Below are 261,472 nucleotides of genomic sequence, written 5' to 3'. Positions count from 1 at the left end.
TGTTGCCCATTTCAAACACTAGCCACATGGAAATAGGCATATTCTTCTTCCTGCTGGAAATCAGCTCAAAACCATAGACCATGCTATCTGGAAATAGTGAAATTTGTAAAATAACATTTAGAATTGCTCCTAACATAATCATGGCTTACCTAGTATCCAATGGTGTTGCTACAGGAAGGAGTTGGCAAAACGAGGACATTTCCCTCCCAAATTAAATTTTCCTTCACTTTCCAACATTTTGAAATTGCAGTAACTTAAAACCTCATTGAACATTTAGAATACTGTTGTCCTTCCACATTTGTGATTATGGATTTCATTAAAATGTTCTTCCTGGAGTCTTCAGTGTGACGTTGTGGTCAATGTCCTCCCATCATGTTGGAGGACCTAGAGATTTCAAGAGAACACATCCATCAAAAGTTGAATGTAGAGTTGTTCTGAAAGACCTAGATATTATCTCAAGATGCTTCCAGACAACATGAAAACATGGGTATAAGAGGAAGGACAAGGAAACTCGGGACCTGAGAACATGTACCCACACAGACCTGTAGGCCCTGGGATTTCTTCCCCCGCCATCCTCACAGGCCTCTGTACTGGAACAAGATGGAAGGCGAACAGGGACATTTAGTGGAAGTTTTTTAATAATTACTCCGTAATGCACTGAACCATATATGCACACATGCAAATATCTTAATATAAATATAAGTGGATTCCCATGTGCTCATATGAGGTTCAACACATAATAGAATGATTTTAAAAAAACTTCCACCAGATTTCTCCTTTCCCCTAATTGTTCATTCAAGCTCTGTTTAATATTATACAGTTTAAAATAAAGAGTTTATGGGAGTTTTAATTGCTCTCTGTTCTTCATTTCAATCAGCTGTGTGTCTTTTTGACAGCTCAATCAGCTGATCTGCTGTTTCCGGCTTTTAAAAAGTGAACATGTGCTGGAGTCTCCACAGGGGAAAGAAATCACATGTTTTTGGTGAGTGCAGAGATATACAGTGATGCAAATAGGCACATTTTTGGGCTGGAACCAGGATAAAAGGGGAACCTTTTATCCCGTGTTTTTCGACCATTGCAGTGAATCAGCAAGTATTTAGCAATAACAACATGTAGCCACCCCCCTTTTTAACAGGAAATCTCATGGTTTAGGTACTGTATAGATGGGTTCTCAGATAAAAAGTAACATTTTCGTTCTTCATTGTTTTTCACTTTCATGAAGGTCTTATGCCTCCAATGCCAGCAAATGTGTAGAGCTGACTTCAGAGTTTACCCAAATAATACATACCTGAACTCATATGACAAATGGCAGTGCAGGAGAAGGTGTGCTTTTGTTTGCCTCCATGGTTAGAGGCCAGAAGCTATCTCACTGGACTGTAGTGCCATGTTGCTGTACATGGTAATGCCTGCCATCCCCCAAAGTTACTCTGGGAATGCAACGATAGTAAAGTATTCTAGGCATGAATGATTTTTCAGTGTCTCACTCTGCAGTGCTATAAATTTGGGGATTGAAGGAAGATTACATTAGGGAAGCAGACTTCATTTAGAGCGGCAATACCCTCATTTTGCTACCTGTTATTTGTCGTGTATTGGTGTATAGCTTCTAACATCTACAGGCAGCGATGAGCCTGTGGGCTGCTGGTAATGAAAGTCCAACACCTACCTTGAAAAAGACTGCTTGACATTGACTTCAGATTCCTGACATAGTGACCTTTCTTGTTGATGATGAATAAAATAATTGCCTTAAATTGGACTGCTCTCTCAAAAGACCAGAAAGTGGCTCAGCGGATGAGAGGGCCATGAACAAAGCAGTGGAATCTGCAGTCTGTAGCTTAGCTCAATTATATTAACTCTCTTTTTCATCCAAAGAAGCTATTTGGTATAATTTCAATTACTGGAAATGTTTCTTTGATGAGGTACAATTTGACGGAAGGTCTCATGTGTTCTTTTGCAAATATAAGAACCCCAGGAGAAATTGGCCACTAGCTATTTTGATATAAAAGTGGGAGGAATGCCAGATTCTCAGAATTGCAAGTGGTGAGATTTATTTTGGTTTTGCTGTTGTTGATTCTAGCATAAATTGGAGGAAATTGCTTAGCACATTAAAACTGGAAAGACAAAAGGCTAAAAAAAGATAAGTTTTTTAGGAGATTGCCAGACAAGGCAAACAATTTGATGCACACTTCGTCTTGAAGAAAGGCATGAACACAGAACACATTCATATAGGGATTGGCAAGGTATAATCCAAATGTAGCCCTTGGGCCCAAAGGTACGGCTTCCAAAGCCTCCCAAACCCCTTGGATCAATTTTATCTTTGTATAGTCGTTTCCGGCTCTCCGGCATAGTCATTTCCGGCTCTTCGTGACCTCATGGACCAGTCCACGCCAGAGCTCCCTGTTGGTTGTCACCGCCCCCAGTTCTTTAAGGTCAGGCCAGTCACTTTAAGGATCTCATCCATCCATCTTGCCCTTGGTCGGCCTCTTTTCCTTTTTTCTTCCCTTTTCCCCAGCATCATGATCTTTTCCAAGCTTTCCTGTCTCCTCATGATGTGGCCAAAATACTTCAACTTTGCCTTTAATATCCTTCCCTCCAGTGAGCAGCTGAGCACTATTTCCTGGAGGATGGACTGGTTGGATCTTCTTGCGGTCCAAGGCACTCTCAGGATTTTCCTCCAGCACCAGAGTTCAAAAGCATCTATCTTCCTTTACTCAGCCTTCCTTATGGTCCAGCTCTCGCAACCATAGGTTACTATGGGGAATACCGTTGCTTTGACTATGCGGACCATCATTGCCAGTGTGATGTCTCTGCTCTTCACTATTTTGTCAAGGTTGGCCATTGCTCTCCTCCCAAGAACTAGACGTCTTCTGATTTCCTGGCTGCAGGAAACTTCTCTAGCCCCATTTATTCTCTTTGTCCTCTATTTAGCATTAATATTTTTCAACAGCATCAGCACTGGGAGAATAATGAAAGAGGGTTGGAGACACACAGATTTCGAGTATCAGGTTAAGCAATGCAATAAGGGTTCATCTAGAAAGAATGAGATTCTTCTCCCGTCAATCCTACTGTAGCGGGATGTGTCTGCTTACAACAGACAAGGTAAGCAGCAACTGCCTCAAGAATCCTTTCCTGAGTAGCAGAACTGAGAAAAAAGGGGAAAGCAGAAAAGTCTGCCACATCAGCCTATCCTAGCATGTTAAAAAAGTGTAAATCTATAAATCCTCCCCACCAAAATGGAAATCATTAGAAAACTGAAGGCTGGTGAAAGAAAAAGTCATCCTGGGCTCATTTTGAAAGATGCCTTCAGGTAACCTCTAGAAGGGCCATATGGTTCTATGACATACTTCACTGATTGTTTCATTTCATATGTTCATATTGTTCTGGATACACATCATTGACAGGTAGGCCACCAGCCAACATTGGACTAGAAAGGGTTTTCAGACTGGAGGAACACACTGCAAGAGTGCTAAGTATGCAAGTTCATTTTTTTAAAGGCAATTCTGGTATGAACATGGGTGAAAATTGCCATACACATCACCAATTACAGTGCACTAAGATGGTCAATATAACACAGTAGGATGTATGGTTTGAAAATAACAGTGAGCCAAAAAGACCAATAAATGAGTCCTACAGCAACTCCTAGATGATTGAACTGAGCCTGTTTTACTTTGGGCATCTTGTGAGATGACATGACTCATTAGAGAAGACAACAATGCTTGGGAAAGTATAAATAATTTACAGGTGCATGACAGGTGGATAGACTCAGTGAAGGAAGGCATGTCGGGCCGGGCTGTGGCGCAGCTGGCTAGTAACCAGCTGCAATAAATCACTACTGACCGAGAGGTCATGAGTTCGAAGCCCGGGTCGGGTTAAGCCCCCGACCATTAAATAGCCCGGCTTGCTGTTGACCTATGCAGCCCCGAAAGACAGTTGCATCTGTCAAGTAGGGAAATTTAGGTACGCTTTATGCGGGAGGCTAATTTAACTAATTTACAACATCATAAAAACTGCCAGCAAAACATGAGGAAAGGAATGAGGAAGTACAGCCACTAGTGGACAGTGAAGCAACAGCTCCCCCTGTGGCCGGAATCGTGAAGCTGGAAAAAAAAAGTTAAATGCCTCTGTGTCTGTCTATATATGTTGTTTGTCTGTTGGCATTGAATGTTTGCCATATATGTGTTCATTGTAATCCGCTCTGAGTCCCCTTCGGGGTGAGAAGGGTGGAATATAAATACTGTAAATAAATAATAAAATAAATGTACCTGAATCTGCAAGCCCCAAACCAGAGCTAACAGGGTGTCTTAGCAAGCTCTCATTCATAGGATCACCATGGCTTGAAGCCAATGTGAGGGCAATCAACAATAATAAGGATGGCCAGATACAAAAAAGAGAACCAGGCTTTTGCATCTTTAACAGAGGAATAAACATTTTGAGGGAGGATGTGCTAAAGACAGGGTGCAACCACCTAAAATACCATTTCTCTATATACCATCCTCTTGTCCCTTGAAGCATGGGCACTAATAATAGCTTGTGATCAGAGTGGTGGAGATCAGTGGTATAACACATGCTTTGGATACATAGAATCTCAGGTGTGGGTCATTCACCAGTTTCCTCATTCTACGTACTGAAGATTACTGACTGGAAGCAATCTCTTAACACAAGACTGGTAAGGGGGAAAGTCACCCACTGCACCTCAAGGGAAGCAGACAGGTGAGGAAAAGGGAGGTTGTGTAACATACATTGTTCTGTCCTCCAACGCCTTGCTGCTGCTCTGTGCCCTCCCACTACAAAGATCATTTTCCTGAGGCAGATATATTACTGTGCATAATGGTATGTATCATGTCTTCCCTGGTTAGGTCTCCTCAAACAAGGACATAAAAAACCCAATGGGAAGTATGGGTGGTTGGAACAAGAGAATTTAGCAATACATTTGTTCTTATTGCTGATACCAATCACAGTGTAACATGATTTTTGTTCCTGGGTTATAAATGTCATTTCCTAATTGGTTCTATCATAAAAACATGGGAAAAAGTTATTAAACTTTGTTTTTGCAGGACATCCTGCAGCACAATTTGTTATAGTTTTTCAATGAATAGCTCATACAGCCTCAACCAATTTAACATAGTTTGTGTCAGCCACAAACATGACATTTCTGGAGTATAACAACTTTTTCAAAGTAATTATCACACATTTAAACAGAAAATAAAACTTTCAAACCAGGAACAGAAAATGTTTCAAATTTGGTTTCATAGTGTAATATAATGCATAAACAAATGAAGCTTGGCCTGCATTTATGGTAGAGTCTCACTTATCCAACATAAACAGGCCAGCAGAACATTGGATAAGTGAAAATGTTGGATAATAAGGCGAGATTAAGGAAAAGAGATTAAGGGGGCCCTGGTGGCACAGTGTGTTAAAGCGCTGAGCTGCTGAACTTGCGGGCCAAAAGGTGCCAGATTCAAATCCCAGGAGCGGAATGAGTGTCCGCTGTTAGCCCCAGCTCCTGCCAACCTAGCAGTTCGAAAACATGCCAATGTGAGTAGATCAATAGGTACCGCTCCGGCGGGAAGGTAACTGCGCTCCATGCAGTCATGTCGGCCACATGACCTGGAGATGTCTATGGACAATGCCGGCTCTTTGGCTTAGAAATGGAGATGAGCACCAACCCCCAGAATTGGTCACGACTGGACTTAATGTCAGGGGAAACCTTTACCTTTACCTTAAGGAAAAGCCTACTAAACATCAAATTACGTTATGCTTTTACAAATCAAGCACCAAAACATTGTGTTATACAACAAATCAACAGCAAAAGCAGTTCAATACATGATAACATTATGTAGTAATTACTGTATTTACAAATTTAGCACCAAAACATCACAATGTATTGAAAAAATTGACTACAAAAACACTGGCTACTAACAAATTGACTACAAATAAAAACAGAATTGCATAAAATGAACTTACAGTAACAACATTGTCAGAAATTAAATTAATAAAAAGTTCAATTCTTGCTGCCAAGAGAAACAGCTGTGGATCCAGGCAAGAGGCAAACTGTATTGGATAATCCAGAACATTGGATAAGCGAATGTGAGACTCTACTGTACTTGAAAAACCACAATTTTTATCAGTCAGAATTATTTAGGGCCAATCCAATGAGCTTTCCATTACTTTACCTTTACAAAATAAGGAGGGAAAATTTTATGGAGTGGGTAAAACACAATTTCCCCAAACTAAGCTACATTTTAGACAGAGCACTGTAGATTTTCTGGAGAGACACCAGTAGAGATCTTGATACCACCAGAAAAAAACTGTTCACCTTATGAAGGAGTGAAACAATGTTTTCTTGGCTTTTGACGAGCAAATGGAATATTGACTCAACTTGGTTTATTGATTTGTAGCGTAGGCCCACCACAAAGCATCAAGATTTGGCAATGTGTTTTATAAAAACCCTGAAGCCAACTAAATTAAAAGCAGAACAGATGATAATATCTCACACTCTCCTGTCCTCAGCTATCAAAACTAATCAAGTCTTCATCCTTCCCAGATGCTATTTATGGCAGATGTTCCGGACTTCATCCGTAAAAGTATTAATGATTACGACTGACTTTTTCTGAAAAGGTTAACACCTTTTAGGGAACACTGCTTTCTCAGATGAAAACCCAGAGAATGCTTATCTATCATACTGTCTAAATGCAGCTGAGCTCCAATCCACAGAACTGAACAAGACCAAATGGCCAAATGAATTGAGGTGTGAACAGAGCTGATTATTAAACTTGATGGCAACTCACTCCCGAAATAGAATGGAATTAATTTTGCAGGATAACACAGACCCAAAACAAGAGAAAGAAAAGAAAAATAAAGAGAGTTGGAAGCTCATTTGAAAGGAAAAGATAAGCCACAGGATGAGATCAGTGTGTGTTTTGGGAGAGGACAAAGGCACCTCAGGAAGGATATTGTTGGGAAACGTGCGGGCAAGAGTCAATAAAATGAATCAAAATTCTGAGGGAAAGGTGTACAATGTTTGGGGATTTTTAATGTAGGAAAAAAGGAGGCCTAGTAGAGGTGTGTACAATATGATTTCCATTTCTTTGAGGCATACATTCCAGGACTTAACACGAAAATGTAAAATTGTGACAATAGCAAACCCTATTGAAATGAGTGACTTGCGGCCAAAGCATGCCATGGAATCATGCTGGAGGACTTAGAAAATGCCTGGAGATAACTTTATTTTGATGTGGGTACGAGAAAATGTGGATACTGGCCCTGTGAATATGTGGAATAATGGAGTGGTAATAGAACCATGTAGAAATTTAACAGCTCCCAGCAAACCAAGTTGCTGTTTCCAAAGGAAGGGATGCTGGGAGTTGCAATCTCACAGTATGCAAAGGGCCATATAATTCCCAAGGGTACATCTACACTATAGAATTAATGCAGTTAGACACCACTTTTAATGCCATGACTCAATGCTATGAAATCATAGGAGTTAACAGTTTACAAGGTCCTGAACCTTCTCTGGGCTAAGAATCCTGGTGTTTCACCAAACCACAAATCTTTCAAGATTTCTCTTATGCCCAGTAATACAGCAATCACAACATTTCAATGGAATGAAAGACAGACTTTAATTATGCTGATGTTGAATGACCATTTAGCAGAAATACAGCAGATGCCTTGCATTGGTAGAGGGTTGGACTAAATGGCACTTGATATCCCTTCCAACTCTGTGATTCTGTGGGTTGTGAAACAGAGATGGGCAACTGCAGCAGGATAAGGGGACCAATTTGTGTTCGTGGAACTGCCTAAAATATAAGTATATAGATAATAAAGATGATGAAAGCAAAACAGAAATTTGTGCAATGTTCATATATGTTACTGCTCACACCTTGTTCATAGTACAAGAAAATGACATGAGAAGTAGTCCCTATCCAAAGACAGACATTTTCCAGTTTTGGTAAGAAGCAAGTCTCATGGTGAAGAGCCACTTGACAGGAAAGTTTTATGCCATGAAGCAGCTGTGCTATTTCTTCATCACAGATTTCATTTTTCAATCTGTCTGGAACTTCATTTCCCAAATCTCTTGGCACCGGCTCACATAAATCAACCCTAGGCTATTTTGGCCTTGTAAAACCCGCTAAACCAAAATCTTGGTAACTGATCAGTGTTTTTAAAAATTAACAGCACAAAAGTCCTATGCTGTCCTCTTCCAAACATGTATACTATAAAGGAAAATGTTTATATTGCCATATAAGATATAAAGTCACACAAAATAAATATGTAATTCTAGATTAACTAGTTCTGATTCTGCATTACCAATATCCTCCATCAGAGACTACAGTGTGTAACTATGATAACAGAGCTATATCATGGATATGGTAGACAATCATAGTACACAATGGTACACATGATGATACACAATGGGCCACCACACAAGATATCACAAAATTTGAATTTCCACCAGTTCTACCAGATTTCCCAGGATTCCCTTAAACCTAGAACAAGTTCAGATGGAATTTACCATCTTTATAAACACCGAAAGGATTATCTGGCTTGAGAGCTGAACTCCAAAAACCCAACACTTTGACAGACATTTCCATCATTAAGTAGCAACATGATAGACAACCTATTTCTTGCAGGCTCCTGTAGGTGCATCTACACTGTATAATTAATGCAGTTTGGTGTTACTTTGACTGACATGGCTCAATGTCATGGAATCCTGGGAGCAGTCTTTGACAGAGAAGACTAAAGACCTTGTAAAACTACACCTCCTAGGATTCCATAGCATTGAGCCATGGCAGTTAAAATGGTGTCAAAGGCATTAATGATACACTGATACTTGTGTGTCTATCGGGAGAAGAGCCAAAATACTGTTTTTATACATCTTGCAGAGATGTACACCATCTATGAATACTGTCTTTTTTTATTAGGAGTCTAAGCACTGTCATAAAAAAGTAGGAAACATTATGTTAGACCAAAGGTGTATCTAGTCCAGCATTCTTTTATCTCACCAGATGCCTCCTGTGTGAGGTAAGGATACAAAGGCAATAATGCTCTTTTGTGTGTATTTCTCACCACATAACGTATGGGGAAGAATAAACATTTTTAAAGATGGCTGGAAATTCCCTTTTATTTAATGGAGGAGAGCGCAAAAATGTTGCATTGCCTAGAATGGAACTGTGGTGGCGCTGTGGGTTAAACCCTTGTGCCGGCAGGACTGATGACTTGAAGGTTGGGTTGCTGACCTGAAGGTTGCTGGTTCGAATCCAACATGGGGAGAGCGCGGATGAGCTCCCTCTATCAGCTCCAGCTTCATGTGGGGACATGAGAGAAGCCTCCCACAAGGATGGTAAAAACATCAAAACATCTGGGTGTCCCCTGGACAACGTCCTTGCAGATGGTCAATTCTCTCACACCAGAAGTGACTTGCAGTTTCTCAAGTCGCTGATACAAAAAAAAAATCTTGGTTTCGCTTTTTAGCGCACATGCATGTTTTAGCTCTTGAACTTGGTGATTCCCATTTTATATGCCCATGTTATATTTTACTTTATAATGTTTGGTCTATTCCGTGCTTAATTTTATGGATGTGTCCATTTTTATTACATAATTGTTATGTTTTAATTGAAGTGTGCTGTGATTTCAGAAAAATTATATGAGGCATTTCACAGATTCATAAAATTGGAAGAGATCCCAAAGCCCATCCAATCCAGATCCCTGCAATAGTGAAAGCATGCCTGACAAATGGCCATACAACCTCTATTTAAAAACCAAAGAGAAGGCGATTCCACAGCACTGAGCCACACTCAAACAGCCTTTATTGTAAGGAAGCTTTTCCTAACATTTAGGTGGAATCTAATTTCCTGTAGTTTGAATCCATTGCTCCATGCCATGGTCTCTGAAGCAGCAAAAAACAAGCTTGTGCCCTCCTCAATATGACCTCTTAAAAATCACCAATGTAATAAATAAAGTTATTAACACTTTGCTCTTTGGTTGTAAAGGGCTATGCACTTCTGTCTACTCTATATTTGTAAGAACAGTAACACCTAGTGGTATGTTGAGTTAACTACATGCTAAAGTCAATATCTCATATGAGGGAAATTCCAAGTTCTAAAGTCAGGTCTAGCTTGTTAGAAAGGGTCTTATGATGCTCACATGCTCAGTTTTATACATACTCCCTGGGCTTTGGGATCTCTTCCAATTTTATGATTCTGTGTTTGCATTGCATTGTATCAAAGGCCCATCAGTTCCCAACTTGGTCCAGAGCACAGCTGCTGGGCTGTTGGATAAAGCATATAGTCAACAAAATGTGAACATTTATTATGAAAGAACTGCACTAGAATATCATGCCAAGTATAACATTTTGTTATAACATTCCAAGCAACCAGGTCCACATTATACCAAGCATTGCCTAATTCCTTTTGCCCTGGGCAAATCACAGCTGTCTTTGGGAAACTTGATTGCCACCATGTTTCGTTCTTCCAGATAACTGCAAAGAACAGAATAGTGGTAACTTTGTGTAGAATTTCCACATTCCACATTAGTGGTAACTTAGTGTAGAATTTCTTCTTAAGATGTTGACTTTTCACTCAGGTCCCCCCCCCCCCCAAAGATTAGATTCTGCTAAAGGTAAAGGTTTTCCCCTGACATTAAGTCCAGTCATGTCGGACTCTGGGGGTTGGTGCTCATCTCCATTTCTAAGCCGAAGAGCCGGCGTTGTCCGTAGACACCTCCAAGGTTATGTGGCTGGCATGGAGCACCGTTACCTTCCCACTGGGGCGGTACCTATTGATCTACTCACATTGGCATGTTTTCAAACTGCTAGGTTAGCATAAGCTGGAGCTAACAGCGGCCGCTCACGCCGCTCCCGGGGTTTGAACCTGAGACCTTTTGGTCTGCAAGTTCTTTAGCTGTTATGATTGAGCCTCATGGCTCTGTTACTGACAGACGTGGGCGTAAGACTCCTCGAGAGTCAGATACTCTCGAGGAGCGAGAAAAAAAAGACTGCGAGACATTTTTGCAGCACCATCTGACGAAGAGTCTTTTGAGGGGTTTACGGAGAGAATGGAGGAGGGGCTGGTTAGCTCGGAGGAGGATGAGATGGATTGGACTCGGGTAAGGGAGGAATTGGGTGCCACTGGTCATGATGGGATAGAAGATGAATGGGGACTTTCAGGATTAGACCCATGGCTTAGCTGGAGGGATGGGACGGGATCCACAGCTGGAGATGCTGTGGGGCGTAGTCAGAGGTGTTCCAGCTCTGATGAGGAAAGTGATGAGGAAACGCCCGGGTTAAGGAGGACAGCTGACAGTGATGAGGATTTGTAACTGGCATAAAATGGGGCTTGGGAGCAATTGCAAATTGCGTTGGGCAAGGTAATCTGGACAAACGCTTGGGATCTGTGTGGGACGCTTTCCTGAAGACTGGTGTGTTTTCCTGTGCTGAGACGTAAGTTGTTTTTGGAATTCAGGGTCAGACGGCGGGAGGAATTGTGTGGGCATTTGTTTGTGCAAACCTGTGCTTACTCTTATTAGCTTGACCTTCCGTCGTCTTCTTGACGGACGCCATCTCCTGCTTTGAAAACTCGGATTGAACTGACCACGGCTTGCCTTCCCCCTTCTGGACTTGGAAACTACAAACGTCTACTTCTGGCTTTGAACCACGGAAAGGAACTGGGTCTACTCTTCTGCTACAATCCTTGGCTGATCTGTTCGTGTTGGAAATCCTGTCTGCTGTGTGTGTGGGAGCGACGCAAGTTCCTCTAAGCACAGTGTTGGCAGCAGAGAGGAATCTGCTGCCAATTAGTTGCATTCTTTTGTATCTTGTGTTCCTCGGCTTTTGTTTTGTTTACCCTCAGGCTGAAGCAAGCAGTTTGTTTTTACCCGGATTAAACTTCGGTTTAATCCGGTTTATCTTTTGTACATTTTTTCCTTGTCCCTTTTTTTTGTTCCTAAAGGCTAAAATTGCCTGGCCCTTGTGTTTTACGGGCATTTTTGAGTTCTGTAATTAAATAAACTCTGTTATCTTGAACCTTGTGGCGTTCTGTCCTTGACAGATTGCCCAACGCCATTAAAAAGTTTATTGCAGCAATAAACCCGTCAGGAAGACGATGGATGAGTTAAGAGCCAAATTTGACCAATTACAAACGGCTTTTACCGTTAGCCAAGCTGCTCATGCTGTGAAAGGACATGTTTTGACTCCTGAACGCTTTGATGGGACTAGGTGCAAGTTGCTAACCTTTTTGGCACAAGTGGAGCTTTATTTTTCCCAGCTCAGTGCTCATGCTTTTCCTACAGACACTAGCAAGGTGGCATTTATTTTGAGTTTGTTGACCGGTCCCGCAGGACAATGGGCCACTAATTTAATTTTGGGAAATGACCCAGTCAAAGACAATTTGGATAATTTCAAAAAGTTATTAATTGACACTTTTGGGGATCCTCTCCGCACGGAGAATGCTGGGTGGGCTCTGTATCGGTTGAAACAGGGAAAGGGGACTGTTTTGGATTACTTAAATAAGTTTAACTTGTATCGCCACCAGCTGGATTGGGGGGAAAATGCATTCATGCTTTTAGTTACTGCCGGGTTAAGTGATATGCTCCAGGATGAATTAGCACGCTTGGAGCCGGCTGAAAATTGGGATGCCTTAGTAGCTAAGGTGCTGCGTTTAGACGCAAGGTTCGAGGCTCGTAGACACTCGAAAGCAATGTGTGCGCCACCCATGCATATTACCAGGGCACCTGTGGTGATGGGGGAAGAGCCTATGGAGCTTGGGGTCTTTAAAAAGCTGTCTACAGAGGAAAAGAGCCGTAGGAGGCAGCTGGGTTTGTGTTTGTACTGTGGGAATGCGGGGCATTTTGCCAAAACCTGTAATGTGAAACCTTCCCAGCTTTCGGGAAAAGGCCAGCCCTAGTGCGACGTGAGTCCAACGCACTAGGGCTCCTCAAGCAGTCAACTGAGGGGAGGAAGCATGTTTTCATACCCATTACATTATCTGTTGGGGGAAGGGAACTTGTTTCCACTTTGGCACTGCTGGACTCAGGGGCTACGGTCTCTTATGTAGATATTGAGTTTGCTAGGAAGCATGGCATTCCTAGAGTGCGCAAAGCATGCGACGTGTGGGTGGAAGGAGCAGATGGGAGACTGCTGGAGACTGGGGTGGTTAACCATGAAACCTCAGCAGTAATGTGGGAGGTGCAGGGAGTAACGGGAACGTTTGTGTGGGATATTACGAGCTTGCCTAGATATGACGTGATCCTGGGGATGGATTGGCTAGCTGTAGTAAATCCACAAGTAGATTGGGCGACACGTAAAGTAACCTTAAAGAGGCAGGACTGTTGCATTCTGAATGTTACTCAATCTGATATGGAGGGAGTGCCTGCTGAGTATGGGGAGTTCTCTGATGTGTTTTGTAAAAGAGAAGCGGACAAATTACCACCGCACAGGCCATATGATTGCGCCATCAAGTTAGCAGAAGGTGCGAAATTGCCAGCAGGAAGGCTGTATGCCTTGACTGTACCGGAAAGGCAAGCTTTGCGGGAGTTTCTAGATGAAAATTTAGCCAAGGGGTTTATTCGCCCATCTAGTTCACCAACTGCGGCACCAGTATTTTTTGTAGCCAAAAAGACTGGGGAACTTAGGCTGGTCTGCGACTATCGGATCCTAAACAAATACACCATTCGGGATAGGTACCCGCTACCTTTAATCTCGGAACTATTATCAAGGGTGCAAGGGGCTAAGGTCTTTACCAAGCTTGACCTGCGGGGGGCATATAACTTAATCCGTATACGGGAAGGGGATGAATGGAAGACGGCATTTAACACGTGTTTCGGATGCCACGAGTTCCGAGTCATGCCTTTCGGACTTTGCAATGCTCCCGCGGTCTTCCAGAGGTTCATGAACGATGTGTTCAGGGACCTAATTGACCAATTTTTAGTGATTTATTTGGATGATATCTTGATTTTTTCTAAGGACAAGAAAGAACATCGTCAACATGTCAAGCAGGTTCTGCACCGTCTGCGGGCTAATGGGCTTTTCGCCAAGGCTTCCAAGTGCGTCTTTCATGTGCCTGAAGTGGAGTTCCTAGGTCATGTAGTGTCAGGTAGGGAACTTAAAATGGACCCACATAAGGTTGACGCCGTCAACTCATGGCAGGAGCTTAAGACTAAGAAGGATGTACAAAGGTTCTTAGGTTTCGCTAACTACTACCGGGAGTTTATTCCGAACTTTGCAAAGCTCACGGTACCTTTGACGCAGCTCCTGCGTAAGAAACAGCCATTTGTGTGGGGGCGGGAAGCTCACGATGCGTTTCAACAACTTAAGTCTAGTTTTCAATCGGATAACATACTAACACATCCTGATGTTGACAAACCGTTCGTGGTAGAAGCGGACGCTTCTAGCTACGCGTTGGGGGCTGTATTGTCTCAGAAGGATTCCTCAGGGACCTTGCGTCCCTGTGGATTTTACTCGCGGCAACTAACACCCTTCGAGCAGAACTATACCATATGGGAGAAGGAGTTGTTGGCGATTAAGGTGGCGTTTGAGGTGTGGCGGCACTGGCTTGAAGGGGCACGGCACCAGATCATGGTCAGATCTGATCACAAGAACTTAGAGCACTTGCAAACAGCAAAGAAGTTAAACCAGCGTCAAATTCGATGGGCTTTGTTTTTCTCCAGGTTTAACTTCAAGGTGCAGTTCGTGGAGGGGAAGGCAAACTTGCGGGCCGATGCTTTATCCCGCAAGCCGGAGTTTAAGACCAATGAGCAGGTAGTATGTCAGACCATCTTGCCTACTGCCTCTCTATGTGTTGTAGACAATGAGCTCGGGTTACATGACCAGATCCTTGAGGCTCAGAGGGATGATGTGTGGACTCAGGAACAACTGATGTTGCTATCAGCAGGTAACCGTACAATACTGCCGCATCTACAGGATCAAGACGGAGTATTGGTACGCAGGGGGCAGGTTTACGTACCAGTGGGGGCCCTCAGGTTGGAGGTGATTAGAGCCCACCATGACGAACCCATGGCTGGGCACTTTGGCAGGTTCAAGACCGTACAGCTTATCACCAGGAGCTACTGGTGGCCAAAGATGCGGCAAGACATTTTGCGCTTTTGTGACAGCTGCGCTGTTTGCCAGCAGAGTAAGACGCCTGTTGGGCGCCCTAGAGGGTTGTTGTCGTCTCTACCTGTTCCAGAGAGGCCATGGCAAATCATTTCCATGGATTTTATTTCGGATTTACCTAAGTCTGGGGGTTATACTTGTATTTGGGTGGTGGTGGATTTATTTAGCAAACTGGCTCATTTTATTCCTTGTTCAACCATTCCGGCGGCCCCTACGTTGGCCTTACTATTTACTAAGCACATCTATCGTTTGCACGGAGCACCCGAGGTGATTATTTCAGATAGGGCTCCGCAATTTGTGTCACGCTTTTGGAAACACTTCCATGAGTGCTTAGGGACTAAGTTAAACGTTTCTTCAGCTTTTCATCCACAAACGGATGGACAGTCTGAACGGGTTAATGGGCTCTTAGAGCAGTACTTGCGTTGTTTTTGCTTGGATCAACCCACGGCTTGGGTGAAGTGGTTACCGGTGGCTGAGTTCGCTTACAACAATGCGGTGCACGCGTCTAGTCAGCATACGCCATTTGAGCTAACTTATGGTTTTCACCCACGGGGAGGTGTGGCGCCGTCGACCAATGTGGTCTCTTCGGACCCTGTGTACCGCTCTTCGGAAATGGCTGCATTGCATGATGTTGCCCGTCGCTTACTGTTGGAAGCTAAGGCAACGCAAAAGACTCAGGCTGACCGCCACAGGCAGGCAGGGGAGGAGTTGGAAGAAGGGGATTTGGTGTGGTTATCTTCCAAACATATTAAACAGGCTGGGGGAAAGTTTGCGCCTCGGTATTTGGGTCCCTTTCCTATCGTTAAAAAGATTTCTTCCGTTGCGTTTCGTTTGCGTTTACCGTCTAGTTTAAAGGTCCATCCAGTCTTCCATCGTTCGCTGTTGAAACTAGATACCTCTAGTCGTCGTGGTGCTATAGCGGAGGGTATTACTGCCACTTCTCCGCCATCGGGGGAGGAGGCCTTTGTGAGAGGGGATAGTGTTATGATTGAGCCTCATGGCTCTGTTACTGACAGACGTGGGCGTAAGACTCCTCGAGAGTCAGATACTCTCGAGGAGCGAGAAAGAAAAAGACTGCGAGACATTTTTGCAGCACCATCTGACGAAGAGTCTTTTGAGGGGTTTACGGAGAGAATGGAGGAGGGGCTGGTTAGCTCGGAGGAGGATGAGATGGATTGGACTCGGGTAAGGGAGGAATTGGGTGCCACTGGTCATGATGGGATAGAAGATGAATGGGGACTTTCAGGATTAGACCCATGGCTTAGCTGGAGGGATGGGACGGGATCCACAGCTGGAGATGCTGTGGGGCGTAGTCAGAGGTGTTCCAGCTCTGATGAGGAAAGTGATGAGGAAACGCCCGGGTTAAAGAGGACAGCTGACAGTGATGAGGATTTGTAACTGGCATAAAATGGGGCTTGGGAGCAATTGCAAATTGCGTTGGGCAAGGTAATCTGGACAAACGCTTGGGATCTGTGTGGGACGCTTTCCTGAAGACTGGTGTGTTTTCCTGTGCTGAGACGTAAGTTGTTTTTGGAATTCAGGGTCAGACGGCGGGAGGAATTGTGTGGGCATTTGTTTGTGCAAACCTGTGCTTACTCTTATTAGCTTGACCTTCCGTCGTCTTCTTGACGGACGCCATCTCCTGCTTTGAAAACTCGGATTGAACTGACCACGGCTTGCCTTCCCCCTTCTGGACTTGGAAACTACAAACGTCTACTTCTGGCTTTGAACCACGGAAAGGAACTGGGTCTACTCTTCTGCTACAATCCTTGGCTGATCTGTTCGTGTTGGAAATCCTGTCTGCTGTGTGTGTGGGAGCGACGCAAGTTCCTCTAAGCACAGTGTTGGCAGCAGAGAGGAATCTGCTGCCAATTAGTTGCATTCTTTTGTATCTTGTGTTCCTCGGCTTTTGTTTTGTTTACCCTCAGGCTGAAGCAAGCAGTTTGTTTTTACCCGGATTAAACTTCGGTTTAATCCGGTTTATCTTTTGTACATTTTTTCCTTGTCCCTTTTTTTTGTTCCTAAAGGCTAAAATTGCCTGGCCCTTGTGTTTTACGGGCATTTTTGAGTTCTGTAATTAAATAAACTCTGTTATCTTGAACCTTGTGGCGTTCTGTCCTTGACAGTAGCTCAGCGCTTTAACACACTTCGCCACTGGGGCTCCTTAGATTCTGCTACATACCGGTACATGCATTTTATTAATCATCTCATTGGGCTATTAGAAAAACCCACCTTATTTGTATTATATTGTGTACTAGCTGTGCCCGGCCACGCGTTGCTGTGGCTTAGTCTGGTGGTGTTGGTCAGTCTACATTAGGTTGTATTTATGCTGTGACCTTCTTTATACTCACATTAGTAGTAGTATTTCAAGTCTGTTACCTTCTTCAATTTTTGTGTTCATTGATAATTGCTTGAGATCCCTGTTGTCTTTGGTTTGTTGTTAGTTGTAATGTCTGATTCTGCTGAGTGCGGTTTATATTTTTATTGTGGTACAATAGTCCTTTTTTTTGTTTTGCCTGTGTAGGTGTTTATTATTATTGTTGTTGTTGTGGTCATGAAGGTTGGATAAGTTAGATGCTACTGTATTGTTTTTTGGAGGCTCAGTGTAGCACTGACTGGCCTCTCAGCCTCAGTGCCTGGCTGTTTCTTGCCTGTGATTAAGGCAGGAATGAAGGGGTAGGAGGAAATGGCCATATAAGGAGGTACGAGCAGGCCAGGAACACAGCCGATGGGTTATCACATGGTTTCCCTGAAATCATGTGTTTTGAGAGAAACGAAAGTAATGAAATGTAATACTGCACCACAAATATGCACCAATGGTTTGATATGTGGGCGGTCGTAAACTGAACCCACTGAATTGTATAAATAGACACTCGACCCTGTCTGCGGGGTTCTCCCTTTTTCAGCATCTAGTTGTGCGTGGGATGAACCTCTGCAGCTGCAGGAACTTTAGTAAAACTGCTTTCTTTGGAAAAAACCTCCAGTTGTCTGTCTCCTACTTCCACTGCGTCCGCTCAGACACACGACAAGCTGAGAAGAGGGGAAGTCTGGTTTCCGCTACATGATGGTGTTGATTCTTATTGTTGTTGTTGTTGTCATTGTTATTATTGTAATTGTTTTTTTGGAGGCCAAGTGTGAATGTAGGGATTGGGGAGGTGGATGAGTTGTGTTGTCAAATGTTGTATTTGTTATAGTCACAATGCGTTGTTGTGAGTTTTGTGGGTCTGGATTGTGGTTTTGTGGTGTGGTTGTGTTGTTACAACTGAGAGGCAAGGCTTTTGTGTTGTGTTGCGAAGTTTTGTATTTCTGGGTCGTTTAGTTGTGTGCCAAGTTTTGTATTTCTGGGGTGTTTAGTTGTGTTGTTATAGTCACGATGCATTGTTGTGAGTTTTGTGGGTCCGGATTGTGGTTTTGTGGTGTGGTTGTGTTGTTACAATCGGGAGGGAATGCTTTTGTGTTGTGTTGCCAAGTTTCGTATTTCTGGGGCGTTTAGTTGTGTTGTTATAGTCATGATGCGTTGTTGTGAGTTTTGTGGGTCCGGATTGTGGTTTTGTGTTGTGGTTGTGTTTTTACAACTGGGAGGCAAGGCTTTTGCGCTGTGTTGTCAAATTTTGTATTTCTGGGGTGTTTTGTTGTGTTATAGTCACAATGCGTTGTGAGTTTTGTGGGTCCGGATTGTGGTTTTGTGGTGTAGTTGTGTTGTTACAACCGGGAGAAAAGGCTTTTGTGTTGTGTTGTCAAGTTTTGTATTTCTGGGGTGTTTAGTTGTGTGCCAAATTTCGTATTTCTGGGGCGTTTAGTTGTGTTGTTATAGTCACAATGCATTGTTGTGAGTTTTGTGGGTCTGGATTGTGGTTTTGTGGTGTGGTTGTGTTGTTACAACCGGGAGGCAAGGTTTTTGCATTGTGTTGTCAAGTTTTATATTTCTGGGGCGTTTAGTTGTGTGCCAAGTTTTGTATTTCTGGGGCGTTTAGTTGTGTTGATATAGTCACGATGCGTTGTTGTGAGTTTTATGGGTCCGGATTGTGGTTTTGTGGTATGGTTGTGTTGTTACAACCTGGAGGGAAGGCTTTTGCCTTGTGTTGCCAAGTTTCGTATTTACGGGGCGTTTAGTTGTGTTGTTATAGTCACGATGCGTTGTTGTGAGTTTTGTGGGTCCTGTGTGGTTTTGTGGTGTGGTTGTGTCGTTACAACTGGGAGGCAAGGCTTTTGCATTGTGTTGCCAAGTTTTGTATTTCTGGGGCGTTTAGTTGTGTTGTTATCGCATGATGCGTTGTTGTGAGTTTTGTGGGTCTGGATTGTGGTTTTGTGGTGTGGTTGTGTTGTTGTAACCTGGAGGCAAGCCTTTTGTATTGTGTTGCCAAATTTCGTATTTCTGGGATGTTTAGTTTTGTTGTTATAGTCACTGCGCAAACAACTTTATCATTTTATATATATAGATTTGATGTTGGACACCACTATTTTCTGTTTAGCGGTACAAAAATTGTACATGTAAAATATTTTTTATTAATCAATGTACTTTGAAGGTATTGTAGAAAATGTAACTTTTCAAAGCTTTGCTCATGCTCTAATATCTTCAGAGATCTGCCTTCAGCTACTTCCATCTTGGATGGTTAGCTTAGAAAAGTGATGGGAATTTTTCCTGTGATAGAATGGCTATGAGTGCATCTACACTGGGCATGGGCAAGCTTTTTTGCCTTGGGGCCACATTGTGGGCCCGTCTCTGGGGCGAGAGCCTGTGAGAGGGTCAGGGCAGGGGTGGGGCAGGCTGTCCTCCGCAGGTTGTCCTCCTGGCATAAGGATGGGGCTGCTCGACATGCTGTGGCTGAGAGCGCTCCAGAGAGCCTTCCTCCCCTGTCCTCTCTGTATAAGGATGCGGTGGGCCACCATGTCCTTATGCTGAGAGGACAGGAAAAATGAGGAGGGCCTGAAGTAAACACCCAAAGAGCTACATCCGGTCCCCAGGCTGTAATTTGCCCATGCCTGACCTACACTGTGGAATTAATGCAGTTTGACACCACTTTAAGTAGCATAGTTTATATATGCTATGGGATTCTATAATTTGGTGAGGCACCAGTATTATTTGTATCTTGTAACAATTTAGAGACCGAGAAAGAGAAGCTCAGTTTACTTCCTCAGTTGCATATAAAATCCCTTGGGATCATAAACCAAATAAGTCTGCTGTTCACTGGCCTAAAGAAAAAAGGCAATCTGCATATCTGAATTTGCATATTGTATGGCACTAGGATTACATTTTCAACATTTCAAATATGAAAATTATCGATTAGACCTTAAGAGGCAGTTATTTCTTTTACTTATATTCTACATTTCCTTCAATGAGCAAAAGGTTGCATGCATGATTATCATTCTGCCCACTTATTTTCAAAATATCCATACCAAGTGGTAGATAAGTTTGGGAAATGATGGCTGTTCCAAGGTGAATCAGTGGGATTTGTGGCTCAGTGAACTCTGACCTCTTGATCTCCCAATTCCCAGTTTCATACATTTGACCATTGCATCACACTGATTCTATACATTTAACAGGACAAGGAAAGAAAACATACGGATATATTGGCTCTCTCTTTAACTCTTTCTTGCAGCTGAGCTCTTGTTTTTCTTGGAGCCGCTTTGTCCAAGGATATTATTCCTCTGTGACTATGGTGCCTGCAAGTCTGCAGATGGTTTACTCCCTCGTCTAATTCCCACAAAATTTAGTACTGTAGGGACCACACTGTCAGTTGCTAGATTGCCTCCAGAAAGTTCAGGCTTCAATCATGTTCAGACTGCAAATTAGTGTAATCACTGGTTGGACGACCATGTGGTTCATCCCGGTCTCTGAAAGCTTACTATAGAAGATAAATATTCCCAGCAGAATGAAGAAACATACTTTGGGTGATGGCTTCTTCTTAGTGGAAAATCAATAGGATAATTTCAGATCCATGTTTTGAAATTATACGAGCACAAAGATGTTATCGCGTTCTGATAATCTATTGTGAATTTTATTGAGGTTTTAATTTACTATAAAATACTTCCTTCCTTGTCTTTCAGATAAATTTACAGAATGTGTGTTGTAGCCAATTAAAATACATCCCCTACAAAAACACATGAAAAGATTCCTGCTGTTATGTGCTTTCTAAACATTTCTAACTTATGGTGATCCTAAGGTGAATCTATAATGGGATTTTTCTGGGGCTCTGAGTGTGACTCACCCAAAGTCTCTAGGTGAGTGGAGAATTGAACCCTGGTCTCCAGAGCTGTGGTCCAATACTCACATTATTATACCATGTTGGCTACATAGCCTAAAACGGGAGTCACCAAATTAAGGCCTGCGGGATGGATGCACCCCTCCAAAGTAACTTACCCAGCCCCCACCCTAAATTTTAGATTTAGGGTCACCCCAAGTCTGAAACAACTTGAAGGCACAGAACAACAATCTCAATTAACTTGACTATCTCATCAGCCAAAAGCAGGTCTACAATTCCCATTGAAATACTGGTATGTTTATGCTGGTTAAAATTTTGAAGACCCCCTGGTCTAAAGCGAAGAGCCTGGGAAAATGAAGATAAGCTTTTTTACACTGATGCTGAAATGAAAATTAAAGGTTTGCTCCAGGTGATGATTTATAGCAAGAGCATTTGTATCAACCAAGTTCCTTTCTTTGGCCCCCATCTACACTGCCATATAAAATCCACAGGTTGAGAACCACTGCTATAGAAGCATGGGCAACAAAAAAATAACCATTGCTTACAAGGGGAAGGGCATTCAGCATAAGTATAATAAAAAAAACAGTATATGTGTGTGGGGGATAACTGTACACAAGTCAGGAACCCACCTCTCCAGGTTATGGACAACCTCCACAGAAGGGAAACTGAGGAGTTGCAATGGATCTGGGACTTCTTGTGGAAAGGCAGAAGTGTTTTCTCATATTTGAGGAACTTCCAAGTTGTTTGGGTTATATGTTTTCCAAAGTTCACACTTAATATTAGTATTTGGAAGGGTTTTAAAGGTCAGAAAAGTACCATCCAGGAGCTTTGTGCAAGACATAAACATTTAAGAACTTGTCAGCAAGATGGATGGGCTCTTATTTCAAGCCTTTCTGAAATCTATATAGGTTTCAGAATGTCCAAAAGCAAGAAGTGGATTTCAAAAGAAATTGATCCTTTACATTAAGTGTGAACTTTACATGGATCTGTAACTCCCATTGTCCCCAACCAGTGTGGGCAAAGTGAAAGAACAGACTACAGAAGCAAACACAAACAAATTGATAAGACTCCATTCAAGAGATTGCTATATGTAATTACACCAAACCTCCTTTTGTATTGGTTGCTAGTATCGGTAAACTTTACAATAGGAGACCCTAAGCAAGTGTCTTCTGGATCATAGGTCTAGGTTTATATGAGTCATGCTTTACTTTCCTTCTCCAAAGCTCACTCTAAGAACTGTATCAATGAAGATCCTCACCAAGGGTTCTGTGTTCTCAACATTAGAACAGTATCAAGGAAGCCTGTCAAGAAAGCACATCAAATCCAGGGCCCTGGCACTAAGAATATGGATGTTAAAGACATCTGGCGGAGTATTAGATACTTGGGCAATGCCCAACTTAGCATCTCAGAGCTGAGTAACTACTTGCAACTACTACATACCAGACAATTTTTGGGAGACTCATGTTACAATGCTCACAAAAGATTCTGCTTTCAAAATAAACTGTGAGAAGAGATGCATGCATCTTTTGATTATTTTTCAAATGGAATCCTGTTAGCTAAAATCATTCAGAATTATAATTGGCAGAATCACACAGGTAAACGTTTAGGCAATTCCGAGAACTCTAGGTTTAGAAAATAACCGTTCTAAGTTCTGCATTACTGTTCCAAATGAGAGAAACCCCTTCCCCTCCAGTAATAAATCATTGCTGTTTTGTGTGCTACAAAAAACATAGTTATTACCACACTACCTCAAGGAGAAGACATGTATCTCTCAATTCCCCTAAAATGAGTGCATTTGTTGACAGCACAAAGTTGACAGCAGCAGATGTGCATGTGTGTGAAATGCTTTCATTATGGACACATTTCCTGCCGCTGTTACACAAAAGTAGATTACCATTGTTAAAATCTTGCCGCAAAGTAAGACATTCAAAAGCCATTTCCCAAATGTTTATTGAAGCAGTGAGGGGTTGCTCATACTGTGCTGAAAAAAGCCATTTTATTCAATTCAGAAACTTAAAAAACAGTATTGCAGCACAATACATTGTTATCTTAACTAGACTCCCTTTTTTCGTAAGCTCTTCTAAATCCTTCAAGAGAGAGTCGGTTTTGCAAGATCTAAGACCTAGTTCTCCTAGCATAACCACCTTGCGCTCTTGGAAAAACTGCAGAAAGGCACTTGAAAGCGGTTTCTCTTTTTAGTCTTGCTGGTAAGGGTTTGATTTCAAGATGGGCTGGTCTCTCTTCACTCCAGATCATCGTGGTGAGAGGTTTCATTGATAACCTGATAAAAGAGCACCAGACATTAGAATGGCAATAAACGTTTAACTGAGTTGAATCTATTTCACAAGCAAGTCCCATTTTAATGTTTTTATTGCATTTTTAACTACTGAACAGAACTAAAGCATAAAAACTATGCAGCCTGCATTGTAGCACAAAACAGGGGTGAATGTCCTGCAGTCCTGGAATCCTAAGTGACATTTGCTTGAATCTCAAACAGTTAATAGGATATCAATTCAGACAGAAAGCTAGGAGGAAGGGGTATAAAGGATGAAGGCAAGAGATATTTTTCCAATTTGCGGCTTAGCTACAGCCACCACCAAATTATGCACACCTGCACAGGTACCTACTTTGAGAATATAACATTCAATTTAAAAGGTCTAAAAAAACGTTGTCTTGGCAGTCGAAGGGAAGTACAGCCGATTCTGACACACTGTTTGTACTTACTAGCCCTACCCGGCTAAGTCAAAAACCACATCAAGCTCACTGTCAAACCCCTCCTGTTTTTTAACACCTGTCCGAGACATTTCATGCAACATGCCCCAGCTCTGTAATTAAAGAGACAGCTGTTCTCCTTTCATCACACAGTTCAATTTGCACCAGTGAAAGGTGGTGCAGATTGTTAATCTATACAAACACAATATCCAGTGTTGTGTTTCTTTGTGCTGGGGACCGGGAGCATTGAACTGAGCCAGTGGTCTCACAAAAGGCCCAGATAGCTGGCACAGTTAACATTCTTTCCCCCCAAAAAAGAATTGTTCCTGGATGCAAATCATGCAAAACAGATCCAGTGGAATAAACTAAATTAGTCTAATACAGCAAAATCCCAAGTCAACTACTTCCAAGGCTTTATCTAGAACTACATTACTGCCAACTGACTCAAGAATATTCATTTTCTCACTCATCCAATTACCTGGAAGTTCAGGAAGTGTTTGAATCTTGGATAATTAGTACCTGCTTTACTGGCTGCTATCCAATGCTATCAAGAAAAACATGCAGGACTTCTATTTAAAACACTGGCGGGCACCACTATAATAATGGACCACATTTAATTCTTATTTCTAAGACGTTGCAGAGACACATTCCCACTGCAACTATGTTAGCAACTATGTTGTATTTATCTACCTTTCTAAGACACACAAACAGCCCCTTTTCTTCATCCACAAATAAACATTTACTTGCACTTACTTGTCCATCTCTAGTTTCAACAGTCTTGATAAGCAGTGTTCTCTTTGAGTGAGTGTCCACGGGAATGGACTCAAGGTTTGTTTCTGTGAATAGAAGGACATACCACAGCTAAGTCTTCTATAGCATGCTCTTTCATGTTGCTCATATGCTTATCATAAGCAGTGGCCATTTTAGTGGTATCCATAGGTGAAATATTGCCCAAACTGCAAATAAAGTGGCAGTCTTTCAAAGCATTTGAATTTAGACAACCAATAACTCAAATACAGTACGATCCTCATATCCATGGGAGGCATGTTCCTGAACTTACCATGGAAGCAGAAAACTGTGGATAGTAATAGCAAACTCTATTCAACTGCATAACTTCCACCAGATGTAGACTTAAGACTTAGGACATAGAGAATTCCTGGAGAGGTATCCTCTCTAGGACACTCCTATGCTAACCTCTGGTGAAAGCACATCACAGAATTGGCTAAGGGTCCAGAAAATTCCTATTTTATCAGATGTGGGTAGGTGGAAACTGGATTCACACTGTATGGGGGAGGAGACAAAATGCAAACCAACTTGCTGGCCACAATCAATGACCATTGTCTCTGTAAAAATCCTGTCCACAGATCATGGATTTGAGAGAAGATAAGCATGGCAATAATTTAGAAAGTTTTTTGTATTAATGTGATGTCATTACTGTGAACTACACCATTTCATGAAATAAGAATAGAAGCAATTAAAATCTACTCACCTCTCAGGTTCAGAGAAGCAAAGGTTGGAACAGGTACAGAAATTCTGTTAAAAAAAATGAAGATTAAGGTCATACGTTTGCAATTGTTCTAGGTTTTGTCTATTGTAGGAGTGGGCAACTGTTGGAAGATTGGAGGCTACATCAGTGCCCAGGAGACCTTGCATCCCCCCCAATACCATTTTGGTCTCCAAAAGACCTGGAGGCAGAATGTAACATGTTTGCTGTATATTAAGGAGAGCGCTCAGCCACTTTAGTATCAGGAATTTTTTTATTTTGCTTATTTCCCTTCCTGTTATTTTTTTTTAAAGATCTCTCATGGACATAAAATAGAGGAGCTGAAAATGCCTTGCACCTCCCCAGAAGCCACTTAGAGGCACTTTGAAGCAAATAAACAACCATCTGGTCACTGTGCCCACCGTGATCTAACATTAGATGCACTTAGTACCTGCTTTCTTCTCCCTCCAGCAGTTTCCTGTAAGTGGCAATCTCAATATCAAGAGCCATCTTTACATTCAGCAGTTCTTGGTGCTCGCGAAGGTGGCGGGACATTTCTTCCTTCATGTTATGAATGTCGTCCTGGAGACGATTAATAGTGTCTTGGCAGTTAGCAGCTTCAAGAGCAAAGTTATCCTCCATCTCACGCATCTGGCGTTCCAGAGATTCATTCTGTAAAGATTATTTTAAAAATCACAGATAGAAGAATTAAAGAGCGACAGCCAACTATATTTTAGTTTTATGTAAAGGAAATAAAGGAAATTTTGTTATGTGTGATGTCCAAAGTTTCCAATTCACTTCATCTGAAAATATGGAAGACATAGAAAAAGATAAAAGGCAACTCCTTCTGAACAAATCTCGCCAAGAAAACTCCCATAGTAGGTTCATCTTAGTGTTGCCATAAATCGGAAACAACTTAAAGGTATACCAACCTGGATCTTACTTATGACTTTCTTTGAATCCTCAAACCTTGTTAATAAACTGCTTAATGGTTTATTTTCCCTATACTTTACAATGCTTTGGTGCTCTTGAATACTTAGCAAACTGTCCATTTAACAGTACATTGCATGAATCTTTTTTATTTTAAAAAATCAGCCAAAGTTTTCTGTTTTAAGTAGCATTTTTTACTTACGGTTCCTTTGAGAGCATCCACTTCGCAGGTGAGAGTTTGGATTTGCCTGCGGTACTCATTAGCTTCTTGTTTGGCCTGGCGCAGGGCATCGTTGTTCCTGGTGGCTGCTTCAGACAGATCTGCAAACTAAAAAGGCACCAGGTTAATAATAACATAAAATATTGTAACTGTAAAGTGACACTTATCCCTTTATGCAACATTGGCTTTAGTACGCACCAGGAGATCAACATGTAGCAAAGATTTAATACAGTAGGCCTACTTATTAAATGATAATAGCTTTGAATACCATAAATCACTCCGGAAGACGCAAAAATATCTAGAGAAGTGACGTCTGCTAAGTTGACCGTAATATGATAGAAGCCCAGAGAGAACATTTCTCTAGTCATTTCCCAGGTCCTCTAAAGCAATTCTGTAGTAAAATTTAATCAGAAACAACAACAAAAAAACCTTTGTTCACTTTAAGCTAACGGAAAATAGCATTCCTAATTATGCGATAATCATATTACACAAAGGGTCCTGGATCGGATCCCCTATGCAAGACACAGCCCCATTATATTGCCATTTGACTTACATTTAAAAAACTTACGTTTGTGATCTACACCTTACAGGAGAAGTTATTTTTGATTGAGAATGCTGTACTATCTACTATCTGATATGGAAAATAGAGTATATTCCTATTAGATATGTTTGGGATGTACTTCATAAGGAATACGGTGGTTGTTCATCGTATTAGGAAAGGGTAAGACTCATCCGCTATACCTGCTCATCTGTTAGTAATCAATTCATTGACATTTATTTATGAGAAGATATTACTAAAACTGGGCTGATAAATTTTAAATTAGGAAATTCACTTCCTATAGTAACAAGGCTGAAGAGAGCATTCTGGTTTCTCAGAGTGGGTTCTTTAATGGGTTATTTCAATTTTGTTTGATTAATTGCTTTATCGATACATCTGAGCCATATTCAGTAGAAAGCACAGGATAAGCAATTCCTGAACCACTATAAACATTTAGCATTGCAAATGGAAAACAAGGATATGCTATAGCTTTATGGAGAGTTGGGAGATATTAAAAACTAAACAGATATCTATGAAACTGGCTGCTCTCCAGCCTGCTGTGGCGCAGGCTGGAGAGCAGCCAGTTGCAACCAGTTGCAATGAATCACTCTGACCAGGAGGTCATGAGTTCAAGGCCCGCTCGGAGCCTATGTTTGTCTTGTCTTTGTTCTATGTTAAAGGCATTGAATGTTTGCCTATATGTGTAATGTGATCCGCCCTGAGTCCCCTTCGAGGTGAGAAGGGCGGAATATAAATGCTGTAAATAAATAAATAAATAAATAAACTAGTATTAATACAAAGTTGTCCTGTTGCCATATTCTTAATTGTAATGATATGAAATTCAAATAGAAAAATATATATAAACTATTATTTGTAAATTAAAAACATGGGAAATGAACAAATACAATTAGATATGATTTACACAAATATAACAAACATTAAGTTCATGCTTGAATATACATAAGCTAACTATTATTTATTTATTTATTTATTTGCGGTACTTTTATCCCGCCTTTCTCAACCCCGGAGGGGACTCAAGGCGGCTTTCACAACATAGGTAATGCCTTTAAAAACAGAGTACAATAATTTTTTAAAAAAGTCAAGAACGTGGAAAATGAACAAATAAATACTGTACAATTAAGCATGATTTATGCAGATATAACAAACATTAAGTTCATGTTTGAATACTTTCCAAAATAACTCGTTGGTTCTTCTATAATCTTTGTAGTAATAATTTTAAATTGATACAGTACAGTCCCATGTAAGTTCCAAATTGCAACAGGACAACTTTGCATTAATATTAGATATTACAAAAATACCTGATATTCTACAGGAATTTCCTTCTCATCTTTAGTCAATGAACCTTATCCAAATGTATCCAAGTGATAAGTTTGCTGAAACTTCAAACTGTCTCCTTCTATTAAAATATTACAAATTCCTATTATTTGAACTGTCTAGGGTAACCCGTTTACTTACTTTGGACTTGTACCAATCTTCAGCCTCTTGAAGGTTCTTGGAAGCCACATTTTCATACTGTTGGCGCACATCTCGCAAGGCAGTAGTGAGATCTGGCTTGACAACATCCATATCAATTTGAATATGTTGGTCCTGAATTTGGGCCTGCAGCTCACGGATTTCCTTGAAGAAGACAGAACAGATATTAAACACTCACCAATTGTATTCTCATTTCCAAGGTATCTGCACTCTGAAGTTGACCAAAGTAGCTTTACCTCATCATGAAGTTTCTTCACGAAAACCAACTCCTCTTGCAAGGATTCAACTCTGCGTTCAAGATCGAGACGGGCCAAAGAGGCACTGTCAACATCCTGAGAAAGGAAAAGAGGAAAACAGTCTCAGGAACAATCATAATTGGAATCACACAGAATTGTGAATTCAACATTACTGAAGAAAATGTAACTACTGCCCAAGGAAGTAGTGGACAAATAATATACTCAACCCTCCTCATTTGCAAGTTCAACATATGCAGATTTGATTGCTGTATTCATGCATTTTATGAGAATGTTATCTCTAGAAATATCTAGGTCCTCCAGTGCAACTACCACCAGAAGGTAGTCACATGGTCACCTGAAGGAATAAGGTATTCTCAGGGTTTTTTAAAGGGCTATTTATTTGTGGTTTTTCACTTTCATTGTGAACCTGTGCCCCTAACTCTAGTGAATGTGGAGGGTTAGCTGCATTTCTTGTTTAAAAAGTGTTCAATAGTTTCGTTTTGATGGGGAATGACTGACATTTGTTTCCATGGAAAACATTACAAAGTAAAACAACTGAAGGAAAATCCATTTCCTGCAGCCATGTTTTTCTGCAGACTATTTTCCCATTTTTAGACCTACATCCCTTCATAACACTGATTAGTAATGTCTAAAACCAAACAAAAAATTAAAGCTGCAATTAACTTTCTCTATGTAGCTATTCAGAGAAAGCTTTCATCTTCAGGAAAGCAAAAATTAACAACATTCAGTGCATTTCCCCCTTAGAATTTGAACAAGGTAAGCAATATTGATGATAATGTGTCTTCAGATAATAAAACATCCAGTATCAATAGTTGCAAAGTAAAATGTTGAATTAGTTTGAATGAAATAATTAAGGCTCTTTGAATGAACAGAAAAATACTGATCTTTTAAAAAGTGAGCTACTATGTTCCTTTCAGTTTTGTTTATTAATAGCAAGTCAAAGAAACCAGATTGAATGTTTCCTTGAAAAATAAACATCAGTGGCTATTTAAACAATTTTGGATTGAATATGTTGAACCAGTAAAATAGTAATAATAATTCCTCCATCTCCCCATAGAGACTTGGGGCGGCTAACACAGGGCCAAGCCCAAAAACAAATAAAAGCACAGTAAAACACAGATAAAAACAGCATCAATACTCAAATAAAACACATTAAAATGTTTCAATCGTCCAGCAAGAAAACATATGCAGTTTCATGTTTTTGGTATTTTAAATGCTTACAGAATCAAATATGGAGAGTATCTACCAAGGGTGATAAGCAACTATCTCCTGATGACGATTTTACTTGCTTGATAGTAAAGTCCTAGTAAGTGGGACAGTCATTCCTGATCATTCTTAAATCCAGGCAAGTCATAATGGAAGAATACAGTACAGTATCCCCAAAGGCTATTATAACAAAATGCCTATGAATGTTTACTTTATTCCATGGAGGAGAGAAACCATGTTCCACATCAGGGGATTATTAGCATCATGAAAGAACTGAGGCCCCAGGGAAGAGCACATCACCCAGACTGGAGAAAGACTGTAAATACAGGAGGTACAGCCATAATAAAAGTTCACAGACAGCACTGTGTTGTATATATCTGGCAGCATGTGATGAGATTAGAGCTGGTATCAGTGGACTACTTTTTGTTTGCTATGCACTGTGCAGGTCAGCCAGCCATTCCACAGAGGAGCTGAGCAGTACAGTTCTAAAAATCCGATTTCATGCTTAAAGCCCACAGCTTATGCTGGCCAAGCACAAGCCGACAGAAAGAATTCATCTCTTCCTTGAGGCAGTTCAGGTCTAACTCAAAAATGTGTGAATACATTTAAACTAGAGATGAAAATCTTTGCATCTTTTCTTCTCACAGGGAAGAACACAAACTTTTTTTTCATTTTTCTTCTTGCTGTAAAAGACTGCAGTTTTCAAAAACAATACTCAGCAGTATGTGTGAAAAAGGTCTTAGTGTCCTTGTGGACAACAAGTTAAACATGAGCCAACAACGTAATCCGGTGGTAAAAAAGCCAATGGAATTTTGGCCTGGATAAATAGGAGTATAGTGTCTAGATCCAGGGAAATCATGCTATCCTCTATTCAGAGACAGCCCTAGGTATTTATCAAGTGTAGGCGAACAGAATTTTGCCCCCCCCCCCCCAAAAAAAATCACTGAAAAATAAAAGCATTGGATAAGCAAAAATGTTGGATAATAAGGAGGGATTAAGGAAAAGTCTATTAAACATCAAATTACATTAAGATTTTACAAATTAAGCACCAAAACATCATGTTTTACAACAAATCAACAGAAAAAGCAGTCTTGACTGCGCCCCCGTATGTTTGGCGCCCGAAGAGACCGCTTAATTCGCCTCATTGTTGGACCAGCCTATTCTACCTTGGTCAGACCACACCTGGAATACTGTGTCCAATTCTGGGCACCATAATTTAAGGGAGATGTTGACAAGCTGGAATGTGTCCAGATGAGGGTGACTAAAATGATCAAAGGTTTGGAGAACAAACCCTATGAGGAGCGGCTTAAAAAACTGGGCATGTTTAGCCTGCAGAAAAGAAGGCTGAGAGGAGACATGATAGCCATGTATAAATATGTGAGAGGAAGTCATAGGGAGAAAGGGCCAAGCTTGTTTTCTGCTGCCCTGGAGACTAGGACATGGAACAATGGCTTTAAACTACAGGAAAGGAGATTCCACCTGAACATTAGGAATAATTTCCTCACTGTGAGGGCTGTTCGACAGTGGAGCTCTCTCCCCCGGACTGTGGAGGAGGCTCCTTCTTTGGAGGCTTTTAAGCAGAGGATGGATGGCCATCTCTCGGGGGTGCTTTGAATGTGATTTCCTGCTTCTTGACAGGGGGGTTGGACTAGATGACAACTCTATGATTCTATGATTCTAATACAAGTATATAGTATTTTCTGCACAAAGATCTTACTGGTCTAGGGCTTTATTTTTTGGGTTTTCCAACACTCAACAAAACGATTTCATTTTTTACATCCCTAATTTAGTTCAAACACTTTCTCTTTTTATACAGTTGCAGGGAAACAAGTACATGCTGTGATACTCTTTGGTTAGACCTACCAGACTCACCATATAACCATGGATCCAGTTACTCTCTCCTAGTCTAACTGACCTCACAATTGTGAGAATAAATGTGGAGCCAGAGACCCATAGATCAATTTAGGTTCAGTAGAGGAAATGTGGCATAAAAAATGGATAATAAAGACGTTGTTACAGAACATGTGACCAGTTACTGTATTAAGCAGTAAGTAATTTCTAAAGTATGGATTTGAAGAACTGAACAAAGAAGCTTCTTAGCCACAAGAACAAGCAACATAAATAAAAGCAGAATGTCATGGAGATGGATGGGAATGCAAGGGCAATCTAGTCCAATCTTCACCATGTGAGAATAAACAGCTGAAACAGTCCTGAAAAGTGGCCATTTAGCTTCAAAAGAACCTCCACCATCTTCTAAGACAGTCCATTCCATATTCAAAACATTTTCCTAAAGTCTGGGCAAGATCTCTTCTTGCAATCTGAAAACATTTGTTCATGTTTCAGTCTCTGAAGCACCAAGTTTGCTCCATCTTCTACATGATATCCCTTCAGATACTGAAATATATCTGTCATGCCAACACTCAATCATCTCTTCCCCACCTCCCCAATCCATTCCTCATAGTTTCCAGACCTTTTACTATCTTGGGTGCTCTCCTCTAAATACGTTCAAGCAATATTTTTCTTGAACTGGGCTGCTCAGAACTGGAGTCCATATTACAGGTGAGATTAGGCCAAAGGAGAACAGTATAGCATTAGTACCTCCTTCTACCCAGACACTATACTCCTGCTTGTGGGAAGTAATAGTATCACTCCATTCTACTTTTGAGAGACATCAATACTGTATGCCTGACATGGTTAAGTAATGAAAAGCTACCAAGTTATTAATAAATTGCACTTTATGCCTATAGGAAGCAGTCAATGGTTTTTAGAGTGCTGAGACAGAACTTCCGCTCCCAGAATCCTTGACCACTAGCCATAATGGCAGGGGCTTCATGAAGACAAAATCCAAAATATCTGGAGGGCAAACTGCTCTTTGAGAGGACCATTCAGATATATTTATGGAGTCTACAGCTCAAAAATAAATCTATGCTCTACCCCCTCAAAAAAAAAACTACTTCTTATAATGTAATACGATAGTGCACATTTATTTTCCCAAGTGTTTCAACTCACGTTGATGGAGTTTATCCTCCTTAAGCCAAACCTGCTTAACTTGCTTTCCAAACATTTCCAAATACAAACCACATAACTGCAAAAGGCTTTTTCCAATAAGATAAATATCAATTTCTGTCTTAACAGTATGGGCTTCAAAGGCTCTTAGAACCTCAGAGTGGGTATTTTAAGCCATTTCATTTCAAGGCATTTAAATAAGGAAAAGCCCGTTACCAACACCCACATCCCACACTTCAAATTCTGTTAATTACAGCCTTACAATCTGAACCAGGAGGTGACAATTGTGCTACAGTTGAATTATGGCCTATAGAAGCATTGGCTGCTTCACATCTGCACGAAGAGGTAATAATTAGGTTAATTAGGTACTTGCAAAGATTTCTACCATGCTCCCCACTTATAAATCCAATACTGACAGGAAAGAAAACCTCTCGGCATTTAAAACAGCAGGCTATACAGTTCTGCTAGATATAGAAACATACTAGGTTCAAAAACAAATAGCTTCTCAGCTCCTGTGTAATTTCATTATCCATTCTCCCTTAGAAAAAAGGTGCAACCCCTTCCTCTGCTTCTAAATCCCAGCCTTTGGTCTAAATATTTGGACTTCAACTGCCAAAAGCCCCAATGAGCTTAGTCAAATTTTCAAATTTCTTGAGGACACACATCTTGGATTTCAAGACTCAGATACTTAATTTTGAAGTGCCATATTTGTCCATTTAAGCACATGGAAAACCTGAACAATAAAGCATTTAGCTTGCAGAACTGAGGTAATGAGCAGGAAGCCTTTAAATGAAGTTGTATAATTTAGGCAGATACACTGTTGAGTCTACCTGTTGAGTTGAACCTGCCTCCTTTCATCTAGAATCATAGAGTTGGAAGAGACCTCATGGGCCATCCAGTCCAACCCCCTGCCAAGAAGAAGGAAATCTATTCAAAGCACCCCCGACAGATGGCCATCCAGCCTCTGCTTAAAAGCCTCCAAAGGAGCCTCCACCATAGTCTGGGTCTAAGAGTTCCACTGCTGAACAGCTCTCACAGTTAGGAAGATCTTCCTGATGTTCAGGTGGAACCTCCTTTCCTGTAGTTTAAAGCCATTGTGTCGCATCCTAGTCTCCATGACAGCAGAAAACAAGCTTGCTCCCTCCTCCCTATGACTTCCCCTCACATATTTATACATGAGGGAACATATTTATACATTTGAAGGAAAGAAAAGAAAACCCTATTTAGACTGTGGGCTAAATTTCAATTTGGAAAGGTCCCTGGGCACTGCATTCCAGCAATGGGTGGGGTTAAAGGCCCAAAGCAAATTGGACATTATCCCAGGGAACATGCAAAGCACATGACAGTTTTATGAATGTCAACTGAGGAATAGCCATCAATGAGAAAGCTTCCAGGACCACAAAGCAAAGCTGAGATCCGTTCACTTGTTTCCTCCTTTTATCGCCTATCACTGACAACTGTTAAAGATGCTTGGGGACTGGATGTCCACCTACTCTACTTCTGGGCTGGTTGTTCTCCATCGCTTATCTCAGTTTGACTTTAATTCATATCTTTGTGGCCCTAGCATAAATATACCAGACCTTTCAAATAGTACTCTTATGCCTATACAAAGCAAAGATCTAATATCTTATTAATTAGCAAAGGAGCCCCCAGTGGAGCAGTGTGTTAAAGCCCTGAGCTGCTGAACTTGCGGACCAAAAGGTTGCAGGTTCGAATTTGGGGAGCAGAGTGAGCGCCTGGTGTTAGCCCCAGATTCTGCCAACCTAGCAGTTCAAAAACATGCAAATATGAGTAGATCAATAGGTACCACTCCGGTGGGAAGGTAACAGTGCTCCATGCAGTCATGCCGGCCACATGACCTTGGAGGTGTCTACGGACAACACTGGCTCTTCAGCTTAGAAATGGAGATGAGCACCAACCCTCAGAGTCGGACACAACTGGACATTAAATTGGGGGAAAACCGTTACCATTTGTAGTCAAAATTACCATTGCATGTAAACACCATTAAAATTCTTAGATACTATATTTCTTCTAAATTGAAGTGTTTAAGTTCAATTCCAAATTTGTGACAGTGTTACACTGTTCTATTTGCACCAGGCCTGGATACCTATTGGGACATTTTAAATCCAGGTAATTAAAAGATTTGACAACTTGGATACTTATGACTTCATTTTCAGAAGATGGCATTCGGATGAAACCATCACACTGATAAAACAATGAGTCTTGCTGAGACTACTTTATTTTCCCTGAATCAATTCCTACCTCACACTCTCTTTTCAAAAGCAGGGAAGTTTGAAAATTCGCAAGTAAAATATTAAGTTTCCTAACCGAGAATATAACATAATATAAGATAAAATGTTAAGTATTAGGTGAAGCAAAATGGCAAACTACTTGAAAGTTCTACTACATCAAAGAAAAGCTATGTCTCTCCGGGGAACAAAAATATGACAAAAGTAACGTTTGCATATTAAAGTGCACAACTTTTTTTCTAACAAAGGAAGTCTTCTTCAAAAGACACAGCAGCTATTTGCAGCATTCAGTTTCCTTTTTCCCAGTCTAGTGAAAAGGCAAAGTGTCTGGACTATTCATGGTTTGGTTTGTGTATTAACATGCTTACTTAAAAGAGATTGCATTAGGTTATCCTTCATGTCAGAAGTATAGGCAGCTTGTTCAATACCCACTTAGAGACTGGACCAGCAAAAGTGCCCACTGCTTTAAATTGTGGGCTACTAAAATATGCTTGCATCATTACACATCCAGTAAGAATGCAGCCTGCCCTAAGCACCCCAGAGTACAAAGGCCTCTATTATTTCAATCTGCTACCACCACACTGGCAGTAATGCCGGCGACTGCATTCCATAGTGAATCCCATAGAAACCATTAATACCTTTCAGCCAAGCGAACAGATGGCTCCTTTTCAACCTCACCAATCAGAAAAAACTGATTCCACAGGGTTTCACTGGGTAACAGACTAGACTCTGGTAAAACAGGGAACAATACCTGGCTCTCTAGAAGTCTGAAATCCCAAATGGATGTAAATCTTTTGTGTGCTCAGAAGTGTCATTGTTAAGCCCAAGCGTAGCTCAGGACGCCAAATACACAAAGATGGGACGGGACACCAGCAATCCAGATTCTCTCCCCTTGTGAATTTTGTAAAATGCAGTAAGCATGAGCCAGCTCTCTCAGCCAGAACTACCTCACAGGGTTGTGACTGCCATTAAATGAGGAGGAAAACAGGCATGAAGAGTAAACTGAGCTTCTCAGAGGAATTATGCTAAGCATTCCTCACCTAAAATTCTGAAATACTAAAAAAAAAATCAAAATTGTCCTCATGAGTGACTGAGCTAATGACACCTTTATTTTTGGTGATTCAGTGTACATAAACTATTTCACGAACAAAACTAAAAATGTTTTTATAAAGTTAGCTTTAAGCTATGTGTGTACAGTGTATATGAGTCTGAGATCTCATATTTATAAAGTTAGCTTCAAGCTGTATGTGTAAAGTGTATATGAAATGTAAGTTCACACTTAGACCTATGACCTATCTCCAAGTTATCTCATTATGTAATGTGGAAGCATTCCAAAATCTGGGGGGGGGATCTGAAATTCAAAACACTTCTGTTCCCAAGCATTTCGGATAAAGGATACTCAACCTGTAAGTAGCACACATCATCATATCTTGCAACAAATGCCACTGTATCAACATCAAGTTCTGCAATATACTACTGAATTCACGTATTAATAATGAGGGATTGGCTTCTGTGCTAACTGTTGAGTCTGTGAGTCATTTGCCTTTTAAACTGGCTAAGAAAACAGCTTATGTAGTCCCTGAGGGATTTAAGGGGAAGAAAACTGGCTCCAGATTCAGTCTAGTTGCCCATCGCTAGCTTAGAAATTCACAACACAGCTTTTTTTGAATCAAAAGTAAAATCTAGTCAAAGAAATATCAGTAAGCATGCCTATCTTTATTCCACCACTAGGTGGCTTTAAATTCCATGTGAAAATTCTAAAGTTCTGGCTGGATACTTGAAAAACTTTCATCAAAAAGGAAAGGAAGTCACTACAAACCTGTCTGAAAGACTGCAAAGTATTTTCAGCTTCTTCTCTCTGAATCATCTCATCTTGAAGTCTGTAAAATAAAAGTGACAGTCAAAAATAAACCAAGAGATGGTTCAATTTGATAGACAGGCAGCCACACCCAGAAGTGAGAAAGAGAGGAGGTGGGGAGAGGGAGATTTCCAGACAAAAGCATCCCGTTCCTCCATTTGTGCAATTCCATTTTCACTGCCTCATGACCAAGCCTGAAAATAATCTATTGTTAAGAGCAGCATTAATTCTACTAATTAGTCACAAAAATATTACCCACATTGCTCAAACAACTGGGGCGGGGGATGCTGACCTACATCTTAAGAAGGTTTAATTAATCTTGAAAATTCACATTCTGGTGGAATTTGACCTTTCCATACAAGATAAATAACCAAACCAAGACCATGTGGCAAATTATCTGGAACTTTCAACCATATGAAGTTAAGAAACACAGAGTTGTAACAATGGGGGAAACTAACGGTGCAACCCTTGGGTGTGTCTACTCAGAAGCCAAGTTTACAAATTCAGTGAGGCTTAACCCTAAGTGTGTAGAGAACACCACCAATTAACCTACGAATCTGTACTTCTACTTATGTGCAAAGCCCTTTAGTAGCTTACATTACGGTAACCCTGCATCAGAGCGGGTTGTGATATCACAGTCCAAATTGGAGTCAGCCACACCCATTAATTCAAAACTACTTGCAAACATATGGACACAGAACTCACACATAATATCCTGTGAAGTATCAAAATCAAACTTAGAAGGCACTGTCTTTTATTCTTTGCAATGGAAAATGTGAAGAGAGTAAAAATACAGTACAACCCCTGTATCCATGGAACCACTATCCACTGTTTCAACTATTTATGTCTAGCGTGTTTCCCCGAAAATAAGACAGTGTCATATATTAATTTTTGCTCCCAAAGATGCATTGGATCTTATTTTCAGGAGATGTCTTATTTTTCCATGAAGAAGAATTCACATTTATTGTTGAACAAAAAATGAACATTTATTATATACTGTACAGTAGTTGTCATCACAAATCAGCATAACCAGACAAACTGTGAATCCTATCAAGAATTTCTTGTTACTGTCATTATTTCCATGTACAACTGGTACCAATCCTGCATGCTCTGGTGTTCTGTTTGGCAGGCGCTGGGCATGCTTCCAAACAAAAACTTTGCTAGGTCTTACTTTTGGGGGAGGCCTTATATTTAGCAATTCAGCAAATCTTCTACTAGGTCTTATTTTTCGGGGATGTCTTATTTTCGGGGAAACAGGGTAGCAATCCTGTCAAGGCATTTCCTATGTCATCCAGTGTTAGTATTCTTGGACCAGACATCCTTTTATTTCAATGGGGGTCACTATTATCTATGGTTTCATATATTCCCACAAAATCAGTGAACATATCCCCATCTTCAGATACAGGGGTCATACTGCACCCAGTGGTGCTTTCTAGGCCCTTCCAACAAGCAACTTTTTTTTAAAGAGGCACAACTCCAGAAAGATCTGAACTTTTCCATCAGGGCATGATTTACCAGACTCACAATGAGCACACCAAGTGATCATTCTGAATTAAACCATGTGACAAATTCTCACAAGCCTTCCAATTAACAGAATGAACAGACAGAATGTTTTATTTGTTTTAGACTCACAGATCCCATCCGCTTCACTCCTAAAGGAAAACAGAGCCATGGAGAGAGAATGGAAATTCCTACCCAAAAGATAACTCTCCCAAGTTATCCCACTCTGGATAATGACTACAACATGAATGAATTTTTTTTTAAATCAATCTATTGAGTCTCCCTTATTCAGAAATCTAGAAACCGCTGAACACTGAAACTTTTTGTCACCAGCTGCCTGCTTCTTCCTCAAGGCGGTTGCATCTTTCATATCCCCAGTCTCTCTCCAGCTTCAAGTTTCAAATGCAACCACAGCCTTGAAAGCAGAAGCAAATGGCTTGTGGCACAAAAAGAAAGATCAAGAACATCTGTATTAATAAAATAAAAGCTTATGTATGAAAAGGTATGTCTTATCCAAAACGCTTGGAACCTGAAGTATTCCATATCTCTTTGGATCTTGGGATACCTGATTTTGTGATTCCAGAATCCAAAGTAATATTGAGCACTTCAAATAAGGAAAACACCAACCTATCCTATATTAAAAAGGTACAGGGGTTTTTCTTCTAAAGATTCCAGAACTGTATAAAGGGGTCCACCTAGCTGACACACAAAAATTGGGGGGTAATAGCTTGGGGGAAGGGGATTGCAACTCCTAACAATCCTCAACCTCACAAACCAACATGCTGGTGGGACACTAAGACCCCTCTTCCACACAGCTGAATAAAATCCTACATTATCTGCTTTGAACTGGAATATATGGCAGTGTGGACACAGATATCCCAGTTCAAAGCCGATATTGTGGGATTTTTCTGCCATGGTATTCTGGGCCCTAAGAGTTGTTGACCTCAAAAGGTAATCTGCCACCAACAAAAGAGCTTGAATTGTTGCCAACTAGCTGCTCAAAATTTGAGCAGAGGAGACCTAGACCACAGGAAGAGAGTTTCCCCTGCTAACATTTATGTTACCCATATTCTTCAAGGAAATACATCTTAATTCTAGGAGGAGCAAATGGCCCCACCCTGGGTGGGGGTTACTTCTACACTAAAATTAATGTAGTTTGCCACCGCTCAATACTGTGAATTCTGGGAGTTGTAGTTTTACATTGCCTGTAGCTTTCCATGCCAGAATGCTGGTGCCATTGCAAACAACAATCTCCAGTATTTTATTTATTTACTGTACTAATACCCTGCCCTTCTCACCCCTGAAGGGGGACTCAAGGCGGCTTACAAACTATGACAAATTCAGCTAAGAACAATATCAGTAAAACACAATATTATAAAACTGTAAAAACATACATATCAATTAAAATAGGACCCCATCATACTAAAGCTTGGGTCCACTTTAAATCCACGTTAAACAGCTCAGCCAGACAGGTTGCGGGCCTCACCAAACTACAAACCACAGAATTCTGCAGGAGGAAGAAACTTGATTTGAAGTGAATTCATGCTCTAGCGTGATGAGGCACACTATATCAGTGGTTCTCAACCTGGGGGTCCCCAGATGTTTTTGGCCTTCAGCTCCCAGAAATCCTAACAGCTGGTAAATTGGCTGGGATTTCTGGGAGGTGTAGGCCAAAAACTGTATTTGATCTTGTTTTATTGTGGTTATTTGGGCTTGGCCCCATGTTAGTCATCCCAAATGCCTGCAGGGAGATGGAAGCAGGATACAAGAATAAAGTAATTACAGTAGAGTCTCACTTATCCAACGTAAACGGGCCAGCAGAACGTTGGATAAGCGAATATGTTGGATAATAAGGAGAGATTAAGGAAAAGCCTATTAAACATCAAATTAGGTTATGATTTTACAAATTAAGCACCAAAACATCATGTTATACAACAAATTTGATAGAAAAAGTAGTTCAATACGCAGTAAGGTTATGTAGTAATTACTGTATTTACGAATTTAGCACCAAAATATCATGATATATTGAAAACATTGACTACAAAAATGCGTTGGATAATCCAGAGCCTTGGATAAGCGAGTGTTGGATAAGTGAGACTCTACTGTATTATATTATTCTAGTTAAAGCCTTGTTAAGTTCAAGTTTATAAATGCTTAGGATCTGTGTGCTGGAAGAAGGAAGTTTTGCCTGCCTTCTTCAGGACTCCCAATGACTGAGGTGGTATACTTTGGAATTATCCTAAGACCAGCTCATTCACTCTACCAATAAGTTTAATGGTTCATTTACTTTATTTTTATCCCATTTTCCTACAAATATAGGGACTGAATATGGCTAAGGGTGCATCTAAAGTACAGAACTAAATGCAGACTGACTTAACTTTGACTTACAAAGGTTGGCATGGACAAAGTTGGGTTTGGACTTCAACTCCCGCCATTCCTCACAGCCTCAGGCCCCTTCCTTTTCCCCCACAGCCGCTTAAGCGGCTGTGGGGGAAAAGGAAAGGGCCTGAGGCTGTGAGGAATGGCGGGAGTTGAAGTCCAAACCCCTTGGAAGGCCCAACTTTGCCCACCAAGCCTGCTGCCGCGGGGCTTCGTGGCTTACTTCTCCCGGAGGCGCAGGATGTCGTCGCTGAGGTTGTCCCGCTCCACTTCCACGCGCGCCTTGTCGTTGGTGAGCTGGTCCACCTGGCGGCGGAGCTCTCGCATCTCCTCCTCGTAGAGGTCGCCCAGGCGGGAGGTGCCTTTGCCCTTGAGCAGCTCCAGCTCGGCCAGCAGGATCTTGTTCTGCTGCTCCAGGAAGCGCACCTTGTCGATGTAGTTGGCGAAGCGGTCGTTGAGCTCCTGCAGCTCGGCCTTCTCGTTGGTGCGGTTGGCCTTGAACTCCGTGTTGATGGCGTCGGCCAGGGAGAAGTCCACGCCGGCGTCGCCCAGGAGGCGCACCGGGGGCAGGCTGGACCGCAGGCGCACCGACTTGGAGGCGTAGATCCCGCCGCCGCCGGGAGAAGAGGAGACCAGGCGGACGCTGCTGGGCCGGATGGAGCTGCCCAAGGAGTAGCGGGACGAGGAGGTGACATAGCGGGTGCCGCCGCCTCCCCCGAAGCTGGACCGGCCGGATCCCCCGAACATGCGGCGGTAAGAGGAGCTCCGGTTGCTGCTCGTGGTGCTCATGGTTGTTGTAATCCCAACAGGAGACGGCGTGGAGGGCTTCTGCCGCAGGTGCGCAAGGCAAGAAAGGCGCTGCGGGCTGAGGAGGAGCGCCTTTTATACCCCGGGCACGCCCCTCCCGTCCAACAAGCGCCCGGCCAGCCAATCAGGAGCCCCCAAAGCCGGCCAAGGATGACTCACGGGCCCTTTGGGACCCCAGAAAGGGAGGGAGGGGGGAGGATGAGAGGGGAAAAGGAGTGGGAGGGGCGCATCCCCCCCCCCCCCCCCGCAGTCCCAACCCAGCTCAGAGGCCCAAGAAGAGTGCTTTACTTTTTGCGACTTTTCCGGGCTGTATGGCCATGTTCCAGAAGCATTCTCTCCTGACGTTTCTGTGTCAGGCATCATTAGAGGTTATGAGTTCTGTTGAAAACTCTAAGGTAAAGGTAAAGGTTTCCCCCTGACGTTAAGTCCGGGGGTTGGTGCTCATCTCCATTTCTAAGCCGAAGAGCCGGCGTTGTCCATAGACACCTCCAAGGTCATGTGGCCGGCATGACTGCATGGAGCGCCGTTACCTTCCCGCCGGAGCGGTACCTATTGATCTACTCACATTGGTATGTTTTCGAACTGCTAGATTGGCAGGAGCTGGGGCAAACAACGGGCGCTCATTCCGCTCCCAGGATTTGAACCTGAGACCTTTTGGTCCGCAAGTTCAGCAGCTCAGCGCTTTAACACACTGAGCCACTGGAGGCTCCTGTTGGAAACTCTACAGCGCCCTATATCCCAGGATCTGATCCCAGTTGATCTGATTGTCCCAACTCTCCTCTGAGTTGGGTTGAGGCTGAGGGGATGCCCAATAGGCTGTCATTCCCTTCCCCTTCGAAGTCATACATGTGATCCTTCCCACCGTTCAGAAAAACTACTAATGATTTCCCTTGAATCAAAGAAACCAGTTGAAAAGTTATCCCTTGGCTAAACTTGGCTTGAAAGAGTGCTAACAATTCTTTCTCCTCTGAGTTGGGTTGAGACTGAGTGGAAGGGAGTTGTGCTACTAATGGGTGTTCTTCTGTTTGGGCTGCAGTGCTAAACGGACTCAAACTTCCTCAGAAAGCAGAGTGCTGCCACTGAGCTGGGACTGAGTGGAGTTACCAATGGGTTTTGTTTTTTCAACCAAGGTAGATGTTTGGACTACACCGCTTCTCAACTTTGTTGGGAAACTCTAAAGTTAAAGTTAAAGGTTTTCCCCTGACGTTAAGTCCGGTGCTCATCTCTATTTCTAAGCCGAAGAGCCGGCGTTGTCCATAGACACCTCCAAGGTCATGTGGCCAGCATGACTGCATGGAACGCTGTTACCTTCCCGCCGGAGTGGTACCTATTGATCTACTCACATTGGTATGTTTTCGAACTGCTAGGTTGGCAGGAGCTGGGGCTAACAGCGGATTTGAACCTGAGACCTTTTGGTCCGCAAGTTCAGCAGCTCAGCGCTTTAACACACTGTGCCACAGTGCTCTATATCCCAGGATCTGATCCCAGATGATCTGATTGCCCCGTTCAAAGCAGATCAACTCTTGTCTGTTTGAGGCAAATGTGAATGGTGCAGTTGGCCACCTTGATTAGCATTGAAAATCCTTTCAGCTTCAAAGCCTCCAAAACCAGGACAGTAAATAAAGAACAACACTAAAAAAACCCAGGGGAATTCCAGACAAGAAACAATCAGGGCCAGTTAACACCTCCCAACAAAGGATTCCCCCACACAGGGAGCAGCCAGACTTAGAAACTGCAAGGCTATTCAGTGCTAATCAAGGTGGCCAGTTGCAACATTCACACTTGCCTCAAGCAGACAAGAGTTCTTTCTCTTATCCTGAACTTTCCACAGATATATAAACCCCACTTGCCTAGTTTCTAACAGACTTCACAACCTCTGAGGATGCCTGCCATAGATCCAGGCGAAATGTCAGGAGAGAATGCTTCTGGAACAGCCCAGAAAACACACAGCAACCCAATAATTCAGCTACGAAAGCTTTCAACAACACAACAGTGCTTCAGTCTGCTCTATATCCCGGGATCTCAACCATCCCAGGGTTTTTCCATACTGCCATATAACCCAGAATATCAGGACAGAAAATCCCACAATATCTGCTTTGAACAGGGTTATCTGAGTCCACACTGTCATATATTCTAGTTCAAAGCAGAAAATGTGGGATTTTATTCAGATGTCTGGAAGGGGCCTCAGATAACCCAGTTCAAAGCAGATATTGTGGGATTTTTTGCCTTGATATTGTGTGTTATATGGCTGTATGGAAGGGCCCTGAGTCCACACTTCCACATAACGGAGTCCAAAGCATATAATGTGGGATTTTATTCAGCTGTGTGGAAGGGGCCCCCAGATGATCTACTTTGAACTGGATTATATGGGTCAAGCAGATCATCTGGGATCAGAGCCTGGGATGTAGGGCACTGTAGAGTTTCCCAACCAAGTTGAGAAGCAGTGTAGCCCAAATTTTGGTTAAAAAAACAAAAATCCATTGGTAATCCCACTCAATCCCAGCTCAGCGGCAGCACTCTGCTTTCTGAGGGAGTTTGAGTCCGTTTTGCACTGCAGCCCAAATAGAAAAAACTGTTAGTGACACCACTCCCTTTCCCTCAGTCTCAACCCAACTCAGAGGAGAAAGAATTGTTAGCACTCTTTCAAGCCAAGGCTGAGCAGAGTTTAGCCGAAGGGATAGCTTTTCAACTGGCTTCTTTGATTTAAGGGAAATCATTAGTAGCTTTTCTGACCTGTGGGAAGGATCACATATAAGACTTTGAAGGGGAAGTGAATGATTGGCTGTTGGGCTTGGATGTTTATGTTAGAGAAAAACCATGAATTTGTGCAAGGACACATTGTACTATGCCATGGGAGGCACCCACTGATTGGAGCACTTCCACACAGCCTTATATTCCAGAATATCAAGGCAGGAAATCCCACAATATCTGCTTTGAACTGGGTTATCTGAGTCCACACTGCCATATAACCCAGTTCAAAGCAGATAATGTTAGATTTTAAACAGCTGTGTGGAAGAGGCCTTAGGGCCCTTCCAACACAGCCCTATATCCCCAAACATCAAGGCAGAAAATCTCACATTATCTGAGTGTGGAAGGGGCCATAGTCCACACTGCCATATGACCCAGTTCAAAGCAGTGGAAGGGTTTCTTTACTATTGCCCAAGTGCTTGATAGTGTGGTCTTTTTCCTTGATAGTTTTCTTAAGCACGCTTGCAATTGATGTGCGGATTTTAATGAACTCTTCTCAAAAACCCAGCCCAACTTTGTTGCAAAGGCGAGGAGGAGGAGGGAAAGTTCCTCCTTCCAGTTCGAAGGAATGGAGGAGGGTGATTCATGTGGAGGGGAAAGCCTTGGGTGGGGAAAGGCGGAGGGCGGGCGGTGGCTGCAGTGGCCGGACAAGGGCCAAACTCCTGATTGATGGAGAAGGAGGAGCAAAGTAGAAGCAGAGGAGTGAGAGAAGGAAAACGAGGAGCCAAGGGTAGAGCTCATTGGTACCAACGTTGGAGGAGATAGCAAGGAACACCACCCGAAAACAAAAAGTGACCCAAGAAGTTGAAAAGTTCTATGGCAGCAGATAGAGCAGTGTCTTAAGGGGGGACCCCTGGAAATGTTGGGTGTCTCTACACCATAGAATTAACGCAGTTTGACTCCGCTTTAACTGCAATGGCTCAATGCTACAAAATCATTGGAGTTTTTAGTCTTCTCTGCCAAAGAGTGTTGTTGCCTGACCAAACTACAACTTCCAGGGTTGCATAGCATTGAGTCATAGGCCCCTGAATAAAATCCCACATTATCTGCTGGAATGTTTGGCAGATATCCCAGGGCCCTTCCACAGAGCTCTATATCCCAGAATATCAAGGCAGAAAATCCCACAATATCTGCTTTGAACTGGGTTATAAGTTCACACTCAGATAATGTGGGATTTTCTACCTTGATATTCTGGGATATAGGGCTGTGTGGAAGGGCCCCAAGTGGTGCCAAACTGCACTAATTTTGCAGTGTAGCCGTACCCGCTGCTTCCAGCTCCTCAAGGCCAAGTGCCTGTTCTTTGCAAAGAAAGGAATGCCTGCTTATCAGCCATGTCCACATGGGAGTTTATCTGATGCCCCAGAGACGTCCCATTTGGTTGGCTGGCTCGCCTTGCCTCTGCCTGACTCTGCTGGAGACACTTGTATATTGAGCTGTTTTTTTGAAAAATAATAATGAGGAAATAACTTCTTCAGAAAGAGGAAGGAAGATGTGGGCAGTGGCACATCTACATTGTAGAACGAATTCATCTTGACAGATCCTTAACTCACATGGCTCAGTGCTATGGAATCCTGGGATCTGTAGTTTGTTGAGGCACCTGCACTTTTGGACAGAGAGGGTTAAAGAGCTTCTAAAACTACAACTGCAATGATTCTACAGCATTGAGCTGTGACAGTTTATTTTTTTATCGTGTCAGAAGCAAACCGAGGGTACATTTGTAATGTATTTAAAAATACAAATAAAGTTTAAAACTTGGCATTATACTAAATGTTCTTTGACCAGTAGCTGGCCACTTGGAGCCTCTGGTGTTGCTATAAGAAGGTCCTCCATTGTGCATGTGGCAGGGCTCAGACTGCATTGTAATAGGTGATCTGTGGTTTGCTCTTCTCCACACTGACATGTCGTGGACTCCACTTTGTGGCCCCATTTCTTAAGATTGGCTCGCCATCTCATGGTGCCAGTGCACAATTTGTTTGGTGCCTTCCAAGTTGCCCAGTCTTCTGTGTGCCCAGGAGGGAGTCTCTCATTCGGTACAGTTAAAGTTATGTCAAACTGCATTCATTTTACAGTGTAGTAGTAGATGCATCCAAGGTGTTCTCAGGTGGACAGATTTAGGCCACCTAAAGGCTTCCTGCAGCTATCCTGTTTTTTCTTGATTTTTTTCCACTTCTGGTAAGAAATTGAGAAAAAAAGGGGAAGCATCCTGTGCATGATGCAAAGTAGTTGCACAGCACGAGTTTCATCTGCAAATACACTTGCTGACTTACATCTTTCAAAATCAATTCTGCTGATAGCTGTGGTCATCGGTCAGGGAGTCCAGTGAGTTCTGTCGGATTTTGTTATTGGTATGCATCATAGGGACTCATAACCCTATTCTAGGGGTTTCTTTATGAGATTTTTTCAAAGGAGGTTTGTCCTTGTCTTCCTCAAAAAGCTGAGGGAATATGACTTGCCTAACATCACCCAGTCCATTTCCATGGCTGAAAAGGGAGTCCTTTTCTAAAAGTTATGATTTCTAAAAGGTGTTTTACAAAAGATTATAAATGCCATTTTCCAAAAAGTGCTGGGCTAGGGGTGCATCTACACTGTAGAATTAATGCAGTTTGACACCACTTTAGATGGCATGGTTCAATACTATGGAATAATGGGAGTTGTAGTTTTACAAGGTCTTTAGCTTTCTTTATCAAAGCTACCAAGTGCCTCACCTAATTGCAAACCTCAAGATTACATAGCCTTGAGCCATGGCAGTCAAAGCAGTTTCAAATTGCATTAATTTAAGGTGTAGCCTAGCACTTTTTGGAAAATGGCATTTATAATCTTTTGGAAAACACCTTTTGGAAATCATAACTTTTTAGAAAATCATGACCTTTCAGAGAAGAAAAACATTAAGCAACAAGATCATAGATAAACATTACTAGAAAAGGCTTGAAGACGGCTGTCATTTCCCACAGCACTCAAACCACTACGCCATATTTTATCACATTTCAATTTACTCCTCCCCTAAGTTCTGCACCCCAACAAAAATGGTGCTGTTATGGTAATGTAATGCAGACACACATTATAATAAACATGAAGCTTCTGAAAATCAGTTTCTGCTAAGAATGGAACACCCATTAACTCACTGCTACAGCTTCATCTCGCAGAAAACTGAGAAAGGAACAAAACTGATCTCAGTCTAACTAACAGGGATCAACTAGTTGAAGTGGTAGGAATATTCAGGAAAAGTAATCATGGAATATTGGGATGGGCAACTTCCCCTTTAGATATGTCTCTGAGTCTTTGCTTCTGGAATCATAGAGCTTGAAGAGACAACAAGGGCCATTAAAGGAGAAATATTCCTCTGGGAAAGGCAGTTCCACAGACTGGAAGCAGGAACCAGATATGCCCACCTCAGTCCAAAAGAAAACCTTTCCCTTGAGGATCCCAAAACTTGGAAAGTTTCATAAAGGGAGATGGTTCTGTTTCTGACAAATATAGATATTTTGTCTTCTTTCTGTAAAACTGCCCCACATGACCTTTTTAAGGGAAGTCTTTTACATCGGGGCATGCCCTTTTTTTCTTAAGAACTGTATGAGGTCCTGGGAGGGAATACATGCAAATGCATGCAGTCTTATGACTGTGAATTATTATTAATTCATACACATACTTATTCCCATACACATGTCACTATACAGATGTTTATAATCCTTCCACGTTTTCCTACTGCTCTCTCAAATCTCTTTTTTCTTAACGCAGAAAATCTGTGAAGGACAGAAAGATGGAAGAGCTGCCCCAAACCTTTAGACTGGCAGTTTAGGATTCTTATATCAGAAATCACTTAACACGTATAACATAATGGTTTTCTGGTAATATTTTGATCATGGTTTTTCTAAGATAAGCTGTAGATTGAATAGAAATCATAGCACCCTCATTTTATTTTATTCATGCCATGTTGTTGCAAAAAACAAAGCTGACAAGTCTGAGCTGTCAAAATATCAGTAATCCAAGGTTCCCATAGCGTTTTGTTTCATTTACTCATTCCTAGGTCTCAAGAAAGGAGAAGGCTGTTGGGGTTAATAGGCCTAGCACCCAGGCCTGCATTGTGTAAAGCTGCCCACATCTTTGAGAGCTCTTTAGTTAAGCGGTTAGGTTTGAGCTATAATCCTTCCAAAAACTTTGGCACTGGCAAACAAAAAATAGCCCTTTCCTCCCTTTAAAAAAATTGAGAGAAAAGGCAGCTGGTGACATTAAGAATAATTTGTCAGATTACATTTATTGTACTTGGGAAGTGATTATGAAATTGGGATTCAGTTGAGCAGAGAGTTTTTTGTGGGACATGATGTTGATTTGGCTGTTGGGGAACCTTATTCATTTGAATGATGACTGTGCAAATAAAATTAATAAAAAAGAAGATAAGATACTCTCTGTCAAGATGGGAGGCACCAGAAACCATAATTGCTGCTCTTGTTCAGGAATGCTTTAGTTGCATGTTTCTGGATAGCAGGGGGTTGATGACCCTTCCAGTCCCTCCAGCTCTGAGATTCTATGATTCATACACATGAGATGGAGTCTGAATCACGTATTACATGTCAAAGTGCTTGTTTGAAAGGTGAAAGCAACTTCGGAAGATGATGGTTCAAAGCAAAGGAAGAAGGTGGCATGCAGTTTAAACCCACACAGAGAGCGTTTTTCTTTTCCTATCAGCAGGAACAAAACAAGAGTTTTCTTCCTGAGACAAAAGTTAAGTTGGCAACTCCTACTCTTCTCGTGGTGCCAACATAAGTTGACTGTGCAAACAAAGTAATATGACTTCGACAACTAATAGAGACATCCTACTCTTCAGAACTGGTTTAGGGGGCCCTTGGCAAGTCATGTTACCTGTGTTCTCAAAAGAAGGCCGGTGATTTAGGAAGTGGGTTGCTGTGAGTTTTCCAGGCTGTATGGCCATGTTCCAGAAGCATTCTCTCCTGACATTTCACCCACATCTATGGCAGGCATCCTCAGAGGTTGTGAGATCTGTTAGAAACTAGGCAAGTGAAATGTCCAGGGTAGCATTGACTAGCCTTGCAGCTTCAAAGCCTGGCTGCTTCCTGCCTGGGGGAATCCTTTGTTGGGAACTGTTAGCTGGTCCTGATTGTTTCCTGTCTGGAATTCCCGTTTTCTGAGCGTTGTTCTTTATTAACTGTCCTGATTTTATAGTTTTATTTAATACTGGTAGCCAGATTTAGGAAGGATATCAAAGTGTAGCCACTAACACCTAGGAACATCACTCTACCTACTAATCCTATCCTTTGATTTACTGCTTTCCTTGTTTTCCAGCCACTTTGGTAGTTTCTTGTGTGTTTTTTTGTAAAAGGATTAAATATTTCTTTCCATAGTGCTTCTCCTCTGCTCTCATTCTCCACCTCCTGAAGCCCTTTCTGGTATTGGCTTTCAGGAGGAACATACACACTTAGTAGATAATGTCCCTTTTGGTTCTGAGGGAGCCAAGGAGAGAAAAGAAAAATAGTATAGTTCTGAAAAACAGCTTTATATCCAAAAGTGGTAGAGATGCCTGCCTAGTAACCAGAATATTTCTTTCTTATTTCTCAAAACCTTTCCAAGCCTATGCAAATACTAGTTGCAGTAGCTCTTTCTGTGTTTGTGGTTTGTTGGGCAGCCTCTGATGGACTTGATTTCTTCCAAAGTTGTGAGATACCTGACGTATACATTGTGACAACAAAAACCTTACTCTTGTTTCATTTAACTGTGGTAACTGAGATTTCTTTTTTCTGTAAAGTTCTATTTAGTAAACACTATCAAATCCATATTCCATTTTTTTCGGTTGCCATGGGAAGCTACCAAACATACACCAAACCCTGAACTGAACTAGTAATTTAGAGAGGAAATGACTGTGTGGGGATTTTTTTCTGAAACCGTATTTTTTATATATGTATGTCCATGGCATTTGACTTCCCCCACCTCCTGTTCTGAAAGGAAGCACTGTCTAGATGATTCATAGTATTCAAACCACGAGTATTATTTCCATAGTGATGGTGTTTAGCCTCTTTTATTCAGTTCCTCTGCTCTTCTGATTTTACTTGTTATACATTTTTTTCAAGTGCAGAAGGGCCCTTTTCTTTTCCCGAGATATGTCATAGCTTTAAGAAGTAAAAATGTTTCTACTGTTGCAGTCAGTTCTAATGTTATCATTCAATGTACATCCACTTGTCTTGTGAAGTTCAAGCACATGTTATATGCATGTTGCCTGGATTTTGTATTTACATTGGTACAACTAGCACCTTGTCTGATGGTTCTTTTACTTCAGGAAAAAATGTCACCATGGACTAACTGAACACTGGTAGCAACACCGAGGCATTAATAAACTAGTCTACATGCCTACTGATGTCAGGAGGAGGACATGCTGTAAGAATAACAAGCTCCCCAGTAGGTATGATGACAGAATTCTTTCATTAATACTCAGTCAGATGATTATTCCAAACATTTGACCCTCATTCTAGCACAGAATTCATGCAGTCACCTTTCTGTGGCAAAATGTTTCAGCACAGTCTTTTATTGATCCCTACAACACTGAGAGCCAGCATATTGTTGTGCTTTGAGCATTGGGATATGACTCCGGAGATCAAAGTTTGAATCCCCACTTGGCCATATAAACTTTTGGTGATCTTGGGAAGTCACAATCTCTCAGTCTCAAAGGGAATCTTACCATAAAAACTACATGACAGCTCTGCCTTAGGGCCACCACAAGTCAGAAACAATTTGAAGACACATAACAAGAAGCAACAGTAATACTGTGAGGGTTATGCCAACCTAGCAGTTCGAAAACATGCAAAAGAGTAGATCAATAGGTACCACTCTGATGGGAAGGTAACGGCACTCCATTCAGTCATGCCGGCCACATGACCTTGGAGAGGTCAATGGACAACGCCGGCTCTTCGGCTTAGAAATGGAGATGAGCACCAGCCCCCAGAGTCGGTCATGACTGGACTTAACGTCAGGGGAAACCTTTACCTTTACTTATGTCTCACTGTAAAATGTAGAATTTTCATAATCAGCAGAAATGTTGCAAGGTGTAGTGTTGCACCAGTAAGTACTAGCGGTATAAGCTGACTCAAGAGAATTTGCCAGGACAAAATCATATATTTGAGTGTGTAGTTTCTGGGCTGTATGGCTGTGTTCTAGCAGCCTTTTCTCCTGACGTTTCGCCTGCATCTGTGGCTAGCATCTTCAGAGGATCCTTCAGTAAATCATATCTTCCTTTCAATCCATCTCAAATCTATTATTGATCATTTTTATTATTTATACAGGGACATCAATACAAATATTGCTTTACAAAGTTCTATCAGTGAAAGGAAAGTGCCCCATCTCTATGAAACACATAATTTGGGCTCGACTGGGATGAACTATGGAGGGAAGAGATGAGTTCAAGGAGACAAACAAAGGGCAATATCCAGTGTTTCAACCCCAGCAGGGGAGAATTGTTTCCATCAGTTTCTCCTTGGGTTGCTCCCCTCACCTCCTTTTGCTTCACTGAGAAAATATAGGATTGCTTATATCTCCCCTGAGATTTCTCTGTAGGAGGTCAAAATATTGCACACGCAGCCATCGCTGTGCATATCCATGGGACTAGCTCTGTGCTCTCATGTTAAATGCTAGGTCAATAGCACTTTGGTTTCTATGGCTACAACCCCCAGATGACTTACATCATCCTATTCCAATCAATAGGACCTCAAAGTAAATGATTTAAGGTTTCCAGCTGAGTTTATTCCTTGTGGGACACACCTGATTCCCCTTTCCTGCTGTCTGCTGTGATTATCAAGCTAGATGCATGTAACATTTGCACAATGTTGGCTGGGTAGCTGTTTTTTTAAAAAAAAAAATCGAGCGCAGGTGTTATGTGTGTGAAAAAGAGGAAGGCAGCAGACTAAGAAAACTACAACAGGGAGCATAAAAGTACTATAAGGCTTATCCTCCTGCTCAATCAGATTGCCTCCAGATGTATCTTAGACTATAGATCCCATTATCTATATATATATTGTATATACTTATAATATTGATAATATTATAATGTAATACAATATTATACTACTAATAATATATAATATTAATTATATATTCTATATTAAATGTAATATTACTAATAACAATACCATATAGTGATATAGTACAATATAGTAATTTAATGCTTATATTGTGCTATGCTAATATATTGTATGTACATTTGGTTTGTAAGCCGCTGAATCCCCTCCAGGGTGAGAAGAGCAGGATATAAATGTAGTAAATAAATAATAAATAATAAATTATCCAGTTGGCATATACTGCTGTAATATTTTCATAATCATTCATCTAATCAAACATGGCCCATCTCAGTTGCTTTTCCCTTGTAATGAAAAAGATACCTGGATCTATGGGAAGCTGCTGGGGGTCCACATTTCAAACCTGCAAAGTAGATAGTGAAGAAAGAGTCAAATCCCACTCTCACTGCTTTTCACAGCACCTCAAGACTGCTTTTCATTAACACATGGAGGGATTGTTACTCACATCTGTAAAGAATGTCTCACACAGCTCTAAGATGCTTTGTGGTACAGAGGTCTGGATGCAAGCCCGTGGTTTCTGATTAAATCAAAAAGCTCTCTGCATAGTTTGCAGAGCTGTCTTTCATACATGTGATATTAATTTAAAGGGTCTTTACATTTTTCAATGCAAGTTGGGTCTATACAGATAGACTCAGACACATGACTGAACCTCTCAAGTGCGAAGATAGCAGGGAAGACCTACTACAATATAGGTCTTTCCTCCACCCCCTTCACACTAGAGTTTGGATCCACTTTAAATCTACTTGAGGGAGGGGCTTTAAACAGCTCAGCCAGACAGACCCTGGGCTTCACTAAACTACAAACTCCACGATTCTGCAGGAGGCAGAAATCGGATTTAAAGTGGATCCATGCTCTGGTGTGATGAGATACTTAATAGGTTTTTCCTTCAGTCGCCAATCCATCTTGAAATTCCTATAGAATAGAAAAATAGAATTCCAATATTTGTAGGGTTCACATTCCCTTGGTAGTTTTGCCTACATCTTTTCTTTGGATGCCGTAACTGTTCTTTCTAAAAGCTCAGCTGATGTTACTGTAATACTAAAAATTTGGTATGAGAAGGGCATTTTTTTTTATAAAGGGAGCATAATTCTTATTTGAAGGTTGAAGTTCTCATTGTACTCCCCTCCCCAGCAGCTATACCCTTGCCTTCCTTTCAGTTTTTCTTTTTTCATTTTTGCAATGAGTACAGAAATGTTCCTATTTAACTTCTTGTTTTTTTTGTTTTTTTTTAAAGTTAGAACAAGCTTCTCCTTTAGATCAGAAATAGTAAGTCATGAATTTATTTCTTGGCAATCCCCCCATTTTTTTTAAACAAAATGGCCCAGGACATACAAATTACAGAGTTAGTCTGCCTTGTTTCTGAGCCTGGCAGTCAAATGCTGCTTGATCTCATGTTGGGCAAGTCACAGAAAACTCCTGAAGTGGGTGGGTTGAGTAGCAACCCAATAGATTTTCGAGGAAAGGGTTTTAGGTCTGCCCCTCCCTCACCTCTGCCGAGCATAAGAGGAGAATGTTTTCATGAAAGGAAATGATGATGATGCCCTTCCTCAGGGTGAGACCATGCCTGGCAACGGAATTGCTTATCTGGCACAAACTGTCTTCCCCTGAGATGCCCGCGGCAGCCAAAGCAGCAGTCCTAAATGGCAGCCAACTGCTCTGTCCAGTTTTAAATGAATTCAAGTAGGTCCTCCATGCCAAAAGGACTAGCAGACGTGCTCCAATCTGGTTTAGGCTATTTCAGGATTGCTTGGCTTGGTAGACAAAAGGAGGTGGAGGTGTTTGTACATCCCACAAGGAAACCCGCGCCAAGGCAGACGTTCAAGATCAATAAGGAGAGGGAGGTGAAACAATGCCATCCCATTTTAACATCCAATATACACATTTTCAATTAACTCAGGCTGGTTGCAAAAATTCAGGTAGCTCATTAGTCTGTAGGCCTATTACTTGGACCATGATTCTAATGGTGGCAGGTCCAAAATTTTGTCAGACTTTTAAAAAGTCATGATAATACATACCACAGTTCTATTGTCCCTTCACGTGCGGATTTAATTACTCACAGATTCTATTAAAATGTTCTCTATAGGAATCTTCAGTGTGACCTTATGGTCACCTTCTTCCAGACATGTTGGACCATCGTAGAGTCATAGAGTTGAAAGAAACCACAAGGATCATCCAGTCCAACCTCTTGCCATGTGAGGAAATACAATGAAAGCACTCTTGACAGATGGCCATCCAGCCCATGCTTAAAAACCTCCAGAGAAGGAGACTCCTCTAGGTCTTCCAGCACAACTCTATAATCAACTTCTGCTGGAAGTTGACCATACAATCACATTGGAGGACCTGGAGATTTTTTGAGAAAACACTTATTTAGCAATCTCTGGGTCATCCAATGTAACTCTGTGGTCAGCTGTCAGCGGAGATTGACCATAAGGTCTTGCTGGAATACCTTTCAGTGAAGTTCTGTGCCCCTAACCCTAATGAATGCAGAGGGCTGATGGTAGAAATGTTGCGTAACAGTAGTGGTAGAACAAAGATACATCAAGGTATTTTAAATGTACAAAGCATAAGCAGATTTAGTTGCTTCATTTAAATTGTCCCTAACTGACTTTGCAGGTTCTAGGTTTTATTTAACCTATAAATGAATGCTTGGAGCACTTTAATCAAACTGATAATATAAGCTTGCATTGACACACATAGGTTTCTAAAATAGCAGCCTATGACCTGGATATCTAAGTCCCCTGAAATAATTGAAAACCTAATCCAGTTGCGTGCTGCGTTTACCTAGAATTTCAGCTTCTTGGAAAAATACTTGATTGAGGCTCAACAGGGAGAAAAAAAGTAAACAGGAACTCATATCCTAATATCTAATTTAAAATTTTAAGAATTGCACAGCTCTAGTGGAGCTGTCATTGATTATCTTATGAAAGCTTCTGGATCAAAACACAGGACAGACATTAAGGAAATGAATAAATGCAAAAGAAATACAGATGGTGTGCATTCCCTGTAAGTAATCAGGTCAAAATCTCAGTCCTTATAGCTTGTAAAGAGCTCTGTTACTTCAACTGTGAAACCCATATAGACACGTGTTGGTCCATGTGATGAAGCAGAGAGGAAAATGCTGTGTAAAAGTCATTTATTTCACTATATTCATATCCTGCCCTTTTACTAAAAACAAGTTAAAGGAGGGAACAATAACAGTAAAACATAGATGAAATACAAAGTTTTGTACCTCCTCCCCCTGCCTCAACCATAGAGAAAATAGCTCAACTGGGAGGGGAGAAATACAACTGAAATTTTGTTTTGGAAGGTGAGGGAAGACTATAGTTATATGGTACCTCATTATAAGGATTGCCATACAATTGGAAACAACTTGGTGTTAGGATTTTTTAGTTGTTAGTTAGGGGAAACTACCCAAAAAACAGCACAGCGTCCAAAAACCTGGGGGGAAAACTGATATAGTTTGAGCATTCAGCTCACAGCAAGCAGGGCGTGAATTGCCATATGCCTGTAAAGAATTTGGAGCATAGGAGGCAGAGTTTTGCCTTTAAAATCACAAAAGGTTCATTTACAAAAATAAGAATAACTACATTTCTTAATGAACAGGAGAAGGGGGGAGGGATTTCCCTCAGCCTATTCTAAACTAACCAACTACTCCTCATTGAGGTTTGAAGACTTGGGCAGTGTGGGGTTGCACTCCAACACTTGGAAGGCACACAATAATTATACCCTGTTAATAGAGTTATTGGAGCCTTATCCTGGATTCAATATGGCAACGCTCTGAGATAGGAATCTCTGGATTACAGAGGATTTGAATCAGCTCATGGAGGCTGATGGTCCCTCCTTTCCATGCCCTGCTCCCTCTATATTGTAAATACATGGTATTTCTTCTTTTTTTAAATGGAATTCCTATGGACACATTTGTGATTCATTAGAAACATTACAAATTTCAACTGCAGTAGTTAGGGTAGACAAGAACATTTCAAATAGCACTTTCTGGTTTAGGTAGATAGCTCATACATTTTGTTATTGCATGCCTTTACATTAGATCAGATAGTAATTAATTCAAGAATGTTTATCATTGCAAAATATTCTGTTTGCATTCTTAGCCCATTACTTCTAAAAAGTTAATGACAGCTTACCAGTCTCTATTAATAAGGTGTGCATTATCCAATGCTCATAAGGTTTAGAAGCTTAAATCAGCAAAGGAGCTCAACTGGTGAGGTTTGTAGTTATTGTCGCACCTTAGGTTAGCTTCACCTTGCTAAAGACACCAGGCTGCACACAGATCGTAGTCTTTTGTAGTTTATTAGGAAATAAGGATAAGATAGTTCATAAAAGGTAAAAGTTCAGTTCCAAAAGATAGCTACAAAAACAAGGCTTTAAGAACAAATCCATGGAAACATTAGGCATGAAGCAAGGTCCTTAAAACGAAGCCAAAGTCCCAGAAACGAGGATACATCCAGGCTATAAGATAATACAGGAAAGCAGACTTAGTTCTTGATTCAAGCGAGGAAATTACTTTGACAAAGATTTCTCTCGCAGCAGACTGTTTTAATAGCATACCATGAAGGCATTTCTTTGCCCTTTGACTTCCCTCTTATTTGCTATTCTGAGACTTCTGCGCAACCCCCGAAATTCCAAACAACTAGCCCGATTTAGAAATGCAGCCTCATCGCTTTCAAGGCCACAGGGCTTGTTAGTGTTATCAGGCTGAGGCTGGGAGCTACTCTACCTTTCTACTTCTTGCACCTGAAAAACATCATTGGTAACAACATCATTTCTTCCTGTGGGAAAGCCTCCCTGCTCCTCATCTCCCACAGCAGGGACATTCTGCACCTGAATCCCATAATTCATCTTGAAACTAATCCTGAACCTGAATCCCATCATCTTGAAACTGCATCCCAGAATCCTCATCAGAGTCACACAAAGGCTGACACAAAGGCTGAGTCACAACAGTTATTGTATGTCACCTGCTCTGTTATATTAAATTTCTTTTTTTGTTTACCAGCAGAATCTCCGAATTACATGCATCAAAAAATTTAAGCTTTTCAAAGGTGGAAGATGAAAGATCAAGTGCTTTTCAAATTTATTTTCCTGTACCTTTTTCTTATATACACCCCTACCTTCTTTTTAACCAAGGTTCACATATTTTTTTGGAAAAATGGAATCTCATTTCAGAAACAAAACAAAACCAGACATTGTGGGTCAAGAAAATAATTTCGCCTTTGAGGAATAGTGCTTTCAAGTTCCCTTGACTACACTGCTATAGCAAACAACTATTTGATTTGGTAAAGAAAATGTGTTTGAAATATTAGAAATCTGTGTTGCTAGAATCTTTCTGGTTGTGCTTCAAACACAAAGCTTGTCATTGTTAGTAAAGCTGATTTGTCAGATGTGCATATGTATGTGGATTCAACCCGTTTTGAAATGTTAGCCTGGAGAAAGAAGACAGCTCCTGGAACAAAGCCAAGATATTTTCTCCTGCCTTGAGAATCAAGAGAAACTTGAGTAGAAGTTGAAAGAAAATGACACCAGCAAGTCTAGGATTATCCGAAGGAAAGACATTCATTATAGGGTGAGCAGACAAAGGAAGATTTAAAGTCTCTCTGTCTTTATCTGCACCAATCTGTGTGAATACAAGCATCTTAAACTGAGTTGCATCTCTTGCACCTCCAACAGACATGTGGAAATAACCTACACATAAGAGTACTTATTAAAATCCAACCAGTTCTCCAAATTCTTTTAATGTCTCATTTTAAAGTTTTATACTCTCCAAATGATTCTCCTGTACACTCACTAGATGATCTGAGAATGTTCTTAATTCAAGTGTTTGTTTGTTTGTTTTTAAATGTTTAACTCTCCTTATCTTATTGTTCTGTTCAGAACCTCAAGGTCCAAAATAAGCAAAGGAGGAGAGAGGAGACATCCTTGCCTTGCACCTTTTTGTATATCATGTGGATTTGTTAACTCGCCATTACCATTTGTGCAATCCCATGAATTTCATGAGATTTTCTTAAGCAAGGAATACTCAAGAGATTGGGGTTTTTTTCCCAATTATTTCCTCTGAAATAGTCCACAGCACCTAGGATTCATAGGCGGTCTCCCATCCAAGTACTAACCAGGCTTACCCTGCTTAGCTTCCAATATTAAATAGGATCTTGTACTTTAAGGGTATTTAGTTATATTGGACATACAGTGCATATAAAGGTGTAAGGGCCTTGCTGAGAACTGTAATTTTCTAGTTAAGAGAATGTTTGTTCCTGTGTAGATTAAAAATAAAATGAAAATATAGCTAGATGTTCAAGCCTCTGTTATGCTGAAAGACTGCACCAATCTCTTGTTTATAAAGTTTCCTTCAAGCACATAGAATGAGGTACTGCTAGTCGTAATTTTAACTTGAGTTACTGATTTCCTTTCTGCAATTTTCTTAGAAGTGTGTGACCACTGATGCCAGCTTAAGATATTGATTTGACAACTTTTTTCTTTTCTCTTTGCATAAATGCATGACACAAAATATTTTTAAAAATGGAAAACAGTACTAGGGGTAATTTCCAGTAGTTACTAAAAAGGAGGCCACTATTCTGCAAACAACCACCCACTCTGATCTTGTGCTGTAACAAATGTAATGGTCTTAATCGCTCTTGTTGGCTCGTTTTTGATGTATGGCTTTAATTGCATTTCCAAGTGGGAGTAGACTGTGGCAAGCACCAAAGCCATAAGCTTAACAAGAGGATGGGTTTAGTGCCTTCAGCTGTTGCAGGAGCAGATGTGTCTTGTCTCCCTCTTTTAATCAAACAAAAATTCACCTACTCCAGTTTTAAAATACCATGCAGTTTTCTCAGTTTTGCTCACTGACAAGAACCAGTTTCAATACAACTGATGTAAAAGGAAAGCAAAAAACAGCAGTAAAAACATGGGTAGTTGAGTGGGCAATAAGACAAATGTCCTCTTGGCTTAATAACTTTATTAAGCCAAATAAAAAGGGGCAGAACTGTGTGAAAGTTTTTGACATTTCCAGATATTCATGTCAAACGACATTTGTGTATGTTGTTTTTGTCTTTCTTTTTTGTTCTTTTTAAGTTGCTATGTTGTTGTCTGATAGTAGTAGATAGTATGTGGTTGTGCAGTTTTTAATTTTATGTATGAGTATCTTGCTTGTGTGCATTTCACCTAAAAGAAGAAAAACCAGAGAGTCAATTAGAGGTGGTGGCTTGAATGTTGAATTAGGACTCCATGAGACCCGGATTCAAATCTTTTGCTTGGTTGTGAAAACTCATTTGGTAACCTTGGGACAAGCCACACTCTCTCAGCCTTAAGGGAATGCAATATAAATCCTGTCCTGAACAAATCTCAACAAGAAACCCATTTGTTAGGATCACCTTAGAGCTTCTATTACTTAGAAATAACCTGTACACGTGAAAAACCAACAAAAATCAGGGGATTGCATGCAAAACTTGTATGTTATTGTATGCTATGCTGAGAATTTTTGTTACACAGAAGGAGTATTCAATAAATTAGAAATAAAATGAATGCTTGCTTCCTTTATCATTTATGCAAATTTTCAGGTGTTTACTTATTTTGGTATGATTCTTTGTAAAGGAAGAGGGGGAATTTCCTGGAGATCTCATTAAGCCTTCACCTTTCGCTTCTGAGATTTCATCAGAAGTTGTTTATATGTGTTCAAGATTATTTTAAGAATCACAAAGGCTAGAAACAAGCTAGGTTTTGGGAAGGGGTGGTGTGTATGTTCACAAATACAGATATTTTGCTGCCTCTATTAAATATATACAGACAGTCCCTGAGTTACCAATATCCAACTTACAAATGACTCAGATAAGAACGGGGTTGAGACAACAGGAAGTGAGAGAAATCTTCCCCCAGGAAGGGAAATTCATTTCTGTAAGAGTAATCATGGGGGAAAGGGATCTCCACTGAAGCTTTATCACCAATTCTTGTTTCCACAACGACCCAAAATGTTCAAAATCCAATTATTACAGGGACAGAAAATCAGGTAAAATGTACTTGTCCGGCTTATATATAAATTCAACTTAATAACAAATCTCCAGGACTGATCTTGTTTGTAACTTAGGAACCGTGGTGGCACAGTGGATTATACCCTTGTGGCGGCTGAACTACTGACCTAAAGGTTGGGTTGCTGACCTGAAGGTTGCTGGTTCAAATCCTCGAGATGGGTGAGCTCCCATGTGTTAGCTGTAGCTTGCAGGGACATGAGAAAAGCCTTCCAGCAGGATGATAACACATCCAGGTGTCCCCTGAGCAACGTCTCTGTAGACAGCCAATTCTCACACCAGAAGCGACTTGCAGTAAGTTCTCAAGTTGCTTCTGACGCAATAAAACTGCCTGTACATAACTCTGGGTACTTGTTTTTTTTAAAAAAAATTAAGCCAACTATTAAACATACAATGATGATGATGATGATGTTTTATTTATATACCATCCTATCTCCCTGAAGGGACTCAGCGCTGTGAACAACAAAATCAACAAACATTCAATGATGTACAACAAACAAGTAAATAAATACCCATCTCACCCAAATCCCAAAACAAATACACATTTATACCAAAAGTAAAACTCATTAAAACAGATGATAGCATATACTGTAACATTTACAATTCCATAATAACCATTGAAAAACAACAAAATCAAACAGGCAGAGTGAGATTTAAAAATCAGGATAAAGATTATAGGTTGATTTGCAACTAACACTGTTTGCAACCTGTTTACCACACTAGGGGTGCTTCTGCACTGTAGAATTAATGCACTTTGACACCGCTTCAGTTGCCATGGTTATCCGCTATTTCTCTCTCTCTCTCTGGTGGACAGAATTAACCAAGCTAGCTGTCAACACTACAAACTTGCTTTTGAGCTTTTGTAATTACACAGGGTCTGTGCAGTGTCAACATCCTGCATTCATGAACATGACAGGTGAACAAGACCAGGTGCAAATAAAAGGGACAGCTGGAATAACAGAGATGGGCCAGACTAACAAACCTTAGAAGTTTAGAAAGAAAAAGGGTTGGGGAGGGGTTCAAAAGCAACTAGCAGGAATTATGAGGCCCTGGCCTAGGAGCAGCAGCCTTGAATGTCACCACACTGCTTGATCATCTTAGCGTATGTTTTACAAGATGACGGGAAAGAGAAAGTTTCACCACCAACTTCCTTCCTCCTCTCCTCTGACTGTTTCTGCAATGGTGCAATAATTTTTGAAAAACCATTACTTTGAAAAAAAATTCAGACTTCAATAATTGAGCAGAATATGGGTAGGATATGGAAGTCCTGCCTACGAATTGTTTGATATTTAAAATCTCTCCAGACATTGCAATTCTATAGAGTTTCCCAAGGAGTAAATCTCAATGTGGCTGGTCTCTGGATTCCTTGGTGGTATCTACACTGAATGAATGCAGTTTGACACCACTTTAACTGCCATGGCTCTATGAAATAGAATCTTGGGATCTGTAGTTTGGTGAAGTACCAGTACTCTGGCATAGAAGGCTCAAGACATATAAAACTACAATTCCCATGATTCCATCACATAGAGTCATTGCAATTAAAGTGGTGTCAGACTACATTCATTCTATGTGCAGATACACCTTTGGAGCCAGATTGAGACAGGACACAGGAGTTCTAGGTTCAAGTTCTTTCTGATCCAGAAAAAACTCATTGAATGATCTCAGGCCCCTCTCACACAGTTGAATAAAATCCCACATTATCTGCTTTGAACTGGAATATATGGCAGTGTGGACTCAGATAACCCAGTTCAAAGCAGATATTGTGGGATTTTCTATCTTTATATCCTGAGTTATATGGCTGCATGAAAGGGCCCTCAGACCTCTTGTTTTCTCACTCTCTCAAAACTTGGAAGTAGCTATTTACCAGTGAATAGTTATTTGTAATTACAGCAATTCTTTTTCTCAATAATGAAAAAAAATAACAAAACTACATTACAATTGTAATTTATTGAGCCATGTCATTCAGTTTGTGATTAAACTTTTTATTTACTTTCGTCACTTATGGCCTTACAAAAAAACTATGAAGGTTTATCACGTGCAAGATAGTAGCATTTGGATTTTTAAAAAACTAAACAATATTATGTGTATTATTCTTGAAAAAGAGTATAGGAAACAGTTACTAATAACTGTATCTGCCACTAGAACTATTCTTTCTGGCTTTGTAACCATGAATGTAACAAATTACTTTAAAAAATTATCTTCCCAAACTCTCTTCTTCCTGGCCAGAATCACTGGGTTGTTGTGAGTGTTCCAGGCTGTATGGCCATGTTCCAGAAGCATTTCCTCCTGATGTTTCACCCACATCTATGACAGGCATCCTCAGAGGTTGTGAGGTCTGTTGGAAACTAGGCAACTGGGGTTTATATATCTGTGGAAGCAGAGCCGGTCCTAGGTATTTTTCAAGTGTAGGCGAACAGAATTTTGGCGCCCCCCCCCCCCCAAACCAATCACTGAAAAATAAAAGCGTTGGATAAGCGAAAATGTTGGATAATAAGGAAGGATAAAGGAAAAGCCTATAAAACATCAAATTACATTATGATTTTACAAATTAAGCACCAAAACATCATGTTTTACAACAAATAAATAGAAAAAGCAGTTCAATACATGGTAATGTTATGTAGGAATTACTATATTTGCGAATTTAGCACTAAACATTGAACAGGGATATAGGTCAGTGTGGACTTAGATAACCCAGATAGCCCTCAGTATTAAAAAAAACCTCTAAAATCAGGACAATAAATAAAGAACAACACTCTGAAAACAGAAGAAATCCAGACAGTAAACAATCAGGGACAGCTAACTCCTCCCAAAAAAAGATTCTCCCAGGCAAGAAGAAGCCAGGCCTTGAAGCCACAGGGCCATTAAATGCTAATCAAGGTGATTAATTACAACATTCACACCTGCTTCAAAGAAAAGTTCTTTCTCCCACTCTGGACCTTCTACAGATATATAAACCCCACATACCTAGCTTCCAAGTTCCCACAGACCTCACAATCTCTGAAGGCCCCAAAGGTGGGCTCGCGTGGTGCGAAGGTGGGCCTGCGCCGGCTGGAAAGCCCAGCATGGGCACTGGGAGGCCCGAAAGAGAAGGAGGTGGAGAGTGGTGCCCTCCTCCCAGGACGATGGTGCCCCTGGGACGATGGCGCCACAGGCAAGTGCCTATTTCGCCTTATGGTTGGACCGCCTCTGTGTGGAAGGTCCAGGGTGAGAGAAAGAATTCTTGTCTGTTTGAGGCAGGTGTGAATGTTGCAATTGACCACCTTGATTAGCATTGAAAGGCTTTTCAGCTTCAAAGTCTGGCTGCTACCTGCCTGGGGGAATCCTTTGTTGGGAGGTGCTAGCTGGCCCTGATTGTTTCATGTCTGGAATTTCCCTGGGCTCTTCCACACAACTGAAAAAAATCCCATATTATCTTCTCTGAACTGGAATATATGGCAGTGTGGACTCAGACTGGTAGCCAGATTTTGTTCATTTTCATGGTTTTCTCTTTTCTGATGAAATTGTTAAACTGCAGGAGTTGAATTCCAAAACACCTGGAGGGCCCAGATTTGCCCATGCCTAATCTACACTGTCTCCTGCCAACCTAGTAGTTCGAAAACGTGCAAATGTGAGTAGATCAATAGGTACTGCTCCGGCGGGAAGGTAACAGTGCTCCATGCAGTCATGCCGGCCACATGACCTTGGAGGTGTCTATGGACAACGCCGGCTCTTCGGCTTAGAAATGGAGATGAGCACCAGCCCCCAGAATCGGTCACGACTGGACTTAACGTCAGGGGAAAACCTTTACCTGTTCTACACTGTAGAAATAATGCAGTTTGACACCACTTTTAAGTGCGACAGATTACGCGGAGCTGTAGTTTGGTGAGACCTTAGCACTCTTTGCCAGAGAAGTTTAGCGGCCTTGCAAAACTACAACTCCCAGGATCCCATAGCATTGAGGTATGGCAGTTAAAGTGGTACCAGACTGCATTATTCACAGTGTAGATGCGCCATCCCTGCCTTCTGGGTGAAACCTGTTTAGATTGACAAATCTGAGTGTCAAGCTTGCATTAGTTCCGCTGTGTGAGTCTATGCAACCTGTGTGTGGTCTGCCAATTAAAAAGGCACATGGCAGGGGCTGCCTTGCCTGCCTGCCTGCCTGCAAATGGACTTTCTTCCTAGCAGCAGGATGCCTCTTTGCCCGGCAAGTAGGAACCAGAAAGCACCGGAACAAAGAAAGGTTTGCTTTATTGCGGCTGCCGGCAGGAATTGCCCGATGGCTGCCGGTTGTAGCTGCTGTTTGGAGGAAGGAGGAGGAGAAGGAGGAGGCTGGGAATGGAGCCCTTGCGAGTGCTGGAGCTTTACAGCGGGATCGGAGGGATGCATTACGCCTTGCAAGGTAGGGTTTGCATTGCCCACCCGACTCCCAGGACTCCCCAGCACTGGCTGAGGCATGGCAGTTCAAGTGGTGTCAAGCTGAATTAACGCCACAGCGTAAAGTCCTGGCTTGGGAATGGCAGCGTGGCCGCCTTCTCGTTATGAATGGGAGCCATGAATGGAAACAGCCTCTTCTTGTCACGTGATTTCGCATTACACGTCACTGGAGGGGTCTGCACAGTGATTCCTCAATGGCCATCTGTACCATTATTTGTCCAGTGTTTCAGAAGAAATGTAGACCCTCAGTTAACTATCGCCCACGGGGATTGCTAGGTAAAGGTAAAGGTTTCCCCTGACGGTAAGTCCAGTCATGTCTGACTCTGGGGGTTGGTGCTCATCTCCATTTCTAAGCCCAAGAGCCGGTGTTGTCCGTAGACACCTCCAAGGTCATGTGGCCAGCATGACTGCATGGAGCGCCGTTATCTTCCCGCCGGAGCGGTACCTATTGAATGAATGAATTGTTTATTGTACTAGCCATAGGCCATGACATCAGTAATATACAACCTTTATAAACACTTTCCAATAAAAACATTAAAACTTATTCAAAAATTAACACTAGCTCTTTAAAATTATGATAGCAGCAACATAACAATGACAGTGTCTGATTAGTATCATCCCAAACCATCACCATTTCTGTCCTCAAGTATGGATTTTGCTACCTTAGCTCTGATCTTTTGGGCTGCAATTGCAAATGTGGCAACCTTTAGTGTTATATTTTTGGAATAATCTGCTAGCAAGTCACAGAGCACAGCAGATACCAATTGATCTACTCACATTGGCATGTTTTCGAACTGCTTGGTTGGCAGGAGCTGGGGCTAACAATGGGCGCTCACTCCGCTCCCGGGATTTGAACCTGGGACCTTTCGGTCTGCAAGTTCAGGGGCTCCTTTGCTGGATAAATTTAGTTTCTAGTTGCTTGAGAGTTACTATTAAAAGCAGACCTAATACTATACCATACTATAAACCAGGCATGGGGATACTTTGGCCCTCCAGATGTTTTGGACTTCAATTTGAAGGTGAAATCCAAAACACTTGGAGGGCCGAAGTTTACCTGTGCCTGCTATAAACTCTGTATTGGCTTGATATTAATACAGTAGAATCTCAATTATCCAACATAAACGGGCCAGCAGAATGTTGGATAAGCGAAAATATTGAATAATAAGGAGGGATTAAGAAAAAAAGCCTATTGAACATAAAATTACATTATGATTTTACAAATTAAGCACCAAAACATCATGTTTTACAAGAAATTGACAGAAAAAAACAGTTCAGTAATGTTATGTAGTAATTACTGTATTTACGAATTTAGCACCAAAACATTGCAACATTTACTGCAAAAACAATGACTACTTAAAGGCAGACTGCCTTGGATAATACAGAACCCTGAATAAGTGAAGCTTGGATAAGTGAGACTCTACTGTATTATAAATTAAAAGCAAATGAAAACAAATAGACTCGGTTTTGGTTCCAGTGGATTGAAGATCTGTAGATAAAACATAATAAAATGGCATTACATATGCACCATCTACTGTATTCACTTTAATCAAGATCTTATTTACTTAGGCGATCCCTCGTTGTACAAGTATTATGGCCATTCAAGTGTAGTGTCCTGTCGATGGGTGCGCAGGTGACCGTAGAGCCCTATTCATGACCCACATGTTCTTCCACATTGAGACCATCGGTTTCCAGATGGAAGGCAGCCCCAGTCAGAGTTGGCATGATGCACCTTCCTCTTGGCATGTTTCTCCCTTTTGCTCTCCATTTGTGTCTCTTCAAATTCCACATCACTGCTGGTCACAGCTGATCTCCAGCTAGAGTGCTCAAGGGCCAGGGCTTCCCAGTTCTCAGTGTCTATGCCACCGTTTTTAAGGTTGACTTTAAGTCCATCTTTAAATCTCTTTTCCTGTCCACCAATGTTTTCTGTTCTTGAATTGGGAGTATAGTAACTGCTTTGGGAGATGGTGATTGAGCATTCGGACAACGTGGCCAGTCCAGTGCAGTTGATGGTGTAGGAGCATTGCTTCAATGCTAGTGGTCTTTGCTTCTTCCAGCACACTGACTTTTGTCCGCCTGTCTTCCAAAGAGATTTTCAAGGTTTTTCGGAGGCAATGCTGACAGAATCGTTCCAGGAGTTGAGTGTGACATCTGTAGATGGTCCACGTTTGGCAGGTGTATAACAGGGTTGGGAGGACAAAATTACAAACAAACACTTTGATATCCCTACGGATGTCTCGATCCTCAAACACTTTCTGCTTCATTCAGAAAAATGCTGCACTTGCAGAGCTCAAGTGGTGTTGTATTTCAGTGTCAATGTTGATTTTTGTGGAGAGGTGGTTGCCAAGGTAGCGGAAATGGTCAACATTTTCTAAAATTACGCCATTAAGCTGTATTTTTGGCATTGCAGAGGGATTGGCTGGTGACAGCTGGAAGAGCACTTCGGTTTTCTTGATGTTCAATGAGAGACTGGGCTTCTCATATGCTTCTGCAAAGGTGTTTAGAGCAGCTTGTAGGTCTTCTGCTAAATACGCACAGACTCTGTTACATTGGCATATTGGAGTTCTATAACAGATGTTGTAATCAAGATCACCCTGTAGCTAGTTACAATGACAGAAATATTTTTGGGGAGCCCAGCTCAGATCTGCTATATCATGTGCTGTAGGCTTCTGGTATCCACTGGGTTTTGGTTCCAGTGGATATCAAGATCTGTAGATACTCAAGCCCTATTCTGTATGGCAGAATGATAAAATAAAATGGTGTTACACATAAAACAGAAAAACTAAGGATTTCTCTTTCTCCCCCTCCCCCTCTATGTATTGAAACTACAATGACAACAGTGTCAAACTGTTAGTTCTGCAGAGTAGATGCAATTTTAGTCCTTGATTCAAATTCCCCACCAACTTTCACATACCAGCTGTGCCAAGACTGATGGGAGTTGCAATCTAGTAACACCTGGAAGTCCATATGTTGTTTATCCTATATTTTACGGCGCCCAAAGGAATCCCACCAAGGTAGCTGCTCCAACCAACTAGAAATATTGGATTCTAGGAAACTAATGTAAGTTGTATTTACTCAGCAAGACTCGGGGAATATGTGTCTCCAGCCATTTACCGTGGATACATTTTCAAATTGTACGCCACAGTTAATTAAATTAGAAGCAGATGTTGCCTGGTGAGGACGGCTTTACTTTAATCCAATTTGAGTTCCGAATTGTAGCATTCATTCTGACAAATTTATGAGTGAATGCGTTTTCTGTTAACCCCTTCTTCTGAGTTTTGGTTAATAGTAATGAAAAAGCAGACTTAAAACAACGAAACTATCTTCTAAACTACCAGTCATTTTATCTCTACCAGAATTTATACAGTATACTCTCAGTTATCCAGAACTCCAGCAACTGGAACTCTCAAGCAACCAGCAAAACATTCAAAGAAATATATACAAACACGCACGCACACACATACATATACATACACATACACACACGGAAAACTTATTTTTCTCACTACTGCGGAGTAATAATTGGAGTACAGTGAGAAAAACACCCATGTTTCCATGTGTGTGTGCATATACATAAGTACAGTCAATTCTCAGTTAACTGGCACCCACGGGGATTGATATGTGCCTGATACACACACACACACACACACACACACACACACACACACACACAGAGTACACAACCTTTTGCATGTCTAAAGAGTACCTTAAGATATTAATGTAAGCATTACGTTTTTAAACTTTTTGATTTTAATTTTAGACAAACTTTAAAAAGTCAGTATAAAAGCAGTCTTACTTTCTTCATTTTAATAATTGAACTTAACCGTATGCAATTCTTTTACCAGATGATCATCACAGTCCTGTGAGATGGGGTTAGGCACATTGTGTGTTAGAGAAAATGTGTGTGAATGAAAGAGGCAGTGGATGGCCCAGTGTCATTCAGTGAGCTTTATGGATAAATAGAAATTTGAACTCAGGAAATCTGACATCCTGAATGCATTATTGCCTACTCATTATTAGCAGGACTTTTAAAATGGTCTGTAACTGTTGAATTCATGAAGCATGATTTGTGATTGAATCAATTTGGTTACTTTTCCTTCAAGACAAATATAGTCATATATTTTCTGCAAAACCTTCCCCATTTATATTTGCCCTGTCCAAGTATGTGAGTTATGTGGCCTTCCAGTGGCTTTTGGACTGCAGGTCCCAGTACTCCCAGCAAGCATAGTCAAAATGCTGGGACATATAGTTCTATAATATCTCCAACGCTACACAATTCCCCCTTCTGTTTTAATAGTTTAAGCATTTTAGTTAGAAGTCAGCTAATGTGTCTGCAGTCATCTGAATTAGGGATGCTCCAGAATACAGGAACAAAATGCTATTATTCATTTCTGAAACTTGCATTTACATCTTATGCCCATGAACAGAGGAGTTGCTGTCATGTCTATTAAGGCCATAATTTACATTTTTCTCCTTGTGGGCTGGCTTCAAGTGAATCACTTACAATAAATAGAAACAGATGCAGAAAACTTTGTAAGAGGAGCTTGTGCTCTGACTTGGGTGAGCAAATCCAGAGAAACTTGAAGGGCTAAATGGCAATTGAAATTTAAATAAGAAGTGACAATAGCGTCATTTGCATTCTAATCTCCATGAGAAAATGTATGCTTTAAAAGCAAACCTATTGGTATTTGAATGCCTTTTTATGATAATCCACATATAGATAGACAGAGTACATAATATCTTTGCTTTGAACATTTAATAATTGAAAAGTGTGGCAGGACTTTTGTTTATGCTAATTTTGTAATTTTGTGAATCAAGCTATGTACATTCCCTCCATGTTGAGTAATATGTATGTATTTGTTACCAGTTTCCGCAACTTTCTTTTCAAAACTATCGAGATCTAATTTCTTTGCTTGGTGGAACGTGAGTTCTCAACTGTTTAAATCTGGTTTAAATAATGGAAATTTGATCAAACTGTCAAGATAGTTTAAGCATTCTTTTGGGAAAGTGGAGACCAGGGCTCAAATGCATGACCAGTCATGAAAACTCACTGGGTGACCTGGGCAAGTCACACTCTCTCAGCTTCAGGATATAAAGGCAAACTCTTTCTGAACAGATCTTGCCAAGAAAAACCCATGATAGGTTTACCTTAGGGTTGCCATAAGCTAGAAATGATTTGAAGGTGCATAGGAAGAATAAAATTGTGGGCAGAATAATCACATTATAGTTCCTGCCATCATAACACCACATGATGAGCATTACAAGCTGTAGCGCTCTCCATCTGATAAAAATAGTCATGTAATTTTTAACTTGCAACTTGTTTTAATTGTGTAGGCAAACAGAACACAACACACACACATACACACGTATTTTATTTGTACTTCGCCACCATCTCCCCGAAGGGACTCGGGACAGCTAACAAAATACAGCAAAGTGTCGCATATAGACAATACATAATTCTAAAATGATAAAACCATAGAATTAAAATCACACACATACATAATTACAGTGTAAAACATGAAAATTCATAAAATGCAGTCATTGCTGCAGATAAAAACAAGTTGTTTCGACTGACATACATGTAGTGTGCAGCTTGCTGAACATCATATAAAAATCTGTCTAGGACAAATAAAACACACAACAAAATATTCCCTCAAATACACTTTAGTCTAGCTACAATACTTGTTTCAGTATTGCAGTCCATAATTTCTCTTTGCTTATAAGCAGATAATTGATCTGCCGAGGCTGCCTTATTTACCCCACGCTAGGTGTCAGTGTTAACTTACCTGATTATTCAGCTCAGGTATTTGTTTTTTGTATAGCGTGGAAGTTATATACCTGGGATAAACACAGGTACAAAGTACTATTAATACAACTAGTCTAGAATATTAGCGAAGGCAGTGAAATTGCTTATTTTGAACAGGTTTATTAAAGCAAAGCTTTTGCACTAATCACCTGTGGTCTTGACCCCCAAAAGCTCATTTCATGTATTATGTTTACAAATAAATGTAAGAAATAATTGACCTGAATGCCTTGAAAGCATTAGATGCCATTTGTTCTTGGAAGCCAAGGAGTCTCAGACTTGGCTAGAACTTAGATGGGGGAGCGCTAAGGAACACCAAATGATACAGGCTATATTTTAGACAAAGGCAATGCAAATCACCTCTGAGTATTCTTTGCCAAAGAAAAGCCAAATTTGTGGAACCGCCTACACATGTGTTTACCTCCCTTGAGCTTAAAATGTCTTGAATATGGATCATTAATTGAATGTTAATCTTGATATGTAGGCTTGCTTCATATTTATTCATACTATTTTTCTCAGCAGTTTCTCTACAATCAGTTAAATTAGACATAGGTTTTCAGTCTTAAAAAAGGACATGAGACAAAAGGAAGAGAGGAGGAGGAGAGAAGAGGAAAAAAGTAGTTGTTTTCAGCTAGGGCAATTTAATGATTCTATTTTGCATCCCACCTCTATTGCATCCTGCTCAAAGAGGAGATGGTGTTCACAAATGAGAAAGGAACCTGCAAGGATTTTCTTTCTTGTTTTAATTTTTAGTTATGAGTGTTCAAACACTACATTTTGAAGTCTATGCCCTCAGCAAACCTATCATTCTGAGGCAAAGTTCTTCCCAAAAATACAAGTGGCTATACTGATCTAAAATCAGTTCGAACAATTTTTATCTCCATCAGGATCAGGTCTTTTGTAAGATAATCGTGATTTACCAATTTACTAAACAGCCTCAAAAGCACTTTGGATTACACTAAGGATAGCTCATAACCTTTTTTTTCTGTTGCTGAGAAAGTTCATTTCCCCTGTAGCTGTTGTTGGCTTGCAATTAAATTCAGTGAGAACAGGAAAGTTTGAGGTGAGGCATTGGCATCTGACATCATTCTAGGCTTTAGACTTGCATCCCTGTTTCCACTATACCAGTGATTTCCACTGTTTTTTTTAGCTCTGTAACAATAGTCCAGAAGGTCAGCACAGCACATGAAACTTTTACAGGTGTGTTTTCCTATGCTAGGAAAAAGAAACTTCAACTTCTGTGGGTACATCTGCTACTATTAAAGATGTCCAGTGCCTGTGGAAAAAAGTCTTAACAGTAAATGTTTGTTCAGTGCTGGTTGGGCCATTCTGGAAGTTATTCCAAAAAAGTAGCTTTTCCACACTTGGGGTGGTAGCTAATGACATACAAGTTTATTTTTTTGCCCCAGAACAAGCAGAGGGAAGGCATTAATCCAACACACAGTTAAAGCAGAATAAGTCCATGGATTCATCAAGTGTCACCAGACTTGTATGGACCTTTCCAATCCTAATGGTCTCTTCCCTCTTCTACCCATGATAATCCATGTGCTGCTCATGGGATGTGGCAGTTTCACAACCACAACGAGAATGAATCACCAGATAACAAGCAGTTGCTATTGTCAGCAATAGGAAATATCACTATATTGGCCAGTTCACAATTTTAACCAAGCAGTTTCATTTCACTAACTCCCCAACCATCTGCCCACCAACATTAAATCTACACTCTGTGGCAATTCAGTGCCAGGGCCCTTTCATACAATACGTTGAAAGCACCATAATTCTATAATTGACTCTCTATAGCAGTGGGTCCCCAAATATTTTGGCTTTCAGATTCCAGAAACTGGTTGGGATTTACCAAAAGGTTGGCAAAAACACCAAAACATCTGTGCATCCCCTGGGTAATGTCCTTGCAGATGGCCAATTCTCTCACACCAGAAACGACTTGCAGTTTCTCAAGTCGCTCCTGACACAAAAAAACCCATTGTTTGTTATTTATTTGCATCTCTTTATATGCTGTGACATCTGCAAGGAGGTCAAATATGATGTATGTGGCTCTCCTACTGCTTTATCTTATGTCAACCTTTCTATTTTATCTTTGTAACAACCCTGTGAGGCAAGGCAAGCTGACAGAAGATTAGTCTAAGCTTTAAATAATTTTTGGCTCCAGATTATGTATGGGGGGAATTTCCACCATGGTGTATTTTTTTTGAAACAGTAAGTGACTTTCCCTCATTTCGTCTTGTTAAAAAAGCATGGTGGAAATGCCTCTGTGTCTCCAGAAAATGTTTGGGGGCTTTTCCTTTTCCTCCCTCCCTCTTTCTTTCCTTCTTGTATTACATTTTTCAAATAGAGATGTTGCTGATAAAGAGTCCCAGCAGCCTTCTCACTCTGCTGATATTTTTATTTTGCCCCTGAAAATGTTCTTTGAGACGGAGACAAACCCAAACATACTTCAAGGATGTGGCTGTCACACGTCCTTGCCAATATCTCAGTAAACACCTGCATATATGTGACTCATGTTCAAGGCCAGCTTTACTGACCATTTTGAGCCAAGTAATAAACAGAATCAAGTTCCACAGAGATATGTTCAATTTCAGGGGAATTAAGGCCACCAGGAATAGCTAACTTCAGCAGCTTCTGCTTGCTGGGTGAATGTGACCTCAAAAACCCCAAAGCCCCACAGCTGGCTTTCTTATGCAGCAGATTGGAAGAAGTTACTTGAAGTTGTATTGCCGAAGGCCTGAAGTTTTTTGTGGCTCCAGATCAGAGATTTTCTGTTCATTACAACAGATGGCTGGCAATTTTATTTGGAGATATAGATGAGCCCAGTTTTGTCTAAAGAAAATTAATCTTCACTGTCTTTCTTTCTCCAATTGTTTCCAGCCAGTAATATACTTGCAGAAATTGTTGCAGCTGTCGATGTAAACACAGTGGCCAATGAAGTTTACACACACAATTTCTGCACCACTCCATTGTGGCCAAAGACAATTGAGGTAAGTAAATCAGGAGGAATATCAGAAACTTTTGCCTTGAGGTTTATTCATTTGAGTTTATATTACATACGTCTGTGTTATGAGGTTCACTTTCTGTTTGTTTGTAAAAGTCTGCAGTTCTTATCTTCTTTGTTTTGCTTATCATGAAGTTGTATATTGTTTTAAAGTTTTCTCTTCTAGGTTGATTAGCAGGGTCCTTTCTGAGTTTAAGGGAAAGCCATAATGATGTTATAAATAGGTAGACTGGACGTACAAATTTATATCTTTGGAGATTTACATTTACAGTTTTTAATTATGATTGATGTGATCTCCCAGATCTGTTTTTTTAGGCAGTCAATGCCCCAAAAGAAAGGTCTTTGAGGTGCTGCAGACAGCGATGCTGGGAAACGTTGACTGCAACTCTGTCTTGGTCAGACGGCATGTTAGTTGAAACAGTTAGCCTGTTCTCAGCACACTCCGGGAAAGCATGACAGACATCAATCTGAGTGGCCTGATTAGGTCTCTGGGTACATCTACATTGTAAAATTAATGCAGTTTGACAACACTTAAATTGACATGGCTCAGTGCTATGGAATCCTGGGATTTCTTTGGGAAGGCACCAGCACTCTTTTCAGGCTAAAGACTTTGTAAAACTACAACATCTATGATGCTGTAGTATTGAGCCATAATAGTCACATGGTGCCAGACTGTAGTAATTCTACTGTGTAAATGCACCACCAAAAAACTGCTAACTTGGCTGAAAAGGTAGGGGTTTTGGTGAAGGAGATAGTCTAAACAAGGGACCTCACCCCATGGGAGGGGAGCAGGGGGAGTTATCTTGTTTCTCTTCACTTTAAAGATGGAGTCCCATGGAGCCCATCCAAGTGGATTTCGTCTTCAAGGTGAAGAGAAATGGACCAATGTTTAGCTGGGGAACAATTGACTTTACTGCTTTCACTTCTTAAATAAACAGCTGAAAACAGCTGAAACCAGGCATCTTAAGGTAGGATGGGAACTATGGTTAAATTTGTTTTCTTTGGAAACAGAAGGCCATTGAATGCCAAACTTAGAAGACAATTCCCCCCGCTTTTGGGATGAGGTCCATAGTGGCGATAATGGAGGTTTGTTGTTGTATTTACATCTGATGATGCAGGCTCTCCAATTAAATTTTCTATCTTTTGCTTGTACAGTACAGTCTCACTAATCCAAGCTAAACGGGCCGGTAGAAGCTTGGATAAGCGAATATCTTGGATTGTAAGGACTGATCAAGGAAAAGCTTATTAAACATCAAATTAGGTTATGATTTTACAAATTCAGCACCAAAACTTCATGTTATACAACAAATTTGACAGAAAAAGTAGTTCAATACGCAGTAATGTTATGTTGTAATTACTGTATTTATGAATTTAGCACCAAAATATCACGATTTATTGGAAACATTGACAACAAAAATGGCTTGGATTATCCAGAGGCTTGGATAAGCGAGGCTTGGATTAGTGAGACTCTACTGTATTTCTATAATAATACAGGTGACAGTGGATTGTCTTGTGTGGATATAAGTTGTATCAGGTTTTATGAGTCATAACAGCGCTTTGAAGGCTGCCTAGAAATGAACCTTAGCCAGTAAAGTTGTCATAATGAGTTGTTTGTGCTGTCCTTGTAACTTTTACTGAGTCTAATTGGATATTCTCCTTAGGAATTGTGTATAGGATTTCATCCTGTGTTAATTTATCTGAAGCTAGAAGCCTTTCCCATTTTTGAATATCACTGTTGTAAGTTCCCAAAGCCATGAAGTTCTTGGAATGTGCAGATGAAGGGAGGTAGATAGTGCTATAGTTCAGCTTCAGAGTATGTACTTTGCAAGAATATACTCTTAGAAGCAATAAAGTATGTTAAGGAGGAACAGGTTGCAAATGTTGGGACAAATCTGATATCATTCTGTAGACACTGTACAGGTTGAACTGTTCCTTTTAAGGAAGGTGTCTAGACAATACTTTTGTGAGGCATAATATCAACACTGAGATGGATCCAGTAGCATTATTCTGTCAGTGAATGGACAATGCTTTGGAATTGAATTCCTTTCTCCTTGCAGCTTCTTGTGTGTCTGTCCTCCCAATCTGCTTTGAAGGCTTGGCTAAGCCTCTATAGTTGATCTGGGGTTTCAGGAAGAGAAGGGGTGGGAAAACTTCTGATGTATAAACACTGTATCTGTCTAACTTTTCAATGTAATTTATTGCTATCTCACCAAATGCTATCTTTTAAATTACCTCTGTCCATTCAAATGTTGAATCTATGGAGCTTTTTGAAACATTTTTCCTATTTATCGTTTTTGTAATGCTAACAGGTTTGCCCTGTTAATCTCAGTTGGAAGCATTTTGGAGTTATTCCGACTGCTCTGTTAAAGTGATTAGCTCTTAAAACCCTGGGCTGTGCACATTCCAGCTGACATCACTATAGTGGCTGGCCCTCTGACAGGACCTAGCCATAAATGCAATTTAGCAAAGTACATTGTATGTGTGCTTATTAGAGGATGGCTGTGATACTGACAGACACCTGTTTGTATTTTAAGGTAGACACATAGATTCATAGAGTTGGAAGAAATCACAAGAGCTATCCAGTCCAATCTCATTCCATATCCTCTATCTATCATCCATCCATACATCTCTTTCAATCAATCATTTGTTGATCTACCAATGGAATGTGAATAAAATTATAATTCAGAAGCAAAGCTCACATATACTCACTAAGTCACTGCCCATAGTCCTGAAATCTTAAAGAAAAGGAATAATATGTGCAGAGAAAGAGAAAAGAAGTCAATTCTCTTGCATGAGTTGTTATAGTTCTTCTTCTGTTGTTGTTTTTTTTTTTTTTTACTTTATCACATTTTCTTTCCAATGCACATTACAAAAATGGATGGTCATTTTCATCAATGCTAAACAAAGATGTGATAACATAGCAATCAAAGAAAAGCTGCTTTTAGCACTATGCAATCATACATTGAAGCAACAAAGTATTATATGTGCCATTCAAAAATTTCTCCAAAATTTCATTGGGGAAGGTGAAGGGCTCTGCCCAATAAAACTAAACCAAATATGTTCCAAACCATCCTTTGAGTTCATACCTCTCCCTTACTTCAAATTGTAAGTTTTTCATCAAGTTTCCAAAGTTTTGCCCCTAACTGTGGTTCCCGAACTTTGGTCAACTCCCATAAGCCCCACCCATCTTCTCCAGTGGTGAAAGTCCGGGACCTGAAGTCCAAAGTAGGTGAAGGATCAACATTGGGGAAGGCCAAGGAATACATAGATAGGTTTTTGAATGTTTGAATGTTTCCAACCATCAAGTTGACTTCAATTTATGACAACCCCAAAAATAACAAACCTACAAGATAGTTTATTAGTAGACTTAGTAAGGTCTTTCAGACTCAAGCAGCTGTTTCCTTGATTGAATCAATCCAGGTCTCAATTTCTTCCTTCTGTGCTCAGCTTCTTGTGATTCACATCATTTCATAATGTGTCCAAAGTATGACAGACCCATTTTGGGGTCTAGTGAGAGTTGCGTCTTGATTTACTCTTAAGATGCATTTTTGAGCAAGTCAGTAGAACTCTCCTTTAGCACCACATTTCAGTTGAGTTGATTTCCTTCCTGTTAGCAGTGTTTACTGTCCTGGTTTCACAACCATACATAGACATCAGAAATACCATGGCGTGGATTATTCTAATTGATATTTTTTGCTTTTACTAGGCCCATTCAAGGAAACAAATAGCCTACAATTGTCATGCTTGCCATCTTTGCCTCTGGAAATATTCTGTTCATAATAGAAAATGTCTTTTCTGTTTTATTTAGGGAATATCACTGAAGGAGTTCAACAAGTTATCTTTTGATATGATTTTGATGAGTCCTCCTTGTCAGCCATTTACAAGGTATGTGTTTAAAATGTCCTGATCCTGTATGAAAAGAGAAAGAAACATGGAGTTGGCATATATGTTTATTAGAATATAACCTCTGTTTCAAGAAAAGAACATAAACTTTGCTTGAAGAAAAGACTAAGGATGATTGCCACTGAGACGGATCCCTGTCTGTCTGTCTCTCTTTATGTCATTGAATGGAAGTATTAGTTACTTTTTGGACTATAGTTCCTGAACTCCCAGGTAGCACAGGTGAGTTGGCTGGAATATTCTGGGAATTATGTCCAAAGAAATACAAGTTGAATATCCCTTATCTGAAATGATCAAGACCAAAATTGTTTGGGACATTTTTCAGGTTTTGAAATACCTATTTTGTATGTATGGTATGTGCAGAATGAGATCTTTTGGATATGGAACTCAAGCCTAAATATGAAATTCCTTTATATTTAATATACATATAATACACATAACCTGAAATATTTTACACACAGTACAGGGTGTTTGAAAAAGAACTCCCTAGTTTTAAGTATAAATACATTAAAACTAGGGAGTTCTTTTTCAAACACCCTGTATTTTAATGATTTTTTGCATGAAGCAAAGTTTGTGTACATTGAATCAGCAAGAAGGAAAGGTGTTGCTATCTCAGCCACCCACGTGGACCATTTTGGATTTTGGTCTATTTTCTATTCTGGATGAGAGATATTCAACCGGTATTGCTTTTCAGCTATGATAGCTGCATAGCATTCTCTTGTTTGGTCTGCTAAATAAAATAAATTATGAATAATATCTTGATTTGCACAAGATTAAAAGAACACAAGTCTGGTTTCACTTGTCAACATAAATAACTTGCTTGTGGGCTCATTTATAAAAATGAAAATCTTTCCCTGTATATTCCTTAATGAGACAATATATCTGATCTTGATTCAGATGAAGGATTTATGTGGAATGAAAGCCAAATCATTTTGCTATATGAATTGAGTGTTCTAAGTGTTGTCGAAGGCTTTCATGGCAACAACCCTGAGTGTTCTAAGTTGGTCATGTTTGCTCCTAATGTACTTTGATTTCTGCTCCTTTTTTCTTTGTAGAATTGGCCAACAGAGAGATGTTTCTGACCCTAGGACCCGGAGTTTTCTCTACATTCTTGATATTCTTCCAAGGTAACTTTCAAGGGCAGAGTACTGAACTGATAAAACATTACTGGATTATTGTCCCCCTTCCCCCCACTGCTTTTAATACTTGATGACAGTATTAGAGTGAGCTCAACCACAGGACAATGTAGTTGTTTATTGTTGTAAATTTATGTGTTTTGATTTGTTTTTATATTGTAATGTTGGGCAAGGCCCCATGTGAGCCGCCCTGAGTTCCTACGGGGAGATGGGGCGGGATACAAGAATAAATTATTATTATTATTATGTAGTTGTGATGAGTGGCTGATAGTATACAATATTACGAAGTGCTGTGACCTGTTATAACCCCAAACAATGCACCTCTCGGCTAGGATATTTAATTAAAATTTATTTTACTTTACGCTAGGGAGAGACTTTCACTTCTGCAAGTGAAATATAACACCCTATATTAGCTCTTGCCTTCCCAATTGCTACTAAACAGTAGTATGAAAAGTGAAAGCAGGATCCAATCTGGAAGGAATTGAGTGCCAAGACAACCAGAGTTCAATTTTACCCCTTAATTGCCTAGATTGTTGATTGCTTATAAAATGACGTTTTATTTTCTGGATGTGGTTGGATCCTCACTCTTTGCAGTTCCATTCAACTTGGCAAAGTGTCAAGGATGATGGGAGTTGTAGTCCAGAACCATGCAGGGACTCCATGTTCCCTGACCTAATTTAAGTTAGGTTCTAACCTTGGACTGAAAATAATAAAATTTTGAAAAGAGTTTTCAATTAAATTATAACTTGTTGATCCTTCATTTTAATTTGAGCTGATCGGGGGGCAAAACCACCCATTACTCATATATATATGGCATGGTTCTCCTCTGTGAAATATTGGAGGGTATAATGACAATGGCTTTTAATTTAAAATATATTTTCTGTACATTGCGAACACTGATGCCATTATTATACAAATGAGATGGCAATAATCTCCAGGGAAAATAGGTTCTTGTTCTACTTTTGGGCCAAGACACTGAAATGTGGCATCTTGGATATTGCCTCTTTAGTTCTATTTTCCCTTCCCATCTGCACTAAAGTAATATTTAAAACAATTTCCCCCTCCTGCACTCTTGAGAAGACTCTCTGTGGGTGGATGAGGTTATCTGGAAATACCAAAAGACACTTCTAATCTTTTTTTGGACTCCTCCAACTCTTGTGGCCTCTTAGATATGGCTTAGAATGCTTTCTTTTTGGGTCTAATGACCTTAGGAGCAATGTGTTTTTGTTTTCTTTTCTTTCCTTGTGAAGAATGGTGTGCATTGCAACATTGTTTAGAGCACTTATCAAGAAATCCCCAAATTCTGATGCTTAGTTTGATCCAGTTGTTTTTGTCCTATAACTGAACTTTAAACAATTCATTTTGCAGGCTTGCAAAGCTGCCAAAATATTTACTTTTGGAAAATGTCAAAGGTTTTGAAACATCTTCGGCCAGGTATGGTGGAATTAAACATATAGCCTTCTCTTACAAGTTGTTAGGAAGGGAAAGATTGACTGGGGAAAATGCCGTTTCAAAATTTTAGGAACAGGGTGTGGATAAATATTAGGAGAAACTTCATAATAACGAGAGCTTTTTAAATTGTATTTTTTGCGGGAGATATACTTAAGCAGGGGTCACATGGCTCTCTGTCAGAGTTGTAGTATGTGCATCTTTCATGACAAAGAGTTAATGTAACAACTAACATAAATATATGGCTGGGTCTCGATTTCAGTAATACTTTGCGTAGACCCACTGAAATTAATCGGTCTTAAGCCTCATTGATTTCAGTAGGTCTGCTACTGTAAATATAACTGAATTAGTGTCCAGCCCATTGTAATCAGGACAGCTTTAGACAGCCAGTCAGCACAACAACTTGTATGCTTCTGTCTTCTTTTTGTACTGCCAGAGATGAACTTATACGAACACTTGAAAAGTGTGGATTTATATATCAAGAATTTCTGTTGTCTCCAACGTGCGTGAGTAATCCCATTTTTTAAAATTACTAATCCTAGCTCAGTGACACTTCCAAATTTCAGTCCAACAGTCCTGACACAGCATCACATTTGTTTGCATGTACATTATCCACATATGAAATAGGATGTGCCAGTACAGCAAATGCAAATCCATTTGCTCTTCCTCCAAGTCTGCTCCCCGCCTCCTGTTTCCATCACCACTAATGAAACCACTATAGTCTGGTTTGGGTGTTGGCAATTCAGTGTTAGATCCCTGTACTAAGTGAGCCTCTGCCACCAGGCACATGAGTGATGGAATCCTTGTTGGCTTCATAGGCAAACATTAGCAGATGTCTTGTGTAGACAACTACTTCTACTCAACTTCTACTAGTGACAGTGTTAGATATTTTTCACATATCTTGGCAGTTTGATGATGTTTTAAAAAGATCAGAAAGCTAGGAACAGATTGGGAGACTGCATTTTCTTCTGTTACTGAAGTGCTTGCACAGTTCTCATAACTATAGGTGGAGGGATATGGGCCAGGCTTGCAGATTTGGATATTGTTGCTCCTGCACTGTATAACCCATGGCATCTCTCTGATGGAAGGTAGTCCAACATTCCATGTAGCCGAAGATGGAGAATTTGATCATGCAACCAGTCTGCATAGAATTAATTTGGAAAGCTATAGTTCTAGCTTTGGCTGTCAGAGGATGATGGAGCCCATCAGTGACAGGGCTGGTATGCTTCACAGCTGTATATCCTTTTCAGTATCATTTTGAGGAAATCTCAGAAATCTAATAAAGCTTACGCTACAGCAATAATGTACGTCAGTGTTTATCATGGAAATAACTATTGCAGAGTCTTGGAACTACATCCAGTTCTGTGGTAGGGATACCTCTTCTTCAGAAGAGGAGCAGGAAAGTGTTCATGAATCTGAGGGTGAGTTGGAATCTGAGGAGGAGATTTTACACGTACTCACATTTCAGGAGAGGTGAAAGAAAACTGAGCAGAGACGTCGTTCAGCTAGAATAGCTGCCAGAAATGCAGCTGAGTAATTAGGAACTGCCCTAGCAGCTGGGAGGGGACTCAGGGCTATAAAGCAGAAGCAGGTGCAGCCAGCTCTTGCTGGTAACACACTGACTATTCGCTCTCCTTGTGCCTGCTTCAAGTCTGCATCTGGGAAACTGCTCCTAAGGATTTATTACTGTTTCTTTGTCTGAAGTAAGACTGCAATTTGATTTGGGAATTTAAAAGAGACTATGAACTGTGTTTACCCTAAGACTTCCTTTGCTTCCTTTTGCATTATTCCACTGAGTGTGTTGTACTTCATGTTTTGCTGAAGTAAAGCAGTTTTCATTTACTTACCACAGTGTTTTAAGACTGTTCTTGAAAGTCAAAACAGGACATTCTGGCACAAAGCAACCTTTCACATTCTGGTTTGAATATGTAGTGTAAACCTATTAAAAGCTTGCAAAGCACTATGTGTTTTCTTCTTCTGAACAGGGCTGTTTAAAATGTATGGCAGTTGCATGAGGCCAGTTCGTAGTGAGACTGGGGAAAACCTGAGTCAACTTTGGTAGTGTTATTGTATAGGTAACTTGACGATTGTTGCCTATGTAGTGCACATTGATCTCTCAATGGTTTTTTTTTTTTTTTGGTAGCTTGGCATCCCAAATGCAAGACTAAGGTACTTCTTGATTGCACGCCTTCAGACTGAACCTTTTCCCTTTCACGTACCTGGTAAGGTAAGCCAACCCTTTTAGTATTTCAACAACTGTAAGCATTTCAGTCATCCTGGCCTCCTCTTCCAGTGTGTGTAAATGTGACTGACCAGTTTGTAGATAATTTTAACCTACCTAAGTAGAAAGTTTTATTTTCTAATTCTTCCATTTAACAATTCATATTGTCTTATGGCTTAAAACAGCCTACTTGGTTCTTTCAAATGTGTAAGTCTGTAACTTATTGTTGAACCAATGGGTGTTGTCTTTGGCAGATGATTCACTAGATTTTACTTGGGACTAGCAATTGGATTGTAGGTTAAGTGATCCCAGAATGGGGTACTGTTCAAAAATATACATGCAGTTTTACTTAAATAAATCACATAATATTTCATACTAAACAGCTTGATAAAAGTTCAGAGACCCACATTTATTCAATATCTTGTTTACTTTTCTCCTTGTTCAATGTTAGATCCTAACAGATTTCCCAAACCAAGATCAGGTGGATTCAGAGAGGTCCAGATGTAGTACAGGCTTGATGGAAGCTGGTTCCCCATTGCCTACCAGAGAGACAGTCTCTGGTTCTGATGACAATGATGGACATTCTTCAAAGAGGGACTTCCTATTCAAGCTTGAAACAGAGGAGGAACTGGAAAGGAAGCAGCAACAGGACAATGATCCCTCTTTGCAAATGCTAAGAAATTTCCTTCAAGGGGATGGAGAAGACCTGAGTCAGTACCTCTTGCCACCCAAGTCCTTGCTGCGTTATGCTCTCCTTCTAGACATTGTTACACCCTCTTGTAGGAGATCCACATGCTTCACAAAAGGGTACGTTTCTCACAAAAAGTGTAAACAACTATCCTCTATACACCAGGATATAAATTCTTCATTGCATATGTTTAAAGCAGTAACAATGTAGAGTTAGTGTAAGCTAGAACCTATTTCTCTTAATGAAGTATTAGCCTTCAAGAACACCCACCTCAAAACAGCTTCCCAATGGCTATTTATGGATCAGCTTTTGGAGAATTTATTCTTCACAAACACAAGGTTTACATGAGTTGTTGAGTAGTTTGCAAATTCAGTTAGCAATGTATGTACATTCCAAGCAAGATGGCATTATGTAAGGTCTTTAGCCTTCTCTGCCAAAGAGTGTTGGTGCCACTCCAAACTACAGCCCCCATGATTTCATCGTATTGAGCCATGGTAGTTGAAGTGGTATCAAACTGCATTAATCTACCGTCCAGATGCACTCTCAGATAGCCTGGACCTAAGCCATGTAGAGCTTTGTAGGTTATGACCAGCACTTTCAAATCATTCATGGCAGCAAACTAGCAGCTGGTCCTCAGTCTACACTAAACTGTTACTACTGCCGAGCAGTATTATCAAGGTAGGATACAGAGACCCAGGTCTAGGGCACTGCTAAAGAAGCCAGCAGCAATAGTTTATTAGATTTTTTAAAAATTAAAAATACGATGTAAACGTTCTTCCCATTATGTTCAAGTTTAAAATTACCTAACTTACATCTAATTACTCAGACTGGAAATTTCAGCTTAGTTCTGTAATTGCCCAAGTTGAATATTAGAATTTCATTGCTTCTTGACTTCCGCACTCACTGCTTCTCCACCGCATAGAGTTGGTATGTCCTAGTCCAGAACCCACTACTGGCTTTTATGTATGTTTTAACTATATATATATACTTGCTGTGCCCGGCCACGCGTTGCTGTGGCGTTGTCTGGTGGTGTTGGTGAGAAATTTGAGTTAGTGGTGGTATTGAATGTCTGTTGTATGGTTGTCTTTATGTTTAGTATGTACAGTAGAGTCAGGCCTCTCTGAGTATACAGCTATCCTTTTTCTATGTGAAAAAGATAAGCAAACACTCTAAAGGTTCCAAACATAAAAAGAGATGTGACATGGAAGGGCCACAGAAATAGTCAGGCCTCTCTTAGTATACAGCTATCTTCTTTCTATGTGAAAAAGATAAGCAAACACTCTAAAGGTTCCAAACATAAAAAGAGATGTGATATGTCAGGGCCACAGAAATAGTCAGCCTCTGCAAACCTTAGGATTGTATGATGTTGTTGTTGTTGTTGTTGTTGTTATTATTATTATTGAGAGGCTGGGTGGCCATCTGTTGGGAGTGCTTGGATTGTGTCCTGCATGGCAGATCGTGGGAGGTGTTCGCTGGCCCTGATTGTTTAGTGTCTGGCATTCCCATGTTTTAGGAGTGTTGTTTTTTATTTGGTGTTGTGATTTTAAGCTTGTTAAAATATTAGGAGAGAGACTGTGTTGATTGTCATGGTTCATAGCATATATGTAAAATATAGAGTATTAAAATGGGTTGGATATTGTAGAAGGTTGGAGTGGAGATAAATGATTCAGATGATGGGCGGGCGCTAGGACCCAGGGGACAGCTTTTCCCCATTGCCTGCCTTCCCTGTTGCTGGCCGGCCATTATACTTTCTGTTTCCCTCCCGGGCATGGCTCCCGATGGTGCGTTGTGGGTTCTCTCCATCTGGAGGTGCGTGAAGTGATTTTGTGTTGTTTCAACCTTAAGGCGTGGATGATGGGTTGTGTTGTCCAATGTCGAGGTTGAGGGGCCCGTAGTTTAGTTGCTTTTCTCGTTGCCGCGATTCCATCACTCTTTTATATATATAGATGTGTGTGTGTGTATACACACACACATGCATACATATAATAAACTTTTATTTATACCCCGCCGCCACCTCCCATATGGACTTGGGGTGGCTTACAAATAGCAAACATGATGCCACACCACATAGAAAACAGTATATCTACATTAAAAATACAATAACATATTTAAAACTTACTATATATAAATTACTATATATAAACTATATCTTAATCCCCACTCCATGCTGCCTATTCAACCGGTGCCTGCATAGTATTTATCAAGTAACCTCAGCCTGTTTCTTACATTCTGATTCTCCTATAATTAAGTCAAATGACAGCCTGAAAGAGACTGAGGAATACATATGTTTACACATAAAACCACATTGGCTCTGTAAGAGGGATACCATCATTTTAAAAATACTCCTTGTTGTTAACTATGGGCATTTTATGGTTGTTTATTTTGGGCTTTTCTGAGACCAACATGTTGATGAAGAGCAGTATCTATTTGAGTTTGTTGGTCTGAGTCTTTTGAAATGAAACAGTGGTCTAAATCCAAATGGAAGGCCCAATTCGAGTAAGCCAGCTTTTATGTAAAACTTGTTGATTCAGTGGTTCTATTTTAGTTTGAACTAGTTAGATTTAGATTGCATGGCATTTTATTTTATGTTACATCACCCAATCATATAGTCCTCAGACCTATTGAAAAATAATGTCCTTTGCAGATAACTCTTATTATTTCTGGATACTGTCCTTTAAAAATCTGCACTCACCAGTACTGGCAGTCTCAGAGGAATCTTAATGTGTGTATCTTAATTGATTTTATTTAAGGTATGGGCACTATATAGAAGGAACTGGTTCAGTGTTGCAGACAGAGGAAGATATCCAGGTACATTTGATTATAAGGTTCTTGGTTAATTCAGTATAAGGCATATTTTTAAAGATCTTTAGTCTTCTTTGCTAATGGGTGCTGGTAAACTACAATTCTCAGGATTCCCTAGAATTGATCCATGGTAGTTAAAGTGGTGTCAAACTGCATTTATTCTACTGTAGATGTTCCCTGACACTTCACAATGTCCTTCTTAGCCTTATTTGCCAGGATTTTCTATAGTATTTGCCTTGAGTATAGTTTCTCTAACCATGGCTTCTTACTGTTTGGCTAACAAAAATTAAAAATTGAAAGTGATGAACTCAACCTGTCATATGAACAAGGCAATGTGATAGTTTTCTAAACTGTTGCTGTAATCATTTTGACATTTACAACAGATAAAGCTAATCGGTCAGTTAAAGAAGGATGCAAGTAATTTGAACAATTTTTGAAGCATTTATTTTGTAAGAATTACAACGAAGTCATAGGAAGTCCTTTGTGGAAGGGCTAGTATAGAATTTTGTATTCATCTGATACTCAGATTATACATAAATCACAACTTTTTCACCCTCTGGAAATGTTTGGACCTAACACAGTGCAGAAAAGACATTCTGCAAGGTCTTCCAAGGGTTGTGTTGTTTAAAGCTCTAAAGAATTGGGCTTCCTTTTAAGTTGTTCCACAAAGTTCAGATCTTAGGGCTCATACAATCTTTTGAATAAGAGTATTGTGCAATTTTTGAGTTAGATCACAGGCAATACTTTGTGATCAACTTAACAAAAATGGGTACTCTAACTGTTATATATAAATTGCCCACCTTTTGACATTGGCAGCATCAGGGAAGGGAGTGATGTGTTTAATGATGTTTCTCACTGCTGAAAGGAATTGTCATAGAAACCTGCACTGTGCACAATACCTCACTGAACCCATGAAAGAGCTATTTTACAGTTATAAAACTGAACTATTTACCCCCAACATATCAGTCCAGCAGACAAGAGAAAACGAGTTCACAGGTTTTCTTGTGATCAGATGACAGATTTCTATCTTCTTCGCACCTCTCAGCTAAGCTGTGAGAAAAGGGGGTGAGGGACCTGTAAATTGCTTCTGTGCAGAAGGTATTTCTTTGTTGAAACTTTTAGAGCATGCAGTTGGCTCTCCATATCCACGGATTCTGTATCCACAGATTCATGGCATGAAAGTTTTTTTGAAAAAATCCATTTTATATAAAGGATACCAATTGGTTATACCATTATATATAATGGCACCTGAGCATCTGTGGGTTTTTGGTATTTGTGGTGGATCCTGGAACCAAACCACAAGGGCCAGTTTTAATTTAGACACTTGACTTAAGCCAAACCTTTGGCCTTATCTTCAAAGTACTTGTTCCGTCCCCCAGGACGATGGTTTGCCTTACCTATTGGTCGTTTATTTGTTTTCCCTCCTTTACATTTTGTTTGAGCCTCTGGCTGCAAAAGCCTAGGAAAAGTGGCTTGGAATCTGCAAGAGCTGGCTGCAGTTTTCTTTGCAGTGATTGGTCAAAGAGTGCAACATCTTAGGACCGCCCTTTTTACCAGGGTCTAGTCTCCATTTTGGAGCTTCATTCTGGCTATAGTCTTCCAACGTGCTGGAGCTGTGCAAGGCTAACTGGGACAAATCATCCTCAAAACCAGGCCAATCTAAGCCTATCCAAATTAGATAAGTATTGAATTATATTGATCTGGAATAGGAAATCTAGTTGGAGGAGCAGGGTTATTCTGTCGCTTCTAGAACTAATCTTTGCTGTAAAGATAGGGAAGGAAAGAGTTTCTCCTTCTAATATAGGCAGCGTGATTAGGGTATAGTGGTTTTATAATCACCTTTGCCTTCTGGAACCAGGGATAATTCTGCAACTAAAACCTATGGAAATTTGTTTCATTTTCTGCAACTTTAAGATCTGTGCCAGGTTTACAACCTTGTATGAATAAACATCCTTTTTTGAAGTTATCCAGACTCAGTCGTTCAATATCTATAGGACAGCTTATAGGGATTTGCAGTTCGCCCGGATAAAGGACAGCACGTTTCAGTTTTATAGTTTTTTATTGTCCGGCGGACGGCACAGTACTGCTTACGATTCTTAAAGCCATACACTGCTTGTACTAAGACTGTTTTAACAAAGCATACATTTCCTATATGGCTTTATTGGTCCTAACATTGTTGGAGGCATGTTTTGATGAGGACAAGAAAGAGTATTTTTTGAGGCTGTTTCCAAGATGTAGAACTCCCTTTTTATATAAAGAGGCATTTGGTTTTTTATACACTGCAGCACATAGAACTTTTCATGAACAGTGTATAGTGTTTTATTTTATTTCATTTAAAATGTCTTTCATGCTAATTTTAACTTGGATTTTTAAAAAACTGAACTTTAGTTTAATACTGTTTTAACTTTTGTAGTAAGAGATTTAATTGTATTGCGCTTTTTAAAACCTTGTATGCCATCTAAAATCTAGGAGAGCTAGGAGAAAGGTGGGATAGAAGAATACCAGCTCAGGGCCCTTTCAGACAAGCCCTATAACCCAGAATTTGATCCCAGGTTTTCTGCTTTAAACTGGATTATATGAGTCTGCACTGCCAGATAATCTGGGATAAACAGAAAACCTGAAGATTTTTTTCAGGACTGTTAACAAGCCACTGAATAATGCAGGTTGGAAAGACTACTATAAATCATCATATATTCCGAACTTTTCTATTATCTGCAGCTTGAATCTGTATTTAAATCCTTTGAGAGTTTATCTGAGGAGGAGAAGCTTATGAAGTTGTCATTGCTTAAACTGCGGTACTTTACCCCAAGAGAAATAGCAAATCTACACGGATTTCCTCCAGAATTTGGTACGTGTGTTGCTTATTTAATATGTATGCACTTACCTACTACATGAAGGGTGGGCAAAATATAGTGCCTCCCAATGCCAATGAAGAAAATTCTGCCAGGAATAAAATGGGTTGATGTTATTCTAAAGTCTTCTTTACATTCTTGTTTTGTATTGAAATTCATAATGGGTGGGATCTCAACTATGACTTTTCAGCTTTCCAGATGTTCCTCTCTTTTTTGGAAGGAAAGTATTCAGTGCTACATGGTCATATATAATTAACTCCCTAAACCAGGAATCTTCGAGCTTTTTGAGCAGAGGGCTGTATCCAGACCACGGGCCTTAGTTTGGGGATCTTGCCCTAAACCAAAATGCTGTCTTGATGTTGTGAAGGATGCCATCCCGATAAACTGCCAGTCCAAACAGCTTCTGAATGAGGAATGCAGAGGAAGTGTCGTTTTGTCCTTTGCCTCAAGCAGCAAAATAATTTGGAATGGCAGAACAATTGGTTTTTTCCCCACTGAAATGCTCTAGATGATTTGGCTGCTACCAGCAAATGATTTACATCAACTAGTTCCATGGTCTTATAAAGGGAATTTGGCATTACTGTTGCCGGAACCTCGACACTTAATTCCATTAATTTACCTTGTGAAATAGAGGCCAGGCCTTTAAATAATGCCATGTGCATTGCTTTAAATCACATCCTATATAGTAACCACATGGGCAACCTTCTGCAGCTAAGTCATCAATAACTGTAGCAGTTCTAAATTATGGTCCACTTTGCAGTATATTTTGTAAAACATAGAGCACTTCAACTCCACAATTTAGTCTCTTTGGAGATTATGAAGAAATTTATTGGTGCCCCTTCCTTTCGAATGCGAGAGAGGTAGCTATGATATAGGGTCATAAACTCTTCTAATTGCTTTATTGTCATTAGTATAATAGGTCTCCTAAGATGGTTGAAACAACACCATTAAGACTGACCAGGATGTGCTTGCACCTGCGTCTAGCTTTCAACAGAGTGACACCAGATTACTCAGAAAGCATTTTTTATTAAACACTTGATCTGATTATTTTTCTAAGGATAGAATAAGTTTGGCAAAAAACGACCCTATAGATGTTATTGGACTGCAATTTCCATCACCCGTATCCATCAAAGCCAATATTGAAAACTGTATGCCTTAATAAGGTAAAGGCAAAAGTTTCCCCTGACGTTAAGTCCAGTCTTGTCCGACTCTGGGGGTTGGTGCTCATCTCCATTTCTAAGCCAAAGAGCCGGCGTTGTCTGTAGACACCTCCAAGGTCATGTGGCTGGCATGACTGCATTGGAGCTTCGTTACCTTCCCACTGGAGCAGTACCTATTGATCTACTCACATTGGCATGTTTTTGAATTGCTAGGTTGGCAGAAGCTGGAGCTAACAGCGGGCGCTCACTCAGCTTCCTGGATTTGAACCTGGGACCTTTCGGTCTGCAAATTCAGCAGCTCAGCGCTTTAACACACTGCGCCACCGGAGTCTCCGTATGCCCTAATATCTGGTGGCAAAAGAGTAAAGGCAAAATTGAAATGTGCAGGAGCAAGAGAGAAGGCTTAAGGAAGTGTTAGTTTTCCATTTTCGCTTGCAACATTTCGGAACACAGCATTTAGGACTTCAATCGAGTTTGGCCACAGTTCACTGGATGTGAATATAACAGGGAGAAAAATTACTCCAAGCAAGGCAAACACATTCTTTGCCAAAGAGCAATGCAATGGCAAGCAAGACAAGCTGTTCCCTAAAATAGGGACATTCCTGAATGAACCACTTTTCAGTGGAGCAAAGACTAAAGCTGACTAGACTGAGAGCCATAGAGTAAATGTGGTATATACTGGATTTCCCTTACTTCATGGATCACATACTTTGTGTGCACTGGATATGAAACACAAAGGACTTTCCCCTCAATAGGTCTGTGCCAAGGACAGGCTGATATTTCAAATTGCTCCTGTCCGGCATGGAGCAGACTTAACGAAATGGAGGACTTGCAATATAATTGTAAACTCGCATGCCTGGGAGCAAGATGCATTCAAATCAATTATACTATTGTATATACATGTATATAAGGCTAGATGTAAATGGCAATATAATGTTTGATACAAATTTCTATTTATTTGATATAAATAACTGATGGGTCTTGATATATAGCCCACTGTCAATCACTACCAATATAGTCCATCTTTCAAATCTTGATTGGTGGCTTGTGTATTATTCATATTTTTCAAAAAGCTCTTTTCCAGAGAATTGCTTGATCAAGTTGTAATTAAATCCAGAGTTTAAACAAATAACAGGCAAGAAAAATATCTCCAGATGTCTTGAAATGCATCTTCTTTGATTTCTCCCTTTTCTAGACTAGCTTTATATGTTAGTTTTTCCATCTGTTCCCTGCACTAAGCGCTATCCATCCTGTACATAACATTTCAAAGTTTTCCAATGAGTGCTACTTATTTCAGAGTAGACATTTATAGGATTACATTGTCATACATATATAATAATAACCAGTCATTAGATCCAGAATTGTGATCATTTGTATGATGGAGAGGATAGTTAATAGCCTTGCTTTTGGTTAATTTTTTAAAAATCAATTGTGTTTTGTTTTAGGTTTTCCTGACAAAGTAACCACAAAACAGCAATACCGTCTGCTTGGAAACAGTCTCAACATACAAGTAGTTGCTAAATTAATCTCATTGCTGGTTGGTTAATGTGGGAATGCAACCTGGCCTGATGATCTATCTTGTTTGCATCCTACAACATGAGAATACCAGCTGCATCTTTGCAAATGGAATAAAAGTTATCACTGTGATGCATCTGTGTGTCGACTAATGTGTTTAGCTCCCATTTCTGGTATTTATCAAAAAAAAAAAGTCCACCTAGAGTACACTTAATAAATTGTTGAATTTTAAGGTGACACTGGCATAAATCCTATGGATTCACTGATTGTACTTTTGTGATGGCGAGCAGTTGGATTTAGACATGGATGCTTCCCATCTTATTTAGTTGCCATGCAATTTATGACAACACCAGCTGTTACTGACAATGTTGTGCTGTAATTTGTGAGCAGTGAAGCTGTGTTTGCCAGCGAAAAGATGAAATTACAATGTTACAATGAAAGAACATTTGAATTTGAATGTAAAACATATTGGTTACATCTAAGCTCAAGTGAAAGAATGGACTAGTGTTTTTTAAAATAAAACAATTTTGCAATTTTTTGTGTGTGCCTCAAATAATTTCTGATTTATAGCTTTGTAACAAATACCCTTTATGATGCCTCAATTAATGTGATTTTATTGGTATCTGTTTTTATTTCTGAAATTTACCACTCTTGGCTTATACTTGAGTCAATGTTTTCCCAGTTTTTTGTGGTAAAATTAAGTGCCTCGGCTTATATTCGGGTTGGCTTATACTCGAGTATATACGGTAACTTATTTCAACTTGGTTATGCAACTTTCTTCACTTCCTAATGTATATTTCTCCTCAGCATTCCAGCTGGGTACTTATATCTTACAGTCACTCTTTTCCATCGATAGTCTGCCTGAAAACTTAGTCACATAGGACACTTTGTCTCTCAGTTTCTCCTGACTGAAGACTTCGACTCAAAATAGTCTCTTTTTCCTTCAATACTACAACTGAAGCCATTATCTTAAACAAAGATCCTCTCCACTCTAGCTCCCTGGCTAAAGTCTGAATAATTTCAAAACTGTTCCCTCTTTTTCCTCCCAGCTAGCTCTGCCCCTTTTTCTTGCTAGCCACTCTAAAATGGATAAATTTTACTGTAAAAGCTGCATAACCATGGTGATGCATCAACCAATCAGATATAGCCAACTCCTACCTGCCCTTGCCATAATATCAACATTACCAAACTTATACAAAATCTCCATTATAATTAGCTTTTCCGTTACAGTCTGCATATACCTTTGTGGCTCTGTGACTATGTCTAGAAAAGCAAAAACTCTTGCAGTACAAACACCTAAGACTGACATGGTTACAGAATGATTTGGGGGGAAAGAAAGAAAAAACAAATTGAATGGATGCCCCTTAGACAGTCCTGTCACAGGTATTCCTGTCATATACATTCTCACCACTTTTTCCAGCCAGCCATGTCCCAAGGAGTCTTAACATCTAAGATAGAGAAAGATATAAATCTTTAATTAGCTTATGTTTATGTGCATCAGTTTTCCAAAGTAAAATATCTGCAAAGTAGATTATCTGTCAGTTTAATTTCTGTCTCGGCATATTTTCATTTTCTGCTTTCCATATTTCTTCAATGGCTTACACAATTGTTTAGATTTCTTTTTCACCCTGCAGCAGACTGAGCTCTCAATATCAATTTCAGCTTGGTTTCCTGTGTAAGTTTGTTTAAAATCAAAGCCCATTAGATGTCCAATATATCTTGCGATTCAGATACATGAAACCTCTTAAGTGCACTTGTGGTTTCTGCTTATAAGTTCTGAATCAATAACAATACCGGCTTTTGTCATTGGAAATGTAGACCATGTCCCTCTGGGCATTCTTAGACAGAGAGTGTTTTACTTACATGGTTGAGATATGAAAATGCACCAAAATTGTTAATAGGTCAAATAGTAGAGAAAAATATGCAGATCAGTGAAGGAGTGTACCAAATGGTGATTTTGGTTTCACTCGTATTCGCAGTGGATGTACCAAGTATCCTCTGGTATGAGTAACTGAGTTTGAACCACGCTATTCCTCTTGTACGCTTGCAAGCAAAATAATTACAATTCTATTTTGGGATGTCTAATTATATTTAATGAGAATTTATCTTCTTTTGGTGCACATTTGAGGATGAATTGTTAAACGGTAAATGGGCACATGTTTCTAAGAGTAAACACTGGAAAAAAATACTTTGTGGGACTCCCAGAATCACCTAATCAACCAAAGGCAACATGTAAGGCTCTATGTAAGAGCCAGGTTTGGCTTTAGTTTTTACTATTGTTGATTAACATCCACATAGTTTCCTGGCATGCCATGAAAAAAAGCTTACCAGGAGAGGTTTATCCATTATACAATGTTCTCGTTCTGATGTCATATTCCTATTTCCCAGGCCAACATTTGAGGATGGGGAACATTATGTTTATGCCCTAAGTAATTCTGTGATTCTATTCTAAGTAATGGAATCATGTTACTACTTTTTCCAGAACCATGAGGTATGGCCCAAGAGCAAATCAGTAGACGTGAATTATACTTGCCAAACTGAACTGCCTTTATTCTTAATTGTACAAGTGCTGTTTTGTAATGGCTGCATCCATAGGGATATTGCAATCCAAGGTTTCATAAAAAATTAGCTTGTTCGTGTGCCTTTTGAAACAAAGTTTTGACTTTTTACAGATGTCCAAAAGTGTCATGAGCAACAATTTATAAGACTGTATAAGAAGATGAAGATACCGTATATACTCGAGTATAAACCGACCCAAATATAAGCCGAGGCACCTAATTTTATCACAAAAACTGGGATAACTTATTGACTCGAGTATAAGCCGATGGTGGGAAATGCAGCAGTTATGGGTAAATTTCAAAATAAAAATAGATACCAATAAAATTTCATTTATCGAGGCATCAGTAGGTTAAATGTTATTGAATATTTACCGTATTTCAAAGAAAAGCAATGAACTAGCTCTATAAGTGCTAGTTTATGGTAGATGGGGCCCTGGTGGCACAGTGTGTTAAAGCGCTGATCTGCTGAACTTGCGGACCAAAAGGTCCCAGGTTCAAATCCCGGGAGCGGAATGAGCGCCCACTGTTAGCCCCAGCTCCTGCCAACCTAGCAGTTCGAAAACATGCAAATGTGAGTAGATCAATAGGTACCACTCCAGCGGGAAGGTAACGGCGCTCCATGCAGTCATGCCAGCCACATGACCTTAAAGGTGTCTATGGACAATGCCGGCTCTTCGGCTTAGAAATGGAGATGAGCACCAACCCCCAGAGTCGGACATGACTGGACTTAACGTCAGGGGAAAACCTTTACCTAAGAATATATTCATATCTATCCAAACATCTCTCTTTATATAGATATTTGCAGAGACTTGCAAACATATGAGGGTAAATTAACATATATATAAAATAATGTATATGTATGGCAACAGATACACAGGTACATGGATCTATATGTATAAAGGATTTGCAAAGACCTGCAAACATATGAGGTGAAATTCATATATAAAATTAATGTATATAGATAGATACACATATAAAGGTACATAGAGATTGCAAAAGCTTACAAAGGGTTAATGCCTATATATCTGTAGGAGAGTTTAACAAATATTTCAGGGGGAAATGCTTTCATAAGATTAATGAAAATATATATTTCTTCTTCCTGACTTGCAAGGGTGTCTCTCTTTTCAAAACATTCCCTTGATTAAGAGAGAGGGAGGCTTTGCAAAAGTAAACACACTGATAAGGGAGGAGAAGAGAGAAATAGATCACATATTGCAAGCAATAGCCTGCAGGCTCCACTGCCGGCCTTGACCTTGACCCGATTATAAGCCGGGGGAGGCTTTTGCAGCTCATAAATAAGGGCTGAAAAACTCGGCTTATCTTCGAATATATACAGTATACAGCTAGCTTTCTGAAAAAATATATTGAGTCTATTTCTTGTTTCCTTGAATACAAATCCTGAATACATGATCACAGTCTCTTATTGAACTCACTGTCACATGTATCTCAGTAGACACACAAAGAATTAGGTTCCAATGGAACGTTTTAAAGTCCCGGGTTTGTAATCAGCCAGATAGCAACCCTAGATTTATTTAAGTTTATATCCAAGCTGCCCCCAATAGAGCATGTGGAGCAAAAACTCCCCAATAAATTAGGTTACACTAAGGGTGAAATTCATGCAGGTCTTCAGATATTATTGTACTTCAAGTCCTAGCAGCCAATATCACCAATATGGTAGTGTTAGGAGTTGTAGTCCAATAAAATCTTGATTCCTACACCTCGGCTAGAACATGATGAAATCCTCCTACCTGAGGGAACATTTTATATCATGTCTTTGTGGTTCAAATCCAACATATAATTTATTATTTGGAAACAGAACTTATCCAGGTTACATCCTGGAAATACCTGTGCTCAGTGTGAACTCTGATTCGCCCTGTGACACCCATTCCTCCATCACTGGAACACCAGATACATGGGCGCATGAGCTGTCCAGTTACATAGCCAGTTCTGATGGGCTGGTGTTCAACATGATACTCCCAAAATATCTCTCCAAAAAGCAACTGTTGTGTTGACCAGAAACCAATTCTATCAGTTAATCTCCACCAGAAAACAGGAACGTTTGAAAAGTTGACATATATTGTCCATATAAGACTAAACAATTCCAAAATAATTTTCATAACAGTAGGGATAGTCACAACAATGCATTTTACTGGGAAAATTCACCCCATCTTACAAGACTTGAAGTAAGTTTTATGGAAGTTTGTCTCACATGTACTGGTGAGTCTTGAGATGTATGGCAATAGATAGTGATGTCAGATATTATTTTTTGAAAAACATGAAAACTCTGCTGGAGTTCTGAACATGTTTTTACTGGGACCCAACCCCCCGCTCAGCATTCTACAAAGAGAACTTAACTTTCAGATCACCTCATAAATACTTTGATTGTATGCAACACAAATATTGTTTAGACTTCTGGACATAAATAAAGGAAATTGCTTTTATTCCAGCTCATTTTTCTGTTGAGCCCGGCATTGTCTGCTCTGATTGACAGAAGCTCTTTAGAATCTGAAACTAAGGTATATCTTTCATTGCCTGCTATGTGACTCTTTTATTTAGAGAACCCAAAACCTTCTTTATAAAATGTACGTGCTCTACAACAGAGTTATCATATCTCCCTTAAACATTATTTATGATGGTATAATTTAATATGATAGACTAATTAATAAAGTCTAGTAGTTATTAACTGAAATAATAAATCATTGTACAGTGCCACTTCCCAATGGATTTAATCATCTTTGCTGCTAGATCAAAGTAAACTTTCACCTTGGGAGAATTCTGCAGGTGAAGCAATTTTGCTATAAGACATGACACCATGGTAATATGATGCTTCCTCCCCCCTCCTCCTCCTCATCATGGGATAGAGTCCCTTGTTAATCAATGATAACTTAGAAAATCTGTCATAGAGTTGGAAGAGACCACATGAGCCCTCCAATCCAATCCCCTGCCATGCAGCAATACACAATGCAAAAATTCAGTTGAGTCAATCTGTTCTAATTGGTACTAGCAATTGGATTTAGCCCTTGGACCACTATCCTGGCCACATTGGAGGGGGATTCTGGGAGTTGAAGACCACAAAAGTTAGTTTTCTAAGCTATATTCATTGCAGTTAGTTGCTTTTGAAGGTCCTTCCAGTGATGCCAACATATCATTCTATGGGGAAAGCAGCGGATCAAGGCAATGCAATGCTGACTGAGTCGGTTCTATTCATCAGTATGCGCACGTGTTTTATAATGTTTCATTGCTCAAAGGTCTAGGGTGGTGGGGGTCAGGGAAGAGTGGTTTGACAATGAAATGTTCAATGGCAATGCTATTTTAAACCATTTGAAAACAATTTCTTATATGTGTTGAAGCTAGATGTACAGAGACGCACAGTTTTCCACTCCAGAGCCTGCTTTCCTAATCTGTTCCTTTCCTTTTCTACCAACACATTGTCCTTCATCTAATTAAGCTCCAAGCAAGCCTCCCCCTTTCGTCCTTGGCTCCTTCTTCCTTCAACTCTAGAATTGTGCCAAATGTTTACAAACTTAACATTCTGGCACAAGCAGGGATGGGTGGGGGAAAACTTTATTCCACAATGTTTATTTTTGTATTTGTGTTTGCTTGATGCCACTTACAGCACCTTTAGTCTGCGGCCCTTGTTTTCTCCTCTTCCAGCATATGCCTTGCTAGCAATGTGATCTAATCTACATCTACCTTTTGCAATATATTCATTGTATCCATTCAGTTAAGTTGAATAAACAGCTCCTCTGAACTTCAGACTAAATTCCAGAATGGATTCTACACCCCATTGGCACCCAAGCAAGACACACGCTTGAAAGTCCAGTTATACAAAGAAGAGAGGAACCATTGTGAGGCTGGAAGACCAGGCTCATGTGGATAAATTTTAATTTGCATCTCATTAGTCTGAACAATACAATGGTATTGCATGCTGCCGGGTCAGTGATACAGGATATGATGGGTTTTTGGAAGAAACCAGTGGGAGGGAGCAGCAAGCAGCTTCCTCTTACTGGTTTAAATAGGGGACATTTATGTATAAGATACAGAATCATAGAGTTGAAAGAGACCTCATGGGCCATCCAGTCCAAACCCCCTGCCAAGAAGCAGGAAAATCTCATTCAAAGCACCCCTGACAGATGGCCATTCAGCCTCTGTTTAAAAGCCTTCAAAGAAGAAGCCTTCATCACATTCCGGAGCAGAGAGTTCCACTGCTGAACAGCTCTCATGGTTAGGAAGTTCTTCCTAATGTTCAGGTGGAATCTCCTGAACATTAGGACATTAGCTCTATCTTTTTCCCCTGGCTAGTTTTGCTTTGAAGAAAAAGAAAAATGGGGTTCTCCCACAACCCCTCAGACATCTTTGCAATGCATAACATATTGACATAATGAGTCTTCTCCATTGGATATGTTAGTTGGAGCCAATGGGAGTTGCAGTCCAAAAGTCCTAAAGGAACCAGTCTGAGGAAGTATTGAGGATACAAGACTCCATATTAAATTACAATTTTCAAGGAGAAGAGCAATCATGCATGTGTCAACGTCAGCCTCAATATGAATGAGGTTCATCCCATGATCTGAAAGGAGGTTGCTTCCCAATGCAAAGGAAAGTTGAGGTGCCCCCTCTCTTGCTTGGACCATAACCAAGTGTCTTTCACCAGGGAAATATATCTTGGAAAATATATGCTTTTCACATGTCCCAGGATTTGCTCCTTCAAACACCACCGATCAGACAAGCGGCTTTTCCCAGCTAATAAATAATCCATAGTCTCCCAACTCCTAGTGATCGGGCACAGGGAAGAAAGCTGATGAAGCAGATCTGTGAATATGCAAGGTCTTCTTCAAGAGCAAAGTACATGTGGCACTGAGTTAATCCTTGAAGATAACATAGATTTCACTTTAACTCACTTGCTCAGTTTAAGAAGGTTTGAAGCGAGCAATGGTGTATCTGGACTCTCTTCCTTGGACTCTGGTGACATTGCTGATTATTTCTGGATTCAATTATGGCTCTGATTCTACTGGACAAAATAGACTGAAAAGGGAGATCAATCAGGAACAGTAAGCATCGTTCTTAGTGCAACACTTGATCTTTTTTGAATGATGGGGCTAGAAAACTGAATATAGGGTTAAGTTGATTAAATCTCTGGAGAACTTGTCACCATGTGTCTTCTTCTTCCCTTGATGCACCAGGCCTCGCATGTCCTCAGAAAGGGGCAATTTAGTTTTCCATGCTGGCTCTGCCAAAAATATTGAATTCAGAACTGAATCACAGGGCAGAATAAAAATTAACGAAGAAGACCTTGCAGAGACTTTGAGCCAGGTAAGCCTTTGGATTTTTAATCTTTTGCTTTTATTCATTTTTTATTTAAAATCGATCCTTGAAGTGTGCTTTCAAGTGTATTTGGAAACTGTATCTAATGTGTTTAGCTTGGAAATGTTACATATTTGGATGACAAATTCAGGAATTCTGTATGCAGTGTTGCCAGTGGCCATGCTGGTTGGGGAATTTAGAGATCCCAAGAATTATACTTTCCAAGCTTTAGTTTGCAATACTATTAGTGCAAGTATCATGAGCAGAACTTCTTTACACAACTTCTCCAAACAACTCCCTATAGTAACTGAAAAAGGAATTATGCAACAGGAAAAGCATAGTTGTGTGCAGGAATATGTGACGATACAGAGAAGCTAAAGAAAGCAGTCCAACTCATAGGTGTTTCCATAGCTGTTTATATAGTTTTTATTTGCCTCTTTACATGATATCACAGATTTCACTTTCCCCATCAAACTAACTCCACCATGAAAAACTAATATATAACCAAAAGAACTTGGAATCAATGTCTTTAAAAATATTCTTAAAGAAATGAACTATTTTTCCCAAGCTCTCCAACAAGAGACAGGCATGAAGAAAGACCTTGCTCCATTCATATTTTACTGGGAAGGGATCAGTGATGTCCAAGGAAGACTCAGACATGGGCAATTTCTGAGTGCCAAATTTTACAATGATGGTGCAACTTCTCTAGTTCAGTAGTTCTCAATCTGGGGTCCCCAGATGTTTTTGGCCTTCGACTCCCAGAAATCCTAACAGCTGGTAAACTGGCTGGGATTTCTGGGAGTTGTAGGCCAAAAACATCTGGGGATCCCAGGTTGAGAACCACTGCTCTAGTTTGAGTGGGCTCAGCTACAGGCATGAAGGAAAGGGCTATATGCAAATCTCTAGCCCTGCTAGGACAGAAGCGACATACAGAAATTTGTCAGGCTTAATTGATCAATTGCTGCAATAGACTCTCCAAGTGAGGCTATGTATGTACTTAGCATCTTCCTTCCCTCAAAATTTGGGTCCAGAATTCACCTTCCATTGTGCTCTGAATACATTGGCTAGAAAGAAGTAGGCTGCCCCTGACAAGTTGGGATAGAGTTTATGCAAACCCAAGTAGTAGTTATTTCTCTTTCAGGATAGTAGGTCCTTAAAGGTCCTTAGCTTTTTAAAACAAACCAGCTGATAGGGTCAAAATCCATCTCTTTTTCCAGCTGATTCTGATGTTCCGCCTGTCTAAAGTATCAAAAGTTGTTTATGCTTCATTTGATAGCTGTTGTCTGTCATGTAAGACAGACACCGCTGATAACAGGACCATAAATTTATGAAATTATATAAAAAGTTAAAGATAACTACTTTATAATATATGATTAGGTATTATCTCATTGAACTTTAGGATAACAGCAGCAATATTTTAGAATAGAGGTTAGTCTATGGCAGGCATGGGCAAACTTTGGCCCTCCAAGTGTTTGGACATCAACTCCCACAATTCCTAACAGCTGGTAGGTTGTTAGGAATTGTGGGAGTTGATGTCCAAAACACCTGGAGGGCCAAAGTCTGCCCATGCCTGGTCTATGGCAATGAGAAGCTATTCTGTGGTGCCTTAAGGCCTTTCCAAGTCAAGGGTTTTTTTGTTTGTTATTCAAGTGTCATGAGTTCCCCTGAAATCACCTCTGTTTTACAAATATCTTACTGTTCATAATATTTTCTTTCTGGAAGGAAAAATAATTTTTCTTTGAAGTACCGCATCCATTGCAAGTGTGGTTGCTTTGGGTGTTTGTGCATGTTTCAGTAGATGTTCAGGATACAATTGTTGGGGAATTATGTAATACAACTTACATTCCTGGACAATTTTAAGTTATTTCTATTTCCAATCATAGTCCTTTGAAAACTGCATTGCCCTAGATATATAAAGCTGACTGTAGATTATTGCTCTATCCTTACTTGTTTAATGAGATATCCTCATCTTTCATGTTATGGTTGGTCCTTTCCTATTTTTTCATGAAACCTTGAGTGATTTAGGCAAGAGCAGAAGAATCAGCAGAACTCAGAATCACTCCTCTTTTTAAAAAGCCTCATCTTCCATAATGCCCCAAATAGTATGGACATGGGCATGTAAACCACACGTGACCAGGCAGATGGTTTTTGGAGACCTTGTTGGCATCTTGGCATAATGTTAATAGCTTCCCAGTGGTATAGAAAGGATTAAGGTATATTATTGACTTTGTTAGGGTTGTTTTTCTTTTTGCGTTAGCATGGAAATCTGAGGCTGTGAAAATATATGGTTGACAACGTATTAGGGCAGTTCACTTTCTTCTATTACTGACCTGCATCTACAGTTCTCTTAGTTGTTGGGTGAACTGAAACATGCTTCTGCACTTTCAGCTTATCTTTTCACTTTACATCTCCCGTGGGTCAAATCTGGAAAGAAGGGTGTGCCCAGCCAAGAACATATCCAAAACTAGTTGTGGGAAACTGGATTGCTAGATAGGGATAGTTTGGATAGAAATAATGGCTTAGGAGTCCATTGGCTGTAAAGGGATGGTAGATCCCATCAGTGAAAGACAGGAATGCTTCTCTGCTATATACCATCTACTACATCAGTTACCACTAATAGTAGCAACATATGCCATGGTTTGGTAATGGATAACGTCTTAGGGAGACAAAGAATTACAACATACTCTCCAACATTTCACAGATACAGATTCTGACATATGTGGACAAGCAGTATCAGAGTACCTTCAAGATGGTGAAAATTATTGAGGAAAGACACACAAGCCAGGAGAGACTGCAGCAGTTTGCTTTTGCTTGAGCCTCCTCCAGCGTAGAGCAAGATTCCATCTCCATCTTTCATCTGAGGATGCATTTACATTGTAGAATTAATGCATTTACATTGTAGAATTAATTGACTGTTATGGTTCAATGCTATGGGATCATAGGAGTTATTGTTTTACAAGGTCTTTAGCTTTCTCTGCCAAAGGGTACTGGTGTCTCACCAAACTACAACTCCAAAAATTCCGTATCATGATTCCATGGCAGATAAAGTGGTGTCAAACTGCATTCATTCTACAGTGTAGATGCACCCTAAGGCCCCTTCCACACAACTGTATAAAATCCACATTGAACTGGATTATATGTCAGTGTGACCTAAGATAATCTAGTTCAAAGCAGATATTGTGGATCATCTGTCTTGATATTCTAGGTTATACGGCTGTGTGCAAGGAACCCAAGTTACCTAAATGCAAACCACTCCTCAATATGCTTATAGCTGGTATGTGAAAAGGCTGTTCATAATGATCTATAGGCACATGGAGCTCTACACAACAGGAGTCCCTTATTGTCTGCTTGGGACAGAAAGCACATTCTAAAATGCATCCAAAAACATGTTTCTTGAGTACTGGGGAACCCTAGCAAGAAGATTCCTGAACTAACAAGAATTTTTCCTACTGGGAACTTTTTCTATTTAAAACTTACACTTTTGTGCAGAAAATGCTATAGCCTGGGCAAAACCATCCACACATGTGAATAGATCCTGAATCAAATAGACAATAGTCTTTGAAAACTGCAGAAACATTCTGACAAAATAATATTAATCATTTCTTCCCTTAAGAATGAAAAATGTCAAATAGTAAATTCTTATGGTTCCATGACTCCTTCACTTATTTCCCCCCAAACATCCATGAAATTTAAACTTGAACTTACTATGAATAAGGACGGTAAAGAGTGGCATGATTGTCCCTTGTTTTTTCCTTTATCCTATTGTGGGTTCCACAGCAACAGTGTCCTCTATTTCTCTCTAAAGCAACCATGAATATTGGGTTTATTTCCTATATTTTAAGCACAGGAGAACTATCTTTTTTTCTTTTAAAATTTAGATCCAAAAGAATAAAGAAGAGATTTTAGAACTCAAAAGAACTGCTAGCACACCTCAAAATGTTTCCAGCCAGATAACTCAGCTTCATTTCAAGGTAAGTCTTGATTCTTAAAGTGATACAGTAGAGTCTCACTTATCCAAGCTAAACGGGCTGGCAGAAGCTTGGATAAGCGAATATCTTGGATAATAAGGAGAGATTAAGGAAAAGCCTATTAAACATCAAATTAGGTTATGATTTTACAAATTAAGCACCAAAACATCCTGTTATACAACAAATTTGTCACAAAAAATAGTTCAATACGCAGTAATGTTATGCTATAATTATTGTATTTACGAATTTAGCACCAAAATATCACTATATATTGAAAACATTGACTACAAAAATGGCTTGGATTATCCAGAGGCTTGGATAAGCGAGGCTTGGATAAGTGAGACTCTACTGTACCAACAAATATGTGTTCAGATCCTTGCTACTATTTGAAATAAATTTATTCTCTTTAACCTGCTGAAAGAGACACAGTGGTGCAATGGGTTAAACCCTTGTGCCAGCTGAACAGCTGACCTGAAGGCTGGCATTTCAAATCCGTGAGATGGGGTGAGCTCCCATCTGTCAGCCCCAGCTTCCTACACAAGAACATGAGAGAAGCCTCCCACAGAATGGTAACACATCAGGGCATCCCCTGGGCAACATTTCTGCAGATGGCTGATTCTCTCACACCAGAAGTGACTTGCAGTTTCTCAAGTTGCTTCTGACCCGATAAAAAAAACTAGCTGAAGAATTAAGCCAGACTGCTGAAATGTAAATCCCATGGACAGAAGCATAATAATTTCACTGGGTACTGGGTCAAATCTCATTTTTCTACATTTCTTCTTCTTCTTTTCAGGATCTTATATTATTCTCATATGGTAATTGCTCATTAGAACTTGGTTTGGATGTTGTTCTCTTTTAATAAGAATAAAAATCCTCAAGCACTTGTAAAACAAATTCTCTGGAGCCGGTGGAATATGAACATTCACATTCCAGGAGCATTATTAATCCACAGATTTCAATATTGTACATTTTCTTCTGGCAAAGCATAAATTCTAGGTATATGGCAGTCAAACGTAAAAACCTATGTGTGCATAATTCTGTTTAAAGACCATTTAAAGACTCTTTAAAAGCCCACTAATATTAAGAATGAAATGTTATTAAATATATGGTTCACTTTCTCCTGAGATTTACAGAGGTTTAACGTAGGCGACATTGTGCCTGTTTTCATCAGCAGGCCTAATCCCACTAAGCAAAGTGTCCTCGGCTTGAACTGTACTGATATTTGGAAATTATATATTTATTTTCCAAAAAATATAGAAATACAAATATGAAGCTTAACCCATAATCCTGTCATCTGTACAGGTTTTATTTCAGGTTTGGAAGAGCATGCAAACACAATTGTGATATTACCATGGCAGGACTAGAAATGAAAAAAATAAATAAAAATAAAATGATGGCTCTCTCCAGACTTGCTCCTATTTTTTCCTTCTTTTTTCTGTCAATGGGTTATTTATTTATTTATTTATTTACAGCATTTATTCCGCCCTTCTCACCACGAAGGGGACTCAGGGCGGATCACATTACACATATAGGCAAACATTCAATGCCTTTTAACATAAAACAAAGACAAAACAAACATAGGCTTTGAGCGGGCCTCGAACTCATGACCTCCTGGTCAGAGTGATTCATTGCAGTGATTCATTGCAGCTGCTCTCCAGCCTGCGCCACAGCCCAAGCTGTGACATAAGTTTTCTATGCCCTCAGAGAATGTTTCCTAGACTAAGAGTTTATTTATATCATAAATATAAAAAGTTTATCAATAAGGACATATATTTGTTGTTTGTTGCAGTGTGCCTAGTTTCTAATTTACGGTTACTCTAAGGGTTCTTGCCAAGATTTGTTCAGAGGAGTTTTGTCGTTGTCTTGTTCTGAGGCTGAGAGAGTATGAGCTGCCCATTGAGTTTCCATTTCCAAATGGGGATTCAAACCCTGTTCTCAAAAGTTAAAGCCCTGTGCTCACACCACTATACCAAACTGGCTCTCATATGACATATGTTGCATGTCTATGTAAAATCTACACAAACTAGACCTGACCAAGACAAACTCAAGTTTACTTCACACTAATCTGGGGCATATGATCTGAATTAAAACTGTGGGACTAGAGTTGAGAATTTCCAAATGGGACTTAAAAAAAAAGTTACTGGTGATGTGGTCTTCATGTTCCTCTGACCTTTGTCCATGTGAAAATGGGAATGAAAGTAGCCAAAGCATTTTGTATGAATCACTTTATCAGACAACCCCCTCTGCTTTTTGATTCTTCTCCTCCTCCATAATGTTTAATCTCTGGGTGGTTGCTCTAGGATGTAATGGAAAGATAGTAGATCAACAAACTAGTTAATCTGGTGTAAATCACTGTAGTGCTGTTGAGGTCTGGTCCTACAAAGCTGCCCTTCTAGCCAACAAGTTCTAAAGAGGGGTGATATTAATCATCACTCTAATCTAAAGTACAAGCCAAGGGTTATATTTGGATTTCAAGGATATGGCATCTGGGAATGGGATATATAAATCTCTAAATTTTAGGATATGTATATGAGTTTAACTTCAAGTAACATGACTTAATTGGATTGAACTGATTTCATAGATGAAAATTGGAATATGTGTGGCCAAGCAACATGTGGTGAAGATGGCAAAAAACATTATCTGCTTCATCATCAGATTTGAAGTTCCTCTTTTCAACCAATCCCACTTTCTGACAGTGCTCTGGCCAGATAAGTGGCGGCTCTTGTACAGTAATGGATGGTGGATCAACTATCGTTTTTTAAATTCTTTTTACAATTGTTCTAAGTTGAGTGGAAGCTCTGTCAACACTGAATCTCTGAATCATCAGAGTCCAGCTTGGAGAACAACTTAGTGAAACTGTGGGAGGAAGGGTGGGGAAATCAGGGTTGAATTTACCATTCCTGTATTGGTGAAGTCAGTAGTGGGCACTGCCACAAGTTCTGGATTTAGCTGTAGCCTTTTAGATGGTGTACTGGACAAGAAAAAAATGATAACTTGGAAGACAAGATGAAAAGAGGAAGACCACATTAAAGCTGAACTAATTCTATCAAAGAAACCCCAGCTTGCCAAGACTTAAACATGTCTGTTAATATAACAGGATATCTTGGAGGATTCCATCATAGAGTTGTCATAAGGTGAAGTCAACTTGATGACATCTCGGAGCAATAAATGGGAAAACAGAGCCACATATATTCAGATTATGTTGAGAAGGAGACCTTTTGTCCCTAGAATTCTGTCAAGAGCTGCTAGGATAAAGAATAGAGATATTTCCTATACAGTAAGGAAAATAAGGATGGGATGAAATTTTGTTGGATTTAACACTCTCAATGAAAGTTGTAACTCCTCACTTCCCTTATGAGAAAGTATGTCCCCCCCCCCCTAAGTATTAGGCTTAGAAGAAGTGTCTATCAAATAAAACATATACATAATTATATGTTTTATAACATATAATTATACGGGGCTGTGGCGCAGACGGGACAGCAAACCAGCTGCAATTAACTGCAATCAATCACTCTGACCAGGAGGTCATGAGTTCGAGGACCGCTCGGAGCTATGTTGTTTGTCTTTGTCCTATGTTAAAAAGGCATTGAATGTTTGCCTATATGTGTAATGTGATCCGCCCTGAGTCCCCTTCGGAGTGAGAAGGGTGGAATATAAATGCTGTAAATAAATAAATAAATAAATAAAACGATAGTGATTGAAAAAATATGCAGTAGTCAATGGATAAAAACTACATAAACTCAGTAGATTGTATAACAAAATGGAGATAGGATGATTTCTGCATTTCCAACTGAAACCATAACATTGAACACTTACTCAGAACCATTCCCACCCTTAGGCAAAACACATGTATTTAAATAGATGGAAAATGTAGAACAAGTGTAGTGATTCATAAAGGATCCAATGGCAAGAGATTTCAGTGCAACCATCTTGATTGTGTTAGGCTTCTGGCTCATCCTTCTTTTGGTATGTTTAAACAGATGGGAATCATACAGTCCTCCAGAGTTTGTTGGACTACAAATCCCTGGATTTCTTACCATTGGCTCTGTGGGTTTTAGCTACTGAGAGTTGCAGTCCAACATTTGGAAAACCATATGGTGGCTAGCCCTATGCTAATAACTCAAAACTCTTCAAAAGGACACATTGTTAAGAAGTATCTTATTAATATTTTAAAACATCATATCTCTAAGAAAGTGACAACTGTCCACGTCAGTGAAGCGGAACCAACGTGTCGCATGAAAAGCATCCTTTCAGAGGTGGAGGAAATAGAGGGAGATCTATGAGTTCATTGATGGGGCCTTAAAGGTCAGGGATAAGAGAGAAATGTGTTTGCATTTGAATGCAAACTTACTACATGTCCTTTGAACCTATGTTATCTGTTGATATTTACACCACTTGCAACACTGAGGTTTTATTATGGGGCATCAATGTAGGGTGGGGTAAGGGATTCCTCTTTTATATGATTTCTGTTTAGCCATGCACACTTCACTTATATATTTGCAAATAAAGCTAACATTACAGAAATTTCGTCCATCTCTCATGTGCTCTTATCCAAAGGAATTCAGGTCAAGGCATGTTTACATTACTATTTGTAGCACTGGAGAGGATACAACAATATTTACCTAATGCCTGCTTGTGAATCTAGCCTTTCTTCTTAATCTACTCATTGTTGCTAAATATGATATCATTATTATTCCAGAATGTTTGTCTTTTCATTTCTGTTTGCAGATTGCAAACATCGAAGGCAGAATTCAAAACCTTGAGCAGGTGAGTAATTTAATGGAATGAACAGAGCAATATGTCTTTAAAATAATATATATTAATATCAAAGTGACCCAACAAAGGTGAGAAATGGCATTGGAGTTTGGAAGTTAAGCAAGGTCAGCCCTGGTTAGTACTTGGAAGGGAAACCGCCAACGAATACTAGGTGCTGTAGGACATATTTTAGAGGGAGGAGCTGGCTAAACTGTCACTCTGTATTGCTTGCCTTAAAAAAACCTATTAAATTCTTGGAGCAGTTATAAATTGACAGGTGACTTAGGACTACATGCACAGTGATCCACAATGCATTCTGCATGTATGTTGTTGATGATGGTGGAATTGTTCTGGAAACAATGTAATGTTTCTTCTTGAGAAATATGGTTGTCAACTTTTACTGGCAGAGCAATAGGAACAACTTTCATGACTGAGTCCTCAATTTATTTTCTGAGTTGTAACCAAATAGAATCAAGTCATTTAGATATTTGGAAATTCTTTGAGAATTGTACCAATACATTCAGGGATTATAACAGAATAGATTTATTTGCTCTCTTCTTTTCATCCAGAGCTTCTTGAGAAAAACCTGTAATAGCAACCCCTGCCAAAATTCTGGAACTTGCATAAATTTGCTGGATGCTTTCTTCTGCCTCTGTCCTGACAACTGGCAGGTAAGCCTCATTCAATATATGTCATCAGTAAAGTGTCATGATCCTCTACAGCAGGCATGAGCAAACTTCGATCTTCATGTGTTTTGGACTTCAGCACTCACAATTTCTAACAGCCTGTTAGGAATTGTGGGAGTTGAAATCCAAAACATCTGGGGGCCCAAAGTTTGCCCATGCCTGCTCTACAGGGAATGGTATCTTGGCACCTTGAGTTTTTCCAGTGGCAACATGGCATATCTTACAAAATAGGCAGGGGAGAGGTTCTCAACCTGTGGGCCTACAATTCCCAGAAGTCCTAGCCATTTTACTAGCTCTTATGATTTCTGAGAGTTGAAAGCCAAAACATCTGGGGACCCACAGGTTGAGAACCACTGGACAAGGGAAAAATAAGCAGCCTTTGGGCTTTTTCAGATTGGTCTAAAGATACACGATTCCTTATTTTTTAAATCGTGTCAGAAGCGATTTGCAAGTCGCTTCTGGCATGAGAAAATTGGCCGTCTGCATAGACGTTGCCCAGGGGGCGCTGGATGTGTAACTGAGAGTCTTCTCTCATGTTTCCACAAGCTAGAGCTGATAGATGGAAGCTCACTCCATCTCGCGAATTTGAACTGGCATCCTTCAGGTCAGAAGTTCATAAGGGTTTAATCACTGTGCCACCACAGCTCCTGATGATATAGCTCCTTGGAGTTGTTGGGTTTACAGCTTGTAGCCACCTTCCTGTGCATCCCTCCTATTCTTTTGAGGAAATTTTAGCAACTAAGGCTGTTCCGAAGTTTAAAACAAAAAGGCATGGCTTACTGCACTTACGATGTAGAGGGCAAATTTATTCCCCCCTGATTTTAGAATGCAGTAATGATACAAAAGGGCAGTTTCACTGATGCACTATAACCCTTCTTAAAAATTAAAAAAGTCACAGATAATGGTTTGTGGCGATTTCTCTGATGGCCCATCCAGATATGTAAATGCCTACTTGGTATTGCAGACCTCAGGTCATATGAAAAAATGGATAATCAAAGAAACCTGCAATTTTAATTGCTCAAATTCTATGTGTTATGTAGCCATCCGGTGAGAAATTTGTGGTTTTAAAAAAGGAATTGCTGTTTGCCTCGTCAGCTGGCCTTGCAATTAAATTCATTCAGAGAAAGCTTTAAAAATGTAGGGGAAATTATCTGTATTTTTATATTAGTAGCATGTACTGTCTTTAAGTCACAATACAGATTAATTCCTATATAATAACTCCTTTAAAAGAACATGTGCTTTCTTACATATCTCTGGTGTCAGCAGCCTCAGGGACGACAGTGCAAAATTTCATCCCTGAAAGTGTCTGTGTTTCCTGGACTCGTGTTTTAAATTAAATGAATACATACTGTACTTACATTGATGAGGAAGGCAGAGCTGAACAATTGAGTTTTGTGTTAGTGTTTACTAAAGGAAGCCTTGCCAAAGGCAAGCCAGATGCTGAACATCTTTTGAAATTCTATATCATACACTGACTCTGCAGATTCCATTGTGCCCCTCGTTTTACTTGGAAATAAGCTGTGTTTCTTTTCTCAGGGTCCATTCTGTTCTGTTGATGTTAACGAGTGCCAGATTTATGCTGGGACACCACTTGCTTGCCAGAATGGAGCTACATGTGTAAATACTCCTGGTAGTTACAGGTAACTCCTAATATCCTTGTGCTTTAATCCATTATATGAGAGAGGTGTTCAAGCAGAGGTCCATATGCAAAAACCATTAAATCCTATTCATGGTGGACACAATTATATGATTTCTTTGAACAGTTGCCAAAGCTGTAGAAGCCAATCAAGATAAATTGCTGATGTGAACTCAGGGTTATAGTGGGTTGGGTTGGGGTAAAATGAAGGCATGCCCTCCAAATAAATACCTTGTCTCCCTTTGGTCCATAGCTTTCTAGCAATGCAGTAAATGAAGCACTCAAAATTTTTCAGACCTACAACTCTTATATTTGCTATGACTACATCGCCTTGATAACTTTGGCCTTTCTCTTTTCATTGGATGCCTAAATTGATTTTGTAAATGTTCGGTTGAAGTTTAATGTTATTACTGGATGCTAGAAATATAGAGATTAAGGGAAATTTCATGTGGGTCTAGCCATCCTTTGAATTTCCCATAGTCCTTAGAGTACGTTAGGTGTGGATGAATTCTGAAGTATCATGAGAAATATCTCTGGTTGTACTGATCCACTGCGAAAGAGGTACGGCAGGGCTGTATATTTTCCTCCTACCTATTCAACTTGTATGCAGAACACATCATACGATGTGAGGGCTTAATGAATCCAAGGCTGGAGTTAAAATTGCTGGAAAAAACATAAACAACCTTAGATATGCAGATGATACTACTTTGATGGCTGAAAGCAAGGAGGAGCTGAAGAACCTTATAATGAAGGTGAAAGAAGAAAGTGCAAAAACTGGGTTGCAGTTAATCATCAAGAAAACCAAGATTATGGCAACCAGACTGATTTATAACTTGCAAATAGGGGGAGAAAAGGTGGAGGCAGTGACAGACTTTGTATTTCTAGGCACAAAGATCACTGCAGACACAGGCTGCAGCCAGGAAATCAGAAGACCTTTACTTCTTGGCAGGAGAGCAATGACCAACCTAGATAAAATAGTGAAGAGTAGAGATATCACACTGTCAATGAAGGTCCGCATAGTTAAAGCAATGGTATTCCCCATAGCAACCTATGGATGCGAGAGCTGGACCATAAGGAAGGCTGAGCAAAGGAAGATAGACGCTTTTGAACTGTGGTGTTGGGGGAAAATTCTGAGAGTGCCTTGGACCACAAGAAGATCCAACCAGTCCATCCTCCAGGAAATAATGCCCAACTGCTCACTGAAGGGATGGATATTAGAGGCAAAGATAAAGTACTTTGGCCACATAATGAGAAGACAGGAAAGCTTGAAGAAGAGAATGATGCTGGGGAAAATGGAAGGAAAAAGGAAGAGGGGCCGAGCAAGGGTAAGATGGATGGATGGTATCCTTGAAGAGACTGGCTTGACCTTGAAGGAACTGGGGGTGGCGTAGGCTCTCGCGTAGGACAGGGAGCTCTCGCGTAGGCTGGTCCATGAGGCCACAAATAGTTGGAAGCGTCTGAACGAATAAACAACAACAACATGGGAAATAGAAAGGATAGCTAGATTTTGCCATCAAGAACTGCCTCCCTAGGTAAATCTTCCAGGTCTTCCTGACAGTGATAGAAACCCACCCAAATGCACTTGGAGCCATGGCTCGATGCTGTTGAATTCTGGGATTTGTAGTTCGGTGAAGCACCAGCACTCTTCAAAAAGTGGGAATATTTGTAAATTAAGGCATATGAGTATCAGCATTGAGTTTGAAAATGTGCAGATACCTTTTCTTCTCATCCCAGCTACGTTTCATTGAGAAATGTTTAACTGCTTCATTTTTAGATAAACCTCTTGGCTCTAAGTTAAGTCTGTAAGAGATCTTGTTTAAAAACCCCTTGTTTTATTAAAAATGGCTAGCTGGTGAAAACCAGATTTCCAGACACTGCTTTCCTAGTGAGATAGAGCCACATGCCAGAATTCTCTACAAAGCATTTTGGTTTTGGCCTCAAAATAATAATAATAACCACAATGACAAAATATTCATTCTCTCTGCAAATGTTTACTTGGTATTGATCTTGTTTGGGAACACTTTCCTGAAACTCTACTTTCCTGAGAGTTTTAAAAAGTAATCATAAGGGAGTTAGACTTGTAGAGAGATGGAGGCTGGCATTCGGTTAGTGAGCAACACAGACCAATTCCAACTTAGACCTATGTAATCCACATTTTGAGTCATTGTAAAAGTCAGAGTCTTCTAATGATTGTGCAAAAGCTAAACTTTCACCTTTCTTTGGAAGATTGCTAGGAGGCCATGGAGGATGCCTGTTGCTGTGCATTCAACTGTAAAACATTGCTGTAAAACACTGCCCTTCTCTCCACAGCGGGCAAATGCTTATGTCTGGACATGTGCTTGTCAGAGTGAAAAATTAAGGGCTATTATAATCCAGTGCAGCATCTCAGTTAAAACTGGAGGTAGCCTCATAGGCCCCTTCCACACAGCTATATAATATCCACATTGAACTGGATTATATGGCAGTGTGGACTTAGACAATGCAGTTCAAAGCAAATATTGTGGATTATCTGACTTGATATTCTGGGTTATATGGCTATGTGGAAAGGCCCATAGGCTATCTAAGCCTATGCTCCAGAGGCCAGAACACGAACCAATGGATTCAAATGGCAACAAAAAGGATTCTACCTAATTATTAGGGAAAACCTCTTGATTGAAAGAGTGGAATGTATTGTCTTGAGCAGGTGTGCTCTCCTTTTTGGAGATCTAGATGGAGGATGGAAGTACAGTCACTTCCAACAGTATAATTCTATAAATCTAAGGTCCTATGAATCTATAGCCAATAAATGAAGCCAATAAATGGAAACTTCCAAGTTCTGGTTATTAGATACTGGAAACCAATGACTATAGCGAGCCATACTTTTGTGCTGGGACATCTATAGGGATGGCCCAAGACATCTTGCTGTTTGCAGCCCTCCAGTCTATGTGTAGTGGCCAAATGAATTAGTTTAATTAATACTAATGATAGGACAATGTTCTCCTTTATATTTGAAACAAGTGTCTTGAACTGATATATTTTTAAAATATTTTGCAGCCCTTCCTTGTTTCTGTTACTGGCTTCCCAACTCTTCCTGTTGCTAGACACTGAAATATTTGATTGGTTGTGTTGGTTGATGCTGGAAATTGAACAAGATCTTCCATCCCAATATAATGGGATATAATATCTATCCCAATATCAGGGCCGGCCCCACTCATGCGGCAGCTGACGCCGCCGCCTCGGGCGCAGGCCCGGGGGGGCGCCGTCAGGCTGGGCGGGAGGCGGGGCACCGCCCTGACGGTGCCCCGCCTCCCTCCCAGTGCGCCCTGGCCCGTCTGGCCTGCTTGAAAAGGCCAGACGGGCGAGCGGGAGTAGCGTGGGAGGCGGGGCCAGCTCTGACGCCGCTCCCCCCCCCGCCCAGCGTGCCTTGGCCCCGCCTCCCACGCTGCGTGGGAGGCAGGGCCAAGGCACGCTGGGCGGGGGGGGAGCGGCGTCAGAGCTGGCTCCGCCTCCCACGCTACTCCCGCTCGCCCGTCTGGCCTTCCTAGAAGGCCAGAAAGCAGCGGAGGTCCCTCCAGGCCGCGATTGCGGCCTGGAGGGACCTCCGCTGCTTTCTGGCCTGGTAGGAAAGGCCAGACGGGCGAGCGGGAGTAGCGGAGGCGGAGCCAGCTCTGACGCCGCTCCCCCCCGCCCAGTGTGCCTTGGCCCTGCCTCGGGAGGCGGGGCCAAGGCACGCTGGGCGGGGGGGGAGCGGCGTCAGAGCTGGCTCCGCCTCCGCTACTCCCGCTCGCCCGTCTGGCCTTTCCTACCAGGCCAGAAAGCAGCGGAGGTCCCTCCAGGCCGCAATCGCGGCCTGGAGGGACCTCCGCTGCTTTCTGGCCTTCTAGGAAGGCCAGACGGGCGAGCGGGAGTAGCGTGGGAGGCGGAGCCAGCTCTGACGCCGCTCCCCCCCCGCCCAGCGTGCCTTGGCCCTGCCTCCCACGCAGCGTGGGAGGCGGGGCCAAGGCACGCTGGGCGGGGGGGGAGCGGCGTCAGAGCTGGCTCCGCCTCCGCTACTCCCGCTCGCCCGTCTGGCCTTTCCTACCAGGCCAGAAAGCAGCGGAGGTCCCTCCAGGCCGCGATCGCGGCCTGGAGGGACCTCCGCTGCTTTCTGGCCTGCTAGGAAGGCCAGACGGGCGAGTGGGAGTAGCGTGGGAGGCGGGGCCAACTCTGGCCCCGCCCCCCCGCCCAGCGTGCCCTGGCCCCGCCTCCCACGCAGCGTGGGAGGCGGGGCCAGGGCACGCTGGGCGGGGGCGGGGCCAACTGTGGCCCCGCCCCCTCACTAATCGCCATGGCCCCGCCTCCCACGCAGCGTGGGAGGCGGGGCCAGGGCGCGGGAGGCGGGGCCGGTGGCGGGGGCGCTTTTCAGCACCCCCGCTTCCCATTAAAAATTATCTCCGGCCGGCCCTGCCCAATATAATGCAGCTTTTTATAACATGAAACGTATTACCTGATAGAATCATATGAAATGAATACTACTTCATAGAGAGGGAAGGGTCCATCATTTCTGAGCTATGGGTGCTCACTCATAAGACCATAATCTCAATTTGCATCAATACATAATTTTCAAAATCATACCAACATATGCATTATTTTAAACATATTTTTCCAAAGCTTTGTTTATATGAATTTTTATATTCAAATTTTACATGTACTAAAAATTGTAACATAATTCAGGCCCGAACTGCTAAAAACCGTAAACCAAGAGAAATCATCCAGCTTTTAATACTGCTTTTCATAGTTCTAGCAGATATAGGAAGCAGTAGACCTGTTGAATCATACAATGTTCTGGTCAAGAAAACATTTTCTCTGCTTTCTGACTGGAATGAATGAAAAAGTGTCCTGTTATATTTCAAAGTATTTTGTTTAAATGAGGACACTTCAGTTTCCTTGCCAGCAAATCCTTCATTCTTTTATTTCCCAGGCTAACTGGTCTTGCTATATATCTTACTTTCAACAGCTTTGATCTGGGCAGCTTGAAAGCAGCAAGAAATAAATTCTGTGTTAAACCAGACCACATACAATCACATATTTTTCCTCTTCAAGGAGTTCTATCAGGGCAGGAAGGACCCGGTGTTCTGAAATCCGCTTGACTAGTCATCCAGGTCTCCTGGTCACTTTTTGAAGTGCAAACCAAATATCCTTTTTTGTCTGAACATAGTAATTTTGCTTTGTTTAATATGTCCAAAACTAAATGGTAGGAGGCCAAGAGAAACTGTATGCTTACAGAGAGTAATTCAAATTACGTTTTCCAGGAAATGAGTCTTTCTGTTTGAAACTCTCAATCTGTTTAAAAGCAAGCCATTCTTTTATTACAGTGGGGGGTAGTCAAGCATTAAAGCTTTGAAATCTGAGTTAATCAGTACTAGTTCATTGGAGGCAGTGCTCAGTAACCCAAGTTAGCTTGCACTTAATGTATTAAGTCATCCAGCTAATGGAACATGGAGCACTCAGGAAAATGAATAATCCAGTTTTCAGGCTAGGATTAGTAGAAACAGGCTTTTATTCCTAGTTGGGAGAAAATGCCATAGAGTAGCAACTGAAAAAGTCCTATCTCTTACTGATTAGCCCATGAGTGGAGCTGATGAATCATAGACATAATTTGGAAATGCTGGACCCTATCTGGTTTTGGCTTGTGAGTTCTCCAAACCTCAGTATTTCTTTCTATCATTGTATGAACAATTGTGCTGTCTACTGCCCTTCAGAGGTCAGCTTCTCCAATGCTCAAGAGTCACTCTCTTTAGAGAGGGAGCTGCGGTGACGCAATGGGTTAAACCCTTGTGCCAGCCGAACTGCTGACCTGAAGACCTGCAGTTTGAATCCACAAGATGGGGGTAAGCTCCCATCTGTCAGTCCCAGTTTCCCATGTGGGGACATGAGAGAACCCTCCCACAGGATGGTGACACATCTGGGCATCCCCTGGGCAATGTCTTTGTAGACGGCCAATTCTCTCACACCAGAAGCCTCTTGCAGTATGTTCTCAATTCGCTTCTGACACAATTTAAAAACTCTCTTTAGTGGAGTCACATCATAATCTTTGACATGTCAGGGGACCCATTTCCAAGCTGTGTGTTTTGATGTTTCACAGAGGAAAACTACATGTGGCCAAACACTACTGGAGCTTGGTTATGTAGTGGAAACCACTACAGATGGAAAGTGTTATTAATGAGGAAGAAAACATGAACCATGAGAGCTTGTAGCAACTTGCCTTTGCTTGAGCCTACCGTGAAGGCCAAATTTCTTCCCTTCCTCTCACCATTGCTGAATTAATTGTGTTAAAATTACTTTTGTTCTTTGAACTTAGTTTATAGCAAAAGGAAAAAGTGGGAGAAGGCGAGAGAAACAGGGAGATTTTAAAAGTAGCTGAAAAAAGTGGGAAATTGGGATAGTTGGCCAGCAAGGAACTATTTTGTGGAGCTATATGCCATTGACAAGTGGGCCAAATGCAAAGGTTTGAGATCAAAATTACCAGACAATGTTAGTGTAAAATTCTTTACTATCAGAAACTAAACTGGAGATGGACTTTTTCAACTTCCTAAAAAGAGAAGGAGCCTGTACAGATGCTGGGAAACACTGAAGATATTGTCATGAGAAGATAAGATGGCTCACTTGGGAAACCCAGAGAATCAGATTTGACTTTGAAATTCTGCAGTTTTTCACATCTGATCCAGGATTTAGCATGGCTATTAGATTTCCCAAAAGTCACTTCTGATATACTATCTTGACTACAGAACATGCAAAAGCAGAATCATTGCATTCCAATACGGAGAGTAATTTCCTGGATTACTAAAAAGCTCTATGGAGCCAGGCTGCTTATGCATCCGGCAATGCTCATATATAGGCTAAAATGATATATAACCTAATACATTATGTACACATCTATAAAGCAGGCATGCTCAGACTGTGGCCCTCCAGCTGTTTGGGCCTCCAACTCCCAGAATTCCTGGCCATTGAACAAGCCAGCTAGGATTTCTGGGAGTAGGAGGCCCAACCACTGGAAGGTCATGGTTTGAGGATGCCTGATCTAAAGGTATAGACATGTCAGATGTAGATTCCCATGCCAACCTGCAGTAGGTTATCATAAGCAGCAGTGTTCAATGTTAAGGATGTGACAAACTCAAACTTTAAATGAGCCTTTCAATGTTTTAATCCTGTTTTGGAGGATTAAACATTTTGGATAGTTTAACACCTTGAATCATTTACTTAAAGTTGAGTTAAACACAATTTCATAGCACCCTTGATATGGAAACCACATATTACATCCGGTATAAAATTGATGCAGAATGTTTATCTTTATGTTTCTCTTTATAGTATGCGACCATGAACCACCACTTATTAAGTGACAGTGAATGACAGGGAAAGTTGAAAGGCTTAAATTAGGTACTCCCATCTTTGTTATTGTCTGTTTCAACCTTGAGTTATTCTGATAGTTGAGAATATGACCAAGAGCTTGTTCCCAACTTAAGTGTGACCCTCCGATAATATGCATGAAAACTTTCAAGGCTTGTGCTCATGTGGAAAAAACCTCAAAGCTTGTAAAACAGAAATAATTCCAATTTAAAAGAAGGCAGGCACCAGATCCTATTTATTTATTTTGACCATGCCATGAACTGCTGCGATTATAAATTCTTGAAGAAAGGCAGGATGTATGCCAAATAAATGAGTAAATAAACAACTGACTAAAATGCCCATTCTCCTGTGAGTTTGTTTTTCAAAACAGCTTCATGCCTTGAACTCATGGGAATATATATCAGGTTATCAAATCTATGAATATGCATTTATACGTTGGTGAATAGATTGAATGAATACATTTATTGTATGAATGGGATTCATGTTGGATAGATCAAGGCCAGTCTTCAGATAAATTAAAGAACAATATAATGTTATTCCATTCTTCTTCCTAAAGCTGCATTTGTACACCGGAAACCTATGGACCCTTCTGTACTTCAAAATTTGATGACTGTGAAAGAGGGTCACCTGTTCTTTGTCAACATGGGCTTTGTGTTGATGGAATCAGAGAACAACCTAATCAGGTAACCAAGAAGAGTCTGAACATACGGTCAGTGTCCTGGTTGGTTCAACTTAGTGCTGCTTGAGGCTATAGTCTTATACAGGCAAAGTAAATACAATGGATAGCAGGCCATATGTATGCCTTCCTAAGTTTTTTTAATGATCTCCACAAGGTTTCTGGCATGGGTGGAAATTTAGGGTCCATGGGTGGTGGTGGTGGAAACTCATCACATGCTTCTAATAGGTGCAACTTTTCTCCCACTCAGCTTCCAAGAGTCCAGGGGTGCTGGAAAAAAAGATGCAAACTCCATGCATGTTATTTCTTCCCTGTAACTGCATTGTTTCAATGATGTTGGAAGAACAAGTGATGGCTACAAATTTGGTAGTGAAAGTAGGGGATAGGCAACTCCGTCTCCCTAGAAAGTTTCCCAAGGATCAGAAAGTTGTCCAATTATAAAGAAGAAAGTACTATTGGACCCATTGCAATTTACCTCTGAGTGGGCTTGTTATACATTTGTGATGTCAGCCTCACTGAATGCAACATGCTCATCATGAGTGGGTTGTTCCAATGAGTTCAGAAGAGAAATAGTATTTTTAATTGAACCAGGTAGATTTTAAAAAATAATTTGTCTGATCATGCAAATTCAACCCTGTTTTAATCAGTTCCCCAAAGCTTAAGTAATTGTGATTTATTTTAGCAGGTATACCATATTTTGTCAGCTTGATTCATATGTTTTCAGTCAATTTAAATTATTGTATTTTAAATTGTATTAACCCCAGTGTGCTGCCCTAAGATTTCATGGTATAAGATTTAAATATTGAAATCAATCATTAAATCATTAATGTAGCATTTCTGTTAGTATTTATTATGAAATGGATATCAACTGTAGAATGATGAGCTGTAAATTTGTACTGTTTATAATCTTCACCTTATCATGGAACAAGCTATCCTTCCATTTTATAACAGGTGATGTTTAAAGTGCTCTGCCCTTTTTCGAATTTATCAAAGGAGGTAGGCAAATTGCAACAGCATCTTTGCCTTGGACTTATCACATGACGTTGTTCCTTTCCTGCTACTCTCCTAGCAGCAAATAGTTGGAAAGCAGTTCTTTTACAGAAGGAGGTCATTAATGGATTATTTGTGTTTGTAAAAGAAATGCTTTCCTGGCTGTTTCCCACCAGCAAAGTGGTGGGAAAGGGGTGAAATCATGTGACACGTCCAGGGCAAAGTCACTGTTGTCCTGCTGTAATTGCGATTTGTCTGCCTCATGTGATAAATTCTTGTATCATTAAATCTGAACTGTCTCTATTTATCTAACCATGTCTTAACTGAAATAACCAAACCGTCCAATAGCCCTGGAAGGCAGCCAAAACAAAAATGATCCTACTAAAAGGTTTAATCACAATCTTCAGAAGTAAATGAAATTCTTATAAAAGCCTTTCTGTGTTTGTGTATGTAAGAGGATAGTGAAGAACTGAAATTATTCCAGAAAGCCTCAATGGATGAAAATAGTTTTGAGATAGTTGCAAATGAACCAAAGCTTGGAAAAGTCATGTCTTTGGATTATAGCCCCCATGTTTTCTGTATAATATGTCAAGTGACCATGCTGGCGGGGGAGTCCAGGGGTTGTAGTCCAAAGTATTATTTTTTCAAACTTTGGATCCAACTCTACAATCTCATGAGGGAAATGGAAGGATACATAAGTCACATTGCCCTGGTTTTTATTGAATATCAGTTTTAATGCAAAAAGGGAATATATCACTAGCAGAACCTGATGCAAGAATGCCAATTGTTTTTGGACCCTTAGGTTTCCTCAAATTTAATTTTGGGTCATCAAATGTTGGGTCATCAAAATCATCCGATGGTGTGGTTATGGGTTGCTGTGAGTTTTCCAGGCTGTATGGTTCTGTGTGTTTATGCATCTAAACAGTTTTTTGGGAGGTATAAGTTGATCTTACATATGACTGGAATGTCATTTTTGGTTGTGGAAACCAACAGAGAGAGGTGAACCATGGCCATGACAGCAGATACCAAATATGGGAAATCACTGATGTGATTTGATGCCTATCTGATATGAGTAATGGTGCCAGTGCTTTATTAAGAGCTGCTTTATTTGAGACAATCACAGTTGTTTTTATGGCTGCCTTGTTCTCAATCTGATAGCCAAAGTACACCTGTTTGTGTGATGCTGGCTGGATGTCACCGTCAGGGAGCCTTGCCTGCAATGCAGATATAGATGAATGTAGCCTCCCTCAACCACCTTGCTCACTGAATCCTCCTGTTCAATGCTTCAATAGTCCAGGCTCTTATTCCTGTGGTCCTTGCCCAGCAGGTGAGTAATATTTTAGAAATGTCTATTTTCGTATAATCAGAATTTCAAGTAAAATAATCGCTGTTTGACAGCTAACTCATCCCTCAACCCTGACTCTAGCAAAACACCTCCACGAAAATGAAAAGCCACAGGTAAAAAAAAACAACTATTTTTAAGCTGAGAGAACATCTCTCTAAGAATTTCTAGGTCTTCTAGTATGACCCAATGATCAGCTCACTATAGAATTGCATTGGCAGACCTAGAGATTCCTAGAGAGCTGTTCTGTCCAGAAACCTTTAGGTCTGGAGGAAGCTGACCATAGAGTCATATTGGAAGACCTAGGTATTATTAGACAGAACATTTTAAACCAAACCAATGAATAATTAAATCCACAAAAGTCAAAACCACAAATGTAATGGGATGACTGTATTTGCTTCTCTTTTAAAGTAACGTGTGTGTATCTGTAGGAAATGAGAGGGCGGAAAACAGAAAAATAATGTTGCAGCAGTAAGACTATCTGTTTTTTATTTATTGAGTTTTTGTGGATATAAAAATATATATCTGGGTGAAGTACAAACATTATTATTTTACATATAGAAATTAGCCTCCTTCCCTGTTGTGACTGCCCAAGATCTCCTTTTCTATAATGCTTTTTCTATGTATATCTCCATATCCACAGGTTGGCAAGGAAATGGCTACAGTTGTCAAGATATTAATGAATGTGAGAGTGATAATGGAGGTTGCTCAATTGCCCCACTGGTTCAGTGCATCAATACAATGGGATCCTTCTATTGCAATCACTGCCCTCCAGGTAAACAGTGGGCTCTTTTGCTCTGTTACTTGCATCTTCTTCTTTTTTTCTTATTTTCCAAAATATTTGGCTCTGTACCTATTGAAAACACTGTATATGACAGTATTGTAAGCAAACTCCCCAAAGTAATTAACATGACCAAAAAGAAAAGGGGGAAGAAAACCCTTCATGGCTAGTAGTGCATCTATTTATACTTGCCATAGCTCATAGTAGCATGGAAATGCTGAGTACTGTCTTTGAGTAAATAAAAATTGGTTCATGTATACCTGTACTTATGATTTCCAAAGGAACATATTATAAACTCTTCCTTTCTGTTATAAAAAACTGAGAACTGTCAGTGCAGCAATACTAACAGGAGTGCATTGGAGATATGTGTTGGGTCTTGTTGTCAGGTTATAACTGATTCATTTTGTGAGCCATCTCTGGGGAAAAGATGGCATATAAATTAAACAAATGTGTATGCACATGCACACATATATACTCATAACATTTTATGCTAAATGAATCCCATTGCTATTACAAGAGACTGTTTCTTGATCATAAAACATGATTGCCTATCCAGGGCCACAAGTGTGGTCATGGTCAGGGGAACTGGGATTGTCAGACATGTTCTTATCTGAATGAGGATATTCCCCAGGCCTATCATTAATCTCCTAAACCTTAAGAGACAAATATGTGGCTTGCAGGCCACATACAGCATCCAGGATTGCTTTGGTGACTCCCCGAGATCTTCTTGCCTTCAAGTCAACTTTGACTTGTGAACCTGAGAATGAGAGACATCTAAATCACCATATCCTAAACACCTCTGCTCATATCTTGCAAACTTGGGGTATCTATCTGGAATGTGGTCTTCCTTTTTTCCTACTATGCCTTCCATTTCACCAAGCATTATCTTTTCTTGTTTGTCACTTCTTCTCACTATGTGGCTAAAGTCAATTTTGGGTCACTTTCTGCTGCTCTGGTGGCGCAGAGGGTTAAACTGATGAGCTGCTGAACTTGCTAACTGAGAGGTCAGTGGTTTTAATTCAGGGAGTGGGGTGAGCTTCGGCTGTTAGCCCCAGCTTCTGCCAACCTAGCAGTTCGAAAATATGCAAATGTGAATAGATCAACAGATACCACTCCGGCAGGAAGGTAACAGCGCTCCATGCAGTCATGCCGGCCACATGACCTTGGAGGTATCTATGGACAACGCCGGCTCTTTGGCTTAGAAATGGAGATGAGCACCAACCCCCAGAGTCGGACATGACTAGACTTAATGTCAGGGAAAAACCTTTACCTTTACCTTACTTCTGCTGTTAAAAACAACTCTCTTGGGGCTAAAGCTTAAATTCCCCCTTTGCTTTTGTATTGGATGTTTGGGGGCATTTGCGGGAATTTATTTGCAGGAGATGCAGCTCTCCAAGGTCTCCTTTGAGTGCCATTTTCCACAGTAGCTTCTTCACTCAGAGTCAGTATGATTGCTCAATCTTAAAATTTGATTTCTTTTTTGCATAAGTCATAGAAATTACCAATTTTTAAAAAAAGAAAAATGCATATTTCATTTCTGAAGCAGCTTACCATCATTTTATCTTTCTTGCCAGAGGATACTTATTCCCAGCAGTTTATCTTCCTTATCAGTGAATAGTTATTCCCACACTCCCACTACATAGTTTTATTTCTACACTTCGCTGTTGGTTGAAGGATTGTGGGTGTGCTTATCAATTTTTTAAAGGGAACTTTTCCATGCTTCTACAGCAGTATTGTATCTTGAGTTCTTATGTGGCTGAGATCCAGAAAAAGAAGAACAAAGTGGAGCAGTTGATACAGTCAAGGTCATAAGACTTGGTTCTGATCGCCGTCATTCATGCTGAGTTATACACTAGATTATTATATGAGATGGTTTGTGCTGATATCAGCGCAGTCCAAGCCAAACTTCTTAGGAAGAAAAAAGCTGGAAAAGAATTTGCCTCTGGCAAAGGGACGGCTTCTCTCATTACTGTCATCTTTTCTAAAAAGATCTGTGTAGCAAGACTGTGAAGCGTTTCATCCTCCTGCCCCTGTCATATGTTGAACCCAAAGCTTGATAATCTTAACTGCTTTATTTAAAACAGGCTACGAAGGTGATGGGAAAATGTGCACCCCAGTTAACATTTGCTCAATCAGCAATGGAGGCTGCCATTCACTTGCTACATGTACCAGCACACCAGGTAATAACTGTTCCTGAAAACAAATAACCGCAACAATTTGCTTTACAATGGAATAAAGTGAGGATTGCCTCCAGACATTTTGCTGCATGGGGCTGTGTATAAAACACCATTGCAATCACCCATAGAAGCACACTTTAATTTCAACACTACAACTCAAAGTTACAATCAGGAGCGACTTAGGACAGTTTGTTCTCTAAGGTGTAGTACAAAATAGTGCCTTCATCCCATTCAATGTAATAATACCTATCGGTCTATCAGAATAATTTCTTCACATGGACCATGAGATACTATCCTTCTCTACACCTGAAAGAAACAGGATAATATGGGAGGAGGGAATGCATCACACTGCATGGTTCAGAGCAGTCTCAGAGGAAAACACACTCCGCACCAGCCATCTGAGATGAGTGTCCCTATCTAATGGTAGGGCCAGCCCTTTCCAACCAATGAATGCTAAATTGTGGTCACATCAATCACTATCATTAACTTGACTCTACTTTTTTGCAGGGCTTATACCGATTTGTATCTGCCCAGATGGATATACTGGGAGCGGCTATGGCCCAAATGGATGTGTTACACTGAGTAATATATGCCAAACCCAAAACCCTTGTGTTAATGGGCAGTGCCTTGTAAGTGTTTGATGCTAGGGCTTCCTTTAAAATGAAGATTTTTTTTTTTTGCTTCACATAAGCTTCTAATAAAATGCTTAGTAAAACCAGTCATCACATACTTGCTATAATAACCTTATATGTTGATTTATATTCAAATGTGTATGAGCTTAATGGTTTTATTTATCATGTCAGAAGAGAACCAAAGGTACAAGTTGTAATGTATTTGAAGACACAAAGTTTAAAAAACTTTGCATTATACTAAATATCCTTTGACCAATAGCTGGCCACATGGAGTGCCTCTGGTGTTGCTATGAGAAGGTCCTCCATTGTGCACGTGACAGGGCTCAGACTGCATTGTATTAGGTGGTCTATGGTTTGCTCTTCTCCTCACTTGCATGTCGTGACTTAAGAGAAGCCTCCCCTCAGGATTGTGACACATCCAGGCGTCCCCTGGGCAATGACTTTGTAGACGGCTGATTCTCTCACAACCAGAAGCGACGTGCAACATGCAACCAAACAAACAGCTTAATGATGCAATCCTGTCTATGTTTACTCAACATACATCCTACCGTGTTCAGTTGGCTTTACCTAACAGGAAGTGTGCACAGAATTGCAGCCCCTTTTCCTGACAGCTGTCCTCTTTTGGAGTCTCAAATTCATAAAATTCAATTTGCATGCATTACCATTAACTGAAAGTCAGTGAGGCTCTCGCCAAGCCACTGAACATTGTGTATCGAGTTCATTTGCATTAATATTTCACAAGACAAATCTTAGTTAAAACAGGAAGTCCATGAACTATGAACAAGAACAGAGGTGTCACAACACATTTTATTATCTGAGCCAGAGCAAAATGTCCCTCATTCATCCTGAAATTCAGGCACTTAGCACAAAGACCAATAAAACTATTTTTTTTGGCCCTGAAACATAAAACCTATATAAGTCTCTCCACCTGGCTTGTGATAAAAATATAACAATGGGAAACAACTAATGAATTATTGGCTTTTCATTGCATCCAAAACCTGCTGCTTGAGGCAATTGCTTCACTCTGTTTAATTTGAAGGCTGGCATCATCAGCCTGGCAACTCAGCATCACATGCTAGTTTATGGTGCTAGTTGATGTACGTATACTGATGCTTTGCTCTGTCTGGGTGAATATCTTCAGGTTACAATCTCTGGTCACAACTGTGTGTGTGATCCTGGCTGGACTGGGGCCAACTGCACAGAAAACATTGACGATTGTGCCAGCAATCCTTGTCAGCATGGAGGAACCTGTACTGATGGGGTGAATGGATATTCCTGCGAATGTACAAACTCATGGACTGGCCCCCAGTGCCAGACATCCCAACAAGGTAAAGGAATAGCACAACATAAGACATCCAAGGGTCTAGCAGCAGGATGCAGATTTGAGCATTCACAGACTTGATTGATATGTTCTCTAGGAAGCTGACCATGGAGTTGTACAGAAGGACTTTGAGATTCTCTCTAGGCATTTGTAGGTCTTCCAGCCGAATTCTGTGGTCCACTTCAAGTGGAGGTTAACTGGAGGATATAGAGATTCATTAAGAGATGTTCTCATAGGTTTAAAAAGTAGCATTTTTTGAAATTCATTTTTTTTCAAGGTTAGTGAACTGTCATGTGGGATTTGGTCTTTCTCCTCTTCCTACATGTGGTATGACCAAGAGGTCATGAGTTTGAGGCCAGCCTGTGTCGGAGTGAGCACCCGACCATTAAAATAAAAAATAGCCCTGCTCGTTGTTGACCCAAGCAACCTGAAAGATAGTTGCATCTATCAAGTAGGAAATATAGAGGCCACTTATATGTGGGGAGGCTAATTTAACTAATTTACGACACCATAAAAATGTCCAGCAGCGTTTGGAATGAGGAAGTCGGCATCACAGTGGATTATGAAGCAGCTGCTCCCCCTGTGGCCGGAATCGAGCATACCCTCAGGAAGCTGGAAGCTGGAGAAGGTTAAATTGCCTCTGTGTCTTCGTCTCTGTCTCTGTCTCTATGTTCATATGGCATTGAATGTTTGCCTTGTATGTGTACATTGTGATCCACCCTGAGTCCCCTTCGGGATGAGAAGAGTGGAATATAAATACTGTAAATAAATAAATAAATAAACAAAGAAAAGAAAGGGGATACTGGGTAAAACAGAAAGATATGGCATGCCTGGATGTGGCTACTATCCATGTTCACATGGCAACCCCAACTTTGGACAGCAGGGGCATCGGCACAAGTTCATGAATAATCAAAACTGAGAGTGCAAAATCCACAAATGTGAATGCTCAATTGTATATTGTCCCAGGCTCTTTATGGCCATCAAGATATGGCCAGAATTAACACATCTCGTCTCTTCCTCACTTGCAGCCTGTGGAGATTCACTTTCAGGCCTCTCTGGATCGTTCAGCTACCCTAACAACCCAAGCACAGAGCAATCTAGCCAAGAGGTCAACTGTAATTGGGTTATTCGGACTGATTATAACAAGGTAACTATTGGAAAGAAAGTGTGTTTGTAAGCACACAAATATGCAAGGCAGACAGAGGTGCTGCATCAGTAGAAGAACAGGTTAACATTCTGGCTTATGCTTTGATGGTGTTGGGCTGTTTTGCTGCCTAACCTTTGATATTATATCAATTCAGCTGACAGCTATAGAAATGTGAATTAATTGGGCAGATAATCAACCCTAGACTAGGATAAAGGAGAAGCAAATATATGAACTAATTGGATTGAACCAGAGATAAGAGCATCTTGCCAGTTTTATTTTCACCATGTTCCCCAGAATCCTCCCCATTAGTATTCTCATCCCAACCCATCTGTATCCCATTATGAGAGCTTTTCTTTCACTTCTTACATTGGTTCATGTATATGTTGTACTGCCTGATTTCTAATGTGTAAATTTTAAAGACATTTTTCTCAGTGTAGGCATTTTACATACATTTCCTCCTTTGACTAAAATATTTTAATGTATTTTTCAATTGGACACATTTTTAGTCAGGCACATTTATTTAACTATAAAAAACCTGTAAGAGATCACTGTGACCTATATTTGTGGGAGGAAAACTTTGAATACAGGTCTCTAAGGTGAATGCTCCCTAACATAGTGAATGGGCAATATACAGTCCTCTAGATAATTTTGGATCATAAATTCAACATTTGTCTTTGTTGACTGGAGCTTTTATTCCAACATCTGCTGGGCTGCAATTTATCTTTTGTCCTTCAGGATATTGAAATGGGTTAATGGGAAACCCCAGAGATCTATCAGTTTGCTGAAATAATAAAGACTGTCTGCAGTGAGATTCTACTGTTCAGCTTCTGGCTTTGATGGGGAATCTTGCTGTATCTCCTTCCCCTTTCCTTGAACTTCAGCATTAGCTAATCCTTCAGTCTGCTGTGGAGCTTCTAAGGAAATTATAGAGACATCTCTGCATTTTTTCTGGCAAACATGCACTTGTGTGGACAGGTGTCTTATCTAATCTGCAGAGCTGGACTGTATAAACAACATCTAATCATCCTTGAGATGAGATTTTCTCATCTCATGGGAATGAAAACATGCAAATTAAATGAATCTGTTCTTTTCCCCTTAGATCTTGCATATCACTTTCCCATTCTTCCGACTGGGGGAAAGTGTCAACTGCAGATTTGATTTTCTCCAGATTCATGATGGCGAGTCAACTTCAGCAAACCTGCTGGGGAAATATTGTGGATCATCTCACCCACAAGAGCTCTTTAGTAGTCACAACTCTTTATATTTTTCATTCCATTCTGACCGTTTGACTAATGGAAGAGGGTTTACAGTTCACTGGGAGTCTCAGCAGCCTGGTAAGATTCAATGTACATGAGAGGCAAGGTGGTTCTCTACCTCCCTCTTATTAGCCAGTGTGATCGATGAGACAAGTTCAGGCAGCAGATCCTGAGGTGTATAAATGTATGCATGTCATATGACTTTTCTTTTGCTTCCAAATCTAGGCTGGTGCTGTCAAAGATAATAGAGAACATTGCTTATTGCCTTTCAGCTGCTTAATCTAGTCACCTTTTGTACATGGAATGAAATGATGTGCCATCTTGTCCCTGATCTTTATCAGAATGTCTTGGAGCAAAGTACATACACTTTGGGTATATCTATACATCACAGAGTTGTAAAGGAATTCCACATATAAGAAAGGTTATTAGATTACATTTAGCTATGCAACAAGTAGAAGTCATGGGCTTCTTGAAATAAACAGTCATTTTGTTTGAACTACAGCACAGTAACAACAACCAGGGTTTTTCTTCTTCCCATACTTCCTCTGGGAGACAGATTACACCTTTTCCATCTTAGGCTCCTAAGTCAGACATATCTTAGGGTTGTCCTAAGTCAGAATTATCTTGAAGGCACAGAGAAACAAGAAAAAAACAATCCCGAAGCACACCATTTTCCAGGTGAATTAGGCACTTACCAAGGATTTTTAGTACCCTGGAAACTTACATGTCCCAGGAACAAGGATCCTAAAGGTCCATCAATATCCTTATAATTGATCTTTGGTGAAAAAGTAAATTAGTCAAGTAGAGTCTTTTTCTCTCTCTCTTTAGAGTGTGGTGATGAATTGACTGACCCTTATGGATCAATTAACTCACCTGGTTATCCTGGCAACTATCCTCCCAATAGAGATTGCTACTGGGTCCTCTCAACTAATCCCGGTCTGTTCATCACATTTGCCTTTGGTACATTGAGCCTTGAACATCATGATAACTGTAGCCACGACTATCTGGAGGTAAAATCTGTTTGAAAAAGAAAGCTGTTACCATGGCATCTAAAAGTTTCTTTTTGTAGGTTTGCATAACACAAATGGTTACAGAAGATTTAACTTTCAAATCACACATCTATATACATATAGTGTAGCCTAACTTTTTATTGAAGAAGTATACAAAATAAAGCATACAAATAAACTTTGTAGATATATAAAACTACTCAAATTAAACAACTATATATTACCCATATAATTGAATTACAAGCAACTATTTAAAAGCACAAAAAAACCCTAACAACAAGCCCGCTCCCACCCCACACCCCTTAATTTTGCCACCCCTTATTCAGTAGGGTTTACTTGCATTCAGTTCACACAGGAAATTCAAGAATGTATCCCCCACAGATAAAGGATCTTACTGTGTGCACAAAATCCACCAAGAGTTAAAAAGAAACAACAATCTCCTTCTCCCCACGTCCACATTAATCCTATGTATCCTATCCTTTTCTGAATGGTAAAAACATACTTTTACAAAAAATCTCTGTCCTTGAGTATATGTGTGTAGTATCAATGCTCCTTCCATTTTTTAAGGCACTAACAGTGTAGGTAGCAAATAAAATACTAGCTGTATAGCAGCATTAAGAAGCTGATGTAGGCAAATTGTAGGAATTCGGGTGAGAAGGGCAGGGTATACATGTTGTAAATAAATGATTTAAAACATTGCAGAAATAAAAAAGCCAAGTAAAAAAGTATGGCATTTGCTATTATTATTATTATTATTATTATTATTATTATTATTATTATTATTATTATTTGTATCCCACCTTTTCTCTCCACAAAGGAGACTCAAAGCAGCTTGCATTAAAAGCATTTCAATACAATTTTAAATCCACAAATATACAAACATAAAAAGAGAAGCAAACATCAACAGTTGTAAAAAAATCAAAAGTTCAAAGGTAAAGGTAAAGGGTTTCCCTTGACATTACCTAGTCGTGTCTGACTCTGTGGGGTGGTGCTCATCTCCATTTCTAAGCCGAAGAGCCGGCATTGTCTGTAGATGCCTCCAAGATCATGTGGCTGGCATGACTACATGGAATGCTATTACAATAGAGTCAGCCATTTTTGTAGTCAATGTTTTCAACATATTATGATATTTTGGTGCTAAATTCGTAAATACAGTAATTACAACATAACATTACTGTGTATTGAACTATTTTTTCTGTCAAATTTGTTGTATAACATGATGTTTTGGTGCTAAATTTGTAAAATCATAACCTAATTTGGTGTTTAATAGGCTTTTCCTCAATCCTTCCTTATTATCCAAGATATTCGCTTATCCAAGCTTTTGCCAGCCCGTTTAGCTTGGATAAGTGAGACTCTACTGTACCTTCCCACCGGAGCGGTACCTATTGATCTACTCACACTTGAATATTTTCGAACTGCTAGGTTGGCAGAAGCTCAGGCTAATAATGGGAGCTCATCCTGTCTCACAGATTCACACCACCGACCTTCTGGTCAGCAAGATCTGCAGCTTAGTGGTTTAACCCGCTGCGCCCCAGGGCCTCATCCATACAACTGCTTAAAACGTATAGATACAAGCATATTTTATATACTTACAAATGGGGTGCATGAGAAATTTCATATAAATATGTGGATTGAAACTTTCATTTAGATTCGAGATGGCCTTCTCCCTGAAGATCAACTTCTTGGAAGATACTGCAGCACCAGGTTGCCTCCTCCGCTTCAAACCACTGGCCCATATGCCTGGGTTCACTTCCACTCTGATGGGTTTGGTACTGATAGGGGCTTCCATATTACATACACAACTTCTCCTAGTGAGTATGTTTGTGCATGCATGATACATCTAGAGTTCAGAGCTTAGAAAATTTGCTTTTTTGAATGATTGTTGTGATGCCTGGAGATTTCTAGGAGCTGCAGCCCGAAAAGGAACATCTCCGAGCCCCTTTGAGGCTGCAGCTCTTAGAAAGGAAAGATATGAACACATCAAAACACTTCACTATGAAATGTAAAATATTCAATAACACTTTGTGTTTTAGGCATTTCCCCAAAAACTTTTTTTTTATTTTTGTGTGTGAAAAAAGTATGTTTTGTGGTCAAAACTTTTATCACATGTAACAAGTGTCATGTACTCATATATGTAAGCTGATATGTAAGCCTCCACTCTGGGAGGAAAAGCAGCATTCAAATGCAACGAATAAACAATAAATAAATAAATAAATGTAAGCAACTCTATTCAAGAAACTATGCACAAAATAAGTTGTTCCCTCCCCAAAAATGTGACCAATTACTTTTTGTGCATATTTTGCTGTGCAAATTATTATTTTTTTAATTTCTCAAAATGTCAGTAGTAATCAAAATTGTGCAAAAATCCATTCTCATACAGTGGGGAGAAAACTGTTGAAACCACTCATTCTTGTATGTCAGAATGAAATAAGCAAAGATCCCTAAATCATAGCCCTTTATGAAGCGAACCACTGTACTTCATGTCACACGTACCACTTGACACACTTGAGTAACCATTTCTTTTTCCCATTCATGTAGTGGATCCCAACTGTGGAGGAAACTATACAGAAAGTACCGGGGTTATCATGTCTCCCTACTGGCCAAACTCTTACCTTAGCAACAGACAGTGCATCTACATCATCCAGCAACCTTCTGCTGAAAAAATATATCTCAATTTTACCCACCTGGAGCTGGAAGGCCGTCCTGGTTGTCCTTGGAATTACATTGAGGTGATTTTTCAAAAAACCATCTTCTTATCTGGTAACGTTTTGACAAGATATTAATTCCATCCTTTAACCATGCCTGATGAGACTAAGTTGGATTGGGCATTGAATATCATCTCTATGCCTGGTGTCACCAATTTCCCTGTGTTGACTGAGAAGTTGCTTCTTGCATTGGCTCAAACTTAAGGATAAAACTGTCTAGTTGGGAAATCTAATAATTCAGGACTCTTAATTGGATTGAGGATTATAAAAGTCTGTCATCTATAAGAACAAAGCAGAAGCCTTCAGACCTCCCTACTCAACCGGGAAGAGTGAATAGTTTAGAGGGCAGGTGCAGCACATGCAAGAAGGTTGTGGTCTGAAAGACTTTGTATTTTGGCCATGTGATTCACATGTCTTTATTTAGTTTGAAACTTTCCTTTTCAAGAAAGACAGTAAAAGGTTCCTGTAAAATATCTTTAATATAAACTGAACCGTGTCTCCAGTCTTAGTTACAGAAGGCCTGTTACTGAAATAACATACATCTCTACTGCTTGGTTCCTTCCTTTGGCTGGAACAAAGTTTAATTAATTTCCAGATTCAGAGAGAAAGCCCAATGTGTAATGAAAACAGACAGCTTTTATTTATTTGGTGCTCATAACTTCCTAATTGCTGGCAAGCCTGCAGTGAAATTCACAGTTGCAAGAGGAACAAAACTATTTGCATTGAGCAGAACCAATTTGGGTTCATTCAGTAAGATCTTTACCTTGTTCTCAGTGGGTCAGATCCAGAAAGTATAAGTTGCTTTGATATATCTATATTCCTTCAATGGCACATTCACCACTCTAGTTTGATTCTATTTATCTGCTGGTTTTGATTAATGGTCTGACTTAGATGCCTATCGAGTTATGGAACTCTGTGAATTTCATAAGGTTTTGTCAGGCAAGGAAAACTGAGAGGTGGTTTTGCCAGTCCATTTTTCTGACATATAGTCTACCTCCCCTAATTTTCCTTGGATGACACCCATCCAAGTACTAACCAGGGCAGACACTTCTAAATTTCATAGATTAGACAGGATCTGATGCCTTTAGAATACTTAGGCATTCTTGGACATTCCCAAAAGTTGAACTACAAATGAATGCAGCTCTCATGCTTAAAAAAAGTTTTCCTATATTATCTCTGGGCTATGATTCAGCATTCATATCAGAAGGCATAATATTCGCAAGCATTCAACTGTAGTTTGGTGTAAAAATCATATGTTCTCATTGTCTTCTGCACCTTAGGTCCGAGACGGTGCCTCTGAAATGTCTCCCTTAATTGGCAAGTTCTGTAACAGCACACTTCCTTTCACTGTTGCATCTAATAGCAACAGCCTCTGGATCAAGTTCAAGTCTGATACCTCTTCCCAGAGAGCAAGTTTCAGGGCTGTTTATGACGTTGGTAAGAGAAAGTGCTACCTACTTAATGCCCTGCTTTCCTTCTTGGGAAGCAACAGATTTTTCTTATAAATTTTTGAAGCTCTCCAAGGTGATGGCTATCAGTGCACTCTGTATTCTGTAATTTTTTTTAAAAAAAAATCAGTGGGGAGAGGAGAAAAGGAGGTGGAAACACATACTCTCTACTGTCTGGTTTTGCCAGGTACAGTCCTGATCAAACCTGTGCCATTCCATTTTATAGCTGTTTTTAAAATGTCCCAAAAGCAAACTGCTGCAGGTTCTCCTAGATCATGTTTTCTTTGCATTATAAATTTTCGTCATTTTAGCCACACTGTAACGTTACTTGGCTATAGATGTCTCAGATTTTATCTGTGAAATGTTGGGGAGAGCGCTCTACTTCTATTTTATTGAGTTTCCTCAGCAGGCTAGTCGTCGTCTGTTGGTTCCTGCATTGTCTTCTCAATACTACCCTGTTTCCCTGAAAATAAGACATCCTCGAAAAATAAGACCTAGTAGAAGTTTTGCTTAATTGCTAAATATAAGGCCTTCCCAAAAAGTAAGACCTAGCAAAGTTTTTGTTTGGAAGCATGCCCAGCATCCGTCAAACAGAACACCATAGCATGCAGGATTGAAAATAAGACCTAGCACATCTTTGGGAGCCAAAATTAATATAAGACACTGTCTTATTTTTGGGAAAACATGGTAGAGAATACTACGCTATTCTCCTGCTAGAATATAAGAGAGAAGTTCTTTTCTATGAGCCAGCATTGTAGGAGGGAGCCTCCTCTTCATAGGAAGGACTTTGCAGACCTAATTTATGCATCAGTTTAAACAATCTTATTTTCTCCAGTGACTTTATATCACGAATACGTATTATGGAAAGAATTAATAATGAATCTCTTTAATCTGTTTATTTTGTAGTATTTTTATGCAGAAACTTGAATGCCTTTTTTGATTAACGGCCAATTCTCCCTTTCTCTCGGCAGCGTGTGGCGGGGTCTTGTCTGGCGATGGAGTCATCCAGTCCCCCTATTTCAACAGGTCACTGTCTCATGAAAGGATCTGTGAGTGGATCATCTCCCAACCAGAAGGCAATCGTGTGGTCCTTAATTTCACTGACTTCCACATCCATAGTAATATATTCTGTGCCTCAGATTATGTTGAGGTAAAGGCTGTTTTATTATATGCATCACCAATTAAATCCTTGTATGTATAGAGACCTTTGAATATTGTTATATTGTTAGACTCAGGACGCAAGTTTAAGCATTCTTATCTGGAAATAAGTCCCTTTGGAACTCAGGAATTTACTGAGAGGAAACATAATTAAGATTGTAACATTATTACCTGTCTGTGTGAGACAATATGCTTTAAATTATATCTGACATTCTGTTAAGCATATAAACAGTCTTAATATCAGGAATTGACACTTTTCCCTTCTTGATGTGGTGATACACACACACACACACACACACACACACACATAAATACCTCATTTCATTCATTTCTGTGGAAGTTATTGTCCTCCATGTTAGTATGAAGATGAATCCGCTTTCGGATTTAGTCCAATTTTTTAAAAAAGGTCCAAGGAACTGAACTGAAGCCATACATATCAAAATAACCAAAAGGCAAGACAAATTAATTCTGTGGACTAAGATTATTTGCATGTACCTATGCTTAATAGAGAGCATAACTGAAAATTCTCTCTCTCTCTCTCTCTCTCTCACACACACACAGACACACACACGCATACAGATATACACATGCACACACATATATACACACAAATATACATACTGTAGTATTTCAATCCTAATTATATTTCAGCATGTGGCAAACCAACTCGGCTAGATTTAGTGCCTTCCCATTCATTCCATTAAGTGGGTTCCTGGACTTTCACGATTTCTCGAAGGATACATTTTCTGAGCCAATATTTAAATAGAAATAATTATCTTTCAATAATCACACTTATCCAAATTTCCTCATGTAGCTCTTAAACCTAAAAAGGACAAAATAAATACGTTTTAGGGATAAATCAGCACATTGCTGAAATTACTTGCAAAATATGCATTGCACAGGAAGCAATTTCTGGTAAAATGTGAACATTTAGCAAAACTGCATACAAAAATTTTTTAGGAGCAATGCACAAAAATACAAGTACATTTTTTGGGTAGGCTATTTTTTTTAAAAAAACTCAAATTGATGGGAAAATTGACCAAAACAAAGAAACAAAAATGAGAAAACGAGATAACTTGAAATGACAACTTTGTACCATACCTTGAATTAGCCGGAGGAAAAGGGGGATATAAATGTAATAAATGTAAAAACATGCAATTTTTAAAATGTTTTGTTCCTAGGTCAGAGATGGTGACAATGTGAGATCACCTTTACTGGGGAAATATTGTGGTTCGACTGTACCATCAATAGTTCAGTCTACATATAACTACGCTTATGTGAAATTCAGAGCTTCATCTGCAGAAAATCTTGGCTTTCTTGCTGAATACAAGTTTTTTGATGCAGGTAAATGCTACCACTGCTATCATTGTAATGGGGATGAAGTAATAATGAATAACATCATATATAAATGGTCCCTCATAAGAAAAGTAATTGACAGAAATCTTCCCTGTCCTCTGTATTTCTATAGGGATTATTACCCTTATGAGGGACTCTACAGTGATAGGTAGGTAGGTAGGTAGGTATATAGGTAGGTAGATAAACCGATGCCCTTCTCCAGAAATAACTGGTTATCTAGGTATATATGAGCCAAGCATGTTACTGAAGGTGGCACAAAGTCCCTTTGCCCCATTTTGACTTGCCTAACAACTACAGGATGGATTAACCAATGTGACTCATGTGCTTGCTTGAATATGTGTTATATAGTTTAAATTGTGTTGTCCTTGAAAAATAATTTGGAAATTACAAGTGGTGGGCAAAACAGCTGTCAAAAGCTTTCTGGGGAGAGCAGCTGGGAACAGTTGCAACTCCAGTCCTAAAAGAGCTGGGTTACTTCTTCATCGCTATAATACTCCATCTTGATGTTCCGGAGTGGAAATCATCTATCGGAGGAGATGGCAAGCCATTTAACCTCAGTAGACTGAAAGCCAAAATCCAGGCCACAACAACATTTGTTATACAACTCCAATATGCCAATGATAATGTAACCTGTGCGCATTCAGTAGAAGACCTCCAAGCCACTCTAAATACCTTTGCAGAAGCATACGAGAAGCTCAGCCTCTCATTGAATATCAAGAAAATTTAATATCAAGTGCTCTTCCAGCAGACACCAGCCAATCCCTCTGCAATGCCAGAAATACAGCTTAATGGTGTAATTTTAGAAAATGTTGACCATTTCCACTACCTTGGCAACCACCTCTCCACAAAAGTCAACATTGACACTGAAATACAACACCGCTTGAGCTCTGCGAGTGCAGCATTTTTCTGAATGAAGCAGAAAGTGTTTGAGGATCGAGACATCCGTAGGGATATCAAAGTGTTTGTTTATAAAGCTATTGTCCTCCCAACCCTGTTATACGCCTGCGAAACATGGACTGTCTACAGATTTCACAATCAACTCCTGGAACGATTCCGTCAGCGTTACCTCTGAAAAATTCTGCAAAACTCTTGGGAAGACAGACGAACAAATGTCAGCATGCTGGAAGAAGCAAAGACCACCAGCATTGAAGCGATGCTCCTACGCCATCAACTCCACTAGACTGGCCATGTTGTCTGAATGCCTGATCACCGTCTCCCAAAGCAGTTACTATGCTCCCAGCTCAAGAATGGAAAATGGAATGTTGGTGGGCAAGAAAAGAGATTTAAAGATGGGCTTAAAGCTAACCTTAAAAACTGTGACATAGACACTGAGAACTGGACATCCCTGGCCCTTGAGCATTCTAATTATGCCTCAATGCAATGTAAGTTTGATTTATTTGATATGGTTTAATATGTTTTAATCATTTGAAAGACTATTTAATTGATATGTATGTGTTTTTAATAGTTTTATAATATTGTGTTTTATTGATATTGTTATTATCTGAATCTGGCATTGAATAATTGCCATAGTTTGTAAACTGCCCTGAGTCGCCCTTCGAGGGTGAGGAGGGTGGGGTATAAGTACACTAAATAAATAAATAAATAAATAGCTGGAGGTCAGCTGTGACCAGCAGTGCTGTAGAATTTGAAAAGGCATGAATGGAGGGCAAAAGGGAGAAAAGTGCCAAGAGGAAGGCACATCAAGCCAACCCTGACCGGGACCGCCTTCCACCTGGAAACCGATGTCCTCACTGTGGACGAACATGCAGATCAAAAACAGGGCTCTATAGTCACCTATGTATCCACTACCAAGACACTGCACTTAGAAGGCCATCATACTTGGACAACAAGAGATCGCTTAAGTAAAGTACAATATTTCTGTTTGTTTCCATGCTAAATTCACAGAGCAAGCAATTACTCTAAATTACTTGGGACCTTGATATCTGTAAAGATTGCTTTCCCTATCAACATGCCTATGTAGTCAAAATGCACACATAGCTTCCAAAAATATTTTTGTGGCTTCTGATCTCCTTGACTGATGCTCCGTCCTATGTCTTGTTAAAAAGGTTGAAATTAGTTACAGGGCTCCTTATACTCTTTAGCATAAAATATTAATGTTTGCAAACCAGAAGTGTCCTTCTGGCTACTACTGGAAGGTTGCTGAGTGTCATCCAGCTTGGGAGTTTCAGCTTTGGCAAGAGCATTAATACCCTTGTGTTTATTTCCTCAAAACACCAATAATAATAATAATAATAATAATAATAATAATAATAATAATAATAATAATAATAATAACTGGTCTGAACCAAACAACAGACACAGTAACCATAAAGCCAGAGAAAACTGCAACAACAAAGTTCTGGAAAAAACTTTGGGAAAATAATAAAAACTACAACAAAAACGCTGGGTGGATAAAGGAGTTTGAAGGAAAATTCTCACAGAACAAAATGGAACTGATGGAAATAACAACTGAAATGATCAGCAAACAAGTGCAAAAAGTCAAGAACTGGACATCGCCTGGTAGTGATCAACTTCATGGATTTTGGCTCAAACATCTGATTAGTTTACATGGAAAAATGGCCCAACAATTCAATGAGATGCTGCAGAAAGGAAGTATCAGTGAATGGCTAACAACTGGAAGAACATACCTGATACAAAAGGATCCAGCAAAAGGAGCAGCACCAGGAAACTACAGGCCAATAACGTGTCTGCCCACTATGTTTAAACTACTGACTGGCATCATAGCTGACAGAATTCAAGACTATCTTGAAGAAAAAAAACATCTTGCCAGATGAACAGAAAGGCAACAAACGGAAAAGCAGGGGCACAAAAGACCAGTTATTGATTGACAAAATGATTCTGGAGAACTGTAAGAGCCGAAAAGCTAATCTTCACATGACGTGGATTGACTACAAAAAGGCCTTTGACTCACTCCCACACAGCTGGATCATCAAGTGCCTGGACGCCATCGGGATTTGTAAAACAGTTGGCACCTTCATTGAAAACATGATGGAGCACTGGAAAACTGAACTGTTTGTTGGAAATGAAAGCTATGGACTTGTCAACATCAGGAGAGGAATTTTCCAAGGAGATTCATTGTCCCCTCTGCTTTTCATTATTGCCATGATCCCTCTGTCAACAATCTTACAAAAAACAAATCTCGGCTATCAAACATCTAAGAATTCTCACAAAATTTCACATTTGATGTACATGGATGACCTGAAACTATATGGGAAAACGGAAACTGAAATCCAGTCTCTGACCAACACTGTCCGAATTTTTAGCACTGATATCAACATGGAGTTTGGTTTGGACAAATGTTCGACAGTGGCATTGAAGAAGGGAAAAATCACTGAAAGTGAGGGCATAAATATGCCCAATGGCCAAACAATAAAGTGTCACCAGCCAGAGGCCTATAAATATCTGGGCATACTACAGCTGGACAACATCAAGCATGAACATGTGAAAACTGTGGTCAGCAAAGAATACACACAAAGGGTCAGAAAAATTCTCAAAAGCAAGCTCAATGGAGGCAACACCATCAAGGCCATAAACACCTGGACCATACCTGTCATAAGATATACTGCTGGCATTATAAATTGGACACAGGTGGAACTGGACAATTTGGACAGAAAAACAAGAAAACTCATGACCATTCATCATTCCCTGCACCCTTGCAGTGATGTTGACCGGCTATATCTGCCTAGAAGATCAGGGGGCAGAGGACTCTTACAAGTAAAACAAGCAGTCAAAGAAGAAGAACATGCCCTGGCAGAATATGTCAAGCAAAGAGAAGAACCTGCTTTGATTGAAGTCAAAAATCAGAAACTCCTCAAAACACAGCAGACAAAAAACCAGTACAAGAAAACCGCACTACAAACTAGAGCTGACAGCTGGCACAACAAAACACTGCATGGAAAGTTCCTTGACAAAATTGAAGGAAAAGCTGATAAGGAGAAGACCTGGCTCTGGCTCACGAATGGGACCCTGAAGAAGGAGACAGAAGGCCTGATCCTTGCAGCCCAGGAGCAAGCCATCAGAACAAATGCAATTAAGGCCAAGATTGAAAAATCAGCTGATGACCCAAAATGCAGATTGTGCAAGGAAACCGACGAAACCATTGATCATATCCTCAGCTGTTGTAAGAAAATCGCACAGACAGACTACAAACAGAGGCACAACTATGTGGCCCAAATGATTCATTGGAACTTATGCCTCAAGTACCACCTCCCAGCAGCAAAGAACTGGTGGGATCACAAACCTGCAAAAGTATTGGAAAATGAGCACGCAAAGATACTGTGGGACTTCCGAATCCAGACTGACAAAGTTCTGGAACACAACACACCAGACATCACAGTTGTGGAAAAGAACAAGGTTTGGATCATTGATGTTGCCATCCCAGGTGACAGTCGCATAGATGAAAAACAACAGGAAAAAGTCAGCCGCTATCAGGACCTCAAGATTAAACTTCTGGCAGAAACCAGTGCAGGTGGTGATGGGCACACTGGGTGCCGTGCCAAAAGATCTCAGCCGGCATTTGGAAACAATAGACATTGACAAAATCACCATCTGCCAACTGCAAAAGGCCACCCTACTGGAATCTGCACACATCATCAGAAAATACATCACGCAGTCCTAGACACTTGGGAAGTGTTCGACTTGTGGTTTTGCGAAACGAAATCCAGCATATCTATCTTGTTTGCTGTGTCATACAACGTTGTTGTGTTGATGATGATGATGATGATAATAATAATAATAATAATAATAATAATAATAATAATTCACCTACAATGTCTGACACTACAACTGCATTATTGTGACTTAATTAAGACATTATGTCTGTCTGTCTGTCTGTCTGTCTGTCTGTCTCTATCATCTATCTTATTATCTATCTAGCATGCGGAGGAACTCTGACTGAACCAGATGGGACCATTGCAACTCCAGACTACCTGGCCACTTACCCACATGGTATCAGATGTGCATGGACTGTCTTAGTTCAGCCTGGTAACTTAATCAGACTGACCTTCACACAGTTTTATTTGGAATTTGACTACACATGCAACAGAGATTACCTTGAAATCTATGACAATAGCACTATGACAAAGCTGGGACGGTATGTATATGGGTAGCATTTATTATGCCTACAATATCACATCCTTACTTCACATCTTTTTCATTTCTTGCCTTCCTATCAATGGTATAATTTTTGGACAGCCCCATGGTTCTTTTTCTTATTTGTGTGACATCTAGGAAAGCAGTTAAACATTTTCAAAGTAATTCCTGAATACAATACATTAGTCAAATATTCTTAGGTTGTTATATATTTAATATTGTATAAGAATCAAATTTGGGATTTGTGACCATGGGAGTTTAACTTAAATCATTGATTTATGACAGGTACTGTGGGAGGTCGGTGCCACCATCTATGACCAGTGGCGGCAACACACTGATGTTGTATTTTGTGACAAACCGCAATGTCGCCTCAGAAGGATTTTCTGTTAATTACATTTCACTGAATGCATCTACAGGTATGATAAATATTTCCATAAGTATTTTAGTGTAATAATCAAGGTTGCTTAAATTCTGAGTGTTAGGATCTTTGCCACATCTAACCCTGTCAATAGAAGGAGATAAATCCAAAAAATAATACTCCTAAGGACCTTTTTAAGGAATCGAATGAGAAATCATGTAATAGCATTAATTTTGATTAAACTGGTTGCTTTGGACAGTATATAGAACATTTGTTTCTGAAGACCTTAGCTGGATCTTCATATATCCGTATCTACTGATGCAACCCAGGAGTGTCCTCAAGAGTTTTTTGGTGTCCAGATGATTGGCCAGTTTGAGGAAGGGAGCCACTTTGGTCAATGACACAATGGTGGGACTATTGGACATGTGGGCACTGGATCCAGCTGTCCACAGCTCCAAAACACCAGGATCACTCCAGAGTGATCCCAGTGTTTTGGAGGTGTGAACAGCTGGAGTAAATTCTATTTCACCTTCTGCTGGATTAATGCTTGGATGTAGTGCTTCTGCTATGAATCAATTTCTGCATTGTGAGGCCACTCGACATAAGCTGAAATGTGAGTCTACTGTATTTGGCTCATGTAGACTTGGTACTAGTTGCATTATTTTTGTAGCCAGGTTTTACTTATGAAATGTTTTGCTCATATGTTGTGCCAGTTTTGCACACCCATCACCAGTCCTACCATTAGGTAGAATGAGGCAGCTGCCTCAGGTGACAGATTATTATATTGGATTCTACTTCTCTGTTGTTCTACAGCTGTAATAATAATAATAATAATAATAATAATAATAATAATAATAATAATAATAATAATTTATTTTTCTAACCCGCCTCCATCTCCCCGAAGGGACTTGGGGCGGCTAACATGGGGACAATCCCAAAACAGAACAGAATGTAACAAGTTAAAACTAGTATAAATAATTAAAACAGTATCAACATAACAATCAAATAAAATGATCAAATTTAAAACACAAAAATACAGTACAACATCATAGTAAGAAGTATAAAAGTAAGAAACCCTCTTGTCTTTACAACCTCATATTTCTGAAAAAACTTATTCTTAAATCCAATGTGCCTGACAAGACATATTTTTCTTGAAATATTTTCCCTAGTCCTTTCCTACAAAATACCTCTGTGGCATTCGTTTTAACTTTAATACAGTGCTTAAAACTTTGCCTTTTGTATTTTACAGTCAGCATCTAAGTATCTGAACTATTTTTTGTAAAGAATGTGTGTAGGAGGTACTGGAAAACTCTTTTTCTTTAGCACCAACTAGCTTCTATAAGCAGATAATTCATTTTCAGAATGGATCCCCCAAAGCAGGATATAAGGGAGAGAAAGTAACAGAGGTTCCATGAGAAAAGAGTCTGGGCAGAGGGGACTCCAGGTCAGTGTCTATATGGAAGACCACATGGAAGGCCGTAATTGAGAAAGTAACCGTTTTAAGTACTTATCCAATAGTATTGCATAACACCATTGAATCAATATTCTGAATCATTTTAAGCATGGCATTTTAAATCCAGCTGTTAATCCCAACTAGAGCAGGCTAACGATTGGATTTAATTCTACATTTCCTTGCTCAAAATAACTCTTTTTTTGGTTTATAGCTTTTAATCATTTTTCCCCATGTGTAGACATTCTCATTAGTGTACTCAAATTATCAAAGCAAACTTGTTGAATTAGGCAGAGATATTTAACTCCCATCTCCAATTTAACATGCCCAGGGTTCCTTTAGGAAACACTAAGTCGCTCATATGGATGTCATCCAGACATAATCAGTTCATGAGCAATTGATGCCAGGACAGCCTTCTGTCGATTAGGGCTGCAGCTGGTGAATAATAACTTGACCAGAGAGGATCTTGTTTGGGCCCCGGGTTTTGAGAGGGTAAAGGTTGGACATGAAAGTCGTGCTTGGCAAAGACGCACACCTCTAGATGGAGACAGATGGAGATTTAGTTTGAATGCTTGGGCTGAATTTTTTCTAAACAAGCTTGCTTTTGAACTTCCCCACAAAGGATCTTTGTGCTTGTGTTCCTTCTCTTCTCTGAGTTGGTAAAATTAAGTCAGTTAATTATGTGACTGAGCACAAACAACAGCAGGACCTCAAGTGCCAATATTGGATTCCATTTCTTGCGACAACAATTTAGCGGGGGAGAATATTTTTTCTGGAGGAGTTGTGGGATGAGTTAGAAGTTGGAGGTGGTTGCAAATATTAGGACAAAAGATTCAAACATATTCTCAGAGAATCTGCAGATCATTTTTTGCCTATATGAGATCAAATTTGAAGAGTTCTCAGAAATGATTTGGCCCTTACAGTAATAATCTTTTCAAATGATTAATATCTATACATTTAAGGTGGGAGAGCAGATGAAGAAATATCCCAGTTCTAATGTTCTGATTTGTACAGTGATGCAGGAGAAAGAGACAACATCAATGGCATTTAACCAATGGTGTATTAAAACTTCTGTTGACTGCACATTTCAGCTTCCAGAAATTTTATTGTGTTTTTCTGCCAGAGCCAACTTGACTCCTTGAACTGGCTGGAATCAGAACCAGATGGACCTTGCCATTTTTATATCCTGGCAGATAAACTTGTGTACTAATACAGTTAGCTTTTTCTTTCCAAATGAAATTTGTATATTGAAAATGAATGGAAACCAAAGCTCTTCCAAGTTTTTATTAATGATGCCAAGACATAAGGTGATGCCTGGATGTCTGTGCATGTGACAAATAACAAAATTAAACCTGTGTGCATGCTTAATTCCTAATTTAAATATGAAGAATTTAATCCAGTAGTTGGATTCTACACAACTAAAAAAAGAACGTCTTCTGCTCCAGTTGGAAAAAAGCAAACAAAGCAGTTACTGTAATGGTGCTGGATGGATTTACATAGAAGAAGACTAGCCAAGTAGGATATTGAGGTTTAATTTTCATGAATATCTGCGTTTAATCTTTTTTGACCATTGTGAGGTTGGCAGCTATTCCATTGTTGGTTCCTGGTCCATCTTTGAGATCTGGGGAAGAACAACAAAGAACAGATAACTTTTAAAGTCTGGATTTATGTGGTTCCCTTTAGGCTGAGAAAAAAAAATCTAAACCACATCTTCCTTTCAGTGTGTTATTAAGAACAGCTTATTGGGTTACAAAAGAACAAATCTACTTCCAAACTAGGCTTTTGTTGTGTATTTGGCTCATTCACAAAATTCTGTGGGGATTTAGGCATTACTGCCTTCCATTTGTAATGTCTCCATGATTTCTACTGCTTTTCCTACCTTTTTTTGCTTATCACAGAATAGGCTGGTTTCTTGATAGTGGCAAATAAACATGCACGTTTTTTAATGCCTGTGTGACCTATATATTCATATAAGTTGATCTCATGCATAAATTGAGGGCAAGTTTAGGGGCCAAAATTTTGGATCTTGATATCACCTATGGACAGGGCCGTAGCCAGAAAAAAATTTCGGGAGGGGTTTTGAAAATTTCGGGGGGGGGGGGGGGTTAACCCCTAGCACACACCCCTCCCCGCTACAAACCTGTCAATATCTGCTTGAGATAGTGCCTGGAGGGGCTCTTAATGTTTTGTGTCTCATAGACTTAGCATGGGGATTTGGCTAACCAGTTAAAATTCATGAGTAAACCAGGTTTTTTTATAACCTGAAAAATTTGGGGGGGGGGTTGAACCCCTAAAACCGCCCCCTCGCTACAGGCCTGCCTGTGGATATGTTGAAGCTCATTCCACGGAAAGGGAAAATACCAATACTGTCTCAGGGCCAACCACCTCTGTTGCCGCTGAAGCCGTCATTCAGAGATGGGGATGGTTCCTCTTTTTATATAGGGATTAAGGTACAATATTCACATTTACCATTGGATAAATCAATCCAGGTTTTTTGAGTTGATTTTTGAGTAACCGTCATCTAGATAAATGCAATTTACCCAATGAATGTACTTGGAAAGGTGACATTTGGGATGCAAGGAGACTAGAATTTCCATAACCCCTCTAGTCACACATTTAGTGACTTTGCTGGTTGGAGGATTCTGAGAATTTTAATCCAAAAATAATATTTTCAAGTTATGTGCTTTAGATTGAAGAGACAAGGGTAATCCAGAACAGGGGTCTGTATGTTTCCATGAAGCATTGATTGCCAATGTCTTGTAAATTTTACCATAAATCATCTGGGGGCTTTGTTTCTTCTCCCATTTTCAAGCATGTTCACATGAATACACAGAAGCTTCTGGTGTGTTAACATCTCCAAACTTTCCTGACCGCTATCCCAACAAAATGACTTGCATATACAGGATCCGTGTGGAGAACAACAAACAGATCGCTCTGCATTTCACCAACTTCTCCTTGGAGGCTGGAGCCACGTGTTCAAATGATTATGTGGAACTCAGGCAAGCTTGCTTATTTTTTCTGTCTTCATAACAATATCTGAACATTTACTGCCTAAAATTTGAGTATGCTCAAAACATGGATTTCTACTTTCAGAGTATTTCTCCTGTTTTGCATTTGAACTCAGGGATTTTTTTTTTTTTTTTTTTGCAATTGGCTGTGGTTCTCCAAGCTCTTGTCGGATCTTTCTTCCTCCTCTGTTTTAGCTGGAGGTGCTAAGGATTGGAACTGGGACCTTGTGCTTGCAAATTATGGATTCCGCCTCTGAGTTAGACTCCTCCTAGACCTAACCTCCATCAGCTTATCTAACACCCTTTAGAGCTATTTATGTTGTTTATCACCAGACCTTTGAGAATTGAATTCCACCAGTGAATTCTGCCTTGTGTCCCTTCTGTTCTCTGTTCTAAATCAGACTTGTAGTGGGAAATGTGTTCTTGAACATCTCAATCCTAATGAGCATTTAGAAGAGGTTTTATTTTGTACACTCCAGAATCCCACAGTCGGGATGGCCACATTCCAAAAATGTGGAGCTATAATCCAAAAATAATTTTTCCATGGTTTATATATTAAATTTATACAGACTTGAGTCCTGTTGATTCATTAGAACTTGCTCTTAACTAATTCATCAATACTAAAACTCTTCTCATCTATGACTTCATCACAAGGGTATTCGCAAGCATCCTAGGACACTTGCAGCACACTTCATCTATGGCAGTGGTTCTCAACCTGTGGGTTCCCAGGTGTTTTGGCCTTCAACTCCCAGAAATCCTAACAGCTGGTAAACTGGCTGGGATATCTGGGAGTTGTAGGCCAAAACACCTGAGGACCCAAGGGTTGAGAACCACTGATCTTTGGAGCTCCACGCTTTCCATCACATGATGCATACTTACTTCCAGTGGGGCTCCATATATTAACTGTGCTGCAAGTGTCCTAGGATGCTTCATCCAGAACACAGGAGGCTTCCCATGTTCTATAGGCAACAATGAGACCAGCTCAGGGGAAAGCTGCATGATGATGCTTCCCCACGTGGGATGAGAAAGTGTCTCTACGGGGTAAGGTGTGGGGCAGCAAGATTGTTCCACTGCCTTGCAGATTTACCATGGAGGCTGATGAATCCCCACCGAGCTAATAGTAAGTGTGATGAAGTCCTTAGTGTAACTATTGGTTTCTGTCAGACAGGGTTTCTTATGGTATTTACATCAAGAATTGTTTATAATTTTGAGATTAACGAGCTTTAAAAGTAATAGAAATCTCTCTGATGCTTAGCAATCATAGTCTCACTAAAGTTCAATAGTTCTGATCATATGTATGCTTCCTCCACAATTATAGAGATGGAGGCTATGAGACATCACCTTTAATTGGAAAATTCTGTGGCTTATCATTGCCTCCTGTTACCATCTCCCATAGCAACAAACTATGGATAAAGTTTGTCAGTGATGTAATTCTTTCATACAGTGGATTCTCAGCTTACTGGGATGGAACATCAACAGGTAAAATCAAATTGCTCAGTTTAAATCATTTTACATTTATCTAGACTAGCTTCTCAATTTTTGCTGGCAACATCTCTCAGATGAATCACTTCTATTCAGGATATAGAGATTGGTGGGAGAGGCCCTGAGCCTCATCATCTTTCTGCAAGGTGATGAGGACAAACTTATACCAGTCAAACTCCTTTCAAAGGAAGATCTACAAATGTGTGGTCTTATTTCCTGGTAGATCATTTGCTTCAAGGAGCTTTCTGACCACTGTTATAAGGAATGTTCCTTATTTTAGGTTTGGAATGGTTGTTCTGTGTTTAATTAATAGATGTCCCTTATTGTAAGGAAGAACAGATAACTTTTAAAGTCTGGAAGCTTGGAAAGCTTTTATCTGAAGTTTGGAAAGTTTTTACTTTAATATAAACCGAATAAGATGCCAAAAAAATCCTATATTTGGGGGGTGTAAGTCTTTGCTATTGACAGACTTGTCCAATTCATTAATGTGGACAATATGTTAATTTCATAGGGAATTACATGGCTAGGTTATCTGAAATAATTCCTTGCATATAAAGAACACCAATTTATGAATGGGCTAAACCCTTGTGCTGACCAAAAGGTTGGCAGTTCAAATGCATGGAGCAGGGTGAGCTCCTGTCTATGTGCTCTAGCTTCCCATGTGGGGACATTAGAGAAGCTTCCCACAGAATGGTAAAACATCTGGGTGTCCCCTGGGCAATGTCCTTGCAGATGGCTAATTCTCTCACACCAGAAGCGACTTGCAGTTTCTTGTCGCTCCTGACAAAAAAAAAGGTAATTCTTGATTTTCAACCCTTCATGTCTGAAATCTTTATTCTAGTGGGCATCAATAATATGGCCAAAATACTGTGAAGTATATAGAGAGGCAATGCTGTGTATATAGTATTTTAATCTGTAGAACCATATGGACACACACAAGTTAAGAATAGTGACACACTCACAACCAGCAACATTGGTGATAATACAAAGTTATTATCGCAAATAATGTAGAAAGGAAACCCCTGGTTCTAATTAAGGCCATACTGAATGGGGATCAGATTTAAGTTAGAATTAGAATTAGAATTCAGTGGGATTATGACATCTTTCTGAAGAAATTTAGGGTTGCCATAACACGAAAATGATCTGAAGACACACAACAAATCAAATGATCTTCTTATGTAGGCATCAGGAAGGCAGTGGATGCAATTAAATAATATTTTACTGGGCATGGACCATGGAGCAGAACAGATGATGGTCAATATGCTTGAATTGTGTTTCCTTTGCATTTTGCTTTCCAGGTTGTGGTGGAACTCTTTCTACTTCCTCTGGAATCTTCATGTCTCCAAACTATCCTTTGCCTTACCACCATAATGCAGAATGCTACTGGTTGCTGAAGTCAAGTCATGGAAGTCCATTTGAAATTCAGTTTGATCAGTTCCACTTAGAGTCACATCGAAGTTGTGGATACGATTATCTTGCTGTATGTAGAGCAGATTATTTTCCCTCGTAAGGTCAATGGTAATCACTATGGTTAATGGCAGGGATGTGTGTGAGAGTGGTGTAAAAAGATACTCAATAGCAACCGAATTACCCTTGGCTAAGGACCAGTTCAGATGTCCAAACTATAGCACTGTGATATTGTGTGAAAATGCTAAACACAATATGGCAACAACCATAGCTTCTAAATTAAATTCTCTGTTATTCTGCAATTGTTGGTCTCCATTAAATAGCAACCAGCCTGGCCCATTATTTCCACAATGCTTTTATTTATATCCTGCCATTTCCCTAAAATTGGGAGCTCAAGGTAGTTTATAAATTGTTTGTTATAAAAACAAGCATTACATAGTTAAATATAAAAAAGATCAGCATTAAAATAGAACTAGCTGAAGGAACAAAATGTTTTGTTCAGTGGTTGCAAAGGACTTTGGAGGAGGGAGCAAGCTTGTTTTCTGCTGCCCTGGAGACTAGGACATGGAACAATGGCTTTAAACTACAGGAAGGGAGATTCCACCTGAACATTAGGAAGAATTTCCTAACTGCCAGTGCTGTTCAGCAGTGGAACTCTCTGCTCCAGAGTGTGGTGGAGCCTCCTTCTTTGGAGGCTTTAAAGCAGAGGCTGGATGCCCATCTCCAGGGGGTGCTTTAAATGCAATTTTACTGCTACTTGGCAGAGGGTTGGACTGGATGGCCCACGACGTCTCTTCCAACTCTATTTTATGATTCTGTGATTTGTGCTACACAAGAAATGCTGTGACTGCAATGTTACATGCCCAGAGCCAACAACCAGAAGTTATGTTTACAGCGCTAGACCATGAGAACATCTTCTTAAACAAGAAGCAAGCTCTGGTCACATTACCATGTATGCATTTAATATTGTGCATGCACACTTTGTCATTAACTGCATAACTCTGAAGTTCTATGACTGTTGATACTTGAAATAAGCTTTATCTCGATCAGTTCTGTGAATAGGTTGGACTCAGTGATAAATCCTTTGGCTTGGTTAATTCTTTGGCCAAGGTTCTACTGGATGTCTGTTTGTGTTCCTGCTCAATTTTAGGGCTCGTTCCAGTTCCATGTTTAATTTCGGAAATGCAGTAAGTGTGATATTTCAGTCCTACCGAACACATCAGGAACCAGATTGACTCCCATTGCAATGCATTTCTTCTTCCAAGCAAGAATTATGTATGATCTCTGTAGCACTCAGCACAAATGTAGTAGTAGTAGTAGTAGTAGTAGTAGTTGTTGTTGTTGTTGTTGTTGTTTTATATGTTTATATCACACATTTATCAGTCATGGAATTCTCTTTTAAAATTACCTTTGTTTTTCTGCAACTATAGGTCTATGATGGCAATAGTACCAATGCTAAGATGCTGGGCAAATTTTGTGGCAATGAGATGCCACCCACAATCCGCTCTACTCAGGACAGTTTATATGTAAAATTAAGGACAGACTCGTCCTTAGGAGGAGGAGGCTTTGTTGCTCATTATAAACAAAGTAAGTTGGATCAGTGATGTGAATGCTTGCGGACATATTTGCTATATCTTTTCCAAATCATGTGGCATTTTAACTGTGATAACTCCATGCTATAGAATCCTGGGAGTTATAGTTTGATGAGGCACCAGCACTTTGGCAGAGAAGGTGAAAGACCTTGTAAAAGTACAACTGCCATGATTCCATACTATTAAGACATAACAGCTCATGTGATGTCAAATTGTATTAATCGTACAGTGTAGATGCACTTCCTCTCTCTTCCCTTTCTCTTTCATACTTGAAGGCAATAGCACTTACTCTCTCAGCAAATGATATTTTGGGGCATTCTGTCTCAGATTAGAGATAATATACAACTGCCATGACTAGTAGACAACAACTGTTTTATCTTCCATGAGTAAGAAAACTAGAGGAAGACTGCATCTGAGTTCTTAGTCCATCTAATTCATAATTGTCTATATTTACTAACAGGATGTATGATTCTCTGGCAAAGGCATTTCCAAGAACTGCATGGAACTGAACCTGGGAGCTTTTGCATACAAGGCACAAACTCTAGTTCTGGGCTATGACCTGGCACTTTAAAGAATTCTAGAACGATTTATATGGGGATTATCACATTTTATAATCCTATGAAGGGTGAACATGATTGAGAAAAGTCATCACTATGCTTCCTGGCCAACTTTCAGATCAGTCCACAGTCCACTAGTTATCATCAAACCATCTTATGATGACCCTCTCTCCATATCTGTTCTGTTACCTTTGTAGGACAGTGGCACAATAGACCTCATTGACACAATAATTTTGCTCCAGTCTAAACAAACATGTTAAAGAACTGGGAGTTATTCAGGCTGCTTGTCAGCCACATTTATATGTGGGCTTTAAATATAGCATGGCATTCTTCAGTGTTCCCCCTTGGAGAAACCACACATTCTTTTAGGACATTCATTTCAAACCACAAAGATGGAAGCCATTGATTCCGTGACATTTTTCATCTGTACACAAAATAGAATGGCAAATTTCAACCGTGTCAGTTCATAGGAGCAATTCCTCTTGGAGCATGTGTGTGTGACTTCGTGTATACATATTAGTGATAATTTTATCTTACTCCTTCCTTATTTTTTTCTGCCTCTTATGTCATCTTTAAGAAGCAACCCCCCCCCCAAAAGATGTGGTGCTACTATTGTCAGCCAGTTTTAGGAGGCCCTACTTTAAATCAATATGATTCTGAAAGAAACTATTGATATGCTGGTTTGTGTAATTGCCGAGACTGTAGAAGGGTCTTAGGCCCCTTCTACACTGCCATATAATCCAGATTATCACATCAGATAATCCACATTATCTGCTTTGAACTGGATTATATGAGTCTACACTGCGATATAATCAAGTTCAAAGCAGATAATCTGGATTTTATATGGCAATATAGAAGGGACCAGAGTTTTAAGCAACTCTGTGTTTAGTTTTGCCATTTGACCTGTTTCAGTCATTCTGTAAAAAGGTGTTAAAATATGGCCTAAATCCTAGCATAAATAATTATATCCTACTATATATCCTACATTTGACCTGTTTTCGTTATTCTGTTTAAAAAGATGTTAAAATATGGCCTACATCCTACTATAAATAAAAGTACAATTCATCCCATCTTTATATCAATTGAAGCAGTTATTACTATCTACACTTATATAAACTCCATAAATTAAGTCAGATGGGACTAAATAGGATTCAGGTTTAAATTTCCGATTTGCCAGCTCCTTGTTTGAGAAGAACCTCAAGGAATTAGTAAGATTACTCAGAGATGCTTGCTATCTGGAAATCATGTTTGACTCCATCTAGACTGCCATATAATGCAGTTTAGCTGCATTGAACCGGATTGTCAATGAAGTTAAGCTGCATCCTGAAACTGCATTATATGGCAGTCTAGATGGGGCTTCTTCAATGTCTTTTAGTATTTCCTGCAAATTTCACCCATGATGCCAATTTATTTTCAGTTTCAAAGGCAGTGCAAAAATATTTTTATTTAAAAGTAGTTACAATCCAAACAGTTTAATGGCATCCCTAGTTAATGTTTTTACAGCTGATTGATGCTTTGAAGATCTAGAATGGAAAACTAAAGAAAGCATAACATGTATTAAATGTTTTTCCTAAGTTTGCCAAGGAATAGTAATTGCCAATCGGAGCCAAGGCATTTTAGAGAGTTTAAACTTTCCTAATAACTACCCTGCGGATGCATATTGCAATTGGACCATCCAAACAACAACTGGCAACACCCTCAACTATAGCTTTCTCGCATTTAGTACATACGGAGGAGAGCACTGTGAACGTGACCATGTAAAGGTATGAGGATTTCCTGTTTCTTTTACAGTATGCTATGCATTTATGGGGAAAAGGGAAAGTTTAATTAATAAGAGACTCCTTATGAAGGGGCAATATTATAATTATAATCTATGAATTATGGAGAAACGATACAATTTAAAACCAGTGCATTAACTGTTGCTACACATCAGTGCTTCTATTTGTGAAAGAGACAACCAACCACATCAAACAGGTTTTTTTTCCTAGCACACTGCCAGCATGCTGCTGGGATGGAGTGTGCTGGAGCCCATCATATGATGCAGGGCTACTTCTGGCAAGGCTCCATTGGGCTCTGTCCCGGCAGTGTGCTGGCAACGTGCTGACAGTGTGCTAAGAGAGAGAGTCCTGAGGATATGGGTGGCTACCCGTATTATTTATTATTATTTTATTATTATTTACAGTATTTATATTCTGCCCTTCTCACCCCAAAGGGGACTCAGGGTGGATCACATTACACATATAAGGCAAACATTCAATGCCTTAACATAGAACAAAGACAGAGACAAACGCAGGCTCCGAGCTGGCCTCGAACTCATGACCTCTTGGTTAGAGTGATTTGTTGCAGCTGGCTGCAGCTGGCTGCTCACCAGCCTGCGCCACAGCCCTGGCCCGTATCCTCATTGAAGAAGCCGGGGACAGCATGGAAGGAAGCCAGGGACAACCAGGAAACATTAGGCGATGGCAGCCCATGTCCAACCATGGTAAAAGGATGAAGTTGGGTGCTGCCTTATGGCTCCCCCCACTGTCCCCCAGCTTCTGGTTCTCCATGTGATGAGGTCCAAGAAACCTTATTATATGATGTATCTCAAAATGATGATCACGCATGGCTTTCTACTACATATCCTTGATGTTCAGAGAGCTATCTGTTAGACGGTTTTGAAAGAAGACTAGTAATGAATGAACTTACTAGCTCCATTCATAGGAGATATTTAAGAGAAAATGTTTTGGATAAGAGTTTTAGTGTGAAATAAATAGCTCAAACATCTGTGAGACTGTCACATACATCACATACACTTCCAAAATCTCATTTCTTTGTTTTGTTATCTTCTGTCCTGAAGTTTTTTTCTTCACCTAGGCTGCTACTTATGGGCACAATCCCACTTCCTTATGTGCCTTCAGAACATTTCTGAACAGTTTTGGAATTGCCTTGGTAGTTTTCTGAAAGTATAAACGACAACACAGCAGATTCCTAAAGACTTTTAAAAATAGGAAACACCATTTGAGGTCTTATTCATGAAATGTGGGAAGTGCTGATTCCTCTAATAACAGAAGGACTGAATGTTCTGAATCTGACTCTTAAATGGTTAAGGAATTTAATATCAGGCATTCTGAAGGCAGAACTCATAAAACCACAGTAGTAACGTAAAGGGTACCAGAGAAAGATGGCCTCTAATTACAATAAACCTCAGATGACTAACAGCTCCAAATGGTCCAAAATGCCACCATCAGATGACTCTCTCTCAGACATGGAGAGCCAGAAGGAATGACTAATAGGTTATTTATAACTGCATATTTTCCTTAGTTGCCACACCCTTTCATCTTGGAGCATCGTGACTTTTTCTGTGCTTCAGAAAAGCAGCTATCATACAACTGGGCAATTCCAAAGACAGCCGCAACAGATCTAATCATGTTGGTGCCATGTTTGTTTAAGAGTGAAATTCAATGTTGTGCAAATGTGGGAAAGCTCACATGATGAACTTCCCCTGCTCTATGTCTCCCTCTAGTATCCTACACTCATGAAAAGGGGATTGAGAGAGAGCTATAGATATCTTATGGGCTGAGATTCAAGTCCCCATTCTGCCATGAAACTCATTGGGGGACCTTGATCCTCTACTCTATTTCAGCTTAATATACATCAAAGGGCTGTGGTAAGGATAAATTGAGGGGAGCAGAATATAAAAACATAGAAATATCAAATAATTAATAAATGTTCTGAAATATGTTTTATTGAGCTGCAGAATGATCAGGGAATTATTAGACACATGTACCTAGTATAAGATTCCCAAAGCTGGCAGTGTCATTCCCCTATTACAGTCTGCCATTTATATATATGCATTTAGGTACACATGAGCCACGAAAGAAGCCCTAGCAAAATTAAGAGAATTGGAAAAAATATCTATTTATTTGTTCAGAAGAAAAATGTGAACCAAACAAAATCTTTAATCATGCATCACATTGTTGCATTATTGTATCTATCTTCGGGAGTGAGACAAACTTGCTTGGAATGTGCCTTTTTGGTACATGGTAACCAAATGTACCAGGGCCCCTAGTGGCACAGTGTGTTAAAGTGCTGAGCTGCTGAACTTGCGGACCAAAAGGTCCCAGGTTCAAATCCCGGGAGCGGAATGAGCGCCCACTGTTAGACCCAGCTCCTGCCAATCTAGCAGTTCGAAAACATGCAAATGTGAGTAGATCAATAGGTACCGCTCCGGCGGGAAGGTAACGGCGCTCCATGCAGTCATGCCGGCCACATGACCTTGAAGATGTCCATGGACAACACCAGCTCTTTGGCCTAGAAATAGAGATAAGCACCGACCCACAGAGTCGGTCACGACTGGACTTAACGTCAGAGGAAACCTTTACCTTTAACCACATGTTTATAACTAGGCTTGTGCATGGATTTGGAGTAGTCGGTTCCTTTTAGCCAATCCAGCTTGATGGCTGGATAGCCATAACAGTAAGGGCTCAGTCATAACGTTTTTTCGTTATGGGACCACATGGCAGCTGATCACAGCTCCTCCTCCCCTATTCGGCACCACATGACATGGAGAGGCTGCCTTGTGCTGCTCGCACAGGGTTTCCCTGTGAGCCCTGCCTGTTGGCCCAAACAGAATAGAAGAACGGCATGACGTGTCTTACACAAGATGTGTCTAAGGAAAGGTTCCCAAGAGGGGTGCTTTCTTAACCCTTAGCCCCGTTCTTCAAACCCAGATTCCCTTGAAAGGAAGAATAGGAACGGGTCCCAGGAGGGGTGCTTCCTTAACCCTGTTCTTCTGACCCAGACTCCCCTGAAAAGAAGATAGGAATAGGAAAGGGTCCCAGGAGGGGAGTTTCCTTAACCCCATTGCTCATATCTAGGCTCCCTTGAAAAGAAGAAATGAAAGAATCCTAGGAACAGAAAGGGGAGCCTTGTAAGTTTCCTATTCCCACCAATGGGTCAGATCTTCCTGGATTTTTCAGCTGCGGACTGTAAACAGCTATTCAGCAACCTGTCCGTTTTTGGGAGGCACCTAAAAATGGATCTGTGTGTCTCCCGGAATTTGGCCAGCAGAAACGGATCAAAATGCTTAAGCCTTATAACTGAAAATAATTATCTTTTTACAGGGCAATAGCAATTGGAAAGAGGTGTCTTGGTTTTTAGGTTTGCCATCTCTTTTTCTAGAAGAGCTCTTATGCCTTTAATATGTGTCAAACTACATCAATTTTTCAGCATAGATACACCCCAAACGTTTTAACTTTCTACAGTAGCCTCTAGCGGGACTTACTTAACAGCTAGACTGACTCTATTTTAAATTTATACTGCAGAAAATACTGCCAAACAATATTCTTTGGCCTATGGCACATTTTGAAAGCAGGATCACATGTGTATGGAAAACAAAATGATTATATCTGCAAATACTTTTTAAAAATAAGGATATTAATATGCTGACGGGGCAAGTCTGATTACAAAGCTACTACAGTACTAAATCTCTCTTCCCCATTGACAGGATCCTGTACCAATTTATCCAAAACTTGCTGCAGGAAATACCACAGATAGCCCTCTCATGGTTTCAAAAGTAAACTTGCATTTTTAGACAGTGATGTGTTTCTCATTCCAAACATTTTGAAAAAAAGGAATTATAAATAATTCATGTTTGCCACTTTGACTCTCTAGCTTGGTTCTGTATCATGTTTGTTTTAAAACATATTTATAGCTTAAAGAGAAGGGAGTATCTTAAGCAGAATTTATTGAAACATGTTCTGTTTCCTATGGATGCTTGCAGATCAGGCTTCCATGCCTTGCGTCAGACATGGGACTTCAGGCAGGGTTTCATAGAAAGTTGTGTTCCATTTGTAACCCACATGCAGTCATAAAATTATAAATTTGGGCTACTATGGTGTAGCATTTGCTCTAAACATTTGCCGCCCCGAGTCCCCGTTGGGGAGATGGTGGCGGGGTATAAATAAAGTATTATTATTATTATTATTATTATTATTATTATTATTATTATTATTATTATTAAACTGTAAGATGTTTAAAAAACAACTGCTTTCTTTGTATGCTCATATGCTATCCAATTGGAACACCCCATATGTATCAAAATTCCTATTAGGCAGTAAACCATCATATGCAATTTATCTACTTAAGAGTTTCTGAGACAAGTATATGTGTTTATGGAGTACAGAAAAAGCAGCTAGACTATAGTTCTAGTCTCTGGAATATCTACTTGACATGTTGCCACCTAGATCAAGGTTATCCATTGAACAGACTTCTCCACATCCATAAATCATACTGAGCTGGAATTTTTCAAAAAGTCAGTCAAGTAGAGCTGAAACACTGGCAGTCAGAATCACAGCGGAAATCATCGAGAGGGAATGTTGGAAACTTGGAACCTTCTCTGCAGGCAAAATCTTTGAGAAGATTTTGATAAATCTAATAAAACTTCTTAGCAGCAGCAGGAGGATGGGATAGAGTTGAATGTTCCCTAGGATGGGATTGGATTGTGCTTAAAGTGGAATTCAGAATAATGACAAGGCTTCTTCTCAAGCAAAAACATTTCAGGAATGTAAAGGACAATTTGGCTGTTGTTTGGTTAAGAATAGTGTTTTTAATTCAAGCTATTGTCAAGGCTAGTACTAATGGAAACATGGTAGAAGTTAAATCTTTTAAGTAAATAATGAATGCAAGAAGGAGAAAACTTTTCTGATGATATTCTCTTTGTTATAATAAATGGAAGGGGGAAAGCGACAGAGTACGGAAGGTTTCTATCTCTGTGCAGGGATCTGAACCTTCATCTCCTAATATCATAAGCCAACACTCAAACCACTATACTGTGCTAGTTCTACTACTAGACATGCTGAATTCTCCTCCTAGTCAATACTAGATCTAGTGTCAGCTTTTCAGTTCTTATCCTAGCACAGGTATCTCTGGACTGGTTCTCCATGCACAAATCTCCAGGTCCTCTTGCATGCCTAAAAGAAGTTGACCATAGAATCACAGTGGAGGACCAAGAGATTCCTGAAGAGAACATTTTAAGTCAAATCTGTGAGTAATCAAATCTGCAAAAGTCAAAGTTGCAAATGTGGAGTGACAACTGTATTTGGGACATCAGGATGGACCAGCCATGATCAAACTATCTGTGATAGCAAGCCAGGGCAGTGCTGTAAGGAAATACAATTATGAAAATTTATAGGCTGGTAGACCTAGAGCAGTGGTTCTCAACCTGTGAAGTCCCCAGGTGTTTTGGCCTACAACTCCCAGAAATCCCAGGCAGTTTATCAGTTGTTAGGATTTCTGGTAGATGAAGGCCAAAACATCCGGGGAACCAGAGATTGAGAACCACTGACCTAGAGGTAGGTTGACCAGATGTAAAGGGATTTTTTTAATCTTTAATGGTTTAGCAAAATACGGAATTATATAGGGACTGTTTTTCCCCCCTTAATGATGGAAAAATGATTAGCTTCCTGAAACATTCTGATTTTTGTTGTTTTACCTTATGTTTAAATATGGGCATTCCAGGTAGACTATTCTGAGCAGTGCCATTCTTGTCGTGCGACATCTATATCAGGAAACAGAAAAGACAACAAAGTGCCCACTGTGAAGTTTTCACTGCATTTTCAACCTAGATTTTCACTGTATAATATTAAGACCTTTAGAACTGTAATTAACAGGGTAATAAATACAAATTTAAACACTTCAGCTATACAGAAATATCTTCCTGTAAATTCAAGGCTAAAAGAAAATAAAAGATGTATCAGAGACCTTGGCCAAAACATTATAAAATTAGATGTGAATGCCATTATAGCCTAACTAAATTGGGTTAAGTTTGACTTTTAGCTGTAGTTTTCTGAGCATTTAATAATGCTCCGGATGTTCAAAATTCTTCATGAAAATGCACAGCTGTTCTCTTCTTTTATAAGAGTTGGAGAGATTTGCCAAATGCCTGTAATTCGAGCTGTTGCTTCACTCTCAAACGTCTACAGCTGTCTCATCATTTTCATTTGAATTTCCTGTGAATAATGGCCTGCTCTGAGAATCAAACTGGGAGCCGTATGGGATAAAGTGGTTTCTATGTCAACCATTATTTGTGTAGTTGAAAAACTGCCTGTTTGTTTTCAGAGGAATTACGTAGAAATATGAAGTTAACTGGTGTCTGTTGGCTAGGGGAAAAATCCAGTTTCCACAACTGGAATTTGTTTATCCCCTCCCACCCCCAGGATTTTTACACTATCTAATTCTGTTACCAATGCAACAGTTATATTTGTGAAATAACTGTTTATATAAATCCCAGTGAACTAGGGGATGTCAGTTGTGTCTCTGTGTACAAACAGCTGTGTTGCAGTGATGCAAATAGCATTTGCAGGCATTCAGTAGCTCTCTCCCATACTGAAATATCTTCTGCTGGAGATGTTTCCAGAGGAGTAGAAAACAGGATTGTGCCATCTTTTGAATGGCTATTCCCTACATTTGGAGTTATGGAAGTTGTAATGTCCCAAATGCAGAGTGTAATCTGAAAGACATTTTGTGTACCAGGCTGTGTCAAAGGTGTTTCTTGCAACATATTTCCATAATATCTAGGAAAAATTAAATAGATGATAACTGCTTTTTAAATTTTGTGTATAAAAAGAAAACAGTTGCTGAAGTGAGATTTTTGAAGACTTTTTCTGGAACTTCTTTCTGTAGTCTCTTATCTCACCATTTATCAAAAAGAGCTGGGACATGGAACATTGAATATACTGGGTTATATATCAGATTATATGGTTTAAGAATAATATTATAGAACTTGAATCAATGAACTAAGAGACGAAAGGCTTATTAAGAGTTATTCTTGTAGACTAAAATCTGGGGACTTTATATTTGTTTGGGAAACATTCGGTATAAGCAATTGAGTGGCAGTGTTTGGTTGACCTTGAGGATGCTTGATAAAGACATTGTGCACTTGTGAGGAACCTTTGCAACCACTTGTGTGAAGAAACCCTTACAACTAAACAGCTGCAGAAGAAGAAACCTGGGGACTTGTGGTTGATAAAAATTGACTAAAATTTATTGATTGATTTTGATGATGATTGTATGATTGAAATCTCTTGGGAAGATAGGCAGACAAATGCCAATGTGCTGGAAGAAGCAAAAACCACTAGCACTGAAATAATACTCCTATGGCATTAACTCTGCTGGACTGGCCATGTTGTCCTAATGCCTGATCACCGTCTCCCAAAGCAGTTACTATACTCCCAACTCATGAATGGAAAATGGAATGTTGGTGGACAGGAAAAGAGATTTAAAGATGAGCTTAAAGCTAACCTTAAAAATTGTGGCATAGACACAGAGAATTGGGAAGTCCTGGTCCTTGAGCGTTTCAACTGGAGGTCAGCTGTGACAGCAGTGCAGTGGAATTCAAAGAGGTATGAATGGATGATGAAAGGCAGAAATGTGCCAAGAAGTCGTGTCAAGCCAACCCTGACTGGGACCACCTTCCACCTGGAAACCAATGGCCTTGCTGTGGAAGAACATGTGGGTCAAGAATAGGGCTCCACAGTCACCTACGTATCCACTGCCAAGATATTATATTTGGAAGACCATCATGCTTGGACAACAAGGGATTGCCTAACTGTAACTGTAGTATTAGTTACAATTATTAGTTGCAACACAAAGTACATAGTGATATTTATCCTAATAATTAGAATAACTGGGACACATGGAATTTACTGTTATTGGAAAGTGTAAAATTACTACTGTTGATTGGTGGCTTTGTATATCAATAATTACAGTAGAGTCTCACTTATCCAACATTCTGGATTATCCAACACATTTTTGTAGTCAATGTTTTCAATACATTGTGATATTTTGGTGCTAAATTCGTAAATACAGTCATTACTACATAGCATTAATGTGTAATGAACTATTTTTTCTGTCAAATTTGTTGTATAACATGATGTTTTGGTGCTTAATTTGTAAAATCATAACCTATTTTGATGTTTAATAGGCTTTTCCTTAATCTCTCCTTATTATCCAACATATTCGCTTATCCAACGTTCTGCCGGCCCGTTTATGTTGGATAAGTGAGACTCTACTGTATGTTATAATGATTACACTTTGAAAATATTAATAATAAAACCAATCATTGGAAAGATAAAATAAAAAACAGCACTAGATGAATGCTCAATCTCCATTATATTTGCTTTTGTTTGATTTCAGCTTTATGACGGTCCTAATGCCCAGTCCAACTTAATAGGAACTTTCTGTGGCAACAGTAATCCCCCATCTGGTGGCACCACTAGTTCCAGTCTCCATGTGGTGTTTTTCTCTGATAAAATACAAGAATCTACTGGATTTCAGATGCTATGGCAGATAAATGGTAAGTCACCTGGATTTCCCCTCCTATTTCCTTGTTATACAAGACTATTCATTCATGCAATCTCAGAATGCTAGAAATATTTGTTAGAACAGACTTAATTCCCTGGAATGATACTGGAAGACAAGTATTTAAAAGAATAAAATGATAATATGTTTAAGAAGTAAAATCGGTCTCCGTATTCACAGATGACAGATCAATGGATTCAGCCATCCATGGCTTGAAAATACCCATCCTCCTCCAACCTAAAAACAAAGCTTGATTTTTCTATTTTATACAACACACATTATTTTATCACACCCTTGTGTATAATGAGACTTGAGCATCCATGGATGCTGGTATCCATGGAGGGTCCTGGAAGCAATCCTCAGTGGACCCACTGTATTTCATACCTCTAGTATTCTTTTCTCATTTCTGTTGAGATTGTCAGGTGACCTGGAAAGATTGTACTGCAGTAGTAAGCTGAAATTCTTCTCTGTTTTGCTAACCATTTGTAGACAGTTGAATGGAGAACATTTTGGCAAAGATCAGGGTTAAGGAAGGAAATTCCTCCTGGCAGTGTAGTCCTTTTTTAAGTGTCTTGTGCCTGGCAATTGCTCTCGTCAGAGGTCTGTTGGAAGTGAAGCAAATGAAATGTGTGTGCGCATATATGTGTGTGTATATGTGTCTCCCACTTCACAAACACACATGTAGAATGGTCTCTGAGTGAGACTTCATGATCATGTTGCTTTCCTCTGGAAAGCATTTATGACAGATGATCCCTTCTTGAAGATTAATTCTGTTCAGATAAACTTAAGGTTTGCCTCTTTTTGCATCTTTATGAAACATGGCTGCAAAGGCAGATTGGTCGCTTGACCTATTTAACAGCAGCAACTGTGTAACCCTACAGAGAGACTGAGATCTGTAGCATTGTCACACCTTTTCAGAAGAAGGGAGCTGGGAAAAAATAATAAACAGCCACAATTGCCTTGTCTACTTAATCAGTTCATACTATTCAATTTTGACAACAGAGAGAAGCAGCTGAAATCAGCTGTAGGCAGAAGGCCCTAGTGTGGATTCCCATAGAAAGTTCAAGGTGGAATTTCTCTTCACTATGGATTTGCAGTCTGCAATAATTTGGCATCTCCAAAAGTTTGCATACATTGATTTCTGAGAACATCAGGATCCAAACTGTGTTTGGGGAAGGAGAGAGGGGTCTGGGGCCCTGGCAACATAACTGAGAAAAGAATGGCTTATATGAAACACAGTTCTGCTCTTCATCTGAAACACACAGCAGGGAAGTGTTACTGAACAACAGGATTGAGACCTCAGGCCTGGGAGGTGATGTCATCCCTGGGCTACACAAAGGAAGTGTGGGGTTGGGGGAGGAGAGGGAGGAAAGGGCCTTTTTCACTGTAGACAGATGACCTCATCCTCTTCAGAAAGCCTGCAGCCCTTGGCTTATCTTTTCTTTCCCGCACTGCTTAATAATTTCTAAACTCCTGCTTAGTTGTTGAAAATGCCTCTATTATTTAGATGCCCTGTCCTTTCAGAGATTGCTTTGCCTTTGCTCACTCCACATTTCCCTGGCATTTCCAAACAGCTGTAACAAATCTCTCTCTCTGCCTCCCTCCCCCCCTCTCTCTCATTTTAATTAATTCCAGGATAATAAGCTACCTCATCCACTATCTTGCCCTGTGTTTATTGGTATGCTCCAGAAATGTGGTAGCTGTGTGTTCAATTAATTCATAGTTGATTTTGTGGTGCATTATAATACTACTGGGCCCCTGGTGGTGGCGCAGTGTGTTAAAGCGCTGAGCTGCTGAACTTGCAGACCGAAAGGTCCCAGGTTCAAATCTAGGGAGCGGAATGAGCACCCGTTGTTAGCCCCAGCTCCTGCCAACCTAGAAGTTTGAAAACATGCAAATGTGAGTAGATCAATAGGTACCGCTCCAGCGGGAAGGTAACGGGGCTCCATGCAGTCATGCTGGCCACATGACCTTGGAGGTGTCTACGGACAACGCCGGCTCTTCGGCTTAGAAATGGAGATGAGCATCAACCCCCAGAGTCGGTCACGACTGGACTTAACATCAGGGGAAAACCTTTACCTACCCTTTACCTTTATAATACTACTAGGTTTAAAACTATGATTTGCACACTTTGGACACTCTACTTTTTGGACTATAAAATGTAAGTTTCAATACGGTTTGCCTAACATTACTGACAGGAGCCCCGGTGGCCAAGTGTGTTAAAGTGCTGAGCTGCTGAACTTGCAAACCGAAAGGTCGCAGGTTCAAATCCCGGGAGCGGAATGAGCGCCCGCTGTTAGCTCCAGCTCCTGCCAACCTAGCAGTTCAAAAACATGCCAATGTGAGTAGATCAATAGGTACCGCTCTGGCAGGAAGGTAACAGTGCTCCATGCAGTCATGCCGGCCACATGACCTTGGAGGTGTCTACGGACAATGCTGGCTCTTCGGCTTAGAAATGGAGATGAGCACCAACCCCCAGAGTCAGACATGACTGGACTTAACGTCAGGGGAAACCTTTACCTTTACCTAACATTACTGACAGTTTTACATTGTCTACAATTATGCTGTTGACAGAGACAATTTTTCCCCTGGCACATATTCTTTCATAGGATTCACCAGTACATTCTGGACAACCCAAAAGTTTTTTTAAATCATGTCAGAAGCGACTTCTGAACATATTGCAAGTCGCTTTTGGTGTGAGAGAATTAGCCATCTATAGAGACACTGCCCAGAGAACCCCCGGATGTGTTACCATCCTGCTAGGAGGCTTCTCTCATGTCCCCACAAACTAGAGCAGACAGATGGGAGCTCACCCCATTTCACGAATTCGAACTGGCAACCTTCAGGTCAGAAACCCAATCTTCAGGTCAGCAGTCCAGCCAGCACAAGGGTTTAACCCATTGTATAACTGTGGCTCCAACCCAAAAGTGATATGATATCATTCTCAGTTTTTATGATGACCACAAATTGAGTATTTAAGGAGGGGTGTGAGGGTGATCTGCTGTCTAATCTAAGCAATCACATTTCTGAATGGTTTTACAGCAACTCGGGCAATTGATCAACTGGGACCTGGCAACTTTAGAGTTTTTTTGTAGAGTTTAAAGGCTAACAAAAAGAAGCAGGGATTGTCCTTGGTTCTCATGTGACTTCTATCATGAAAAGAAAATATAAACACATTAAATATATTCATGCATTTAGCATCATGTGTCGTTCATAACTTGTCACTCCCACCATTTCAGGCATTAACTCAGAGAGTCTTGCTTTGTAGCAGAAGGAGAAGATGGGATGGCTGGTTGGTGAATAAGTAGGGTTTATTTCCTTGCAGAGTTAGACATTCTGATAGTCAGCAGAGATCAGACATCTTATTCACAGCAGATAATTAATCATTCCTATTATATGTGTGCAAATGCAGTCATGTGGATATTAGCTCAGCAGTCCGTTACTGGGAGTTTCTAAATCACTGTTTTCCACCATCTGCTGTTATAAAGATCTTAGCCTACAGAAGATGTGGCCACCACAAATCCATGTCTTTCTTGGTCTATTTGTTTTACAGTTTCCAAGCAACTATGACTTGGGTAGATAGTCATTCTACACACTTTCCAAGGGAACTTCGAGACCTTTGTAAACAAATAAAAAGAAACTGGTTCTCTCTTCTACATTTTTACTTGTGGTTTTTGAACTATATGGTTGATGTGTCTAAAAATTACTACAAGGGGTGGTGAATTGAACTGGTATAGGCACAACTTGTTCCCTGGAGTCCTGTCTTAAAATTGCTTATACATTCAGCCACAGCCCTTTGCCCTAGAGTCCCTTGTAACATGTTTTTCTGTGCAATACATGCTCCAGCAATGTACAGTAGAGTCTCACTTATTCAAGCTAAACGGGCCGGCAGAAGCTTGGATAAGCGAATATCTTGGATAATAAGGAGGGATTAAGGAAAAGCCTATTAAACATCAAATTAGGTTATGATTTTACAAATTAAACACCAAAACTTCATGTTATACAACAAATTTGACAGAAAAGTAGTTCAATACGCAGTAATGTTATGTTGTAATTACTGTATTTACGAATTTAGCACCAAAATATCACGATATATTGAAAACATTGACTACAAAAATGGCTTGGATTATCCAGAGGCTTGGATAAGCGAGGCTTGGATAAGTGAGACTCTACTGTACTTACATTCAGTGGGAGATCCATGTATATTTTCAAACTTTTTGTTATAGTTTTGTATATTTGTTAGTAGCCCACTTTTTAAGGTCTAGCACTTCTTTATTTCAGCAAATAGGAAATCCCCTTCTATTATTTTAATGACTGCAAAAACGTGTTCTCTTTCTCTCTCAAATTACTGTCAAAAAAGCCCGAACCCAATTTTAAAGGGACAGTGCCTGCCTGCTGGCGTTCACTCTCAACACACACTGATCTTTTGTTGGGAACCTTTCAGTAAATGTTTGGAATTTCTTATTCAGCAACTCATTGTTTGGATTTCTGCAGAAACCTGGGGCACACTGCTCTCAATTATTATTTCAGATCCTTGATTTTGTAGATAAATAGAAAAAATGCTTTTATCTTTTTTGTTGCGTATTTTTGTTTTACTGTTTCCTCCACAAAAGGAAATTCTGTCACCATGTTCTAATATGATTAGGTTACCATCTGGCTACAGTTTCCTCTCTTTGATATCTGGGTGCTTGAATAGCAGCAAGAAGTGCTATGGGCACCCATGTGAGAGGAAACTGGCACGTGTGATTCACATGAACTGTAGTTGGGATCATCCTTCCTATTAGTGATTCTGACCCTTGAGGGCAGTGTTTATTTTGATTTTGTTTAGAGTGGTAACCGCATGGTATTGGGTTTGAGTGCTGGATTCGGATTCTGGGATAGAATCGTAGAGGTTGGAAGAGACCCCACAGGCTATCCAGTCCAACTCCCTTTTGTCAAGTACAATCAAAGCACTCTCAATAGATGGCCACTCAGCCTCTGTTTAAAAATCTCCAAAGAAGGAGCTTCCACTATACTCTGGGGCAAAGAATTCCACTGTTGGAAGCCCTCATGACCAGGAAGGTCTTCCTAATGTTCAGGTGACATCTCCTTTCCTGTAATTTGATCCCATTGCTTCAAGTCCTACGGTGCTAGTTCAGATTCCCTGCTTAGCCATAAAACTCTCTGGGTGACCTTGGGTCACTCACACATTCAGAGGAAGGCAATGTCTACCCCCTTCTGAAGAAATCATGCCAAGAAAAGCCTTGTGAGATGGTCGCCATGAGCGTACTCAGTCTGAAGGCATGTGATCCACAACCAGCATTTTAAAGTGTGTGTGGTTGTTTTTGTTTGTTGGTTTTGGAAGAATAACCAGGAGAAATAATTCACTTTTAAACCATATTAATTCATACATTTCAAATGCTCATGAGTGTCAACAGCAGAAAAAGAAAGTGACAGGCATACCACCAGAAGCTTATAGGTCCCATGTCTATAACAGTAGGGAAGTTCATTAGAATTTTACCAGTATTCCAAATTCAAAATCCTAAACACGTCTTGTCCCAGGCATTTCAGATAAGAAACACTCTGTCAGTAGCAGATACATCTGAAGAATATGAAAGGTTGTGCTAACTACCTTAATTGTTTCAGTCTAAGGTGTTCAAAGCGCTCTTTGCATACTGATACCATGGTAATGTCTTTGAATTCTCCTTTAGTACAATGCAGGTTTCTGTGCACACAGATTAGATTCTCCTCCTAGAATTCAGCCCTCTTGCAAATCCTTCTAGGAAATCTTTCTTCCCTTCACTGGTTTGTTATTAGTTGGCAGTAGAACCTGCAGCTGATGGGTTCCATGTCAATGGGGTAATAAAGCTAATCCAGGGTTTTATCTAATATTTAAAGGAACTCTTCTGGAGATACACTTCAGAACTTTGGATAGCCCCTTTAACATTCAAACTTTCAAATCAGTAGGGGATACGTTTCTTCATATATAGGGAAAACTTTAATCCCAGGGGAAAGGTGTAAAGGATACATGAAATATCCAGAAAGAATAATCTAAATATGAACATGATTATTCAGCACAGGAGTGGCTGGATGAGAAAGGCTGCAGTTAAGTTTTAAACATCATGAGTTTTCCACTGGTCTAACCCATGCTGAATTTCAGCCAGTCATGTCTTTGTGGCAAACAGGAAGGATTAAGTAGGAAAAGTTGAGTCATAAATGCCTGTTTAAGTTGAACCATTCCCAGTTCTTTCAGCCCCAGCTATGTAGCATATTCCTGTGAGTGCAGCATACATTTCCCCCAAGGAATTAAACCACAAAGGAGCTTGGTTTGCTGGGAACACTGTATCTGTATGCCATTTCATTTTTCTTGCTGTATCCATTTTAATTCTGCTGAGCAGTGCAAGCCAGGCAAGTTTATGAAGAAGGTTTTGCACAGCTGTATTTAGAAAAATTCCAGTGAAGTAGAGCTGTTAGTCTGTTGCAGTAAAGAAAAAGAAAAAAGCTCCAGAAACCAGTCATAGTGGCACAAGTTTTTTCGAGTGATATTTCTACTTGAACAAAATATGTTTGTATATTATGCCCACTTGGCTTTTTACCTGGCCCTGAAATCATACAGCTTGTTGTTTCATGCACTCTCTTTGCAATATGATAACTATAGTTATAGTGAAATGAATTGCATAAATGCTTTTGTAATATTATGAAAAAGCAAAGCTAATAAACAGTCCTTTATCTTTCTTCATAAGCATGCCCATTATATTGATAGTGTTTCCTGTTGATAAGGAACCATTTCCTTTCACTCAAAAGGTTTAGTAACAGGGAAGAAAGTAATAACCTTCAGCTATACTGTAGACCCTCCATTTCCATTCAGGTTAGGAATTTAATACCTCCATGGAAGCAGAAAAAATAAAAAGTGCTTTTTTTAACCTGAGGAAATACTTCTCTAGGAAGCTCTAAGTCTTCCAGTGTGACTCCACTTCTGGTGCAAGTTGAACAAACATAGAGTTCTGATGGAGGATTTAGATATTCTTTGCAAATACAGGTAGTCCCCAAGTTATGAACAAGATAGGTTCTGTAGGTTTATTCTTAAGTTTAATTTGTATGTAAATTTGAACAGGGACATTTTAAAAGAAATATATATAAATGGAGGGTGAACACCCCTATGGTGTTTGCTTTGCTCTCTGTGCCCCTGTTCAGAAGACTTCACCTCACTTTCTCTTCCCTGTGATAATAGGATTTTTAAAAATTTGGCTTGTTGTGGAAACAAGGATTGGGGATAAAGCTTCAGTGGAGACACTTTTCCCACAATAACTCTTTCAGGAGTGAATTTCCCTTCCTAGGGGTAGATTTCTTTCACTTGCTGTTGTCTCACCCTCGTTCTTAGCGATGAGTTGAATGTAAGTCAGATGGTTGTTATTCGAGGACTGTGTTCAATCAAATTCACAAAAGTTAAATTCGCCAATGCAAAGGGCCAACTGTAGACTCTTCCATGTCTTTTTGCAAACGATTGAATGATCAGAGATTGTGTAAGACCTCTATTAAAGTATAAAGTAAAGATCCTATAAATACGATGGTGGACCACATGTCTATGCCATCCTGCTTATTGCTGAAGGCCAGAGAAGGAGGTTCTCCCCCACATCCTTCCCACCTGTGCAACAGAACCTGAGGTTTTAAGAGCTGAATTCCATTTTTTCCTGATCACTGATCTGCTGTAAGGGAATGTGTGCCTGAGTGCATTCTGGTTGCCTTTATGCTTTTAGGGATGATAGAATAGCCTCTGTTCCTAGCATTAGATGGTGCATGAGGGCAGCTTGAACATGCTTGAATGAGTCCACGTCTGATTTCTAACTGAGTAGATGGAGGTCTACCTGAGAGTTTGCTTTTGCAGTCTTGAGATGAGGGGAGTTGCACAGAGAGGTACAGGATGCTTGCCTCCACAGTGTCCCAAAAGAAATATGATGTATTTGAAAGTTATGCTAGTGTAGTGCATGAGTAAAAAGATATTAGCCACAGATATTTGCTAAGTCTTTCAGATTCTAAGACCGTTTTTTAGCTACGTTACCTTCTTATGAATAATATCTACATGTATTTTTAAAAACATAGTTGCAGTAACTTGAAAACAGTGTTGTTATAAGTATTTTTTTTTCTTTCTCCCAGCTTGCAGCTGGGCTGTCAGAAAGGTTTAGGCACTGAACTATTTTCTAAGGTTCACTTGATCCTGGACACCCTGGCGCATAAACATGAGGGGTCATGCCCTAGGAAAACCTCAGCAGACAATGAAGTCCAAATGAAGCAGAAAAAGCAGGGTGTGGGAGAAACATGATTTGGGGATGGGTCAAGGGAAAAGGAACACAGAGTCACCTAGAAAGTCTTTTCAAGTGCCACTTGGCAAGTGCTGCATTGCCTATACTGTATACAGTAAATGCAAGTCTGTTTTTCCACTGACCATAAGTTTGTCGATGAGATTCAAATTTCTCTACATTAAGCCTGCACAAACTGTGGCCCTCCAGGTGTTTTTGACTTCACATCCCAGAATTCCTAACCATTGGAACAGCTGGCCAAGGCTTCTGGGAGTTGGAGGCCCAAACACTTGGAAGATCACAAGTTGTGCAGACCTGCTTTAGATCATAATGAAACTCAGTAGTCTTTGGAAAATAGGTTGAAACAAGATATCAAAGAATCATAGAGCTTGAAGGTATCCCGAAGGTGTAGTGCAACATGTTCTAATGTGGGAAACCATAGCTAAAGTATCCCTAAGAGGAAATAATCTGTAGAGTGACTTATTATTATCTTATTAGTTAATATAGAGACAAAGAGAGAAGCCTAATGAAGATCTAGTGAAGAACTGATGTATAACACAAAAGACGGTGTACGAACAGTGGAATATTTTAGCTCCCAAACACAAAAGTACTCATCCTTCAGAATGGTAGAAACTAAACAGTTATTAGAAATGGTTAGTGATTTCCCTGAGCAATACTAGATAGTAGAGCTGTTAGATGGTGAGGATATCCCACCATCTTTGCAGAATTGACACTCAAAACAGCTTACAGTCTAGAACACCAACACAGTTGAAAACATACAAAAAGTTAATATTAAAATGGAATTGAACCATATTGAAACATATATATATATATATATATATATATATAATAAGGAAACAATGACGTTATACAGGATACAATGGGAAAGATTTGATAAATAAGTTACTTGCATTGAGAGAGCATTTACTAGACTTGCAAAACTTTACTAAAACCATACAAAATTAGGAAGAGCAAATGTGGAAGTGACAATATTTGAAAAAGAGAACTTGACACCAGCAGCTCACAAGAATTAGCAGCTGGCTGTCCTCCCTGCCAAGAACTGAGTGAAAGCCACATCCGGTCAGGAACCTCCCTAGCTTCCTTGCCCTTAGTCACTGTTTCATGTCTGCTTAATGAATCAGGATGGGACACATGTTGTCTCAGAGGCTGTAGATCTTAAGTAGGCTTTATATATCATTTCAGAAATCACAGAAAGGCAGTTGAAGACTGAATTAAGCATGTTCTCCCAAGAGACTATACATGAGATCAAAAACATTATTCAGATAGTTATTTACCCATTATGAGAAAACTAGTTACAGTCTACGATGGCGATCATGCAAAAACAAACTAAGAAACTATGTGGCAGTGCAGAGTGTAACTTGTTGCATTTTTTATTGAACTAATATATTCAGCTGCCATTCTTGAGAAAGAATAGATGTTAAAGACAGGACTATAATTCAGAAGGAGATTTGTATAAATATCTGTTGACCAGATTTTTAAGAGCATGACTCCTCCTTTATTTTCCATTGCTGCCAGACCTCCAGTGGGCATTGGCACATGCAGTAGGACATTCTCAGTAGTGATGAAAAAAAATCTGACTGTCTTGATTTCCTTGCTTTCCGAAAATCTCAACACAATTTTGTCCAGTTCCAGTATGATGAAGTTTGAACTGTCATTGCGCCAAGTGCACTACCATTGTCAATCTTTACTTTTCCATGTTTATTTTGCTATAGCCCTGAACTATGTTGTCTACCTTTTCCAGGATGTGGTGGAGATCTTCATGGGACCTCTGGCTCTTTCCACAGTCTTGGATATCCAAACAAGTACCCACACAATAGGGAATGCCAATGGTATATTCACACAACTCCAGGCAGTAGTATTCAACTCACCATTCTGGAATTTGATGTTGAATACCATTCAGGCTGTGACTATGATGTTCTGGAGGTGAGTGGTTTTGGTTTGGTTTCCTTAACCAAGGATGGGAAGAAAATAAATCAGGACAAGATTGGCAGGAATGTTTCACTCCCAGTATTCTATAATTCTAGATACTAGTCTTCAGTATTTCTTGACAAAGCAGGCTCAACAAAATGAGTGTTCCCAACCCTAAATTATTCTGTTGAAATGAAGAAAACTCAAATCAGAAACAGAAGTGGATCCTTGTGTGGAAAGACAGGGAAATATGCATTCATACCCTATATGCATTCTTCATTCTTTCTCTTTTTCACTTTTGCACTCTCTCTCTCTCTCCCTCCATGTTCTGATCTTACAGAAATGATCTAGCTCATTCCAGCATGTTGGAACTACTGTTTTTGGAAACATTTAACAGAATATTGACAACCACAAACTAGTTTACTTTTGGTTTTGATGATTTGAAACTAGAACTCTTCTTTTTGTTGCTGAAAATCAGTTCAGTATGTTTTTGTGGGAATATATTGAAATTTTATGCAAGCTACAGTTAGAGCTGGATCATCTTTGAAACAATGAATTAAACCTTTTTCCTGGAGTTTTTCCTATACTTTTTTCCATGACTTGCTTCTCCAGTGGCCTCCTCTTTTACCTCCCATTTTCAAGATCCGAGATCCATGTTGCTACTGTGACGATTGATCCTGTTACTGTTTTTTTCTCTGTCCCTGTCCTTGCAATGCTTGCCACCATGCATAGGAACCTGCCATATACAAAAATAGACTTTCTGCCCCAATATTAGCTTCTATGATTGGAAAAGGCTCTTCAGGAAAGCTTTTTCCCACTTCTTCTTATGTGACCATTGAACTGGAGATGTCACGGATTAGACTGGGAATTTTATGCATACAAAGCACTCAAGGCCCTTTCACACTGCCCCTATATTCCAGGATCTGATCCTTGATTATCTCAGATTATCTGGCAGTGGAGACTCAGGCCCCTTCTACACTGCCATATAATTCAGATGATTTAAGCAGATAATCCGCATTATCTGCTTTGAACTAGATTACATGAGTCTGCACAGCCCCATAATCCAGTTCAAAGCAGATAATCTGGATTTTATATGGCAGTATAGACAGGGCTTCATATAACCCAGTTATAGCACAGTGTTGAAGGGGCCTAAGTCTCCTACTTATTAATTTTCCTTCCCTAAAGACCATCATAACTTCTATCTTTGAAAGGGATACATAAAGTGAGGTGGAAGAAGTCATACCAAGTTGGGGAAAACGTGAAAAATTTGTGGCTGATCTACGATGGGCAGGATAGCCTGCCCGATATAGCCCTGGATCCAACACATAACGTGCTGAATCTGTTGCTATTGTCCAGACAACCCAAGACTACATTGGTCCCTTTGGTTGTCACCTTCTTAGAACAGCAGAATCATAGATTTGCAAGGGACCACAAGGACAATCCAGCCCAACCCCCTGCCATGCAGGAGCATGCAATCAATAATTTGACAATAATTTGCTCCTAGCTGATCACAGAGCTCCATCCAAGTGTCTGGCTGCCACAATTCCCTTTACTGATGTCAGAACAAGGCAACTTTGTGATCAGCAAGAAAGATGGAGTCGATCCGATCCTTTCAGATGTCACAGGCCACAGCAAAGCATTCAGACTGGGCTCTGTGGTCAGCTAGGAGTGGCAACAGGGGCACAATCCATTCTCCACCTCTGATTAATGCAGAGTAAGGGTAATGGCAGTGGTCGGTATCTGGACAATGGCTTGAGCCGATCAGACCCAATCCAGCTGATCATATTTCCCTGTTGCCCTGGGATAGTTCAGAGTTTTAAACAAATGCTAGAGTATCTTCTGACAGAGTCTGAGTATAGTAAAAAAAACAACAGCAGAATATTCACTGGAAGCAGCTATATGCCGTGAAAACTGCCAGAAGCCAATTTGTGGTGGATACGAGTTTCATACTTAGTGTAGACAAGCTCTTGGATTCAGAGTTTGGTAAGGTATCTTTTTGGATTATGGTTTCTAGGATTTTCCCAGCCCCTGTGGTGACTTGTTATGAAAATACCGAGAGTTGAGTAAAAAAATGTGTGTGTATCTAGACCGGTATACAAAATCTGAATCCCAAGTCACATGTAAACCCACATAGATAGATGGTGGCATTGCAAAAACAAGGCAAGCAGAAGTGACAGATCTGACTACGGTTCTTAAGACTACTGGATGTTAAATAAAGCAGTTGCCATCATTCCAACTATTTAATGAGGTGTAATAGAAGAAACCCCGGTGGCGAAGTGTGTTAAAGCACTGAGCTGCTGAACTTGCAGACCAAAAGGTCCCAGGTTCAAACCCCGGGAGCAGCATGCGCGGCCACTGTTAGCCCCAGCTCCTGCCAACCTAGCAGTTCGAAAACATGCCAATGTGAGTAGATCAATAGGTGCCGCTCCGGCAGGAAGGTAACGGCACTCCATGCAGTCATGCCAGCCACATGACCTGGAGATGTCTATGGACAACGCCGGCTCTTCAGCATAGAAATGGAGATGAGCACCAACCCCTAGAGTCAGACATGACTGGACTTAACGTCAGGGGAAACCTTTACCTTTACTAATAGAAATCCCATTATTTTTTCCTTATCACCATTATGAGCCTTGGTAGTCCATAGCTGGATCAGTGTGTCAAATTTGAAAAGTAATTTCTATTTCACTGCTAGCATCATGTCAGCATCTAGATGTTTAATCCAGTTTAATCCAGTGAACAAATAAAGTTTGGCCAAGTTTTAAAATTTTACGAGTCCCAGAATCTGCTGCAGCCATTGGCCATAATAATCAAGGAGTTCTGCAATAAATGCATTTTGCAAAACCAATGGGTTTATGCAATATCCACGGTGACAAATAGGACATTTCCAGTCATGAACAGTGAATCTCCTGTTGATGACCTCAGTGACAGTGTGAAATCACTCGTGTCAGTTGTTGCCCCTTTGTTATGATCACCCAACGTTTCCAAATGGCTGCCTGTTTCACAATTTTCAGCCCTGCAATACCAAGATGACACTGCAATTTAGAAATTCAAGGCTTTCTTTCCTGCATTGTTCTCTCACTTTTTGCAGAGCAGATCACATTCTCTCCCGTTCCTATTCCATGCCAAATAGATTTGGTTAGATTCCAGTGCTGTCCAGAAAGATAACCTGATATTCACTTCTCTCTCTCTCTCTCTTTCCCCCATGAGTGAGAACCCACTTTTGTTTCCTGAAATCTGTGCCTAGTGTGGATAACTAGCCGCATAAAACGGCCTTTCTGTTGCTCATAACTTTGGAATGTTGGCTCAATTGTCACAATAAATGAAGCTAACAGAGCAGAAGCAAATGGCAAAAACAGACTAAATCATGGGCTTTATTGATCTGCTCCACGGCTTGCTCAATCTGTTGGAAAAAGAAGTTCTCTTTCTCCATTATGTGTTCCAATAGAATATTTTTTGTTCTATTTGGGCATGCGGTACCACACCCTGACATTCTTTGTGCTGTTTCTCCTTCTTTCTCTCTCTTTCTGAGATGGCTTCATGTTGCAACACTTCTTCTTCTTTTTTTCCTTTTTTTTTTTTTTTTGGATTTATAGCTAAAAGTGACTTTTTGAAAAAATATATGTGATTTTCTGTCATGGAAACAGATTGGCTCGCTTTGCCCCAGTCTTTATGAAAGCATCTGATTAGCTGAACTGGCCTACAAACGAAAGCCAGGAAAGAACCACTCCTCAGATGGTTTGGCTCTTTTTTGAAATACCCTTTGATTTTGAAACCATACAAAAGGCAATTGTGAAACTGGCTGGCAATGTAAAAGGGCACTGAACAAATCAGGGGCCAAAAGAGATGTGATGACAGAGAGGCAAAAATCCACCTATAATTTTTAAAATGTTTTGCAAATAGCAGCCATCCGGCTGGGGAAAAAGGCTTTTGCCTTCTTTAGCTGCACAACTTTCCATGTAAGATTTACTTCCAATAAAATAAAATAAAACAAATACAGACAGACAGACATAAAGAGCTGGGCATGTTTAGCCTGCAGAAGAGAAGGCTGAGAGGAGACATGATGAGGACCATGTATAAATATGTGAGGGGAAGTCATAGGGAGGAGGGAGCAAGCTTGTTTTCTGCTGCCCTGCAGACTAGGATGTGGAACAACGGCTTCAAACTACAGGAAAGGAGATTCCACCTGAACATTAGGAAGAACTTCCTCACTGTGAGAGTTGTTCAGCAGTGGAACTCTCTGCCCTGGAGTGTGATGGAGGCCCCTTCTTTGGAGACTTTTAAGCAAAGGCTGGGTGGCCATCTGTCAGGGGTGCTTTGAATGCGATTTTCTTGCTTCTTGGCAGGGGGTTGGACTGGATGGCCCACAAGGTCTCTTCCAACTCTATAATACTATGCATGGCTGTGTCCCCTCCTTCACTTTATAATAATAATAATAATAATAATAATAATAATAATAATAATAATAATAATAATAATACAACTATATTTATATCCCGCCCTATCTCCCCAATGGGGACTCGGAACAGTTAACAACATACAGTGGCAAATATTCAATGATGTAAAGTGCAACCAACAGTAAATATGACTACCAATGGTAAACAATAACACATTATAATTCTATTCTGAATGTTATTAGGTTCCTTTCATCGGGGTATTTTAATCGAATGATTTTATCTTATATTGCTGCTATAGTCTCCCCCCCCCCCCACCTTTGAAGTTGACGGATTTGCATTGGTGGTTGTTTGATATTATTACTGTTGTATAAACCTTTGTTTTAACTTCGGTTTTATCATCTTCTTGTGTTTTAAACTGTGTATATTGTTTAATGTATTTGTGCTGTTACTTTTGTAATGTTGTGAACCACCCCGAGTCCCCACGGGGAGATGGTGGCGGGGTATAAATAAAGTTTTATTATTATTATTATTAAAACATCGACATCACACAATAACAGAACATTTCAACCAATTAAACACTACATTAAAATTTCATTTTTACTAGACTATTACAACCAGTTTTAAAATGGTTAGATTAATTAAAAAAAATAAAAACATAAACATTTATAGGATATAGACCAAAATAGCAGCCATTTCCATGTTCCAGATTATTATCCATATTATGTTTATATGCAAACATAATGAGCTAGTTTTAATTTCTTAGGACCCAAGCTATGAAATGCTCCTTTTTTGGTTTATATTACTTAGAATCCCAAGGCAGCATGCTAAGTTGTACTCTCTTTATGTTTGTACTGATAATAGTAGTAGTAGTAGTAGCAGTGATGGTAGTAGTAGTAGTAGTAGTAATGAATTGAGACTCAAGGTGGGATACATCATTAAAACAATAAATAAAACACTATTAAAAGACCTACAACAAGATATACAGAGTGAAAATACAAGTTAAAATCCACTAATGAAATGAAGATTAAAATTCACAATTTAAAAGTGACTGGGTATGCTTCAACAATGTTTGCAACAAAGGCAACTGGAGTTGTAGTCCAAAAAAATAACTTTTCCAGGTACTGAAGATTATCCATGAAAATGCACTTGGACAAGTCATGTTCTTAGAGGAAGGCAAAGGCAAAGCCCCACTAAACAAATTCTCTCAAGACAACTAGATGATCAGTTTTCCAGGAATTATGGATTAAAGCAAAATATAATTATTTACTGAGTAAGGTGAAAATCCACCCAGGATTATTCGGAAAACACTAAAAAATATTTGAAATAATAATTTGTGGCTGTGTGTAACAAGTAAAGAGCAAGGGGACGTGAAGCTTGATGCTGGTTTATTGTTCCTCCTGGTTGCATAGGAAGATTATAATTAAAGGGAAAATATTCTACTCTTTTCAGGCATACAGCATTCGACCATAGTTTAGCCCGGTTCAATATGAAGTATAAAACATCTGTCAAACTCACAAAGGTGTAGAGTGGGGGCTACCTGATACTTTCCTTATAAACTATCATATGTGCAAAAAACTTCATGAATGATCCCACTTGAGCTTGAAGCACATCCAGGAGTGTAGTTTCTGTGTCCATAATAGAGATCACATTTTAGCAACAATTGCATTCATTTAACTATAACCGACATAGTTCCAGATCTGAGTACAGAGGGGCAATGATAAATTCAAACCATATGTCAAAATGCTGCTGGTATCTCAAATGAAGGCAATTTCTGAGACCTTTGAGCCTCAGCTGCTAACTAAACCAGGGTGGAATATCCTCACCATTCTACACACATTTTGATTCTATATTTAATGTATTCTTCACATCCTGTATGAATCAAGCTAATCATATTTTAAGGGTTGCGCTGTTTTTCCACTGAGGATTTTTAATGGGAAAATATAGGAATGCGGTTTGCTTTCATCCAGAAAGGAAGGGCATGGCTGGGTGGAGTGTATCATTGTAGCGAATGCATTCATATAGAGTGAATCAAAATTAATTTAGTGATATTCTCGATATGTGGAGTTCATGGAATTGATTCAGATTGCAAAACATTTGAATGCAAACCTTTACTTAGAGGCCAGAAAGAACATGAGACTGGGAGTTCTAATAAGCCTATTAAAATGTACATTTAGAAAAAAATCTTTGTAACAGTTTTCAGATACTTTAAAAATGTAAATCATCAGGGGAACACACATCCAATAATTAAAAATTCATAAAATGTTGAAAAGTAGTATTTGTTGCATGCCTTCAAGTAATTTCAAACCCATGATGTGCTTAAGGTTAGCCCAACATGGGGTTTTCTTGGCAAGATTTTTTCATAGAGAGTTTTCCTTCCTTTGAGACTACTGACCTCAGCTTACGAGGCTAAAATTGGCATGCCAATATAGGCTTGGTCACCCCTGGAGCCAGCCAGCTGCCGTTGGATGACAACGTGCATATGTGTGTGTACATGCTCACATTGTGAGAACTCTAAGGCATATCTAGGACATCAAAAGTGAATGTGTAAATGAGCAATGGGCAAGGCAATTGTCACGCTCACTTCAAGCGATCAGCATGAACGCAGATCAAAGGCAGCTGCTATCAAAACCAATCTTTATTGAAGAATACACGACTTGGGAAAAGTCGAGAATGACATAATGTTTACATACAATCAATTTTATTACCTTTGCTACTACGTCACATCACACGTAAATATCATCACCAAAACCCCACCCCCTGTATCACATTTCTACCATTTTCACACAAACTACTCATTATAATTGTTTTTGATTTTCACTCCACAAGTTCCCATGCTCTGCTGCCAGGTGTTTTCGTGAGCCGTCAAGGAGTGCTCTTTGTTATGGCTCCAATTTCCAGAGCTTGCAGACTCAGCTCTGGGAATTGGCCCCATGACATGGCGCCCCCCCTTTCGCCGACCTCTTCTTCTGTGCTTTCCCCGTCACGACTCTGAAACAAATCAAACAGGAACACTATGTATCCATTTTATCCAAAGTACCCATATACTTTTTTAACAAGCTGCGATGGAATACAGGATGTATTTTCCCCAGACTTTTCGGCAAGAATAATTGGAAAGTCACTTTGTTTATGACTTTCTGTATTCTGAAGGGTCCAATGAACTTGGGGCCCAGCTTTTTTGAAGGTAGACCCAGTTTGATGTTCTGCGTGCTTAGCCACACTAAGTCCCCCTCCTCCAGTTTATCGCCTTCCATCCTTTTCTTGTCTGCGAATGTTTTATATTTTTTGTGCGCTTCCTTTAAGGATGCAGTCACCTGACCCCAACATTCTAGCATTTGGGCTTTCCATTTCCCTGCCCCTGTTTCTTCATTCTCTGCCCACCTTGGCAATTGGGGTAGAGGCTGGACCTCGTATCCATAAACTACTTCGAATGGGGTTTTATTTGTTGCAGAATGGATAGTAGAATTAAAGGCTAGTTCAGCGAAGGCTAGCCACTTAGACCAATCGTTTTGTCTCATATTAGAGTATATGCGAAGGAACTGCCCAAGTGTCTGTTGGGTACGTTCTACAGCCCCGTTTGTCATGGGGTGGAAAGCAGAACTTAGGCTCCTTTCTGCTCCTAGCATTTCCAAGAATTTCCCCCAGAATTTTGCCGTAAATTGAACACCCCTATCACTGACCACTCTACTAGGACATCCATGAAGTTTGTAAATGTGGTTTATGTATAATTCAGCCAGTTTCTCTGCTGATGGTAATTTCGCAAGTGCTATGAAGTGAGCCTGTTTGGAAAACAGGTCTAAAACTGTCCATATATAGCGATGTCCTTTGCTGACAGGCAATTCCCCCACAAAGTCCATGGCTACACATTCCCAAGGTCTGGTAGGTTCTGCCACCGGTTGTAATAGTCCCATTGGCTTCCCTCCCCTCGATTTATTCATGGCACAATCATCACATTGGGTAATATAATTTTTTATGTCCTTTCTCATCCTTGGCCACCAACAATGTTTCGCTATCGTCTTCGTCGTCTTTGTAATCCCCATATGACCAGCGCTCTGGTTATTATGAAAACGATGCAAAATCTTAGTCCTCAATATTGCTGGAATATACAGTTTCTTTTTCACAAACCAAAATCCCCCCTTCTGCTCCCCTTTTTCTGCGTTGGATAAAATCCACTGATCCCTTTCATATGACTGCATCAGCTCCTTTTCCCAACTATCTCCTTCGTCAAATTTGACAGCGGCCGTGCTCTCCCTTTGAGCTTGTGCCCTTGTACTGACAGCTAAACCCCATTGCCTTTCGGAAAACAAAGTTCCTTCCTTTGCTGCAGCTACATCTTCGTGTTGAGGCATGCGTGAAAGGGCATCGGCCAAAACATTCTGTTTTCCTTGGAAAAATTTCAATTGAAAATTGAACCTGCTGAAGTATTGTGCCCATCTAATTTGTTTGGGGGATAATTTTCGTGGGGACTTTAAGTACTGGAGGTTCTTATGATCAGACCAGACTTCAAATGGGATTTCGCTTCCTTCAAGGAAGTGCCGCCAGCATTCCAAGGCCTTTAATATAGCTAATGCTTCTTTTTCCCATATGGGCCAGCATTTTTCAGTTTCGCTAAATTTTCGTGATAAATATCCACAAGGTTTCAAATTCCCATTTTGATCCTTTTGCAATAATACTGCCCCATATGCACAATCCGAAGCATCACAATGGATTATGAAAGGACTCTGGATGTCGGGGTGCTTTAGGACAGGTTCTTCCGTAAAGCGTTCTTTTAGGATTTCAAAGGCCTTTTGGCATTCTGGCGTCCAACTCAGTTTGGCGCCAGGGGCTTTCACTTTTGCCGTCTCCCCTTTCCCCTTTGTTTTTAAAAGTTCTGTAAGGGGTGCGGTTATTTGTGCAAAGCCCTTTATGAACGATCTATAAAAATTCGCAAATCCCAATGAGGCAATGATTGCAATTGCCTCCTTGTTTGAGGTACTCCCCATTCCTTTATGTCTGATACTTTAGACGGGTCCATAGCTAACCCATCCGGAGATATCCGATACCCCAAAAAGTCAATTTGTGTCTTGTTGAATTCGCATTTGGAAAGTTTTGCATACAGTTTTGCTTCCCTTAGTTTTTGCAAAACTTCCCGGACCAGTTCCACGTGTTGCTCTCTGTTCTCGCTTACGATAAGGATATCATCCAAAAATATGAATACTCCTCGGTACAACAGTGGGTGCAAGATTTCATTTATAAGCTGCATAAAGCAAGAGCCTCCATTTTTTAATCCAAAAGGCAAAATTAAATATTCAAAAAGTCCGAATGCGCAGGAAAATGCAGTTTTCCAAGTATCCTCGGGTTTGATTCTTAATTTATGATAAGCTTCGATTAAATCCAGTTTGGTAAATATGCTCCCTTTCTTTAACACGGTAATCAGATCTTTTACTAATGGCATAGGGTATTTATTGTCCTTTGTAATTGCATTTAAATTTCGATAGTCAATGCACAGTCTTAAAGAGTTGTCTTTCTTTCTCCTAAATAACACGGGGGCTCCCAAAGGGGAGCTGGATGGCTTAATGAAGCCCCGCGCCAGGTTTTTATCAATATATTTCCTCAATTCCTCCTTCTCCTGAACAGACATGGGGTAAACCTTTGGTTTTGGTAAGTTTGCCCCTGGGGTTATTTCGATTCCCACTTCTATATTCCTTTTGGGAGGTAATTTACTTGCTTCTTTCTGATTGAACACATCCACAAAGTCTCTGTATTCAGGGGGCAATAGTTCTTGGTTTATTTCCTCCGGTTCATCTCCCTCGCTCTCTTCTTCTGCTATCTTGCTTATCTCCCATTGTGTTTGTTGTTCTTTAAATGACATGCTCTTTCCCCTCCAATCTACTTCGGGGTTTGCCTGCTCCAGCCACGGGTTCCCAAGTATTACATTATACGTGGCAATAGGGGCTACTACAAAGGATATTCTTCCCTCCCATTTGCCTATTTTACACGGGATCCCCTGTATTTCTTTCGTGGATGCCTCCCCAGCAGCAACCGACCCGTCCAATTGCGCGAACGCAATCGGAGCTTTAAGTGCAGTTTGCTGACATTTTAGCGCCTCTGCTAATTCTGGAGTTATAATGTTCCTAGAGCAGCCGCAATCCACGAATGCTCTACAGGTGGCTCGATTCTCTAGTCCCGATAGGCAGATAGGCACTACTATCATGCGTTTGTCTTGACTCACCAGCCGCTCCGGAGGTTCTGGGGCTCGCACCTCCTCCTCCGCTCGTCTCCCGGCTGCTGGCGTGGGTTTTGTGGCTTTGGGCGGTTCCCCCTTCCGGGCCCAACATTCCGCCGCCCGATGGCCCGTCTTCCCACACACAAAGCATCCTGGCTTGGGTTTGTTGTCGTCTCCTTTGGAGGGGATCCCGGGCCGCCCTCCTGGTCGCTCCTGCTTCCGCGTTTCTCCCTGACCCCTCGCTGCCGGTCGCTGCTGGGCGCCGCCGCTCCGAAAGCGCCTTACTTGGGACAGGGTGGATTCAACGCGCCCTGCCAGTTGAATCCATCCCTGTAATGACTCCGGGTCATCTCTGTGCGCCGCCCAGCTGAATATCTCGGGGCGCAGTCCTTCTTTGAATATCTCCACTTTGGTCACTTTGGACCACTCTGGTACCCTTTCCGCGAGATGGAGGAATTCTTCTGCATACTCGGGCACCGTTTTGTCCCTTTGTTTTATGACCTTTAGTTGATCGCGAGCTCTTAATTGCTCCAGCGGGTCTCTGAAACGGTTCTCTAGCGCGGCCAGGAATTGGGGCACTGACCTCAAGCACGGGTCGCGTCTGGCATGTAATTGCACATACCAGCTGGCTGCCCCCCTTTTTAGGGTATTACCAATGGCCCGAATCATGCTTCCTTCGGAGGGGAATGTGTGCACATTGTCCTCCATGTATCCTCTGATGCCAATGAGGAAAAAGTTCAGCTCGGATGATTCCCCTCCGTATTCCAATTTGAGCTCCTCTCTCCTAGGCATCCATTCTGTGGCCCGTTGCCTCTGCATGGGTGGTCTGGGGAGGGGTTGCATCGGGTTCCCTTGAGCTGACCCTTTGACCACGCCGCGCCCCAGCCCAGCGGTTGTTCCCCGCGGCCCTCGAAATTCTGCCGCTGCCGTCGGCCCTTCCACCCATCTGAATGCTATCAAAACCAATCTTTATTGAAGAATACACGACTTGGGAAAAGTCGAGAATGACATAATGTTTACATACAATCAATTTTATTACCTTTGCTACTACGTCACATCACACGTAAATATCATCACCAAAACCCCACCCCCTGTATCACATTTCTACCATTTTCACACAAACTACTCATTATAATTGTTTTTGATTTTCACTCCACAAGTTCCCATGCTCTGCTGCCAGGTGTTTTCGTGAGCCGTCAAGGAGTGCTCTTTGTTATGGCTCCAATTTCCAGAGCTTGCAGACTCAGCTCTGGGAATTGGCCCCATGACACAATTCTGTATATTCTATTTGTCAGGTTGCATGTATTACATATTTCACTGGATTCAGGAGATGATGTGTGTTCTGCACAGGCCAGATAAAAGATAGGTTAAATGGGTGGAGACTGGATGTCAGAATTGCTCCAATTGTCCTCCACAATTCTGTGCATCAGAGTTGACCCTATCTTTAGGCAGCACAGAGCAGCAGACATTGGAAAACATGAGTGTATAACCTGCTAAGCTAGACTTATGACCTTATGCTCAGTGGACAATCCTGTTCCTACTGTAAGTGTTGAAATAAGAGTTCGAGTGTTAAGATTGGCCCGGAAGGTCCTGCTCTCGGTCCTGCCACCTTCATAGGACTGATTGGCAGGGATGAGAGACAGGACCTCCTCAATGGTAGCCCCTCAGCTGTAAAACTCCCTCCCCAGTGAAATTAGCTCAGCCCTCTCCCTCCTGGTGTTCAGGAAGAAACTTAAAACTTGGTTATGCATGTAGTCATTTGGTGAATGATAGTATTGCAGTATAACACCTAAATGAAGCAGCTAAATGACGACAATGGGAATGGTACAATGTTAATATCCTCTATGTTTTATGTGATGGTGTCCTTATGTATAGTGTTTCAGTGAATTTGTTAATGTTATGCATTGCTTTTATATGTATGTATATTGGCAGCATTGAATTTTTGCCATGTTGTACACCACATTGAGTCCCCCTTGGGGTGAGAGAGAACAGTATAGAAATGCAGTAAATAAAATAAAAACAAAGAGTCAAATGTCAGTCATTACATTCTTCTTAATAAAATTTGTGGATGGACACCAGTCTCACAGTACAGTAGGTTTGTTCTTAAACTGAATTCCTATGTAAGTCGGAACACATATATTTTTTTCAGTGCAACTCCAATTATTTATATGCTTTGGATAGCATAGGGGAGGGTTAATACCCTTGTAGTGTTTGTTTTGCTGTCTGTGGTCCTGTTCGGAAGATTTCACTCTAACTTTCTGTCCCTGTGATTATTGGATTTTGAAAAAATTGGCTTGTTGTGGAAACAAGGATTGGTGATAAAGCTTCAATGGAGACACCTTTCCCCCATGATGACTCTTTCAGGAGTGAACTTCCCTTCTGAGGGATAGATTTCTCTCACTTCCTGTTGTCTCACCCCCATTCTTAACTATGAGTCATTTGTAACTCGGGGACTGCCTGTACTTCAATAGAGTCTGTGAAATGTTCCAACTCTGCCATTATATTTATATATGAGAAATATTAGACATTTTCAAAATCCCATTTTCTTTGAAAATTCCACTTTTAATTTCTCCTCGATTATGTCCTTATTAAACACCCTTACTGTACTTTTATTTCTAGATCTATGGTGGTCCTGATTTATCTTCTCCTAGACTGGCCCAGCTTTGTGTGCCAAGAACCTTGCAAAATCCTCTGCATATCTCCAGCACTGGAAATGCAATTGTAGTCCGATTTAAAACAGACAGAACTGTGAATGGAAGGGGATTCAATGCCACTTGGCAAGAGATACCTGGAGGTAAGAACTATTTGCCTGGGTTTGGGTGCTGAGCAGTTGACAATACTGGAGCAGGGAGAGCCACAAGGATAAAGTCCCCCGCCAATATTTTTGTGAAGATGAAGCATTCATATTGAATTACTGTCCTCAATAACACTTTCCGTTTCATGGAGTTAATCTTTCTTGGCCTCTCTGTTCATGACTAGTGATACTAGGCATAAGAAGTTAACATGATGGTAAACAAGTGCCTTACAGAATGTCAGTAACCACATGGATTGAAGCAAAGTTCTGCATTTCCATTTTTAAATACCCAAGAGTTGCAGTTAACTGGATCCCTACATTTACAGAGTAATCTGAGTTTGGAAATGGTATGTTTTGAACTCCAATTCTCAGAATCCCACAACCATCACGATGACTGTGGGATTATGGGAGCTTTAGCCTCAAAAGTAATGTTTCTAAGTGATTAGAAGAGTAGATTCTGAACTCAACGGGACAGTAGAGGTCAGTACCTTACTCAGCCTGAGCTCATTTTGCGTTGTACCTTGCAAACCTTTTCTCTACAGGAGTTGGTTATTCATTTGAATTCTTCTTTGATGATTTCTCCCCCTTTCCACTTCTTGTGCATGTCTCTTTTGAGTCTTAGCCCAGTTAGGAGTTCTTTAGACATCCATTCTGGTTTCTTTGCACTTGTCTTATTTTTTTTTCTTTGTTGGCACTCTTCACATTGTTGACAGGCAATACCTGGATTAAAATATACATGATTTTTTATAGAGATAGGTATGAGGAAAAAATATTTCACGCCCCAATATGGAATTTGGATGGGACAAATTTCTGAAAAAAATCAGCAGAAACAGAGGTCACAGGGGTTTCACAGCTATACTACTTATAGTCCTGCTGTTCTTTTCATTATTTGTATAGATTTATTTGTCTGAATGATGATCATTACTCAATTTCCAGGCTGTGGCGGTGTTTTTCAAGCTCCACATGGTGAAATCCATTCTCCCAACTATCCTCAGCCTTATGGCAACGGTACCGACTGTTCTTGGGTCATTCGAGTCGACTTTGGTCACCGTGTTCTGCTGAACTTCACAGACTTTGCAATAGAATCCCACCGTTCCTGTCTCTTTGACTATGTTGCAGTAAGTAACAATGGCCATTTCAGTGGAATTGTGATGGGTAGCTCAACTGTTCACTTCATGTCAAGAGAAACTGAACATATTTCTTATGTGAAAAAGGCTCTTTTATTTTCATTTGGACAGAGATTACTAGACCTCAGATGTGGCAGGGTAGGTGAAAGGGGCTTTGTGAAATCGTTAACCTCTAATCCCTGATAAATTCTAGGGATTGTAGTCTGGAAAAATAAATTTTACAAGCTGCATGAGATGATGGAGCTGGCACTCTGTCATTGATGCTTGATCTGTAATGTCTTCTGAACAAATGATATCTGTATGAACCAGCATTTATGATGCCACATTGCTGATTTTACTAGACTGCTGCAAACACTTGGGAATTTCCTTCCGTTCTTTGTTAAACCTTTTACTTTGCACCTTCTGCTCTATAAAGATAATCTTTTTACTGCCATAACATCTGTTCTATTGTAGAATCACAGTGTACAAATTTGATTTGTCCATACTCCACTGGATAAGCAACAATGGGTTAGATCCAGACTTAGTCATACTGAGAAAAGACTGGGCTGGGGGAGGTTTTTGAAATCTAATTTGGTGTATGTGTGTGTGTGCGTCAAGAAGCTTGAGGGTTTTAGAAACCAAGCTCCAACACTGGTTGGGTCTTTAGCAAACATAGCTCAGTTCTAAGTGTAATCTACTCAGAATTAAGTTTGACGCCACACAGCAGGTTCCAGGACTATAAGCCAAAACTCCATGCCGTTACCCACCAACTACATCATCCCACCAAACCAGATCGTGACTGCAGGATAAAGAGAATATTTTCAGAAAGCTCTTCCCCTATTTTCTACAGTAAATATCCTCTACTTCCAACTGCTGAGTGTCTTAAAATGAAATCTGCCTTGAGAGCAAATATCAAGTCTAGGAAGGATTGAGGCACATTTTTATTTAAAGTAACATTATTGTGTTGTGTTAAATGCTCTCAGTATTTGTTCCTTTGGATTCATTCCCTGGAAGTATCTTCTCCACAAATTAAATAAAAAACAAAACAACAAACAGCCCCAAAGGATAATTTAGATTATAAACCCCATTCTTAGAATGATATAAAATATCAACCTTCTGCTAATATTAAGAAGTGATATTTGATGAAAAGTTTGATGGGAGTAAGGCTGATTTTGTATTGCTTCCTTGATTATTATTTTTGTGTGTGTGTAATTGCTAGATCTAAGTTAAACCAGTGATTGCTGTAGATTTTCATAGTATTTTTTTTAAATGTACTGAGCTGTGGGCTGAAATACCAGTAAACTGAGTCATTATTTTCCAACAACTGGGACTTATTAGTTGAGTGGTGCTGTGCAGTTCCAAGCTCAGAAACAGAAGAGTACAAGCTACTCTGGAAATACACAAGCCAAAAAGGAGACTGGACATTCTGTATCAAATCAACAAAAATTCAAATTGCAGACAACTGAGGATATGAGTAATAATCTGATATTCCTATACTTCTCTGTGAAACAGTTCCAAGTGCTCTGTGAATAATTTTTTTAAAAGTATTATTATTATTAGTAGTAGTAGTAGCAGCAGCAGCAGCAGCAGCAGCAGCAGTACTAGCAGTAGTATTGATATTTTAGAAATAAATTGGGGGTGGAAGGGTCTCAATATGGTGATATGTAGAAAAGTACTGAGTAGAGTAGAGAATATATTTAGCACTTTCCATGTGAAACACAAACTACATACTCTATAGTTTGCCAGTCTGCTCCTGGGAACCAAGATATTGGAAGGATACAAAATACATACAGACACAGAGGCTACTGTATCTGCGAGATGAAATTTAGTGCTCTGCTTGGACTGTCACATTTCAAAGGTGCTCCTTGATTGAAAAAGTTTGAGAACCCCACTTTAAAAGAAGGTGTTCTAAGCAAGCAGTCTATTATCTCTCACCGCTTTGATTTATCTTAATATTAATTGAAGGAACTGGGAAAATTATTTTTGGGCGATACCTCTAAATGCCTCAGGCATTCACCATAGTAGTTGGAAGAATCTGGGTATTGTTAGACCAGGTGATAATTTTTTAAAGTTTTGGTTAGTTGTCATGTAGGTTCATGAGACAAACACCCAATTAGCACAAAGCCTCTTTTTCAAGCACCATAAATAAACACATGGTATCACAGAGTCTGAATATCATCTCATAATGCAAAACCAGTTTACATTCTTTATCTCCAAAAACACCTGCTTTCTAAATGTAATGGGATTTTGAATGCTGTTCGTAACCAAGTTACTTCAATCCACTCCCTGCCCTCCAACAATGAGGACTGCAACTGAGTTCAGGAGAAAAAGGCAGTGGGAAGCAGAGTAAATCATCTTATTTATCCCTGATACTTGTGAGCCCAGGCTTAACCATGCTGTCCTTTGAAAATAAGCCATTGATAATATAATCCAGCAGTGTCAAACTCATTTTTATCAAGAGTCACATCAGCTTTATGGTTGTCCTCAAAGGGCATTAAACCTACAGATGAAAAATCTATGGTTACAGAGGGACAACTATTTTTTTTACATAGTCATCAGCATTCTTTAGTTTTTACCTGGTTTAGGTCCCCAGATTTTATTGAATGATAACTCCTGCCACTTTTGATCATCTACCACATGGACTGAGGATAATGGGAATTGAAGCCCAACAACACTTTGGGCTCTGGGGTTGAGGAAAGTTTAAAGGAGATTTAACATCCGACATTATATCCACAAGCCTTGTATCTAAATGCAGACCCCCATTATCATGACTCGACAGAATAACTGAAGCTTTCTAGATGTTGCAGTATCACAACTCCCGTCAGCTCTAGTCAAATGATGACAACTACAGCAGTTGTGGTTTGGCATTTGGAGGACCACATGGTGGTCCAAATTTGGCCCGTGGGTCTTGAGATTGACACATGTCATATATAATTCTATGAATATCAGAAGACAGTTTGTGGATTTTGCGTGTTGTCTATAAATCTGTATAATTCTGTAACCAAACTGGTGTCTCTCCAGGTCCTGTTGGACACCAGCTCTCATGGCCAGCCAGCATGGTCAGTGGCCAGGAGAAATGAGCTCCTTATCCTTATGCAAAGCTTGGCACTAAAGTTTTCATTTCCTTATACAAGAAACTTCAATTCTATGGAAGGAGAGTTACATGCAGACATGGGGTATTTCTAACAAAAGGAGCTCTTTCCACTGATGAGGTGAAAATTTAGGACCCAGTCCATAATGCTGGAATTGGTCACATAGAAACACAGACATGCCAAGATAACTGCCACATTTCCCAGTCTCTTTGCTACCAATGCCAGGAAGACAAAAAGAACACAAGAAAGAACACAGTGGGTGTAACATTGTACTGTCCATTCTTTGGTTGAAACTTTGCCCTTTTTCCAGTTCCTCTCCTCCCCACCCTATCCCTATGAACAAAGAATTCGTGTTTTCTATTATCCTATAGGTTTTTTAAAAGCGAGAAAGGGCATTTGTGGTAAACAACAGTCTTCATTCTTTTCAAGGAAAACCCAGTTCCAAAAATAATCAAGCCAAATGCACTAATTTCTGGTTATTTCATCCATATATTTTCCAACCATCTAATCTGAAGCCTCATCTTTGGTTTGTCTTCCCAGCATTTGGAGATGATATGGGAATCAAGTTCATGAACATCAGACACTTTCAGGAGAAGAAAATAGATTTTGCTCACTGTAGAACGTGTTTCTCCTCACATTTTCTCTTTTCTCTGACTGTACCTTTGCAATCCTTTGCAATTGAGACTTGTACAGTGCTGATATTTTGAAAATCTTGGCAATAGTTTCTTTTGGCTTGATGTCAAAGTCAAGTTCCCCTTGAGACTCATCACGATGTGACTTTTAACCATCTGTTCCACATGTGGTGATGGCTGCAATTCATCATGTCCTGCAGGACTTCAGGTCTCCATGGCAATTCTTGCATTTATTCAAATTTAGGTTTATTATTTTTTTTAAAAAACAAACCTGATGAGGATTTCTCTAGCGATTAGTGTAGTGTTTTATTGGTGAATTATTATATATCAGATAACAAATACAGTAGACTCTCAATTAACTGGACTCAAGCAACCAGAATTCTTAGGCAACTGGAAAAATATCAAAGAAAGAAATAATATTGTAAATAAAATTAAAATTAAATCATTTTAGCAGAAATGTTATATTAAGTTACGTTTGTCTTTATTTGTCTTTCTTTGCTTTTAATTTCTGTTTTTCAACATTAATATCAAGTCAATACAGAGTTTATGATATAATATAATGTATAGTATTAGTTAGTTCTATTTGTATTCGTAACTTTCAAACAACCAGGAATGACATTTATCCAACATCTCCTAATCCCCATGGGTGCTGGTTAATAAATCATCTTTGAAGCACTCTTCCCATGTTGTTCTAATGCTCTCCATATTGCTGTCTCATAGGTATTTGATGGTCCAAATAACGAATCTCCACTTCTTAGAAAGGTCTGTGGTACTCAGACACCTTCTGCTATCACATCCACTCAAAATGTCATGTTTGTGAGGTTTCGCTCTGACAGCTCTGTCCATCTCAGAGGCTTCAGTGCTCAGTTCAAAGAAGGTAAGTTTCTTGCTTTTATCAATCTGGCCCTCGCTAAACCTTTTATTATATCTCATTGCTACTTGGCTAAACAAATATTTATGAAAGAACAACAAATGAGTAATTATTCCTTTTGACCTATACCTAATTTTGAGGTTGGCAAAGTGCACCCTGTAGAAAACACATGACACGTTTTATGGCCATTGAAGCCATTGAAGTTGCCAACATTCATATTTTTAAGACATAATTTTGGAGCAAATTTTGCCCTGAAACCATACAGCCCACTCCCCCAAGCCCATTCCCAGAATTTGATGCTCTCTCCAAAAATACTTCTGTTTCCATTTTGAAAGAATTGCATGAGAACATAGAGATATTCCTGTGGCCCATAAAAAGCTGGTGGGAATTCTCCTTTATACCCCACCTAGCTGCCTACTCCAATTTAATTATTAACCCCAATTAAAGCAGAGCAGTTGGCTTAATGAAATGTGCAAAAATCTTGAACTACCAGGTTCCCATTTATTTAACAGGCCCATTCTAGTTGGAATTGAGAATTGCGTTTATTGTATTTTGCTGCTAAAGAGAAACTGACATGCCATGTATTCTACTCCCTCAGGTAGCAAAATGGTGTTCAGTATCTATATGCTCAGGTATCAGTCTAGAGATTTTTGTAAAAAAAAAAAGTATACTTGAAGTTGACTTATACATGAATATATCCTGTAATTGGTTGGGCTTTCTATTCTTTTACATTTCTGGCTATATTTTATTCCGTTATTTGATTTATACTACATTTCACTCCTGACATGGAATGCAAGGCACTTTACAAGAAGGAAACCATAGGAGAATTTGAAGTCATATGCCTTGAAGCATGACTGGTCTCAGCTCCAAAGAAGAAAGTCAAAGTCCGTCCCAATTTAGATAAACTCATGTGAACAACTGGGGACTATTCAGATTGTTATCAACTAGGAGCCCTTTCCCTTGTTATAATTAACCCCAGAAAATGGAAAGCAGAAAACGCTGTCCTTTTCTGCCATTCTTTCTCATTCAACAGACTCTGAACAGAGCTTAGATATACACACATTTCCTGCTAGACGCAAGGAAAAATGGGTTCCTTTTGTAGCAAAACAGACCAGTGCTTATTCAGCCTGTATGTAAGATGAGGCTGTCAATCTTTTTTAAAACAAATTCATTCTCACATACCATAATTTAAAATGTTTTTTCCTCCCACAAGTAAAGATTATATGTATATATTTTTCAATGATTTTCCACACTTTGGGACATTTTTGCAGTCAAATAATCATTTACATGAAAATGAGTTTTGTCAAAGGATTTTTATGAACAGAAAACAGTATCATACTGACCTTTCCTAAGCTAGTGCCTCTCAGATATTTAATATTCTGTGTGTGTGTGTGTGTGTATACTAGCAGCAATTGGATAAAAACAATTATTCCTCCCCCTCTAATTAGGACTTTATTTTTCTTTTCTTTTTGTTGTATGAACGTAGAGGCATGGATGAGGGGTTGTGCTGCCAAGTTTAGTGTTTCTGGGATGTGTAGTTTTGTTGTTTTGTCCTAGGCCGAATTTTCATTACTGAGATAGATAGATAGATAGATAGATAGATAGATAGATAGATAGATAGATAGATAGATAGATAGATATAGAGCTTGATGTTTGCCTGTTACATTAAGTAATTTGGATAGATGTCTCAGAACACAAGAAATAAATTAACTATTTCCAGTTTCTAAAAATGCTGAGGTGGTCTAATTTTACTTTATAGCTTTATTTATATCTTTGTATCTCTCCCCCCCTCCAAAGCATGTGGAAGTGTCTTAGAAGCGGATTCCGCAGGTACATCAATTTCCTCTCCTCTGTACCCAGCCAACTACCCAAACAATCAGAACTGCAGCTGGATAATTCAAGCCCAGGAACCATGTAAGTTACTGGATATATTGCTTTCTCATGGGAAAGTTAGCACAGTGACTAACATCCTCCTCTCATCTCCGATAACAATGCAGAATTCCTCCTTTTCTTTTCTATAGGAAGTCCTGCATCCGGGTAGATGGACAAAAACCAAGGGACTCTTAAACTCCCCTCAAGTGAGATTGAATGTGAAAAAAAAATTAGGATTGAGGACAGAATGAGATAACATATAACTTCTCTGGTGTAGACTCGCATAATACGGGTTGAATATTTGCCTGAAGTTTATAACACTTAGATTACCATAGGATAAACAGAACACTGGTGTTTGTAGTTTGGATGAAAGATTACTATTAGTTGCCTGCAGAAGATGTAGAGAAGGTGAAAGAAGACTAGCTCCGTTCATTTATTTTACACAGACATACACAAACATGCAGGTGCTAGTTTTCTGATTTCCTGGAGATATGCACTCAATTTGCTTGCTAGTTATTTGACACTTCCTAACAGCTGGTAAGCTGGCTGGGATTTCTGGGAGTTGAAGTCCAAAACACCTGGAGGCCCAAAGTTGGGAATCACTGATATAGTCAAATGCCACAACAATTCTTTTACAAAGTTTTGTAACAAATTGGGAATCAGAATGAAGCATACTAGGGCACAGACTTGAGGACTGGGTTATTTATCAGAATATTTATATCCTGCCTTTATATCCCAAGATCCTACTGGAAATTAAAACAATATATTACAACAATAATTGAAAACCAAACAATTTAAAGTCAGTTAAAAGAATTTAAAATAGTAACAGATGCTGAATAAAATAGCTTAGGCCCAAAAGGTTTAATAAAAAAAACATGGCACCGAAATGACATCACTGTTGGTTGAAGTTAGACCTCCCATGGAGAGGGCATCCCATAACTGGGGTGCCACTGCTGAGAAATCCTCTCCTGTATTCTCCCAAAATGTCTAATTCCTTGGTGTGGGATGCAGAAGAGAATCCTCCAATAGATCTCAAGATCTCAATTGAGTGAGATTCTCATCCTTTATTATTATTATTATTATTATTATTATTATTATTATTATTATTATTATTATTATATTGTATGACACAGCAAACAAGATAGAAATGCTGGATTTCGTATCACAAGTGTAACAGATGTAGATAGTCTCACCAGGATCTAGAGTCAGAAGTATATTACAGTAGTTGGGCTTAGAACATGCACCAGATAAAAACATACACTAGAGTCTCACTTATCCAAGCTAAATAGGCCGGCAGAAGCTTGGATAAGCAAATATCTTGGATAATAAGGAGGGATTAAGGAAAAGCCTATTAAACATCAAATTAGGTAATGATTTTACAAATTAAGCACCAAAACATCATGTTATACAACAAATTTGACAGAAAAAGTAGTATAATACACAGTAATGTTATGTTGTAATTACTGTATTTACGAATTTAGCACCAAAATATCACGATATATTGAAAACCTTGACTACAAAAATGGCTTGGATAATCCAGAAACTTGGATAAGCAAGGCTTGGATAAGTGAGACTCTACTGTATATGCTATTAATTACAAGATATTTTCTTAGCAAGCATACACTTGTTCAGAAATAGCAGCAGAAAAAGGCTGTACACGTTCCTATGGACTGCATTTGTTGTATGTAAGAGTTCATCATCTCGAGTATAGTGTATGAATTCTCTGCATTGAGATGGTTCAGATGGAACATCATTCCATATTTTGGCATCACCGGAATGAATATAGGCATGTTCACTGCACTGCAGTAATTCACATAGAATGTCATACCATAAATTGACACTGCATGAATAAAACTAGGCATATTCCATTCTCCCCCTACCTCCCCTTAATGACAATGATTTTTCTCTCTATTGCTTAAGTAGCACAACCACATTTTGCTTGTTTGAATGGAACAGCATGAAAGGAAGAACAGAAACAGTATCCTTAAGAGATGCAGGAAGAAAGAGTATATGAGCTTCTTGTTCATATGTGTCTGCATAAGCCCATTATGATTAAATTGTTTCATACTGATGAGAAAAATGAAATACAGTAGAAGGGAAACATTCAATCAAAAAATAAATTTGAATGTGAAACTTTCCCTTATGTTTACAATGTTCCTATTCCAACAGTCAACCATATTACGCTATCATTCACCGAGTTTGCAACTGAAGGCAACATACGTAACTGCACCAGAGATTATGTTGAAATTCGAGAAGGGAATAATGACAACGCACCTCTTCAAGGTATAGGCACCCTTCATTTATTGCTTAAATATATCATAATGCAAATCACCATTTCCATACGTAGTACAGATAAGGAATAAGTGGCATTGAAATGTTTAAAGTGTGTTTGGTTGGGAGATGCCAGGTGTTGTAGTCCAAAACAGTAATTCTCCCAAGTACTAGTGTTGCTAATAGGTACTAATGGAAATATTGTGGGAAACAAAGCAATCTGATCTATCAATTCTTGAATGTTCATGAATGTATCAGTTGTATAACTAAAAGGGTCAAAAGCAGCCAGGACAAAAGACATTGTGGATTGTGGTGTGTAAAGCACTTAACTTCTCTCCTGTTGGTTTTTCCAGGGCGTTATTGTGGCACCACAATGCCACATCCTGTTACTTCTTTTACAAGTGTTTTGACCATCAACTTTATCTCTAACCATGCTATTACTGCTAAAGGGTTCCATGCCACCCTTACTGCATCAACATCTGGTAAGCTCACATTTGAATATTTGAAAAGTGGCAGGCAATTCTTGAAGACATGTCTTTTCTTGCTTGGTAAGGAGAGACAAACAGTGCAGGATTGCACCACATGGACCTCCCCAAGACATAGGAGGCACATTGTGTGACCATCCCAGTTGGGCAATTTACCCCCACAAGACATATATCTTTTAAAATAGGCAGTGGCTACCATAATAGTAATCATGATGGCAAAATCGTAGTCGACAAACTGTCTGGGTCAGGAATGGGGAAGTCAGCAAGTCGATAAGCAATCTGAGTCAGAAATGGAGAGATCAACACTCAATATACAGGTTTGAGTCAGGATAGGAGAGGTCAGCAATCCAGATACAGTCCAATTCAAAGCAACGAAAGAGCAATCCTGACTAATGAGCAACATTCCCTAGCTGTTGCGAGAGCGGAGGACTAAAGTTTCTGAGGCAGTAGCCCCTCCCACTGGCCATATACTCTATGGGAAGAGTGGGCAGGGCAACTGCCAAAATGTATCTTAGATCGCTAGAAGATTCTAAATAATTACTGTGCAGATGCAGGAAATACCATATGTACAATTTCACAGGGACCACTATGGAGAAACAATGGCGTTGTCCAGTGTTTCAATAATTCTTTTATGTCTTGTGATAAGTTGCAAGTGAAGACCTGGATGTTATGCCACATAGCCAAGTCACATGAACGTGTCCCCAAGATGGCAACAGTTATTCCTGAGGAAGAACATACAAACTAGGAGAGGTTTCAACAGTTTGCTTTTACCTAAGCTTACTGGGCAGGGCAAAATTCTACCCACTTGTCTCATCTCTCCTGTTGAATTTATTGAGTACAAACTGCTTTTGCACTTTGAACTCAGTTTGTGTCATTTGAATTAAGCTGAGAACAAAGGGGCAAGTGAAAGGAGAAGAGAGAAGATGGAATATTTTAGAAGCAGCTGTAAAAGTGGGATGGCACAGGTTTAAACAGAACTATTCAGGCCAGATCAAAACAGCGGAGCTGGAAAGTATGTATTCCTAATCAGAGATCCATGCTTGTTAGTGGGGGGAAAGACAGTGATGCCACTAGGAATAGACCTGATAACTTGTTGGGAAATCATTAGCCACAATGTTGCACTGCTCCCTTCTTACGACACTTTTCCTTTCTTGCTTGCACAACAGATTTCAAACTGGCATTTGCAACATGTAGTCTGTATGTGCAAAGGAGCTCTGTTGATGTGCAAATTGCTCATTTTACATTAAACAATAAAGTCATCCCTCCACACTTCATGAGGTCCTTGTGAAAATGAGAAAATTATCAAGTGATTTTTTTTGCCAGAGAAAACACTTCTCTAGGAATCTCTAGGTCTTATTTATTTATTTGCAAAAAATTTACCCCGCCTTTCTCACCTGAAGGGGCTCAAGGCGGCTCAAGGTCTTTCAATACAATTGTATGGAAAACTTTCAGTAGAACCATTCTGGAAGACCTATAAATGCCTAGAAGAGTGTTTTATCTTGAAATCTCTAGTTCCTCCAACAGGACTGTACAGTTAGCTTTTCCATGGCCAAACTATTGATCAGGAACAAGAAGGCCCCATTGTAGATTCAAACACTGGTTGTACAACAGAAGAAAACAGAAGAAAGCTAAAAAGAAGACCTAGAGATTCCTAGAGATATTGTATTAATCCAATTAACAAATAATCAAGTCAGTAAAAGTAAAATCCACAAAAGTGGGGGGCTAACTGTATTTTTAGGCTTTCTGCCCTGCTTTTCTGATCTAACACAAAATAGGCAAGCTAGGAGCAGCTCTCGTACAGACTGGCTCTGAGTCAGACCCACAGCTTGCAAAACCAGAGCTCCTTATTTCCTGCCACAGGGTTTTCCTGTTTCCAGTCATAATTCTGAGCTATTTGCCAAGAAGCCTACCAAAGGAGGCTCTCGTGTTTTCATGGTTCTCAAACCGTCCAATCTGTTTGAAGGGCTTCCTCCCATTCTGTGCCTCCTTGCAGCTCATTCCTCCTCTCCCTTTCTCTCCTCATTGCAGCCTGCGGGGGCACCTTCCATATGGAAAGAGGAGCCTTCAATAGCCCCAACTTTCCTGAGGCTTACCCTCTGAATGTCGAATGTGTCTGGAACATTCGGAGCTCCCCTGGCAACCGGCTCCAGCTGTCTTTCACGTAAATTGAATTTCCAAAGGGGTTATTGTTCAAGCCTTTCAATGGAGCTGCAGGAAGGAAACCCTGTGTTTAGTAGGAAATGTAATTATCAGCATGTAAAAGTGTAGCGGTGCCCACAACAACTTGGAAAGAGAACACAGCCGCAGCCACAAAGAGCTTGCAGTCATTTTTTTAAAATTCTCTGTATTAAAAAGTGGAAACCCTAGTATATTCCTGACAATTACCTCCCACACTGTAAATGCTACCTCTCTAGTGTACCACAAACAAGGAGAGGCCATTAATTACTCCCCTTTCCTCTCACCTCCCCAGGATTCCTTGTTAAACATTGCTGCTTTTTTATTGAGTCCTTTGTAAATTATACACATAAATGCTGCAGATATTTTATTATGCCCCCTGCATGGTAAATGTGTAGTTTAAAAGTATCGTCAATTATAGTTATTATTCCATTAAGGAAATGTGGGCAATAGAAATATAGGGCTGTTAATTCATACAGTACCACAAGTCCCAAGACCATGTGTAAACCCTTTCAGAAGAGGTACTTAGGGCCTTGATAATATAAAAGAAATATCATGAAAAATGTAGAATGAAACCAACTCCAGTCATCCCTTTTGTATATGAAAATCATGTTAGTCAAAATGACAAATGTGCTTAAATCCCTTGATTTAAAATACACAAAGTTATAGTTACTTGTTAAATGTAATGACAACAAATAGTCACAGACTCTGAAGTCACTAGCGTTATCCCTACATACTTTACCCTCTTTCTTTTAAATATGTAAATAGTAATTTCCCAAGTTTTCAAAACTGAAAGTGGGGAAAACAATGAGTGGTCTTTGAACAGTCATTTATAGTGTCAATTATGATATACTTCATGCAGTATCAGATCTGTATCCATTAATTTGGCAAAGACTATTTATCTTTTGAACACTGGTCTTGCAAAATGGCTCTTGTAGCGTGTATAAATTAGTAGGAAGTGTATCCAGATGGGAAACTGGTAATATTTCATAGTACTGTGAAGACACATGGATCCACTCAAGCTGGAAGGAAATCTGAGAATAGAAGTATATGGTACATTTGTATTACAAAACATTTTTTGCGGGGGGGGGGGTGATTATTTATGACTGGCTATAAAATATAAAGTACTACTTTGTTACATGAGAGAGGAACTTAAATTAGTATCTGCTGTTCAAATTAATTCCTGATGTACCTAAATACCCATGCCAACCCATGTAACCATACTGTCAACCAAGGAATAGTTGGTGAAATGGGGGAGGGGGTTTCCCCTCTTTTTCTCTGACTGAGATTTTTCTAGAACTTTGTATTGTTAAACATCTGCTGAAGGCCGCAATCTCTCTGCTGGGAAACAATAAGTATTCTCTGCAAACATGAGAGCTGGAGAAATGACTTCTTCGTAATGGGGCACACACATAGGCCAGAAGATAATTAAATCCTTCTGCTGGGTCAAGAGGCCGTTCCCCCTTTTCTGTGGCCTCTCGCATATCCTCAAGATCAGACTTGGAGAATTGAAGAAAGGTTCGGAATAGATTTGGGGAGGATGTAGGAAGGGGATGAAGATAAGAGGGGAAAGTCTCCATGTAAGATTCTGCTGGAATTGAGCCCCTTTATTAAGCAATTAAGCCAGAGAAGAGGGCATGCGTTTTTTGATGCAACACATTTGGGACAATAAATACACCCCCACTTCCAAAAAAGTAAAGCAACCAAGTCCTCCCCTTGTATCACAGCTTTTAAAATGTCAGTGAACACTGTTTTCTCTTTTCACTGTCTTCCATGTCAGCTAAAATGGAATCATAGTGCTATAATCATGTAAGTAGTGTGAAAGGATCCCAGGGATATATTTGTTGAAGGCATAATGATTGAACCAAAAGACAAGTCATAAACTACTTCCTTGAATTCCAAATCTTTGTTTTATGTAAGGATGGGCAAAATGAATGCTCTAAGTCACTGGTTCTCAATCTGGGATCCATGCACCCCTGGGGATCTGCAATGTTGTCACAGGGATTCCACAAAGGATTAAATTTACTATTATTTTAAATTATTATGGAATCATTATAATCAAAACATTATAATAGAAGTGTGTGCATTAAGATATTATAGTAAGTTTTATTCCCTTCTCTCTAAATTTGAAAAAACATTCATGAGAAAATTTAAATAATTATTTGATGTACCTTAATTATTGAGTTATGTCCTGGGCATCCATGGCCACAAAAGTATTTAAAGGAGGATCTGTGATGAAGAAAAGGTTGAGAAGCAATGCTCTAGAGCAAGCATGGGCAAACTTCAGCCCTCCAGGTGTTTTGGACTCCTCCCACAGTTCCTAACGGCCAATAGGCTGTTAGGAATTGTGGGAATTGAAGTCCAAAACGCCTGTAGGACCAAAGTTTGCCCATGCCTGCTCTAGAGCATATATTGTCACCATGCCCTTTCTGACACCTCCCTGTACACACTACTCATACATAATTTTATTTTGATGTTCTTAGTAACCCTTAAAAGAAATTAGGTGTAAAAAAAATGATAAACTGTTTCATCTGGTACATCAGACTTACCTTATGTTGATTGAAATTCTATACACAGTTGTGCTGATTAATGTGCCCATATGTCCTGTTGAAAACAGAGACTTTCAGATGGAAGAAAGCGAAGGCTGTACCAAGGATTATGTAGAAATTAGAGAAGACAGTCTCAATGGTCAACAGATGGGACGATACTGTGGAAACACCTTGCCATTTAATTATACTTCTGTCACTGGACACATCCTATGGATTAAGTTTGTCTCAGATGGATCAGGCAGTGGAAGGGGCTTCCAGGCCACGTTTGCTCAGTGTAAGTAAATACCAAATAAGAGAGAAATGATCATATTACACTTCATTTGTAAATGTAGGGAACAGACATGGTCTGTTTTAAGTCAGTGCAGTGTTCCTTCAGTATCAATGGAAGTTTGGTTCTGGACCTCTTGTGGATACTGAAATCCATGAATATTCAAGTCCCATTATATATAGTGGAATAGTAAACTTATATAAAATGTTGGAACAATTCGAATGAGTGTCAGAGAGAGCATGGGGATCTGTGAAATGACAGGAGGCTACAGCAGGGTTTGCCTACAAATCTGTATTTCTTGGCACACAGTGAAATCAGGATTCGCTTTTTGGAATTATTATTGAACTTTGGTTGAATCCATGGTTGTAGCATCTGTGAATATGGAAGACCAGCTATTCATTTTGCATACAGGATGGTGCATCTTCAACTATGCTACATAGCCTGCTTTCTTTCATCCAGATCAATGGCTCTTTCACACTAGGCACTTGTTACTGCGTTATGATTAACAGCCATAACTACATCCTATAAAATTATGTTTTTGGTTTTGCAAAAAACTAGAGCTCTCCACTTGAGAGTCTTAAATGTCCCATCCCCAACTACAAAATCCAGATTTCCATTTGATGTTGCCATGGCAGTTAAGATGGAATCATTATACTATAATGGTTTAAGATGAGAAGACCTCACTCTGTTGACCCCATGTATGTTGGGGGAGATAAACCAGCTGTCAGTATAGCCAACTGCTATACATGAAATGGATTGGTAGGAAATATTTTGTCCTTTGTTTCAAGTGACAGTCTTTCTTCAGCTGATCACTAATGCTTTATATAACTTTGGAAACAGAGTATGGGGCAATGAGAAATTCCAGATACAGTACATTGTTTCAACTTTGGTGAAAAGATTAATAAGCTTAGAATAAATGAGGGAGCAATTGATTGATTACAATTTTAGAAACATCCCTGTTTAAATTGATTTTTTTTTTTTGTAATTCTGATAATCGTTTGAAAAACAATGTATATTTTTAAAATTCTAGTGTTTGGAAATAATATTGTGGGAAGCAGTGGACAAATTGCTTCTCCACTGTGGCCTCGAAATTACCCTCACCTCTCCAACTATCAGTGGACAATAATGGTTAATGCGACACAAGTTATCCGGGGCCAGTTCTCAGAGATGGATATTGAAGATCTGCTTCACTGCTATTATGACAAGCTGAAGGTGAGCTTGAAATTAGGTAATAGTCCTCTGCTTGTACACTGTAGAGCAAGTTATTAACCAGAACCAACTCATATACTAAAATCTTAATATTGATAATGGTATCAAATGTTTGTATTATTTTCAAAATATTTACCAATAATAAACTGGATTAAAAATATACTATCCATTAAAAGGAATGAAACTGGATGCATTTTAGAGATAATTCAATAAGTTAATCCTTGGTCTGGTCCTAATGTTATGTAAAGTGATACAGGATATGTTGAGTGATAAGATCTCGCCTGAGAATTTCTGCCTTTTTTTTTGGAAAGCCAGTTTTAAAAAGCCATATTAGTGTTTTGTATAGAATAGATCAAAAGTAACTTTGTTAATGTATAAAACCTGCAATATATAATGGTTTGCCATTAAAAATCAATTTGGTACATTAAAATTACAGTCAATTAAGAAAATAATTACAAATTGGGTTTACCTTTTAAATTTTAGTTTTATTAGAAATTATTGACACAAAGAGTATGACAGAGCAAATGAGATATATATGCTGTATTTCGTATCACAGAATCACAAGTCAAACACTTCCCAAGCGTTTAGGACTGTGTGATGCATTTTCAGATGATGTGTGCAGATCCCAGTAAGGTGGCAGATAAAAAGGACCGCGGTGGATGCTGCCGATTCTGGACATCCATCGGCAAAATACAAAAATACAAATGAACAGTCACAGAAGCAGCAGAATACAATTCCAGAAAACCGCACATTTATTAAAAATTACTGTTGTTATTATTATTATTATTATTATTATTATTATTATTATTATTATTATTATAATTATTATAACGCTGTTTTATCTCCCCTGAAGGGGACTCAAAGTGGCTTAACATACAAGCATCAGCATAACCATTTAAAAATATACAAATATATGAACATTAAAACAGGATTGAATATAACCAGTATTTGAAAATTCCCAGTTAAAAACCATTAAAACACATTCAAAGTTAAAAACCATTTTGGGGAAAAATCTTTCAATAGCTTGAAATCCAGCTTTGAGTTTAAGACCATCACACCAATAACAAGTGTTTCATTTCTCTCTGCAAGAAACAACATTGGCATTTGTTTCTTTCTTTATTTTTGAAAGCATAAACTTTGTTCATTTATTCTTTCACTGTAATAGGTGTATGACGGCCCCAATACACATGCCCATCTCATTGCAACATACTGTGGAAGAGCCCGTTCCTCTTTCACTTCTTCTGGAAGCTCTGTGACTCTTCATTTCATCTCTGATCTCTCTACCAGTGGGAAGGGCTTCCTTTTGGACTGGACTGCAGTGGACGCTCCTACAGATGTTGAACAGACCATTCCCATAGGTTTGTCTTATTTCCGTGTAGGTGACCTGTTTGTGCCAATTGGTGATAGAAATGCAGCCAGTACACATTTAGTATCATTGTTATTACATATTCTATTTTTCCTCTAAACTAGTATAAGCCAATGGTAGTGAAAAGTTTAGTAATAATGCTTCAAACAAGGTTCAAGTGATGGATGTGCCACTGTATGACATAAATCAGTACACATGCCAATTTCTTGTGTATTTTTTACCACTGTGGACCACACTGTCTTTCTTTTCAGGACGCTATTAACTCCTGCTATTTTTCTAGTCTATAGCATTTCCTTTGGATATTATCAATCAGTTGTGTAACATGATCTCTCCTTTATCTGGGATGGTTTCAAATGAAACACTGACATTCATTTAGACCACATAGTTGTAGTTCAAATGGAATAAACCTGGCGTAGGATGGCCACTACCTTAAACATCTTTTAAAGGGTATTGGAAAACACAGTGTCAAGGAGACACTGATGTTAAACACAGAAGGTCAGTTTAATAATAGTCTTACAAATCATATCAGAGATCAGGAACTGGGGAGTGATGCAAAAGGAAGAGCGGAACAGAGCAAGGGATGCTTGGCATAGTAACACAGGAGTCGTTCAAGGTTGGAAGCAGAAACAATGTGATTCTGCAGAGCTTAAGAGCTATGTTTTTTATGGAAGATATGCAGTAGTGGTGTGCATTCGGGTAAAAACTTGTCTCATTTTATTTCTGGCTTTTGTTGCGGGGCCCGATCCCTCTCAAAATTAGGAGGGTTGTTTAAATTGTTTTGTTTTAGGGGCCCGAAAATCGGCCCAATATGAGAAGGAGGGCTTCCCACTCACTGGCTCCCGTTCCTGAAGTGTCTGGCTGCCTGGCAGGCACTTCACTTCTTCTTATCATCCTCCTCCTCCCTCACACCCGCATTAACTCACGGGAGTCATGGCCAGGCAGCCCACATCCAGCCCACTGCTCCTCCTTCCTTTCAACTCCGAGAGTGTAGTGGGCAGCAGGGCATGTGTAACTGTGCAGGCGCTCAGCTGCAGGCAGTCACTGAGAAGCGCTCACAAGCTTTCCAGGCCTAGAATAAAGTGTGTGTGTGATGGGGTGCAGGCAGGCCTGGAAAATGCACACATACCTCTCAGTGCCTGCCTGCAGCCGAGTGCCATCACAGCCACACCCACACACACATGCCTGGAAAGGAGGGAGGGGAGGTGGTTCCTTCCGCCCTGATACTGAGGTCCAGATATGGGGCTGCCCGGCTGTGACTCCCGTGAGTGAATGCAGTGCATTGTGGGTTCTAGGAAGGGAGGGTGGGTTGCATGTTGAGCTGAGTTTCATGTGATGAGGGGGGCTTTCTGTTTTGTGCTTCTGAATAAACGAAAGACACAGAAGACACGGGAGAAACTATAAGAATGAAGTTCACGCACACCTCTATGCAGTCTCAAGCTTTGAATGGGATACCAAAGGAATCAGGGAAGGGCTTCCAGGAATCCTGACTGAACCTCTGGAGAATTACTTTCAGTCAGAACTGACAATATTGGACTAGGTTGAAATTAATCTCATCTAATCTAATGCAAATTTCCCTGCTTTTGTGGAAGCTTATGAAACTAGATCCAGCTAATACTGGGCAGTCCTCAGGACTCCCTACTCTAAGAGTACATAACTCCCCAAAGAACCTGTAATCTGAGTAATCTGAGCCTTGAGGCACCCCTATTAGTGAATGACATTTTCTGTCTATATCTTCTAGAACTTGTGTGCCTTGGGAGTTCTCACTCTGGAAGTGAGGCATCTGCATCTATAAGTCACTCCATGTCATCTGTTGTAGAGGGGGCTAGTGTTCCTTTGGAGAAGCTATAGGAAAAGTTGATATCGCTCTCAGTTAGTGTGTTTCATAGGTTCTTTAGGGCATTCAGGTCTTCATCTCACTTGGTTCATCCACATGTATTTTCATATGTATATGAAAATACATGTGGATGTATCTGAATGTCATATTTATTTTCATGTACATATTATATGTCTAAAAAAATGCACATGCAAGAAAGAGAAACATTAGCTTATTTCAAACAGATAATCTTCTCTTTTGTGACAGGTGCCTGTGGAGGGACCTCAAGAACCAGTGAGACCCCCTTATTCCTATTCTCCCCTGACTGGCCTGCAAAGTACAGGAATAATGCAGAGTGTACATGGGTTATCAGAGCATTAGACTCCACAGTGGAATTCAACATCTTGGCTCTTGACATTGAAAGTCACCGCTCATGCAATTATGATAAACTTGTCTTCTATGATGGTGAGAAACAGCTGAACCTTCCCATAGTGTGGGTTACAAAGGAAAACTCCAGTTATTGAAACAATGATTGCCTACTTTGTGCTAGACACTCAAAGAAATGGGGCTTATTACCTGTAGTAAAATGTCTCCCACACATTTGATGCCATCGGACGGAAATACGACTATCTGAAAGCAGGTTCCAGGACCATCATGTATGAGTTATGAGTTGGCCCTCAAACAACTGATTGTGGCAGGCCAATGTATTGTAATGTTTCATCTTTTCTAATCCCTTAATCTAAATGCAGGTATTTTAGAATGCACTCCATATGGGAGAGTGATCTTCATGGTTTAACCTAAACTATGCTGTCTAGCTTGGTTATCAGTGTGAATATTTATTTGTTTATTTATTTATTTGTTTATTATTTACTATATTTATATCCCGCCTTTCTCTACCCTGAGGGGGATTCAAGGTGGCTCACAAATGGCATTTGTGTAGTGCCTTGGGTATAAAACACAAACATGAAGTAAAATTATTAAAAATTAATACCGACATAAAAACAGAATTAAAATACATTCCAATATAAGACACATCATCCAAAACAAGGTCTAAAGCCATTCCATAATCAATTTGATTATGATAAACCAAATCAAAATATCCAACCATATTTTTGCTTCTCCAGATAATATATGTCTCTTTTTCACAAATGGAGGATATGGAAATGCAACCTTGAGGTGTAAGTCATGCACTCTTATTCTATTCCTTTTCATAGGGGACAACCGTCTTGCACCAGTTCTGTCTACTGTCTGTGGCCGTGAAGTCCCTGGGCCAATAAGATCAACTGGAGATGCCATGTTTATTCAGTTCACTTCAGATGGAAGCATAACTGGTGCTGGGTTTAATGCTTCATACCACAAAAGTAAGTAAATTTTTAGTAGTATCTAGAATCTTTGCAGATTTAAGAGGAAGGAAACAAGAAATGAATTGATTACAGATTTAATACTATTGTCTTTTCTGATCAGTTGGCATTCTCACCTTACAATGGTACAGTGTATCTCTACTATGCATGTATTGTAACATACAAGTGAATTAATTGCATTTCGAGGTGTAAGTTCTAAATACTGCAAAATGCAGAAAAAGTAGTTTAGGAAAGTGTTTGAATCTTACTGAAAAATGTGCAATCAGATTTGCAAGCTGCCTTCTGCAATGTTGGCTTTTTAAAAAAAAGGAGACTTGGAAAATGAGTTCCATACAACGAAACAGAACAACCGTTTTATGTGGTCAAAATTTCACAAAACCACAAAAATTGGGCGAAAGGGGGGAAGACACCCACCAATGATTCACACTGTGAACAAACTGCTTTGATCTGGACTGTGAAACCATGTGTTCTGGAGAAGGAGATTTGTACAATAGGTATCTGAAATAATATATAGGCAATTCCAAAGTTACAAACACCCGACTTACAAATGACTCCTAGTAAAAAAAAAAAAAAAAGGGGGGGGGGGGGCTGAGATAACAGAAAGTGAGAGATATCTTCTCCTAGAAGAGAAATTCCCTCCTGAAAGAGTTATTATGGGGAAAAGGTGTCTCCACTGAAGCTTTATCACCAATCATTGTTTCCACAACACACCAATTTTTAAAAAAATCCAATTATCACAGAGACAGAAAGTGAGGTGAAATCTTCTGAACAGAGGTACAGATAGCAACTCCCTTCCATATACTATCCAAATCTAAAAACATATATACCTGTATTTACTCGAGTCTACTGTGCCATCAGTTGTAATGCACACCTCAATTTTGAGATGCTCATTACCAAAAAATGCACAATCAAATGTGATGCACATCACCATTTTAACTAAGCAATTTAACCAAAAAGATGTGCATAACATTCGAGTAAATACAGTATATTTGGCTGGAGTTACACTTTAAAAGTGTAATTGTTTTGATTTACAAACAAATTCAATATAAGAACAAACCTACAGAACCTATATTGTTTGTAACTTGGAGACTGCCTGTAGTACACGAAAAGATTCAAAGCCCTTCAAAACTTTATAGAAGTGTAGAGTTGTTTTACAAGATGTTGTGGTTTCTTCTGTCATATATAAACAGTACCAAAAACACTGTAGATCTACTATGTCAGTAACAAACAATGGGAGGCTGAGTTTAGCTGTGAGCTGTCAAAATTCAGTATATTAACTTTCTTAAACTGAGACACAACACCATCAATAATGCCTTGGGAAAGTGTTTGGAAGCTTCAGGTAATGTGAAATGTAGTGGCCAGATTAGTCAGGTACTTGCTTTAGTGACCATGTAGAAAAACGATTGGCTTCCAATATGTTTCTGAGCTCAACTCAAGGTATTAGTTTTGACCAACAAAACCTTAAACAGCTTGGGGACATGATATGCGAGTTTGTTCCTACTATATGAGTTTGTTAGAAATTTAAGATCCTCAGCAAAAATCTTGTTGCATGGCTCACCATTCAGTGAGGCTAGATTGATGAGTATGTGCAACAACCTAATTCACACCTTTATAGAATTAGATGATATACAAAGCAAATACAGTGACATAGTTTAAGTAGTGATTTTCTTAACGGACTTATGTTTTATTCAGGTTGTGGTGGTTATTTGCATGCAGACAGAGGTGTGATTACTTCACCCAATTATCCACAGACCTATCCTCCCAATATGAATTGTTCTTGGCACATTCTGGTTACTACGGGTTTCATCATTGGTGTTCATTTTGAACAGCCATTCCAAGTGCTTAATGAAGATGCTTCCTGTAGCCATGGAGATTATGTTGAGGTGAGAAAAATACAATTAAGTCATAAATGGACCAGTTCTTTTCAAAGAGTGTGAAAAATATTACTTATTAGACACTATGTTAATTGTGGAGTTGATTTGAAAGCAACTATTTAGTCTCATGGATGAAGACAATTTCACAAATTATCTAGAGTGTCATATTATGATCACATAATATGAACAGGTTTGTAGTGTATGCAAAGACCCAAAGTTTTCATTAAAAAGTTTTAATTCCTTTTTTTCATATTATTGGCTGAATTTTGAACAGTTTGAAGCCAGAGCAGGTTGGTGTTCCTCTCTATCATTTTCATGGCACTCTTCTCAGTTCATAAACAACCACGACATGAACTTCAAAAAATACTCTGAATGTATTTACTTTCTAATGGCTTTTAGTCTGAAAGAGCTGAGTTAGAATACCATTTCTTCTCAGAACTTGCTGCATGCCAATAAATAATATTTGAAATAATAATAATAATAATAATAATAATAATAATAATAATGATTATTATTATTATTATTATTATTATTATTATTATTATTATTACAGTAGAGTCTCACTTATCCAACATAAACGGGCCGGCAGAACGTTGGATAAGTGAATATGTTGGATAATAAGGAGAGATTAAGGAGAAGCCCATTGGACATCAAATTAGGTTATGATTTTAAAATTAAGCACCAAAACATCATGTTATACAACAAATTTGACAGAAAAAGTAGTTCAATAGGCAGTAATGCTACGTAGTAATTACTGTATTTACGAATGTAGCACCAAAATATCACGATGTATTGAAAACATTGACTACAAAAATGTGTTGGATAATCCAGAACGTTGGATAAGCGGATGTTGGACAAGTGAGACTCTACTGTATTATTATTTACTTCATTTCTATCTTGCTCTTCTCACCCCGCAGGGGACTCAGAGCGGCATATAACATTTAGGCAAAAAATCAATGTCTCATTATACAAACCAAATAAAACATAACATAAAATCACTAGAAATGATCAACATATAAATACAATTTTAAAACATTCAACATATTAAAACATAACCCCATAACAAATAACACATTGCACCAATCCCTTAATCATAATTTGGCTGCTTCATTTCTAATTCTGTCATGATAGGATGTTAGACTGCATTTCTGTCACTCGTCAAACTTATATAGTGGTGTTTCTCGAGTCTCTTGGCTGAGTAGCAGCATTACAGTACATCACTATTATAGCAGCATCACGACATATGACACACCCTACTAGGGTTTTCCTGGTTTGTGGTGAATTCATTCGTAGTTTCCAGAAATATTGTCTGGACAACCCCTTTTTGATGTGGGAAGTCCCGTAGTAAAGGGGCTGTCTGGATGGGCCCCTAGAGTCCTTCTGTTGGATCTTTTTGATACATTCTTCTCCTTTTGTTTAGCTTCGAAATGGACCAGACCTCTCTGCCCCTCCATTGGGACTCAGTGGCACAAATGGTCGTTTTTGTGGTAGTGTTTCCTTTTCTTCAGTTTACACCACAGATAATCAGCTATTTGTCCACTTCAGTTCGGACAGCAGTCATGGAGGGACAGGTTTCAAACTCAAATATGAAGCAAAGGGTCTCGGTGAGTATTAGCACGAAATACAAACCTGTGTAGATATAGGAACATATAAGGCTGAGAGGAGTCCTACTGAATGGGATCAAAGCTCCATCACGCCATGTTTGTCCTCCACTCATCTTCCTGAACTTTAATAAAAAAGAAAGTATCTGAAAGGAGAATTGCCATTTATGGTAGCTTCAAAGAGTGACACTTCTCTGCTAAAGCAAGTCATAGGGTCTTATTTGAATATATGGGTCTTTTCATCGTCCTTTTTAAAAAATCTGGAAGAGGGCCAAAATTGTTCCCTGCACCTTCTGAAGTTACCCATCCCTGATAGACCATTCCTATTTTCATAGTCAAATAGTCAAGCTTTCAAGCAAGTCATGAAATAATAATCCTCTCTTGTTGTCACCCATGCCATTGGTAATCTATGCCATGCCAGAATCATCCATTTAGTCATGATCACCACTATATGGTCCCTTAATATGTCCTGGTGGATCCCCATGTTGGTAACAGAAGGTTCAACTCACATGGTGAGATTCAACTTCTGTTTCAAGAGGGAGACGTGTGTTGACATGGTTCACATAGACATTAATCCCTAAATTAAAGAATCTCCTGCAACAAAGCAAGAGATTCATGTCACTCAGAGACACAGAATTAGAACTACAGTGTCAGCATTCTGTAGTGTTTTCAATGAAACATTTGCAAACAGCTTCCTCAAATGTAATCTACTTGTTGTGTATAATTCCCGTTTTGTAGAAGCTCTCCAGGCAAAATGGATTATTCCATTAAATACATGGTTATCTTTTTCAATGGCCTCATCTCATCATTCTGTTTCTAGCTTGTGGAGGAAATGTCTATATCAGTGAAACCAGCCCTTCTGGATTTATCTCTTCGCCCAACTATCCTGGCAATTATCCACCACATATTGATTGTGTCTGGAAGATAATTGCTCCTTATGGGGAGGCAGTGGAGCTGCAGTTTCAAGATCAGTTTGATATCCAGCCTTCATCTAAGTATGTACACATAATTATATTACTTTATTTGCCTTTTGTAGGGCTATCAGTTGAAGTAACAAAGTTCTCTGACAACAGATATTGTTTTTTGTTGATTACGATATATAAGAATCTAGATATACCTCTAGATGATATATGTGGTTATAATATATTTAGGTCTAACGTAATCAAATAAAGCAGCCAGGCTGTGGCGCAGGCTGTTGAGCAACCAGCTGCAGCCAGCTGCAACAAATCACTCTGACCAAGAGGTCATGAGTTCGAGGCCAGCCCGGAGCTCCGTGTTTGTCTTGTCTTTGTTCTATGTTAAGGCATTGGATGTTTGCCTTATATGTGTAATGTGATCCGCCCTGAGTCCCCTTCGGGGTGAGAAGGGTGGAATATAAATACTGTAAATAAATAAATAAGTAAGTAAATAAATAAATAAATATAGGGGTTGCTGCTCATTGCTGCTGTATCCAACAAAGCTTCTTATCTAGAGTATTTTGTGTCCATTAAAGAGCAATGTTGCTGGCCAAAAAGTCATATTATGCCTCTACTATTGCCTCCTCAGCATGCTGTGTAGCAGAGTTTTTTCTGAATAATGAGAAGTCCATTGATATTAGTGATAGAAAAACCAACAATAGAACCCTTCAGTGCCTGCTATGACAAGTTTGCTGGGCAATTTGGGCATAAATTAGCTCATATTCATGTAGAACTTGATGAGTCTGAGGGAGCATCTACACTGTATAATGAATGCAGTTTGACACCACTTTGTCATGACCCAATGCTGTGGAAATGTAGGTGTTGTAGATTTATTAGGTCTCCAGCCTTCACTGTCAAAGAGTGCTATTGCCTTACCAAACTACAGATATCAGGATTTCATGGTATTGATCCATGGCAGTTAAAGCGGTGTCAAACTGCATTCATTCTATGGTGGAGATGGACCTCTAGTCTTTCCTCTCCCACAGTCCGATAGGAACTATTATGGGACTTAAAAGCATTCCTGTTGAATTTATTTATATGATTAAATACAAATTATAAATCAAGTACAGATCTCTGACTACACTTCTTAATATCATTTTCATTAAAAAGCTTCATAATTAACTGAATTAATAATTGAAAAATCAGTCAGAACTAAGACTATTACATTCATAAATGTAGTATTCCTAGTGCTCAAAGATTTTTTTTCTCATGCTTTAAATGAGAGATAAAGATGATGAGACATGTGCTATGTGGTGTTTGTGTTAGCTTAGGGATTTCCTTCTCTGCAATTGATTTTCATCTCAAATGGCCTTAGGTGCCATTGATTACTAACTTCCCTGTCTCCATCTTTGTCTTTTCTGCCTCCACAGAATTGAATTAAAATGAAGGTTGTTAGTTCCATGTTTCAGCTACTTCCTGAAATGCTACAAAGCATTTTTCTATTCATTTATTGAAGAATTTTAAAGGCGTCTTCTATCACTAGGTCTCATGTGGAGTACAGTCAATACAATCACACTGAAAGAATACAAAACAATGCAAATCCTTTAAAGCACTTCATAGCAATTTAACAACTCATGCCAAACATTTGTAGACTCAAAGGTCGAAATCCAAACCATGATCTCACTGGACCCCAAAGTCTACAGGTTTTGATCTCAATCAGAATGAAGACAGTTTTGTAGTAATGATAATGATTATGAAGAAGAAGAAGAAGAAGAAGAAGATGATGATGATGATGATGATGATGATGATGATGATGATATTTATATTTATTTATACCTCGCTATATCTCCCCAAAGGGGACACAAAGCGGCTTGATGTAACAGCATTAGTATACAATTTAAGGGTCTCCCCTGAAGACCTCAGGGCCCGGACAGGCTTGTGCAAGGAAATGCAGTCATACAAATACCCTAAGTCTTTACTTCTTTCAGTATATGTATCTGTTGTCTTTTTTAGTTGTACATTAAGTTATCTTGAGTTACGAGATGGTGCTGACTCCAGTGCACCAGTGATCACCAAACTATGTGGGAATTCTCTGCCAAGCATTCAAAGATCATCTGGTTCAACCCTATACATGAGATTTTGGTCAGGCAGCACGGACACACGGACTGGATTCAATGTCACATATTCAAGAGGTAATATCCGTATTTTATGGCATTTCCTAATAAAGTTGTTTTCATTCAGTTATTCTGCTTCCTTCATGGAACTGATATTTAGGGAGAGATATTTTAAATGGTCAGTAGAGAGCTCTGGTGTCTTACCAAGCTACAAATCCCAGGCTTCAAGTATTGCTTAGCAAAAGGTCCAGTTCCAGAGCTACAGATGCTAACTTTTGACAAAGACTGATCCCCACACAGTCCAGTTCACTGATTCACCAATATATTATTATGACTTTGAAAACATCTTTTCTGGCATGGTTTTCCATGGAAAGGAAAGATAGCAAATTTCCTACGATAGAGTGGTAAGAAATATTCTGTTTCTTTACAGCTATATGTGGCGGGACACTGACAGGACAAAATGGCCTCATTGAAAGTATTGGATTTCCTCATTTTCCCTACCCGGATAATTTGCTGTGTGAATGGATTCTCCATGGTCCTGTGGGTCATTATCTCAGCATTAGCTTTGAAGCATTCGATATTCAGAATTCCTCTGGGTGTGCAAATGACTACATGGAAATTCGAGAAGGCAGTGCTTCAGGTTGGTGAAACATTTCTATTCCTCCTGGATAATTAAAGTGTAAATATGCCATATCTTTCAATAACTGAAGTTTAGATTAGGACATGCCTGCTTTGGTATATACCAGTCACCTGCTAAGCCTCCCCAAACTTCCTCACAATGGCTTTCTTCCGATCACCTAGAAGACCCATCCATATGTACTACACGAATAGGACCATCATTACTTCCCATAAAATGTGATGTAATACTATTGGGGAATCTGCTTTATATCTATACTTTCCCTATGCAGAAACTTAGAACATGCATGCTAACTTTCCCACATCCCATCAGTATTTATGATTGATGTTTTCTGCAGAAAGATCAAGAGTTACTGCCTAGGATCAAGGAGTCTTGTACATCATTGCGTGCACTTTGTAGATATTACACACAGCACACCATAAGCCAGTGTTTCAAATATGCAAGACAGCAAGGATTTATCCACAGCACATTGCTTGTTCTCAAGAAAATTGTTTGCATGTCAAGCCAAAAGGAGTTACAGTGTTGCCTCCCTCATTCTTGTATTACTATTTGTGTTGTTGTTGTTGTTGTTGTTGTTGTGTGCTTTCAAGTCATTTCTAAATGGCAACCCTAAGGAAAATCTATAATTGGGGTTTCTTAAATCCCATAGTCAGGATTAAATTGACAGAGTTTCATAGTAGATAAGCCCCTGGTATCGCAGTGGGTTAAACCACTGAGCTGCTGAACTTCCTGACCAAAGGTTGGCAGTTCAAATCCAGGGAGCGAGGTGAGCTCCTGCTGTTAACCCCAGCTTCTCTCAACCTAGCAGTTCGAAAGTATGCAAATGTGAGTAGATCAATAAGTACCGCTCTGACGGGAAAGTAACTGTGCCCCATGCAGTCATGTCGGCCATATGACCTTGGGGGTGTCTATGGACAACACTGGCTATTCGTCTTAGAAATGGAGATGAGCACTAACCCCCAGAGTCAGACACGACTAGACTTAATGTCAGTGGGAAAAACTTTGCCTTTACCTTTATCATAGCATCTAGAATGCAAAAGGCTAAAAATACACCAAATTGTAAATTGTCTTCTTTATTCGTTACTCTTTTTTTTACTTACCTAGGGAATTTGTTAGGCAGATACTGTGGTGCCACTATACCAAATACTGTTGACACCTCTGGTAACCTGGCCTATATCAAGTTTATCAGTGATGAATCCATAAATGGTCCAGGGTTCAAGTTACATTTTACTGCAAGTGCTGAAGGTTGGTTACAGTTTACATTTCCTTTCTAAACATGTCAGCTGCATGCTTGTACACAAGTAAATCAATGCAAATGGCTAAATAAACCCTGGATTCTAACAGTATAACTGGCCTTGAATATTTTAAAATCTGAATAGTGCTCATTTCATGACTTTGGATTGGTATTCTAGTATAACTATTTCTGGTGGTGATTTTTTTGTAATCTAAGGTAGTTGGAACTTAATTTCCAGCTGAAGAATTATGACTTGTGACAAGTGTTGAACACTTTCAAGTATTCCATTTTTATTTTATCCATCATGTCTTGTAAATCACTATACTTTATGTTTTGTTCCATAAGGAAATAGCAATTGAAATTTATCATTCTTTGTGTTCTTCTAGAATGTGGAGGTGAACTTACTGGTGTTGCCGGAACATTTACCTCCCCCAATTATCCAAATCCTTACCAGCACAAAATAAAATGTGAATGGAGAGTCATGGTACCAGTTCGACGGCGTGTCACTCTTACCATTACTGACATGAATTTTGGATCCGAGCAGAACTGTAGTGTTGGCTATTTGGCTGTAAGTGTGAAGAGAAAGAACTATCAATTGCAGAAATTGCACTTAAGATTCAATTAACTGCAAAAATAAGATACTGGGAATTAAAAGACACAAGGATCTAAATGAAACATATAATATGAATAATTAACGCACTGAAGTTGGAGTCACAAAGTCTATTTTATACTTTTCTTCACCTAACATATCTATAGTGGGGGTTATTTCCTTTGCAACATATGGCTATGGACAACATTGCTAGGATTGAGCAGCTTGCCATCTGTTTCATTAGAATGGGTGCATGAAACTAGTCTCTCTCTGACTGGGGTTGTTACAAAACATTGCTAAAATGGCTAAATTTTGACATGGGTTTAAAGTGGATTGGTCAGTGTTGGCTTTTTTGGTTGTTTACTGGAAACCTGAGTGATATGTCTGTAATTTTGTGGCACTGTGAAATGCAGGGGCAGGAGGTTGCTGCGTTCCAAACCAATTACAAAACTTTGGCACAGTTTTGAAGGGGATTCAAAATTTTGGACTTCATACTTAACAAAGCTCTACATATATAAGGCTTGATCAAAGAGCATCACTAGGTTCCAGGTTTTTCCTCTAGAGACCTGGAAACTTGGACTTTCCTGAACTGACAACTGTGCCTATACAGCAGTGGTTCTCAACCTGTGAGTCCCCAGATGTTTTGGCCTTCAATTCCCAGAAATCCTAGCAGCTGGTAAACTAGGTGGGACTTCTGCAAGTTGTAGGTCAAAACACCCGGGGACCCACAGGTTGAGAACCTCTACTATAAAGCTTTATGTTGACAATTTATTCAAGCAAGCACCAGAGGAGACTCCTTTCCCTTTTCAGCACACTAAGCTGGTTTGAGAAGGAATCTGTTTATGGATGAACAAACCAAATTACATTTTGGCCTTTCCCACAATATCATCTGACCAAGAAAGAGTTATATTTAGGAACCCTTCCCCAATTATGGCTTTTAACCTCTGACTTAGGAGAAAGATTGTCTCAGAAAGTATACTCATTTGTTTTATTTTCAACTAATAGGTTCACAATGGTTTGGGTGAAAATACACCTAGGCTATCCAAACTTTGTGGTGTAGTGACCCCAGGCACTCAGATGAAATCCTCTGCAAACAAGATAACAGCTATTATGATAATAAGCCATGATAATTCAGAAGCAAGCTTCAGAATTACTTATGCTTCAGATGAAGATGCAGGTAATGTACTATATTTGATGGGACTCATGAGAATAATTAGGAAAATAGATTTTGATTTATTATTTTTCAACCACAATTCTTTCCTTTTTTATTGTTATTTTTAAAAGTCTGAAATGTGTGCCTGGTTGCTGAATAAAGCAACCATCAACTTCTGATTAATAGTTTTCTTCTTCTATATTATTCTCTTTAATGACTTTCATAAGGAGAAAGTCAGTACTATGTGTCTATAACTGCATTTTATGATGCGAAAAGAAAAATGAGGGTTGTTTTGGGAGACTAGTGATACAACAAATAATACTACTCCGAATCAGTAAGATAGATATTTGGGAATTTTAGAAGAAAGTAGATTTTTTATTTTTCTAAGTGTGCCTTTTGATTTGAAAGATGTTGAGTAACAAAGATACCTATGTTATGGGCTTGGGAACCGCTAGTTAACAAGTATTATCTCAGGGGTTCTTAAACTTTTTAAGTGGAGGGCCAGTTCACAGTCCCTCAGACTGTTGGGGGGGGGGGGGTGGACTATGATGAAATAGTCGAAAATTAGGATTGTTGTTATTGTGTGCCTTCAAGTCATTTCAGACTTCGGTCAACCCTAAATCTAAAGTTTAGGACAGGGGCCATGTAAATTACCTAGGAGGACCACATCTGGCTCATGGGCCTTAGTTTGGGGACCCCTGTATTAACTAGTGTAAAAGTTTTAAAATGTGAAATTTATCTTAATTTATTCATTTATAACGACTTATATTCTGCTATAACAGTGACAATCACCCAATGTTCATATCAGCATAGTCCTTTGGGACCACAGAACAATTATTTGTGTTTCAAAACTATCTCTCACTTCTCCATTGCATTTCTTCAGTATGTGGTGGACATCTGGTCAGCTCAAATGTGGGGAATATCACTTCTCCGGGTTATGATGGTATCAGCAATTATGCAAACAATATGAATTGTGAATGGGTCATCCAAAATCCACAGCCATCTGTCACAACTGTTTCCCTGCTCTTTGAAGAGTTCCACTTGGAACAGCATGCTGATTGCTTAAATGATTACTTGGAAATCCGACAAGGTGAGTTACGCAGCCCCCCTGGAACCAGTAAATAAACATCATTAGTATCCTTCTCTCACCGGTGGATAATTGTGGCATGTTGAGTGGGGTGACAAAACAACAATCTTTTGGTACTTCATGGCTAACAAATTAAGCATTTCGGTATTGAGGCCAACATCAGTAGAGGCACTTTCAGTTTTCTGTTGAGGGTGCTACAACGAATCTGTCAGAGTCCACACTGGTAAAGAAAGGTAGAGTCATCCATGTACAGGCTGAGAACCAAAAATAATTAGGTGTCTCTTTTCTCTTTCCAATTCTGCAAGTTTCCAAAAAATGGTCAGCTCATTCTTGCCAAAAGTCTGAATGCATAACTTGAAGAAAGATTTTGGATTGTTTTTGAGGGCCACAGACATCCTTAAGGAAATGGGTTCTCTGCCTTTGCTCTAAATCAGTGGTTCTCAACCTTTGGGTCTCCAGATGTTTTGGACTTCAACTCCCAAAAATCCCAACCAGCTTACCAACTGTTAGGAACTGTGGGAGCTGAAGTCCAAAACACCTGGAGGCCCAAAGATTGGGAACCACTTCTCTAAATCAAATACCACAGGACATTTTCCGCTTAAATGGAAACATGGTTTCTTTTCCTTGTGTTTGCTTGTTGCTCATTTGCCAGTCTTCCCATTATCATTCTATCATCCTAAAAAGTGTGAAATTAGAAAGGGAAATCTATTTAAGGGTGTAGATATACACAATTGGACTGCAAAAATGTTCCTGCCTATTCTCAAGGAAAAAAATGACTTGGAAATTGACAGTTCATGAAGGGTGTTTTTGAAACGATATTAAAACTGATATTTTTACAAGAGGATTATGTCGATAGCCATTAGATCAACCTATTCTAGAATCTGCAGTGAGTAACATCCTTTTCTTTTTTTATCCTCATTCACAGTCATGAAGAAAAGATTGGTAGTATCCAGTTCCATTTTAAAACTAACCCATTTACTGCCATGTCTAATACATACGTTTTAAGAAATGGGTTGCTTTTAAGGAATGATTGTTTGATCCTGGTTTGTTTGAACTAACTAGAGTTTTTAAAAAACATAGTTCAGAGACTATGATTGATTTGAGAAGTGCAAACAAATACTTCCATCCTCTTTCTAGCTGATATAAAAAAAGATAAGCCAGGACTATTATTAAACATTTAGCAATTAACAGTATTGGCTTAAGAAACCACAACAATTGTGTTTTCAGCAATACAAGCACAACTAACTTCATATCATAATTTCTTTTATTTAGAGGATTCTGATGGGGAGCTCTTATACAAACTATGTGGCCATAGTGCACCTCAGCATCCACTACTAATAGCATATCCTCAGATATGGATACAGTTTTTGACTAATGATCAAAATACAGACAAAGGATTCTTTATCTACTATTCATCCCAAGGTAAGTCCAATGTTACTTTCACTGAGAGTAGAAATTCCAAAACGATATGACAATTGCTACAGATCACTGGCAGTTCTCTAAATATATAGACAATTTCCGTTAGGGACTTAACATTGGTGTAATGTTTTTCTCATGCAATTTCTCATGCAATTATCTAGCATCTAACAAACTACGAGACTTATATGCACTCCTTCCCATATGTTAAAGTGGGGCAGAACTGTGGCGATAATGAAAGTAAATAGCATTTCACACAGGCTCTATCGTCCTTATATGAGAAGCTTTGGTGATGTCTTCGGACCTCATAGAGCTGCTTACCTTATTTTTTAATTGCCTTATTTATTGTTCTTTGCATGATTTGTATGCTTGCATGCAGTTTGATAAAATAAAATACAGTAATTGGTGGAAGAGATTGAAATGCTTGTTATAAAAATACTTTATTTGTAGCCTGCCCCATTTCCGCGAGGGGGCTCACAAGCACAAGCAAACACTTCTTTAAATATTTTAAATTTCATTTCAGTTTGTGGTGGTGTGCAGCAAGGGGAAAGTGGAATTATTTCAAGCCCTAACTACCCACAACCATACAACAGTTCTAGTCTCTGCTCCTGGCTCTTGATAGCACCAGAGGGACAAACCATCAATGTGAGTAATCAACAATTTCTAGACAACATGGCAACCTCTGCATCAGTAGATTCTGGTTTCAAGCAAAAATGATACGAGGCAGATAAGATAATGTTTTTGAGTTGTTGTTTTTTAAACTAAAATATCTGTAAAGGTATACATTAGGATATATGGTAGAGACATTTTTCGTAGTTCTGTCCATTTCTGATGCAGTTTTGCAAACACAGCTCTATGTTCACATTGTTCTGTAATTGCTTGCCTGCAGCTTACTTTTGTGGCCTTTGAAATTGAAAGTCACCGGGTCTGTGGATGGGACTCAGTCACTATTCTAAATGGTGGATCTCCCAGTTCTCCCGTCATAGGACAATACTGTGGAACTGCATCCCCAGGCACCATTCAGTCAGGCTCCAATCAGTTGTTAATAAACTTTCATTCTGACCACAGTATACAAGGAGGTGGATTCCAAGCAACATGGACAGCTGATTCTTTAGGTAAGTAGGGACTTCCCCCACCCTGTTGTGTACAGAACCCATTGCCTGAAATAGAACCTTCTCCATCTCCAGATATTTTAGTCACTTGAACTTCTGAAAGCTTGAAACTAAGTCATTAAACTTGTCACTTTTGCAGGATGTGGAGGCATTCTTCATTCAGAGAATGGTACCATCCGTTCTCCCCACTGGCCGCAAAATTTCCCCAGGAACACTAGGTGTTCATGGACAATAATTACACATGAAAGCAAACATTTGGAAATTGCTTTTAATGAAAGTTTCCAGATTCCAGATAGTAATGGACAATGTCTGAGCAGTTATGTGAAGGTATGTATTTAGCCGCTTTGAGTCCCCTCAGGGACCAAGGCGGGGTATAAATAAAGTAAATAATATCTATTACTGTGGTTCATAATCCATTTTTTCTCCCAAAAGGAGATTGTTAAGGTGGATCAAACATTTAATGACTCAAACATTTAAGTCTGTCAAGCTATTAAACTACAATAAGTATTATTAATTGATATCTATGAAAGCAATTTTAATCTGGCAAAAATGGATATTTGTAGCTGGCAATGCAACTCAGTGCACTTTGCAAATTTTAATTGATTTCAGCTTCCAAATGTCAGTTTTGATTTGGTGCAGTTTGTATTCTGTCATTCATTAAAACAAATATTCCTTTTCCAGAGTTTCTGAATAGATGAGGAGGAACAGCCCCTTCTGCCAGGATTTCTGTATTAATTTCAAAACAGGAAAACATGTTTCTGTATGTGTTTGAATAAAAATCTGTGAGCAGCTGTGGTTGCTGCTCAATGAAAAATTATTAATGACATCATGATGTCACCAGGACGTGTCTTTGAGATCATAAAAGGGGCACCCCTACCTCTCAGGTTTTGAAACACAAATCCTGGTAATATGAAATAAAAATGTTACCCAAAGTAACATTATCTTTAATGCATTTTACACATCTTAAAAGTAATTTTGCACATTCTGAAAAATTCCTATTTGCTAGAAGCATATGCAATTCCCATAGAAATATTGCAGGCATTGTAGTGGGTCTTAAAGTGGGGTGTGACACACTTTTTATCTCCTAGGTAAAAACCCCATTGACTATTAGCCTGAAGACTGTGAAGGCAGCTCCCTCCCCAGAATAAATCAACCACTTGTGGGAGGAGAAGCATATAGAAATGTGTAGGTCTAATGGAGGACACCCCTGCTTGTTTTTGCTAGGCATTTTGACAAAACCTTCTGCTTTGCATTGTCTCCAACTCCATATTGTACTACACCATTTCTCCTGGTCATATTTTAATTTAACTGTGGAGCAATTATAAGAAGATAAGTACCTTAACATCTTGTTTCTCCTCCTATTGAATACGCACACCAACAGCTCCTGAACCTCTGGACTTGGGAACAGGTCTTCTGCATTTTCATAAATAGAACATTTATTAAGAAAGTTTAATTTTCCTGGGTATTAAATATATACTTGTCTGAAAGGCAGTTGTGCTGAAAGGAGGAAGCATTTGTCGTTCCTCATAGTTACATTGTTTTCTCAAGAATTTGGCAGATGTTGTCTGTTGTTCTACTCAGGCTGCACAAAGCTATAACACAACACCCACGTGCCATAAAGGGCAAGCATAATTTATCATTGGGTAGGAAGATATGAGCAACTGGATAACTGCTCTTTGCTCCAAAGGTGAAAGGGCTGAAATAGAAATTATTTTCAGAAGCGTGAAAATATACCTTAAACCATTTGAGTATTTGAGTTTTACCCTCTTGAACTGTAGAGGTGAAAATGTTAACTAACATCTCAGTTTGTGCACAAAAGATCTTTTGTGAAAGAGCAGAGGTTAGCAAGGATTTATATCAACAGTGGCCCTGTGAATAAAGCATTAGAAGTGCCACTTAAAGGAGGAATTGCAGTGCATTGGCCTTGAAAAGGGAAACTAGTTAATGCATAACAGATATATACTTGATTGATGTATTTGGGAATATGGACCCATATTCCATAAATGTTTCCTGTACCTGTGTAAAAATTATGGGAAACATAATGTAAATTGCAGTCTAATCATTTTGATCTTGTTGACCTTCATAGATTTATATTGCAACCCTACTTGCATCTTCTCAGAAGTATATCTTATCATGTTCAATGAAACTTTCACCCAATAAGTATATATAAAATTTCAGTCTTAATATGTTCCCAGACATTATAGAACAGAGTTACATTTCAGCCTGTGGACTAATAATGCTCATACCTACGTATGTGAAGCACATAAATGTCATTTGTGTTTAAGCTGAAAATTATATTGGTGCTTTTGACACTGACTGAACATCATACACAGCTTCACTATGCATTATGCACATAAAACCTACTGTGTTTTTTTCAAGGCTGTGGAGTCAGTAGTGACTCCTCCTTTTTACTTACCATTTGATTCTGGACTTTATTGCACAGAAATAAAAACAGGCACAAAAGTAGGACAGTGCCAATGACATGATGTCATGCGATATGCATTGCTTGTCCATCACCTGCAATGATGTCATCAGAAGCTATTGATGGCCAAATTAGACAATAGCCCCTGATTGCACCATGGTCCTGGGACTTGCTTCATGTAATGACATCTAAGCCACATGTGTCAAAATCAAAACCCGCATACCAATCTGGCCCAACATGTCATTTTATGTGGCCCTCCAGATGCTGGACTACAACTCCTTTATTCCTCATCATTAAACACCATGACTAGAGCTGATGGAAGATGTGAGACAGTGACACCTGGAAGACTATAGTTTGTTCTGTTTAGTCAGGATCATGGGGTTTACATTTAGATACAAGGCTTGTGGATATGATATCTGATGTTGCCCTGCCGGCAGCATGTGCCAAGTCCACCCTGCTTCACCCACGGAGTTGGCACAACATCATGTGATGGGAGCCAGCCTGCTCCATGGGTGAAGATTTTAACCTAATGTGATGAGGTCAATAGTTACAACTGTACAATGTCTCCAGTCATAATGGCAATAAGTAGCAGCTATCCCATGTTATATGAATGTTGTAGGATAGTGGTTTCTGTGCTGTAATGTCCTTCTTTCTAAATGATATACAACATGTGTATTAATGGCTTCTTTCTAAATGATATACAACATGTGTATTAATTAGTAACAACACATTTACTGTAATAAAATGGTAGGGTGAGGCATTCATCACCATCATGTAAATCATTATGCTACCCAGACGTTTTCTATGAACATTGTACAGCGTGAAACAGATTACTTTTTGTTGTATAGACTGGCAGACTGATTAAATGAGTATAGAATGAATATGTTCTACATAAACCTAAAGATGTCAGATGCAGAAAGTTGTTAACAGTTTATTCTGAACATTTTAAAAAATCACCAGGCATGTATCTTATGATAACTATGATACTTTTCTAACTCCACTTGTAATATTCCGTGGGTTTTTTGGGTAACTTGATGGAGATCAATCAAGCCAGTAGTCATAAATTAGCTTATGTTTGGGAGTTGGTGGAAAATAAAAATGAGCATGATGTTTTATTCCAACATGAAAAAATAGTAATGTTTTCTTCTAGGTGTTGAGAGGAAGTAGTGAAGAACAGGAAGACAGTTTATTAGCGGTTGGATGTGGAAATTTAGCTCCTATGCCTATTATTACTCCAGGAAATACAATGAAAATAGTGTTTCAGTCACAAGATGAACCAGGGCGTGGTTTTTCTGCGTCTTTTATAAGTAGTAAGTAACAATAAGCCCAAAAATTACCATGATAATGTGTTTATCCAAAGCTTCATATAAGCTAAGGGTATAACTTTACATGTATGCCTAAATCAGGAACTGAAAATGTCTGTTGTTGACACAATGCGCTAGGAGGTCTATATGTTCAACACTGATACAAGTGAGATTCATTCACCTGTACCAGTTCATAATCATCACATTTTTGGAAATGTGAAAATAATCTCTCATTGTGGCAGTGAACTGGGATATCTAATCAAGCATTTGCTCCAACTGACAGAAATTGATGATATATTGATAAAAATTGATTTACATAGTGATCCATGTAAATCAGGGCTTGGTCTAGGTTCATCAAGAGAAATCCAGTCCAGAAGTACTTCAAACTAACTGGGCATAAAGAAATAATTTACCAAAGATTTCAAAGAATAATCTAGTTGATTCTGATCTCGTTAATTAGTTAAAGTATAAAGGTAAAGGTAAAGGTTTCCCCTGACGTTAAGTCCAGTCATGTCTGACTCTGGGGGTTGGTGCTCATTTCCATTTCTAAGCCAAAGAGCCAGCGTTGTCCATAGACATCTCCAGGTCATGTGGCCGGCATGACTGCATGGAGCGCCGTTACCTTCCCGCCGGAGCAGTACCTATTGATCTACTCACATTTGCATGTTTTTGAACTGCTAGGTTGGCAGGAGCTGGGGCTAACAGTGGGCGCTCATTCCTGGGACCTTTTGGTCCGCAAGTTCAGCAGCTCAGCGCTTTAACGCACTGTGCCACCAGGGGCCCCCTAGTTAAAGTATAGTCTAGTTATAATTGTATTTGCATCCACAGATGTGAATGTTAGCCTTTCCAAGAGAAGATTATTGTATTTCTTTGGTTTTATTTACATCCAGGGTGTGGAGCAAATTTTACTGAGCCATCTGGTCATATTGTCTCTCCGAACTTTCCCAGGCACTATGACAACAATCTGAATTGCAATTATGTGATAAATGTTGGACCCCAGTCTGTTGTCATCCTGACTTTTGAAACATTCGATTTGCAATGTAAGTGTTAAAGCTCCTTAAAGTGTTAAGATGTTCAGCCTGGTGATATTATGTTGCATCAGAACCTTCTAGACATTTCACATTGGTGGCACACTTATTAGACATATAAAAAAATGGACACATACATAAATTGTAATAACGAAATATATTGGGGACACAACATATCTCATGAATACCATTCATTTATATATATTTTAAACCATATGCTTTGTAAGATAATAACATACATATCCAAGATTTTGGAAAGCTCTGTGTTACACATTTCCAAGCCATGAGATGCAATTCAGTTAGACTATTAAAAAACCATTTAATGAAGTTGAAAGGATTTACACTCCAATTTTATACATGTGTGCTCATAATGAAGGCTCACAGGGTTCGGTTCTAATTAAATACACAGTCTTGGTTACAGTAGTCTTAACTTCCTTAAATTTCATTGGGATTTACTTCTGACATTCTGACATTCTGTCACCGACTACCTCTATATTATTTAGTTGAACATATACTTATTCTGATTTTCCCCTCCGTTCAAAAAATGTTTAAGAGGATTAAAAAATATACATATCATAAATGTGTTTTCCTTTTCAAAAGAATCTATTGTGAATTACTCTCTCTATTAAAGAACTGCTTTATTTGGTAAATCTGCTGGTTTGGCATTTAATAAAGAAATGCAGATGATCGTATAACAGATTGGTCGCAATCTTGAATATTATAGAACTGGAATTTTATTTCTTATTTTGTAATAAACAAGAAGCAGGCCAACAAATAATTTGTGGTGGCATGACCAACACAATGCCACAGTTGTTTCCAGCTTCCAGAATGCAGACACATGCCAGCAAGAGTGAGTCATCCCTTAGGAAGGCTCTCCTACTCTTTGTGCCTGATTTCAGCACTGGGTGTTCTCTGAGAATATCCTTTGGGCTATGATTTAAGTTATCAGACCCTGAAAACAGAGATACAGAACCGTTGGCACAGCCACAACTCAGCTGAAAGTGTTACAAAGGTCACAGTACAATAAAAGTATTAATTTATTCGAGGAATCCTCAAAATTTCCCCCCGTCTCTCTGGACTAACCGAAAATTGTATGGATTATTGCAAAGCACGTAATAACCTTTTCCTCACATTACAAAATTGAGATATAACTCCCATAACTGCAGAACGCATATTCACAGTTCCACTTACCCCATGCCGAGGGAAAAATTGTCTCTCTGGGAATTTGCTGGGTTATCCAACCTGTATCTACAGTGTAGAATTAATGCAGTTTGACATCACTTTAACTGCCAAACCTCACTGCTATATAATCCTGGGGTTTGTAGTTTGCTGAGACACCTGCACTCTTTGGCAGAGAAGACTGAAGATCTCGCAAATTGACAATTCCATAGCAATGAGACATGGCAGTTAAAGTTGTGACAAACTGCATTAATTCTACAGTGTAGATGCACCCCCCAGGTGCCAGGATCTAGACAGGCATTTTGAAGATTCTTCTCCAAGAAAATGGTGTCAATTGCCAGTATCAGAAAGATAAAATACAGTAAGGCAAAGTAAAGAGTACTCTTAATGGAAGTTTAGTCTTTCTGCACAGAACTCATAAACCAGCAGCAATTCATGGGCCACAATTAGATAACTTTCCAGTTCCTTGAAAAATATTTGTCTCAGTCTTTTCACTATTAAAATGTTGTCTCAAGAATGTAAGTGCTTCTAATATGCTATTCATCTAGAATGTTGGATTTATGAATCTTCCTGTCTAGCCTAGGAAGTGAAACCAATTGATAAAAAAAAATCCTCCTTGGGCCTTTTCCTTCTTATTAAGTTCTAAATTTAGTGAAATGTGTCAGGCAACTTGGTTTAGCTATCAGATCTTCAAGACCATGTGCATCTCCAATGTCTCCATATTATTCAAAATTATCCACTATCATTTGAACATAAATGTGCTCATTGATAAAGTACTGCAAAAACTAATGTTGTTGTGGTCACACATATAATTTCATCAGTATTTGTTTTGTTTATATACCCAATGGTGCATGTACCATTTTTAAAATAGCATCAGAAGTGAATTGAGAATATACTGCAAGTCGCTTCTAGTGTGTGAGAATCGGCCATCTACAGACACGTTGCCTAGGGGAAGCCCGGATGTGTTATCATTCTGTGGGAGGCTTCTCTCATGTCCCTGCATGGGAAGCTGGGGCTGACAGACAAGAGCTCACCCCGTCTCATGGATTCCAACTGCCGACCTTCAGATCTTCACGTCAGCAGTTCAGCCAGCACAAAGGTTTAACCCATTGTGCAACCAATCAAACTGTTCTGATTTGGTAGAGACAGTCCTGATTAATCCACTGTTGTCACACTTTTCCAGCTGTTTTAAAATGTTCCACTCTTTTTATTCCTTCCACTTTCCTCTTTTTTGGCCTCAATGGATTACAAGTGTGACAAACTGAGATCAAAGTGAAAAAGCTGTTTATAGGGCCAGGGCAGACTTTTACCTTTTCCTATGGCCTCAAGTAAAAGCAAACTGCAGCAACCTCTCCTAGTTTGTGTGTTTTTCTTCACTAATTATTTTACTTATTTACTTACGTACTTACTTACAAACTTATTTACTGACTTTATTGTTATCCTGACCTTCTCCCAATATGGGGTCTCAATGCATGTTCCGTCCCCCAGGACGATGGTTTGCCTTACCTATTGGTCGTTTGTTTGTTTTCCCTCCTTTACATTTTGTTTGAGCCTCTGGCTGCAATAGCCTAGGAAAAGTGGCTTGGAATCTGCAAGAGCTGGCTGCAGTTTTCTTTGCAGTGATTGGTCAAAGAATGCAACATCTTAGGACCGCCCTTTTTACCAGGGTCTAGTCTCCATTTTGGAGCTTCATTCTGGCTATAGTCTTCCAACGTGCTGGAGCTGTGCAAGGCTAACTGGGACAAATCATCCTCAAAACCAGGCCAATCTAAGCCTATCCAAATTAGATAAGTATTGAATTATATTGATCTGGAATAGGAAATCTAGTTATAGGAGCAGGGTTATTCTGTCGCTTCTAGAACTAATCTTTGCTGTAAAGATAGGGAAGGAAAGAGTTTCTCCTTCTAATATAGGCAGCGTGATTAGGGTATAGTGGTTTTATAATCACCTTTGCTTTCTGGAACCAGGGATAATTCTGTACCTAAAACCTATAGAAATTTGTTTCATTTTCTGCAACTTTAAGATCTGTGCCAGGTTTACAACCTTGTATGAATAAACATCCTTTTTTGAAGTTATCCAGACTCAGTCGTTCAATATCTATAGGACAGCTTATAGGGATTTGCAGTTCGCCCGGATAAAGGACAGCACGTTTCAGTTTTATAGTTTTTTATTGTCCGGCGGACGGCACAGTTTTGAGGTAGATCAGCGGTTTTTCCGCTTGAGCTAGCTTGCACGGCTTATAGTTTTTTATAGTTTAGGAAGTTTAGTTTAGGCCGCGGCTTTTCCGCCTGAGCTCAGTCTGCATACCTAAAGACTCTACCAGCGTCTGAGGCAGTGGAGCCCGCTCTCAGACCTGAAGGAGTCAAATAGTGGGGCTCTATTTCCTTGCTATTTGGCTCGCGTGTGCGCACGTGGCCCAGTGGCTTTCTGGGTTTGCACAGGCTGTGCAGTTCCCAGCAACGTCCAGGGCTCCCTCGGCGGTAGACATTGAGCCACGGAGCACCAGCGACAGTTCTTTGGCTGGCTCTGAGGCGTGAAGCCCACCAGAACCAGGCTAGAACCTGGACAGGCCTGGCAACGCTGCTGCGAGTTCGGCCGGAGCACTCGGCCGGCTTCGACCTACCTCATCGTCCTGCGGTGGTGACCTGCCTCATCGTCCTGCGGTGGTGACCTGCCTCATCGCCTGGCGGTGGTGACCTGCCTCATCGTCCTGCGGTGGTGACCTGCCTCATCGTCCTGCGGTGGTGACCTGCCTCATCGTCCTGCGGTGGTGACCTGCTTCATCGTCCTGCGGTGGTGACCTCCCTTCACAGCGGGGAGGAGGCGTCTTTTCTCTCCTCCTTTCCAAAGCCAGCCTCGGTGCTCCTTCGGCGGCAGGCCTCGAGCCGCAGAGCACGAGGTGCTTGAAAATTTGGCGAAGTCGCCATTTTGGCAGTTTACGTCACTCGGGCAAGGGAGGTATCAAGTGGCAAGTTGCTGTCAGTTGGCATTTTGCAGCTTGCCCACTAAAATCTGGCGCCAAAGGTCACAATCTTTGTAAAGTATAGTTACTTAGTGATATATATTGCTATGGTTAAGTGTTGTGCATTGTATTATATATTGCATTTGCTTTTATTGTAAATTTACTTGCTGGTATGTTGTATTTGCTTTTGTTGTAAATTTACTTGCTATTAAGAATACATAATGTCTATGCAATTTCAAGATGATACAGATGGTATACCTCCTTCTGAGGCTGAAAGTAGGAATGAAAGGCCCCAAAGGATAAAGCACCCTTCAGCCAAGATGCTAGCCCATCTAATAGGTGAAAAGGAGCTCCTCCATGTGAGGTTAGGTTCGGCATGGGAGCGAATTGTAACATTGATGGACAGAATTGAGAGCTTGGGTATTACAAGGGTGCCATCCATATTACAGACCGACCTTGAAGAGACCTTCGGTCTCTGGAGGGGTTTGGTGTCTAAGATAGTCCAGGTCCTCGAGCGCATTAACGCCAAGGATTCAGAGTTAGAAATAGTGAGTGTCTTAGCTGACACTAATGAGAAAGAAAATAAGGTGAGGGCAATTCTAGATGCCTTGGAATTTAGTTCTCCACCTGTTAATCTAAGGTCTGAGCCAAAAGGAAATCAGTCTTCCTTATGCAGCCATGAGACCAATCTTTTAAAATCACCTGCTGTGGCACTTAGTCTTAAGTCCAACCGCTCTAGCCAGGTATCTAAGCTAAGGGAGTGTGCATCATCTAAACATAGCCACTCTAGCAAGTCTTCTGCTGCTGGGAGTGCCATCTCTTCCCTAGCTGCCTTGCACATTAAGGAGGCTGCACGTCTGGAGCTAAAGAGCAAGGTAGCGGGGGCGGAGGCTGATGCTAAGGCAGCTGATCTCACCCTTCCCTTTAAAGAAGAAGAGCAACGACTGCAAATAGAACAGGCCCGTAGACAAAGCGAAATGCAAATGGAACAGGCCCGAAGGCAAGGTGAAATAGAAATGCTTAGAATAAGGATGGATGCTACTGCCAAAAAGGTAAGGGCTGAGACTTTGGCCAAGGCCCTAATTGAGCCACTCACAGAAGAAAATGTAAGTCAGTTGCCGAAGCAGGACCCTTCTTCCAAGGTGCTTGTGCATCTTAATAGCTTAAACAGCCAGTTTTCGGATGAGGAACAGGAAGACTTCTCTCCTTACCCAGAGCAGGGCCCCAAAGTCACTTTTGAGTTTCCTGCAGAGCAGAGCGTCATAGCGGGGAGCTCACCCTTGCCCGAGCTACCTGTGCCTCCTGCTAAATCCCTAGGTCAGTCAATCAGGGCCTCAAGGCCGAGCGCTAGTTGGCCCCTACAGACAGCTGCACAGGGAACCATCGATTCGTCAGTGGTCGATGTCATCCCTCCAAGAGGCCAAAGGTTGACGCAAGGTACACGGTGGGAGTCCACTCCACAACAGCAAACTCCTCAATTGTTCCCTTCGACGCCAGAGTCCCAGCTTGTCTCCATCATCAGAAGCCCCAGAAGAGATCTTAAGGACAAGGGTGTCGAAAAGTTTTCGGACAAGCCTGAGGAATTTCTTCTCTGGAAGGCCACCTTCCAGAGAGCAATCAGAGACTTAAAGTTATTGCCTGAGGAAGAACTGACTCTTCTGGCTGCATGGTTGGGCCCAGCCTCATCCTCACAAGTTAAGAAGATCTACGCAGCCCACGTAGCCGATCCCGACAAAGCCCTGGAAAAGGCCTGGGCCAGGTTGCAGCAGAGGTATGGGGCCAGCACAGAGATTGAAGCATCTCTTATGGACAAGCTCCAAAGGTTCCCAGCTTTAAAACTCAAAGACTTCAAACTCTTGTGGGACCTTAGCGATCTCCTTGCGGAATTAGAGTCGGCCAAGGAGAATCCAGAACTGCCCGGTTTGAAGTGCCTCGATCAGCACCTGTCCCAGAGGCAGATCTTGACCAAGCTGCCCTTCACTTTGCAAGAACGCTGGGGACAGGAGGTCTTCAACTACAAGGAGGCCCACTCCCAGGCATACCCTCCATTTTCTCATTTGGTCCAGTTCATCACCAGGGCAGCCAGAGAAAGGAATGATCCACAGACGGGCCTCCCCACCTTATACCAAGGGACCCAGCCAGAGAAGGCACCTAAAGTGGACAAGAAACCATCTAGAGAGGCCAATAGACCTGTCAGCGTAAAGGCAGTCGAAACTCAACTCAAGACTGACGAACCCAGGTCGGAGGTAAAAGAGTTGCTTTGCCCTATTCACCAAAAGCCTCACAGCTTGGCCAACTGCAGGGAGTTTAGTAGAAAGACATACAAAGAAAGGCAACAGCTAGTTCAAAAGCAGGGAATCTGCTTTAGATGCTGTGGAGCAACTCCACACTTTGCATCCAACTGCAAAGAAAACATCAAGTGTGAGAAATGCAACAGCCTCAAGCATTGCACCGCAATGCACAACTCCAATATCATCTCCCACCCCAAAGAGAACGCTTCACCAAAAGAAAAGTCAGCAGTCGAAGACACCGACAAGCCAGCCGCACCAGAGATGCAGGTGGAAGTTTCAGCAGTCGCCTGTACAGAGCTGTGTTCTGACTCGCACCAGTACAGAGTTTGTCATCCTATCTGCCTAGGGGATGTATATCCAGCCAAGAGCCCTTGGCTTAGAAAGAGACTCTATGTGGCCCTGGATTCACAGAGCGACGCCTCCCTGGCTACTCCAGAGTTCTTCCGCATGTTTGACCTTAAAACCAAGATGGTCGACTACACTATGACTACGTGTGCAGGAAAAAAGAAGTTGCAGGGTCGCATAGCATCTGGCTTCGTTGTCTCCTCTTGCGACCAGAAGAGACAGTTCAAGTTGCCAGACCTGATTGAGTGTTCCTCTATTCCCCGGAACAAAAGGCAGATTGTCACCAGAGAAGTTGTGGAGGCTCATCCACACTTGCGAAGGCTAAAGAATGCTATACCAGCCTTTCGGCCAGATGTGGACATTGCCCTTTTGCTTGGCTCGGACTGCCCGAGCTTGTTCTGTGTGAACGACCAAGTTAAAGGACCTCCAGGTGCACCTATCGCACAACAATTGCCATTAGGCTGGACAGTCATAGGCCCAGTGTGCATAAACAAGATGCACCCACTATCGTCGTTGGACTCCAATCAAGCACAGGTGCTTAAAGGTGGACGTCCTACACTTGTGCGCAGTTGCCTAAGTCACATCTCGGTCTACTGCCAAGGAATAACTCCAGAGTATTCCTCCATCTTCAAAGTCTCTGAGAGAGACGAAGCCACAGCGCTCTCGAAAGATGAGCAAAGGTTTTCGGACATTATGAATGCTCAAGTCTCACGAAGTGCAGAGGTGAAAGCCTGCAAATCAACCACAGAAATCAAGATGGGCCAAAGATCTTGCCTGGAACCACACCGTTTTGAATGTTTTTCGGAGTGGCACAGTCTTCTTAGAGCAGTTGCTAGGCTTATACATCGTTTAGCTTGCAAAGATAGTGAGCCTTTACAGGTCCAGGATATGATAAAGGCTAAGAGCGTCATATTCAAGTCAGTGCAGAGATCTGCTTTCAAGCAGGAAATAGCTAGGCTAGAGCAAGGGCTCAACATCCCTAATCAAAGTCTTCTAAATGAGTTAAACCCATTTCTAGACAAGGAGGGTATTTTGAGAGTTGGAGGAAGGTTAGCCAAAGCTAAACTCAAGGCGTGCATAAAAAACCCCATCATCATACCCCCTAATAGTCACACTGCATTGCTGCTCGTTCGGCATCACCATGAAAGGATCCATCATCAGGGTAGAACTCTAACTGAGGCAGCCCTTAGAAATGAAGGTCTGTGGGTAGTTAATGCCAAAAGGTTGGTCAACAGTTGTATTTTCAAATGTGTTAAATGCAGGCGCCTTAGGCGAAACTGTCAAAGTCAGTTGATGGCAGAACTACCTCAGGATAGGACTTTGACAGACCCACCCTTTTCCCATGTGGGAATCGATGTGTTTGGTCCTTGGGAGGTTGTCACTAGGAAAACCAGGGGTGGTGTTGTAAATAACAAGAGGTGGGCAGTTTTGTTTACTTGTTTAGTAATACGAGCTGTCCATATAGAAGTCATAGAAGGGATGGACACTTCATCATTTTTAAACGCATTAAAAAGGTTCATAGCCCTCAGAGGGCCAATTAAGTCAATTCGGTCGGACTGTGGCACCAATTTTGTAGGTGCGACCAAAGAACTCAATTGTGTGTCTAGGTTTGGGAGAGACCCAAAGGTTCAGAACTTTACGAATACTGAACAAATTATGTGGACTTTCAATGTTCCTCACGCCTCCCATATGGGTGGTGTTTGGGAGAGGATGATTGGTATTAGTCGCAAAATCCTTAATGCCATGTTTTTGAGTCATAGGTCATTGACGCATGATGTTTTGGTGACACTTATGGCGGAAGTTACCGCAATTATCAACAACCGGCCGCTGGTTCCCCTTACCAGTGACCCTGAGAACTTACAACCACTGACTCCTGCACTTATTTTGACACAAAAGGTGCCAGGATGGAAGGACGTCATGTTGCCAGTTCCGGACGGAACTCACCGTGCCCTGTGGAAACAGGTGCAGTCCTTGGCCAACCACTTTTGGAAAAGGTGGAAAGCTGAGTACTTAAGCCAGCTTCAAGCTAGAAGAATCTGGCAAAGCCCACAGGACAACATTGAGGTTAACAACGTTGTGTTGTTAAAGGACAAAGACTTGCCCCGCCATGCATGGCCCATGGGCATTGTATTAAAGACCTTTCCTTGCCCGGACGGTAAGGTCAGGAAAGTTCAATTAAAGACTTGCAACAGAGGCAAAGTGTCCATTTTGGACAGACCAATTAGTGACCTCGTGTTGCTTATTGGAGATGTTTAAAGTTCTAGTGTTTGTATTGTTGTGTATACAAAGGTGTTTGTATGTTTTTGATTGGTAAATTCCCACATCCTGGGAATTTAGCGGGGAGTGTTCCGTCCCCCAGGACGATGGTTTGCCTTACCTATTGGTCGTTTGTTTGTTTTCCCTCCTTTACATTTTGTTTGAGCCTCTGGCTGCAATAGCCTAGGAAAAGTGGCTTGGAATCTGCAAGAGCTGGCTGCAGTTTTCTTTGCAGTGATTGGTCAAAGAATGCAACATCTTAGGACCGCCCTTTTTACCAGGGTCTAGTCTCCATTTTGGAGCTTCATTCTGGCTATAGTCTTCCAACGTGCTGGAGCTGTGCAAGGCTAACTGGGACAAATCATCCTCAAAACCAGGCCAATCTAAGCCTATCCAAATTAGATAAGTATTGAATTATATTGATCTGGAATAGGAAATCTAGTTATAGGAGCAGGGTTATTCTGTCGCTTCTAGAACTAATCTTTGCTGTAAAGATAGGGAAGGAAAGAGTTTCTCCTTCTAATATAGGCAGCGTGATTAGGGTATAGTGGTTTTATAATCACCTTTGCTTTCTGGAACCAGGGATAATTCTGTACCTAAAACCTATAGAAATTTGTTTCATTTTCTGCAACTTTAAGATCTGTGCCAGGTTTACAACCTTGTATGAATAAACATCCTTTTTTGAAGTTATCCAGACTCAGTCGTTCAATATCTATAGGACAGCTTATAGGGATTTGCAGTTCGCCCGGATAAAGGACAGCACGTTTCAGTTTTATAGTTTTTTATTGTCCGGCGGACGGCACAATGCAGCAAATACTATTGCTCATACTCTGATGTTACTTGCCCATAAATATTCCTCTTTTCCTCTGCAAACTATTGGAATGATAGGGTTTGGAAAGAAGGATTTTACCTGGTTGCACTACATATGATTTTTAGGAAACAGGTAAGAACAACAGTTCCTTAACACTGTGGTGATATATTCTAAATTTCAGCTCCAAATGCCTGGCAATATTGTGGTTATGATGGAGTAAAGATCTTCAAAGGAACTAGCGTGACACCATATCCCGTGGCAACGTATTGCGGTAATGGAATTCCTGATCCTGTCAGCATTTTTGGATCCACTCTTCTAAACTTCTACACAGACTCAGATACAGTTGGCACTGGATTTTTGGCCACTTACACAGTAATACGTGAGTAGTCATAAGCATAACATTTAGATGGTTGAGACAGTTTCTGCCGGTAGACATGAGATAATTCAATGTTGCCCTGAAAGAGAGAACTGGGAGGGGAAGGCATTTGCCATATGAGATCTGACACACATTTATAATGCAAAGAATTTACATGGAAAGTGAGTGTTCAGAGATCTTTTTTAGAACCAAGAGTGAAGATCAGGGGAAAACGTGATCTAGAAACATAAGCAAATATGGTTCAATTAAAGGTGAACATATGGTAAGATTGAGCGAACTAGAAGAAGCAAATATCCAAAGCACTGCAATTGAACTAAAAAGCAAGTTAAGGGGAGCTCGGTATTGGGAGCTGGCAGGCCAAGTGCTTTGAAATACAAAACTTCCCTACTGTGCCATATTTTTATGGTTTTGGACCAGTGAAGGTGGATGGCCCAGTCATGACTATTCCACATGGGAAAAGGAACCAAATGGGCACAAGGAACTCTTGGTTTCAACCTGAGGGAGACAATGTGTTGTCGAAGGCTTTCATGGCTGGAATCACTGGGTTGCTGTGAGTCTTTCAGGCTGTATAGTCAGGTTCCAGAAACTTTCTCTCCTGACGTTTCGCCCACATCTATGGCAGGCATCCTCAGAGGTGTGAAATATTTGGAAACTAGGCAAGGGAGGTTTGTATATAAGGAGAGAAAGTTTCTGGAGCATGACCATACAGCTTGAAAGACTCACAGCAACCCACTGAGGGAGACAGCTTGCCAAAGGCAGTTGTTTTGGAATCAGCTATTCCACGATACTATACTTCTAGGCTGCATCAATAGGAGTATAATGTCAAGATCAAGGGAGGTCATGGTTCCAAACTATTCTGCTCAGACCTCTGGAACACTGTGTCCAGTTCTGGCCACCACCATTCAAGAAGGATATTGACAAGCTGGAACATGTCTCAAGAAGGGTGACCAAAATGATCAAAGATTTGGAATCCAAGCTCTTTGAAGAATGGCTTATTGATCTGAGTATGTGCAGCTTGGAGAAAAATGACTGAGCGGGGACATGATAGCCATGTTTAAATATTTAAAAGGATGTCATATTGAGGAGAGGGCAAATTTGTTTTCTGACATTCTGGAGACTAGGTCTCAGAGCAATGGGCTCAAGTTACAGGGAAAAAAGATTCTGCTTAAACTTTAGGAAGAATTTCCTGATGGAAAGAGCTGTTTGTCAGTGGAATATGCTCCCTTTGAGTGTGGTGGAGTCTCTTTCTCTGGAGGTTTTTAAGCAGAGGCTGATGGCCATTTCCTAGGGAAGCTTTGATTCTGTGTTCCTGCATGATAAAGGGTTGTGGTTCTCTTCCAATTCTCTGATTCTTTAAAGATGTGAACATATAAAAACCTACATCTACATCTAACTGTTAATAAGTGTGTGAACCCCTATTAAACTTATCAAGTAAGCACCAGTGTTAGAAAATGTGTTTCCCTCCTTGCTGTATTTTTGACGATGGCATGAAATCAAGTATCTTTGTTCAAAATTAGTCACCTTGGTAGCCACTGCCTGCGTGGAACAACATTGAAAGATGACAATGTGCGTTTACTCATGAAAGAGACCTTCATAACTCACTCAAGTTGGCTGCTAAAGTCTGAGCTTTGACTTCTGACATTTGGGAAGTATGACTAAGGCTTTTTGTTAGAATTTTTTGGCCCAATGAAAGCAGAGTCTAGCAATTAACATTCTCTTTCCTTCTAGCTTCTGTAAAAGGAAAAAAAGAAAAGTATTTTCAGTTCTTGCTCACCATGAATGCTACTCTTTTATCTTCTAGTCTTATTATCCAAAGTCTAAAGTGCAGTGCTTTTAGATAGACGCCTATCATCAATGAGGATATTCATTGTCGTTTAAAGAATTTACTTTGCAATGTTAGTTGTTCCTGTGATGACTGGTCCTTTAGAACTGAAGTTGCAGTGGCATTGGACCATTTCTCAAGAAGGCCAAAATCAGTCACTTGCCAAGTGAAGATTATAAAAAGAGAACACAATTGCAGGTCTTTTGACAAAAGCTGAGCCACTTCTCTGACTCAGCTACCTCCATTCTGGGAAAAGCAAAATGAACCTTGAATGTACCATGGCTTTTGCCATTGGGTACCCTTAAGTGGGTCTTGAAGAAGTCATGCTTTTCTGTGAAGGACTCGCTCAACAATTACAAAATACTCTATTAGCTTTCTTTTGAAAAGTAAGGATTTCTTAGCTTAAGGGTTTAATTTGTTGTAAGGTTTTTATTATGTATCAGTGATATAAAAATCCATGGAAGAAAGAATAATTATATGACTGACACTCAAGAAAATAGATGTTTTGTCACACATTTTATGATTGTGTTCTTTGAAGTTATATAACTTAGGGTGACCATAAGTCAAACTTGTCACAGGGTTTTCTTAGCAAAATTTGTTCATGGGGAATTTGCCTTTGCCTTCTTCTGAGGGTGAGAGAATGTGATTTGCCCAAGGTTGCCCTGTGAGTTTCCATGGCTAAGCAGGGATTTGAACTTTGGTGTCTAGAGTCATAGACTCTAGCTCTCATCTAAACTGGGACTGTGATAAGATCCCATCACCATCCAGCACTCACTTGGTAAAACAGCCAACTTAAAGATATATGGCTTGCTTCCTTTTTCATGGTGTCTTGCTATTGAATTAATTTAGGTGTGGCTTTGGTCTTCAAGTTCGGTTTATTTTGAAGTTGCCTTCCATGGTCCAGTTTTTGAACTAGAAAAGTAGCTTGTATGGACCTATATCCTAAAAGATTCGCTCCATTTCGTTTCTAGTAAAATCAATGGGCCAAATTAGTCAGGACTAACTTTTCACATTCATTTTGGTGGTATATCTGATTTAGCAAAGATTAAAGCATATTTTTTTCTCCAATTTCTCCAGTTTCACAGATCTTGTCTCCAATTTCTCCCATTTTACAGATTTTGTCTCCATAAGTAGTTTAGAATATTCTACTAGAATCTTCACCAACATCTTTGCAACTGAGTGAATAAATCCATAAATAAGAACTTTCTCAAGAGATAGCAACACAATAGAACTATAGTTTCTATTTTTAAGTTTATCTCTAGATGTAAAAAATTGTATATGGGAAAGACATATCTAGAATAATAATGCATGGTGTTTTTTTAATTCACTAAACTCTTAATGTCTCCTTTCATTACAGCTTGTGGAGGTGTTTTTAGTGGTTCTAGCGGCATAGTCAAGAGCCCTACACATTCTCTTACTGAGTATCATCACAATATGAATTGTTCATACCACATCACTGTTGGAACCAACAAGATAGTGGAACTCAAGTATGTCAAACCAATAGCAGTTTGTATTCAGCAATGAAAAAGCAACTGTTTCTGGTTTTCGTAACGTCTATAATCAATGGACAGCGATACATATTCTGGTATTCCAATAAGTAATTTTGCTGGAAAACTATAGAGGCTCATAATTATGGAGGAAATGTTTTACAATGATAGTTGAACTCACACTTTGGTGACATTTGTTGTGCCCATGGAAACTTTCAGTGAGTCTTCATTTGTTGGTAAATCTAAGTCCAGAAGCCACGGCAGTGGCAGTGACATGGGCGCAATCCATCTTCCTTTCCCTGCAGTGATGATTGCAAGGAAAGGGTGATGGCATCTGTGTACTATGTACACAGCAGACCAGTCCAAATCAAATCCAGTTCACCTGTGCATGTTGCCATGAAGCTTCAGTATATTCCAGAGTTTCAAACAAACTGTAGACCATCCCCTGACTGCCTGAAGTGGGGCAAAGCTGGTTTAACCAACAATAACCTTGATATTTACTGGGAAGTACAGGAACGTACTCCCAAGAATCATCTCAGGATGAGTCCAGGTTTTCATGCCCATGTAATCTTTCCCTTTATCTGTTCTATTGGTTTCCTATTATGACAGCATATTATGTGAACTTCATTGTTCCTGTCATCGACCACAGCAAACAGTCGTGCAGGCAGCAAATAAGAGCTTAGATCCAACCCAGACCAAGGGCTTCCAGTGGATGCCAAACTGTGTGGATACTAAGTCCTCTCTTCATTTTATCACTATGGTGATGGATCCACTGGCCACTACTGGTCCAGTCCCAAATATGGTAACACAACAGCTTTTCTCCAGGACAGCAATTTGCATTGCAGCAACATGGAAACCATACTAATCCAGGTTGGATTTGGCTGGGATTTTCAAGCACAGTGCTTTGAAATTCTATAGAACTGATTGTATTGTCTCCAACCCTCTCTCATTTGAAATCATATATTGCTTAAAGAAATATCAAAATGACACACCTCTTGTCTTCATGGTTCCAGATTTAATACACATCTTCCTACTCTTTAACACAGAAATGAATGTTAAACTAACCAGAATGTACAATTATCACTTTACAGATTCAACAGTTTCCACCTTGAAGTCACTCTGTCTTGCTACAAAGATTACGTTGCTATATATGATGGGCCAGACATTGCTTCTCCACTTCTTGGCAAATTCTGTGGTGACGTTTCTCCTCCTGCTATCAAAAGCTCCTCAAACAACTTGCTTCTGTTATTTATTACTGATTCCTTTGGAGCAGCTGGCGGATGGAGAGCATCTTTCAGGGAGACACTAGGTAAGCATGACAATCAAGTCTACATGTTTGCAAAGAAAACAACATATTTGCACACAAGGTCTCTACACCTCTCTACAAGGCAGGGTTTTCTGTGCAAATTTTTTTCTGTAGAAACTTAAGTGCCATTTTCTGGACAAATATCCCCATGCATTTTTATACAAAATAAATCCCAAACTGTGAGGTTTTTTGTCCTTCTAGATTCTAACTTCACTCTATATCCTTTACACCAGGATATATTGCTTCCAAAATCCCCTCCCAGACTGGAATTTGGTTTGACTCAGTACTAGAAGATACATTAGACCAGGGTACTCCTCTATTCAGATTGTTTGCCTTTTTTGTATTCACAGCAAGGCTTGTTAAAGAAAGAAAAGGTGAATATTTAGTTACTGTCAGTGATTATCCTCACAATCAGTAGACAGAGATAAATAACTAGCAGTATGTAGTATGAGTAGGAGGGTGCTGTTGTATTCATGTCTTCCTTGTAGCCTCTTCTCATTTTTGAGGTAGGCAGAGACAGTTCAGATAATCTTCTCATCTCACGTTTCGAGCTGCTTTTAAAATGCATTAATTTCTCTCACCTTCTCCCACTTCTTTTCTTGTATTTCAATTGCTGCCAACTGAATGCAGAGCAGGATTAAGATGGGAGGATACGATCTTTGTATTCCCCGTAGACTCAAGCAAAAAACAACTTCTTAATACCTCTCCCAATTTATATGTTCCTCCTCATCAATGACTTTAGCCATTTTCGCCTCACCATACTCTGATATCACTGGACTACACTGGCATTTTATCTGGTCCAACATGGCTCTTCTTACATTCTTAATGACACTGAATTTTCATCTAGCCTTCTTATAATGTGGGAATATATCTGTGATCAGATTAGAAAGATTACCCATAAAAACTATTTTATTCTCCATCATATCCTCCATCTTGTTTCTCCCATGGTTAATTCAAATTTTGGAAGGGGAAGAAGGAGGCAGCACTTCTTAAGGATTTGCAAAGTCCTTTGTGGTGTAACAGAAACATAGTTGTACACTGAGTCATCGTAACCTCGCCCCATTCTCACACAGGAAGTATCTTTTTTTCCATTTGGTACAGAAGCATAAGGAATGTATCAGAACACTGTTTCCTTGGCCAAACACCATATTCTCACAGATTTCCACTGCAATCATGTTTATTCACAACTTTTCAGTTTGGTATGTTTTGCAGATGTAAAACACAGTCTGTCATATAGATACTCTCATAAAATGTAGCAATTGTCTGTTAGTTATCAGGTTGTTGGTTTAAAGGATTCCCATTTTTCTTTTGAACTTCAGAGAATCTCATTCTGGATTTCCAAGAATAGATTTTGGGCATGTCCTGCCTTGAAAGGGAACTACAACTTATTTCTCCCTGCCTAGGGAAATTCAACAGAGCTTGGAAAAGTTACTCCCAGAAGCCTTAAGCCAACATAGCAAGTGGACTTTTTCAGGCTATGCTATTTGAGAGACCTCTCATTGACTTCTCCATTATTTCATATGGTAGAAATGGGAAAAGTGCAGCCCGCTCCCCAAGGCTGTCAGTCCATCCCTTGATCCATTCAGTCTCCTTAGACCAGTGCTTCCCAACCTTTGGTCCTCCAGATGTTTGGAACTTCAATTCCCAGAATTCCTGACTTTTGGTCACTGGCTAGGACTTTTAGGAGACATCTGGAAGAATAAAGATTGGAAATCATTGTCTTAGACCATTTTTGTCTGTCCTCTTGGAATCCTCTCAAGAGCATTCTAGATTTTTAATAAGTTAAAGAACTCATTTACACTACTAAACTAAAACATGCCTATTTTTTCAAAACCAGGAGGTACAGTCCAGTTATTTCTGGTCAGAACACTGAAGAAATGTTCAGATGCAACTATATTTTGTTGTATGCTTTAGTTTCTAATCTATAGCATCACCAAGGCCAACCTAGTCACAGGGTTTTCTTGGCAAGATGTGTTCAGCAGAGGTTTGCCATGACCACCTTCTGAGAGAGTTTGACTTGCCTTAGATCACCCAGTGGCTTTCCTTGGTCAAGCAGGGATCCAAACCCTTGTCATAATCCAATACTCAAACTACTATACTATCCTGATTCTCTGCAACATGGAAAAAATATATGATAGGAATGCAATTTAGAGTGTGATCAAGTACATGTCTACTCAGAAGGAAGTCCTCTTACACTCAGTAGGTGTTGTTAGAATTGCTAAAGCTCTTACATAGGTCTTATGCTAGCTGAATCTGATGTATAAAGTGTAAATACAAAATAAACTTCATTCCTTTTAATTGCTGCAACTTGGCCTGACTGGACTAGTTATTCAGCTGATTTTGTGTGTCTTTATTAACCAGGATTAGGCTGAAATCTAAAGCAGGCAAAGTGGCAAATAGCAGGAAGCCTTTATAAATGTAGTCATTATCAGAAGGAAAACCCCCAAGAGATTTGGTATTAGCACTACATCCACATGTCAAATCAGCAACACAAATCTTCATTAATGTATAATGAGTATATTATCCTGTGACTGTATTAGTGAAGTGAGATGGGGTAATGTTATTATGGTGTTCTGCTCAATGCTTTTGGTCATTGTAATTAACTACAGGAAGGAGATGAACAGAAATGGTGAACTCATTTGGAGTAACTTAAGCATTACTTATTTTCTTTTGTTTGGATTTGGTCCATTTTCATCACTGAGTGTTTCAGCTTTTCACACTAATTTTATCACCCAAAATTATTATCTCTGCTTCATTCTTTGTAAATATTTTTCCTTTTCTGAGAGATGAGCAGGTTTTATTTTTAGTGGAAAGTTGTAGGGGTTAATTGCTGGAACCTGAATCTCTTTTCTATGTTTTAATGAAATTAGCATCTTGGTGTTACAGGTGTAGAGGCCATGCCAAAGCTTAGTGGCAGAACACATGGATTGGGCTCAGAACATTGTAGTTTCTATCCCTGACTTCTCTATGGGGCTAAGAAAGATTCCTATCTAAAACACTGAAGAGCTGCTGTTGACAAATAGTGGGCTAAGTGTCCTAACTGGGTGAAAGGCAACTTCCCTTATGGAAAAAAAACAACCTTATTTTTAAACCTATAATTTTAGAAACAGCCTACAGTTAGCCCTCCTCATTTGTGGATATGATTATTTATGAATTTGATCGATATGCTCTTTCTAGGATTCTCTAGGTCTTCCACTGCAATTCAATGAGCAACTACCACCAAAAGTTGTGAGTTGTGTTGGAAGACCTAGACATTTTTAAGATAACACCTTTCTAGGGATTTGTAGGTCTTCCAATGCCTTATACAGTCAACATGTGGCAGAGGCAATGCTGGAGAACCTAGAGATTCCTGGAAATGTTTTTTTTTGGGGGGGGGGGGGTATTTGTAGTTTTTCAATTTCTTGGGGGGTCCTGCACCCCCAACCCAGCAAATATGGAGGGCTATTTGTATTTGGTGTTTGACTCTCTACTGTTAAAGCACAATTTTTAAACAAAATAAAACTTCCATAGTTTAGATGTTGTTAGCTGCTGAACGATTTGATTTCGGTAGAGTCTCATTCATATTATCCTGACTGGCCAGCAATTTGTTTTGTTTATACTGAAGACCATTCCCTATTAAATTTCTATTTTGACTTGAAAGTCTGAAAGTCTGAAATCTAATTTTGGATTCATCTTGGAATATACCAAATGATATATGATGAATAAGAAAGCACAAAGTTTCCCAGAGTGTCTATATTAATAGCAGTCAAGCTGTAATCTACATGCTGCATATGGCCTCTATGGGCCGACCCCTCAGACACATCCAATTAATTCAAATTAAAATTGTAATTCAAGACTCTTGTCACACATACCGCCAGAATGAAGCACTCGCAACATCACTCGCGCAGGAGGCATGGGGACTTATTGCAGCTTTCTACCTGCCTCATCACACAGGAGGAAACCTGTTTTCAGTTGCTCAACCCATCTTTCCTAATGGAAAAATGGGAAGCCTGCCATTGTCTGGCACGGAGTTGCCCCTAAAGTAGTTCTCCGGTGTGTGATGGGAGTCATTGGACTCTGTGGCTGAATACGAAAAATCCAACCACTGCCACCAAAATAAGGTATGTGCCAAGAGGTGGTCAGACTCTTTAAAAAGTAATTTTAACTACTAATAGGCATTGTTACTGACAAGAATTGGGAAATACTAACCATCGATCTTCTAAGTCAAGTTTGGCCCTAACCTATAGGAAAAAATTGATATTAAATAATAATAATAATAATAATAATAATAATAATAATAATAATAGGCAGACACTGTTTCAGAGTCATCGTATCATTTTTGATACGATTTTTTATTACTCTAATCATGGGGCAAACTGCTTGTAAACATCCCAGTTGCTCAGGGTGAGCATGATAGAATGTGATACTAACCTATGGAGTATACTGTTTTTTAAAAAAAGGTCAAAGATCTGTATGAATCCACAACCAACCTACAGACACAAGTAGCTCTTTGATGCCAGGAGGAAAACTAGGGGACTGTAGGTAAGGAGAGATAGTTGGGATATATAGATTGTAGAGGGTGAATTGGTTACATTCACGGAAATGTATTGACCAGCCCAATTTTTGACTGGCGATCTTGTGGTTTATTTGGTCTATGTGGTTCCAGCTTTTCTTGAAATCTACTGTATGGATGTTATTATTTGAAGGAGGGGCATGGTATTTGGGACCTTTAAAATGCAGTGGTGAGGGAAAAGAAAATGCAACGAAGCAAGAGAGCAACTGATAAGGTACATTTTCTGGTTGAGCTGCCACACTGTCTAGTTTCATTACCAGAGATCTGTTTATAATTAACTACAAGTATTTTCAATTATATCCTTTCAGGTTGAGTAGACTGAATATCGCACATACTTTGGATTGGAGGGGGAGGGAGAAAACTCTGCTTCAGTGTAACCTGTTTGTAGTTCATTCTTTCATATAATACCGGGACCATTTCAACCAATGTTATGTCTTCTCAGTTAATTTAGATATAAGGACCTTTACACTCTTTCAGTTACCACGTTTTATCTATACAGAGAGTAGTCAAACTATGTATGTTGGCTGGTTGGTTGGCTAATTGGCACCACAAAAGCTCCTACATGGCTTGATGAATCTGGACCATACGTGGCACACATATCCTTCATTGCCCAACATAAAAAATGATAAAACCTACCCTATTTTAGAGAGGAGGTCTAAAAATAAAAATGGAAGTATATAGATAAAATTAGCTACTGAGTTATGTGTATACATAGTGCTTAGATGCAATCACAAGAAGGCAGTACATAGAAATGATTAGCTACTGGTAGAGACCTATAACACAATGCTGAAGACCACAGTTGAGATTTCCACCCCATAAAGAAGGAAACAACGAAGTTAAACAACTTAATATTTTGAAGTGTGTGTGCGTATATGTTTGTGTGTTTGTGTCTGCACCTTGCTCTGAGGCTGAGGGTCTGTGACTTCCAAGAAAAGGCAAGATGATGAAAACAAAGGGAAAGGGAAAGTTATGAGGGAAGAAAAGGAAAGAAAGACAAAGAAGGGAAGAGAAAGGAAGAATGCCAGATATATATATACTAGTATATTATTAAAAGCCTTACTGGGGCAATACCACTGAAGAGACCATTGGCATGGTCACAGATAAGTATTACGTTTTCAAACTCTCCAGAACCTGGAAAATATTACGGTATTTTGTAAATGTTTAACTAGTTTTAATAAATAGGTACCATGGTCCTTGGTATTTGCAGGGGTTTGGTTTCAGGACCACAAACACCCCCCAGATACCACAATCTGTAGATGTGTAGGCCTCATTAGATACAGTGACAGAATAAAATGGTGTCCCTTATATTAAATGGCAAAATTAAGGTTTGCTTTTTTTGAATATTTTTTAAAATATATTTTCAAGGTATGAATGGTCGAATCTGTAGATGACTGGTAGCAGTGTTTATCCTCCTTTAAATCAAGATAGATTAGTCAGCCCCTGTGGAGAAAAGTGCTTCAGATCAGAACTGTAGTTGGATGTCAAGTGATGCTTTGGTTTCATGGGAGGTCTGAATCGGCTCTGTCTTTATCTGAGAGATTGCTTTGTATGATTACAGTCATGTGTTCCATAATACCACGGACAAAGAAAAGAATATGACTACCGTACATTGAACACTTTTTAATTTGTGCACGATAATTATTACAAGCATTCACAGAAGATTCCCTTTGTCGATCAACATTCCAGCTTCATTATGGTGAAATATTCTTGTCAAAAAACAAGTTTAAAAAGGAAAGAAATAAAGCTTATAAATTCAGCTATGAGTGCATCTACACTGCAGAATTAATGCAGTTTGACACCACTTTAACTGTCATGGTTCAATGCTCTGGAGTCATAGGACTTATAGTTTGGTGCAAACCAGCACTCTATGGCAGAGAAGATGTTGGAAAACCCCAGATCCCATGAATGCATGGCAATTAAAATGGTGTAAAGCTGCATTAATTCTAAAGTGTAGCTTCACCCTTAGTTAATCAAAGTGCTTAAGAATGTGCAAGTACCATATGCTCAGAAGTCTTAATAAGTGGATCACATATAAATATGTTATTGCGTAATTGCATCTGCATAATTTTGAACATCTTGATTTGTCAAAGCTGAGGTGTCCCTTCCCTCCCTATGAATAAGAGACTGCTCTGTTGGATCTGAAACACAAAGGCACAGCTCCTCCTACTGTTCCAAAAGAAGTATGTGTGATAAGTTCTGCTTACTTTGAATGAATTCTTTATCCAATGAGGACAGGACTTTTTTTGTTTATTTTCTTTGCATTTCCTATTATTATTATTATTATTATTATTATTATTATTATTATTATTATTATTATTATTATTATTAGACCCCACTTTTTCTCTCCACGAGGAGTCTCAGAGTGGTTTATTCTGAAGACAGAAAAATAAAACTGTTGCTTGATCCTTTTCCTTTGAATGCTTTAAGCAGTGTGTGGCTGCCTGTCTAGTTACCAGTATTCCAGTATCATGATGAATCTACATTGTCTCAAAATTAATTAGAATATCCACATGATTATCCTGAACACTGGACCTTTCTAAACTCTTACTAACCAAGTTTACCTCCCACAGCAAACTATTTATTTACAGTATTTATATTCCACCCTTCTCACCCCGAAGGGGACTCAGGGCAGATCACATCACACATACAAGGCAAACATTCAATGCCTCAACATAGAACAAAGACAGAGACAAACGCAGCTCTGAGCTGGCCTCGAACTCATGACCTTCCGGTCAGAGTGATCTGTTGCAGCTGACTGCTTTATCAGCCTGCGCCACAGCCCGGGCTAGTGGCAATCCCCTCATTTTAGGACTAGATATTTATGAAATTGGTCTCTATAGAGCAGGCATAAGCAAACTTCAGCCCTCCAGGTGTTCTGGATGTCAATTCCCACAATTCCTATCGGAACTAATGTTGATCTTCATATACTTTGTTCTTACAGACAAGGATGAATAATTTTGCCATTGTCACATTCGCTGCAAGAACATCATCAAAAACAATGCAGTATTTGAACACTGTTGCAGCTTGGGATTCAGTCTTTGCAAAAATGCTTTCTGTGTGCAGAAAATGCTGTTTTCAATGCAGGACACTTGTTTCTGAACAGAGTGCTGTTTTCTTTGCCAATAAATAGGTTTATTTTTCATAACAGATAAATCTGTGGCGATTCTTGGTCATTTGCATTGATTCTTCCCCATGTAGGATTATCCATGTCAGGGTTTTCTGATATTGAATAACTTATTTTTAACCAATTGGGGAAAATATTTTTCAGTATGCTTTCTATTCTTACATTTACATCACATCATTCAGACCTTTACAGCCTGAGCATATTATCTCACTATTCCTGGACTAGTAGTTATAATTGAGTTAAATGCCTTACTTAACTGTTGCTATCCGAAGGATTTCTCTTTGTGAGATATTTTTGCATATTATTTTGAACATATAGAGCACAGCAAATTATGTATTGTCGCAGCTATCAAAGTGGGGTTCCAAACATTCAACCCCTTCTGCGGAAGTTGCACCCTTCGTCCAAGGAGAAAACCCCAAAACAAACTGTCTTTTAGTAAAGAAAGATTTATATGAAAATATATACAAACATAACAATCCTTGGCTTTTATCAGCAGCTTTCAAATGGCAAAACAAAATGTTATCTTCAAGCTTTCTTCAGCTCCACTCCAACAGCTTTCCAACAGTAACACCATCACCTTCACAATGACAATGACATTCACATTCACATTCACTAACTCAAGATTTACTCAGTCTCTATTAATAGCACTCAGTCTTTAGCAGGTGTCTTAATTGCTGCTGGTCATACATGGATAGGACATGATTCTTACAAACACTTATCCATTTTCACATAAGAAATGACCTAAATAATATAAAACTCTGACATGTATGCCATGTTTTGCTTCCCATAACTTCTATATATTCAACCAATAGTGTAAATCTAACTCAGGGCTCTCTTCGAACTATTGGTAACCCTGTTTTAACATCCTTGCCACTTATAAGAAAGAGCTCTACATATGAAGACATTTTAAGAATAGTTCGTATGAGAAGGCTGAAAATGCTTGTGATTATACATTTTAACTGACTGTAAATAGATTTAAATTGAATTGAATTAGTCCCAGATCTGTATCCCCCCCCCACATCATGTTAGTAAATTCAGTAGTTCACCTACATCCTTTGTAAAACATAGAAGTTATGCAAGCTATACCTTAAATGTTTATTGAGAAATATACAGCAAAAAAAAAAAAAAGATACCGATATCAAATGGGTATTAGATTCCAAATCTGTTGTTGTTAACAGGTCCTGAACAAGGCTGTGGTGGTTATCTGACAAATTTCAGTGATAGCTTTGGTTCTCCAGACTCCAACAGTGATGGCAGATATGACAAGGATCTGGAATGCATTTGGATGATAGTTGCTTCCACAGATAAGCTGATCAACCTCACCTTCAACACTTTTCAACTGGAAGCAGCACCAGGTTTTGACAACTGCAAATATGACTATGTCAAAGTAAGAATTTAAAATGCAACACATTCTTCCTTTGTGTATTCTAATCATAGTTTTAGTGGTGTGAGTATGATTTTTGAAATGTAAGCACTCGTTACAAAAGGGTACATAGCCATTTCATAGAACCATAGAGTTGGAAGAGCCCACATGGACCATCTATTACCCTGCCAGGCAGGAAAAGCAGGATCAAAAGCACCCCAACAAATGGCCATCTAGCCTCTGTTTAAAAGCCTCCAAAGGAGCCTTCACCACAGTCCAAGGCAGAGAGTTCCACTGCTGAACAGCTCTTTTGGACAGGAAGTTCCTGCTAATGTTCAAGTGGAATCTCCTTTCCTGTAATTTGAACCCATTGCTCTAAGTCCTAGTTCCCAGGGCAGCAGAAAACAAGCCTGCTTCCTCTTCCTTATGACATCCTTGGAGCCCCCAGTGGCACAATGGGTTAAACCCTTGTACCAGCAGACTGCTGACTTGAAGGTTGGGTTGCTGACCTGAAGGTTGCTGGTTTGAATCCAACCCAAGGAGAGCGTGGATGACCTCCCTCTGTCAGCTCTAGCTCCATGCAGAGACATGAGGGAAGCCTCCCACAAGGATGGTATGTTTATTGAGTCTTAACTTCCTATTCAAATCCAAGTATGATGGGCCCCCTTTCAGGCTGGTTCCACAATTCCAGGCCTTGGGCACCTCTCCTTCGTCTTGCTCCTTTACCCTCAGGATCCCTCCTTGGATCAGGTACTCGGGCCTCAGGGTGGCCTCTGGACTAGTGACTGTGCTGATCAGTACACTCCATGTCCCCAAAAGCACTTATAAGACAGTGCTCAGCAAAGAAGATTACAGTGACTGTCTTCTGGGGACAACATTGAACACCGACCACAAATAAGCTAAATTTTGGAGACTATTTTGAATTGTACCTTGTTGCATACAAGTAGTTACTTTACACATGTATATATCTACTTTCAGTACAATCCTCATATTATGCACATGACTTTATTTTTAAAAAGGGTTTCTTGCCACGTCTGAATGTATGCATACATATCTTGGCTTATTAAACAAGAGGCAGGAACAAACTTGTGATTTTACTCTAGCCCTTTTCCTCTTTAGCACAGAGATTTCCTAAGTTAATAAAACATAGTTTCAGATCCTGCTTGATTCCAAATTTGATAACAAGCATAGATGTTGCTGGAAAAAAAACCTACAATAAATTAGCCTGATAAATTATAACTGCTGCTTTCCAACAAAAAGGGGGGGGGGAGGAAGGGTGCCGTGCACATAAGCCAAAGACTACAATTTAGCCAAATACTTTGATTCTCAACATTTGAATTACAATTACAAAAATCTATTCAAATTCCCTGAAGTTAGAGGTACAGGACACCTGTGAAATTTGGAAAACAGTGAATAAAAACACTACTCTTTTTTTAACCTGGGAGAACACATCTCTAGAAATCTATAGATTCTCCAGTACAAAAATATGGTCAATTTCCACCTGAAGTTGACCAATGAATTCCACTGAAGGACCTACCAGTACCTAAAGGAATGTTCTCTCCAGGAATCTTTAGCTGAAAATTGGGCATAGAACTGCGCTGAAGGACGTAGAGATTCTTAAAGAGAACTTATTAGTCAAAGCCAACTGTTGTAAGCCGCCCTGAGTCCCCTGGGTGAGAAGGGCGGGGTATAAATTCTGGAAATAAAATAAACTTGTGAAAAATAACACTTGCAAATAGGGAGAGCTGACTGTATCACCAGTTTTGCATATTTGAATTGTATCTGCCCATCATTCACCCAAGTCTTCATTGCGCAGGTTGTCCTATCTATCCCATATTGATGGTATATTTCTCTCTCTTTTGTCTTTTAGCTTTATGATGGTAATATTGAAAATGACACTCTAGTTGGCACGTTTTGTGGCTCCAACATTCCTCCTAATTTTGTTTCCACTGGTAACTCCTTAACTATTGAATTTGTCACTGATCGATATATAGAAAGAGCAGGTTTCAATGTAACATACACTACTGTGGACAGTAAGTATACCTTTTGTTTTCTTTCCTCAAGAATAGGTTGTTGTTTGCTTTCATGTTTCTAGCTTATGGTGACCCTAAAGCAGACCTAGTATTGAGTTTTCTTGGCAACATTTCTTCAGAGGGGGTTTGCCCTTACCTTCATCTGAGACTGTCAGATCATGAATTTCCCAGTGAATTTCTATGACTGAGTGGAGATTCAAACCCTGGTCACCAGTCATAGCCCAGTGCTCAAATCATTACTCCATTCAACACCCATTTATCTTGCACAACTGCGCAGGAGTGGGACGGAGATTCAAAAACGAATAAACAAATATAAACAATAAAAGCCATTGTCAATTTAAAAAGCCATTGTCAATTTAATAAGTTAAAAACAGGATTTCATTTTTTCATCTGTCAGATATTTGAGGGCAAGGTGTAATACTGCCAATACAAAAATACTTACATAAGATCCCTTATGAATTTGCACATCTGGTTCTTTGATTTTAAATGCATTCAGTATGGAAGCCTCACTGCTGCAGTTCCACATCTTAAGGTACCAATGAAGGCGAACATAGAAACCTTCTAACAGAATTAAGCTGATGTATACTATAATTTCTTACAGGATTGTGTGGAGGTACATATAATGCAACTTCTGATATGCAGTATGCAACATCTCCCTATTTTCCAAATGCATACCCACCACTTACAATCTGCAGATGGATCATTGATGCCCCTCCTGATCAACAGGTCAAGCTAGTAATTCAGGAATTTCATTTATCATCCAACCAAGACTGCTCTCAGAATTATGTAGAGTTTCAGGACTCGCCATCGGTAAGTCGGCCAACCAAGTGCTAAGGTTGATTGTACGGGTAGTGTCACTTCCCAGTCTGAGGCTAAAGACTTTATAAAACTACAACTTCCAGTATTTTATAGTATTGAGCTATGGCATTGGAAGTAGTGTCAAACTGTATTAATTCTACAGTGTAAATACTTAGTTTTAGAGATCCATGGGATTTTCCTGCTAGAATCTTTCTCCTTGCAAAAGAACCTCAAAACCAACAGTCAATCAGCACATGGTTGTGAATTGTGACAATGGCAGACCATAACTCACATGGAACTATGCACTTGGTGCGGAAATGGGTGTTTGAAGCTCCAGTTCTCAAAAATCTTTACTTTAAATTCCCAAAATATTAGCAGAAAGTATCAAAATCTCCATTGTGACAATGCGTCACAACTTAACTGGGCATGCTCATTATTTCATTTTATATTATCTGTTCTCTTTGTATTCCAAATGCCCGTTTTATCATGTCTTATTGTTGTTACATTTCAGGGCATTCAAGAACATGCTGATCGCATCCATCGGTTCTGTGGTTATGAAAACTTTACTATTCCAGTGTTTTATTCTTATAGGCGAACAGCTATTTTAATTTTCAGATCTAAAACCTTTATAACTAACAATGGACTTCGCTTCTCCTATCAAGCTTCAGGTAAAGTCTTCAATCTGTTTCTTACAAGGCATGGGAGTTTGCTTAGCATGAAATAATGGGTGAAAAAAATCACTATGTGTAATGTATGATTTCTGCATTGTAACATGTAGAAATGAATTTTGTATTCCTTCTAGACTGTAGCAGAGAGTACAACCAATCATTTGGTTATTTGAAAAGCCCAGGCTGGCCCAACGACTATCCACATAACCTGGACTGTACCATTATTCTACGATCCCCAAAAAATCACACCATCTCTCTCTTTTTCCATTCTTTTCATGTGGAAGGTTTTGGATGTGCAAGGGACTTTTTAGAGGTATGACAATTGTCAATCCTTTTGTGTATAGTCCTCTTAATTCTGTGGTGGGAGTAATGTAACTTTCCACAAGTTGTTGCATTGTGAGTCCTAGCTGTCTGCACTTTTAGCTATGTCGGTTAGGACTGCTCGGATTTTCATTTCAGCAATATCTAAAACTCTTCATGCTTCCTATTGACATCTATTCTGGATATGATCAATTCCGTTAATGTGATTAGCTACCATATGTTGCCTAATAAGATATATTACTTGATCATGTGACCTTCTGGGCTGCTGTTTGGGTTGTAGATGCCGCAAAACCTTTCTGATGTATGTTTTTAAAAGAAGAAATAGCAGTCGGAGAGTGCATCATAGATTCAACACAAATAAAAGCTTCCATAAGGACAGCCAACCATGGCCAACATCCCATCAAATACCAAATTGTGTCCTGACTTATATAATTTATATTGTTGTATCCAGGGATAAAGGACTGTAATTTCAGTTTTGAGCGTGATTCATTGGAACAAGTTTTTTGCTCATCTTCAGAGAGTTATATTCCCAAGACAAAGAACAAGTCCCCCCTCCCCCAAACTATGAGCAATATCCCCACTCAATATCAGTTTCTAGTCTGGGACCCTACACTTGCAATTTACTTTTTAAAAGCTGTTTATCTAATCTGCTTCTTGAGTGGATGGTAGCTCAGAATATTACATATAGTATTCCCTTACCCATATACAATCTTGTGCCTTCTGCGCTTCTATTGTCTGTGCATTAAAAGGACTTTGGCTAGATCTACACTGCCATAATGCAGTTTAACTGCATTGAACTGCATTACATGGCCGTGTGCTCATATAATCCAGTTCAATGCAGTGTTGTATTTGCTATGATAGCTCTGCCTCTGCCACCTTTAATAGGAACCATGTCCCGAATGCCCATTCACTCTAGTTCAGTGGTTCTCAATCTATGAGTCCCCAGGTCTTCTGGCCTACAACTCCCAGAAATCCCAGCCAGTTTACCAGCTGTTAGGATTTCTGGGAGTTGAAGGCCAAAACATCTGGGGACCCACAGGTTGAGAACCACTGCTTTAGATATTACAGTATTATTATTCCACTTTAACTGCAGTTGTTCCATAGATTAATAATTGGTGAGGCACTGAAGCATTCCAGATGAGAATTCAAGTTATCCTCCCTAAATAGCCTATTTGAGGATTTTGTTACCTGTGGTGTGAGTGGGCCTTGACTCTGCATGCCATTACTTTCATCAGTTCTAAAACAAGATTGAAGCCATCTCGTGCAATAGCTTTAGTAAAGTTATTAGATTAAGTCAAGCAATCTTTTGCAAAAGTTTTAGTGATAAATCCTTGACTAACTCACTATTGTCAATAGCAACTTTGTGTGTATTCTTTTAAAGGTCAGAAATGGTAGTGATGCAAGCTCACCACTGCTTGGAAAATACTGTGGAAGCACTCTACCTAATCCTGTATTTCCTAAAAACCATGTTTTATATCTGCACTTCAGAAGTGATATACTAACTTCTCATGAAGGATATGAAATTACTTGGACATCTTCACCATCTGGTACCTACAAACGGTTTCAGGTCGAACCAATCAACCAGTCAATCTCCATTTATATTTGCCAGTTGGACTTACAGATAGGCAACTTTTCAGATTGATTAAAATCAACAGCAAATTGATAATTTTGTGAAAAATTCATTTGAGCACATGTTAAAGAGCTAATATTATTCCTTTTGACCAACAGTAATTTTTGCTATGGGGACTGCAACAAAACAAATATTTTTAGTCATACTGGACAAGTTTTCAGTCATTGTGAGCACTCTTTCATTTCAGAGGTGCTTAGCATCCAGTAAGAAAAAGGGCTTTATAATGAAGCAGTCTGAAGAAATAGCCATTCCTCTACTGACATTATGGAGCCCCAGTGGCGTAGTGCGTTAAAGCGCTGATCTGCTGAACTTGCAGACCGAAAGGTCCCAGGTTCAAATCCTGGGAGCGGCTTGAGCGCCCGCTGTTAGCTCCAGCTCCTGCCAACCTAGCAGTTCGAAAACATGCAAATGTGAGTAGATCAATAGGTACCGCTTCGGCAGGAAGGTAACGGGGCTCCATGCAGTCATGCTGGCCACATGACTTTGGAGGTGTCTACGGACAATGCTGGCTCTTCGGCTTAGAAATGGAGATGAGCACCAACCCCTAGAGTCAGACATGAGTGAACTTAACGTCAGGGGAAACCTTTAGCTTTACCTTTCTACTGACATTAAAAAGCAACACATCAATATGGAATTTCTGTGCTGTTCTGTAACTCTCACCAATTTAGTGTCATAGTATCATGTTTGATAACTAGCTTAGTTTTCTGTAGCAAAGCCATTTTATCTGATTTCTCTTGATTCACTTCTTAACATGAACTGGTGAAATAGAATCTTATTCTGTTAATATTTAACTTGCTTGATTGGTTAGACGTAAATATAGGAACAATACTGCTTAATTTTTTATTTGGATTGTTGTACACCCAGAGCAGTTGAATCATATCCCATCCAATTGAAACTCAGGCCCTGATACTTCCCCTGCATTCTATGTTTATGTCTTGAAGCACAAGGGGTATAGTTGCCCCATCACAAAATACACAGAATAAAGATTTCATATTACCAAATGTTTTGTCTTTGTAGGATGTGGTGGCACCTTATATGGCGAGACTGGCTCATTAGCCAGCCCAGGGTTTCCAGCCTCTTACCCAAATCACACAGACTGCGAATGGACAATTAATGCCCCCAAAGGAAGGGTTGTTACTGTTCATTTTGCTTTTGTCAGAATTGATGATCCAGGTGATTGTATTAACAACTATCTGAAACTTTACAATGGACCGCATAATAGCTATCCACTTATTGGACCATACTGTGGACAGGTTAGTATAAATTTCTTCTTCTTTATGTTTTCTGTCAGCATACAACATTTTAGTGCAAATAAAGCAATCACACGAGTGTCTTTTATTTTAATGGAAGGCCTCTGTGCTGCCATTCAGATCATAACAATAAACTGGTCTTTATGGCATTTATGTTTATGGATGTGTCTCCAAGTCATTCATTGACTTATGGTGGTAATAACATGAATTTCATAGGGTTTCCTTAGGCAAGGAATACTCAGAGGTGGTTCTGACAGTTTCTTCCTCTGAAAAATAGCCTACAGTGTCCTGTCCAGCATTCATTGGACATCTCCCACCTAAGTACTTGACCCTATTCACTTGGAATCTAGTGCCTTTAAAGCAGGCATGGGCAAACTTTGGTAGGCTGTTAGGAATTGTAGGAGCTGAAGTCCAAAACACCTTGAGGGATGAAGTTTGCCCATGCCTGCTTTAAAGTATATCCAAGCCTTCATAGCTATAGGCATTCTAAGAGAAATCCTATAGTGACATCTAGTGGATAACATATTGAAGTGTTGCAAATATTGGTTCACATCCAAATTCAGTCTCTTGCTCCTTTTATGGAGCATGAAATGATATCGATTTTCACTCAAGGAACTGTGCTAAATATGCTGGGAAAATCTAGATTGGATTCCTCCAATGTTCTCTGTCTGAGGGTGCCTTTGAAGGCTGTTTAAAATTTTCCGTTGGTACAAAACACAATGACACATGCAGACATTGCAACAAGCAAGCGAGAGTTCTGCTGGAAGTGTTCCCTGTCAGTATTGCTCAAAGCAGTACAGTCTGTTTTACTGTTTTTTGGCATTTCATATTCGAAGTAGATACACTTCAGGGCAAGCACATTGATCCGTCTAGTCCTTTATAATGATACACTAACTGACAATGTCAGGATTTCACACAAGGACCCTTCCCAGCCCTTAAAGATCCCACAGGAGTAAACATGGGACTTTCCTTGTACAAAATGGGTGATCTATCATTGGCGTAGTGCGTTAAAGCGCTGAGCTGCTGAACTTGCAGACCGAAAGGTCCCAGGTTCAAATCCCAGGAGCAGCTTGAGCGCCCGCTGTTAGCTCCAGCTCCTGCCAACCTAGCAGTCCGAAAACATGAAAATGTGAGTAGATCAATAGGTACTGCTCCGGCGGGAAGGTAACGGGGCTCCATGCAGTCATGCCGGCCACATGACCTTGGAGGTGTCTATGGACAACGCCGGCTCTTCGGCTTAGAAATAGAGACGAGCACCAACCCCCAGAGTCAGACATGACTGGACTTAACATCAGGGGAAACCTTTACCTTTACCTTACCACTAAACTACTCCTTTCTCCAGACAACTGAGGGTGCTTTCAGACGGGTAAAACCCGAACTGAAGCGGATTTTAAAGATGCGCAACAGGTCCTGCATTTTTGGGCCTGTCTGGAATGGCCCAGAGAGAAAGTGATCAGGAATAACTGAGCTGACTGTCCAGATGACACCTGAGCTTGGGTCCTAAGCAGGATCCACCCTGGTTAGTACTTGGATAGAAGACCACCAAGAAATGGAAGGTATTTAAGGCAAAATTTAAGAGTAATTCCATAGCAAACCATGCCTGAGCATTGTTTGCCTAAGAAAACCCTATGAAACTCATGAGCATCTTGAAAGGACATACATACAGTGGTATGGTACGAAGTTCATTACTCCTTCACCCACCTCTCAGTTCTCCTGTCTGCTGTTATGCAGAAGTGGTGAACCTATGGCTGTCCAGGTATCCTATGGCAACCTCCATCTTCTGAATGCTAACAACTCTCTGTATTGGAGCGGTTCCATTTGATTATATAGCAGTCTAATGGGAAAAAAATATATTTAAACATTTCAGTTTTTTGTAATCTCTGTTTCTTTTCAGGACATACGCGTTGCTCCATTTACAGCTGGATCACATCAAGTGTTCATAAAATTCCATGCCGAGTATGTAACTCTATCCTCAGGATTTAGGCTAACCTGGAGCAGCTAAAATACATCTCGTTTGGAAAATGTCTCTACTCAGCACTTTTTAATAATGAACATAGGAGCCCCCAGATGGCGTAGTGGACTAAGTGACTGGAAGGTTGGGTTGCTGACCTGAAAGTTGCCAGGTTCGAATCCCACCTGGGGAGAGTGCGGATGAGCTCCCTCTATCAGCTCCAGCTCCATGCGGGGACATGAGAGAAGCCTCCCACAAGGATGGTAAAACATCAAAACATCCGGGCGTCCCCTGGGCAACGTCATTGCAGACGGCCAATTCTCTCACTCCAGAAGCAACTTCGGTTGCTCCTGACACGAAAAAAAAATGAACATATGTACATCAGAGAATGTGATTCTCTATATGATGCTAATAAAATTATTTGTTGAGGAACTGGAGTTGTGCAAATTATTTCAAAGAAATGTGAGCTCTATTTTAAAAAAAAGATTAAAGATATTGTTGTTAGTGTGCACACACAGCAGTGAAGCTAAGCTATACTCCAGTAACTCTTCTTTGGAGACCAGAGATGAAGCCCTGTGGATGTTGTTGGTCTTTAATTCCCATTATCCCTTACCATGTGCAATGTTGGTCTGGAGTGATGAGATATGCAATGTTTTGGTCACATGTTCCCTGCTGCTGATTTACATTGGGCCCTCAATATTCTCTTGGGATTGGACCCAGGCCTTCCTGAGGATACCCAAAATCTGTGGATGCTCATATCCCATTATATACAAGGGCATGGTAAAAGGGATGCTATGTCAAGGTATGCCTGCATATCAGCATAATGCTCAGTATGCATCAAAAGCAAGGTTTGCTTTTTTGGAATTCTCTCCTCCCTCAGATATTAGCCATGATTGGCTGAATCCATGGATACAGAGTTTGTAGATATGGAAGTCTAACTGTAGATATATGACTGGAAAAATCATACAATATGTATATAGCAACGTAAGCTTCAAAAACCCAATCAAGTTTCACTCTCATTTTAGACCACTTAATGATAGCTGGCCTCCATGGTTGCTTCCAAGCTAAAAATTTGTGATTTTAAATAAAATTCATAGTTGTTCTGGCTTCAGCATAAGACTTATTTTACAATACATCCATCCAAACAGTTAACTCACACCAGCTGAATTGAGAAATATTAATAATTAACGTAAGGTATAACCAATTACCGATACAAAGACTCAGGACCGATCCGTTAATAACTCTATAGAACAACTTATAGTAACACTTAGTGCAATAGACCATTACAGAAATGCCTTGTTCAGACAGAACTGTGGGATTAAACTCGCTGTTCTCCTGTCCCTTTGAAAAAGCTAAATGATGTTCATTCCTGTACTGTGATGCTGTCCTTTTAACAGATACCATCATTTTAGTATCTTGAAGCTGTGTAAGATCTGAAGAACTACTTGATGCAACTAAAGGGCTTAGACATGCACTGTGGGGTTTCTTTTATCCACTGCCATGGAATTTCAAAAATGACTCATTATTTTCCCCTCTATCTGGTTTAGAAGTTGTTTGAGCCATTGAAGAATGCAGATAAGCACATGGTGTTTGGGCAAATTAAACAGGTCATACTGGTGCTCTTTGTAAGTGTCCAAAGTGGCTAAATTAACTTTAGTGGGTTTTTAAAAGAGTGTGGAACACATTTGTCAGCAGATGAACATAATATTCATCCAATATGACATTTGACGTGGGAATTACTGCTTGGTGAGAACAAGTTTCTATTCAAGAAGATGGTCAATGGAAAGCTGAAGTGTTCATAACAATTATTGTATGAGATCTGGACCAAACTCCAGTACTGTGAATAGTTGGTTTTGCAATGGGGAGCCAGAAAGGACAAATTATTATTATTATTATTATTATTATTATTATTATTATTATTATTATTATTTATCTGCTACCTGCTTCTCCTCACAGCTTCCAGTTAAAACATACCAGCATTTTGTGTGTGTCCAGACATGAAACAATAAGGGCTGGAACACCTCCCAACAAAGAATTCCCCCAGGCATAAATCAGCCAGGCCTTGAAGCTGCAGGGCCATTAAATGCTAATCAAGGTGATTAATTACAACATTCATACTTGCCTGCAACAGACAAGAGTTCTTTCTCCCACTTTAGACCTTCCACAGATACATAAACCTCACTTGCCTAGTTTCCAATACACCTCACAACCTCTGAGGATACCTGAAACAGATGTGGATGAAATGTCAGGAGAGAATGCTTCTGGAACATGGCCATACGTGGCCAGAAAACTCACCCAGCGCTTCCGGCCATGGAAGCATTCGACAACACAATATTTTTGTTTATGAATTTATGTTAAATTGTTGCCTTTGTAAAAGCCGCCTTGAGTTCCCTTCGGGATTGAGAAAGGCAGAATACAAGTATGGTAAATAATAATCTATATAGAAACACATTAATATAAAACACATATATTAAAATATTTTATTTATTTATTATTTATTTATTTTATATACCGCTCTTCTCCCCCAGGATAGAAGTACAAAGTTTAAAATACAATAGTTTACATATCTGTGGAACATTCAGGGTGGGAGAAAGAACTGAGGCAGGTGTGAGTGTTGCAATTGGCCACCTTGATTAGCATTTAATAGCCTTTCAGCTTCAAGGTCTGGCTCCTTACTGCCTAGGGGAATCCTTTGTTAGGAGGTGTTAGCTGGCCCTGATTAATTCATGTCTGAAATTCTTCTGTTTTCTGAGTGGTGTTGTTGTTGTTATTATTATTATTATTATTATTATTATTACTTCCTCTTTATGTTATAATGGGCTGATAGAAATGAGAAGTGTGAGCCCTTTTATTTCATTATTTATTTCATTATTTATGATTTATTTACTACATTTATATGCTGCCCTTCTCACCCCAAAGGGGACTCAGAGCGGCTTACAAATTACATTCACATACAATACATTATATTATTAGCATAGTACAATACTAGCATTAAATTACTATATTGTACTATATCATTACATTGTAATATTACTAGTAATATTACATTTTATATATAATTAATATTATTAAATTGTATTATTATCAGTATTATATCATAATACATTATAATATTATCAACATTATATGTATATGCAATCTATATATATAAAAGAGTGATGGCATCACGACGACCCACAAAACAACAAAACTACAGGCCCCCCAACCTCGAAATTTGACAACACAACCCATCATCCACGCCTCTAGGTTGATACACAAAAAGAAAAGAAAAATAAAGTCCTAATTAGGGAGAGAGGAATAATTGCTTTTATCCAATTGCTGCCAGTTGGAAGGCTAAGCTCCTCCAACTTGGTCCCCTAGCAACCCAATAAAAAATAATAAAAAATACTAAAAAATAATTTAAAACACTAAAAATTAATACAATAACATAATAAAATGTAATAAATAAAAAGATAACTTACAATAAAATTAATTTAAAAAATACAAATAACGTCAAATGAAAATTACACAACAATTTTTAACCAATACCACCACCACTTTGCCACAGCAACGCGTGGCCGGGCACAGCTAGTATATTATATTATTATATATTATTATAAATTAAGTTGTATATTATATACTACATATAAGCATAGTGATGCTAATTATTGGTCTCCACCTTTCTGAAACCCTTTCAGCAAACTACAACTCTGGTGATTCCTTAGCACTAAGCCATGGCAGTGAAAGAGGTGTCAAACTGTTTGGTACATAACCCCACAAACACTGGCAAGATGTTACAAAAACTTACAAGTGTTAGAAATGTGAAACTCAGGAGGGGTCTTTTTTCCATATGTGGTGGACCTGTAAAATTGCAAAAAAAAAAAAATTGGACAAAAATACATGGGAAAATTCAAGAAATATAAGGAATAAAATTCCAAATGAAACCAGAACACTTTCTCTTAGGAATGCCAGGTTTTGAAATGGATTTAAGCAAAGATATACTATTTAATTATTTGGTGACAGCAGCTAGAATAATTTATGCTAAAAATTGGAAACCGAAAGAAACCCCCCGGATAGAAGACTGGATATTGAAAATATTAGATATCATGAATATGGACAACTTAACACAATGTCTTAAAAGAAATCAAGGCATACCTAAGAAATCAGCTGATTGGACACTTTTGAAAGAATACTTAACATTAGAAAAGAAGAGAAGCAGATTCCCAATCATAAAAATAGCATGAACAAATGGGTGGTTGTGTTCTTAAAGAAAAGAAATGTATATTTTTATTTTAAAAAATATGGACATTTTAAACTTCGATGGAAGAGATCGGAAGTTAACAAACTCTTTTTTCTTTCTTTTTTTAACACTCCCTTGCTACTTTGCTACTTTCCTTTATCATTTATGTTCTCCCACTTTTATTGTAAAAGGAAAATACTTGCGGGTTTGTGTATACATATGTATTTTTTTTTACTTTTTATCATTATTATTTTTCTCTTTCTTCTCTAATAAAGATAAATTT

At 39.8% G+C, this 261,472-nt stretch overlaps 3 protein-coding genes and 2 long non-coding RNA genes across 10 annotated transcripts; 3 read left to right on the top strand and 2 right to left on the bottom strand.

Annotated features, from left to right (window-relative positions):
• Positions 1–23,238: 23,238 nt before the first annotated feature.
• vim (vimentin) lies at positions 23,239–42,005 on the bottom strand. Its single transcript, XM_003221953.3, has 9 exons — positions 41,362–42,005; positions 37,221–37,281; positions 28,920–29,015; positions 28,666–28,827; positions 26,634–26,759; positions 25,953–26,173; positions 25,508–25,551; positions 24,772–24,854; positions 23,239–23,587 (listed from the first exon to the last, which is right to left on the bottom strand). The coding sequence occupies exons 1-9, from the start codon at positions 41,925–41,927 to the stop codon at positions 23,549–23,551; spliced, it is 1,398 nt and encodes a 465-aa protein (XP_003222001.1). The 5' UTR covers positions 41,928–42,005; the 3' UTR covers positions 23,239–23,548.
• Positions 42,006–48,134: 6,129 nt separating this feature from the next.
• Positions 48,135–60,298, top strand: LOC134299875 (uncharacterized). Of its 2 annotated transcripts, none has more exons than XR_010007121.1 (2): positions 48,135–51,102; positions 57,780–60,298. It is a non-coding gene; the product is annotated as an uncharacterized LOC134299875 (long non-coding RNA). The 2 variants fall into 2 exon arrangements; XR_010007120.1 differs by having other exon boundaries at positions 57,777–60,298.
• Positions 60,299–63,846: 3,548 nt separating this feature from the next.
• On the top strand, positions 63,847–92,279 carry trdmt1 (tRNA aspartic acid methyltransferase 1). 3 transcript variants are annotated; one of them, XM_062984384.1, is made up of 11 exons: positions 63,847–63,949; positions 73,895–74,004; positions 77,827–77,903; positions 78,974–79,045; positions 80,423–80,488; positions 80,940–81,009; positions 82,647–82,730; positions 83,176–83,531; positions 86,163–86,220; positions 88,933–89,062; positions 91,672–92,279. In XM_062984384.1, the coding sequence occupies exons 3-11, from the start codon at positions 77,866–77,868 to the stop codon at positions 91,770–91,772; spliced, it is 975 nt and encodes a 324-aa protein (XP_062840454.1). In that variant the 5' UTR covers positions 63,847–63,949; positions 73,895–74,004; positions 77,827–77,865; the 3' UTR covers positions 91,773–92,279. The 3 variants fall into 3 exon arrangements, with proteins under 3 accessions (XP_062840454.1, XP_003222002.2, XP_062840455.1); XM_003221954.4 differs by lacking the exon at positions 63,847–63,949 and adding an exon at positions 64,889–65,176; XM_062984385.1 differs by lacking the exon at positions 63,847–63,949 and adding an exon at positions 65,369–65,512.
• A 6,819-nt stretch (positions 92,280–99,098) lies between these two features.
• Positions 99,099–257,402, top strand: cubn (cubilin). 3 transcript variants are annotated; one of them, XM_008112472.3, is made up of 67 exons: positions 99,130–99,347; positions 99,480–99,609; positions 103,479–103,571; positions 108,297–108,335; positions 108,893–108,994; positions 110,546–110,649; positions 118,567–118,693; positions 120,835–121,003; positions 121,662–121,793; positions 123,884–123,979; positions 124,484–124,605; positions 125,750–125,936; positions 126,958–127,076; positions 128,176–128,410; positions 129,161–129,342; positions 130,988–131,150; positions 131,878–132,068; positions 133,325–133,481; positions 134,464–134,642; positions 135,832–135,994; positions 140,903–141,119; positions 141,404–141,534; positions 145,739–145,925; positions 147,253–147,413; positions 148,715–148,896; positions 150,254–150,410; positions 152,548–152,735; positions 161,149–161,308; positions 171,352–171,533; positions 184,734–184,908; positions 185,845–186,026; positions 190,459–190,615; positions 192,407–192,523; positions 194,651–194,764; positions 195,106–195,234; positions 197,266–197,398; positions 200,030–200,235; positions 201,260–201,441; positions 202,604–202,796; positions 204,885–205,082; positions 205,832–205,978; positions 207,671–207,861; positions 209,273–209,456; positions 210,274–210,448; positions 212,363–212,541; positions 212,894–213,103; positions 214,205–214,345; positions 214,721–214,902; positions 215,929–216,100; positions 216,960–217,166; positions 218,436–218,585; positions 219,103–219,224; positions 219,469–219,694; positions 219,831–220,018; positions 223,264–223,423; positions 224,308–224,457; positions 234,471–234,668; positions 237,845–237,974; positions 239,066–239,283; positions 248,135–248,343; positions 250,190–250,352; positions 250,954–251,162; positions 251,662–251,818; positions 251,953–252,131; positions 253,521–253,686; positions 254,787–255,022; positions 256,914–257,402. In XM_008112472.3, exons 1-67 carry the CDS (start codon positions 99,229–99,231, stop codon positions 257,019–257,021), a joined length of 10,917 nt encoding a protein of 3,638 aa, XP_008110679.2. In that variant the 5' UTR covers positions 99,130–99,228; the 3' UTR covers positions 257,022–257,402. The 3 variants fall into 3 exon arrangements, 2 of the variants coding, with proteins under 2 accessions (XP_062840142.1, XP_008110679.2); XM_062984072.1 differs by lacking the exons at positions 253,521–253,686; positions 256,914–257,402 and having other exon boundaries at positions 99,125–99,347; positions 254,787–254,974; XR_010007166.1 differs by lacking the exons at positions 237,845–237,974; positions 239,066–239,283; positions 248,135–248,343; ... (5 more) ...; positions 254,787–255,022; positions 256,914–257,402 and having other exon boundaries at positions 99,099–99,347; positions 224,366–224,457; positions 234,471–234,606.
• LOC107982976 (uncharacterized) lies at positions 144,196–158,513 on the bottom strand. The gene is made up of 2 exons (XR_001730404.2): positions 158,447–158,513; positions 144,196–144,547 (listed from the first exon to the last, which is right to left on the bottom strand). It is a non-coding gene; the product is annotated as an uncharacterized LOC107982976 (long non-coding RNA).
• Positions 257,403–261,472: the final 4,070 nt, after the last annotated feature.

This window comes from Anolis carolinensis, chromosome 6 (assembly GCF_035594765.1).
Source record: "Anolis carolinensis isolate JA03-04 chromosome 6, rAnoCar3.1.pri, whole genome shotgun sequence".
Classification (NCBI taxonomy): domain Eukaryota; kingdom Metazoa; phylum Chordata; class Lepidosauria; order Squamata; family Dactyloidae; genus Anolis; species Anolis carolinensis.
This window is presented reverse-complemented; position numbering and strand designations above follow the sequence as displayed.

What these genes read in the sequence shown, in the direction of transcription:
- vim (XM_003221953.3), bottom strand. Translation starts at nt 41,927, where the DNA reads ATGAGCACCACGAGCAGCAACCGGAGCTCCTCTTACCGCCGCATGTTC. An exon ending in TGGATGCTCTCAAAGGAACC is followed by an intron (nt 26,174 to 26,633) that starts GTAAGTAAAAAA and finishes TAATCTTTACAG; the next exon opens with AATGAATCTCTGGAACGCCA. An exon ending in TTGAAACTAGAGATGGACAA is followed by an intron (nt 23,588 to 24,771) that starts GTAAGTGCAAGT and finishes CTCTTTTATCAG; the next exon opens with GTTATCAATGAAACCTCTCA.
- trdmt1 (XM_003221954.4), top strand. Translation starts at nt 65,113, where the DNA reads ATGGAGCCCTTGCGAGTGCTGGAGCTTTACAGCGGGATCGGAGGGATG. An exon ending in GATGCATTACGCCTTGCAAG is followed by an intron (nt 65,177 to 73,894) that starts GTAGGGTTTGCA and finishes AATTGTTTCCAG; the next exon opens with CCAGTAATATACTTGCAGAA. An exon ending in CCTTTCACGTACCTGGTAAG is followed by an intron (nt 82,731 to 83,175) that starts GTAAGCCAACCC and finishes GTTCAATGTTAG; the next exon opens with ATCCTAACAGATTTCCCAAA.
- cubn (XM_008112472.3), top strand. Translation starts at nt 99,229, where the DNA reads ATGGTGTATCTGGACTCTCTTCCTTGGACTCTGGTGACATTGCTGATT. An exon ending in ACTATGACAAAGCTGGGACG is followed by an intron (nt 141,120 to 141,403) that starts GTATGTATATGG and finishes GATTTATGACAG; the next exon opens with GTACTGTGGGAGGTCGGTGC. An exon ending in TTGGCAAGAGATACCTGGAG is followed by an intron (nt 184,909 to 185,844) that starts GTAAGAACTATT and finishes CTCAATTTCCAG; the next exon opens with GCTGTGGCGGTGTTTTTCAA.